Source organism: Pseudophryne corroboree, chromosome 2 (assembly GCF_028390025.1).
Source record: "Pseudophryne corroboree isolate aPseCor3 chromosome 2, aPseCor3.hap2, whole genome shotgun sequence".
In the NCBI taxonomy this organism is placed as follows: Eukaryota; Metazoa; Chordata; class Amphibia; order Anura; family Myobatrachidae; genus Pseudophryne; species Pseudophryne corroboree.
Genome location: NC_086445.1, coordinates 817,161,274 through 817,438,142, shown reverse-complemented (window position 1 = coordinate 817,438,142; position 276,869 = coordinate 817,161,274). Strand labels below are relative to the sequence as shown.

Sequence of the window (276,869 nt, the reverse complement as noted above, 5' to 3'; positions counted from 1 at the left end):
CACACTGGCAGTGGCACTCCTGCAGCAAAAGTGTGCACTGTTTAATTTTAAATTAATATAATATTATGTACTCCTGGGGGCTCCTGCTATAACAACCTGCAGTGCTCCCCAGTCTCCCCCACAATTATTATAAGCTTTGCCTTTTATACATTGATGTGCAGCACACTGGGCTGAGCTGAGTGCACACAGACTGAGTCACACTGTGTGACTGGCTGCTGCTGTGTATCGTTTTTTTTCAGGCAGAGAACGGATATAGCAGAGAACGGATATATTATATTAAAATAAATAAAAGTTAACTAACAACAACTGCACTGGTCACTGTGGTAAACTCTGTCTGACTCTGCACAATCTCTCTCTCTCTTCTAATCTAATTTCTAATGGAGAGGACGCCAGCCACGTCCTCTCCCTATCAATCTCAATGCACGTGTGAAAATGGCGGCGACGCGCGGCTCCTTATATAGAATCCGAGTCTCGCGAGAATCCGACAGCGTCATGATGACGTTCGGGGCGCGCTCGGGTTAACCGAGCAAGGCGGGAGGATCCGAGTCTGCTCGGACCCGTGAAAAAAACATGAAGTTCGTGCGGGTTCGGTTTCAGAGAAACCGAACCCGCTCATCTCTAGTTGGCGCTGATCTTCCCTGCCCTTTTTCTGGATCATGAAGTGGTATAGGTCTAGGAGAGATGGCAGGTAACAGCCAATAACCTTCTCCGCTGAGTGGATGATCCACAGCAGTCTGCCTTTGTCCTTGGCGTTTGAAGCAGCATACCAGATGGTGATCGATTAGCTGAGGATGGACTCAAGGATGGCTGTGTAGAACTGCACCATCATTTTCTGTGGCAGGTTGAATTTCTTCAGCTGCCTCAGGAAAAGAACAGCTTCTACTGTGAATTCTTAATCATGAAGGTAATGTTCTCCTACAACCTAAGGTCCTTGGAGATTATTTTCCCCAGGAATCTGAATGACTCCACAAATTTAACTGGGAAGTCACGCATGATGAGGGAGCAGTCAGCGCTGAAATCTACTACCATCTGCACAGTTTTTTGCACATTCAACTCCAGGTGATTCTGGCTGCAAGTAATCATATTCCCTTCTGTAGGCAGACTTATCCCCATTGGAGATAAATCCAATTATCGCTGTGACATCTGCTAACTTCAAGAGTTTGAGTGATGGTTGTTAGTGTAGAAAGTGTGGAGTATTAGTGTAGAAAAAGAAGATCAGGGGAGAGAGCACACATCCTTGTGGAGCTCCAGTGCTGATGGTCTGGGGCTCCAAGACTGTTTTACCCAGCATCACTTGCTGCTTCATGTCTGTCAGGAAATCAGTGATCCACCTACACATGGGCTCAGGCACACTCAGCGGGTACAGTCTGTCTTGGAGAAGTACTGGGGCAATGGTGTTGAATGCAGAGCTGAAGTCCACAAACAAGTTCCTAGCATATGTGCTGAGAGAGTCTAGATGCTGGAGGGTGTAATTAAGTCCAATGTTAACTGCATTGACTACTGACCCGTTGGCTCTGTAAGCGAACTGCAGTGGGTCAAGAAGGGAGTTGGTGGTTCCCTTGAGGTGGATCAGCTCGAATTGCTCAAAAGTCTTCATTACCACAGAGATCATAATGACTGGTCTGTAGTCATTAAAGCCTGTGATCCTCTGCTTTTTAGGGACTGGAATAATAGTAGATGTTTTAAAGCAGGTAGGTACCCTGCAATCAAACAGTGAAGTGTTGTAGATGTCTGTGAACACTTGGGACAACTGTGATTTGGGGTCTGTCTTTTAAAACATTTGTTACCATCTCTCTTTTGAATTGATAGCGGTGTAATGGGGGAGAGGAGGTGGCCTTCTGAGTCCATTATGCGGAAAGGAGTATTGTCTCAGTCCAGACTGGAAAGAAAGGGTGTGATAGCAGTTGGGATAGGTTGAGTATGTAGATCAATGTCAGGACTGCTCTATTATCTGTCGAATCTACAATAAAATCATTCAGTTTATTTACCAGATTGACATCACTCATAGGGTGTGGGGATATGATTTTGTGTTTTGTAATCTTCCTAAGTCCCTTCCAGACTGACGAGGAGTCATTGGCTGAGAATTGTTGTTCTAGCTTCTCAGAGTACTGTCATTTGGCCTCCTTGATCGCCTTGCCAAATGTAAACTTAAAAACCAATAAAAACTAGAGATGAGCGGGTTCGGTTCCTCGGAATCCGAACCCGCCCGAACTTCAGTTTTTTTTACACGGGGCCGAGCGACTCGGATCTTCCCGCCTTGCTCGGTTAACCCGAGCGCGCCCGAACGTCATCATCCCGCTGTCGGATTCTCGCGAGGCTCGGATTCTATCGCGAGACTCGGATTCTATATAAGGAGCCGCGCGTCGCCGCCATTTTCACACGTGCATTGAGATTCATAGGGAGAGGACGTGGCTGGCGTCCTCTCCGTTTATAGAGAAGAGAGTGAGACTAGAGTAGAGAGAGACACAGTAGTAATTTTGGGGAGCATTAGGAGGAGTACTTTAGGAGGAGTACTACTACTTGCTGAAGTGATAGATAGATAGTGTGACTGTATAATGTATATCTGACTTGTGGGGGAGACACTGACAGAGGGGAGCAGTTAGAGTCTGAGAGCAGGACTTGCTGCCAGAGTGCCACACTGCCATTGTGACCACACTGACCACCAGTATAATATATATTGTGATTGTCTGCTTAGGAGTACTACTTGCAAGTTGCTGATAGTGTGACCAGTGACCTGACCACCAGTTTAATAATCACCACCAGTTTAATATATATAATATATATATATAATTGTATATAATATATATATAATATTGTATACCACCTACCCGGTTTTTTTTTTTTCTTTCTTCTTCTTTATACATACTACTATAGTAGCTTACTGTAGCAGTCTGCGGTGCTGCTGAGCTGACAGTGTCCAGCAGGTCCGTCATCAGTCATTACATAATAAATATATATTATATACCTGTCCGGCTGCAGTACTAGTGATATTATATATATATATATATATATTGATTTCATCTCATTATCATCCAGTCTATATTAGCAGCAGACACAGTACGGTAGTCCACGGCTGTAGCTACCTCTGTGTCGGCAGTCGCTGGTCCATCCATAATTGTATACCACCTACCCGTGGTTTTTTTTTTCTTTCTTCTTTATACATACTACTATAGTAGCTTACTGTAGCAGTCTGCGGTGCTGCTGAGCTGACAGTGTCCAGCAGGTCCGTCATCAGTCATTACATAATAAATATATCTACCTGTCCGGCTGCAGTACTAGTGTGATATTATATATATATATATATTGATTTCATCTCATTATCATCCAGTCTATATTAGCAGCAGACACAGTACGGTAGTCCACGGCTGTAGCTACCTCTGTGTCGGCAGTCGCTGGTCCATCCATAATTGTATACCACCTACCCGTGGTTTTTTTTTTTTTCTTTCTTCTTTATACATACTACTATAGTAGCTTACTGTAGCAGTCTGCGGTGCTGCTGAGCTGACAGTGTCCAGCAGGTCCGTCATCAGTCATTACATAATAAATATATATTATATACCTGTCCGGCTGCAGTACTAGTGATATTATATATATATATATATATATATATATATATTGATTTCATCTCATTATCATCCAGTCTATATTAGCAGCAGACACAGTACGGTAGTCCACGGCTGTAGCTACCTCTGTGTCGGCAGTCGCTGGTCCATCCATAATTGTATACCACCTACCCGTGGTTTTTTTTCTTTCTTTCTTCTTTATACATACTACTATAGTAGCTTACTGTAGCAGTCTGCGGTGCTGCTGAGCTGACAGTGTCCAGCAGGTCCGTCATCAGTCATTACATAATAAATATATCTACCTGTCCGGCTGCAGTACTAGTGTGATATTATATATATATATATATATATATTGATTTCATCTCATTATCATCCAGTCTATATTAGCAGCAGACACAGTACGGTAGTCCACGGCTGTAGCTACCTCTGTGTCGGCAGTCGCTGGTCCATCCATAATTGTATACCACCTACCTGTGTTTTTTTTTTTTTTCTTCTTTATACATACTACTATAGTAGCTTACTGTAGCAGTCTGCGGTGCTGCTGAGCTGACAGTGTCCAGCAGGTCCGTCATCAGTCATTACATAATAAATATATATTATATACCTGTCCGGCTGCAGTACTAGTGATATTATATATATATTGATTTCATCTCATTATCATCCAGTCTATATTAGCAGCAGACACAGTACGGTAGTCCACGGCTGTAGCTACCTCTGTGTCGGCAGTCGCTCGTCCATCCATAAGTATACTAGTATGCATCCATCTCCATTGTTTACCTGAGGTGCCTTTTAGTTGTGCCTATTAAAATATGGAGAACAAAAATGTTGAGGTTCCAAAATTAGGGAAAGATCAAAATCCACTTCCACCTCGTGCTGAAGCTGCTGCCACTAGTCATGGCCGAGACGATGAAATGCCAGCAATGTCGTCTGCCAAGGCCGATGCCCAATGTCATAGTACAGAGCATGTAAAATCCAAAACACCAAATATCAGTAAAAAAAGGACTCCAAAATCTAAAATAAAATTGTCGGAGGAGAAGCGTAAACTTGCCAATATGCCATTTACCACACGGAGTGGCAAGGAACGGTTGAGGCCCTGGCCTATGTTCATGGCTAGTGGTTCAGCTTCACATGAGGATGGAAGCACTCAGCCTCTTGCAGGAAAAATGAAAAGACTCAAGCTGGCAAAAGCACCGCAAAGAACTGTGCGTTCTTCAAAATCCCAAATCCACAAGGAGAGTCCAATTGTGTCGGTTGCGATGCCTGACCTTCCCAACACTGGACGTGAAGAGCATGCGCCTTCCACCATTTGCACGCCCCCTGCAAGTGCTGGAAGGAGCACCCGCAGTCCAGTTCCTGATAGTCAGATTGAAGATGTCAGTGTTGAAGTACACCAGGATGAGGAGGATATGGGTGTTGCTGGCGCTGGGGAGGAAATTGACAAGGAGGATTCTGATGGTGAGGTGGTTTGTTTAAGTCAGGCACCCGGGGAGACACCTGTTGTCCGTGGGAGGAATATGGCCGTTAACATGCCTGGTGAAAATACCAAAAAAATCAGCTCTTCGGTGTGGAAGTATTTCAACAGAAATGCGGACAACATTTGTCAAGCCGTGTGTTGCCTTTGTCAAGCTGTAATAAGTAGGGGTAAGGACGTTAACCACCTCGGAACATCCTCCCTTATACGTCACCTGCAGCGCATTCATAATAAGTCAGTGACAAGTTCAAAAACTTTGGGCGACAGCGGAAGCAGTCCACTGACCAGTAAATCCCTTCCTCTTGTAACCAAGCTCACGCAAACCACCCCACCAACTCCCTCAGTGTCAATTTCCTCCTTCCCCAGGAATGCCAATAGTCCTACAGGCCATGTCACTGGCAATTCTGACGAGTCCTCTCCTGCCTGGGATTCCTCCGATGCATCCTTGCGTGTAACGCCTACTGCTGCTGGCGCTGCTGTTGTTGCTGCTGGGAGTCGATGGTCATCCCAGAGGGGAAATCGTAAAACGACTTTTACTACTTCCACCAAGCAATTGACTGTCCAACAGTCCTTTGCGAGGAAGATGAAATATCACAGCAGTCATCCTGCTGCAAAGCGGATAACTGAGGCCTTGGCATCCTGGGTGGTGAGAAACGTGGTTCCGGTATCCATCATTACTGCAGAGCCAACTAGAGACTTGTTGGAGGTACTGTGTCCCCGGTACCAAATACCATCTAGGTTCCATTTCTCTAGGCAGGCGATACCGAAAATGTACACAGACCTCAGAAAAAGAGTCACCAGTGTCCTAAAAAATGCAGCTGTACCCAATGTCCACTTAACCACGGACATGTGGACAAGTGGAGCAGGGCAGGGTCAGGACTATATGACTGTGACAGCCCACTGGGTAGATGTATGGACTCCCGCCGCAAGAACAGCAGCGGCGGCACCAGTAGCAGCATCTCGCAAACGCCAACTCTTTCCTAGGCAGGCTACGCTTTGTATCACCGGTTTCCAGAATACGCACACAGCTGAAAACCTCTTACGGCAACTGAGGAAGATCATCGCGGAATGGCTTACCCCAATTGGACTCTCCTGTGGATTTGTGGCATCGGACAACGCCAGCAATATTGTGTGCGCATTAAATATGGGCAAATTCCAGCACGTCCCATGTTTTGCACATACCTTGAATTTGGTGGTGCAGAATTTTTTAAAAAACGACAGGGGCGTGCAAGAGATGCTGTCGGTGGCCAGAAGAATTGCGGGACACTTTCGGCGTACAGGCACCACGTACAGAAGACTGGAGCAACACCAAAAACGCCTGAACCTGCCCTGCCATCATCTAAAGCAAGAAGTGGTAACGAGGTGGAATTCAACCCTATATATGCTTCAGAGGTTGGAGGAGCAGCAAAAGGCCATTCAAGCCTATACAATTCAGCACGATATAGGAGGTGGAATGCACCTGTCTCAAGCGCAGTGGAGAATGATTTCAACGTTGTGCAAGGTTCTGCTGCCCTTTGAACTTGCCACACGTGAAGTCAGTTCAGACACTGCCAGCCTGAGTCAGGTCATTCCCCTCATCAGGCTTTTGCAGAAGAAGCTGGAGACATTGAAGGAGGAGCTAACACGGAGCGATTCCGCTAGGCATGTGGGACTTGTGGATGGAGCCCTTAATTCGCTTAACAAGGATTCACGGGTGGTCAATCTGTTGAAATCAGAGCACTACATTTTGGCCACCGTGCTCGATCCTAGATTTAAAACCTACCTTGGATCTCTCTTTCCGGCAGACACAAGTCTGCTGGGGTTCAAAGACCTGCTGGTGAGAAAATTGTCAAGTCAAGCGGAACGCGACCTGTCAACATCTCCTCCTTCACATTCTCCCGCAACTGGGGGTGCGAGGAAAAGGCTCAGAATTCCGAGCCCACCCACTGGCGGTGATGCAGGGCAGTCTGGAGCGACTGCTGATGCTGACATCTGGTCCGGACGGAAGGACCTGTCAACGATTACGGACATGTCGTCTACTGTCACTGCATATGATTCTCTCCCCATTGAAAGAATGGTGGAGGATTATATGAGTGACCGCATCCAAGTAGGCACGTCACACAGTCCGTACTTATACTGGCAGGAAAAAGAGGCAATTTGGAGGCCCTTGCACAAACTGGCTTTATTCTACCAAAGTTGCCCTCCCACAAGTGTGTACTCCGAAAGAGTGTTTAGTGCCGCCGCTCACCTTGTCAGCAATCGGCGTACGAGGTTACTTCCAGAAAATGTGGAGAAGATGATGTTCATTAAAATGAATTATAATCAATTCCTCCGTGGAGACATTGACCAGCAGCAATTGCCTCCACAAAGTACACAGGGAGCTGAGATGGTGGATTCCAGTGGGGACGAATTGATAATCTGTGAGGAGGGGGATGTACACGGTGATATATCGGAGGATGATGATGAGGTGGACATCTTGCCTCTGTAGAGCCAGTTTGTGCAAGGAGAGATTAATTGCTTCTTTTTTGGTGGGGGTCCAAACCAACCCGTCATTTCAGTCACAGTCGTGTGGCAGACCCTGTCACTGAAATGATGGGTTGGTTAAAGTGTGCATGTCCTGTTTATACAACATAAGGGTGGGTGGGAGGGCCCAAGGACAATTCCATCTTGCACCTCTTTTTTCTTTAATTTTTCTTTGCGTCATGTGCTGTTTGGGGAGTGTTTTTTGGAAGGGCCATCCTGCGTGACACTGCAGTGCCACTCCTAGATGGGCCAGGTGTTTGTGTCGGCCACTAGGGTCGCTAATCTTACTCACACAGCTACCTCATTGCGCCTCTTTTTTTCTTCGCGTCATGTGCTGTTTGGGGAGTGTTTTTTGGAAGGGACATCCTGCGTGACACTGCAGTGCCACTCCTAGATGGGCCCGGTGTTTGTGTCGGCCACTAGGGTCGCTTATCTTACTCACACAGCTACCTCATTGCGCCTCTTTTTTTCTTCGCGTCATGTGCTGTTTGGGGAGTGTTTTTTGGAAGGGCCATCCTGCGTGACACTGCAGTGCCACTCCTAGATGGGCCCGGTGTTTGTGTCGGCCACTAGGGTCGCTTAGCTTAGTCATCCAGCGACCTCGGTGCAAATTTTAGGACTAAAAATAATATTGTGAGGTGTGAGGTGTTCAGAATAGACTGAAAATGAGTGGAAATTATGGTTATTGAGGTTAATAATACTTTGGGATCAAAATGACCCCCAAATTCTATGATTTAAGCTGTTTTTTAGGGTTTTTTGAAAAAAACACCCGAATCCAAAACACACCCGAATCCGACAAAAAAAATTCGGTGAGGTTTTGCCAAAACGCGGTCGAACCCAAAACACGGCCGCGGAACCGAACCCAAAACCAAAACCCGAAAAATTTCAAGTGCACATCTCTAATAAAAACCTGTCCTTGTCACCACTTTTGAATGCTATCTCCTTCTCCAAACAAAGCTGCCTGAGACTTGCTGTGAACCAGGGTTTGTCATTGTTGTAACTCACCCTGGTGCATGTTGGAATACAAGCACCCTCATAAAAACTGATGTATGAGGTCACAGCCTCTGTATTTTCATCCAGGTTATTGAAAACAGTCCTAAACTTTTCTCAGTCTGTGTTTTCAGGACAATCACACAGTTCCTCAACTATTTCTCTGTTGCTGCAATTCTTGGATCTCCTCACTACATGATTAGAAAATGTTAGTTTATACCTATATGCTGGGATCAGATAAATAAGAGAGTGGTCAGATAGAACCAGAGCCACTCGCGGTACCACGTGATAAGCTCTACTGATGCTGTAACAGTGATCCAAAATCTTCTCCCTGGACAGACATTTAATTAGCTGTTTATATTTGTGGGGACTGTAAGTTAAAATTTCCTTTGTTATATTCCCCAAAGACAATAACTGGGGAGTCTGGGTTCCCTCTTACCTCACCTAATATTTTGTTGGCAAGTTTGCATTGCGCCTTGCGCATATTGGCTTGTGGGTGAATGTAGACTCCGGCCAATATGAAGGAAACAAATTCACAGGGGGAATAATACGGTTTACAAATAGTGTTAAACGTGTATCCATTTTAAACTACAATTACCGAGTACCTGCAGAACTTCTCTTTATTACATTACCAGAAAGGCAGAGCATGAGAGGGCTGTCCTAGGTAGTAGGCTGGGAGCAATGAAAAGTGAGAAGTAGCCCAGGACAAGGAGATGTCTAAGAAAGTAATTTTGACGATGCTGAGCACTGTGTGCAGTGAGGTGTTTATTGAAGGGGGGGTGCTGTGAGGTGATTAATGAAGTGGGCGATCTGTGAGGTGATTATTGAAAGGGGGGGTGCCCGTGAGATAAATCCACCCCACCACCCCATTCTCTGCCAGTTGAGCCTCAAGGTCCATGCAAGGGCTGCAAGGTCCTTTGGAGCTTGTTGGATGTTGCCCTACTGTTTCTGATTGCGAAGTGTCCTACATAACAGTTCAAGCTTCAGACAAAAGGCAGACGCCATATTGACTTTGCCCAGCAACACCCCAGGGGCTGCGGCCTTAACAATATAAAATGAAGCATCAAAGAACTGATAACACACCCTGAACAACACTTCACTTCATGCCTGGTGGGAGCTGACCCACCAGGCGTATGGGAAAGGTGCTAGATAAGCCAAAACTTACACAACACCTAAGGGGAGTGACGAAAAAGGTCCCACCATGCAGCCTAATTGAACCTCCTTAATGCACTTTTCCTTCACCACTGTTGGCATGTCAATAACTGAATGCAAGTTAACATGGGAATTGACAGCAACAGTGCCACGGTGAGCCTAAAACCACCAACAAAGCTGTCTAACAAAAACTCAGCATCCTCATGCAGGGTTTATCTAGACAAACAAGAGGGCATGGCATCCAAAAGGACAGGAGGCAGTGCTTTACTTTGGTGCAGTCTAATCACTGGGTTTAGCAGTTGCAGAGGATCCCGCAGGCCTGAGACATTCTTTAGCAAGTTGGGGAGCACCGCAGTGCAGGCACAGGTGTTGAAAGCAACATTTGTTAAAGACATAGCAACAAACTCTGCTCTCTGATGCACCCGCAGCATGAAAATTTCACTGTGCAGCCTGCTGAAAATGCGGGCGTGACAGCTGGATTTGGGTTAAATTTAGTGACCTCCAACCGCACTTCAACAGCCCTTTGTCAAAGCACCTTGCTGCAAAGACCATGCTGCTTGCGACAAAATTCCTTACCACACCGTTGCCAGACAACCCCACTGGAGTACCACAAGAGCCCATGAATGATGGACAAGGAATACACAATAATCATGGCCTTATCCGGTCACTTTGTCAGAATTACAACAATACTGTGTGTCTCATCCCCCCAGTTTGCATACAGATTTTGACTTTGAGACAACGATATAAAGGAGGATGAGTACAGCATTATTTTACAAAATATGAGTATCACCACTTTGCATATTGGTCACTGTGTTTACTCATTTTCCTCGAAGGATCCAATTTACCAGGATGGAGTCCAATTGTCACACTTGATGTTAATCTTTTATAAATTTATATTTTTTTTGTGTTTAATGTGAATTAATGTGTTTTTGTATGGAACTATACAAATGTATTTGATTTCTTCTAATAGGTAATGCACTCCCGTTAGTAAGGCATCTCACTATTTTTCCTATCCCTCTCTATGTGAGTTGGTTAATCTAGTATTAACAAGGTGGAGCTGCTAAATTGGTTATTTTCAAACTCTTTTAAATACATTGTGCACATTTATCATATATATTTTAAATATATATTTTCTGTTTGTATACAGTGTATAAAATAGCCATTGTTCTGGTGTGTGAGTGTTAACAGCGGCGGGTCGCGCCGGCTCCCGGACATTGCTAGGCAGCGGGGCCAGCGTGTCACTTCCGCCGCTGACTCCCTATCCCCCGGCCGGTTGCCCAGCAACTGGAGATGCCGGGCGGCCGCGCTGCACTGCAGTCCTGGCTGTTACTAAGCAACCAGGATGCCGCGCCATGCGTGCTAACTTACAGTTGGGTTAATCAGAATCCGGGGGCTGGGCTGCCTTGCTGATTGGTCTGCAGGGGCTTTTTATAGGATCCAGAATAGGACAGCCTCGCCGATGATAGCTTCCTGTGGAGCCTGTACCTGCCTCTTGAGTGTTCCTGCTTGCATACTGTGCCATGTTTTCCGGAGTCTGGTCCTGGGGATCTATTCCTGCCTTCCAGTCAAGTGATCCTGAATCTTGAGCCTTGGGGTCCTGGTTGCTTTCTACGTGCACCTTTCCCGGAGTCGTGAGCAGCGGCTCTGCTACGGTTGAAGCCATATCCTCCTTATTTTTTTGTCATTGTGTTTTCTGCAGAGGTTCTGCTATTGTTGTCCTTGTTGCACTACGACGGGTTCGTATTGGCACTTAGGCAGCGTTACTTTGGTTACCATTTTTCTTGGCGGCCGCGCCGCACATAAAGTAGTTATTTATTTTCTGTAGTCTTCTCCCTTATTGTTGTGTCTGTCTTAGTTAGTTTTCCCTTTGTTCTCTCTCTGTCTCAGTTAATGCCTTGTCACCTATTAAGACCAGGGGTTATCGGAGTTCGGGCGGACCTAATCCGCCCGTTCAAACACGGCTGTCGTGGGCACAAGACCATAGTCTTGCAGGCGTTAATAGAAGACTGGGGAAGGACAACAGAGTCAGGGATTTTTGTTAGGGATAGCTGCGTATCTCAGTTTTACCGCAGCTTCATGTTTCTGTACTCGGAACTCTTCTATTGCCACCCAATCTCTAGGGTTTCGAGTACGCTGAACACAACAGTGAGAACATATCGATGGCAACACTTTTAGCGACTCTATTGCTAAAATATTATATACTGTATCTTCCTACCACAAACAAATGCCATAAGGTTTTGGATTATTCAACTGTATTATCAATATATGGGACAAAGGGCACATTCTCTTGGTTCTTGTTAACACATTACTTTGTGATATCCAGTCTGATACATTCATAAAAAATAAATAGCAGCTTAGCTCCTCAGTAACCATTTTGTTCCCCGATAACAATTTGCAAGTCAGTCTTTTATCATTCATGCGGTTTTGCATATATACTGGATTCTACACATGCACTCTAATAAATGGCTACAATTCCTTCGATGGCAGGCTAAAAACCTTTCATTTCATAAACTATTTCTTTGGCTATATTGGTAGTGTGTGATCTTACTCACTTTGCTCTTACATTGCTTCCACACGTCAAATGTGTCACAATAGTACAAGCCATAAGATTTAACAACTTTAGCGGCATTCAGACAAGTAATGACGCCCCTAACTAACCAGTTTTTAAGATTATCATAATTTTTTTTTCTCCAGAAGGGGATCTCCAGTTTATACTCTCAAATGTTTTCTAATAATATGTTTGATTTGTTGGTATTGTCCATTAAACTTCATAACAGAAGCTAAACTTTAATGAGTGGATTTTAAACCAGATTTTACTTCTTTAACAGTAGTTAGTGTCTTTTTAGTCCTACTTGAATCTTAGGCTTTTTCTACACCTTTTCAATAATCTCTCTTGAGTACCATTGTGATAGAGACCGTTCGTTTAGTTTTTCTGGTTGATCTCAGACTACTTCTTGCTTGGTACAATTCCTCCTCACATGCTGTCAACCAGCATGTACACTTTTTAACCAGTTGGCAATGTTTTCAAGACACTTTTCACAAGTGATAAGTGCTCTCAAAAAACTGCAAAATACTGCATGATATATGTCTGTTTCCCCAGCCAGGAATCTATGTGAGATCACCTCAATGCAGGTCAAAAACTAGTTTTATGGTAAGAACTTACCTTTGTTAAAACTCTTTCTGCGAGGTACACTGGGCTCCACAAGGATAGACATAGGAGTGTAGAGTAGGATCTTGATCCAAAGCACCAACAGGCTCAAAAGCTTTGACCTTCTTCCCAAGATGCATAGCGCCGCCTCCTATATCACCCCGCCTCCGTGCACAGGAGCTCAGTTTTGTTAACAAGCCCAATGCAGTAGCAAGTAAAAGAGACGACAACTGCCAGTTGCCACAAACACCACACTCTCCCGACAGGAGAAGTGTCAGCGGCTAATGCCATACCAACCCAAAGAAGCTAAGTGCGTCAGGGTGGGCGCCTTGTGGAGCCCAGTGTACCTCGCAGAAAGAGTTTTAACAAAGGTAAGTTCTTACCATAAAACTCTTTTTCTGCTGCGGGGTACACTGGGCTCCACAAGGATAGACATAGGGGATGTCCTAAAGCAGTTCCTTATGAGAGGGGATGCACTGTAGCGGGCACAGTACCCTGCGTCCAAAGGAAGCATCATGGGAAGCGGCAGTATCGAAGGCATAGAACCTTATGAACGTGTTCACAGAGGACCACGTAGCCGCCTTGCACAATTGTTCAAGGGTCGCAACACGGTGGGCCGCCCAAGAAGGTCCAACAGACCGAGTAGAATGGGCCTTAATGTGATCAGGAGCAGAGAGACCAGCCTTCAAATAAGCATGTGCAATCACCATTCTAATCCATCTGGCCAGAGTTTGCTTGTGAGCAGGCCAGCCCCGTTTGTGAAACCAAAACACAACAAAAAGAGAATCAGATTTCCTAATAGGAGCAGTTCTCTTCACATAGATACGGAGAGCCCGTACCACATCCAAAGACCGCTCTTTGGGAGACAGATCAGGAGAAACAAGTGCCGGAACTACAATCTCCTGATTAAGGTGGAACGAAGAAACCACCTTAGGTAGATAGCCGGGACGAGTCCTAAGAACTGCCCAGTCACGGTGAAATATCAGATATGGGGAACTACAGGACAAGGCACCCAAATCCGACACTCTTCTAACTGAAGCAATAGCCAGCAGAAACACCACCTTAAGGGAAAGCCACTTAAGGTCAGCTGAACCAAGAGGTTCAAACGGAGACTCTTGTAACGCCTCCAAAACCACCGACAAGTCCCAAGGAGCCACAGGCGGGACATAGGGAGGTTGGATACGAAACACGCCCTGAGTAAAGGTATGCGCATCAGGTAAGCTCGCAATTTTTCTCTGAAACCACACCAACAAGGCAGATATTTGAACCTTGAGGGAGGCCAGACGCAGGCCTAAGTCCAGGCCCTGCTGAAGAAAAGGACAAAGAAAGAGGGTGTGCACTAACAAAGAATGCGCAATTAAAACAGACTGAGCAGCCTTGTTACTGCACAGGGAGTGACAAACACATAAATCCCTGAATATTCAAAAAATGCAGAAATATGCAGCATACATTGGCGCTCAGGCCGTAAGATGTATCCCTTACACAGGTTGGAGGGATATACTGAATACAACCAAGGTTGGTTAGAATAAAGTGCATTTATTTAAACGAAAAAAATACTGACATGCATGTGTAATGTATTATTAAAAAGACAAATATATAGACATAAAAACATATATTCGGTATGGACTGGGAGGCAGTGGCTGGGTTAAAGTGCTCGTGCAGTAAAAGAGTGAGCAAATCTCTCACCATCTGATGGCCCTGCGGTGGGCTAGCTTGTAGGAAAGCAATGCTGGTCCGGCGCTGATGTAGCCCGGCACCACCGCATAGAGCATGAATCAGCTTGAGAATCCCTTTAATGGTGTCACCGCTCCTTAGTCCAGTCCTCTATCCAGATACAACGCGTTTCGGTCATTTGCTTTTGACCTTTTTCAAGTTTTGGATTGAGGATGTGTGTCTGGGTAGCTCTTTTATACCCCCACAGGAGATCTCCATTCTTAACACCTGTGTTCACATTGCACGCCGCGTCTCGCCGGCTCGTCCCGCCGGAAGTTACGCGCTCTGCGTTCCACCGCCGTCCGGAAGGGTCTCTGTATGCGTTCCAGTGCTTTACCGGAAGTACTGTCCCGGCCGCCGCGGTCACGATTGTATTACAACTTTTTGGTGATCCTTCCCTCCAACCATATGTTGTCCATAGGGTATATAGTGTGATGTCACATATAAAGGGCCAAAAGGTTGAATTGGATTCAGACTTTTCTTCATAGAGGATTAGCAGGTCCTCGTCGGCCATCTTTGTTACTGGAAAGGATCCCTTTTTCCATATTATTGGTATCACGGAGATATAATATAAAAATTAAGAATCCCATCGTGTTCTTCATGAACAGTTTATGGAGAAAACCCACTCTGACCAAACTTTGTGGTACTTTATGTTCCCACTAGTCCTTCCCTATTACCCGAGTGGGGGCACTCCGCTTTTGTATTATTCCGATGGAATTTTTTGCAACAGATATATCTCCACATGTGAGTGAAAATTAAAAGAGAAAGAGAAAAAGGGGTTAAAATCACATGTATTATTATTAAAACAATATATTAAAAGACAAAGAATCAATCTAAAAACCACTTTAATTCAAAATCAACATTGTGACCATTGGGTTTTAAAGAATTTAAGTCAAAAATCCAGCGCATCTCGTTTTGAGCTAGACTTTTTTCAAGATCTCTATTTTTCCAATTGGACCTGACTAGTTGGATACCTAAATATCTGATTATATGTCCCTCACACTTATTATGTATTTTAGAGAAATGCTCTGAAAAGGGATGACTATCCAGGCCCTTGCGGATGTTATACACATGTTCCGCCATTCTGCTGAAGAAAAGCCAACAACTTGGCTATACTAAACTTGGAAGCATCATAATCGTTAGATACGCACAAAACAAAGTAAGAATGCCAGACCCTATAGTAAATCCGAGCAGAAGCCGGTTTCCGGGCCTGCAACATAGTTTGAATGGCTGCCTCAGAAAACCTTTTAGCCCTTAAGATGGAAGCTTCAAGAGCCACGCCGTCAAAGACAGCAGGGCTAGGTCCTGGTAGACACAGGGGCCCTGAACAAGGAGGTCTGGGCGTTGTGGAAGTAAAATTGGACGCTCTGACGATAGGCCTTGCAGGTCTGAGAACCAGTGCCGTCTGGGCCACGCTGGAGCTATGAGAAGCAGAATTCCTTTTTCTTGCTTGAACTTCCGAATTACCCTGGGCAGGAATGACACCGGAGGGAACACGTACGGCAGCCGAAACCTCCACGGTACCGCCAGCGCATCCACGAATGCTGCTTGAGGATCCCTTGTCCTTGCTCCGAAGACCAGAACCTTGTGATTGTGTCGAGATGCCATCAGATCTACGTCTGGAAGGCCCCACCTTTCCACTAGGAGTTGAAACACTTCTGGATGGAGGCCGCACTCGCCGGCATGCACGTCCTGACGACTGAGAAAGTCCGCTTCCCAATTCAGGACTCCCGGAATGAATATTGCCGATATGGCCGGTAGATGGCGTTCTGCCCACTGTAGAATCCGTGAGACTTCCTTCATTGCTAGGCGGCTTCGAGTGCCGCCTTGATGATTTATGTAAGCCACTGTGGTGGCATTGTCCGACTGTACTTGAACAGGACGGTTCTGAATTAAATGCTTGGCTAGGTTCAAGGCATTGAAGACCGCCCGCAACTCCAGAATATTGATTGAGAGGAGGTACTCCTCCTTGGTCCACCGCCCCTGAAGGGAGTGTTGCTCCAGCACCGTGCCCCAACCTCTTAGACTGGCATCTGTCATCAACAGGACCCAGTCGAATATCCAGAACGGATGGCCCCTGCACAGTTGTTGGTCCCGGACCCACCAGAGCAGCGACAGACGTACCTCCGGAGTCAATGAGATCATTTGAGACCTTATCCGGTGAGGCAGGCCATCCCATTTGGATAGAATCAGCCTCTGGAGAGGGCGAGAGTAAAATTGAGCGTACTCCACCATGTCGAATGCTGACACCATGAGGCCCAGCACCTGCATCGCCGAATGTATCAACACTTGCGGACGAGATAGGAAGCAACGAATCTTGTCCTGAAGTTTCAGGACTTTCTCCTGAGACAGGAACAACCGCTGGTTGTGAGTGTCCAATAGTGCTCCCAGATGCACCATGCTCTGAGCAGGGATCAGGGATGACTTCTTCCAGTTGATGAGCCACCTGTGGGCTTGCAGAAACCGTACCGTCACATCTAGATGACGCAGGAGAAGATCTGGGGAATTCGCCAGGATTAATAAGTCGTCCAAATACGGCAGTATCCTGACCCCTTGACGGCGGAGTACCACCGTCATCACTGCCATGACTTTTGTAAAGACTCGCGGAGCCGTTGTTAAACCAAAAGGTAACGCCCGAAACTGGTAATGGCAGTTGCCAATCGCAAATCTCAGGTATTGCTGATGAGACACTGCTTTAGGAATATGCAGGTAAGCATCCTGTATATCCAGGGAGACCATGAAGTCCCCAGGTTCCAAGGCCAGAACTATAGACGAAGGGTTTCCATCCGTAACTTGGAAACCTTCACAAACCTGTTCAATGCCTTGAGGTTGAGAATGGGCCTGGAGGACCCATTCGGTTTCGGGACTAGAAACAGCGGAGAATAGTACCCCCGGCCCCTCTGCACAAGAGGCACCTGTACTACCACTCCTGTATCCAGGAGGGTCTGTACCACTGAATGTAGAGTGTTTGCCTTTGTCTTGTCCAACGGGACATCTGTCTGGCAAAATCGATGAGGGGGTCCGTTTTTGAAGGCTATGGCGTAACCTTGAGTGACGACTTCCCGTACCCAGGCACCTGAAGTGGCCTTCAACCATTCCTGGATATACCCTAGAAGCTGGCCCCCCACCCTGGGATCCCCCAGAGGGAGGCTCGCCCCGTCATGCAGTAGGCTTATCTGTTTTGGAAGCTGGCTGACGGGCCGCCCAGGCTCTTTTGGGCTTAGGCTTACCAGGTTTGGAAGTGCGGGCCTGCTTGTTGTACCCCTGACCTTTTGCTTTACCTGAAGGAAGAAAGGAAGTACCTTTAGCCTTCGACACAGAAGGAGCAGTACTTGGCAGACAGGCAGTTTTGGCAGTAGCCAAGTCAGCCACAATTTATTTAAATCCTCCCCAAACAGAATATCTCCCTTAAAAGGGAGTACCTCCAGGGTTTTTCTAGAGTCCAGATCCACAGACCAGGATCTCAGCCACAATATCCGGTGAGCCAGGACTGACGTAGTAGAGGCCTTGGCTGCCTGGATACCGGCATCAGAAGCCGCCTCTTTAATATAACGAGAAGCTGTGACAATATAAGACAAGCATTGTCTAGCATATACGGAGGAGATTTCAGCAACTAACTCCAAGGCCCATGCTTCAATGGCCTGTGCAGCCCAAGTAGCTACAATAGTGGCCCTTTGTGCAGCACCCGTGAGGATGTAAATCGCTTTCAGACAACCCTCCACACGTTTATCCGTAGGCTCTTTTAGAGACGTGATGGTGGTGACCGGTAGAGCTGAGGAAACCACCATCCTAGCCACATTTGAGTCCACTGGAGGAGGCGTTTCCCAATTTTTAGACAGCTCCTGCGCGAGGGGATAGAGAGCTAGCATCTTCTTTTGAGACACAAACTTCGTACCCAGGTTTTCCCAGGGTTCCTGACGTATATCAATTAGGTGGTCAGAGTGAGGTAAAACTTGTTTAATAACCTTCTGACGCTTGAACCTATCTGGTTTCTTAGGAGGAACGGATGGCTCGGGATCATCAGTAATCCGTAAATTAACTTAATAGCCTCCAAAAGATCAGGAACATCCACATGTGAACCACCCTCCCCATCAGCCGTATCTGAGTTCAGAACCTGTGGGGTCAGTGTAAGTGCCGTCTTCATCCGACGAGGTGTCAGTGACAGCAGTGGATTGTGAGGAGACAAGCGCTCGCTTAGAGGACCACTTGGATGTAGGCGAGCGACAGTCAGACTTTTTAGTAGTCAGGGACTTCTTTATTTGAGCAGATAAATCGTCCGCACACGGCGGGTTAGCTGCAGGGACCACAAACGGTTGCACCGGCATTGGGGGTCCCATAGGGGGTGTTAGTTTATGAACTAGCGTATGCAGAAGCGTGGAAAAAGCGGCCCATGGCGGGTCATTATTTGCCCCCGTTGCCACCGTCCCACTGGGGGGCAAGGTGCCCCCAGAACCAGAGCCCAAAGCTGCTATATTCTCCTCATAGGTATCTGCGGCTTCAGCAACACCGGCAGTGTGTTCAGCCCCAGAACCGTTACCCTCAGAAGCAGACATGTTATAACTTGCAGTATCAGGTAACACAGTACAATTTGTCAGCAGCACAAAACCTCTAGCTCAAACCCCTGCGCAGTGTAGTCCGCACCAGCAGAGATAAAGGAGAGATATGGTGACTAAATCACAGAGAAAAATACGTAATACAGTATATCTGTGTGAAAATCCTATGTTAGATAAAACCTGACGCACCAAGCCCCCTCAGGTTATAGAATATAGGGATAGCAGGTTGAGTGAAAGACACGAAATGCACACACAAATAGTCACAGTCTGTACAATGCAGAGGTTATTACTAACAATAATACTGCACTGGACTAGCTTACACAGCTATATAACAATAGATATAACAGTACACAGTAAGAACTGGATGTATATCACAGGGTAATTGTACTAGGAAACCCTGACTAAGTGCACTCTTTCTTAACTAACACTGACTAAAAAAGGCAGGTAGAATACTTAAGTTACAAACAGGCAACAATGTCTGATCCTACTCAAATAGGCGCCACCTCATTAATGTGCTCCCAACACACAAGAGAAAATAATGTAAAATGTATATACATTCCTTATGATCGTTCCATGAATCTCTTCATCCACATCAAGATATTGCATATAATTAACTCCACATGTGGGAAGAAACACATAAACTTTTCATGTGTAGTACAGTAAATTTAATGTGACATCATACAGAAAATAACATAGAAATAAATGTTCCACGGTGGTGTCCCTAGGGGACTGAACAATTACCAGATTGGGTGGAGAACTGATGGAAAGCAGTTCTCAATAAAGCTCTTATTAGTTGGTCCAAAGGAAAAGCCACCCGGGTAGGCAGAAACTCAGGAACAATACTGTCAATCTGGCTAGCATCCAGTACCTTCAGGGCAGCTCCGGAAACCAGGGTCCTCTGACACAGTTCACCAGAATACTTAAGTGTCTTGTAAAGTCACAGCGCTGACAACCAGGTGGCTTTACATAGGAGGATTTGCCCAAGCATTCCCAGGAACAGTGAGCTGAGGGATAATGGCGCCACAGACACTGCCAGGGAGTGAGGGAGAGACAGATATGCAGCTCCAGGGTGGGAACATTTGCGGGAAATGGCGCCCTGGGGCTGGGGCTCCAGGTCTAAGCCTTATCCCCTCTGCTGGCAAAACCACCGGGTACTGCGGGCTACTTGTAAAAAAGGTTTAGAGAGAAAACCTGACCTGCACCCATGCCCTGGTGATCTAGTGGGATCGCCTGTACTGCCACAGTGTCCACCGGCCGTGCCGGATCGCGATAAAGTGCGGGTCCCACTTACCTCCTCCCGAAGTGTGGCCACGCGATCCCGGAGAGCCCCAGCCGTGTGTGACTAACTTGGAAGAAAACCAGAGCCTCCTGCTGTAGGTATCTGGCAACCAGCGCACGGAAGTGTACAGCGCCGCTGGGGGAGAGATGGAGCTGCAGCAGGCAATGTCTACTGACATCCAGCACAATCTGTGCCTCTGCTGCAGCCCTTGTAGTCTTCTTTTTTCTACAGAAAAAGCTTTTTCTAGAGCTGCTGTGAGCAGCTCTTCCTGTTACATGCTTGCACTGCAAGCACCAACTACAAACTGAGCTCCTGTGCACGGAGGCGGGGTGATATAGGAGGCGGCGCTATGCATCTTGGGAAGAAGGTCAAAGCTTTTGAGCCTGTTGGTGCTTCGGATCAAGATCCTACTCTACACCCCTATGTCTATCCTTGTGGAGCCCAGTGTACCCCGCAGCAGAAAGTTTGTTAGTAATAGTTCAAAAATTGAAACGCATTGTCAAATATCAGTCAATATAATATTTTTTTTACAATCAATAAAATTACATTAAAATAAATTTAAAATAAAAAGTAAATACAGACATCTGCTTATTTGTATAAATCTGTAGGAAAAACAAATTCAGCTGACTATATTAATTGCTATTTGATAGCCCTCATCTATGAAACCCAAGCAATCTGAAGATGCACTAATTATATATTAGTGTTACTCTGGTAATTAATAAAATAACACAGAAAAATCACAGAATTATCTATCTATATATAATGTGACATGAAATCACATATAGAAGATGAAAAGTCCAACACTCTTTATCACCAGCACAGCCAGGTCATACACAAGGATTGCAGTTGAGGTACAGTATAGTTCAGTGACCCTGACAATACCACTCCCCCTTCTGGATGCTAGTCACCATCGGAAACAAAGACCTTGTGCCCTGAACACACACTTAAAGGCTGATCACAGGTACAGGTTAATTAATTAGCCTAGCTCCTGGCTGACAACTGATTGAGGCAACACTTGGACTGGACCCTTCAGTACTGCTGCTTTTGCTGCTAAACCTGGGATATCTGGACATTCCACATTAACTTCATGTGGAATTATGCTGTCCCTGCCAATATACATATTATATATATATATATATATATATATATATATATATTTATTTTAGAGATGTGCGGCAGGCACTTTTCGTGTTTTGGTGTGTTTTGGTTTTGGATCTGGATCCCCGCTCATGTTTTGGATCTGGATTGGTTTTGCCAAAACCACCCTCTAGGGTTTTGGATCTGGATGATTTTAGAAAAAAACATAAACACAGCTAAAATCACAGAATTCGGGGGTAATTTTGATCCTATGGTATTATTAACCTCAATAACATTAATTTCCACTCATTTCCAGTCTATTCTGAACACCTCACTATATTGTTTTTATGCCAAAAGGTTGCACCGAGGTAGCTGGATGACTTTGCTAAGCGACACAAGTATGCGGCCCATCTAGGAGTTGCACTGCATTGTCAGACAGGATGGCAGTTTTAAAAACTAGGCCCCAAACAGCACATCATGCAAAGAAGAAAAAGAGGTGCAATGAGGTAGCTGGATGACTTTGCTAAGTGACACAAGTGTGCGGGACAAACACCTGGCCCATCTAGGAGTGGCATTGCAGTGTCTGACAGGATGGCAGATTTAAAAAATAGGCCCCAAACAGCACATCACGCAAAGAAGAAAAAGAGGTAGCTGCATGACTTTGCTAAGTGACACAAGTGTGCGGCACAAATACCTGGCCCATCTAGGAGTGGCACTGCAGTGTCAGACAGGATGGCAGATTTTAAAAAATAGGCCCCAAACAGCACACAATGCAAAGAAGAAAAAAAAGAGGTGCACCGACGTTGCGGGATGGCTCAGCTAAGCGACACAAGTGTGTGGAACAAACACCTGGCCCATCTAGTAGTTGCACTGCAGTGTCAGACAGGATGGCATATTTTAAAAAATAGGCCCCAAACAGCACATGATGCAAAGAAAAAAGAGGTGCACCAAGGTTGCTGGATGGGTAAGCTAAGTATGAGAAGCTGAGCCACCAGTCATGATTATAGGTCAAGGCCTCAGCCTTTCCTTGCCACTTCATGTAGCGAATGGATTTTACATGCCCTCTATGACATTGGGAATTGGCCTTAGCAACGACGTTGGCGGAACTGCATCGTCAACGTCATGACTGGTGGCAGCAGCTTCAGCAGTAGTACTAGGAACTGGAAGTGGGGGTGTAGTATGTGTTGCTGGCAGTCGGGCTCCCCGGCGACCAGCATACCGGCGCTGGAATCCCGACCGCCGGCAACAAACAATTGTTTGTGTATTGTTAGGGGGTGCTACCACAGATCATGTAATGATACAAGATAAGGGAAAAAGAAGAGGAGAGAAAAGGGATCTCTCTTCGGTGCACTAAAATCTAAAATTTTACTTTTATTCATTATTTATTTATTAAAATAAATGACACATTATGCTTAGACGTGTCTTGCCAATGAACTAGTATGCAAAATATTAAACTCAAAAATAACAAATATGTGTAAGTGTGACAACACTGTGATATATAGACAAAAAAGAAAAAAAGAGAAAATAAGATTTTAAACCTACCGGTAAATCTAGTCCGTAGAGGATGCTGGGGACTCCGTAAGGACCATGGGGTATAGACGGGCTCCGCAGGAGACATGGGCACTATAAAGAACTTTAGAATGGGTGTGCACTGGCTCCTCCCCCTATACCCCTCTTCCAGACCTCAGTTAGAGAAACTGTGCCCAGAGGAGACAGACAGTACGAGGAAAGGATTTTGTTAATCCAAGGGCAAGATTCATACCAGCCCACACCATCCACACCGTATAACCTGGAATATACGAACCAGTCAACAGTATGAAACAAACAGCATCAGTCAGAGACTGGTCTCAACTGTAACATAACCCTTATGTAAGCAATAACTATATACAAGTCTTGCAGAATTTAGTCCGCACTGGGATGGGCGCCCAGCATCCTCTACGGACTAGGAGAAAAAGATTTACCGGTAGGTTTAAAATCTTATTTTCTCTTACGTCCTAGAGGATGCTGGGGACTCCATAAGGACCATGGGGATTATACCAAAGCTCCAGACCTGGCGGGAGAGTGCGGATGACTCTGCAGCACCGATTGAGCAAACAGTAGGTCCTCATTAGCCAAGTTATCAAACTTGTAGAATTTAGCAAAAGTGTTTGAACCTGACCAAGTCACCGCTCGGCAAAGCTGTAATGCTGAGACGCCTCGGGCAGCCGCCCAAGAAGAGCCCACCTTCCTAGTGGAATGGGCCTTTACTGAATTTGGTAACGGCAATCCAGCTGTAGAATGAGCCTGCTGAATCGTGTTACAGATCCAGCGAGCAATAGTTTGCTTAGAAGCAGGAGCGCCAACCTTGTTGGCTGCATACAGGACAAACAGAGCCTCTGTTTTCCTAACCCGAGCTGTCCTGGCTACATAAATTTTCAAGGCCCTGACTACATCCAGGGACTTGGAATCCTCCAAGTCACCTGTAGCCACAGGCACCACAATAAGTTGGTTCATATGAAACAATGAAACCACCTTAGGGAAAAATTGAGGACGAGTCCGCAATTCTGCTCTATCCACATGAAAAATCAGATAGGGGCTTTTGTGAGACAAAGCCGCCAACTCAGACACCCGCCTTGCAGATGCCAAGGCCAACAACATGACCACCTTCCAAGTGAGAAATTTTAATTCCACCGTTTGAAGTGGCTCAAACCAGTGAGATTTCAGGAACTGTAACACCACGTTAAGGTCCCATGGTGCCACTGGAGGCACAAAAGGAGGCTGTATGTGCAGCACTCCCTTTACAAAAGTCTGGACTTGTGGGAGAGAAGCCAATTTCTTCTGAAAGAAAATTGATAGGGCCTAAATCTGTACCTTAATGGAGAAAGTGGAGAAAACGGCCCAGATGGAAAACTTCCGCAGGAGCATTCTTGAGTAGGGATGACTTCTTCCGGAATGCCCTTCCCAGCTAGGATTCGGCGTTCAACCGCCATGCCGTCAAACGCAGCCGCGGTAAGTCTTGGAACAGACAGGGACCCTGTTGCAACAGGTCCCCTCTGAGAGGAAGAGGCCACGGATCTTCTGTGAGCATTTCCTGAAGATCCGAATACCAGGACCTTCGAGGCCAATCTGGAACAATGAGTATTGTCTGCACTCTTTTTCTTCATATGATTCTCAATATCTTTGAGATGAGTGGAAGAGGAGGGAACACATAGACCGACTGAAACACCCACGGTGTCACCAGGGCGTCCACTGCTACTGCCTGAGGGTCCCTTGACCTGGCACAATACCTCCGTAGCTTCTTGTTGAGACGTGACGCCATCATGTCTATTTGCAGAAGCCCCCACAGACCTGTTATCTCTGCAAAGACTCCTTGATGAAGTCCCCACTCCCCTGGATGGAGATTGTGTCTGCTGAGGAAATCTGCTTCCCAGTTGTCCACTCACGGAATGAAGACTGCTGTCAAAGTGCTTACATGATTTTCCGCCCAGCGAAGAATCCTGGTGGCTTCCGTCATTGCCACTCTGCTTCTTGTTCCACCTTGGCGGTTTACATGAGCCACGGCTGTGACGTTGTCTGACTGAATCAGAACCGGTAGATCGCGAAGAAGATTCTCTGCCTGACGCAGGCAGTTGTATATGGCCCTCAATTCCAGTACGTTGATGTGTAGACAAGCCTCCTGGCTTGGCCATAGTCCCTGGAAGTTTCTTCCTTGTGTGACTGCTCCCCATCCTCGGAGGCTCGCGTCCGTGGTCACCAGAACCCAGTCTTGAATGCCGAACCTGCGACCCTCTAAAAGGTGAGCACTCTGCAGCCACCACAGGAGAGACACCCTGGCCCTGGGGGACAGGCTGATCTTTTGATGAATGTGTAGATGGGACCCGGTCTACTTGTCCAGAAGGTCCCACTGAAAAGTCCTCGCATGCAACCTGCCGAAGGGAATGGCCTCGTAAGACGCCACCATTTTCCACAGAACTCACGTGCAGTGATAGACCAACACACTTTTCGGTTTCAACAGGTCCCTGACCAAGTTCTGGAGTTCCTGGGCTTTTTCCACCGGGAGAAAAACCCTCTTTTGTTCCGTGTCTAGAATCATGCCCAAGAAAGTCAACCGGGTCGTTGGAAACAACTGTGACTTTGGTAGATTGAGAATCCAGCCGTGTTGCTGCAGCACGCTTAGGGAGAGCAACACGCTTTTCAGCAATTGTTCTCTCGATCTCGCTTTTATCAGGAGATCGTCCAAGTACGGGATAATTGTGACACCCTGCCTGCGCAGGAGCACCATCATTTCCGCCATTACCTTGGTGAAAATCCTCAGGGCCGTGGAAAGCCCAAACGGCAACGTCTGAAACTGGTAATGAGAGTCCTGTACAGCGAATCTCAGGTACGCCTGATGAGGCGGATATATGGGGACATGAAGGTATGCATCATTTATGTCTAGTGATACCATAAAATCCCCCCCTTCCAGGCTGGCGATAACCGCCCTGAGCGATTCCATCTTGAATTTTAACCTTTTCAAGTACAGGTTTAGGGATTTTAAAGATAGAATGGGTCTGACCGAGCCATCCGGTTTCGGGACCACAAACAGGGTTGAATAGTACCCCTTCCTCTGTTGAAGTTGGAGAACCTTGACAACCACTTGTTGATGACACAGTTTTTGAATTGCAGCTAAAACTACCTCCCTTTCTGGGGAAGAAGCTGGTAAGGCCAATTTGAAAAACCGGTGAGGAGGCACGTCTTCGAATTCCAGATTGTAACCCTGGGATACAATTTCCATTGCCCAGGGATCCACCTCTGATTGTACCCAGACGTGGCTGAAGAGTCGAAGACGTGCCCCCACCGGGGCGGACTCCCTCAGTGGAGCCCCAGCGTCATGCGGTGTATTTAGTAGAAGCCGGGGAGGACTTCTGCTCCTGGGAACTAGCCGTAGCCGGCAGTTTTTTACCTCTACCTTTACCTCTGGCGAGAAAGGAAGATCCCCGACCTCTTCTGGACTTATGCGACCGAAAGGACTGCATCTGATATTGTGGCGTTTTCTTTTGCTGTGAGGAAACATAAGGTAAAAAAGTAGATTTACCTGCAGTAGCCGTGGAAACCAGGTCCGTGAGACCTTCCCCAAATAAGTCCTCACCCTTGTAAGGCAAAACCTCCATATGCCTCTTTGAGTCGGCATCACCCGTCCATTGGCGGGTCCACAGGGCTCGCCTGGCAGAAATCGCCATGGCGATGGCTCTCGAACCCAGCAGGCCAACGTCTCTCTGAGCATCTCTCATGTGTAGGACTGCGTCTTTAATGTGACCCAAGGTCAATAAAATGGTATCCCTATCCAGGGTATCAATGTCAGCTGACAAGGTATCTGTCCAAGCTGCTACAGCGCTACAAACCCAAGCCGACGCTATTGCCGGTCTGAGCAAGGCACCTGTATGTGTATAAATTGACTTCAAAGTAGTTTCCTGCCTGCGATTAGCAGTATCCCTGAGGGCTGCTATATCTGGAGACGGCAGCGCCACCTTTTTGGACAAATGCGTTAACGCCTTGTCTACTCTGGGCGAGGATGTTGTGTCATGGAGAATGCCCACCTGGAAAAAGAGAGAAGCGTGATAATATGTTCCTGGCAGACATTGATACTTAGAAAAGACAAAGGTGCAACGTCGGGCATGATAATGACTTTACCTAACTCTAATATCTATTTACAAGCTATCTTATCTATCTATATATATATATATATATATATATATATATATAGCAGAAGAAATCAGGTGGCACTCACAGACTTGTAGCTTGTGGAATCAAACTTCACGCAGTGAAGATGTTTAATGACAACACTGTTTTGTCATTAAACATCTTCACTGCGTGAAGTTTGATTCCACAAGCTACAAGTCTGTGAGTGCCACCTGATTTCTTCTGCTATATACAGGTGGGCCAGCAAGGTCCACAAGGAAGGGCACCACAGCAAGCTGTTTTGGATGAGTGCCGGGGCAGTTGTTTGGGTATATATATAAATATATATATATATATATATATATATATATATATATCATATCTTACCTTTAAGCTTATCTAATTACAATCTTTCTTATCTATATATATCTATCTTATCTTAACTATAATATTATCTATTTACAATTATCTTACCTATCTATCATCATTATCATGCTCGGTTTTGCAGGGGTGAGCAGGTGACTGGTGCTGTGGTGGGATGGGGTGACTGGTGCTGTGGTGGATTGGGGTGCTACTACTAATACCTTACGCACAGCACTACATACCCCTAACCCACTCCTTGTCCCCAGAATGGCATATCTGCTATCTGTCTTTGCCCCTATCCTATTGCCCTATTTTTGAAGCATCGATGTATACCAGTGAAATATTATCAGTAATTAATAATCATTAATTACCTGTCCTGGGTCTTTTTCTGCTGTAGTTCACCTTTGATCATTGCCGTGAAAAGTTTGGAGTCAAGGTGGCCTCGCAATAGGCAAGGATGTAGCTTGCTTGATGTTCCCCACACATGTTGCGTCATGGAGAATTCCCACCTGGAAAAGAGAGAAGCGTGATAATATGTTCCTGGCAGACATTGATACGTAGAAAAGACAGAGGTGCAACGTTGGGCATGATAATGATTTTATCTTAACTCTAATATTATATATTTACAAGCAATCTTATCTATATATATATATATATATATATATATATATTTACCTTTGAGCTTATCTAATTACAATCTATCTTATCTATATCTATCTATCTTATCTTAACTATAATATTATCTATTTACAATTATCTTATCTATCTATCATCATTTTCATGCTCGGTGTTGCAGGGGTGAACAGGTGACTGGTGCTGTGGCGGATTGGGATGACTGGTGCTGTTGCGAATTGGGGGGGCACTACTAATACCTTACGCACAGCACTACATACCTCTAACCCCCTCCTTGCACCCAGAATGGCCTATCTGCTATCTGTCTTTGCCCCTTACCTATTGCCCCATTTTTGAAGCATCGATGTATACCAGAGAAATATTATCAGTAAATAATAATCATTAATTACCTGTCCTGGACCTTCTTCTGCTGTAGTTCACCTTTGATTGTTGCCGTGAGAAGTTTGCTGTCAAGGTGGCCTCGCAATAGGCAGGGATGTAGCTTGCTTGATGTTCCCCACACATGTTGCGTCATGGAGAATGCCCACCTGGAAAAAGAGAGAAGCGTGATAATATGTTCCTGGCAGACATTGATACTTAGAAAAGACAAAGGTGCAAAGTCGGGCATGATAATGATTTTATCTTAACTCTAATATCTATTTACAAGCTATCTTACCTATATATATATATATATATATATATATATATATATATATATATATATATAAATGTGATGATGGTGTCCGGCACTCAAAGCAATATAATGATGTACGTGCTGCGGTGCCCTCCGTGAGGGAATGGTGTCCCACTAGATACTTCCAAGGGTTGAGCAGGCGGCACTCAGCAGTCTGATTTCAATGTAAACTTTTATTCAACGACCGACATGTTTCGGAGTTTCCTCCGTCCTCAGGGCAGTAATAACAATTGTGCAAAAACACACTGACTTAAATCCCCACCAAAATCAAAATCATAATAAGCTCTGATGGCACTCACCTGCTCCACTGCACGCCGACGATGCCGCTCTCCCGGTGCGCTGCCGCGTCTCGCGGGTGACGTCATCATGGCGCGCCGTGTCGCAGGGAGCATCCATAGAAACCAGGACGCCAATACACTGCGTCCATAGAGCCGCCCGTTGTTACTGGCTGTAACTGATAAAATCAAAATTAAACAGAGTGAAACATAAACATAATATAAAAACAGGCACTGACATGAATAACTCGTGAGTCCCTTCATGTTGATAGCTGTAATGTTACACCAAAGTACGTACTAATGGTGCCATACTGGCTTATAGTAAACACTAAAGACAAATATAATGTACTAAACTAGTGTTGATAAATAGAAACCACAAAGCCTTTGGTATAATTACATAAAACATTGCAAACCCAGATTCTCGTTAAGGCCCTTAGGGGAAATAGTCCCCAATGAAAATATCCATCTGGATTCCTTTTGCATAAGGGTCCTATTCCTATCACCCCCCCTATGTGACTTGGGTACATGGTCTATTAGAATAGCCCTAATGGATGCAACATTATGTTTGGCCACTAAGCAGTGTCGGGCAAAGGGCTGCTCACTCTGCCCCTTCTCATACGCTTTCTTGATGGCACTGCGGTGTAGGGCCATACGTTCCCTGAATTGGCGAATTGTTTTGCCAATATAGGCCAACCCACACGGGCAAATTAAAAGATAAACTACATGTGTTGTAGTGCACGTAAGTCTATGTTGTATTTTTATTTTACGGCCAGTATGTGGATGGTTGAACGTGGGGCCTGACATAAGGGTGTTACATGTTGCACATCCCAAACAACGATAACAGCCTAATTTTTGTCTCAAAAAATGAGACTCCTTGAGCTTGGTAAGATTAGTAACATCAAGCTTCATAACCAGGTCACCCAGATTTTTACCACGGGTATAGCAAGGCATGATACGTGTCTCCGCTAAAGATGACATATTGTGATCTGTCTGAATGATAGGCCACATTTGTTTGGCCTTTCGTATCACTCTCTTACTGGCAGTAGTGTGGGTGTTAACCCAGGCTAGTCTATTATGATCATTAGAGGCTTTTAAAGGTTGTAAGGTGTGCATACGTGGTATCTTTAAGACCTTTGCTTTAGCCGCCTGTAACTCTCGCAGTGGGTAACCTCAGTGCGCAAATTTAGTCAGCATGTTATCTAATGCCACCACTGTTTCTTGAGGATCTGAGGTAATCCGTCTCACTCGTAGGAACTGAGAGTACGGTAACCCTTGCTTAAGTGCTAATGGGTGGAAGCTTTGATGGCTAAGGAGCATATTGCGATCCGTGGGCTTAATGTAGATGGCCGTAGATATCTTATGGTTAGAGCAAGAGATGAGGACATCAAGGTAATTAATACTGGCCTCATCTATGACATATGTGTATTTGACCACTTGTGATGTCGAATTATGGCTCTCCCACAGGTCCACAAGCTCCTCCCTGGTGCCTCCCCAGAAGACGATTAAATCGTCTATATACCGTTTATAGTATATCAAATGCTGCGTAACTGCAGTGTTCAAATAGAACATCTGTTGTTCCACCTGATACATAAAGGCATTGGCGTACGATGGGGCCACAGCCGACCCCATCGCACAACCAGCCTGCTGTAAAAAGAATATTCCATTGAAGATAAAGTAATTGCGACTCAATACCATATACAGTAATTTCAAGAACACTCCTAAATCAGGACCTTTATACAATTCATTGTCCTGCAGTAGCAGACGCACTGCCTCAACACCCGCATCATGTGGAATGCAGGTGTAAAGACTAGTGACGTCTGCACTGCAGAGCAAGGTGTGTGGTGGCAAGCTATCCAGGTTCTGCATCTGTACCAACAATGCAGTGGTGTCCTTAAGGTAGGACGGGATAGCTTGGACACATGGATTCAAATAGGCATCCAGAAATACTGATACCGGATGGTACAATGAGCCACGTGCCGACACAATGGGTCGGCCTGGGGGATCCTCTAGTGACTTATGTACCTTCGGGACCGTGTAAAACAGGGGTACCCTAGGGAAATCAACCAAAAGCGCCTGCTTAACTTCAACTGAAATGAGAGACTGGTCACAGACCCCCTGCAAATAATGATCTAATTCGCTTTTATATTCAGCAGTGGGGTCCCTGGTAAGTTTAGTGTAAGTAGCTGTGTCACTAAGCTGACGGTCACATTCTTTGATGTATGCCGTCAAATCCTGAACCACTATGGCACCCCCTTTGTCAGCTTTGCGGACTACTATGTCCGTACGATCAGCTAGACCTTTTAAAATCTTGTGCTCTCCCCTAGATAAATTACTAAATGGAGTAATGCTAGGCAGAGTACCCTCCCTTTCTACCATCCTAAGGAAGGTTTTAATGGAAGGATTCAAACTGGGGGGGTCAAAACTGGAACCAGGCATAATTTTACGTAATTGTGAAGGTATCAATTGACACAAGTCATTAGAAGGTCTAGAGTTGAAGAACTCTTTGCGTCTCAAAGTTCGACCAAGGCGATGGACTTCCACTTTCCAAGTGAGTGGGTCCGGGTCTCTGGCTGGCACAAAAGACAATCCCTTAGCTAGTAAGCGATATTCTTGATCGGACAAGGGTGTAGAAGACAGGTTGAAGATAAGTTCCTTCAGGCTCGCGGAGGATTTTGTCCTGAGGATCCTTTGATTTTGCTGTGAGCGCCTCGTCCTTGTCCTCTTCCTCGTCCTTTGGGAGGGGTTTTGTTGGCCCGTGTCGATCTCACCCCTGCCGGTTGTTCTAAAGGGATATGTGTCTCACGAGATTGATTGGATGAAGAAGCCGCCTCTGAATCACTAGCCGACGTGCTTGTACCTGGTGCTGTGTCCCTGTATTTTCTAAAGGGAACTCTCCGTTTAGAGAAATGTTGACCTTGGTTAGGGGTAGCGTTACCTAGCCATGGGTAAACTTGTCGTTGTGTGTAGTCTCTCTGGACCTTGACAAGCTTTTCCTTTTTAAAGCGGATCAAATTTTGTCGGTACTGTTCAATTTGAGTGGTCAATTTGTTGACCCAATCGTTGTTAGAATCAGACACCAGTGTCAGTTGAAGTTAAGCAGGCGCTTTTGGTTGATTTCCCTAGGGTACCCCTGTTTTACACGGTCCCGAAGGTACATAAGTCACTAGAGGATCCCCCAGGCCGACCCATTGTGTCGGCACGTGGCTCATTGTACCATCCGGTATCAGTATTTCTGGATGCCTATTTGAATCCATGTGTCCAAGCTATCCCGTCCTACCTTAAGGACACCACTGCATTGTTGGTACAGATGCAGAACCTGGATAGCTTGCCACCACACACCTTGCTCTGCAGTGCAGACGTCACTAGTCTTTACACCTGCATTCCACATGATGCGGGTGTTGAGGCAGTGCGTCTGCTACTGCAGGACAATGAATTGTATAAAGGTCCTGATTTAGGAGTGTTCTTGAAATTACTGTATATGGTATTGAGTCGCAATTACTTTATCTTCAATGGAATATTCTTTTTACAGCAGGCTGGTTGTGCGATGGGGTCGGCTGTGGCCCCATCGTACGCCAATGCCTTTATGTATCAGGTGGAACAACAGATGTTCTATTTGAACACTGCAGTTACGCAGCATTTGATATACTATAAACGGTATATAGACGATTTAATCGTCTTCTGGGGAGGCACCAGGGAGGAGCTTGTGGACCTGTGGGAGAGCCATAATTCGACATCACAAGTGGTCAAATACACATATGTCATAGATGAGGCCAGTATTAATTACCTTGATGTCCTCATCTCTTGCTCTAACCATAAGATATCTACGGCCATCTACATTAAGCCCACGGATCGCAATATGCTCCTTAGCCATCAAAGCTTCCACCCATTAGCACTTAAGCAAGGGTTACCGTACTCTCAGTTCCTACGAGTGAGACGGATTACCTCAGATCCTCAAGAAACAGTGGTGGCATTAGATAACATGCTGACTAAATTTGCGCACTGAGGTTACCCACTGCGAGAGTTACAGGCGGCTAAAGCAAAGGTCTTAAAGATACCACGTATGCACACCTTACAACCTTTAAAAGCCTCTAATGATCATAATAGACTAGCCTGGGTTAACACCCACACTACTGCCAGTAAGAGAGTGATACGAAAGGCCAAACAAATGTGGCCTATCATTCAGACAGATCACAATATGTCATCTTTAGCGGAGACACGTATCATGCCTTGCTATACCCGTGGTAAAAATCTGGGTGACCTGGTTATGAAGCTTGATGTTACTAATCTTACCAAGCTCAAGGAGTCTCATTTTTTGAGACAAAAATTAGGCTGTTATCGTTGTTTGGGATGTGCAACATGTAACACCCTTATGTCAGGCCCCACGTTCAACCATCCACATACTGGCCGTAAAATAAAAATACAACATAGACTTACGTGCACTACAACACATGTAGTTTATCTTTTAATTTGCCCGTGTGGGTTGGCCTATATTGGCAAAACAATTCGCCAATTCAGGGAACGTATGGCCCTACACCGCAGTGCCATCAAGAAAGCGTATGAGAAGGGGCAGAGTGAGCAGCCCTTTGCCCGACACTGCTTAGTGGCCAAACATAATGTTGCATCCATTAGGGCTATTCTAATAGACCATGTACCCAAGTCACATAGGGGGGGTGATAGGAATAGGACCCTTATGCAAAAGGAATCCAGATGGATATTTTCATTGGGGACTATTTCCCCTAAGGGCCTTAACGAGAATCTGGGTTTGCAATGTTTTATGTAATTATACCAAAGGCTTTGTGGTTTCTATTTATCAACACTAGTTTAGTACATTATATTTGTCTTTAGTGTTTACTATAAGCCAGTATGGCACCATTAGTACGTACTTTGGTGTAACATTACAGCTATCAACATGAAGGGACTCACGAGTTATTCATGTCAGTGCCTGTTTTTATATTATGTTTATGTTTCACTCTGTTTAATTTTGATTTTATCAGTTACAGCCAGTAACAACGGGCGGCTCTATGGACGCAGTGTATTGGCGTCCTGGTTTCTATGGATGCTCCCTGCGACACGGCGCGCCATGATGACGTCACCCGCGAGACGCGGCAGCGCACCGGGAGAGCGGCATCGTCGGCGTGCAGTGGAGCAGGTGAGTGCCATCAGAGCTTATTATGATTTTGATTTTGGTGGGGATTTAAGTCAGTGTGTTTTTGCACAATTGTTATTACTGCCCTGAGGACGGAGGAAACTCCGAAACATGTCGGTCGTTGAATAAAAGTTTACATTGAAATCAGACTGCTGAGTGCCGCCTGCTCAACCCTTGGAAGTATATATATATATATATATCTTATCTTACATTTAAGCTTATCTAATTACAATCTATCTTATCTATATATATATATATATATATATATATCTTAACTATAATATTATCTATTTACAATGATGTTATCTATCTATCTTTCTGTCATCATTATCATGCTTGGTGTTGCAGGGGTGAGCAGGTGACTGGTGCTGTGGTGCGATGCGGTAACTGGTGCTGTGGCAGATTGGGGTGCCACTACTAATACCTTACGCACAGCAATACATACCCCTAACCCACTCCTTGCCCCCAGAATGGCCTATCTGCTATCTGTCTTTGCCCCTTCCCTATTGCTCTATTTTTGAAGCATCGATGTATACCAGTGAAATATTATCAGTAATTAATAATCATTAATTACCTATCCTGGGTCTTCTTCTGCTGTAGTTCACCTTTGATTGTTGCCGTGAGAAATTTGGAGTCAAGGTGGCCTCGCAATAGGCAGGGATGTAGCTTGCTTGATGTTCCAGACACATGTTGCGTCATGGAGAATGCCCATCTGGAAAAAGAGAGAAGCGTGATAATATGTACCTGGCAGACATTGATACTTAGAAAAGACAGAGGTGAAATGTCGGGCTGATAATGACTGCCAGTTGTCCCTCAATTTCTTTAATGTAGTCGGAGAGGTTGAGGATGACCAATCCACCTCCCTTATCCGCAGGACGGAAGACCACATCTCGGTATGCTCCCAGCTGTTTGAGGGCTAATTGTTCAGCCTTGGAAAGGTTCCGATGTACTACAGGTGTCGCTGCTGTGTACTTGATGACCGAGTCATCCAAGAGTCTGGTAAATGATTGTATGGAAGGGTTGGTTGACGGGGGATCAAAGGTGGATTTGTGTCGCGTCTGATAAAATCTGTCACAGATTGAATTGCTAGTTGAGTCCTGTGAATTGGAGTTTTGGAAAAATTCCTGCAGTCTCAGCTTACGCGAGAAACGATGCAGGTCAACTTGCCACTGAAAGCTGTTGAATGGATTGGTTGGCACAAATGTGAGACCCTTCTCCAGAACTCTCAGTTCTATATCCGAGAAGGATCTGCTGGACAGGTTGAAGATTAGGGATTCTTTTTGGCTGTGCGCCCTTTTAATTCGCGCGCACTGCTTGCCCCTGCGGGTGGGCGTCCTCTTCTGCCTCGTTCTACTGGGGTGGCCGCAGGTGTCCCTAAAGGGACCGGCTGTACCCTGGATGACCCCTCCGAGTCCACGAAGGCACTCTCACTGTCGCTGTTTGATGTGCCGGCAGTAAACGACTTCTGTTCCCGTCGTCTTCTCCAGCTCTGTCGGCCTCTAGCATTGTAGGTGGTGTCTCGGCCACCTTCTCCCCCCATCAACCATCTGTATACTTTATTCAAGTCGTAATCCTCTTTGACTATTTGGTGTTTGTTGCGTTTAAATTTGATCAAATCCTTCCTGTAGTCGTCGCATTGTTTTTGTAATTTGGTAAGCCAGTCGTGGTTACAATCAGCCTGTAGGACGGTCTTATGCTCGGACTCAATTTTAGAGATCTTGTCTCTGGTCTGTCTCAATTCCCGGCCTGATTCTTCCACGACCAGCAGAATCAGGTCAAGACTGCACTTATTGAGTATGCCTACCCATTTCTTACAAAACTCGGGGTTGAATCGTCCGATGGTGGGGACGTTCCTTACCCTGAAGCCCCTGGGTATCAACTTTTCACGGTGGTACTCCGACAATGAGATTCCATGAAGCAGGTAATCACATTCGCGGCGTTTTAGTTTAAGTAATTGATGGTAGACGTCCTCAATGCCCCCTGTGCGTTCTGATGCACCTAATTGTTCCGTGAAACGGAGGCGCTCCGCGTCGTCATCCGTGAAACTGAAGGATTCACCCAGGACCGATTGCATCCCTCTGCATCCCGGTGTGTCATCATCGTGCCTTGAAGAAGATGCGCTCTCCATGTGTGGTGTAAAAAGGTTACTCTTATGGGTGTCTGGTGCTGGAGTGAACACCGCTGGGTGTGTGACTGGAAAACTCCACCTGGGCAAAAGGGTGCAATATGATGATGAACAAAAAATGGAAGTCACAAGGGGGGAGGTGCCTCGACCCCGGCTGGCAGACAGGTATGACCTGTATGCGCCAAAATGAATATATCCCAGATGGGACTGGCACTCTCCTGTCAGGCGTCAGGGACCTCGGTGCCTTCTGTGGTAAACATGCAGGATTCCAGAAAGAAACAGCGGCACTCGAGGATTTGGTAAAAGGTACAAAGTGTATTCGAAAAAAAGTTTACAGGGAGCCGACGTTTCGGGGCTCACATGCCCCTTTGTCAAGGTGTGTAACAGTGACTAGGTGTGAGTGCTTACCTTATATCCCCGTGGAGTCCGTCAGTGCACAGGTGTGTGGCCGGAGACGCGACGGAGCCACCGTACTTCCGGTCGCGGCTGGGTGACGTCAAAGTGAGTGCGCCCGTTACTATGGCAACTGGGACGCCAAGTGCCGTTCGCTGCAGCGGTGACGTAACTAGCATCAGTGCCCAACTAGAGAGAAAAAAAGTGCAAGTGTAAGATACTAGGAACCATAACACCTTGGGAACCAATCATCTCTATGGGACTCGAAGTGACCCGGGTGCAAGGGAGCCGGGGTGATACGTGGTGTATAGTAGAAGAACACGGTGGATGCTGGACCCCCCATGGCAAATGGATATGTGAGATCCAAGAGCCTGATGGGGGAAGCTGTTAAATAAGTCAGACTGCATGCCTGGGTTAAGGCTGCTAAACGTGCCAAACTGGCACTGAAACTAGTGATGCCCACCAGTGTTTAGAAACTAAGGCAATGCCCGTGGCAGAGTGGTGGAACTCCATATAAGGGTTTCAACACCATGAAGACGGCTGTGGGCCTGGGCAGTGCAATCAGGTGTGTAATGCCTGCATCCACCACGTCGAAAGGGCCAGGGGTGTCCTCACCTGAGGTGCGTGTGCTCGTACTGTGTGTCAAGCTAGGGATAGATGATACTGTATTGGTGTCACACAGACAGTGTTCAGGCAAACAAACGATACAATGCTGGACAGTTCATCGCTGGGTTATAGAAATATATTCCAGGAGAATTTCTCGTTCAGACCCCCTGGGCTGATGGTACCCAGTTCAAAAATCCATTTGGATTCTATGTGCAGCAATCTTCGATCTCTGTCTCCTCCTCGGATGCTGCGGGGTACGTGGTCGATGATCTGATGTTTTAAGTCGTTTAACGTGTGACCCATCTGCGCAAAATGTCTGGCCACGGGTTGTTCGGAGGGTTTGCCCGTCAGCGCCTGCTTAATTGCGGACCTGTGGAGGGCCATCCTTTCTCTAAAAGTTCTAATAGACTTGCCCACATATACTAGGTGGCACGGGCAGGTGAGTATATACACAATGTGTGTGGTTGTGCATGTCACCACATGTCTGATCTGATAGGTCCTTTCTTTGTGGGGGTGTTTGAAAACTGCCCCAGTGGTCATGTTATTACATGTGGTGCACTTGGGGCACCTGTAGCAACCGGGAGCCTTGGTAAGGAAAGTAGAGGGTCGTTGTACCTCATTCTGGAACCCCGTGATGTCCGAGTGCACGATGATGTCCTTTATGCTTTTGCCTCTGGTGAAGCATAACATAGGGCGCTTTTCTCTGAACACTGGAAGTTTCGTGTCGGAGGCCACTATAGGCCACAGGGCTCTGGCCGCTCTTTGGATCACTGGGCTTGCTGTACTGAACTGGTTCACAAATGGTATGACCGCTTTGTTCTTGCGAGCTGTTGGCGTCAATAAGGTTTCCCTCGGTATGGCCATGATCTCTTGTTTCTGTAACTGTAATTTATGGTAGTCATACCCCCTTTGTGTAAATTTGTCGACCATAACTTCCAATTCCCGGTCCAGGCTGGAACGGTCGCTGATGATCCTGGATGCCCTGATCATCTGTGATCTGGGGAGTCCATCTTTGAGGGGTCTTGGATGATGGCTGTTAGCCCTCAGTAAGACGTTCTTGTCCGTTGGTTTCGAGAATAGGCTGGTGGTTAATGTGCCGTCCTTGACAGTTATCCTGACGTCTAAGTAATTCACAGACTCTCTGCTGATGGTGTAGGTGTACTTAATTGTGGAGGGTCTGTTGTTAGCTTCCTCTATAAGTTGTTCAAATAGTGCCGCGTCTCCTGTCCAGAGCAAGAACAAGTCGTCTATATATCTGACGAACATCAGGATGTGCTGTGCTGCAGCTTGGTTGTCGAAGAACACCGCCTGTTCCTCCTGGAACATGAAGACGTTGGCAAATGATGGGGAGACATTGCTCCCCATCGCGCATCCCGTTCTCTGCCGGAAGAATCTGCCGTTAAACATGAAGAAGTTCCTTTTTAAAGTCAGCGAGAGAAGTTGCATGAAAAGCCCAATGTCAAGGGTGTCCATCTTCTCCTTTGTGAGATAATCATGCATGACTTGCAGACCCTCCTGGTGGGGGATGCTGGTGTAAAGGCTCTTAACGTCTATCACACACATAGATGTCCCTGGAGGAACCTGCCCGATGTTGTTGATCCGCTCCAGGAAGCTGGTGGTGTCTTTAATGTAGTTGTGATGTTTGACTATCAACGGTTGCAGGATCCCATCTAAAAATGTGGAAATGGGTTGAAAAATGGAGTCTCTTGCAGCAATAATAGGTCTGCCAGGCGGAGACGTGGCGTTCTTATGGATCTTGGGAACAACAAAAAAGAGGGGTACAAGTGGATGGTCCTGCTTGAGTGCCTCGCACAACTTTCCTGTTAGTAGACCATTGGACTTGGCCTGATTGAGAAGATGCTCCAGTTCCTGCTGGTACTCAGGAGTTGGGTCGTGGGACAGTTCCTCATATGTCTCGGGCTCTGCCAGTTGTCCCTCAATTTCTTTAATGTAGTCGGAGAGGTTGAGGATGACCAATCCACCTCCCTTATCCGCAGGACGGAAGACCACATCTCGGTATGCTCCCAGCTGTTTGAGGGCTAATTGTTCAGCCTTGGAAAGGTTCCGATGTACTACAGGTGTCGCTGCTGTGTACTTGATGACCGAGTCATCCAAGAGTCTGGTAAATGATTGTATGGAAGGGTTGGTTGACGGGGGATCAAAGGTGGATTTGTGTCGCGTCTGATAAAATCTGTCACAGATTGAATTGCTAGTTGAGTCCTGTGAATTGGAGTTTTGGAAAAATTCCTGCAGTCTCAGCTTACGCGAGAAACGATGCAGGTCAACTTGCCACTGAAAGCTGTTGAATGGATTGGTTGGCACAAATGTGAGACCCTTCTCCAGAACTCTCAGTTCTATATCCGAGAAGGATCTGCTGGACAGGTTGAAGATTAGGGATTCTTTTTGGCTGTGCGCCCTTTTAATTCGCGCGCACTGCTTGCCCCTGCGGGTGGGCGTCCTCTTCTGCCTCGTTCTACTGGGGTGGCCGCAGGTGTCCCTAAAGGGACCGGCTGTACCCTGGATGACCCCTCCGAGTCCACGAAGGCACTCTCACTGTCGCTGTTTGATGTGCCGGCAGTAAACGACTTCTGTTCCCGTCGTCTTCTCCAGCTCTGTCGGCCTCTAGCATTGTAGGTGGTGTCTCGGCCACCTTCTCCCCCCATCAACCATCTGTATACTTTATTCAAGTCGTAATCCTCTTTGACTATTTGGTGTTTGTTGCGTTTAAATTTGATCAAATCCTTCCTGTAGTCGTCGCATTGTTTTTGTAATTTGGTAAGCCAGTCGTGGTTACAATCAGCCTGTAGGACGGTCTTATGCTCGGACTCAATTTTAGAGATCTTGTCTCTGGTCTGTCTCAATTCCCGGCCTGATTCTTCCACGACCAGCAGAATCAGGTCAAGACTGCACTTATTGAGTATGCCTACCCATTTCTTACAAAACTCGGGGTTGAATCGTCCGATGGTGGGGACGTTCCTTACCCTGAAGCCCCTGGGTATCAACTTTTCACGGTGGTACTCCGACAATGAGATTCCATGAAGCAGGTAATCACATTCGCGGCGTTTTAGTTTAAGTAATTGATGGTAGACGTCCTCAATGCCCCCTGTGCGTTCTGATGCACCTAATTGTTCCGTGAAACGGAGGCGCTCCGCGTCGTCATCCGTGAAACTGAAGGATTCACCCAGGACCGATTGCATCCCTCTGCATCCCGGTGTGTCATCATCGTGCCTTGAAGAAGATGCGCTCTCCATGTGTGGTGTAAAAAGGTTACTCTTATGGGTGTCTGGTGCTGGAGTGAACACCGCTGGGTGTGTGACTGGAAAACTCCACCTGGGCAAAAGGGTGCAATATGATGATGAACAAAAAATGGAAGTCACAAGGGGGGAGGTGCCTCGACCCCGGCTGGCAGACAGGTATGACCTGTATGCGCCAAAATGAATATATCCCAGATGGGACTGGCACTCTCCTGTCAGGCGTCAGGGACCTCGGTGCCTTCTGTGGTAAACATGCAGGATTCCAGAAAGAAACAGCGGCACTCGAGGATTTGGTAAAAGGTACAAAGTGTATTCGAAAAAAAGTTTACAGGGAGCCGACGTTTCGGGGCTCACATGCCCCTTTGTCAAGGTGTGTAACAGTGACTAGGTGTGAGTGACGGCTGTACCTACCTCTGTGTCGTCAGTGCACTCGTCGTCCATAAGTAATATAATAATACTATACTATCCATCCATCTACATTGTATACCTGTGGTGGCTTTTTTTTCTTCATACTAGTTTAGCAGTCTGCTGACAGTGTCCACCAGGTCCGTTATTATTATACATTATATATATATATAGCAGTACGGTAGGCCACGGCTGTACCTACCTCTGTGTCGTCAGTGCACTCGTCGTCCATAAGTAATATAATACTATACTATCCATCCATCTACATTGTATACCTGTGGTGGCTTTTTTTTTCTTCATACTAGTTTAGCAGTCTGCTGACAGTGTCCACCAGGTCCGTTATTATTATACAGTATATTATATATATATATAGCAGTACGGTAGGCCACGGCTGTACCTACCTCTGTGTCGTCAGTGCACTCGTCGTCCATAAGTAATATAATACTATACTATCCATCCATCTACATTGTATACCTGTGGTGGCTTTTTTTTTCTTCATACTAGTTTAGCAGTCTGCTGACAGTGTCCACCAGGTCCGTTATTATTATACAGTATATTATATATATATATATATATAGCAGTACGGTAGGCCACGGCTGTACCTACCTCTGTGTCGTCAGTGCACTCGTCGTCCATAAGTAATATAATAATACTATACTATCCATCCATCTACATTGTATACCTGTGGTGGCTTTTTTTTTCTTCATACTAGTTTAGCAGTCAGCTGACAGTGTCCACCAGGTCCGTTATTATTATACAGTATATTATATATATATATATAGCAGTACGGTAGGCCACGGCTGTACCTACCTCTGTGTCGTCAGTGCACTCGTCGTCCATAAGTAATATAATAATACTATACTATCCATCCATCTACATTGTATACCTGTGGTGGCTTTTTTTTTCTTCATACTAGTTTAGCAGTCAGCTGACAGTGTCCACCAGGTCCGTTATTATTATACAGTATATTATATATATATATATATAGCAGTACGGTAGGCCACGGCTGTACCTACCTCTGTGTCGTCAGTGCACTCGTCGTCCATAAGTAATATAATAATACTATACTATCCATCCATCTACATTGTATACCTGTGGTGGCTTTTTTTTCCTTCATACTAGTTTAGCAGTCTGCTGACAGTGTCCACCAGGTCCGTTATTATTATACAGTATATTATATATATATATATATATATATATATATATATATAGCAGTACGGTAGGCCACGGCTGTACCTACCTCTGTGTCGTCAGTGCACTCGTCGTCCATAAGTAATATAATAATACTATCCATCCATCTACATTGTATACCTGTGGTGGCTTTTTTTTTCTTCATACTAGTTTAGCAGTCAGCTGACAGTGTCCACCAGGTCCGTTATTATTATACAGTATATTATATATATATATATAGCAGTACGGTAGGCCACGGCTGTACCTACCTCTGTGTCGTCAGTGCACTCGTCGTCCATAAGTAATATAATAATACTATACTATCCATCCATCTACATTGTATACCTGTGGTGGCTTTTTTTTTCTTCATACTAGTTTAGCAGTCAGCTGACAGTGTCCACCAGGTCCGTTATTATTATACAGTATATTATATATATATATATAGCAGTACGGTAGGCCACGGCTGTACCTACCTCTGTGTCGTCAGTGCACTCGTCGTCCATAAGTAATATAATAATACTATACTATCCATCCATCTACATTGTATACCTGTGGTGGCTTTTTTTTTCTTCATACTAGTTTAGCAGTCTGCTGACAGTGTCCACCAGGTCCGTTATTATTATACAGTATATTATATATATATATAGCAGTACGGTAGGCCACGTCTGTACCTACCTCTGTGTCGTCAGTGCACTCGTCGTCCATAAGTAATATAATAATACTATACTATCCATCCATCTACATTGTATACCTGTGGTGGCTTTTTTTTTCTTCATACTAGTTTAGCAGTCTCCTGACAGTGTCCACCAGGTCCGTTATTATTATACAGTATATTATATATAGCAGTACGGTAGGCCATGGCTGTACCTACCTCTGTGTCGTCAGTGCACTTGTCGTCCATAAGTAATATAATACTATACTATCCATCCATCTACATTGTATACCTGTGGTGGCTTTTTTTTTCTTCATACTAGTTTAGCAGTCTGCTGACAGTGTCCACCAGGTCCGTTATTATTATACAGTATATTATATTATATATATATAGCAGTACGGTAGGCCTCGGCTGTACCTACCTCTGTGTCGTCAGTGCACTCGTCGTCCATAAGTAATATAATAATACTATACTATCCATCCATCTACATTGTATACCTGTGGTGGCTTTTTTTTTCTTCATACTAGTTTAGCAGTCTGCTGACAGTGTCCACCAGGTCCGTTATTATTATACAGTATATTATATATAGCAGTACGGTAGGCCACGGCTGTACCTACCTCTGTGTCGTCAGTGCACTCGTCGTCCATAAGTAATATAATACTATACTATCCATCCATCTACATTGTATACCTGTGGTGGCTTTTTTTCTTCTTCATACTAGTTTAGCAGTCTGCTGACAGTGTCCACCAGGTCCGTTATTATTATACAGTATATTATATATATATATAGCAGTACGGTAGGCCACGGCTGTACCTACCTCTGTGTCGTCAGTGCACTCATCGTCCATAAGTAATATAATACTATACTATCCATCCATCTACATTGTATACCTGTGGTGGCTTTTTTTTCTTCATACTAGTTTAGCAGTCTGCTGACAGTGTCCACCAGGTCCGTTATTATTATACAGTATATTATATATATATATATAGCAGTACGGTAGGCCACGGCTGTACCTACCTCTGTGTCGTCACTCGTCCTCCATAAGTAATATAATACTATACTATCCATCCATCTACATTGTATACCTGTGGTGGCTTTTAGTTGTGCGCATTAAAATATGGAGAACAAAAATGTGGAGGTTAAAAAAATAGGGAAAGATCAAGATCCACTTCCACCTCGTGCTGAAGCTGCTGCCACTAGTCATGGCCGAGACGATGAAATGCCATCAACGTCGTCTGCCAAGGCCGATGCCCAATGTCATAGTACAGAGCATGTAAAATCCAAAACACAAAAGATCAGTAAAAAAATGACCCAAAAATCAAAATTAAAAGCGTCTGAGGAGAAGCGTAAACTTGCCAATATGCCATTTATGACACAGAGTGGCAAGGAACGGCTGAGGCCCTGGCCTATGTTCATGGCTAGTGGTTCAGCTTCACATGAGGATGGAAGCACTCAGCCTCTCGCTAGAAAAATGAAAAAACTTAAGCTGGCAAAAGCACAGCAAAGAACTGTGCGTTCTTCGAAATCACAAATCCCCAAGGAGAGTCCAATTGTGTCGGTTGCGATGCCTGACCTTCCCAACACTGGACGGGAAGAGCTTGCGCCTTCCACCATTTGCACGCCCCCTGCAAGTGCTGGAAGGAGCACTCGCAGTCCAGTTCCTGATAGTCAAATTGAAGATGTCAGTGTTGAAGTACACCAGGATGAGGATATGGGTGTTGCTGGCGCTGGGGAGGAAATTGACAAGGAGGATTCTGATGGTGAGGTGGTTTGTTTAATTCAGGCACCCGGGGAGACACCTGTTGTCCGTGGGAGGAATATGGCCATTGACATGCCTGGTCAAAATACAAAAAAAAAATCAGCTCTACGGTGTGGAATTATTTCAACACAAATGCGGACAACAGGTGTCAAGCCGTGTGTTGCCTTTGTCAAGCTGTAATAAGTAGGGGTAAGGACGTTAACCACCTCGGAACATCCTCCCTTATACGTCACCTGCAGCGCATTCATCATAAGTCAGTGACAAGTTCAAAAACTTTGGGCGACAGCGGAAGCAGTCCACTGACCAGTAAATCCCTTCCTCTTGTAACCAAGCTCACGCAAACCACACCACCAACTCCCTCAGTGTCAATTTCCTCCTTACCCAGGAAAGCCAATAGTCCTGCAGGCCATGTCACTGGCAAGTCTGACGAGTCCTCTCCTGCCTGGGATTTCTCAGATGCATCCTTGAGTGTAACGCCTACTGCTGCTGGCGCTGCTGTTGTTGATGCTGGGAGTCGATGGTCATCCCAGAGGGGAAGTCGGAAGACCACTTGTACTACTTCCAGTAAGCAATTGACTGTCCAACAGTCCTTTGCGAGGAAGATGAAATATCACAGCAGTCATCCTGCTGCAAAGCGGATAACTGAGGCCTTGGCAGCCTGGGCGGTGAGAAACGTGGTTCCGGTATCCATCATTACTGCAGAGGCAACTAGAGACTTGTCGGAGGTACTGTGTCCCTGGTACCAAATACCATCTAGGTTCCATTTCTCTAGGCAGGCGATACCGAAAATGTACACAGACCTCAGAAAAAGACTCACCAGTGTCCTAAAAAATGCAGTTGTACCCAATGTCCACTTAACCACGAACATGTGGACAAGAGGAGCAGGGCAGACTCAGGACTACATGACTGTTACAGCTCACTGGGTAGATGTATTGCCTCCCGCTGCAAGAACAGCAGCAGCGGCACCAGTAGCAGCATCTAGCAAACGCCAACTCGTTCCTAGGCAGGCTACGCTTTGTATCACCGCTTTCCAGAATACGCACACAGCTGAAAACCTCTTACGGCAACTGAGGAAGATCATCGCAGAATGGCTTACCCCAATTGGACTCTCCTGGGGATTTGTGGCATCGGACAACGCCAGCAATATTGTGGGTGCATTACATCTGGGCAAATTCCAGCACGTCCCATGTTTTGCACATACCTTGAATTTGGTGGTGCAGAATTATTTAAAAAACGATAGGGGCGTGCAAGAGATGCTGTCGGTGGCCAGAAGAATTGCGGGCCACTTTCGGCGTACAGGCACCGCGTACAGAAGACTGGAGCACCACCAAAAACACCTGAACCTGCCCTGCCATCATCTGAAGCAAGAGGTGGTAACGAAGTGGAATTCAACCCTCTATATGCTTCAGAGGATGGAGGAGCAGCAAAAGGCCATTCAAGCCTATACATCTGCCCACGATATAGGCAAAGGAGGTGGAATGCACCTGTCTCAAGCGCAGTGGAGAATGATTTCAACGTTGTGCAAGGTTCTGCAACCTTTTGAACTTGCCACATGTGAAGTCAGTTCAGACACTGCCAGCCTGAGTCAGGTCATTCCCCTCGTCAGGCTTTTGCAGAAGAAGCTGGAGACATTGAAGGAGGAGCTAAAACAGAGCGATTCCGCTAGGCATGTGGGACTTGTGGATGGAGCCCTTCATTCGCTTAACCAGGATTCACGAATGGTCAATCTGTTGAAATCAGAGCACTACATTTTGGCCACCGTGCTCGATCCTAGATTTAAAACCTACCTTGTATCTCTCTTTCCGGCAGACACAAGTCTGCAGGGGTTCAAAGACCTGCTGGTGAGAAAATTGTCAAGTCAAGCGGAACGTGACCCGTCAACAGCTCCTCCTTCACATTCTCCCGCAACTGGGGGTGCGAGGAAAAGGCTAAGAATTCTGAGCCGACCCGCTGGCGGTGATGCAGGGCAGTCTGGAGCGAGTGTTGACATCTGGTCCGGACTGAAGGACCTGCCAACGATTACTGACATGTTGTCTACTGTCACTGCATATGATTCTGTCACCATTGAAAGAATGGTGGAGGATTATATGAGTGACTGCATCCAAGTAGGCACGTCAGACAGTCCGTACGTATACTGGCAGGAAAAAGAGGCAATTTGGAGGCCCTTGCAGAAACTGGCTTTATTCTACCTAGGTTGCCCTCCCTCATGTGTGTACTCCTAAAGAGTGTTTAGTGAAGCCGCTCACCTTGTCAGCAATCGGCGTACGAGGTTACTTCCAGAAAATGTGGAGAAGATGATGTTCATTAAAATGAATTATAATCAATTCCTCCGTGGAGACATTCACCAGCAGCAATTGCCTCCAGAAAGTGCACGGGGACCTGAGATGGTGGATTCCAGTGGGGACGAATTAATAATCTGTGAGGAGGGGGCTGTACACAGTGAAAGGGGTGATGAATCGGACGATGATGATGAGGTGGACATCTTGTCTCTGTAGAGCCAGTTTGTGCAAGGAGAGATTGATTGCTTCTTTTTTGGTGGGGGCCCAAACCAACCAGTCATTTTAGTCACAGTCGTGTGGCAGACCCTGTCGCTGAAATGATGGGTTCGTTAAAGTGTGCATGTCCTGTTTATACAACATAAGGGTGGGTGGGAGGGCCCAAGGACAATTCCATCTTGCACCTCTTTTTTCTTTCATTTTTCTTTGCGTCATGTGCTGTTTGGAGAGTATTTTTTTGAAGGGCCATCCTGCGTGACACTGCAGTGCCACTCCTAGATGGGCCAGGTGTTTGTGTCGGCCACTTGGGTCGCTTATCTTAGTCACACAGCTATCTCATTGCGCATCTTTTTTTCTTTGCGTCATGTGCTGTTTGGGGAGTATTTTTTGGAAGGGCCATCCTGCGTGACACTGCAGTGCCACTCCTAGATGGGCCAGGTGTTTGTGTCGGCCACTTGGGTCGCTTATCTTAGTCACACAGCTATCTCATTGCGCATCTTTTTTTCTTTGCGTCATGTGCTGTTTGGGGAGTATTTTTTTGAAGGGCCATCCTGCGTGACACTGCAGTGCCACTCCTAGATGGGCCAGGTGTTTGTGTCGGCCACTTGGGTCGCTTATCTTAGTCACACAGCTACCTCATTGCATCTCTTTTTTTCTTTGCGTTATGTGCTGTTTGGGGAGTATTTTTTTGAAGGGCCATCCTGCGTGACACTGCAGTGCCACTCCTAGATGGGCCAGGTGTTTGTGTCGGCCACTTGGGTCGCTTATCTTAGTCACACAGCTACCTCATTGCGCCTCTTTTTTTCTTTGCGTCATGTGCTGTTTGGGGAGTATTTTTTGGAAGGGCCATCCTGCGTGACACTGCAGTGCCACTCCTAGATGGGCCAGGTGTTTGTGTCGGCCACTTGGGTCGCTTATCTTAGTCACACAGCTACCTCATTGCGCCTCTTTTTTTCTTTGCGTCATGTGCTGTTTGGGGAGTATTTTTTGGAAGGGCCATCCTGCGTGACACTGCAGTGCCACTCCTAGATGGGCCAGGTGTTTGTGTCAGACACTTGGGTCGCTTATCTTAGTCATCCAGCGACCTTGGTGCAAATTTTAGGACTAAAAATAATATCGTGAGGTGTGAGGTGTTGAGAATAGACTAGAAATGAGTGTAAATTATGGTTATTGAGGTTAATAATACTATGGGATCAAAATGACCCCCAAATTCTATGATTTAAGCTGTTTTTTAGGGTTTTTTGAAAAAAACACCCGAATCCAAAACACACCCGAATCCGACAAAAAAAATTCGGTGAGGTTTTGCCAAAACGCGTTCGAACCCAAAACACGACCGCGGAAACGAACCCAAAACCAAAACACAAAACACGAAAAATTTCCGGTGCACATCACTACTATATATATATATATATATATTATCTTAACTGTAATATTATCTATTTACAATTATCTTATCTATCTATCTATCTATCATCATTATCATGCTTGGTGTTGCAGGGGTGAGCAGGTGACTGGTGCTGTGATGCGATGGGGTAACTGGTGCTGTGGCGGATTGGGGTGCCACTACTAATACCTTACGCACAGCAATACATACCCCTAACTCACTCCTTGTCCCCAGAATGGCCTATCTGCTATCTGTCTTTGCCCCTTCCCTATTGCCCTATTTTTGAAGCATTAATGTATACCAGTGAAATATTATCAATAATTAATAATCATTAATTACCTGTCCTGGGTCTTCTGCTGTAGTTCACCTTTGATCATTGCCGTGAGAAGTTTGGAGTCAAGGTGGCCTTGCAATAGGCAGGGATGTACCTTGCTTGATATTCCCCACACATGTTGCGTCATGGAGAATGCCCACCTGGAAAAAGAGAGAAGCGTGATAATATGTTCCTGGCAGACATTGATACTTAGAAAAGACAGAGGTGCAATGTCGGGCATGATAATGATTTTATCTTAACTCTAATATTATCTATTTACAATCTATCTTATCTATCTATATATATATATATATATATATATATATTATCTTACCGTTATGCTTATCTAATTACAATCTATCTTATCTATACATATCTATCTTATCTTATCTATAATATTATCTATTAAAAGTTTTCTTATCTATCATCATTATCATGCTCGTAGTTGCAGGGGTGAGCAGGTGACTGGTGCTGTGACGGATTGGGGTGCCACTACTAATACCTTATGAACAGCACTACATACCCCTAACCCCCTCCTTGTCCCCAGAATGGCCTATCTGCTATCTGTCTTTGCCCCTTCCCTATTGCCCTATTTTTGAAGCATCAATGTATACCAGTGAAATTTTATCAGTAATTAATAATCATTAATTACCTGTCCTGGGTCTTCTGCTGTAGTTCACCTTTGATCATTACCGTGAGAAGTTTGGAATCAAGGTGGCCTCGCAATAGGCAGGGATGTAGCTTGCTTGATGTTCCCCACACATGTTGCGTCATGGAGAATGCCCACCTGGAAAAAGAGAGAAGCGTGATAATATGTTCCTGGCAGACATTGATACGTAGAAAAGACAAAGGTGCAACGTCGGGCATGATAATGACTTTACCTAACTCTAATATCTATTTACAAGCTATCTTATCTATCTATATATATATATATATATATATATATATAGCAGAAGAAATCAGGTGGCACTCACAGACTTGTAGCTTGTGGAATCAAACTTCACGCAGTGAAGATGTTTAATGACAACACTGTTTTGTCATTAAACATCTTCACTGCGTGAAGTTTGATTCCACAAGCTACAAGTCTGTGAGTGCCACCTGATTTCTTCTGCTATATACAGGTGGGCCAGCAAGGTCCACAAGGAAGGGCACCACAGCAAGCTGTTTTGGATGAGTGCCGGGGCAGTTGTTTGGGTATATATATAAATATATATATATATATATATATATATATATATCATATCTTACCTTTAAGCTTATCTAATTACAATCTTTCTTATCTATATATATCTATCTTATCTTAACTATAATATTATCTATTTACAATTATCTTACCTATCTATCATCATTATCATGCTCGGTTTTGCAGGGGTGAGCAGGTGACTGGTGCTGTGGTGGGATGGGGTGACTGGTGCTGTGGTGGATTGGGGTGCTACTACTAATACCTTACGCACAGCACTACATACCCCTAACCCACTCCTTGTCCCCAGAATGGCATATCTGCTATCTGTCTTTGCCCCTATCCTATTGCCCTATTTTTGAAGCATCGATGTATACCAGTGAAATATTATCAGTAATTAATAATCATTAATTACCTGTCCTGGGTCTTCTGCTGTAGTTCACCTTTGATCATTACCGTGAGAAGTTTGGAATCAAGGTGGCCTCGCAATAGGCAGGGATGTAGCTTGCTTGATGTTCCCCACACATGTTGCGTCATGGAGAATGCCCACCTGGAAAAAGAGAGAAGCGTGATAATATGTTCCTGGCAGACATTGATACGTAGAAAAGACAAAGGTGCAACGTCGGGCATGATAATGATTTTATCTTAACTCTAATATTAACTATGTACAATCTATCTTATCTATATATACAGCTATATTATCTTACCTTTAAGCTTATCTAATTACAATCTATCTTATTTGTACATATCTATCTTATCTTAACTATAATATTATCTATTTAAAGTTATCTTATCTATCGATCATCATTATCATGCTCGGTGTTGCAGGGGTGAACAGGTGACTGGTGCTGTGGCGGATTGGGGTGACTGGTGCTGTGGCGGATTGGGTTGCCACTACTAATACCTTACGCACAGCACTACATACCCCTATCCCCCTCCTTGCCCCCAGAATGGCCTATCTGCTATCTGTCTTTGCCCCTTCCCTATTGCCCTATTTTTGAAGCATCGATGTATACCAGTGAAACATTATCAGTAATTAATAATCATTAATTACCTGTCCTGGGTCTTCTTCTGCTGTAGTTCACCTTTGATCATTGCTGTGAGAAGTTTGGAGTCAAGGTGGCCTCGCAATAGGCAGGGATGTAGCTTGCTTGATGTTCCCCACACATGTTGCGTCATGGAGAATGCCCACCTGGAAAAAGAGAGAAGCGTGATAATATGTTCCTGGCAGACATTGATACTTAGAAAAGACAAAGGTGCAACGTCGGGCATGATAATGATTTTATCTTAACTCTAATATTATCTATTTACAAGCTATCATCTATATATATATCTATCTTATCTTACCTTTAAGCTTATCTAATTACAATCTATCTTATCTATATATAAGTCTCCGAGTGCCGCCATTACGCTTCTATATATCGGGACGCTGAACCCCTGGAGGGCACCGGAGCCATTACCTAAGCAGTAAGCAGAAGTTAGTGCCGGATGTTTGCACATATATATTGGGAAAGCTGGGCATGCTAACAGCTGATTCTCTATCAAGGCACAACACATAACTTCATCTGACAGGACATTAACAACCTTTACAGCTAAAGTATTCTTGCTTCCATCCACACTAGCAGCATAACGCTGCAGAGGAGCTCCACAGATGGCGACAGGATCCATGGAGCCGATGGAGGTGACTCAAAATCTTATGGAGGTGGATACACAAGAACAATACAGCTATACGGATTCAGAAGCTGAGGCAATCCTATATAAAGCCAAATTCTCAGAGGATACCAGCAGTCAAACCCACGCGGACCTATTTCAGGATTTATTCAATCTAAAAAAACGGGAAGTAGATTTTTACTATCATGGCATAACGTTGTCAGAATATTATAGGGATAAGCTTATTCCCAGAGGCTTCAGGATACGCAATATGCCGACTATTGGGAGGTATTCAATACCATTCTGCCGCAAGTGGATCTCAATACTGAATAAATGTTCCATGGATTTAATACTGGCAGTAATTGAAGAATCCACTAGGGAACTAAATACAATTAAGGATAAAATACAGGCCTTTGAACAACTTCATAAAGAAAAACTTGAAAACGACACGGAAGAAAATTGGCTTGCCAAGCTGTCTAGCCAAGTGGAACAGCACAAACAGGACCTAATAAAATTTAAAAAAGAAAAATATAAAAAGGTCCAACAGGACTATCAGAAGCATCAAGTGTACTCTTGGCTAAATTCCACCAACAACCCAGCCGCCAATAGGCCTATGTTCCGCTCTAGACGCCCTTATAGGGAAAGGCAAGCACGTAACGATACCAGCACCTCGGCAAGCGAAACGGAGCCCCAAGCATCTACTTCCTCGTCTCAGAAACACCCTTTAGGGGTTACTACCCGAGCTGCTATCAAAACACCAACAGCAAGAGGACGCGGAGGGGGCGACAAAACGAGAGGCAGTACAAAGGGCCGGCCTCCAAAGAGAAAATAGATAATGTCTTCAACCTTTCATCTACCCCTTTAAAACCACAGGAAATTTCTATTCTCTCACGGGGATTGTCGTTTGTACCCACTACTAACTTTGACAGTTTTCAATGGAAAATTGACACTTACAAACTAAACCGTTCACTTAGATTGAAGGAACACTTTAAAGATTCCAAATTGGCGTCTGAAAAGGAACGCAACAGTGACATACCAGAGAAGTTAAGAAAGATCCAACCTAGGACACAGTTTGATCCCATCAGCAATAGCCCTGCAATCAAGACCTTCACCAGACTTATGGACCAATTGGGTACAGACATTCCAAGAAACAAGCCTTTCTGTAACAACCTCACACAGGAGGAACGGCAAACCATTACAGATTTAAGCCTACGTACTGATATTGTAATAAGAACAGCCGACAAGGGCGGTGCTGTTGTAGTACAAGCTATACAGGACTACGATATAGAATGCCAAAGACAATTAGCTGATACCAGCACATATGTATTATTAGCTAAGGACCCTACCTTTGAATTTAAACAAATTCTAGATAAGTTATTGTATACAGCGGTATCTAAGGGATATATTTCTACAGAACTTAGGCAAGCATTAATGGTTGAGTGTCCAGTAGCACCAGCTTTCTACACAGTGCCTAAAATTCATAAAGGACTAGAAAGACCCCCTGGTAGACCAATCATCTCTGCCAGGGGGTCTTTATTTCAGCCAATAGCGGTATATCTAGACACATTACTTAACCCTTGCATTCAGCAAGCTGAATCATATTTGAAAGACACGACAGCACTGTTGCTAATAATGGAGAATTTTGGGCTACCGCCTAAGGATATGCTATTGTGCAGTGCTGATGTGTGCAGCCTGTACACAAGCATACCGCACACTGAGGGTCTGTTAGCAGTTGAGGAGTTACTCACTAACAACACAAACTATAAAGGTCCACCAGTAGAATTTTTTGTGGAACTACTTAAACTTGTATTAACCAAGAATTACTTCATGTATGATTCAAAATTCTACCTGCAAGTGGCGGGTTGTGCGATGGGGTCCAATGTGGCCCCATCGTACGCCAACGCCTATATGATTATGGTAGAAAAAGCAATGTTCCACAACTGTAGACACCTCAGGTTGTACCTGAGATACATTGATGATCTTTTGATCTTCTGGACTGGTACTGAGTCACAATTGAGTGAGTTAATTATGAACCACAATGCGACTGGACATGCAGTACAACTGACCTACACCATTTCCCCTACTACAGTCCATTTCTTAGACGTTATTATCACAATGTCACATGAGGGCATTAACACATCCATTTACATTAAAGAAACAGACAGAAATACTATACTCATGCATGATAGTTTCCATCCCCAGCCATTACGTGATGGGTTACCTTATTCACAGATGTTAAGAATAAGGAGAATCACCAGCGATCCTTTACAAACAATACACGACATGGATGAGATGGTGGATAAATTCCGTAAAAGGGGATATCCACGTAAATTATTGGAAAGAATAAAAGATAAAGTGCTTAACACCCCTAGACATGATACACTACACACTAGTGGAACACATACAGATGGCCAACAATTTCTGCCGTGGGTCAATAGATTTAATACCAAAAGCAAATTTACAAAACAATATGCTAAAAAGTTTTGGCCCATTATTAACACGGATAGAAATCTACCAGCCCTCACAGGTACTAGACTTCTTCCCTGCTATACTCGTGGCAGAAATCTTAGTGATCTGCTAGTTAAAAGGGATATCACTAAACTTAAAAAGCAAGCAACGGTGTCACATTTTCTTACTCAAAAGACTGGGTGCCACCGTTGTCTGGGATGTACTACATGTAGATCGATAATACCAGGAGACTCATTTATACATCCGTATTCCGGGAAAAAATACACAATACGCTATGCCCTTACATGTACCACCAAATTTGTCATCTACATTCTGTCTTGTCCATGTGGCCTCAACTACGTGGGCAAGACAGAAAGACAATTCAGGGAAAGAATGGCAGGACATCGATCCGCCATTAGGGCAGCACTTGAGACCGGGACCAGTGACCAGCCAGTGGCCAGACACTGTGCAGAGGCTAATCACAGTATAGCCAGTATCAAAATAAAATTGATAGATCATGTGCCAATGAATCTGAGAGGTGGAAATAGGAAGAAAAAATTACTCCAACTAGAAAGTAAATGGATTCATACATTGGAGACACTAGCCCCAAGGGGACTAAATGATTCCTTGGGTCTACAATGTTTTTTGTAGATATAAAAGCAATTAATCTTATTTCCCTTTATCTATTAGGGGAGAAGTCTCAAGGAACTCCCGTTTAGGTAGCTGCTATTCTCTATTGCATATAGCCTCATTCGTAGCTATATGATTTGCTCTTTATTCCACCCTAATTAGAATATGTTCGAATAGTCTTTGTTTTAACAATGGCCCTCATTCCGAGTTGTTCGCTCGGTATTTTTCATCGCATCGCAGTGAGAATTCTCTTAGTGCGCATGCGTAATGTTCGCACTGCGCATGCGTCAAGTAACTTTACTAAGAAGAAAGTAATTTTACTCACGGCTTTTTCGTCGCTCCGGAGAACGCATTGTGATTGACAGGAAATGGGTGTTACTGGGCGGATGTACGGCGTTTTAGGGGCGTGTGGCTGGAAACGCTACCGTTTCCGGAAAAAACGCAGGCGTGTCTGGAGAAACGGTGGGAGTGCTTGGGCGAACGCTGGGTGTGTTTATGACGTCAGCCGGGACCGAAAAGCACTGAATTGATCGCACAGGCAGAGTAAGTCTGGAGTTACTCAGAAACTGCTAACTCGGTTTTGATCGCAATATTGCGAATACATCGGTCGCACATTTAAGATGTTTAGATTCACTCCCAGTAGGCGGCGGCTTAGCGTGTGTAACTCTGCTATAATCGCCTTGCGAGCGAACAACTCGGAATGAGGGCCAATGTTTTTAACATGTTTGTTTTTTTAGATCACGGGTATACTAAGCTGGGAAGTAATCTGATTGGTCGCTAGGAACGAGCCCCCTCCTATGTCGTCAGCAACAGGGAAGTGACGGGGAACCCATAAGGCAATCAGCGGCAACCGGAGCGTATAGCTATGGGTCTAAAGCCAGCCGGACAGGTTGCCTAGGTAACAGGCAAGTGATGACGGCGGTACGCTATTGGAGGACGGCGCACGCTCTAGACGTCACTGCTGAGACGACCGGGGACCCTGAGACCTTTCCATGCTGCATTAGACGCGGGAGAGAGGACTGTCAGCTGCGACTGATCAGGTAATTATGTTCACGTTGGGGAGGGTATATAAGTATTGTATCTATTGCACTGTTTTGATTGTTTGTTCCTGACGACGGGTTGGAGCCCGAAACGTTGAAATAAATAGCATTTTGCACGCTTTATATAAGTCTCCGAGTGCCGCCATTACGCTTCTATATATCGGGACGCTGAACCCCTGGAGGGCACCGGAACCATTACCTAAGCAGTAAGCAGAAGTTAGTGCCGGATGTTTGCACACACATATATATATATATATATATATATATATATATATATATAAATCTTATCTTAACTATAATATTATCTATTTACAATTATCTTATCTATCTATCATCATTATCATGCTCGGTGTTGCAGGGGTGAGCAGGTGACTGGTGCTGTGGCGGATTGGGGTGAATGGTGCTGTTGCGGATTGAGGTGCCACTACTAATACCTTATGCACAGCACTACATACCCCTAACCCCCTCCTTGCCCCCAGAATGGCCTATCTGCTATCTGTCTTTGCCCCTTCCCTATTTCCCTATTTTTGAAGCATCGATGTATACCAAGGAAATATTATCAGTAATTAATAATCATTAATGACCTATCCTGGGTCTTCTTCTGCTGTAGTTCACCTTTGATTGTTGCTGTGAGAAGTCTCCTACGTCTCCGGCGGCGGTGTCTATCTTCAATTCGGTGCCGGCCCGTGAGCCAATCAGAGCCCGTGGTCTGGCAGCCAATCAGGAGCTTCAGCTGCCGGTCCACGAGCTCTGATTGGCTCACGGGCCGGCGCCGAATTTAAGATAGACACCGCCGCCGGAGACCTTAGAAGTCTGTGCGCCCGGCCCGGCTGCGTCAGTATGTGCGCACTGTGTGGGGCAGCGGTGACCAGCAGCGGATCGACTCGAGCCGCATGCGGTGGATGAAAGATCCGCATGCGGCTCGAGAGCCGCAGGTTGGCCACCGCTGCTGTATGTTCACACAAAACAAAGGTAGTCTGCATTAATACAACATTTCAATTATTTCTTAGTCAAAACATGATATATTAAATAATATTTAATTATAACTAAAATGCTTGAAGCATTAAAACAAATAAATTAGAAACAAAGGATTGGAATTTCTGTAAATGCGAAAATCATGCCAATTTTCTTCCCAGGATTGCATCATATAGCTTTCCAGTTGATTTCACTTGTATGTCCCTGAAGCCAGTCTGTGAGAAGCTTCGTGTATTCAAATGGGGTCCTTTTTCTGCCTTCTGTCTGGACCAACATGTTTAATGAGTACAGCTGGGAAGTCACAAGGCCACTTCTGTCTTCATTTAAAAGAACTTCAACCAGAAGTACTCCACCTCCTTTATATATCACAAATGAAACAGACAAAATATATTTCACAAGTTAAGATTATTGGCAACATGATAAAGATATATTTATATTACATGTATTTCAGATATTAAGATACAATTTTAATAAATTATCCTCTGCATATAAAGTATATATTAACTCACCACTCACGGCCTTTGCCACTCTATTGATTATGTATTCTTCCACTCCTGCAACATCTTTGACTTCTGTAACTCTCCTTAACCTGCTCTCGGTCACCTTCTCAGTGCCTCCCACACCATCCCAAGTCTTCCCACATGAAATGTAATCTTGATGCCCTTAACCCCACTATCTTCTCTTCCCCACTCAAACCCCTCCACTCTACTGTCACCATCTTGGCTTGTCCCTATCCAGTTATCACTTTGCACAACCACTCTCTCATCCTGCCTTTGGCTTTACCACCCATGTCACCTTGTTCTAAACCCCAACCCTAGCACTCCACACTCAGTTACTCCAAATATGCTCATCAAATTCTGAATGCATGTGAGGTAATCTCACTCTCTTGCTGTATTCCTTCACTTAAATTCATTCTCTATTTACTGTAGTTCTGTCCTTCCTCAAGCCAGTTTTTATTTAAGTTTTTCATCTGATCCCAATCTTCCAACCCATAATGGCTCTGCCCCACCTTTAACTCCTTTCTCTGCAGCCTCTCCTCTCATTCCTTCTCCCTCCACTTGTGATTTCTCTTAATTTTTAACCTCCAAAACAGAATCTATGAGACAGAAAATCCCATCTACCAGTCACTTCCAGCACTTATCCCCACTTGCTCCCTTCTACTTCCTCTTATGCTTCTTTCCTTGCAAGGCAGACATTTAAGATCTTCACTCTTCTCTCACTTCAACTTGTACCCTTGATCTCTTTCCATCCCCACACTTCGCTCTTTATCCACTAGCACATACCTACACCTTGCCCACCTTTTCCGCTCTAATGCAATCTTTCCCATCTCCTTCTAACATGTACTCGAGTAACCCATTCTCAAAAAAAAAAAATTCTCTTGACCCCACCAAATCTTTTGAGAAGATTATCAACACAGATCTCACGACTTTCTAATCTGAAAATGCTTACACTTATCTATTACATCTGGCTTTCTTCCCTTCCATTCCACAGATACTGCTCTGAGCAAAAGTCACCTATTACCTCCTCTCTGCCATAGGCAAGGACCATTTCTCTGTTCACAATCTGTTTGATATCTCTGCAACTTTGAAACCTTTGCAATCTTTTCTTCTCCACACTCTACACTTACTTGGGCTATGCTATACAGTCCTCTCCTGGCTCTCCGTTTATCTCTCCAGCCAATCCTCTAATTCAACCTACAAATTCCTGTTAGGATCTCTCAAGTTTCTATCCTTTACTCCCTTCCATTTTTACTCTATTCCTCCTCACATGGTTATCTTATCAGCTATTTCAATCTGCATCTATATCTTTATGCTTTGATCTGCATCTACATTTTTATGATGACTATACCCAACTCTACCGGTCTTCTCGTTACTTCTTGCAATTCCACCTCTCTTTCACTTTAAACTTTCTATTCTTTATCTCTTCTTAAATATGTGAATGGTTTTGAAGCTTAATTTGACCACAACATAATCTATTGTTTTACCACCCTTTGAATTCATAATTTCCCCATTTCTCATTCACTATGGATAACCACCATATATTTTTTCATCAACTCACCATAACCAGTCCCTTTCCGACTCCTGTCAGTTCTCTAGAACATTACCAGGATTAGATACTTCCTCACCCATGATGCCACCAAAACACTGGTCCACTCCTTTATCTGCAATGTCAGCTCCTTCTCTCTGGTGTCTCCACTTCACTCTTCTTCAATATCTCCTTAATGTTGTTGTCAGACTAATCGTTCTTTCACATCACTCTGTCTCTCTATTCTGCAAATCCTTCCACTGGCTCCATATCCCCTTCAGAATTCAATTTAAATTCCTCAAGCTCACCTACAAAACTCTTTCCCTCTCTTCTCCCACCTACATCTCCAACGCACACAGTATCCACGAAAAAGGTCTACAATCAATAGCTCGACCACTAATGGTAGACATGCATTAGGTCAACAGGGTCAAAAGGTCAACAGGGTCAAAAGGTCGACTCAACGATGGTCGGCCCATATGGTTGAAACAAGTTTTTTAATTTATTTTGTATTTTTTTCAACCTTTTCATACTCTACCATCCAGAGCAAGGCAACTTGCCCGAAGCATGGTGAGCAAAGCATGCCATACGAGGGGACATGGTACACTAATGGGGCTTGTTTGTTGCAGAAAAGTGACAAAACACCCCAAAAAATTGCATCTACCTTTTTCGTGTCGACCAGTTCCATGTTTACCTTTTTGACCTTGTCAAACTTTTCAATTGTCTACCTATTCTCTGTCGAACTTTTGACCCTGTTGACCTAATGCATGTCTACCATTAATGGTAGACATATTGGCCCTCATTCCGAGTTGATCACTCGCTAGCTACTTTTAGCAGCTGTGCAAACACATAGTCGCCGCCCACAGGGGAGTGTATTTTAGCATAGCAGGAGAGTGCGAACGCCTGTGCAGCAGAGCGGCTGTAGACGCATTTTGTGCAGAACAAGACCAGCCCTGTAGTTACTTATTCTGTGCGATGATTACTGCGATGAATGACACAGTAATGACGTCAAATACCTGCCCAGCAAACGCCCGGTCACGCCTGCGTTTTTCCAAACACACCCAGAAAACGGTCATTTGACACCCAGAAACTCCCACTTCCTGTCAATCTCCCTGCATTCGCCAGTGCGAATGAAAGCGTCGCTAGAAACTGTGCAGAACCACAATGCTCTTTGTACCCGTACGCCGCACGTGCTCATTGCGGTGCATACGCATGCGTAGTTTTGCCATTTTTTAAATGATCACTACGCAGCAAACAACGGCAGCTAGCGATCAACTCGGAATGAGGGCCATTGACTGTAGACTTTTTTAGTGTAGATCTAATAAAACACATCTCGGCAATTCACCTTCTCTGTGATCACCAGTTCTCAATGACATCTCCATGAACTCTCCCACAATGCTCTAATCCCCCATCCTCCATTCCCTCACCTATTCAGTCATGACTACCCTCCTCCTGCCACCTTATTTACATTGTAGCTCTCTAGCACCACCACTCCCACTTCTCACCTTACAAACTTACAGACATTACCCTCTGTCGCAGGGCCTGATTCCAGTCACCCTAGGCTAGGGGCGGGCAACAGGCGGCCCGCAGACCGATCCTGCCTGGCCCGCTGTGCCCCACCAGAGTGCAATGACAAGCGGCCCGACATGCCGCTTGTCATTGCACTGCTCTCAGACGCGGCACCGCTGAGGAAATCCTGGTCACGTCACAGGGTCAGCTGACCGGGATTTCCTCTGTTATCATGCGCTGGGCAGCACGGTGGGCGGGCACTGCAGTGAGCAGGAGCGGCGGCCGAGAAGCAGCAGCCAGTGAGGATAGGAAGTGGCGGGCAGCGAGCGGGAGCAGGAGAGGCCACATCAGCAGTGACTCAGGCCGGCAGCAGCGCAGATCATCGGACAGCGGGGATTGTCTGCCACTGTGACAAACAGGTAAACCCCCTGTCCATCCAGCCCCTGGATAACTGCTTAAGCTGCTATATAGGTTTAGGGGTGGGGAGGGAGGGGAGTTAAAAACTGCAATATGGGTTTAGGGGAGGGGGGGGAAAGGGGGGTAGGGACTGTCTGCCGTAATGTGTAAAAACGGGGGCGCTGTCTGCCGTAATGTATAAAAACGGGGGCGCTGTCTGCCGTAATTATAAAAACGGGGTCGCTGTCTGCCGTAATGTGCAAAAATGGGGACACTGTTTGCCGTAATTATAAAAACGGGGGCGCTGTCTGCCGTAATGTGTAAAAACAGGGGCGCTGTCTGCCGTAATGTATAAAAACGGGGGCGCTGTCTGCCATAATGTGTAAAAAGGGGACGCTGTCTGCCGTAATGTGTAAAAACGGGGGCGCTGTCTGCCGTAATGTGTAAAAACGGGGGCGCTGTCTGCCGTAATGTGTAAAAACAGGGGCGCTGTCTACAGTAATGTATAAAAACGGGGGTGCTGTCTGCCGTAATGTGTAAAAAGGGACGCTGTCTGCCGTAATGTGTAAAAACGGGGGCGCTGTCTGCCGTAATGTGTAAAAACGGGGGTGCTGTCTGCGGTAATGTGTAAAAACGGGGGCGCTGTCTGCCGTAATGTATAAAAATGTGAGCGCTGTCTGCCGTAATGTGTAAAAACAGGGGCACTGTCTGCCGTAATGTGTAAAAACAGGGGTGCTGTCTGCCGTAATGTATAAAAACTGGGGCGCTGTCTGCCGTAATGTGTAAAAAGGGGACGCTGTCTGCCGTAATGTGTAAAAACGGGGGCGCTGTCTGCCGTAATATGTAAAAACGGGGGTGCTGTCTGCCGTAATGTATAAAAACGGGGGCGCTGTCTGCCGTAATGTGTAAAAAGGGGACGCTGTCTGCCGTAATGTGTAAAAACGGGGGCGCTGTCTGCCGTAATGTGTAAAAACGGGGGCGCTGTCTGCCGTAATGTATAAAAACGGGGGCGCTGTCTGCCGTAATGTATAAAAACGGGGGCGCTGTCTGCCGTAATGTATAAAAACTGGGGCGCTGTCTGCCGTAATGTGTAAAAAGGGGACGCTGTCTGCCGTAATGTATAAAAACGGGGGCGCTGTCTGCCGTAATGTGTAAAAAGGGGACGCTGTCTGCCGTAATGTGTAAAAACGGGGGCGCTGTCTGCCGTAATGTGTAAAAACGGGGGCGCTGTCTGCCGTAATGTGTAAAAACGGGAGCGCTGTCTGCCGTAATGTATAAAAACGGGGGCGCTGTCTGCCGTAATGTATAAAAACGGGGGCGCTGTCTGCCGTAATGTATAAAAACGGGGGCGCTGTCTGCCGTAATTATAAAAATGGGGGCGCTGTCTGTCGTAATGTGTAAAAAGGGGACGCTGTCTGTCGTAATGTGTAAAAAGGGGGACGCTGTCTGCCGTAATGTGTAAAAAGGGCACGCTGTCTGCCATAATGTGTAAAAAGGGATCTCTTTTTGAGTATTTTGTGTGTGGCCCTCGAATATTCACTGGAAGTGTTTAGCGGCCCCCCAGCTGAAATAATTGCCCACCCCTGCCCTAGGCTAATATCAGTGTTTATAATACTATCCTGTTCCTAATCCGGATCGTCTCTGTGTGAGTTCTATGTTCTGGACCCTAATTGGAAACAAAATATTCTTTGAACTTTCAATAAAAAAAAAAAACATTAAGTTCAAAACTATCTCTTCAGTATTTTAATAATTATCATTTTGTTGATTCAAAAAACTGCACAAGCATTTTGTTCATACTGTACACCATCATTAAGGTTATATATATATACATGTTACAGAATATATTCAATATATTTGAATAGTATCTGGAAAGGGATTTACAATCAACTATTGGATAATCAACCCCCCTAAACCCAATATTTTTATTGAAGCCTGTGCATCACATAAACCCAGCACCCAGTTGTTTGTATACTCTCCCCCCAGTTTATTGCAATCTCATATACTGTATATACCTCATATACTGTACTGCTATTAATGGCTTTTTAAGGCTGCAGCCACACATGCAGGGGAGGCAGATATAACATGTGCAGAAAGAGTTAGATTTGGGTGGGTTATTTTATTTCTGTGCAGGGTAAATACTGGCTGCTTTATTTTTACAATGCAAATTAGATTGCAGATTGAACAAACCCCACCCAAATCTAACTCTCTCTGCACATGTTATATCTGCCTACCCTGCAGTGCACATGGTTTTGCCCAATTGCTAACAAAAATCCTGCTGCGATCAACTTGGAATTACCCCCTATGTGAATTTATATACATTCACTGTCTCACTTCTCATTTCATTACAGTGTGTTTGACTCCATGATTATATTCTCTATAGACTGTCAGTCACTTTATTTTTTCCTTTTTTGTGACTACACACACACTGTCATTTGCTTGCAATAATTTGTGACACTAAATGGATCTCATTTACATATAACTCATACAGATGTTGCTGCTGCTGAGCCATACATATAGCGCACGTTAGCGAAATAAGGCATGACAAGGCACTAGAGCAGGCTTTCCCAACCACGGTCCTCAAGGCACACCAACAGTGCAGGTTTTAGTGATATCCAGGCTTCAGCACAGGTGACTTAATTAGTAGCTTAGTTATTTTGATTTAACCATCTGTGCTGCAGCCTGGATATCACTAAAACCTGCACTGTTGGTGTGCCTTGAGGACCGTGGTTGGGAATGACTGCACTAGAGGATCCACAGCATGCACTGCGCAGCTTCTCCACTGGGTGGCGATTGCTCCACTAATGAAAACTACAGTTCTGAATAGCAGCAGATGGATATGGAACTACAGAATACTGTACAATGTATTAAGCCCTGCCAAGCAGGCCAGTGCACAGTAAATACAGTAGTACTTTTTTTAATAGAGTAATACTGCATGGTGGAGGGTGGACTTCAAAATCACTGGAACAGCAGACAGTGACAATATGCCTTACAACTGAAAGCTCCCTGGTCCACTCTAAAATGATCCCTACATTAAATAGAAATGTGAACACAAAAAAAGGATTTGCTCTCCGACTCATACACAGAAAAGCACAGTTCAAAGTTCTACACAGCTCTCTTAAAGAAAGAAAATCAGTACGAGGAGCGATAGAGTTGGGATAGACAGCACAATTAAAAAAAATACAATGATCGACATCACTATGTCGCTATTGTCGATGGTTACCAATTTGCGTGTGAAGCTAGAATTCAATTGCTTGTAATGATCTGCTTGTATTGAACTGATTGTGCATCTCCGACGCACACAACCAGCAATACTTTTTATTCATTGCTAGGCTAATAGAATGCACAAGCAGCTTCTGCTGATTAATAAAATGTGGCATGCCTATATTCTGTGTGCGAGCGTGGCTGTATCTACATACAGTATGAGATGCTACGTTACAGTGATTTCGAGGAAAACACTGTAACGTAGCATTTCCTATGCAGATACATCCGCAGTCTCACACTGAATATAGGCATGCCACATAGCATTTTAATCAGCAGAGTCTGGTTGTGCTTCCTGTTTGCATAGTGATGCATATAAGACGTGTTTATAGTGTGGCAACTGTGATAAAACAGGATTATATGTACACATTTGAATTTAATAGGAAGAATGAATAATCATCAGTGTGGATGTGAATAGGAATCTCATTCATGGTTATATTTATTGCACTGAATACACAGACAGTGCCCGACATAGCACGTGGATCCGCTGTGCATCAGGACTATTCAATATAACAATATATCAGCAAAGTCCTTCTTTCATTTATTATTTTATTTTTTGTTTAAAACATAAAGGTTCCTATTACTTAGAAACTTGTAAGAGGTTTTCTCCACTATTAGGTATGGAGGGGATGTAAACTATGCCCCATATCTTCAGACTAATATACTTGTAAACAGTCATCCCCTGGGTCCATAGTCATTTCTACCACATAGCTACTTATCATCTATACTTGTGATGTGATGCGGTCAGCATCCTGGCAGTCGCGATGCTGGCGGTCAAGTGACCGGCGCGGGAATCCCAACACCACTTGGACACCTGGCGCTGGAACACCAACCACTGACATCCCAAAGGTAAGTATCGGGGTGACTTAGGGCATGGCCCAGAGAGTTCGTGTGTGTTAGCCGTAGCTGCCACCCTCCCCCAAGGCTTAACCCTAGCTGCCACCCCTTACTATATTAGCCCTAGCTGCCACCCCAGGTGGGTTAGGATTAGAGTAGGGGGCAGGGAAGGGGTAATTTACCCCATTCCCTGTCAGCATTCTGAATGTCAGGTTGCCGATGTTGGTCATGTGACCACCAGCATCCCGTCCGCTGGGATTGGGTATCACACCCCTTTTGACAACTGATAACTAGCTTCAACAGAGCAGAGATCCGATGCACTAACTGAAATGACAGATAATCAATGCTTCAATCCAATTAGCTACCATTTCATCCTATGAGCCTGTCAGCTCTTAAACACCCTTCCGAGCAGTAACCTCTACCACAAATCAGTATAGGCCCGTACACACTGAACGATATATCGGCCATTCTATTGAACTGCCAGTATACATGCTGCGGCAGCCGGCGGTGATTGACAGCTGAACTGGCACACCCGCCCAGTTCATGACGTCAGCCCCCGACGGTTCGGGCAGTGTGTATGCACAGCACACTGCCCGATCCGTCCATAGATATACCTGCCGATCAATTGATTGGCAGATATATCTATCAGTGTGTACCCACCTTTAGCGACACAGTTGCATCAAACAAACTATGGACATCCCTGGGGTGATGACTCAATAAGAGTCTGGGGAAGATGATGTTATGCAAATTGATCCAAAACTAAGTATAACATAAAAAAGGAATGTCATGCAAGTGTTCTCACTGCAATGCATTTGGGAAACTCCTTCTACTGGGAACACCATGTTATTACACTCGAAGGGTGTATAGTATATGACCACACAAATGAAGTACAAACTGAACCAAAATGCATACAGTATATACTAGTGATGAGCGGGTTCGGTTTCTCGGAAACCGAACCCCCCCGAACTTCACGCTTTTTACACGGGTCCGAGGCAGACTTGGATCTTCCCGCCTTGCTCGGTTAACCCGAGCGCGCCCGAACGTCATCATCCCGCTGTTGGATTCTCGCGAGGCTCGGATTCTATCGCGAGACTCGGATTCTATATAAGGAGCCGCGCGTCGCCGCCATTTTCACACGTGCATTGAGATTGATAGGGAGAGGACGTGGCTGGCGTCCTCTCCGTTTAGAGTAGACTAGAGAGTAGTAGAGACACTTGATTTACTAATTTTGGGGAGCATATTAGGAGTACTACTTGCTGATAGTGTGACCAGTGACCACCAGTTTAATTAATCCGTTCTCTGCCTGAAAAAAAACGATACCATATACCAGATATACCATATCTGTGCTCAGCCTCAGTGTGCCCTCAGTGTGCTGCATCATCTATGTAATACTGTATATCTGACTGTGCTGAGTGCTCACTGCTCACACAGCTTAATTGTGGGGGAGACTGGGGAGCAGTTATAGCAGGAGTACATATTTTAACAGTGCACACTTTTGCTGCCAGAGTGCCACTGCCAGTGTGACTGACCAGTGACCACTGACCACCAGTATATTGTGATTGTCTGCCTGAAAAAGTTAAACACTCGTCGTGTGGTGTTTTTATTCTATAAACGCATTCTGCTGACAGTGTCCAGCAGGTCCGTCATTATATAATATATACCTGTCCGGCTGCAGTAGTGATATATATATATATTTTTATATCATTATCATCCAGTCTATATTAGCACTGCAGCAGACGCAGTACGGTAGTCCACGGCTGTAGCTACCTCTGTGTCGGCAGTCGCTCGTCCATCCATAATTGTATACCACCTACCCGTGGTGTTTTTTTTTTCTATCTTCTTGATACTAGTAGCTTACTTTAGGAGTCTGCAGTGCTGAGCTGACAGTGTCCAGCAGGTCCGTCATTATATAATATATACCTGTCCGGCTGCAGTAGTGATATATATATATTTTATATCTCATTATCATCCAGTCTATATTAGCAGCAGACGCAGTACGGTAGTCCACGGCTGTAGCTACCTCTGTGTCGGCAGTCGCTCGTCCATCCATAATTGTATACCACCTACCCGTGGTGTTTTTTTTTCTTTCTATCTTCTTGATACTAGTAGCTTACTTTAGGAGTCTGCAGTGCTGAGCTGACAGTGTCCAGCAGGTCCGTCATTATATAATATATACCTGTCCGGCTGCAGTAGTGATATATATATATATTTTATATCTCATTATCATCCAGTCTATATTAGCAGCAGACGCAGTACGGTAGTCCACGGCTGTAGCTACCTCTGTGTCGGCAGTCGCTCGTCCATCCATAATTGTATACCACCTACCCATGGTGTTTTTTTTTTCTATCTTCTTGATACTAGTAGCTTACTTTAGGAGTCTGCAGTGCTGAGCTGACAGTGTCCAGCAGGTCCGTCATTATATAATATATACCTGTCCGGCTGCAGTAGTGATATATATATATTTTATATCTCATTATCATCCAGTCTATATTAGCAGCAGACGCAGTACGGTAGTCCACGGCTGTAGCTACCTCTGTGTCGGCAGTCGCTCGTCCATCCATAATTGTATACCACCTACCTGTGGTGGTTTTTTTTTTCTATCTTCTTGATACTACTAGTAGCTTACTTTAGGAGTCTGCAGTGCTGAGCTGACAGTGTCCAGCAGGTCCGTCATTATATAATATATACCTGTCCGGCTGCAGTAGTGATATATATATATTTTATATCTCATTATCATCCAGTCTATATTAGTAGCAGACGCAGTACGGTAGTCCATGGCTATAGCTACCTCTGTGTCGGCAGTCGCTCGTCCATCCATAATTGTATACCACCTACCCGTGGTGGTTTTTTTTTTCTATCTTCTTGATACTAGTAGCTTACTTTAGGAGTCTGCAGTGCTGAGCTGACAGTGTCCAGCAGGTCCGTCATTATATAATATATACCTGTCCGGCTGCAGTAGTGATATATATATATATTTTTTATATCATTATCATCCAGTCTATATTAGCAGCAGACGCAGTACGGTAGTCCACGGCTGTAGCTACCTCTGTGTCGGCAGTCGCTCGTCCATCCATAATTGTATACCACCTACCTGTGGTGTTTTTTTTTTTTTCTATCTTCTTGATACTAGTAGCTTACTTTAGGAGTCTGCAGTGCTGAGCTGACAGTGTCCAGCAGGTCCGTCATTATATAATATATACCTGTCCGGCTGCAGTAGTGATATATATATATTTTTTTTATATCATTATCATCCAGTCTATATTAGCAGCAGACGCAGTACGGTAGTCCACGGCTGTAGCTACCTCTGTGTCAGCAGTCGCTCGTCCATCCATAATTGTATACCACCTACCTGTGGTGTTTTGTTTTTTTCTATCTTCTTGATACTAGTAGCTTACTTTAGGAGTCTGCAGTGCTGAGCTGACAGTGTCCAGCAGGTCCGTCATTATATAATATATACCTGTCCGGCTGCAGTAGTGATATATATATATATTTTTTATATCATTATCATCCAGTCTATATTAGCAGCAGACGCAGTACGGTAGTCCACGGCTGTAGCTACCTCTGTGTCGGCAGTCGCTCGTCCATCCATAAGTATACTAGTATCCATCCATCTCCATTGTTTACCTGAGGTGCCTTTTAGTTGTGCCTATTAAAATATGGAGAACAAAAATGTTGAGGTTCCAAAAATAGGGAAAGATCAAGATCGACTTCCACCTCGTGCTGAAGCTGCTGCCACTAGTCATGGCCGAGACGATGAAATGCCAGCAACGTCGTCTGCCAAGGCCGATGCCCAATGTCATAGTACAGAGCATGTAAAATCCAAAACACCAAATATCAGTAAAAAAAGGACTCAAAAATCTAAAATAAAATTGTCGGAGGAGAAGCGTAAACTTGCCAATATGCCATTTACCACACGGAGTGGCAAGGAACGGCTGAGGCCCTGGCCTATGTTCATGGCTAGTGGTTCAGCTTCACATGAGGATGGAAGCACTCAGCCTCTCGCTAGAAAAATGAAAAGACTCAAGCTGGCAAAAGCACAGCAAAGAACTGTGCGTTCTTCGAAATCACAAATCCACAAGGAGAGTCCAATTGTGTCGTTTGCGATGCCTGACCTTCCCAACACTGGACGTGAAGAGCATGCACCTTCCACCATTTGCACGCCCCCTGCAAGTGCTGGAAGGAGCACCCGCAGTCCAGTTCCTGATAGTCAGATTGAAGATGTCAGTGTTGAAGTACACCAGGATGAGGAGGATATGGGTGTTGCTGGCGCTGGGGAGGAAATTGACCAGGAGGATTCTGATGGTGAGGTGGTTTGTTTAAGTCAGGCACCCGGGGAGACACCTGTTGTCCGTGGGAGGAATAGGGCCATTGACATGCCTGGTGAAAATACCAAAAAAATCAGCTCTTCGGTGTGGAAGTATTTCAACAGAAATGCGGACAACATTTGTCAAGCCGTGTGTTGCCTTTGTCAAGCTGTAATAAGTAGGGGTAAGGACGTTAACCACCTCGGAACATCCTCCCTTATACGTCACCTGCAGCGCATTCATCATAAGTCAGTGACAAGTTCAAAAACTTTGGGCGACAGCGGAAGCAGTCCACTGACCAGTAAATCCCTTCCTCTTGTAACCAAGCTCACGCAAACCACCCCACCAACTCCCTCAGTGTCAATTTCCTCCTTCCCCAGGAATGCCAATAGTCCTGCAGGCCATGTCACTGGCAATTATGACGAGTCCTCTCCTGCCTGGGATTCCTCCGATGCATCCTTGCGTGTAACGCCTACTGCTGCTGGCGCTGCTGTTGTTGCTGCTGGGAGTCGATGGTCATCCCAGAGGGGAAGTCGTACTCGTAAGACCACTTTTACTACTTCCACCAAGCAATTGACTGTCCAACAGTCCTTTGCGAGGAAGATGAAATATCACAGCAGTCATCCTGCTGCAAAGCGGATAACTGAGGCCTTGGCATCCTGGGCGGTGAGAAACGTGGTTCCGGTATCCATCATTACTGCAGAGGCAACTAGAGACTTGTCGGAGGTACTGTGTCCCTGGTACCAAATACCATCTAGGTTCCATTTCTCTAGGCAGGCGATACCGAAAATGTACACAGACCTCAGAAAAAGACTCACCAGTGTCCTAAAAAATGCAGTTGTACCCAATGTCCACTTAACCACGGACATGTGGACAAGTGGAGCAGGGCAGGCTCAGGACTATATGACTGTGACAGCCCACTGGGTAGATGTATGGACTCCCGCCGCAAGAACAGCAGCGGCGGCACCAGTAGCAGCATCTCGCAAACGCCAACTCTTTCCTAGGCAGGCTACGCTTTGTATCACCACTTTCCAGAATACGCACACAGCTGAAAACCTCTTACGGCAACTGAGGAAGATCATCGCAGAATGGCTTACCCCAATTGGACTCTCCTGTGGATTTGTGGCATCGGACAACGCCAGCAATATTGTGTGTGCATTAAATCTGGGCAAATTCCAGCACGTCCCATTTTTTGCACATACCTTGAATTTGGTGGTGCAGAATTATTTAAAAAACGAGAGGGGCGTGCAAGAGATGCTGTCGGTGGCCAGAAGAATTGCGGGACACTTTCGGCGTACAGGCACCACGTACAGAAGACTGGAGCACCACCAAAAACGCCTGAACCTGCCCTGCCATCATCTGAAGCAAGAAGTGGTAACGAGGTGGAATTCAACCCTCTATATGCTTCAGAGGTTGGAGGAGCAGCAAAAGGCCATTCAAGCCTATACAACTGAGCACGATATAGGAGGTGGAATGCACCTGTCTCAAGCGCAGTGGAGAATGATTTCAACGTTGTGCAAGGTTCTGCAACCTTTTGAACTTGCCACACGTGAAGTCAGTTCAGACACTGCCAGCCTGAGTCAGGTCATTCCCCTCATCAGTTTTTTGCAGAAGAAGCTGGAGACATTGAAGGAGGAGCTAACACAGAGCGATTCCGCTAGGCATGTGGGACTTGTGGATGGAGCCCTTAATTCGCTTAACAAGGATTCACGGGTGGTCAATCTGTTGAAATCAGAGCACTACATTTTGGCCACCGTGCTCGATCCTAGATTTAAAACCTACCTTGGATCTCTCTTTCCGGCAGACACAAGTCTGCTGGGGTTCAAAGAACTGCTGGTGACAAAATTGTCAAGTCAAGCGGAACGCGACCTGTCAACATCTCCTCCTTCACATTCTCCCGCAACTGGGGGCGCGAGGAAAAGGCTCAGAATTCCGAGCCCACCCGCTGGCGGTGATGCAGGGCAGTCTGGAGCGACTGCTGATGCTGACATCTGGTCCGGACTGAAGGACCTGACAACGATTACGGACATGTCGTCTACTGTCACTGCATATGATTCTCTCCCCATTGAAAGAATGGTGGAGGATTATATGAGTGACCGCATCCAAGTAGGCACGTCAGACAGTCCGTACTTATACTGGCAGGAAAAAGAGGCAATTTGGAGGCCCTTGCACAAACTGGCTTTATTCTACCTAAGTTGCCCTCCCACAAGTGTGTACTCCGAAAGAGTGTTTAGTGCCGCCGCTCACCTTGTCAGCAATCGGCGGACGAGGTTACATCCAGAAAATGTGGAGAAGATGATGTTCATTAAAATGAATTATAATCAATTCCTCCGTGGAGACATTCACCAGCAGCAATTGCCTCCACAAAGTACACAGGGAGCTGAGATGGTGGATTCCAGTGGGGACGAATTGATAATCTGTGAGGAGGGGGATGTACACGGTGATATATCGGAGGATGATGATGAGGTGGACATCTTGCCTCTGTAGAGCCAGTTTGTGCAAGGAGAGATTAATTGCTTCTTTTTTGGTGGAGGTTCAAACCAACCCGTCATTTCAGTCACAGTCGTGTGGCAGACCCTGTCACTGAAATGATGGGTTGGTTAAAGTGTGCATGTCCTGTTTATACAACATAAGGGTTGGTGGGAGGGCCCAAGGACAATTCCATCTTGCACCTCTTTTTTCTTTCATTTTTCTTTGCGTCATGTGCTGTTTGGGGGGTGTTTTTTGGAAGGGCCATCCTGCGTGACACTGCAGTGCCACTCCTAGATGGGCCAGGTGTTTGTGTCGGCCACTAGGGTCGCTTAGCTTACTCACACAGCTACCTCATTGCGCCTCTTTTTTTCTTTGCATCATGTGCTGTTTGGGGAGTGTTTTTTGGAAGGGCCATCCTGCGTGACACTGCAGTGCCACTCCTAGATGGGCCAGGTGTTTGTGTCGGCCACTAGGGTCGCTTAGCTTACTCACACAGCTACCTCATTGCGCCTCTTTTTTTCTTTGCGTCATGTGCTGTTTGGGGAGTGTTTTTTGGAAGGGCCATCCTGCGTGACACTGCAGTGCCATTCCTAGATGGGCCAGGTGTTTGTGTCGGCCACTAGGGTCGCTTAGCTTACTCACACAGCTACCTCATTGCGCCTCTTTTTTTCTTTGCGTCATGTGCTGTTTGGGGAGTGTTTTTTGGAAGGGCCATCCTGCGTGACACTGCAGTGCCACTCCTAGATGGGCCAGGTGTTTGTGTCGGCCACTAGGGTCGCTTAGCTTACTCACACAGCTACCTCATTGCGCCTCTTTTTTTCTTTGCGTCATGTGCTGTTTGGGGAGTGTTTTTTGGAAGGGCCATCCTGCGTGACACTGCAGTGCCACTCCTAGATGGGCCAGGTGTTTGTGTCGGCCACTTGGGTCGCTTAGCTTAGCCATCCAGCGACCTCGGTGCAAATTTTAGGACTAAAAATAATATTGTGAGGTGTGAGGTGTTCAGAATAGACTGAAAATGAGTGGAAATTATGGTTATTGAGGTTAATAATACTTTGGGATCAAAATGACCCCCAAATTCTATGATTTAAGCTGTTTTTTAGGGTTTTTTGAAAAAAACACCCGAATCCAAAACACACCCGAATCCGACAAAAAAAATTTGGTGAGGTTTTGCCAAAACGCGTTCGAACCCAAAACACGGCCGCGGAACCGAACCCAAAACCAAAACACAAAACCCGAAAAATTTCCGGTGCTCATCACTAGTATATACATTAGGGTAAATTTACTAAGATGTGAGTTATATTTAAGAAGGGATGTTGCCCATAGCAACCAATCAGATTCTACTTTTCTTTTATCTAGCACATTATAGAAGACAATACCTGGAATCTGATTCTTTGCTATGGTGAACATCCCATCTTAAATAGAACTCCCATCTTAGTAAATTTACCCCATTGTGCTAAATACATAAACCATTGAAATTAAAATAAATAATATTTTTTAAAGAAATAAGAATAAAACACAGTGCACACAATGTAATATTAAATGTATGCAGAAATATATCAATCATGCACAATTAAACAAATAAATTGCAGAGAGCTAGAATATGTGTTACTAATAATGATAGTATGTTACTCTTCAGAGAAATATATTAAAATCACTAGAATCATAAAATTCACCAGAGAGTGATTGTTCATCCATCTCGAATATCTAGAACATCTACATGATGGCAGAAGGATTAACATTGCTGCCTCATAGCATTGTATTCTTCATCCTGATATGAACCTCTTTGTGTTAGATAAATGACTAGAATCAAAGAAGACGACTTACCCTAGCAACCCCTGTTCCCAAGAACACATTCAGCGGAATGTAATGGAGTCTGAGATCGCCAGAGGTGCAGGATGCCGGCCGATCTCTTGATTTTATTTTCTTCTTAAAAAGGACAAACACAGAACAAAAACAAGAATCCGAGATTGCGCGGCATCCCAGAGCTCCGGCTATCTTGGACTCCATTACATCCCGCCATACGGGCCTGAATCAGTCGCATGCAATGCTGATGTTCAAGGAGTTGAGTGATATTTTGCTACTGCACATAAGCAAAAATCCCTAAACACTTGTTCGATGCCTGCATTACACTGTGTGTATGCATAAAGGTGCAGTTGCCATTGAGAAGCAGGCAGTGGCAAACACAGGATTTCTAGATGGGGATTTCCAAACGCAGTCCACAATATCCCGCTCTAAGGAACATTCAGTGGCGTAACTACTGCCCCCGCAGCCCTCGCGGTGGCTTGGGGGCGAGGGGCTGCGGGGGCGCCGCCACTGATTTAGAGCAGATTGACATGCGGACGAACGTCCGCATGTCAATCTGTTGTCACTAGCCCCCCGCTGTGAAGTAGGGACACGGAGGGCACAGCGTGCGCCTCTCCTGTGTCCCTCTGAATCTCCGGCGTGTCCTATGAAAAGGGGGCGTGGCTTCGCGGAGGACCCACGATCGCGGGCCACGCCCCCGTTTCGTCACTGAGGGGGCATGCCCAGCGCTCTGTGAGCTGCTGGCATGCCCTCTCTCCCACTGTCTGCGCTGAATAGACGCTGTGCGCATGCGCACAGCGTCTATTCACTACTGCTCTGCTATGCAGAGCAGTGACTGTAGGAGCCTCCCAACTGACCCCCCCATCGCGGGACACTGCGGGAGGTATGCATATATGGCACTGGGGGGTACTGAGGGGGCATATATGGCACTGGGGGGGCACTGAGGGGGCATATTTGGCACTGAGGGGGCATATATGGCACTGGGGGGCACTGAGGGCATATATGGCACTGGGGGGCATTGAGGGGGCATAGATGGCACTGGGGTGCACTGGGGGGCATATATGGCACTGGGGAGGCACTGAGGGGGCATATATGGCACTGAGGGGGCATATATGGCACTGGTGGGGCACTGAGGGGGCATATATGGCACTGGGGGGGCACTGAGGGGGCATATATGACACTGGGGGGTACTGAGGGGGCATATATGGCACTGGGGGGCACTGAGGGGGCATATATGGCACTGGGGGGTACTGAGGGGGCATATATGGCACTGGGGGGGCACAGAGGGGTCATATATGGCACTGAGGGGGCATATATGGCACTGCGGGGGGCACTGAGGGGGCATATATGGCACTGAGGGGGCATATATGGCACTGGGGGGCACTGAGGGCATATATGGCACTGGGGAGGGGGCATAGATGGCACTGGGGGGCACTGAGGGGGCATATATGGCACTGGGGAGGCACTGAGGGGGCATATATGGCACTGAGGGGGCATATATGGCACTGGGGGGCACTGAGGGGGCATATATGGCACTGGGGAGGCACTGAGGGGGCATATATGGCACTGGGTGGGCACTGAGGGGGCATATATGGCACTGTATGTGTACCTGGCACATGGGGGGCTATATTTGGCACTGGGGGCACGTGAGCACCTGGCATTGTGGGGGAATATCTGGCACTGGGGGCATATGTGGCACTGGGGGGAGAGGCTATATTTGGCACTGGGGGCATGTGAGTACCTGGCACCGTGGGGGAATATCTGGCACTGAGGACATATGTGGCACTGGAGCACAGCCCTAGCAACAAGCACTACCCCCTAGCAATGAGCATGACACCCAGTGCATGAAACCCCTGGCAACGAGCATGACACCGAGTGCATGAAACACCTGGCAACGAGCATGACACCCTGAGCATGAAAACCCCTGGCACCGTGCATGGAACCAAGAGCATGAAACCCCTGGCAACGAGCAGGTAATTTAAAAGTAATTAGAAGCCTTAATGTAGGACTTAATGTGTAATGGGCATTACGGTGTGTGGCATAATGTATCACGGACATTGCGGTGTGTGTCAGAATGTGTCACAGGCATTACGGTGTGTGGCAAACTATATCACGGGCATTGTGGTATGTGGTATAATGTCTCAGGGGCATTGCAGTGTGGCATAGGGTATAACGGGCATTGCGGTATGTGTCACAGGCATTACGGTGTATGGTATACTAGATCACGGGCATTGTGGTATGTGGTATAATGTCTCAGGGTCATTGCAGTGTGTGGCATAATGTATAATGGGCATTGCGGTGTGTGGCATAATGTGTCAGGCATTACGGTGTCTGTATACTATATCACGGGCATTGTGGTATGTGGTATAATGTCTTAGGGTCATTGCAGTGTGGCATAATGTATAACGGGCATTGCGGTGTGTGTCATAATGTATCACGGACATTGCGGTGTGTGGTATACTATATCATGGGCATTGTGGTATGTGGTATAATGTCTCAGGTTCATTGCAGTGTGTGTCATAATGTATCACGGACATTGCGGTGTGTGTCATAATGTATCACGGACATTGCGGTGTGTGGTATACTATATCATGGGCATTGTGGTATGTGCTATAAAGTATCAGGGGCATTGCAGTGTGTAGCATAATGTATAACGGGCATTGCGATTCCTGTCATAATGTGTCACAGACATTACGGTGTGTGGCATAATGTGTCGGAGGCATTACGGTGTGTGCATATTGTGTCATGTGCATTATTGTGTGTGGCATAATGTCTGAGGGCCTTTGCAGTATGTGGCATAATGTATACTGGGCATTACTATAAGGAGGAAAAATGACAAATAATGGAAGGGGCATGAATCAGGATTATTTTTCTTTCCTGTGGTGGCTAACGTCTGGGCGTGCAGGTTGCAAAACTGGGGTATAAGGTAGTCTATTCCTGCAATGCCACGCCTCTTTATGTGAAGCCGCGCCCATTTAAACAAAACCACGCCCCTTTTTGGCGCCGCGCGCCTTCGGAGCGCACATGTTTGTCCCTTTCCTAGTGCCAATTATGGGGGGGGGGGGGGGGGCGCCGAAGAATTTTTTGGCTTGGGGGAGAAAAATTTCTAGTTACGCCACTGGGAACATTGAAGCAAAAGCGAGAGTCTGGGGGGAGCAGAAGAACCTAGTAATGACCCTGGACATTTATTTAAACATTGGCCTTTTTATACACTGGACATTGTATGGAAATCAGTGTTAATTTTCGACACTACAAAATGGTCTATAGTATAGGCTATATCAAACATTTTAACAATATAAATGAATGGATAGGAAAAGGTTAAACAACCCGTAATAAATAAATGCACAAACATTATATAGCCAGTACTGCACTTTCTAAGCACACTTAGAAAATCTGTACCTGTCATAGGACTGGTGCAAATTTCAATGATTTGACCAATGATGGTGTCTACAGATGCTGACAGTGGGCATCTGAATCCTTGCACATTCATACACATACAGTAAATGTTCACCAGGAAAGTGCTTTCTAATGGCATTTGCATAAAGTCGCAGATAGGCGACACAAAATATGTAGTCGTGGGAAAGTCCACCTCTAAATCAGGCTCTGTATGCTCTGCAGTGCAAGGGTTTCCGATAATTTAATTTCAAGGTAGTACTTGTTTGGAGACTAGAAATTTCCATAACAAAGATGTAAGTGACCCGCTCAATTCAGGCAGCAGTCCAATGACACATTTTTGTAAATAGGCACAGGTTAGTCCAGGCAGCAATTAAAATAAGATTTTACTCACCGGTAAATCTATTTCTCGTAGTCCGTAGTGGATGCTGGGGACTCCGTAAGGACCATGGGGAATAGCGGCTCCGCAGGAGACTGGGCACAGCTAAGAAAGAATTAGGACTACCTGGTGTGCACTGGCTCCTCCCACCATGACCCTCCTCCAGACTTCAGTAAGGATACTGTGCCCGGAAGAGCTGACACAATAAGGAAAAGATTTTGAATCCCGGGTAAGACTCATACCAGCCACACCAATCACACCGTATAACTCGTGATATTATACCCAGTTAACAGTATGAACATAACAGAGCCTCTCAACAGATGGCTCAACCATAACCCTTTTAGTTAACAATAACTATATACAAGTATTGCAGACAGTCCGCACTTGGGACGGGCGCCCAGCATCCACTACGGACTACGAGAAATAGATTTACCGGTGAGTAAAATCTTATTTTCTCTAACGTCCTAGTGGATGCTGGGGACTCCGTAAGGACCATGGGGATTATACCAAAGCTCCCAAACGGGCGGGAGAGTGCGGATGACTCTGCAGCACCGAATGAGAGAACTCAAGGTCCTCCTCAGCCAGGGTATCAAATTTGTAGAATTTTGCAAACGTGTTTGCCCCTGACCAAGTAGCAGCTCGGCAAAGTTGTAAAGCCGAGACCCCTCGGGCAGCCACCCAAGAAGAGCCCACTTTCTTCGTGGAATGGGCTTTTACAGATTTAGGTTGCGGCAGGCCAGCCACAGAATGCGCAAGCTGAATTGTGCTACAAATCCAGCGAGCAATAGTCTGCTTTGAAGCAGGAGCACCCATCTTGTTTGGTGCATACAGGATAAACAGCGAGTCAGTCTTCCTGACTCCAGCCGTCCTGGAAACATACATTTTCAAGGCCCTGACTACGTCCAGTAACTTGGAGTCCTCCAAGTCCCTAGTAGCTGCAGGCACCACGATAGGTTGGTTCAAGTGAAAAGCTGATACCACCTTAGGAAGAAACTGGGGACTAGTCCTCAATTCTGCCCTATCCATATGGAAAATCCAATAGGGGCTTTTGCATGACAAAGCCGCCAATTTTGCCACCCGCCTTGCCGAAGCCAAGGCCAAAAGCATGACCACTTTCCACGTGAGATATTTTAAATCCACGGTTTTGAGTGGCTCAAACCAATGTGACTTTAGGAAACCCAACACCACGTTGAGGTCCCACGGTGCCACTGGAGGCACAAAAGGAGGCTGAATATGCAGCACTCCCTTGACAATGTCTGAACTTCAGGCAGTGAAGCCAGTTCCATTTTGGAAGAAAATCGATAGAGCCGAAATCTGGACCTTAATGGAACCCAATTGTAGGCCCATAGTCACCTCTGACTGTAGGAAGTGCAGAAATTGACCTAGCTGAAATTTCTCCTTTGGGGCCTTCCTGGCCTCACAGTACGCAACATATTTCCGCCATATGCGGTGATAATGGTTAGCGTTCACTTCTTTCCTAGCTTTAAATAGCGTAGGGATAACTTCCTCCGGAATTCCCTTTTCCTTCAGGATCCGGCGTTCAACCGCCATGCCGTCAACGCAGCCGCGGTACGTCTTGAAACAGACAGGCCCCCTGCTGCAGCAGGTCCTGTCTGAGCGGCAGAGGCCATAGGTCCTCTGAGATCATTTCTTGGAGTTCTGGTTACCAAGCTCTTCTTGGCCAACCCGGAACAATGAGTATAGTTCTTACTCCTCTCCTTCTTATTATTCTCATTACCCTGGGTAAGAGAGGCAGAGAAGGGAACAAATACACCGACTGGTACACCCACGGGGTTACCAGAGTGTCCACAGCTATCGCCTGAGGGTCCTTGACCTGGCGCAATATCTTTGTAACTTTTAGTTGAGGCGGGACGCCATCATGTCCACCTGTGGCCTTTCCCAACGGTGTACAATCATTTGGAAGACTTCTGGATGAAGTCCCCACTCTCCCGGGTGGAGGTCTGCTTCTCAGTTGTCCACTCCGGGAATGAACACTGCTGACAGTGCTAACACATGATTTTCCGCCCATCGGAGAATCCTTGTGGCTTCTGCCTTTGCCATCCTGCTTCTTGTGCCGCCCTGTCGTGTACATGAGCGACCGCCGTGATGTTGTCTGACTGGATCAGCACCGGCCGGTGTTGAAGCAGGGGTCTAGCCTGACTTAGGGCATTGTAGTGCCAGTATATTTATGTGTAGGGAAGTCTCCTGACTTTTCCATAGCCTTGGAAGTTTCTTCCCTGTGTGACTGCCCCCCAGCCTCGAAGGCTGGCATCCGTGGTCACCAGGACCCAGTCCTGTATGCCGAATCTGTGGCCCCCTAGAAGATGAGCACTCTGCAGCCACCACAACAACGACACCCTGGCCCTTGGAGACAGGGTTATCCGCAGATGCATCTGACGATGCGACCCGGACCACATGTCCAACAGATCCCACTGGAAAATCCTTGAATGGGACCTGGCGAATGGAATTTCTTTGTAAGAAGCTACCATCCTTCCCAGGGCTCACGTGCATTGATGCACCTACACCTGTATACGTATTAGGAGGTCTCTGTCTAGAGACGACAACTCCTTGGACTTCTCCTCCGGGAGAAACCCTTTTTATCCTGTTCTGTGTCCAGAACCATACTCAGGAACAGTAGACGCGTCGTAGGAACCAGCTGCGACTTTGGAATATTTAGAATTCAGCCGTGCTGTTGTAGCACTTCCCGAGATAGTGCTACTCCGCCGAACAACTGCTCCCTGGACCTCGCCTTTATAAGGAGATCGTCCAAGTACGGGATAATTATTTCGGCCATTACCTTGGTAAATACCTCGGTGCCGGGGACAGACCAACGGCAACGTCTGTAATTGGTAATGACAATCCTGTACCACAATTTTGAGGTACTCCTGGTGAAAAGGGTAAATAGGGACATGCAGGTAAGCATCCTTGATGTCCAGTGATACCCCCCAGGCTTGCAATAATCGCCCTGAGCGATTCCATTTCGAACTTGAACCTTCGTATATAAGTGTTCAAGGCTTTAAATTTTAGAATGGGTCTCACCGAACCGTCTGGTTTCGGTACCACAACATTTTGGAATAGTAACCCCGGCCTTGTTGAAGGAGGGGTACCTAGATTACACCTGCTGGAAGTGCAGCTTGTGAATTGCCGCCAGTACTACCTTTCTCCGAGGGCAGCAGGCAAGGCTGAGGTGAGGTAACGGCGAGGGGGAGTCGCCTCGAACTCCAGCCTGTATCCCTGTGATACTATTTGCAGAACCTAGGGATCCACCTGTGGGCAAACCCACTGGTCCCTGAAGTTCCCGAGACGCGCCCCTACCGCACCTGTCTACATGTGCCTTTTATAGGCAGCATCACCTGTCCACTGCCGGGTTTCTAATACCCTCCTGGCAGAATGGACATTGCATTAATTCTGGATGCCAGCCGGCAAATATCCCTCTGTGCATCCTTTATATATAAGACAACGTCTTTAATATGCTCTATGTTAGCAAACTATTTTCCCTGTCTTAGAGTATTAATATTATCTGACAGGGTATCAGACCACGCTGCAGCAGCACTATTTATGCTGAGGCGATTGCAGGTCTCAGTATATAACCTGAGTGTGTTTCAGGATAGTCTCCTGCTTTTTATCAGCAGGCTCCTTCAAGGTGGCCGTACACTAAGACGGCAGTGCCACCTTTTTTGACAAACGTGTGAGCGCCTTATCCACTCTAAGGGATATCTCCCAACGTGACCTATCCTCTGGCGGGAAAGGGTACGCCATCAGTAACTTTTTAGAAATTACCAGTTTCTTATTGGGGGAACCCACGCTACTTTACACACTTCATTCATTCATCTGATGGGGGAACAAAACACTGGCTGCTTTTTCTCCCCAAAAATAAAACCCCTTTTATGTGGTACTTGGGTTCATGTCAGAAATGCGTAACACATTTTTTATTGCCGAGATCATGTAACGGATGTTCCTAGTAGATTGTGTATATGTCTCAATCTCGTCGACACTGGAGTCAGACTCCGTGTCGACATCTGTGTCTGCCATCTGAGGTAACGGGCGCTTTTTTGAGCCCCTGATGGCCTTTGAGACGCCTGGGCAGGCGCGGGCTGAGAAGCCGGCTGTCCCACAGCTGTTTTACGTCATCCAGCCTTGTAAGGAGTTGATATTGTCGTTTAATACCTTCCACCTATCCATCCACTCTGGTGTCGGCCCCACAGGGGACGACATCCCATTTATCGGCCTCTGCTCCACCTCCACGTAACCTTCCTCATCCCACATGTCAACACAGCCGTACCGACACACAGCACACACACAGGGAATGCTCTGACTGAGGACAGGACCCCACAAAGTCCTTTGGGGAGACAGAGAGAGAGTATGCCAGCACACACCAGAGCGCTATATAATGCAGGGATTAACTTTATAACTGAGTGATTTTTCCCCCAATAGCTGCTTGTATAAACAATATTGCACCTAAATTTAGTGCCCCCCCTCTCTTTTTAACCCTTTGAGCCTGAAAACAACAGGGGAGTGCCTGGGGAGCTGTCTTCCAGCTGCACTGTGAAGAGAAAATGGAGCCATTGTGCTGAGAGAGATAGCTCCGCCCCTTTTTTGCTGACTTTTCTCCCGCTTTTTTATGGATTCTGGCAGGGGTATTTATCACATATATAGCCTCTGGGGCTATATATTGTGATATATTTGCCAGCCAAGGTGTATTTATTGCTTCTCAGGGCGCCCCCCCCCAGCGCCCTGCACCCTCAGTGACCGGAGTGTGAAGTGTGTATGAGGAGCAATGGCGCACAGCTGCAGTGCTGTGCGCTACCTTGGTGAAGAGCACTGAAGACTGATGTCTTCTGGCGCCGATTTTCCGGATTTCTTCTTGCTTCTGGCTCTGTAAGGGGGCCGGCGGCGCGGCTCCGGGACCGAACACCAATAGCCGGTTCCATGCGGTCGATCCCTCTGGAGCTAATGGTGTCCAGTAGCCTAAGAAGCCCAAGCTACCACCAGTTAGGTAGGTTCGCTTCTTCTCCCCTTAGTCCCTCGCTGCAGTGAGTCTGTTGCCAGCAGATCTCACTGTAAAATAAAAAACCTAACATATACTTTCTTTCTAGGAGCTCAGGAGAGCCCCTAGTGTGCATCCAGCTCGGCCGGGCACAGGATTCTAACTGAAGTCTGGAGGAGGGTCATGGTGGGAGGAGCCAGTGCACACCAGGTAGTCCTAATTCTTTCTTAGCTGTGCCCAGTCTCCTGCGGAGCCGCTATTCCCCATGGTCCTTACGGAGTCCCCAGCATCCACTAGGACGTTAGAGAAATAGTAATGTCTAGTATAGAGGTAAGGTCAATGCAGGCAGCAATCCGATGAGAAACTACAGTAGCAGGAAAGGGTAAATCCAGTCAGCAATCCAGGAGCAAAATCCAGAAAGAGGCAGATACAAGTAGCAAGTGAAATAGAATTGTCCAGGCACGGGGATTATGTGTGGGAAACACTATAACCAACATGGAGTGACGGAACCCAGGGGGTCATTCCGAGTGGTTCGCTCGCTAGCTGCTTTTAGCAGCATTGCACACGCTAAGCCGCCGCCCTCTGGGAGTTTATCTTAGCTTAGCAGAAGTGCGAACGAAAGATTAGCAGAATTGCGAATAGAAATTTCTTAGCAGTTTCTGAGTAGCTCCAGACTTACTCAGCCATTGCGACCAGCTCAGTCCTTTTCGTTCCTGGTTTGACGTCACAAACACACCCAGCGTTTGCCCAACCACTCCCCCGTTTCTCCAGCCACTCCTGCGTTTTGCAACTCGAACGCCTGCGTTTTTCCGCACACTCCCATAAAACGGCCAGTTTCCGCCCAGAAACACCCACTCACAGCCAATCACACTACGATCAGCACAGCGATGTATAAGCTTTGTTATGCCGTGAGTAAAATACCTAACTTTTGTGTAAAATAACTAAGCGCATGCGCTCTGCGAACCTTGCGCATGCGCAGTAAGCGACTAATCGCAGTATAGCGAAAATCGGCAACGAGCGAACAACTCGGAATTACCCCCCCAATGTTTGTAAAACACAGGGTGCTAATCAAGATATAGTTAATTCATATATTTATTATTTACACTAAAAATGCCATTTATGAGGTACATGTAATAGTGACAACATCAATACTGAATAACCAACATTGTTCCGATAAGACAGGTAAATTGTTTAATTTATTCAATAAACTAGAGGTGTCAAGCAAGAATGTGGGCTGTTCCTTAATTAATGGTTGCAATAGTGTATCAAGGACTGTCGCTTTAGGCTGGAGCAAAGATCCTTGGGCTGATACAATTGGATGGCCTTGTGGTAGATATAAGCCTTTGTGCACTTTAAGGATGTTATAAAGAACTGGTACTTGTGGATAATCTTGTAAGAGTACTGGTTTAATTTACTCTGTGATCAAACCACAGTCCATCGCTGCCAATAGGCTATTGGATAACTGTTTTGTGCACCCTGGCATTGGATCAACAGTCAGTTGGCACAGTATTTCCCTATTATAATTCATCAAGTCTTAAAGAACAATTGCACCCCCCTTATCGGCACGGCATATTATAAGATTTTTATTTTCAGAAAGACTTCTAAGCACCTGTCGCTCTAATGGGGTCAGATTAGGATGTACTGGTGGTAATGATTTCATATTATTTTCCACTTGCTGTTCTAGTAACCTAGAGAATGTCTTAATACTGGGATTAAAAGACTGAGGTTCAAAGGACAATTTTGCTTTAAATTTTTTAACTGCTGTGGAATTGGATCTTGGCCAGCTGATCTATGTTCTTTAAAAAATGTATCAGTTTAGGTTTGAGAGTCAGATCATGTAACTCAATATTCCAGGAGAAGTCATCAAATTTTGTTGTAGGTACAAAAGATAGGCCTTTAGCTATTAAACTGTATTCACTTTCAGATAGATTGTAGAAAGATTAAAAATTAGTTTTTTTTGAAGAGAAGGGGTTGTCCCACCCGGCCTCTGCCTTTTGTACTGTTGGCCCCTACTAGTATACCGCCTTTTGGGTCTCTTCTACCTGTTCTGGTGGTGACCCCTAAAGGGCCATTCGCTTGATTCTGTTTCTTGCTCTCACTTTTGGTGCTAAGAAATTCTTAAAAGTATTCTGTATCAAATCTGGAAGCTTGATGAGATTGTTCAGTTCTGTTTCTTCTAAATAAAAGGACATCTTGCTTCTCCTGGTTGTGTATTGGATAGCAAGTGATTCACAGTATGTTTTTCATAGTCAAGTTCTACTTTAATGAGTTTTTCTTTTTTTATATCTAATTAGATCTCTCTTATAAATTGCTAGATGTCAGAATCATGAACTATTTCATTCATGTACTTAGTGTTCCATATAGCTTACCTCCTGATCTGCATGGGGTTTTGGGATTTATCTCAGTCTTGCTAAGCTCCATGCTGTGTTCAGCTTCCAAGCTACAGAATGTCAAGCTACAGCATGTGTTTGTGTTTCTCTCTCTTGATTAAGCCACCTGTGTGGGAATTCCTCTGTGTGAGTAATTGGCAGGTTCCTGTATATAACATCTAGGTCTCTCTGTGGATTGTTTCCAGCAGCCATGTTACCTGGTCAGTTGACAGGATTGTTTACCAATAGGAGTGCTAGTAATCCTCAGCTGACTCCTTCCTCTAATGGCGGCCTACCTAAGCATTTAAAGCAGGTCTCTGAAAAGAAGGGGCCTGAACATCTTCCTTCTTCAGTGCATGCTGCTGTGTGTTGCTGCTCCAGGCTCTACTCTATGTTTCCCAGAGCATTTCTACATTGATTATTGCCCAGAGTTATTCAACATTACACTTTCCAAGTGCTTCCTGGTGCTGTGTGCTATCAGCAATCTCCAGTACAGCAGTGGATATCTATACGTGTTCTCCAATGCCGATTACCATCGGATATCTCTACGTATTCTCCAGTGTCAATTACCATCGGATATCTCTATGTGTTCTCCAGTGCCGATTACCATCGGATAGCTCTACGTGTTCTCCAGTTGCTATCAATTGCTTCTTCAAGTACCGACTGCCATCAGTTATTGCTTCTTCAAATGTTTTCTAGCTCTTCAGTGTCTCAAGTACCAAGTGCCATCGGTTAATATCGATTGCTTCTTCAAGTATTTTCTAGTTCTTCAACGTCTCAAGTACAGAGTGCCATCGGTTAACACTGATTACTTCTTCAAGTATCTTCTAGTTCTTCAACGTCTTGGATATCTCTACATGTTGTCCAGTGCTGATTACCATTGGATATCTCTACATGTTCTCCAGTGCCAATTACCATCGGATAGCTCTATGAGTTCTCCAGTTGCTATCAATTGCTTCTTCAAGTACCAAGTGCCATCAGTTACTATTGATTGCTTCTTCCAGTGCTTTCTAGTTCTTCAGTATCTCAAGTACCGAGTGCCATTGGTTATCATCAATTGCTTCTTCAGATACCAATTGCCATTGGTCACCATCGACTGCTTCTTCAAGTATTGAGTGCCATCGTTCACCATCAATTGCTTCTTAAAGTATCTTCTAGTTTACAGTGTCTCAAGTACAATGTGCAATCGGTCACCATCGATTGCTTCTTCAAGTGTCTTCTAATTCTCCAGTTTCTCATACGTCCTAGAGGATGCTGGGGACTCCAAAAGGACCATGGGGTATAGACGGATCCGCAGGAGCTTGGGCACACTATAAAGACTTAAACTGGGTGTGAGCTGGCTCCTCCCTCTATGCCCCTCCTCCAGAACTCAGTTAGACTTTGTGCCCAGGAGTGATGGGTCACACACTAGGGGAGCTCTACTGAGTTTCTCTGAAAGACTTTATGTTAGGTTTTTTATTTTCAGGGAGACCGGCTGGCTACAGGCTCCCTGCAGCGTGGGAGTGAGGGGAGAGAAGCAGGACCTACTTCTTCTTAGTTTAAAGGCTCTGCTTCTTAGGCTACTGGACACCATTAGCTCCAGAGGGTTCGATCACTTGGTGCGCCTAGCTGCTTGTTCCCGGAGCCGCGCCGTCAATCCCCTCACAAAAGCCGGAAGAAAGAAGCCGGGTGAGTATTGGAAGAAAAGAAGACTTCAGTGATGGCAGAAGACTTCAGTAACGGAGGTAACAGCAGCGGTAGTGCTGCGCTCCATGCTCCCACACACCAACGTCTCTGGCAGGGTGCAGGGCGCTGGGGGGGAGCGCCCTGGGGGCATGTTGCTGAGGGTCTAAAATGCTGGTGGGGGGACATTTTTTGGTGCCTGGGCACAGGGAATGTTCACTGCGCCAGGGTGCCGCAGGGGGTAGCGACAGCGGTAGCGCTGCGCTCCCTGCTCACACACTTACCGGCGGCCTGCAGGGTGCAGGGCGCTGGGGGGAGCGCCCTGGGCAGCATATAGACTATGTATAATATATATAGATCACTGGCGGGGGGACATGCTTCGGTGCCTGCCCCGCCAGTGTGCCGCGAACGGGAGGGAGCAGCAGCAGTAGCGCTGCGCTCCCTGCTCCCGCGCTCCTCCGGCCTGCAGGGTGCAGGGCGCTGGGGGGGAGCGCCCTGGGCAGCATATAACATGTGTATATAATTAGTAGATCACTGGTGGGGGGACATACTTTGGTGCCCGCCCCGCCAGTACGCCGCAAACGGGAGGGAGCAGCAGCGGTAGCGCTGCGCTCTCTGCTCCCGCTCTCCATCGGCCTGCTGGGTGCAGGGCGCTGGGGGGGAGCGCCCTGGGCAGCGTTTATTGAAGGATCCTGGGTGGGGGAACATACCCAGACACCGGGTGCCTTCGCCCCGTCAGGGTACCGCAGCGTGCGCGGTTTCCATGGGTGCGGGGCGCAGGGGGGGCGCCCTGGGCTGCGTTTGGACATAAAGGGGTTTATATAGGGGGTTACTCCCTGTATATAGGGTCCCCAGCTAAATTTAGGTATATATTTATTTATATATTTGAGCGGGCTTAAGCGTGCCTGGAAGGGGCGGAGCTTAGCCCTCATAGAGGAGTCAGTGCCATTTTCCTCATATCCCCGCCAGGACTTGCTGGATAGTAAGTTGGATGGGGGGCACAGTGTTTTAAAAGCTATATGGGTGTCATATAGCCTTAGGCTTGATATTGGGCGCAGAATCACTTATGTTACATATATTCACTGTTTCCCTGTTCGTACCCACTATTAGTTAGTCAACATATGTCGGCAGGTGTGAGGGCTTTGTCACAAGCTGCTGTGGGGATAACTGTCGGCTTCGCCGGCGCAGGGCGGTACTTGATTCGGGAAATTAAGTATTGGCAAATTGGTGTTTGTGTGATTAAAACAGTAAACACGATAGGGGAGATACAGTGGTTTGGGGATGTCCTGTTGGCATCAACGGTATTTCCTGGGTAAAAAGATTATCGGGCTGTTATGGCCTTGTACCTGTATATATATATATATATATTTTATTGGTGTATGGGGGGGGAGTGTTATAAATATTGTATTTGTATCCTTCCCTCGGACCCCTCGGGGTTCCGTGATTGTATTTTACCTGCTTACTATTCCTTGCTGTCGACAATTACCAGGTTTCTGTCGACCTTAACGTTCCTGGTAGATCCACATCGGGGGTATGTCAGTACATGGTCTTACACATTCACAACACATTACCGTCACTAGGGACCTGACAGGTCTGGACAATCCACTTGCGTATAGGTTATATCTATATGTGTATATATGTAGATATAGGTTTATATATGCATGGTTAGGATGTATGTGTTTTATTGTGTATTACATGCTGTATATCCATGAATGCTGAAATAATGGTATTCTTATCATGTACTGGTCGCTCTGTTGATTAAGCTCTAGATTGGCCATGACGAGTTAGTTCGATCCTCTCAAGGAGTCCGAATATTATTCTCTTCACATCGCGGAGAGAAAATGATGACAGTCAACTCCTGGTCGACGCAGAGCCCGGTCGCAAAGGATCATACACAGGCAGCTAAGTGAAATTTTATTTCTATACTTTGACCTTGTTGCGCTGTATGCACTTGAGGGAGTGTTGTGTATGGGTTGGCATCCGATAGAATTACCCTACACAGTGTGGGTAGGCTTGCCTATGTTTATTCTACATTATAACATTGCAGCAGGCTGCCACGTGACAGCAGGAGGTGTGACCAGAAAAATGCGGAGGATGTCTCCGGGAGATGCTGGAGGGAGGTATACAGCTGTTTGGTGTGGCCTCTGGTCAGTCAATCTCGGCGGATTCCTCTGGTAAGTCTAACTGCGTGTGTTAGCCTCTTTCACAATGGTTGGTAAGGCATTCTTTTGTGGGATGAGGTCGTTTTAACCGGTTCAATACCGTCCTTTTTTCTTTTTCTGTGTAGTCAGTGGAAGGTGGAAAGGTAAGAGTTCTGCAGCCTTGGTAGGTTCGAAGAAGTGGATGTCGTTTTCTGCTTCCTCCACATCCACCACTTATCGCTGAGTCTATCGGGCTGGTCCCCGCTCCGGTGGGCACTCGTCTACTATGTTTCAGTTGGTCCAGGAATAGACTGGGGCCTGTGGGTTATTTATAGAATCCAAACGGGAACATTTGGAGTTACGGTTGTTTCCCCTTACTGTTTTTCTAATAGTTCTTGCCGTTCCATTCTGGAAGGGAAGTTAGTACACGACGCCGTACAGTGGTGCGTCAGGATCAGAACATTGTCCGGTGGTCCCTGTATAAAGGGGCAAATCGTTGTTTCTCTCTGACTGATCTTCGACACAGGGATTGGCTGTTGTTTCCTACAACACAGAGGTTGGAGGTGTTTTGTTCAGAGTTGATAATGTCTGGTAAAAGTTTGGGGTTGTTTCCATGTGAAAGGAGGTTTGAAGATCCAGGGTTGGATCGGTTTTACTGTGACACTTCATCAAGGTGTTCAGTTACTTAACTGGTTGGCTGCGGCTGGAGAGGCCTTTTTTGGTGTGAGGCTTTATTGCCAGAGTGGTTTTCAAGAGGCCAGTTGAAAATGTGGTCCAGGTCTCACCTGCACACGCACATGAATATAATCCTAACGGCCAGGACACCGCTCATGTGGTGTCTGCTCGGTTCTCTCCTTCTAGAGGGATGAAGGTTCGCGTTCCGGGTGTAGATCCTGGTGTCCGTGCATACAGATCTCCGAGACGGAGGTGCAGTACTTGCAAGGCACGTGTTTCCAGGGGATGGGGCCGAGTTGGAAAGCTTGTCTGCTATAAACTTTCTTGAACTGAGTGTTAGTTTTGACAAACATAGTCTTCGTGTTCTGCCCGTGTTAGTTCTGCTAGACGATTTGTCAGCAGTGGCATAAGTAAACCGCTATGGCGGAACAAGGAGCAAAGCTACAATGGCAGAAGATGCACTGTTTTGCCATTGGGTGGAGAGTCTGGTAAACGCTCTGTTAGCAGTCTTCGTTCCGGAGGTGAACGACGGGGAAATAGTTTTCATCTGCTGACGCGATCTCCATTCGGGAAAAATTCGGTCATCGTCAAGAAGTTTTCACAGCTGTGACAAGTCTTTGAGGATTGTCGAAATTGGATGTTAGCATCTCACCTCCAGGAGAGGCCTCAGGGATATTGTTCCAGGTCAGGGGACGCTTAAGCTATAGCAGTGGACAACTTCGTGACATTACGGTTTTTAGTCGGTCTAGGTGGCCTTTCCGCTTTCATTTTTGTTTGAAGGTGATAAACGTGGGATGAACAAAGGTTCAGGCGATCCTCTTGGGTCCGGTCTAGCCAAGGAGGGTTTGCTATCCAGGTTTTCATGATTTACTCATAGAAGATTCAGGCCCTTTTTCTCTATGTGAGGATCTGTGACTGCAAGATCAGGGCGTGTTTCAAGGCTTACCGCAGCTGCGTCTGACGTCGTGGCGGTGGAATGCCATAACCTAAGCCGAAAGGGTGTTCCCAGTGAAGTCCTTTCCTCAATTCTTCAAGCTAAGGTAGAAGTAACTGCTAAGCTTTACCACTGTAGTGGGCGTTACTATGTGTTTTGGGTGTATCCAGGAAGGCTCCTATGGAAGTCTTTCAGCTAGGTCGGTTTTAGCCATACTTTACAAACCGGTGTGAATGGGAGTTTAAAGTTGGGAGTGTGGCCTAATAATTCCTTTACAAAAAAAAAAAATTCTCTCTTGGAACGTGGTCATGCTCTTGGCTTTGACGTCCGCAAGGCGGGTGTCGGAAGTGGTTTTTTCTCACAAGAGCCTTGTTTGATCTTTCATGTGGATTGAAAGAAATTGAGAACTCGGTTAGTAGTTCTGCCAAGAGTGGTTTCTGGGTTTCGCAGATTTTGGCCTATTTTGATGCCGGTGGTTACTTAGGCATTGATGAAATACAATGGAAAGCGCTAAATGTAATTAAAGTGCTGAAAGTGGTTATTAAAATGAAAAAAAGAATAAAATAAAAATAGAATGAGCGGTACCTGTCCCTGCACTAAGTTGTCCCGGAGCCGCTGATGAGCGCTGCGGCTCTGATCTTGAGTGCGGAGGATGGCGTGGCTGGCGACGCTGCGTCCAGTGGGCTCTGTGCACAAACGTGTTTTCCCAGCTCCCGTCGCCACTGATGTCAGCGGGTTGTGTTGTAGCCGTTGTCCTGGCCGTGCAGTGGGCTCTTTTCTCCTTGGAATGATGCAGTCTCCAACGCGTTTCATGCATGAAACGGCCAGGACATCGGCTACAACACAACCCGCTGACATCAGCGGCGACGGGAGCCGAGAAAACACCTTTGCGCACACAGCCCGCTGGACGCAGCGGGACTCAGCGCCGCCAGCCACGCCATCCGCCGCACTCAAGATCAGAGCCGCAGCGCTCATCAGCGGCTCCGGGACAACTTAGTGCAGGGACAGGTACCGCCCATTCTATTTTTATTTTTATTCTTTTTTTCATTTTAATAACCACTTTCAGCACTTTAATTACATTTAGCGCTTTCCATTGTATTTCATCAATCTATCTTCCAAGAAAGCAGCTTTTTTATCCAAGCGCAGCAACTTAACACATTTTTAGTTACTTAGGCATTAGCTGATTCAAATTCTCTCGATGTTGCTGGGGATTTGAATATTTAGGTCACCATTTTGGTTCGGATTGGAGAAACAGGGGCTTTGTTTGTCTGATATGTTCCCAGTATGGTTTGGGTGACTGTGTTATGCAGTCGGTTACGTGTTGGATCTGTGATACTATGGGGCATGTTCGGTCTACGGCTGGATTGCCATCACTGAAGTCGGTGGAGGTCCATTTTACTGGGAAGATCGGCTCCTCCTGGGCGGAGGCCCGAGGAGTCTCAGCGGTTCAACTCTGCTGAGTGGATACTTGATCGGGTTCAAACACGTTTGCTATGCTCTACGGGGTTGATACCCTGGTTGTGGGGGACCTTCGGTTTGCTCAATCGGTACTGCAGAGTCGTTCGCACTCTCCCGCCCGTTCTGGAGCTTTAGTATTGACCCCATGGTCCTTTTGGAGTCCCCAGCATCCTCTAGGACATATGAGAAAATAGGATTTTGGTACCTACCGGTAAATCCTTTTCTCTTAGTCCGTAGAGGATGCTGGGCGCCCGTCCCAGTGCGTACTGTGTCTGCAGTTATTGTTTTTGGTCATACTTTGGTGGTGTTTCTTCTCTGTCAGACTGTTGCTGATGATGTTCAGGCCATGGCATGAGGTGTCTTATTATTGGTTGTGTTGGCACACAGGTTGTGTTACATATTCTCTCAGCATGTGGCTGTTTCTTCTTCATGCCGTAGGCTGGTTTTCTATTGAATGCCACGTTCTGCGGCATGTTCGTGGTGTGAGCTGGTAGGGCACTCACCGTGTTTATAAATTCTTTCCTCGAAATGTCCATCTCTCCTGGGCACAGTTTCTAACTGAGGTCTGGAGGAGGGGCATAGAGGGAAGAGCCAGTTCACACCCAGTTTAAGTCTTTATAGTGTGCCCAAGCTCCTGCGGATCCGTCTATACCCCATGGTCCTTTTGGAGTTCCCAGCGTCCTCTACGGACTAAGAGAAAAGGATTTACAGGTAGGTACCAAAATCTTATTTTCTCAAGTACCATGTAACATTATTAACATTGATTGTTACTTCAAGTAACTTCCAGTTCTCCAGTGCTTCAAGTATCATCAGTCATTCTATATATTGTCATTTGTTGTTTCTCCTGGTTCTGAGGTCCTTCAGGCAATCAGTGCCTAGCATCTGGTTTCTGACTGTTCCAACAGAGACTAATTCATATCTCACGGACTACCTATAGATATCTATCCTCTGACTCCTCTGCCTTTACCGGGTACCTATCCAGGGGTCCGCGACCTGCTCATCGGGTGCCGCGAAACCCAAATCCCCATAGGAGAGGGTCACTGGTGAAAACTTTCCGGTGGGTTAGACTCTGCGCCTCTGGTCAGTCTCATCAACATCTGGTACTCGTGGTACATGAGGAAGTCCTACGCTGCACTTACCCTGCATGAGTAATGTGGCATTACAACTAGAGATGAGCGGGTTCGGTTTCCTTGAATCCGAACCCGCACGAACTTCACTTTTTTTTTCACGGGTCCGAGCGACTCGGATCTTCCCGCCTTGCTCGGTTAACCCGAGCGCGCCCGAACGTCATCATGACGCTGTCGGATTCTCGCGAGACTCGGATTCTATATAAGGAGCCGCGCGTCGCCGCCATTTTCACACGTGCATTGAGATTCATAGGGAGAGGACGTGGCTGGCGTCCTCTCCATTTAGATTAGATTTAGAAGAGAGAGAGAGAGAGAGAGAGAGATTGCTGTGATACTGTAGATTAGAAGAGAGTGCAGACAGAGTTTAGTGACTGACGACCACAGTGACCAGTGACCACCAGAGACAGTGCAGTTGTTTGTTTTATTTAATATATCCGTTCTCTGCCTGAAAAAAACGATACACAGTCACACAGTGACTCAGTCTGTGTGCACTGCTCAGCCCAGTGTGCTCAGCTGCACATCAATGTATTGTATATAAAGCTTATAATTGTGGGGGAGACTGGGGAGCACTGCAGGTTGTTATAGCAGGAGCCAGGAGTACATGATAAATAATATTATATTAAAATTAAACAGTGCACACTTTTGCTGCAGGAGTGCCACTGCCAGTGTGACTAGTGGTGACCAGTGCCTGACCACCAGTATATTAGTAGTATTGTATACTATCTCTTTATCAACCAGTCTATATTAGCAGCAGACACAGTACAGTGCGGTAGTTCACGGCTGTGGCTACCTCTGTGTCGGCACTCGGCAGGCAGTCCGTCCATCCATAATTGTATTATAATATATACCACCTAACCGTGGTTTTTTTTTCATTCTTTATACCGTCGTCATACTAGTTGTTACGAGTATACTACTATCTCTTTATCAACCAGTGTACAGTGCGGTAGTTCACGGCTGTGGCTACCTCTGTGTCGGCACTCGGCAGGCAGTCCGTCCAACCATAATTGTATTATATACCACCTAACCGTGGTTTTTTTTTTCATTCTTTATACCGTCGTCATACTAGTTGTTACGAGTATACTACTATCTCTTTATCAACCAGTGTACAGTGCGGTAGTTCACGGCTGTGGCTACCTCTGTGTCGGCACTCGGCAGGCAGTCCGTCCATCCATAATTGTATTATAATATATACCACCTAACCGTGGTTTTTTTTTCATTCTTTATACCGTCGTCATACTAGTTGTTACGAGTATACTACTATCTCTTTATCAACCAGTGTACAGTGCGGTAGTTCACGGCTGTGGCTACCTCTGTGTCGGCACTCGGCAGGCAGTCCGTCCAACCATAATTGTATTATAATATATACCACCTAACCGTGGTTTTTTTTTCATTCTTTATACCGTCATCATACTAGTTGTTACGAGTATACTACTATCTCTTTATCAACCAGTGTACAGTGCGGTAGTTCACGGCTGTGGCTACCTCTGTGTCGGCACTCGGCAGGCAGTCCGTCCAACCATAATTGTATTATATACCACCTAACCGTGGTTTTTTTTTCATTCTTTATACCGTCGTCATACTAGTTGTTACGAGTATACTACTATCTCTTTATCAACCAGTGTACAGTGCGGTAGTTCACGGCTGTGGCTACCTCTGTGTCGGCACTCGGCAGGCAGTCCGTCCAACCATAATTGTATTATAATATATACCACCTAACCGTGGTTTTTTTTTCATTCTTTATACCGTCGTCATACTAGTTGTTACGAGTATACTACTATCTCTTTATCAACCAGTGTACAGTGCGGTAGTTCACGGCTGTGGCTACCTCTGTGTCGGCACTCGGCAGGCAGTCCGTCCATCCATAATTGTATTATAATATATACCACCTAACCGTGGTTTTTTTTTCATTCTTTATACCGTCGTCATACTAGTTGTTACGAGTATACTACTATCTCTTTATCAACCAGTGTACAGTGCGGTAGTTCACGGCTGTGGCTACCTCTGTGTCGGCACTCGGCAGGCAGTCCGTCCAACCATAATTGTATTATAATATATACCACCTAACCGTGTTTTTTTTTTCATTCTTTATACCGTCGTCATACTAGTTGTTACGAGTATACTACTATCTCTTTATCAACCAGTGTACAGTGCGGTAGTTCACGGCTGTGGCTACCTCTGTGTCGGCACTCGGCAGGCAGTCCGTCCAACCATAATTGTATTATATACCACCTAACCGTGGTTTTTTTTTCATTCTTTATACCGTCGTCATACTAGTTGTTACGAGTATACTACTATCTCTTTATCAACCAGTGTACAGTGCGGTAGTTCACGGCTGTGGCTACCTCTGTGTCGGCACTCGGCAGGCAGTCCGTCCAACCATAATTGTATTATAATATATACCACCTAACCGTGGTTTTTTTTTCATTCTTTATACCGTCGTCATACTAGTTGTTACGAGTATACTACTATCTCTTTATCAACCAGTGTACAGTGCGGTAGTTCACGGCTGTGGCTACCTCTGTGTCGGCACTCGGCAGGCAGTCCGTCCATCCATAATTGTATTATAATATATACCACCTAACCGTGGTTTTTTTTTCATTCTTTATACCGTCGTCATACTAGTTGTTACGAGTATACTACTATCTCTTTATCAACCAGTGTACAGTGCGGTAGTTCACGGCTGTGGCTACCTCTGTGTCGGCACTCGGCAGGCAGTCCGTCCAACCATAATTGTATTATAATATATACCACCTAACCGTGGTTTTTTTTCCATTCTTTATACCGTCGTCATACTAGTTGTTACGAGTATACTACTATCTCTTTATCAACCAGTGTACAGTGCGGTAGTTCACGGCTGTGGCTACCTCTGTGTCGGCACTCGGCAGGCAGTCCGTCCAACCATAATTGTATTATAATATATACCACCTAACCGTGGTTTTTTTTTTCCATTCTTTATACCGTCGTCATACTAGTTGTTACGAGTATACTACTATCTCTTTATCAACCAGTGTACAGTGCGGTAGTTCACGGCTGTGGCTACCTCTGTGTCGGCACTCGGCAGGCAGTCCGTCCATCCATAATTGTATTATATACCACCTAACCGTGGTTTTTTTATACCACCTAACCGTGGCAGTCCGTCCATAATTGTATACTAGTATCCAATCCATCCATCTCCATTGTTTACCTGAGGTGCCTTTTAGTTCTGCCTATAAAATATGGAGAACAAAAAAGTTGAGGTTCCAAAATTAGGGAAAGATCAAGATCCACTTCCACCTCGTGCTGAAGCTGCTGCCACTAGTCATGGCCGAGACGATGAAATGCCAGCAACATCGTCTGCCAAGGCCGATGCCCAACGTCATAGTACAGAGCATGTCAAATCCAAAACACCAAATATCAGAAAAAAAAGGACTCCAAAACCTAAAATAAAATTGTCGGAGGAGAAGCGTAAACTTGCCAATATGCCATTTACCACACGGAGTGGCAAGGAACGGCTGAGGCCCTGGCCTATGTTCATGGCTAGTGGTTCAGCTTCACATGAGGATGGAAGCACTCAGCCTCTCGCTAGAAAACTGAAAAGACTCAAGCTGGCAAAAGCACCGCAAAGAACTGTGCGTTCTTTGAAATCCCAAATCCACAAGGAGAGTCCAATTGTGTCGGTTGCGATGCCTGACCTTCCCAACACTGGACGTGAAGAGCATGCGCCTTCCACCATTTGCACGCCCCCTGCAAGTGCTGGAAGGAGCACCCGCAGTCCAGTTCCTGATAGTCAGATTGAAGATGTCAGTGTTGAAGTACACCAGGATGAGGAGGATATGGGTGTTGCTGGCGCTGGGGAGGAAATTGACCAGGAGGATTCTGATGGTGAGGTGGTTTGTTTAAGTCAGGCACCCGGGGAGACACCTGTTGTCCGTGGGAGGAATATGGCCGTTGACATGCCAGGTGAAAATACCAAAAAAATCAGCTCTTCGGTGTGGAGGTATTTCACCAGAAATGCGGACAACAGGTGTCAAGCCGTGTGTTCCCTTTGTCAAGCTGTAATAAGTAGGGGTAAGGACGTTAACCACCTCGGAACATCCTCCCTTATACGTCACCTGCAGCGCATTCATAATAAGTCAGTGACAAGTTCAAAAACTTTGGGTGACAGCGGAAGCAGTCCACTGACCAGTAAATCCCTTCCTCTTGTAACCAAGCTCACGCAAACCACCCCACCAACTCCCTCAGTGTCAATTTCCTCCTTCCCCAGGAATGCCAATAGTCCTGCAGGCCATGTCACTGGCAAGTCTGACGAGTCCTCTCCTGCCTGGGATTCCTCCGATGCATCCTTGCGTGTAACGCCTACTGCTGCTGGCGCTGCTGTTGTTGCTGCTGGGAGTCGATGGTCATCCCAGAGGGGAAGTCGTAAGCCCACTTGTACTACTTCCAGTAAGCAATTGACTGTTCAACAGTCCTTTGCGAGGAAGATGAAATATCACAGCAGTCATCCTACTGCAAAGCGGATAACTGAGGCCTTGGCATCCTGGGTGGTGAGAAACGTGGTTCCGGTATCCATCATTACTGCAGAGCCAACTAGAGACTTGTTGGAGGTACTGTGTCCCCGGTACCAAATACCATCTAGGTTCCATTTCTCTAGGCAGGCGATACCGAAAATGTACACAGACCTCAGAAAAAGAGTCACCAGTGTCCTAAAAAATGCAGCTGTACCCAATGTCCACTTAACCACGGACATGTGGACAAGTGGAGCAGGGCAGGGTCAGGACTATATGACTGTGACAGCCCACTGGGTAGATGTATGGACTCCCGCCGCAAGAACAGCAGCGGCGGCACCAGTAGCAGCATCTCGCAAACGCCAACTCTTTCCTAGGCAGGCTACGCTTTGTATCACCGCTTTCCAGAATACGCACACAGCTGAAAACCTCTTACGGCAACTGAGGAAGATCATCGCGGAATGGCTTACCCCAATTGGACTCTCCTGTGGATTTGTGGCATCGGACAACGCCAGCAATATTGTGTGTGCATTAAATCTGGGCCAATTCCAGCACGTCCCATGTTTTGCACATACCTTGAATTTGGTGGTGCAGAATTTTTTAAAAAACGACAGGGGCGTGCAAGAGATGCTGTCGGTGGCCAGAAGAATTGCGGGACACTTTCGGCGTACAGGCACCACGTACAGAAAACTGGAGCACCACCAAAAACTACTGAACCTGCCCTGCCATCATCTGAAGCAAGAAGTGGTAACGAGGTGGAATTCAACCCTCTATATGCTTCAGAGGTTGGAGGAGCAGCAAAAGGCCATTCAAGCCTATACAATTGAGCACGATATAGTAGGTGGAATGCACCTGTCTCAAGTGCAGTGGAGAATGATTTCAACGTTGTGCAAGGTTCTGATGCCCTTTGAACTTGCCACACGTGAAGTCAGTTCAGACACTGCCAGCCTGAGTCAGGTCATTCCCCTCATCAGGCTTTTGCAGAAGAAGCTGGAGGCATTGAAGGAGGAGCTAACACGGAGCGATTCCGCTAGGCATGTGGGACTTGTGGATGCAGCCCTTAATTCGCTTAACAAGGATTCACGGGTGGTCAATCTGTTGAAATCAGAGCACTACATTTTGGCCACCGTGCTCGATCCTAGATTTAAAGCCTACCTTGGATCTCTCTTTCCGGCAGACACAGGTCTGCTGGGGTTGAAAGACCTGCTGGTGACAAAATTGTCAAGTCAAGCGGAACGCGACCTGTCAACATCTCCTCCTTCACATTCTCCCGCAACTGGGGGTGCGAGGAAAAAGCTCAGAATTCCGAGCCCACCCGCTGGCGGTGATGCAGGGCAGTCTGGAGCGACTGCTGATGCTGACATCTGGTCCGGACTGAAGGACCTGACAACGATTACGGACATGTCGTCTACTGTCACTGCATATGATTCTCTCAACATTGATAGAATGGTGGAGGATTATATGAGTGACCGCATCCAAGTAGGCACGTCACACAGTCCGTACTTATACTGGCAGGAAAAAGAGGCAATTTGGAGGCCCTTGCACAAACTGGCTTTATTCTACCTAAGTTGCCCTCCCACAAGTGTGTACTCCGAAAGAGTGTTTAGTGCCGCCGCTCACCTTGTCAGCAATCGGCGTACGAGGTTACATCCAGAAAATGTGGAGAAGATGATGTTCATTAAAATGAATTATAATCAATTCCTCCGCGGAGACATTGACCAGCAGCAATTGCCTCCACAAAGTACACAGGGAGCTGAGATGGTGGATTCCAGTGGGGACGAATTGATAATCTGTGAGGAGGGGGATGTACACGGTGATATATCGGAGGGTGAAGATGAGGTGGACATCTTGCCTCTGTAGAGCCAGTTTGTGCAAGGAGAGATTAATTGCTTCTTTTTTGGGGGGGGTCCAAACCAACCCGTCATATCAGTCACAGTCGTGTGGCAGACCCTGTCACTGAAATGATGGGTTGGTTAAAGTGTGCATGTCCTGTTTTGTTTATACAACATAAGGGTGGGTGGGAGGGCCCAAGGATAATTCCATCTTGCACCTCTTTTTTCTTTTCTTTTTCTTTGCATCATGTGCTGATTGGGGAGGGTTTTTTGGAAGGGACATCCTGCGTGACACTGCAGTGCCACTCCTAGATGGGCCCGGTGTTTGTGTCGGCCACTAGGGTCGCTAATCTTACTCACACAGCTACCTCATTGCGCCTCTTTTTTTCTTTGCGTCATGTGCTGTTTGGGGAGGGTTTTTTGGAAGGGACATCCTGCGTGACACTGCAGTGCCACTCCTAGATGTGCCCGGTGTTTGTGTCGGCCACTAGGGTCGCTAATCTTACTCACACAGCTACCTCATTGCGCCTCTTTTTTTCTTTGCGTCATGTGCTGTTTGGGGAGGGTTTTTTGGAAGGGACATCCTGCGTGACACTGCAGTGCCACTCCTAGATGTGCCCGGTGTTTGTGTCGGCCACTAGGGTCGCTAATCTTACTCACACAGTCAGCTACCTCATTGCGCCTCTTTTTTTCTTTGCGTCATGTGCTGTTTGGGGAGGGTTTTTTGGAAGGGCCATCCTGCGTGACACTGCAGTGCCACTCCTAGATGGGCCCGGTGTTTGTGTCGGCCACTAGGGTCGCTAATCTTACTCACACAGCTACCTCATTGCGCCTCTTTTTTTCTTTGCGTCATGTGCTGTTTGGGGAGGGTTTTTTGGAAGGGACATCCTGCGTGACACTGCAGTGCCACTCCTAGATGGGCCCGGTGTTTGTGTCAGCCACTAGGGTCGCTTATCTTACTCACACAGCGACCTCTGTGCAAATTTTAGGACTAAAAATAATATTGTGAGGTGTGAGGTATTCAGAATAGACTGAAAATGAGTGTAAATTATGGTTTTTGAGGTTAATAATACTTTGGGATCAAAATGACCCCCAAATTCTATGATTTAAGCTGTTTTTTAGTGTTTTTGGAAAAAAACACCCGAATCCAAAACACACCCGAATCCGACAAAAATAATTCGGTGAGGTTTTGCCAAAACGCGTTCGAACCCAAAACACGGCCGCGGAACCGAACCCAAAACCAAAACACAAAACCCGAAAAATTTCAGGCGCTCATCTCTAATTACAACCCAGCATCCCCTCTCGCAACCATCAGCTGAGTTCATAAGGACTCAGGAAGGACGTAACAGTCAGCTTACAAGGATGCTCTCAAATAAAGTTATTTTATTTTGAATTACTTGTAGTTCTTTTGTTGATTGCTCAATTGACGGAATATACACACACTTTTTCCGAATCTGAGGTGGAAGCAATTCTGTATCAAACTGGGATTAATGATGAAACAGAGTCAATATCTCCAGAGACTGCCTTTAGAGACCTTTTGCAGTTAAAAAAGAAGGAAATAGGCTTCTACCTACATGGTTTGTCACTAGACAATTATTATAAAGCCAGGAAAATACCTTGCGGCTTTAGAGTCTGTAATTGTCCTACTATAGGATGCAGGGCCGGCGCTACCACTAGGCAGCTTTAGGCAGCTGCCTAGAGCGCCGGCCGCTGGAGGGCGGCACTTAGAAGCACAACTAGGAGTGAGCGGCCTCCACTTTCCCCCGCAACCCATGGCACCGTTTGTTTGTTTTTAAAATACAGTTCGGTGGGTTCCGGAGGGGTGGAGGGGATTGAGGACAAGTGTGGCATCAGGCAGGCAGCAGGCGCCCGCCCCCCGACAGAAGCAGCCGCCCACCTCGCGCTATCTGCAGCGCACTATGCACTCGGAGCCGGCGGCAGCACCAGGAACAGTGCCTCCCCGCCAGCAGCAGCCGCCCGGCCCTCACCAGCTGCTGTGCACTATGGAGCCGCCGGCAGCAACAGCAGCAGTATCTCCCCGCTAGGCGCTAGCAGAAGCGCTAACCCGGGCGGCATCGTGAGCCGGAAGATGGTGGCAGCAGCGGGGAACAGTACAGCATCCTGGCCAGCGGTAAGATGTTGCCCCCTTGGTGCGATGGTGGGGCACCCGGAGTAGTGGCTGCCTGGAGTCACACCCCGGGGAAGTGGTAGTTGCTAAAGTGTGCACTGAAGGGGGGAGGGGTTTGGATTTATGTACAGTATCTATGGAGACATATGTGTATATAGATGTATGGAGACAGTGTATATATGTGTGTATGTATGGAGGCAGTGGATGGATGTATGTATGGAGACAGTGTATGGATGTATGGATGTATGAAGGCAGCGTATGTATGTATATATGTATGTACATATGGAGGCAGTGTATGGATGTATGTATGGAGGCTGTGTACATACGGAGGAAGTGTATGAATGTATATATGTACGTACGTACGTACGTACGTATGGAGGCAGTGTACCGATGTATTGTATATATGTGTGTGTATATACGTACGTACGTACGTCTGGAGGCAGTGTATGGATGTACTGTATATATGTATATATGTATGTAGGTAGTATATGGCTGTATATACGTGTGTATGTATGGAGGCAGTGTATGGATGTATATACGTACGTACGTACGTACGTACGTACGTACGTACGTACGTACGTAGGCAGTGTGTGTATGAATGTATATATGTATGTACGTACGTACGTACGTATGGAGGCAGTTTATCGCTGTATTGTATATATGTGTGTATGTATGGAGGTAGTGTATGGATGTATGTATGTATGAAGGTAGTGTATGGCTGTATATTTGTGTGTATGTATGAATGTATATGTGTATGGAGGCAGTGTATGGATGTATTGTATATATGTATGGAGGCAGTGTATGGATATGTATATGTGTGTGTGTGTGTGTGTGTGTGTGTGTGTGTGTGTGTGTGTGTGTGTGTGTAGGCAGTGTATGGATGTATATATGTGTGTATGTATGGAGGCAGTGTATGGATGTACTGTATATATGTATGGAGGCAGTGTATGGATGTACTGTATATATGTATGGAGGCAGTATGGATGTATATATGTGTTTGTATGTATGGAGGCAGTGTTTGGATGTATACATGTATGCATGTATGCATGGAGGCTGTGTATGAATGTATAGAGGCAGTGCATGTTTATATATGTATGGATGGAGGCAGTGTATGGATGCCCCCCCCCCCCGGCGGACATGTGACAGACTGGATCCCGGCTTCAGTATGGTGACCGGTGGTCTCCCAACCTCCGGTCACCCGATATCAACCCTGTGTGTATGTATGGAGGCAGTGTATGTATGTATGCATGTATGTATGTATGAGAGGCAGTGTATGTATTAGAGAGGCAGTGTATGTATGTGTGTATGTATGAGAGAGGCAGTGTATGTATATATGTATGCGGGAGGCAGTGTATGTATGTATGTATGAGAGAGGCAGTGTATGTATGTATGTATGTATGTATGAGAGAGGTAGTGTATGTATGTATGTATGTATGTATGTATGTATGAGAGAGGCAGTGTATGTATGTATGTATGTATGTATGTGAGAGGCAGTGTATGTATGAGAGAGTCAGTGAATATGTATGTATGAGAGAGGCTATGTATGTATGTATGTATGTATGTATGTATGTATGTATGTATAAGAGACAGAATAAAATAGAAACAGAGATGTGTGTGTGTGGCAGAAATAAAGGGAGATAATATATATGTAAAAGAGAGCGAGAATGAGACAGAGAAAAAGTAGAGAGTTGTGAAGGAATGAGAGAGTATGAATGTATATATGAGAGAGGCAGTGTATGGATATGTATGTATGTATGAGAGATGAATGAAATAGAAAGAGATAGGCAGCTGGGTAGGGTGCCAGGATCTGGGAAGGTGGTGCCACTGAGTGTAGCTATCAAATAATTAATGATATATTTGAGAGATAATGCAATCAGACGGCTGGGAAATGTATAAGATGCCACCTATGAACTTTCACCTTAGTGACCCGGAAAATGAGTAACTGATGATGTTGAGGGGCAGTAGGCAGACATTTTGCCTAGGGTGCCAAGAAACCTTGCACCGGCCCTGATAGGATGTTTTGACCTCATATTCTGTAGATGGTGGTTAGATATTCTAAATAAGTGCTCATTTGATTTAATGGTTCTCGTAATTGAGCAATCAACAAAAGAACTACAAGTAATTAAAGATAAAATGTCTATTTGAGAGCACTAATCTAGCATCCTTAGAAGCTGACTCTGAGAAGGAGTGGCTGAGAAAACAAAAAAAATCAGCTAGCAACTTATAAGAGAGATCTAATTAGATATAAAAAATAAATTCATTAAAGTAGAACTTGACTATGAAAAACATACCGTGTATTGCTAGCTATCCAATACACATCCAGGCGAAGAAAGATTCCATTTTTTTGAGAAGAAACAATTGCCAACAATCTCGTCCAGCTTCCAGATTTGATACCGAATCCTCTCACGAATTTCTTAGTACCAATAGTGAGAGTGAGAAACAGAATGAAGCGAGTAGCCTTTTAGCGATCACCACCAGAACAGGGAGAAGAGACCCAAAAGGAGGTATTATTAATATTTTTATTTACAGTTTCTTATATAGCGCAGCATATTCCATTGTGCTTTACAATTGGAAGTGCAAAGGTATACGAGAAGGGGCCAACAGTACAAAAGGCAGAAGCCGGATTGGACGACCCCACTCTCTTAAAAGACCTAATTTTTAATCTCTATCTGAAAGTAGATACTGGGTGTCATTCCGAGTTGATCGTAGCCCTGCAAAATTTGGCAGGGCTACGATCATGTCAATAGACATACGGGGGGACGCCCAGCACAGGGCTATCCTGCCCTGCATGTCAGTGCCGCCCCCCCCCCCTCCCCGCAGAAGTGCAAAAGCATCGCACAGCGGCGTTGCATTTGCGCTTTAGGAGTTGCTCCCGGCCAGCGCAGATTTAGCGTGCTGGCCGGGAGCTACTCGTCGCTCCCTGGCCTGCAGCGGCTGCGTGTGACATGCAGCCGCTGCGGCCTGCCCCCCGCATGGTCTGGCCACACCTACGTTGGCCGGACCGCGCCCACGAAGCAGCAGCCAAACGCCGCCCTTTCTGCCCCCGCCCAGCGACCGCCTCTACCTGTCAATCAGGCAGAGGCAATCATAGCGCAGCGACGGTGCATGCGCAGTTCTGACCCAATCGCACCGCTGAGATAAACTGCAGCGTGCGATCGGGTAAGAATGATCCCCACAGTCTATTAGCTAAAGGCCCTATCTTTTGTACCTACAACAAAATTTGATGACTTCTCCTGGAATATTGAGTTACATGATGTGAGTCGCAGACTTAAACTGAAAGAATTCCACAGCAGTTGAAAAAATTTAAAGCAAAATTGTCCTTTGAAGCTCAGTCTTTTAATCCCAGTATTAACATATTCTCTAGGTAACTGGAATGACAAGTGAAAAAAAATAAGAAATCATTACCACCAGTACATCCTAATGTGACCCCCAGTGCCTGATCAACCAATAGGCTGATCAGGTTGCAGCGTGGAGCACAGGATCCTGGGGGCACAGTTGTTGCGGATGTCATGTGCGTCATGATGTCAAACGCCAGTGCCGTTCCCGCCCATGCTCCTAGAGTTGCTGGCCGGAGAGGAGGGTCCAGGAGGCTTCTCACCTCCACCGCCGCAGGGTCCACAAGGCTCCTCACCACCGCTGCCGTCCTATTGCTCCAGATGCAGAGTCCAGGAGTCTCATAACCGCCATCCCGCTCCAGCCACAGGGTCCAGGAGACTCCTCACCACTGCTGCCACCATCTCCTTCCAGCTGCAGGATCCAGGAGGGTCCTCACTGCCACTGCTATGCTTCAGCCATATGTATCTGGCACTGTGGGGACATGTGTATCTGGCACTGGGGGCATATATGTATCTGGCACTGTGGGGCATATATGTATCTAGCACTGTGGGGCATATATGTATATGGCTCTGTGGGGACATGTGTGTCTGGCACTTTGGGGCAATTATGTATCTGGCATTGGGGCATATATGTATATGGCACTGTGAGGACATGTATCTGGCACTGGGGGTGTATATGTATCTGACACTGGGGGCATATATGTATCTGGCACTGTGGGGCATATATGTATTTGGCAATTTTGGGCATATATGTATCTGGCACTTTGGGGCAAATATGTATCTAGCATTGGGGGCATATATGTATCTGGCACTTGGGGCATATATGTATCTGGCACTGTGAGGACATGTATCTGACACTGGGGGCATATATGTAAGTGGCACTGGGGCATATATGTATCTGGCACTGTGGGAGATGTGTATCTGTCATTGGGGGCATATATGTATCTGGCACTGTGGGGCATATATGTATCTGGCATCGGGGCATATATGTATCTGGCACTGTGGGTACATATGTGTATCTGGGACTGTGGGGGCATATACATATCTGGAACTGTGAAGGCACCCATTTTTTGGCGTTTTTATATGTATGTGGCACTGTACTGGGTCATTATATGTATGTGGCACTGTACAACATGACTAAAAACAGGGTTATGACACAAGGTCATACGCCTACAAACGTCATACCGAAAGGTATGCGCAGAAAAATGGGGTGTGGATTTGTGACAACTAGGCCATGCCCCCATTTTTGCGCACACACCTTCATCGCATGCATGATAGTGGCTTGCCTTGTCTACAGATCTTTTCTGGCTCTTTGCCTCTGACTGGTTGGCCATCCCTGTCCTAGGGGATGGACAGAATAAGAGACAGGAGAGAATAGTTGGAATGATAGCAATAAATAGAATAAAAGACAGGAGGGGAAGAATATTAGCTAAAAAATCTAAGCAATAAAATTGGTGGGGTGAGGGGCAGCCACTTCTGTATTAGGCTAGGGCAGCTGGAACCCTTAATCAGGCCCTGCTGACCCCATTAGAGCAACAGGTGCTTAGAAATCTTTCTGAAAATATAAATCTTCCAATACACCCTGCCGATAAGGGGGGTGCAATTCTTCTAAGGAAATACTGCGCCAACTATCGGAAACCACAATTATATACGAAATTGATCCAATCCAGTGCCAGGTTGCAAAAACAGTTATCCAGTAGCCTATTGGCAGTGATGGACTGTGGTTTGAACACAGAGCAAATTAAAGCAGTACTCTTACAAGATTATCCATGAGTACCGGTTCTTCATACCTTCCCTAAGGTGTACAAAGGCTTAGATCTACTTCCAGGCAGTCCAACTGTATAAGTCCAAGGATCTTTACTCCAGCCTACAGAAACATTCCTTGATTCACTATTGCAACCATTAATTAAAGAACAGCCCACATTATTCCTTGACACTACTAGTTAATTGAATAAATTAAACAACTTACCTGTCTTATCGGAACAATGTTGGTTATTCAGTATTAATGTTGTTAATCTGTACACTATTATACCGCATTGTATGGAATTAATGTCCATAAAAAAATGCTACGCAAGCAGGGTGTCACAATTATCCCGCACTTGGACGATCTCCTGATAAAGGCGAGATCGAAGGAGCAGTTGCTAAGAAATGTGGAGCTCTCTCTGACTGTTCTGCAACATCATGGTTGGATTCTAAATTTGCCAAAGTCCCAGTTGATTCCGACAACACGGCTGCCTTTCTTGGGCATGATCCTGGACACTGAACTGCAAAGAGTGTTTCTTCCGGCAGAAAAAGCTCTGGAAATCCAAGGCATGGTGAAAGAGATTCTGAAACCGGCAAGAGTGTCAATTCATCAATGCACTCGAATGCTAGGGAAGATGGTGGTGGCGTACGAAGCCATTCCGTTTGGCAGGTTTCATGCCCGGGTGTTTCAGTGGGACCTGCTGTACAAATGGTCCGGGTCTCACCTACACATGCACCGGAAAATAAATCTATCTTCCAGGTCCAGAATTTCCCTCCTGTGGTGGCTGCAAAGTTCTCACCTTCTAGAGCAGTGATTTTCAATCTTTTTAAACTTGTGGCACACTAAACGAGATTTTAAAATTGCCAAGGCACACAGTCAGTTTTTTCAACTAATATACTAATATTTCCCGCAGTAATAAAACAGACACATTGGCCCCCACTGTAATAAAAAATTAATTCACCTCCACAGTAATAAAATATAGTAATAGTAATTCCACCATACACTGTCACCCACAGTAATGTCACACATTGTGTACCCCCCCATGTAATTCCACCACACACTGTTCCCCAGCAATGTCACACATTGTGTGTGTTGTCCCCTAGTAGTTCCACCACACTGCCCACCCCCCAAGTAATGTCACACATTGTGTCGTCCCCCCCCCAGTAATTCCACAGCAATCAATTAAATAGATAAAATACATTGGCCCCAACCTCAAGTTTCTCGCTCAGCACGGAGCAGGAGAATGGGTAGGCGCGGCAGGCAGGAGAGCTGACGGCCGGGGCAGGCGTGCAGGAGAGCTGGCGGCCGGGGCAGGCGGGCAGGAGAGCTGGCGGCCGGGGCAGGCGTGCAGGAGAGCTGGCGGCCGGGGCAGGCGGGCAGGAGAGCTGGCGGCCGGGGCAGGCGTGCAGGAGAGCTGGCGGCTGGGGCAGGCGGGCAGGAGAGCTGGCGGCCAGGGTTGGCGGGCAGGAGAGCTGGCGTGCAGGAGAGCTGGCGGCCGGGGGAGGCGTGCAGGAGAGCTGGCGGCCGGGGCAGGCGTGCAGGAGAGCTGACGGCCAGGGCAGGCGGGCAGGAGAGCTGGCGGCCAGGGTAGGCGGGCAGGATAGCTGGCATGCAGGAGAGCTGGTGGCCGGGGCAGGCGTGCAGGAGAGCTGGCGGCCAGGGTAGGCGGGCAGGAGAGCTGGCATGCAGGAGAGCTGGCGGCCGGGGCAGGCGTGCAGGAGAGCTGGCGGCCGGGGCAGGCGGGCAGGAGAGCTGGCAGCCAGGGTAGGTGGGCAGGAGAGCTGGCGTTCAGGAGAGCTGGCGGCCGGGGTAGGCGGGCAGGAGAGCTGGCGGGTAGGCGGGCAGGAGAGCTGGCGGGCAGGAGAGCAGACAGGTAGGCGTGACGTGCGTGACCTATGAGTCACCCCACGTCACCATAGGTCATGGGCCGGGCCACGGAAGAGAGCAGTGTGCTGCCCAAGCCCAATAGCAATAATAGGGGCAGCAGAGCAGTAGGCATCTCTGACGGGTGACAGGCGTCGGCACATCTGACAACCGCATGCGGCACACTAGTGTGCCGCGGCACAGCGGTTGAAAAACACTGTTCTAGAGGGACACAGGTTCGGGATCCAGGATTGGGTCCTGCTGACCACGGATGCAAGTTTCCGAGGCTGGGGAGCAGTCACACAAGGAAGAAGTTTCCAGGGAAAATGGTCAAGCCAGGAATCTTGTCTCCACATAAATGTTCTGGAGTTAAGAGCCATTTACAACGGCCTTCTGCAAGTGGAAAACCTTCTTCGAAGTCTACCTGTCCTGATTCAGTCGGACAACATAACAGCGGTGGCGTACGTAAACCGCAAGGGCGGAACAAAGAGCAGAGCGGTGATGGCTGAGGCCACAAGAGTTCTCCGCTGGGCGTAAAAGCACGTGACCGCTCTGTCAGCAGTCTTCCTTCCGGGCGTGGACAACTGGGAAGCAGACTTCCTCAGCAGACATGATCTCCACCCAGGAGAGTGGGCTCTTCATCAAGAGGTATTTGCAGAAGTGACAAGACGTTGGGGGATTCCTCAAATAGACATGATGGCGTCTCACCTCAACAAGAAGCTTCTGAGGTATTGTTCTAGGTCAAGGGACCCCCAAGCCAGTGCAGTGGACGCCCTGGTAACTCCGTGGGTGTTTCAGTCGGTGTATGTGTTCCCTCCACTTCCTCTCATTCCAAAAGTGTTGAGGATCATAAGACGAACGAGGGTTCCGGCAGTGCTCGTCGTTCCGGATTGGCCACGGCGTGCCTGGTATCCGGAGCTTCAGGAATTGCTCATAAAAGATCCTTTGCCGCTTCCTCTCAGAGAGGACCTGTCACTGCAAGGGCCGTGCGTATTTCCAGACTTACCGCGGCTGCGTTTGACGGCGTGGAGGTTGAACGCCAAATCCTAGCTCGAAAGGGTATTCCCGGGGAAGTCATCCCCACTCTCCTTAAGGCTAGAAAGGAGGTCACGGCGAAGCATTATCACCGTATTTGGAGAAAATATGTGTCGTGGTGTGAAGCCAAGAAAGCTCCTACGGAGGAGTTTCAGCTGGGTCGTTTCCTCCATTTTTTGCAGGCAGGTGCGGATGCAGGCCTGAAATTGGGTTCCATCAAAGTGCAGATTTTGGCTTTATCTATTTTCTTTCAAAAAGAATTGGCCACCCTTCCTGAAGTTCAGACTTTTGTGAAGGGAGTGCTGCATATCCATCCTCCGTTTGTGCTACCCGTGGCACCGTGGGATCTTGACGTAGTGTTACAATTTCTTATGTCTCACTGGTTTGAACCTTTGCGGAAGGTGGAGTTGAAATTTCTCATTTGGAAAGTGGTCATGCTTTTGGCCTTGGCGTCCGCTAGACGGGTGTCGGAATTGGCGGCTCTGTCTCATAAGAGCCCATATTTGATTTTCCATGTGGATAGAACGGAATTGAGGACTCGTCAACAATTTCTGCCGAAGGTGGTTTCTTCGTTTCACATAAATCAACCTATTGTGGTGCCTGTGGCTACGGATGCCGCGGCGGTACCAAAATCTCTCAATGTCGTGAGAGCTTTGAAAATTTATGTCGCCAGAACGGCTCGTGTTAGGAAAACAGAGGCTCTGTTTGTCCTGTATGCAGCCAACAAGATTGGAAATCCTGCTTCCAAGCAGACTATTGCACGCTGGATTTGTAATACGATTCAGCATTCTCATTCTACAGCTGGATTGCCGTTGCCAAGTCAGTGAAAGCCCATTCTACCAGGAAGGTGGGCTCGTCTTGGGAGGCTGCCCGAGGGGTCTCAGCACTTCAACTTTGCCGAGCAGCTACGTGGTCGGGTTTAAACACTTTTGCTAAGTTCTACAATTTTGATACCCTGGCTGATGGGGACCTCATGTTTGCTCAATCGGTGCTGCAGAGTCGTCCGCACTCTCCCGCCCGGTCTGGAGCTTTGGTATAGACCCCATGGTCCTTTTGGAGTCACCAGCATCCTCTAGGACGTAAGAGAAAATAGGATTTTAATACCTGCCGGTAAATCCTTTTCTCCTAGTCCGTAGAGGATGCTGGGCGCCCTTCCCAGTGCGGACTGTTACTTGCAGTTGTATTGTTAGTGGTTGTTTTCGGTTACACGAAGGTTGTGTATCGGTTATGTTCAGCTTGTTGCTGTTTTTCGTTCATACTGTTCTCTGGTATTCCTGCTAATCCAGTTGTATGGTGTGTTTGTGTGTGGTGTGAGCTGGTATGTGTCTCACCCTTAGTATAACAAAAATCCTTTTCCTCGAAATGTCCATCTCCCTGGGCACAGTTCCTATAACTGAGGTCTGGAGGAGGGGCATAGAGGGAGGAGCCAGTTCACACCCATTCAAAGTCTTATAGTGTGCCCATGTCTCCTGTGGATCCTGTCTATACCCCATGGTCCTTTTGGAGTCCCCAGCATCCTCTACGGACTAGGAGAAAAGGATTTACCGGTAGGTATTAAAATCCTATTATTCCATTGAGGCTGCAAACCAAATGTTATTAATCACCGCTTGTAGGGATGGGGCAGCTGGTTGTTTTCAGTTAGCTGCTATCAATAATTTGGCGGAATTGAATATATGATTACATAATTTGCTCCCTGGTCTGGAAATCCGTTCCAGTGGCTTGCAAAACAACGCTTAAAGTGGACTTTTGGAGATGGAGGAATTAAAGATTTTACCCAAAAGGGATAAAATATTGTTCCAATAAGGGCCAATCCTTGGGAAATCCCACCACATATGTAAGAATGAGCTCTTGGAACCACAATGTCTCCAACAAAGATCATAACTTAAGGGAAAGATACTATGTATCCTTACCGGAACCATATACCACCTTGAGTAAACCTTAAAGGCATTTTCCTTAATATTCGAATTTATAGAGACTTTGGCAACCAACTCTCTAATTTCTGACCAATCCTCCTCCTCCAAAGTTATAACAAACTATAAAACCCCTTGCGCTATTTAGACTTAACTAGAGGCAACAGGACATGAATAAACTCAATAGAATAATTATAATTATAAGATAATTTTATTATCTATAAAATCAATCAAATGTGAACACAGAAATAGTTAATCAACAAATGAAATCATTAATATGCGCATATAAATAAAACTAAAACATTAATTAAATAATAGTAATAAGACTACTAATTGAGCATAAGAGGTGGATCATATAACTAATAGTGACCACAGTGGGCTAAAAATTGATAATGTCCTTGTTTTTAATTCTCAGATAGGACAGTCCCATTAGATGTGCTCATGAATAATTCATGATTAGATATCACATGGTGTGATATATAGAGAGCCTTTGTTTATATATCTCTCGATGAATAAACTTATCCAATTGCTCACATAAACAGATGGTTCTTTACTTATGAGATAACTGTTCAAAAGTCATGGAGGAATTGATATAACACCCGGGACTTTAGTGCATCGCAAGCACCTGTAGAATATAGCTCCCGTTTCAATTACCACGAATGGCGTCCTCCGTCTCCCACTGAAACTGGCTCTCGTACACACACCTTAACTGATTTGGAGAGAGAGATGTCAGTCCGGCTCCCAGAGCTCTGCGCACTGCGCTTGTCAGTCTCGGACAACACTGCACATCAATGCGGACAAACAGCCGATGTCCACCGGGTCACAAATAGGGCACTTATTTGTGCCCTATTTGTGACCCGGTGGACATCGGCTGTTTGTCCGCATTGATGTGCAGTGTTGTCCGAGACTGACAAGCAGGAGACGGGAGGACGCTATATGCGGCGGCTTGAAGACGGGAGCTGAATCAACTTGTAGCGCCTGCAGTGCGCAGAGCTCCGGGAGCCGGACTGACATCTCTCTCTCCAAGTCAGTTAAGGTGTGTGTACGAGAGCCAGTTTCAGTGGGAGACGGAGGACGCCATTCGTGGTAATTGAAACGGGAGCTATATTCTACAGGTGCTTGCGATGCACGAAAGTCCCAGGTGTTATATCAATTCCTCCATGACTTTTGAACAGTTATCCCATAAGTAAAGAACCATCTGTTTATGTGAGCAATTGGATAAGTTTATTCATCGAGATATATATAAACAAAGACTCCCTATATATCACACCATGTGATATCTAATCATGAATTATTCATGAGCACATCTAATGGGACTGTCCTATCTGAGAATTAAAAACAAGGACATTATCAATTTTTAGCCCACTGTGGTCACTATTAGTTATATGATCCACCTCTTATGCTCAATTAGTAATCTTATTACTATTATTTAATTAATGTTTTAGTTTTATTTATATGCGCATATTAATTATTTCATTTGTTGATTAACTATTTCTGTGTTCACATTTGATTGATTTTATAGATAATAAAATTCTCTTATAATTATAATTATTCTGTTGAGTTTATTCATGTCCTGTTGCCTCTAGTTAAGTCTAAATAGCGCAAGGGGTTTTATAGTTTGTTTTAGTTCACACCTGATTTTAATCGGGTGGATTGTGTTGGCCATATCCACAGGCCATTTTACCTTTGTTGCTGCTGGATAGATTTCACGAGGTATAAGAGATAATAATATTGGATTATATCCTAGATACTTGTGCGGAGTGGGTGTGACTGTGGATACGGGCACCCATCCGCAATTATATATATATATATATTCAATAGCGCCAGACATTATTAGTGGTCCTCCAAAGTTATACCCAAATCATGTTCCCAGGCTAGTTTGAAAGGCTCATTGGTTGGGTGGTCATCCAGGAGAGAGTACAGAATTGATATAACACCTCTACAGTCAGGGGTATAAAAACACAACTGTTCGAAGGGAATTGGAGGCCTGAGTTTGCCAGGCTTACTTAAGGAATGCACAAAACTGGTAATCTGCAGATAGTCAAAGTGTCTAGCGTGCTGTACGCCATATTTCTCACATAGGGCTGAAACATTTTGCGGGGCAAATTCCCCTGAGATGTGTAAAAGCTTGGTTATTCCCATGAGTATAAAGGTTTTATATATCAGGGTTTGCCCAAGTAGGCCCAAATAACAAGGTATTATTTATACTTGGGTGGAGGCATGTTGTTTTACCCATATAGCCCTTGTACACTGAGGGTGGGGTACAAGTGCATCGAAATGTAACATAACATGTTGCACCAGTACTATACGCAGTAAAACTTTTGACACTGTTCATGTAATAAATGCAAATCTTCACTTCTCAAATTGTTATGTTGGAGTTTCAGTCTCTTCCCTGGGAAACAATGAGTTAAGTTACAGTTTAAACTTGGAGACCATGGATAAATGAACCGTATTTATTTTGTAACTAATGGATCAGATCTTAGGTCCATCTTTAAGATCCTCTAGTCTAGCTGACTCATTGGATCAAACATAATTTGTGATATTTTATGACTTTAAAGTGGGCACAAATAAAAATCAATTGGGAGATGGCAATGTTACTTTATACGTTTAGGAACAGGGGTTAAAGTGGGCCGCTTCTAATTGAAGGCGGAACCAGTTCCGCCTCCGCCCGTCCACCAACAAGTAAATGCTTCAGGTCCCAGCTCCACTGTGGGAAGCAGGAGCTGGAAGCAGCAAAAGTAGCTTCCAGCCAATCTCTGCTCGCTGGACCGGCGTCAGAGCCAATCATGGCTCGTGGATCACCAGCCAATGAGAAGCAGCCAAGTGGCAGCTTTTTATTAGCTGACGGCCCGCGATTTGTGATTGCTTCAAATGAACATCCCCTTCTTTATAGCAGGCAGTGGCGCTGCCAGGCAGCCTATCCGTAACTCAGGACTGTCTGGCAGCCGCTGCTAACAGCTGCGACCTGATGCTCCAGGGTCCGCGTCCGACGACGGAGGACGCGGAAGGTGGTTGTGATCATGTGGAGAATGAGCAGCAGGGGCAGTGCAGTGAGATGGCAGGGGATGACGAGAGATGCAGGGGGTGAGATAGTGGGGGGCAATGATGAGGTAAGCAGGGGGCGAGATAGTGGGGAGCAATGATGAGGGAAGCAGGGGGTGAGACGGTAGGCAGATGATGAGAGAAGCAGGGGGTGAGACGGCAGGTGGATGATGAGAGGAGCCGGGGGTGAGACGGCAGGCGGATGATGAGAGGAGTAAGGGGTGAGATAGGTGGGGGGAATGATGAGGAAGCAGGGAGTGAGATAGGTGGGGGAATGATGAGAGAAGCAGGGGGTGAGATTGGGATGGGGTAGAGAGAGGAGCAGGTGGTGAGATTGGTGTGGGGGTGGTGAGAGAAGCATGGGGTGAGATGGGAGAGTAACACCCCATTCAGACTGCCTAAAGTAGGTCGCACCCTGGAGCCCGACACGGAAGCTCCCAGCGTGCGCCCCGTCACCGCTGACTGCAACCCGGCATATTGCCAGGTTGGTGATGTCAGCAGTGACACAGAGGGGACGGCGCTTGGAGATCAAATGATATCCAAGTGCCACCCGTCCATACACAGTGAACAAGTGCCAGGTCGCATCAACCCTGCTACCATTCACACCGCACAGCGAGTCGGGTTGAACACGTGTTCAACCTTGCTCGCTACCCAAGTTGTAATAGGTATTTCAATCCTGGCACCTTTCAGACCGCACATGAACATGGGTTATGCACATTCATTTTCCAATAACCCATGTTCAGAGGTGGCGGTCTGAAAGGGGTATAAGAGAAGATGTGGCTGATATGGGAGAGTGAGAGGCACAGGGGTGAGATAGAAGCAGAGGCTGAAAGAGTAGCAGAGAGTGAGAAGTGTAGGTAGTAAGTAAAGGAGAGAAAGTTATGTATGTATTACTTTCAATAGAACTGATAACTTGGAGTACTGTAACGCTATAGAGAATTTCAACCAAAAAATAAATTTTATAAAAAGACATCTTTAGACTGATTTTTCTTTACAATTTTCCAAAAGCAAAAGCTGATGTTTTGGAAATGGTTGTTTTTTTAATTTGTGACTGCAAACATTAAGCAAGACACATACTGTACCACACGTCTTTCCAATGACTGAAATTGCATCTACCAAGAATCAGAATACATTTAATTGGTTCAATAATTTAAATCAATTTATTTATCCTTTCAAAACACATCTGATGTGATTAACACTGACACTGACAGTTTTCCTTACTGTATAAGGAAATCCTCTGGTTTTCATATCTTTAATCCCCATCTACCTTTAATTCTTCATATGCCAAGGGATATTACATAGATTCTTTTTTATAGGATCGCCATATACCGTATCTCAATCTGCTGTCAGGGCTAAATATAGAGAAATGTTATTACTGCAGCTATAAGGATATAACTCAGAGACAGTAATTTAGGAGGTAGATCAGGGGGACGAGGCCAAGGGATATAGATAGGCTAAAACAGTCTATCTCGAATGACTGAAAATGGTCTCTATGTATATAAAAAAAGTCAACAAAAGGGTATTTAAGGTATAAAGTGTGAGAATTAATACAAAAACATATATAATCTTTTAAACATTCAAATACCAGGACTGTGTGTATTTCACCACTTCCCCAAGATGATAGACTGAGTTCCACCAGAGAGGTTATTTGTGAGCGTCAGTGGAATATAAAAATACAAAAAATAGTTTACATGCTATATACTGTATAGGCATATTTCTGTTATGTATAATACCAATCCAATTCATCTTAAATTTTGTGTAATATAAGAAATCACCTTGGGAAGGCCAAACAGCACTGTGCATAGCTTGGAAAAAGCCTAAGGGGCCTATTTATCTGGTTTTCTTTTCCATTAAATTATTTAGAAACTGACGTTTCTGCATAATTTAATGGTTTGTTGCTATGTACTAATAGCATATTGCTGGAGATTTCGCAAAAATCTCCTGCAGAATGCTTATTAGCACTACAGATCGCAGCCCCCCTTTTTATCAATGGGACTACAATCTAACCCCTACAGATGTGTCCTCACACATCTTTGCTGGATTTACAGCCATGGTGTGGCATTTCCACGATGCAAACGCATCATGTGAATATGCACCACCATGGATGCTTTCATATGCAAATGATTGCATGCGCGTGCATATGCATGTGTGCCGCGATCGCAAGCACAACAGGCATTATATCTATGAGTAGCAGGAGCATATCTAGCGGATGCATGCCTATGCATGCACCCGCCATGGCATTGTGCAATCTCTGTCCTATGATATGTTCATCGTGGGCAAAGATGTATAATGGCACATCTGTATGTACTGTGCCAAATCCTGGAAAGTGAAGCTTTTTAGATTTTAGCTATGTTAGTTTATACCATCTACAGATGGTGTATACAACTTTAAGCCTATGAAATCACAGTAGCAGGAGAGAGATCTTTTGATCCCCCTCCTGCAGCCTCCATCCGGCACCTGCTGTAGGGTGCAGCCGTGTTGAAATGGACTAAGTGTTTAAAGGACAAAGTGTAATTTCAGAACAGTTAAAAAACAAACATATGCATAATATGGAGTAATTGTGTATTTGTTTTTATCCCTGCAGGTGTGTAATTAATTTCTCATGCTGTAAATTCGACTATGCATCTCCATCTTATGCATATCATCTGTGTTTTAAAACTATGAAAAGTTATCTCCATCCTGCAAGCTACACATTCCAAACTGCATTTCTGCATCATGCAAACTCATGCATGTTTTTTTACTGTGTGATGTAATGTCTTGTTTGTAATTGGTATTACCTTTGTTGTTGTTCAGTAAATCATAGTTTACTATTGTATACTGCCTGGTGTGGGGTTGCTGTTAAGACAGGTTACATCTATGTATTCAGTCAGAGGCAATCATGGCTGTGGGGTGCAGCCGTGTTAAACCTACAGTTTAAAAGATAAAGTGTTATTTCTGAACAGTATCAACTTAAAATGTTTCATTTTGTTATGTACTGTCTGAACATAGGTAGAAATTATAGGTGCACAAACACAATTTTTTAAGTATTGTGTGCAAATGCTGGGAGCTTTAGAGACAAAATCCCAGAGCTAATTGCGATGGTGACAAGGGATGATCTGGATATTGTGGCTATTATGGAGTCATGGTGCAATGAGGATCATGACTTGGACATACCAGGTTACCATTAATTTAGAAAGGACAAAGTGGGTATAATTAGAGGAGGGGTAGCAAGGTATGTGAAAAAAAGCATTATGCTACTTTAATACAAAATATTTTTTTAAAAATTGAGGCCCTTTGGGTGATAATAGAAACAGGGGAGAAAGACAAATTTGCACTGGGGTAATACTCAAAAATGTTGACAGGATATTGAGCATATGTGTGGGTGAGAACCTGGGATCCAATGACCATCAAGTAGTATGGTTTAGTATAAATACAGGGTCCAACTCGTGCCACACAAAAAGTGTTGGATTTTAGTAAGGCTGACTGTGCAAAAATGGGGAAAGTGTTAACGATTCATTGGCAAATTGAAGGAACTTGAAATAAGTGCAGGAGAGTTGGGAAAAATTAAAAAGTGCACTAAATCAACAGACCTTTGTATCAAAAGGTTTAGGTAAAGGACCAGGAAAAAGAAGCCCGTGTGGTTCACAAAAGGGGCATTAACTAGTGTGAAAGTAAAAAAGATGGCTTTTAGGAAATATAACAGATTCAGAATAAGGAAGACAAACAGGTGTGTCTTGTCAGAAGGAAGGAGGCTAAGAAGGTAATCAGATGTGTGAAAGCACAAGCTGAGGAGAAAATGGTCCAATCTGTAGGTAAAGAGGGCAAAACTTTTTTTAAGTATGTAAGTGAAAGGAGAAAACCAATTGGAAGATTAATAAGACTTAAGAAAGAGAGTGAAAGTTTGGTTGAGGGAGACAAAACAATAGCAGATATAAATATTTAATTTTCCTCAGTATTCTCTAAAGAATGAGGTAGATGAAAGTGCGTTTACAGAGAAGAGGGCCTAACAGAAGTCTCAAAACTGAAAGTGGATAAATCAATGGGGCCAGATTGGATAAATCCAAGGATACTAAAAGAGCTTAAAAGAGTGCTGGTAGCACAGTTAACAGAATTATTCAACCAGTCAGTAGCTACTGTACAGGGCCAAGTCCAGAGGATTGAAAAAGAGTGAATATGGCACTACTGAACGAAAGTGGAAGCAAGAAAAAGACAAGTAACTACAGACCAGTAAGCCTTACACCAGTAGCAGGGAAAGTAATGAAATCCCTATTAAAAGAAATAGTTGTAAAATATCTTAAATTTATCAGTTTACAAGAACCCAAACAGCATGGATTTACAGGTGGGAGAGAATGTCAAACAAATCATATTAATTTGACTTTTTTGACTCAGAGACTAAAGTAATGGAGCAAGTGTATATGTGTGTGTTTGTGTGTGTGTGGGTGTTGGGTGGGGGGCTGTAGTTGTACCATATCTGGACTGTAGTAAGGCTTTTGACATGGTTCCACATCACAGACTGCTAAATAAATTTGAAAGCGAGGGATTGGATTATAAAAGAGTTGAATGAATAAGAACCTGGCTGCACAATAGGAAACAGAGTTGTAGTAAATGATGTGCAGTAAGGAGGGAAATGTTGCCAGTGGAGCACTCTAGGGATCTGTACTTGGTCCAGTGCTCTTTAATATAACATAGTAACATACAGTAGTTACTGAGGTCGAAAAAATACAGTTTGTCCATCGAGTTCAACCTGTTAGTGATCTCCTACACTGTAATATTTTTTAGACTAATTTTAACTGCAGTGAATGTTTAGCCATTATGTCACTTCTTCCTGTTTTTTTTTAATTATTACTATAGTGCATGATTTACCCACCATAACCCTGTATATCCTTATCCATTAGGAATGTCTCTAGCCCGTTCTTAAAAGTAGTAACCAAGCCCGCCATTACTACTCTCTCAGGCAGGGAATTCCAAATACGTATTGTCCTTACTGTGAAGAAACCTTTCCGTCTCTGTGCAAAATCTCATCTCCTCTAACCTAAGCGGGTGTCCTTTGTGACAATCTTACCAAAAACAAATCTCCCGCTAGTTCTGTGTATTGACCCCTTATATATCTTTGTTTGTGACATTGCAAACTGTATCGAAGAGAATGCATGTCTATTTGTAGATGACATAAATATATGCAACAGGGTAGACACACCAGGAGGGGTAAAACAAATAATTGAGGATTTAGGTAGACTTAAAGAATGGTCAAGAATGTGGCAACAACAGTTTAACACTAAAAAAGCTAAATCATGCACATGAGTCTCAAAATCCCAAAGGTGAAATATAGTATCAATGGTACTATAATGGAAACTTATGAGAAGGAAAGTGATTTAGGAGTCACTATTAACAAGTGACTTAAATGCAGGGAAAAATATATTAAGGCAATGAGAAAGGCAAGTCAGATGCTTGGTTGCATGCATAGTGGGAGGAATCAGCAGCAAGAAAATAAGAAGTAATAACGCCACAGTATAGGTCATTGACATGGCCTCATCTAGAATACTGTGTTCAGTTCTGGAGACCATGGGGTATATTTACTAACATTCGTAATTCTCCCGATTTGGTGGGAGAATAATCACGAATGACATCGAAAGTGTAAAACTGCAACTTTTTGAATTTGTTACGACTAATTTACTAAGCTGCCGTATTCTGCATTTTCGGGTTTTCCGATGTCGATGTCATTCGTTTTTTTAGGCAGTGTTTTACGTGAGTGACTTGTAAAACACTGCCGACTTTAATACAATGAATCTCGGCTGGATCTGAGAGATCCGTGCTGGGCTTCATTGTGCACTTTGTTAAAAAAAAAAAAAAAAGTTTAAATGTTAAAAAAAAATTGCGTGGGGTCCCCCCTCCTAAGGCAAACCAGCCTCGGGCTCTTTGAGCCAATCCTGGTTGCAGAAATATGGGAAAAAAATGGACAGGGGTTCCCCCATATTTAAGCAACCAGCATCGGGCTCTGCGCCTGGTCCTGGTTCCAAAACTACGGGGGACAAAAAGCGTAGGGGTCCCCCGTATTTTTAAAACCAGCACCGGGCTCCACTAGCTGGACAGATAATGCCACAGCAGGGGGTCACTTTTATACCGTGCCCTGCGGCCGTGGCATCAAATATCCAACTAGTCACCCCTGGCCGGGGTACCCTGGGGGAGTGGGGACCCCTTCAATCAAGGGGTCCCCCCCCAAACCACACAAGGGCCAGGGGTGAAGCCCGAGGCTGTCCCCCCCCATCCAATGGGCTGCGGATGGGGGGCTGATAGCCTTTTTGTAAAAGTGTCAGATATTGTTTTTACCCTCGTGTGAACATAAGGTAAGTATGTATGTATGTTTGTGTGGATGGATGTAATAAAACTTTACTTTCAAGGTGTGTGTGTATTGTCTTTTTTTGGGGTATTTTTTTAGTAGTAGTACTACAGGTACCAGCGGGCCCGTTTTTCCGCCGCATGCTGGTACTTGTGGTTCTCCAATTACCAGCTTGCGGGGGAGGCTTGCTGGGCCTTGTAGTACTGCTACTAAAAACAATATCAATCACTTTTACAAAAAGGCTATCAGCCCCCCATCCGCAGCCCATTGGATGGGGGGGACAGCCTCGGGCTTCACCCCTGGCCCTTGGGTGGCTGGGGGGGGGGACCCCTTGATTGAAGGGGTCCCCACTCCCCCAGGGTACCCCGGCCAGGGGTGACTAGTTGGATATTTGATGCCACGGCCGCAGGGCACTGTATAAAAGTGACCCCCGGCTGTGGCATTATCTGTCCAGCTAGTGGAGCCCGGTGCTGGTTTTAAAAATACGGGGGACCCCTACGCTTTTTGTCCCCCGTAGTTTTGGAACCAGGACCAGGCGCAGAGCCCGATGCTGGTTGCTTAAATATGGGGGAACCCCTGTCATTTTTTTTCCCATATTTCTGCAACCAGGATCGGCTCAAAGAGCCCGAGGCTGGTTATGCTTAGGAGGGGGGACCCCACGCAATTTTTTTTCAATAAATTAACACTTTCCCACCCCTTCCCACTGATATACATGCACGGATCTCATGGATCCGTGCATGCCTATCCAAACACGGCTCAAAAAAGCAGGTCTGGTTTTTTTTAGCACTTTTTAACGATTTGTATTTTTTCACGGCAGTGTTTGTTTTTTTTTTGCTTTGCACTTCTTAGTAAATTACCGAGATTCATACTTAAACAGCCGCGTTTTGACCGATGGTGTATTCATTCGTATTTTTTTTGTTGGACTTCAAAAAAAATACGAATGCCCTCATCACTGCCGAGATTTGAGTTTAGTAAATTCCCGAGATGACACTTTGAAGAAAAAACGGCATCTCGGTCAAAATCGGGACCTTAGTAAATATACCCCCATATCTCCAGACGAATGTAAATACATTAAAGAGGGAACAAAGAAGGGCAACTAAAATGGTGAATGGCATACATCACAAAACTTACTCAGAAAGACTAAAATATCTCAATATGTATAGTTTGAAGCACAGGAGGGAAAAGGGGGACATGATAGGCACTTTCAAATATATCAAGGGTTTTAACAAGGGAGGTACAGTAGGTTTGGGGGAAATTTAAGGAAAAATTACTTCACAGAAAGGGTAGTGGGTAAGTGGAATAACCTCCCATTAGAGGTCATAGAGGCTGAGACAGTAGAGCTACAGTATTTAAACATGCTTGGGATAGTTATATGAAAATCCTTGAGAACACACTAAGGATCAAATAGGGTTAAGGTTACCCTAAGAGTTAAAAAATTGACAGACTAGATGGGCCAATTGGTTCTTATATGCTATCAAATGTTTTTATGTTTCCATGTAACTGGCACTGTGCGCATCCACAGTGTCAGATTCTCTCAGAGTTTTTAAAATAAAAGCTCCTCCAAAATGTTGGGGATATTTCTTACACGGAGAATGATTATTGCTAGCACTGTCCCGGCAGGTTTCCCTAAGTACATAGCGGTGATATTTTCATTAAAAATTTAAAATTTCCACTGTGAAACTGCGTCTTTTTCTTCCAGCCGGATAGAGAGGTCAAAACAGCTCCACGTACAGTATATCGTATATATGGGAAAAAAATGGGGATACATAAAGTAGTGTAATCCTGTTTTAACTTTGGTGTGAATCTCTTAATGGTTTAGCACTCATCTACTGGAGGTCAATAGTAATAACATGAGGTTCTACCATTGCCCGTAAAAGGAGATCACCTCTGTAATGTGTTGCTGCAAAAACACAGTGGGTTTTACCGGCAACAATGGGTTAACCTTTTCATTGCTACAGATGTAGCCATGCTCGTCTTTGCTGCGATGCAGCATACTGCAAGACAGCTTTCTGCATGGCGCGCCGGGCTTTGACTATTGGCAGCTGACAATCGCTCTATTAGCTCCTTTAATTCCATTGGTCACATCCCGGAGAGTCATGCAGAAAGCCGTTTTGCAGCATGCTGCATCGCAGCAAAGATGAGCATGACTACATCTGTATATGCCTTTTTAATTCACAATTCTTGTAATTGCAATCATTTATTAACCACTTGCCTGGCATGGTCACATCAGATGCGACCATGACTGCAAGTACTTTATCTGACCTGCTCGCACAGGATGCGACCAGTCAAATAAACTGTGTGAGCAGCGGCAGAGAAGGGAATTTTCCCTTCGCTGCTGCTGTCAGAGGGACCGGAAGGTCCCTCTGCTTTCCAGCCCCCAGTGTTGCCGTGTTGCCGATCATTGCAGATTGGTCAGCACGGCAGGATCCAATACCCCCAGTGGCTGCAGATAATAGCAGCCGCTGGTAAGTGGAAATCATCACCCCCAAGCCACGCCCAGACCCCCCCATGTGTACCTGGCAGCTGTCCATGCTCTAAAAACTAAATATGCGATGGTTGCGATGTTGCCGATTTTCTGATGGTCACAATGTTACCAATCGATGTTTCGATGTTTGGCAAAAAAATTGTTTTTGGGGGGAAAGAATTGTCAGTTAAGTGGTTAATAGCATTGAAGTCTTATACTCTTTTGAAATATGAAGGATTTTTTCCAGCACTCCCCTTTTGTTTATGTTACAGTAGGTTGTTATTTCATTAAGCAAAAGCATATTCTAGTGTGTTATTTATAAAAGATTGTTGCATTGGGGGTAATTCCAAGTTAATCGCAGCAGGAATTTTGTTAGCAGTTGGGCAAAACCATGTGCACTGCAGGGCAGGCAGATTTAACATGTGCAGAGAGAGTTAGATTTGGGTGTGGTGTGTTCAATCTGCAATCTAATTTGCAGTGCAAAAATAAAGCAGCCAGTATTTACCCTGCACAGAAACAAAATAACCCAAATCTAACTCTCTCTGCACATGTTATATCTACCTTCCCTGCAGTGCACATGGTTTTGCCCAACTGCTAACAAAATTCCTGCTGCGATCAACTTGGAATTACCCCCATTATCAGTAGTTAAGTTGGTTTTGTTCTAGGATCTAATGTGTGCATTTGTTAGATATATAATAAATAATCAATACATTCAATTATGATGACTTTGGTTTTCATTTTTAAAACATTTGTATACATTGTGTTTCCTTTTGTATTCTTAAAATGAAACCTAGTTAAGTTAATAATGTTGATGTTAATATTATTTATGCTGATTCAACTAAAAATGTTATGTTAAGTAACTAATTCCAATAAAGAATTTACATAAAACAAAAATACACAAATTTTATTTTTCTAAATGAAAGTGAAAATTGTTTAGATGTTTAACTGGAAGCAATACTGGTTTTGTGTTCTTGTGTTTTGTAAACCTTACAATACCTTCTATATCAATAAAATAAAATAATAAAATATTAGGTGTAATACCTTCAATGAAAGATACATGTTGATCACTATCTGTCATGAAATATTTCTTTGCAGTTTGTATCACTTTTTGCAGGTCCATAACAGTGACAGTAGATCCGGGATATGTAGATGCAAATTGTTTTGCAAGAGCTCCAGAACATCCTATAACACAGAATGATTATTACATCAAAATGCAATTGCCAAACTATAATACCATAAGTGTAGATTCACAGAGGAGGTTTGGTAGATTCCTGCACTGGATCATATATAAAACACCATCTACCTAATGATGTGCATATTGCTATTTCAGCACAATAGAAATAAGATGGTGTTGCTCCCAAAAGTAATATATGATACATTGTTTTAATAGAACAGGAAGGCACTCTATAATGGGGCACTCTTAATAATCTTAAATTTATTAAACATACATTATAATCTGTCAAAACATGCTTTCACACAACAAACATGCACAAAACATTTGTTTGACACATTTACAGTATGTCAAAGACAAATCGAAACCTCCTATGTTGACATGTGAAGTGGATGTATAATAGTAAAAGTAGTACAAGTGTTTTACAAGAAAACAAAATGCAAAAAAAAAAAAAATGCACACATCATCCTGAAATTAGCGGTTAATTAGTACCACAATGATAATAGCTATGTGAAAGTTACATCTTCAATATAATTCACATTGCTACAAAATAGAAAAAAGTTTAAGTAGCATGTAAGAAAGAAAATACAATTTGATCATGCTAGAGTACAGCTTCTGCTGTCTACCATGTGCAGTTCACAATCAACGGTGGATTACAGTGCCTACCAGTCTTGTTACAGAAGTTTAAAATGAGCATCTACTTTCTACTATCTACTTTGCAATGTAGTTTGAATTGAAGCAATGACAAGGCTGATGAGAGCGTACAGAAAACAATAATATGATTGTACCTTATACAGGTTGAGTATCCCATATCCAAATATTCCGAAATACGGAATATTACAAATTACGGAGAGTGAGATAGTGAAATCTTTATTTTGTGATGGCACAATGTACACACACTTTTTTAATACACAAACTTATTAAAAATATTGTATTAAATGACCTTCAGGCTGTGTGTATAAGGTGTATATGAAACATTAATGAATTGTGTGAATGTACACACACTTTGTTTGTTGCACAAAGTTATTAAAAATATTGGCTAAACTTACCTTCAGGCTGTGTGTATAAGGTGTATATGAAACATAAATGCATTCTGTGCTTAGACTTGGGTCCCATCGCCATGATATATCATTATGGTATGCAATTATTCCAAAATACGGAAAAATCTGATATCCAAAATATTTCTGGTCCCAAACATTTTGGATAAGGGATACTCAACCTGTAGTAGTGAAGAGAGGGCAGTTTGTGGAGGTTTCCACTTGTCCTAGATTAGTGTGTCTCCTAGGGGCAATACATTCTGTTTGTCCACAATACAGTATATCAGTATGTCCTTTGGCATAGAAATCAAACTTCTTGTGCCTATAAATGACAGTTTTGTGTACACACCTGTGCCAAAGTATCAGATCAACATCTCTAGCTCCAGCACCTGTTACTTTTATATTCTGCTGTACTGTGTACTGCTTTTCATGCTGATACTGAACCTATGCTTATAACCTGGACAATTTATCCATGTACTGTTTCTGTACCCATGGCCAGGCCGTAACTAGGTGTGTGCCGATGGTGCATTGCCCACAGCGCAACTGCAGTGGAGGCGCACCATCTGGCAGCACACCCCCATGTACGGCTGTTATATTTTGTGAGGTATTAGTGGAAGTTCCGCTTTCCGCAGGTGCCTGTGTCCCACCGCTGCCTCTTTAAGGTCCAAGGAGCAGGCGGCATTTGGTGTGACACAGCCTCGTGCGGTAATGCCGTCTGTGAGAGCAGCTGCCGCCTCTTTGATGAAGAGGCAGTGTGAGCGCTACTGCAGGCATCAGCTCCTAGATGTGAGCCGCCACCACCCCTGCTAATTCCGCCTGTGCACACCTGCAATGGAGAGGGAGTGGTACAGGTCCTATAAGTGAGCCGGCGCTGTCAGTGGTCATGACGCCTGTGAGAGCCACTGCAGCTGGATGGCAGAGCATCTGTACAGGTGATAAAACAAACAAAGACACACACACCTCACCCCCTCTCTCCCTGACTCTGCAACCTAATGTGTCAAAAAGGGGGACTCTGTCTGCTCTGCCGTACTGTGTAAAAGGGGGACTCTACCTGCCTAATGTGTAATAGGGGACTCTACCTGCCTAATGTGTAATAGGGGACTCTACCTGCCATACTGTGTAAAAGGGTAATTGTACATGCCATACTGTGTACAAGTGGGACTCTATCTGCCTAATGTGTAATAATGGACTCTACCTGCCATACTGTGTAAAAGGGAGCTCTGCCTTCCATACTGTGTAAAAGGGAGCTATGCCTTCCATATTGTATAAAAGGGAGCTATGTGGCCACACCCTTTCCCCATGAAGCCAAGCCCCTATATTTTTGGCGCATGCCCACGGCACGCATTGGCCCTGTTTTATATTTGGTGGTGGTAATGGGGGGAGAGGGGGCGCCGATGCTGTTTCTTGCACACAGCGCTAAAATGTCTAGTTACAGCACTGCCCATGCCTGTACCCTGACTTCTTGCTATGTTTGATAATTCCATGTCACTGTTTGTTTGTTTTTAGATGCCTCCCATAAAACGTTTAATGAACCAGTCAGGTGTCCTCAACATCTGCCACCATATTCAAATCAAGGGAATATGTCTGTCGGAGAATGTGCTGTACAAATCCAGGCACTGACTTGTACAGCACTCTAAAAGCTGTTATTTGCTTTTATCAAATGGATCATTTATTAACTCCTCAATTCCTCCAGAGGACAAGCAAATAGGTCACTCCAAATATTTTCCACTGGAATGAGAAAATTGCTTGCAAAACTATCTCTGCCTATATTACAGTCCTCCATGTCATTTAGTAGCCAGTTGTCTCAACTTTCCTGGAAAGGCCAGTACCTAGTTAGTATATGGGAACCTATGCTAGGTTCTCTTTGTCTCGCCCCAGAACTTTATTTTGTCATAATATATTCTCACAAAATCTTTCCCTGTCACTATTTCTCTCATGGTCATAAATGGAAAACAGAGAAATGATGGTCAAATCTGGTTCAGTCTAGCAAAATACCATCATGGGTGCAGTTAGGAGTGCTGCAATAATTTTTCTTTCTGGTGGCCATCCAAATAATTAGCCCCCTTATTCCAAGGTTATGCTTGTTAAAACTAAATGGTCCTGTCCTAAACGAGTACATGGGATACTTGTAAGCCTGGGAAACTACTTGATATAACAGGTAGTTCCAGTAGAAACATTTTCTGCTTTCTTGAAGTACAGTATAAGAAGAATTGCTGTTAAATACACTACCTTTTCGATTGTCAAGTTTCAAGTGGAGAAGCTGTCACAATACAAAGCATAGAACTGTGCCATATATTTTATTCAGGTAAAGACTATACGATGAGATCAGTTCTGTAAGCTAACTGTTCCTTAAATCTAGGCTACATCAAAATGATTCAAAAGAACCTCAAAATTGTTTCATTCAGAATTAATTTTTCTTCAGCAGGAGTGGGCTTTTTTTTTCATAGAGATAAATATTGAAGAGTCTGTCTGTCCATGTATTGATCGAGGGCTTATTAAAATTTTGTGCAAGAGAAAGTATCAACTTCCTTGATTGCATAAAGGGTGCTTCAATATTCTGCAAGCTTGATTTGTAAGGAGAATATAACTTAATACAAATTAAGTCAGGTGACATGGAAAATCAGCTAAAACAATAGGGATGGTCATTTTGATTACTTGTTAATGCCCAGTGGTCTTTACAATGCCTCAGCAGTGCTCTGCAGTTTAATTAATGAGATCCTCAGAGAATTTCTGTCTATCTAGTATCATATATTAAAGCAACATCATTATATTTTCTATAACTCTTTCCATCATAAACATGGCTTCAAGTTTTCACTTGACTTCAAGATAACCATATGTTTAATCGGAATTCTATTTTCTTCTTGGATTATATACAATGGAAAAGTAAGGCATATAAAGTTGTCCACATACTACTTGCCGACATTTACAAACAATTTATTATGGTATACCTATCTGTCTGACTTTACTTGCCCCCCCACCTGCTTATCTGTTACAACTTGGCTGTTGTATAGCAAACCGAGGATAAATTCTTAGTATACGCAAGTATACCTGGTCAATAAACTGATTTTGATTCTGATTATTCTTTACCCCTCATTGGTAGCCCCAATCATAGCTCTCACTCACAAGAATGCCAACTCCAAACATTTGCCCTCTGCGCTGGTTTCAGCTTTTATTCTGTTAAACAGAATATTTCCCTTCTGCCCCAATCCTCAAAACCATTATTGTTAAAGTTGCTGCCTTATTTTTTGGGGTTAGAGCTGTCTTATTCAATCAATTGTATATAGTGAGGCTTCATCTCTGTACTTCCTATATAAAAAGTACTCACACCAAGAAAATGTATGGGATAGGAGATAAAGTACACCCTCTATTAAAATAACTTTGTAAGAGTGAAATAATCTCTATTAGAAGAAGCTGTCTTTTCAGTTATGGTCTAGGCAGATCACAACTTGTTATACTTGCAGTCATTGCAGCCTCTTAACACCCACCAGGCTAGATGGTTTCTTTTCTTTCTCATTTTAATCTTGTGAATACGTATTGTCTTGAATTTAAAAATAGTAACCCATCTAACATCAAAGCTTCTTCAGAACCAGTAACATTTTTGGCCTAAATTGTTCAGTAATTGCCTACCCCTCAAATACTTCTCTGAATAATCCACTTGCCAAATCCTTGCAACAAATACATGAACACGCAACTACCATATATTAAACATTGTTGTCATCACATAGATTTATCATTACTGGAGATTTGATAAATTTCTAGCACAGTCTGTAAAATAACAGTTAATTGGTTAATACTTCATCTCTCTCTAGTTTATCTCTCTTCAGGATTTCCCTCATAGGTCTGGCTCATAATACTTAGTCTTGTGTCATTGCTGTACTTTCCCAACTGTTAAGTTCTGTGTAATATGCTGGACTAGTTACAATATTAATAGGTTTGTTTAATGTATTCAGCATTAGACTATATTGAACATTAGCAGATCACTCACCTTTAGCAGTCATTACAAATTAATATAATGCATTAATACCACTTCATTCAAGGTTTTATATTTCACTATTTTTTTAATCAAAATTAATAAAGGATATATTTTAAAATGTATTCTGATAAATGTAAATGCTCCCCCTGAGAATACTTTCTACTTACCCCTAGCCTTTCCAGATAATACAATACAATTTGGGTGGCTGCACCTCCTTTTCCAACCTCTAATACAGTACTATCTATTCTGAGTTGCTTACAAATAAATAATGATGATGATTTTTTTCTAAACAACTTTGTTCATCAAATTCTACAATTTGCCACATATGATGCCAAAAAAATACTTTTGGCAATTTTTATTACCTTCAATGTCATAGACTGTGTGAAACATTGAGAGGTCAAAAGCTCGTATCACATACTTTCCACATATATTCCATATGGAGTCCATAAAACTTACAAAAGCCACCATCTCCTCTTCTGACCTAAAAAATAATAAAGTCACCTAGTCAAAGTTACACATTAAGACTGTGGAAGTTGCATCTTTCACTGACATAAAGTAGTTTTTTAAACTTCAAAAATGTATATTTCTGCTAACGTTTTAGTAAAATTATTTTGCTAAAAAATCATATTGTTGACATCAAAAATGTTTTTATGCAATTCTGCAAATCTTATATAATGAAATGTTCTTAGTCTTATAGTGTTTTTGCAGTGGGAAATATTTCACAGCAAATACATACAATTACATTAAAACTACAGTTTATATACGAAGCTACTTTGTGAATAAAATTGTGAAGCAGGGATGGGTGATGTCATATTATATGGAAAAGTTACCTGTAAATGGCTGTAAATATATATTTTAACGATACCCCAAAAGCTCTTTCATACTGGCTTTTTCCTTCTCTGAAACACAATAGACAGTTTTTTTTTTATTATTATTATTATTATTATTATTATTGCCAAAAAATTCCTTTTAATGTTTATGGTTACTCATTTTGTTATGTAAATTATGTAGGTTATCTAATATTTAACAAGCACTACTGTAGCTCTCTCTCTCTCTCTATTGCAACCAAAAGCAATGTTTTTTTTCTACAAAATATGCATTTTTTTGTCATGTGTCATCCAGTCCTAAATTTTTATTAGCAAAAGAAAATATTGGGTCATTCCAAATGTAAAATAAGTAGTGATGTACACCGGAAATTTTTCGGGTTTTGTGTTTTGGTTTTGTGTTCGGTTCCGCGGCCGTGTTTTGGATTCGGACGCGTTTTGGCAAAACCTCACCGAAATTTTTTTGTCGGATTTGGGTGTTTTTTTCAAAAAACCCTAAAAAACAGCTTAAATCATAGAATTTGGGGGTCATTTTGATCCCATAGTATTATTAACCTAAATAACCATAATTTCCACTCATTTCCAGTATATTCTGAACACCTCACACCTCACAATATTATTTTTAGTCCTAAAATTTGCACCGAGGTCGCTGGATGGCTAAGCTAAGCGACACAAGTGGCCGACACAAACACCTGGCCCATCTAGGAGTGGCACTGCAGTGTCAGGCAGGATGGCACTTCAAAAAAATTGTCCCCAAACAGCACATGATGCAAAGAAAAAAGAGGCGCAATGAGGTAGCTGTGTGACTAAGCTAAGCGACCCAAGTGGCCGACACAAACACCAGGCCCATCTAGGAGTGGCACTGCAGTGTCAGACAGGATGGCACTTGAAAAAAATACTCCCCAAACAGCACATGATGCAAAGAAAAAAAGAGGCGCACCAAGGTCGCTGTGTGACTAAGCTAAGTGACACAAGTAGCCGACACAAACACCTGGCCCATCTAGGAGTGGCACTGCAGTGTCACGCAGGATGGCCCTTCAAAAAAATACTCCCCAAACAGCACATGGTGCAAAGAAAAAAAGAGGCGCAATGAGGTAGCTGCGTGACTAAGCTAAGCGACCCTAGTGGCCGACACAAACACCTGGCCCATCTAGGAGTGGCACTGCAGTGTCACGCAGGATGGCCCTTCAAAAAAATACTCCCCAAACAGCACATGACGCAAAGAAAAAAAGAGGCGCAATGAGGTAGCTGTGTGACTAAGATAAGCGACCCAAGTGGCCGACACAAACACCTGGCCCATCTAGGAGTGGCACTGCAGTGTCAGATAGGATGGCACTTCAAAAAAATTGTCCCCAAACAGCACATGATGCAAAGAAAAATGAAAGAAAAAAGAGGTGCAAGATGGAATTGTCCTTGGGCCCTCCCACCCACCCTTATGTTGTATAAACAGGACATGCACACTTTAACGAACCCATCATTTCAGCGACAGGGTCTGCCACACGACTGTGACTGAAATGACTGGTTGGTTTGGGCCCCCACCAAAAAAGAAGCAATCAATCTCTCCTTGCACAAACTGGCTCTACAGAGGCAAGATGTCCACCTCATCATCATCGTCCGATTCATCACCCCTTTTAATTCATCCCCACTGAAATCCACCATCTCAGGTCCCCGTGCACTTTCTGGAGGCAATTGCTGCTGGTGAATGTCTCCACGGAGGAATTGATTATAATTCATTTTAATGAACATCATCTTCTCCACATTTTCTGTAAAAGTAACCTCGTACGCCGATTGCTGACAAGGTGAGCGGCGGCACTAAACACTCTTTCGGAGTACACACTGGAGGGAGGGCAACTTAGGTAGAATAAAGCCAGTTTCTGCAAGGGCCTCCAAATTGCCTCTTTTTCCTGCCAGTATACGTACGGACTGTCTGATGTGCCTACTTGGATGCGGTCACTCATATAATCCTCCACCATTCTTTCAATGGTGAGAGAATCATATGCAGTGACAGTAGACGACATGTCAGTAATCGTTGGCTTGGCAGGTCCTTCAGTCCGGACCAGATGTCAGCACTCGCTCCAGACTGCCCTACATCACCGCCAGCGGGTGGGCTCTGAATTCTTAGCCTTTTCCTCGCACCCCCAGTTGCGGGAGAATGTGAAGGAGGAGCTGTTGACGGGTCACTTTCCGCTTGACTTGACAATTTTCTCACCAGCAGGTCTTTGAACCCCTGCAGACTTGTGTCTGCCGGAAAGAGAGATACAACGTAGGTTTTAAATCTAGGATCGAGCACGGTGGCCAAAATGTAGTGCTCTGATTTCAACAGATTGACCACCTGTGAATCCTGGTTAAGCGAATGAAGGACTCCATCCACAAGTACCACATGCCTAGCGGAATCGCTCTGTTTTAGCTCCTCCTTCAATGTCTCCAGCTTCTTCTGCAAAAGCCTGATGAGGGGAATGACCTGACTCAGGCTGGCAGTGTCTGAACTGAATTCACGTGTGGCAAGTTCAAAGGGTTGCAGAACCTTGCACAACGTTGAAATCATTCTCCACTGCGCTTGAGACAGGTGCATTCCACCTCCTTTGCCTATATCGTGGGCAGATGTATAGGCTTGAATGGCCTTTTGCTGCTCCTCCATCCTCTGAAGCATATAGAGGGTTGAATTCCACCTCGTTACCACCTCCTGCTTCAGATGATGGCAGGGCAGGTTCAGGTGTGTTTGGTGGTGCTCCAGTCTTCTGTATGCGGTGCCTGAACGCCGAAAGTGGCCCGCAATTCTTCGGGCCAAAGACAGCATCTCTTGCACGCCCCTGTCGTTTTTTAAATAATTCTGCACCACCAAATTCAAGGTATGTGCAAAACATGGGACGTGCTGGAATTTGCCCAGATGTAATGCACGCACAATATTGCTGGCGTTGTCCGATGTCACAAATCCCCAGGAGAGTCCAATTGGGGTAAGCCATTCTGCGATGATCTTCCTCAGTTGCCGTAAGAGGTTTTCAGCTGTGTGCGTATTCTGGAAAGCGGTCATACAAAGCGTAGCCTGCCTAGGAACGAGTTGGCGTTTGCGAGATGCTGCTACTGGTGCCGCCGCTGCTGTTCTTGCAGCGGGAGGCAATACATCTACCCAGTGGGCTGTCACAGTCATATAGTCCTGAGTCTGCCCTGCTCCACTTGTCCACATGTCCGTGGTTAAGTGGACATTGGGTACAACTGCATTTTTTAGGACACTGGTGACTCTTTTTCTGAGGTCTGTGTACATTTTCGGTATCGCCTGCCTAAAGAAATGGAACCTAGATGGTATTTGGTACCGGGGACACAGAACCTCAATCAAGTCTATAGTTGGCTCTGTAGTAACGATGGGTACCGGAACCACGTTTCTCACCGCCCAGGCTGTCAAGGCCTCAGTTATCCGCTTTGCAGCAGGATGACTGCTGTGATATTTCATCTTCCTCGCAAAGGACTGTTGGACAGTCAATTACTTACTGGAAGTAGTACAAGTGGTCTTCCGACTTCCCCTCTGGGATGCCGATCGACTCCCAGCAGCAACAACAGCAGCGCCAGCAGCAGTAGGCGTTACACTCAAGGATGCATCGGAGGAATCCCAGGAAGGAGAGGACTCGTCAGACTTGACAGTGACATGGCCTGCAGGACTATTGGCTTTCCTGGGTAAGGAGGAAATTGACACTGAGGGAGTTGGTGGTGTGGTTTGCGGGAGCTTGGTTACAAGAGGAAGGGATTTAGTAGTCAGTGGACTGCTTCCGCTGTCGCCCAAAGTTTTTGAACTTGTCACTGACTTATGATGAATGCGCTGCAGGTGACGTATAAGTGAGGATGTTCCGAGGTGGTTAACGTCCTTACCCCTACATATTACAGCTTGACAAAGGCAACACACGGCTTGACACCTGTTGTCCGCATTTGTGTTGAAATAATTCCACACCGAAGAGGTGATTTTTTTTGTATTTTGACCAGGCATGTCAATGACCATATTCGTCCCTTGGACAACAGGTGTCTCCCCGGGTGCCTGACTTAAACAAACCACCTCACCATCAGAATCCTCCTTGTCAATTTCCTCCCCAGCGCCAGCAACACCCATATCCTCATCCTGGTGTACTTCAACACTGACATCTTCAATTTGACTATCAGGAACTGGACTGCGGGTGCTCCTTCCAGCACTTGCAGGGGGCGTGCAAATGGTGGAAGGCACAAGCTCTCCCCGTCCAGTGTTGGGAAGGTCAGGCATCGCAACCGACACAATTGGACTCTCCTTGGGGATTTGTGATTTCGTAGAACGCACAGTTCTTTGCTGTGCTTTTGCCAGCTTAAGTCTTTTCTTTTTTCTAGCGAGAGGATGAGTGCTTCCATCCTCATGTGAAGCTGAACCACTAGCCATAAATATAGGCCAGGGCCTCAGCTGTTCCTTGCCACTCCGTGTCGTAAATGGCATATTGGCAAGTTTTTTTTTTACTGATCTTTTGTGTTTTGGATTTTACATGCTCTGTACTATGACATTGGGCATCGGCCTTGGCAGACGACGTTGATGGCATTTCATCGTCTCGGCCATGACTAGTGGCAGCAGCTTCAGCACGAGGTGGAAGTGGATCTTGATCTTTCCCTATTTTTTAAACCTCCACATTTTTGTTCTCCATATTTTAATGCGCACAACTAAAAGACACCACAGGTATACAATGTAGATGGATGGATAGTATACTTTATGGATGACGAGTGATGACACAGAGGTAGGTACAGCGGTGGCCTACCGTACTGCTATATACAGTATAATGGACCTGGTGGACACTGTCAGCAGACTGCGCTTATAGTATAAAGAAAAAAAGACACCACAGGTATACAATGTAGATAGATGGATAGTATACTTATTGACGACGAGTGACGACACAGAGGTAGGTACAGCAGTGGCCTACCGTACTGCTATATACAGTATAATGGACCTGGTGGACACTGTCAGCAGACTGCGTTTATAGTATAAAGAAAAAAAGACACCACAGGTATACAATGTAGATGGATGGATAGTATACTTATGGACGACGAGTGACGACACAGAGGTAGGTACAGCAGTGGCCTACCGTACTGCTATATACAGTATAATGGACCCGGTGGACACTGTCAGCAGACTGCGTTTATAGTATAAAGAAAAAAAGACACCACAGGTATACAATGTAGATGGATGGATAGTATACTTATGGACGACGAGTGACGACACAGAGGTAGGTACAGCAGTGGCCTACCGTACTGCTATATACAGTATAATGGACCTGGTGGACACTGTCAGCAGACTGCGTTTATAGTATAAAGAAAAAAAGACACCACAGGTATACAATGTAGATGGATGGATAGTATACTTATGGACGACGAGTGACGACACAGAGGTAGGTACAGCAGTGGCCTACCGTACTGCTATATACAGTATAATGGACCTGGTGGACACTGCCAGCAGACTGCGTTTATAGTATAAAGAAAAAAAGACACCACAGGTATACAATGTAGATGGATGGATAGTATACTTATGGACGACGAGTGACGACACAGAGGTAGGTACAGCAGTGGCCTACCGTACTGCTATATACAGTATAATGGACCCGGTGGACACTGTCAGCAGACTGCGTTTATAGTATAAAGAAAAAAAGACACCACAGGTATACAATGTAGATGGATGGATAGTATACTTATGGACGACGAGTGACGACACAGAGGTAGGTACAGCAGTGGCCTACCGTACTGCTATATACAGTATAATGGACCTGGTGGACACTGTCAGCAGACTGCGTTTATAGTATAAAGAAAAAAAGACACCACAGGTATACAATGTAGATGGATGGATAGTATACTTATGGATGACGAGTGACGACACAGAGGTAGGTACAGCAGTGGCCTACCGTACTGCTATATACAGTATAATGGACCTGGTGGACACTGTCAGCAGACTGCGTTTATAGTATTAAAAAAAAAGACACCACAGGTATACTATGTAGATGGATGGATAGTATACTTATGGACGACGAGTGACGACACAGAGGTAGGTACAGCAGTGGCCTACTGTACTGCTATATACAGTATAATGGACCTGGTGGACACTGTCAGCAGACTGCGTTTATAGTATAAAAAAAAAAGACACCACAGGTATACAATGTAGATGGATGGATAGTATACTTATGGATGACGAGTGACGACACAGAGGTAGGTACAGCAGTGGCCTACCGTACTGCTATATACAGTATAATGGACCTGGTGGACACTGTCAGCAAACTGCGTTTATAGTATTAAAAAAAAAGACACCACAGGTATACAATGTAGATGGATGGATAGTATACTTATGGACGACGAGTGACGACACAGAGGTAGGTACAGCAGTGGCCTACTGTACTGCTATATACAGTATAATGGACCTGGTGGACACTGTCAGCAGACTGCGTTTATAGTATAAAAAAAAAGACACCACAGGTATACAATGTAGATGGATGGATAGTATACTTATGGACGACGAGTGACGACACAGAGGTAGGTACAGCAGTGGCCTACCGTACTGCTATATACAGTATAATGGACCTGGTGGACACTGTAAGCAGACTGCGTTTATAGTATAAAAAAAAAAGACACCACAGGAGTGTTTTTCAGGCAGACAAACGTATACTGGTGGTCACTGTCAGCAAAACTGTGCACTGTACTCCTGCTATAGCTGCTCCCCAGTCCCCACAATTAAGCAGTGTGAGCACTCAGCACAGATATATCATGCAGCACACTGAGCACAGATATGGTATGGAGCGTTTTTTTCAGGCAGAGAACGGATAAAAAACTGGTGGTCACTATTAGCAAAACTCTGCACTGTACTCCTCCTAACAGCTGCTCCCCAATCCTCCCCACAATAAGCTAAGCAATCAGATCAACTGTGTAGTATATAACTATATAAACGGAGAGGACGCCAGCCACGTCCTCTCCCTATCAATCTCAATGCACGTGTGAAAATGGCGGCGACGCGCGGCTGCTTATATAGAATCCGAATCTCGCGAGAATCCGACAGCGGGATGATGACGTTCGGGCGCGCTCGGGTTAACCGTGCCATACGGGAGAATACGAGTATGGCTCGGACCCGTCTAAAAAGGGTGAAGTTCGGGGGGGTTCGGTTTCTCGGAAACCGAACCCGCTCATCACTAAAAATAAGCGAATTCTAAAGTAAAACTTTTTTGTATTATTTAATCCTATTTAGTTAACAGTTTAAATTCTTAATTATATTTTTACAATTTAAGATGTAGAATTATTTACCAGTTTGTAGTTATGAACACAAGCATCCAGGGAGTTAGGGAAAGGGTCGGCAATAACAATATCAACACTCGTAATGATGACACCACAATATCAACATTTATGATGATGACATTGTTAAAATGTCGATAGTCTGTGTGCCAACATTCTCAGAATGTTGACAGGTGAAAAACTGACATAGTCAGAATTTTGAAAATAGCAATAGGCTGTAGGAGAGAGGATAGGCTCAGGCTGCGGGGAAGCATGGGGTGGGGGTTAGGGTTAGACTATGGGAAGAGTTATGGGAGGGTTAGACACTAGATTGAGAGTTACATTTAGCGGTTAGGGATAGAGGAGACATACTTACTAGAAGGCTGGAGAACTGGAAGTCTGACCCAAAAGTAGTGATCACATGAACCCTGAGACCCAGAAGACTCAGATAAAATGCTGCAGCCATTGGGAGCAGGTAAGTCACCACTGGGCCACCAGGGATGTTATGTCATCATTCTAAAATGTCAGCATTTCATCACTGTCTACATGATGAATGTTGACAATGTCAGTGTTGACATTATGACCATGTTGACATTCTCATGTCGACATGATGAATGTCAATATTATGACTGTCAACATATCCTACCAAACCATAGCTCATATTGCTTTTCTATTTAAGCTATTTCTGTTTATCTAATATTGAATGGAATAAATTCAGCTCAGACTAAATTTTGCCACTTCTAACAAAGGCGTAGCACAGGGCTTGACAAAGTTTTCTAAAATCAAGGAGCCAGGATGAAAGTGCAGGAGCCAGAACACCGTCCTCAGTAAAAAAAAAAACCTCAAAAAACTAAAAAATAACTGAAACCCAAGTCGTCAATACCCCCCTAACCCCCTCCCCCCACCCCAGAGCCACATCAATGAACAGCTCCAGCCCCCAAAGGCAATCCAACCCCCATAGCCCTATAACAAAGGGTGTACCCCATGGCAAAGTGGCCACCTGCAGCAACAATACTGTTCCGCTATCCCTTAGGCAAACAACAACCCTCTCCCCACAGCAACATTAATGATCAGCTAACCCCCACAGGCAACCAACCCCCACAGCCACACAACTAAGCAAACTACCCCCGGACAAACAATTCGCCACCCCCTGTAGCCACATCACTATCCCCTTTGAAGCCACAATTTCCAGTCACACATAGACCCTCTTCTGCAGCCAGAGCTTGGAAACAGCAGACAGCGCAAACTGGGATGGACAGTCGGAGTATGGACAGACATGGCCAGAATAGACAGACAGAGCCGGCCCTAACCAATATGATGCCCTAGGCAAGATTTTGGCTGGTGCCCCCTAGCACCACCGCTGGTTCCGCCTCTGACCTTGCACCTCTTTCCCAGCACCATCACTCCTCACCCATAGCAGTCCTTATTTTGGAGTTTGTACCCCTATATTTTAAATAGGAACAGTTTGCACATTTGGCGCACAGCCCAAAAAGGGGTGCAGTTTTGCTGGCAAGGGGGCATGGCCACACAATAGTAACCCCAATTCCAATTAATTTTTTTTTTTTTTTGGAAAGGGGATTCTGTTTCAGTCACTGAGTTTGTTAGGTATATTAATAATAACACTTATGGTTTAACCGTCACATGCACTCACCATCCCTCACAGATTAATTTTTTGGATGTAACGGTGGAGGTGGTAGAGGAAATCGTCACTGTATCTCCCTTTTAAAAAATCAGTGGATGTATGTAATTATATACCTTTATTATATACCTTATTCCAGCAATCATAATAAAAGCTGGCTTATGAATGTACCGAAAAGCTAGGTACACAGGATTAGAAGAAATTGCACATTTGATACAAAATATCATGAACATGTTAGGGATCTGGTGGACACATTTAAAGGTTGTGATTATCCACAAGTAGTATTAGATGAAGCTCTGGTTTATGCTTCTAAACTTGTAAGAAAAGATACTCTTGCTATTGAGGATGATGAAAGTCATGCTGACATACAGGAATCTGGTCACCTAGGTGGTGTGAATCTGGAGATCAATGATGATAATATCATCCCCATACAAGAGGTTCCCTATGGTAGTTTCAATAAGATCAAACTTAATGAAAATAATGATACTAACAATAAAAATAGAAATAAAAATAAAAACAAAAATAAAGTAATAAATAAGAATAAGGATAAGTACAGTTTAGTATTCAAGTCCAAATTTAATGTAGCTGCTAGTAAGATCAAGAGCATAGTTAACAAAAACTATATATTACTATTTACTGATCCTGTTCTTAAAGACCATTTAGATGAAACACCAGTGATAATTTTTAAGAAAGCCAGGAATTTGAAAAATATTCTGGCCCCTAGCTTCTTTAAAGGACACTCGGATCAGGTTTCAAAAAGTACACAGAGAACTCTAATTGGACCAGAGGTTATAGGTTTCTATAGGTGTAACCATGGGAGGTGTACCACTTGTTCGTTTGTTTTGAATAAAACTAAAAGTGTTGTTTCTAATGTCTCTAAAAAGAGTATAGAATCAACACTTTTATTAACTGTAACACCCAATATGTGATATATTTATTAATATGTCCTTGTCAATTATATTATGTAGGTCGAACAATACGCCCCCTGAAACTCAGATTTATGGAACACAGAAGAAACATCCTGAATAAATGCACGAATCATAGTGTTCCTCGTCATTTTTCTGAGTTTCATGGAGGCGATCCCACGGGGCTCCTGCTGGTTGGGCTGGAACATATCCCAGCCACCAGCAGGGGAGGTGATCGTTTTAGAGTCTTATGTAGACAGGAGGCAGCATGGATCCTCAGATTACAGACACTCAATCCTCAGGGTCTCAATGAAACCATAAATCTGGAGTTTATTTCAATTTTTATTTCTGTTTCCAACTTGAGCACCTTTATAGGAGTGTTCACAGATCTGGTTTCGCCATCTCAGCTTAGGGGGTTTTCTTCCTGTCCGTCTTTTGTGACACTGGTGTGTACCAACTGTCACTGGTCATGTACAGTATCTTTTATTGTTCCTTTTTTATTTTTGTTTTTATTTACCAGTTTTGTGCAAGTAGCTGTCCTTTTAAATTCCATAAGGCGTCTATTCAATTATTGTGCTTAACATTAACTATACCCTTTAAGCTAGCTTATCAACTAAAAATAACGACACGGACACAACTGCGTTGGATTAAATGGTAATTGAATTTATTAATTGGAATGACCTCACTCGTAGTGGGTGGCCAGGAAAACGCTACCACTAACCAGCTCTAGTCACGATCTTACAAAATGGCGGCGACTAAACGCCCCAACTGTCATGGGTGCGACTGAAACGGCCCATCTATATATATCAGCATAACCTGTGTTGCGAAGGTCTCACCACCCCTTCCTATAGCAGAGTGAGGACGCTCCCCAAGGAGGCGCCCTTCGCCCCCCCACAAGGGCAGGACACACTCGCCGTCCTTCAAAAGGGGTAAGTGCCCCACAACACCACTTATGCTACAAGTGACCGCTGGCCAGTAGCGCCTTCCCGCCCACTAAGTCTGAAAGAAAGATAATCGTAAGCCAAATTGAAAAGGGGCAAATTAGTGAGCCAATAGGGTGGGTGGGTGGGTGGGCTTCCAGACGACAAGAGGAAGCACTCTGGAAGTTTCTACCCTACATGAACTAAACACCTCCCCTACACTCACCGATAGGCTGGCCCTACCCAATTATCACTCACCCAAAACTCTGATCTGCCTAGCAACAATTTGACCTTCTTTAACCAATCACAAAATTGCCAGACTCTTATATAGATATCGTGCCCAGTCAGGCACTCTCCTTATCTAAGGCGTCTATTCAATTATTGTGCTTAACATTAACTATACCCTTTAAGCTAGCTTATCAACTAAAAATAACGACACGGACACAACTGCGTTGGATTAAATGGTCATTGAATTTATTAATTGGAATGACCTCACTCGTAGTGGGTGGCCAGGAAAACGCTACCACTAACCAGCTCTAGTCACGATCTTACAAAATGGCGGCGACTAAACGCCCCAACTGTCATGGGTGCGACTGAAACGGCCCATCTATATATATCAGCATAACCTGTGTTGCGAAGGTCTCACCACCCCTTCCTATAGCAGAGTGAGGACGCTCCCCAAGGAGGCGCCCTTCGCCCCCCCACAAGGGCAGGACACACTCGCCGTCCTTCAAAAGGGGTAAGTGCCCCACAACACCACTTATGCTACAAGTGACCGCTGGCCAGTAGCGCCTTCCCGCCACCGCCAGTTTCAGAGAAACGCAGCCCGCCACCCAACACGAAATTAAATCCAACCAGAAACCAAATACCTATCTACGCAAATCCTATCCCTACCTACAAAGATAACAAACTACTCCAGACAAGAGAACAGCGCCCTCAGAAAAACTCCAATCCCAAGATGGGAGAAATGCACCCCATCCTTCCTAAAATAAAAGGGGCTCTGGAGCACCAATAGCGGATGTCTAACGGCCAAACCACCAGCGGACAACACAAACTTTGATACAGCAAAGTTAATCTTCTTCCTAGCCCTGTCTAGCGCTGTGACGTTCCGTGATCCCTTCCAGACAAACCTAGGAATAATGTCAGACCAAACCAAGCGTACACCAGGCCAAAGCAAGCTAAGTTCCCCCAAATCCGCCTGAATCCTAAGTATAAGATCTATACCTTTTAGGTGACCTACATCGTTACCGCCCAGGTGCAGCAGCAGCCATTGGGGACGCCCCCAACGCTGTTCGTATTGCAACAACCGCTCCAAAAGTCCAGACCATCTGAGCCCTCTCACACCTAACCATCGCACTCTGCGACCACCTAACAACTCAGACGACCTATCAGCAAGGGGATGCCGCTCGGCCCAAAACACGTAAGAATGGCCAACTACCCAAATCTGTTCGTTGGAATCAGTGGACGCTGAAAAAGAAAAAGTAACCTAGCTGTCAGGCCGCGCCCATAAAACAGGTAATTAGAACCGTTAGACCGAACCGAACAGTTAGTAACATAAAAACCCAAGTGAAGGAGAAAACTTAAAAAACCTCCCGTGGACCTGGAGTGTCAGCCAATTGTAATTTAGGCCCCCTCGGAGGAAAAATTTAAAAAATTCCTTCACACCTCCAATTCCGGAACGCTAATCATTCCAAAATTGGCAGGTAAACAACGTTTTTGGGTTAGCGCAAATAGCGCAACATTACACCTTATCCAATCTAACATAAGACTTAAACGCTGCCGACTTCCAACGTCCCATTTCCTGAATGGCTGACGGTGGAAGTCCGCGTGCTGCAGCGCAAGTTGCCGCACCGATGCGAAAGGAATGCGTCCCATATTCCGCGCTATTAAGCCCAAGGGCGACCAAACAGCGCTTCAACACAGCAGCAAACTGAAACCGAGTGAGAGGCAATGCATCCCCGTGCAGCAGAACTTGAGCCCCACCTTTGGGTCGTAAAGGTAAATAAATTTTTGCATGCAGCACCGGGCACAAATCTGTATCCTCGTGCGCCTTCAAAGTCACCCAACGCCCTCGACCCAACTGGTCGGTCTTGGAACGAGGCAACCTAAACATGGCGACACCTTCCTTGAGTACCAGGTCCCTGAAAAGCATGCCTGTATCAGTGGACCTTTTATTAGCGGCTACCAGCTCGCCAACTCGAAAGGCCCCAAAAAACGCAAATGAAAATGCTGCACGGAAAAGGGACGCCTCAAAAGCAGAATCAGTCACTGCCGGCAGAATCGCCATGAGCTCGCGCAACAAATGGGTGTCAATAGGCCTGCGCGTATCCGGCTGGGCTGGACTTAACTTCGCCCAACCCCTGAGCGCCTTGGACAAAGTGAAAGACCTGGTGGGGTCCGTCCCCCGCTGCAACCGGGCATGGAACGAAATCCCCGCCAACGCCGCGCACATGGACGCCTTGGACCTACCACTCTGGTAACACTCCCAAACAAAGGCCAACAAAAGATCCTCCTCTGACTTACCCCCGGCCCCGCACCTAACCTGATGCGCCTGCCAGTCACCCCAAGCCGCAGCGTATGCCCGGCGAGTCGAAGGGGCCAATGAGTTCAGTGCCAAGCCATCTACGCCAGTTCTATAATCTGCCAGACAGAAGTTGGACAAGTCAAACCTAGGGCCTCCGCCCTGGGGGCCAACCTGCGAAACCTGGGAAAATCGAAACGCGACAGCGCATCCGCGATGTCGTTCTCGACCCCAGGCACGTGCCTCGCCGTGAAATTGATGTTAAAATGGAGACACTGTAACACCAAAAATCTCAACAGCCGCAAAGCCTGCGGCGATGATGCACGTTGGTTGTTCACCGCATGTACCACCCCCAAATTGTCGCACCAAAAGACAATCGTCCGGTTCGCCAACTTAGGGGCCCACAACTCCACTGCCACCGCTATAGGGAACAGTTCCAATAAGAGTAGGTTAGCCGTAAAGCCACGCGATACCCAAGACTGGGGCCAGGCCGAAACACACCACTCGCCCTGGAAAAAAGCACCGAAACCCGTAGCACCGGCAGCATCTGTAAACAGTTCCAGGGAAGAATTGGCGACGGGCCGGAGAGGCCACAGCAATTCCGAATTAAAAGTTACCAAAAAGGTCGACCAAGTTCTAAGGTCGTCCTTAATTTCCCGAGACAGACGAATGGTGTGGTGCGGCCCAGTCGCTCCCGCTGTGGCCCTCTCAAGTTTGCGGCAAAACACCCTCCCCATAGGTATGACCCGGCAAGCAAAATTAAAGGAGCCTAAAAGGGACTGCACCTGACGGAGTCTAACTCTACGCTTCCTCAAGCATTCTTCGATCTGTCCCAAAAGCTTCGCTACCTTGTCGGCCGGAATACGGCAACAACCTGCTCTAGTGTCAACCTCGATGCCCAGGTAAGAAAGGCAACACGTGGGTCCCTCTGTCTTATCGTGAGCAACAGGCACTCCCAGAACCTTGAACAAGGCGGACGCGGAAAAAAGGAGCTCCTGACAGGTGTTGCTGTCTCCTGGGCCCACAAATAGAAAATCATCGAGATAGTGGGCGATGCCAACTTGCCCCGTTCCTGCAGCAATGCACCAATGCAGGAACGAGCTAAATTTCTCGAAGTAGGCGCAAGAGACAGAACAACCCATCGGCAAACATTTGTCAACATAAAAGAAACCGCCTAACCGAAAACCCATAAACTTGAAAGAGTCGGGGTGAAGGGGAAGAAGGCGAAAAGCGGATTCAACATCCAACTTGGCCAACAGGGCCGCGGGCCCAAAACCCCGGATCAATTCCAGAGCCTCGTCAAACAACTGGTACCTGACCGTGCAAAACTCCTCAGGAATGGCGTCGTTAACAGAGCCCCCATGCGGGTAGGACAAATGTTGTATCAAGCGGAATTTGCCCGGCGCCTTCTTGGGCACTACTCCCAAGGGAGATACGCATAACCCAGGCAAAGGCTCACATGCAAAAGGACCGCACATGCGACCCAATTGCACCTCCGCCTCCACCTTCTGCCTGACCACATGAGGAAACTCCGTCGCCGACCTCAAATTCCTGCGAGACACAACATGAACCGATTCCGAAATGGGCAAACGAAAACCGCAACTAAAACCGGCTAACAAAAACTCAGCATCCTCCGTTCTGGGATAACGGTGCAACCATTTAGCCAACTCAGGTACAACTATGGGCGAGGGTGCCTTACTTCGCACTGCCGCCTGCAGCGCCCTGGTCGGCCTGCTTAACCCCGTTTCCGGACTTACAATCCTTGGCGGGGTGATTGGCTCCACAGACGCGGCAGGAGTGACGAAAACGACAGGCCGCACCCCTAGTGCACTTAGAGTCATTAAACGCAAAACACTTGCCCTTTGCCGCCGTACCAGTAACATTCTTGCCCCCCAGAAACTTCCTCTTGGCCAGACCCTCAACCACACTACTCGCTTGGTTGGAAACCTCCATCCAAACCTCGACATCCTTAAAGCCCAAAGGTAACGTCGGATTGCCATCCTGATTCTTACGGAATTTTTCATCGTAATCCCTCCAGACGGAACCTTTGTACTTTAAGAACATCTCATTAATTAAAAACATGTACTTTACCACATTAAGATGTTCGGCAGGGCGCGTTTTTAGGTAAACCGCAGAAAAGACTAAGAAACCCCTTAACCAATGATGAAAGCTCCGAAAAGCATTTTCACCGATGCCCCCCGCCTTCTTCGCTTTGTCGAAGTCCTTCCTCATGTCGTCCGTGAGGGTGAAAAGGTCGACAAATTTTCCCTTAACTATTTTTTCCTTCATCCTCTTCCGTAAACCCCGAGTAACAGCCGTGTTCGCGCAGCGCACCATCTCCGAAAACAACGGCGGCTCATCAGGAGCCACCGCCTTTTTCGGCAGCTGATCAGTAGCCACCGCCTTCCTCGGCACCTTATCCTTCCCTACCACCTTGGCGACCTCACGCGCGACTAATTTCGCAAGCTTGCGCGGGCGCTTGGGGGAATCAGACCCCTCGCTGCTAGCAGAGGATTCAGATGAGGAAACAACAGATGAATCAGCAGTAGCGTCATGCTCACCAGAACCGGAAGGGCCAGGGACGTCAGCCATTTCAGTCGCCTGCGAGACACCTGGAACTGAAGAAACGGCATCGGTTGGAGATGGGTCCACCTCACCACGCCTTCCGGATCCGTCCTGTACCGGTGCGGCCTGAGGGGCTGCAGAGCAGTCTGTACTAACCTCGGGAACAAAAACAATCGGAATTAAGTTACCCGGCCCATCAGCACCACCAACGGATGAAACGGGGAGGGGGCGCGGCGCTTCCCCGCCCGGGGCAACCGAATGCAATGGTGTACCGGGCCCAGGCGGTGCCACCTGAGCTGGCGGGGCCTGGGCCGTGGGAAGGTACGGAGGCAGCGCAACAGCTTGGCTAACGCTGGGAACGCGGAAACCTGGGGACCCGAAACCGCCCTGCCACGGATACCCGTAAGGCCCTGGCTGCGCCGGGGGATAAGGCGGTTGGCAGTATGGGAACTGATGGAAAGCTGGCGCCGGAAGTGACGCGGATTGAAACCCCCCCGAAAAGGAAGAAACATTATGCGGGTGTCCGAAAGCCTGCCCCATCCCGGAGGACCAGACCGACTGGACCACCTGCGGGGTGGAGACTATCGGGGGGAAACTTTGCGAAACTACCGTGGGAAATGGGAATTGCAAGTAAGGCAGGCCCGTACTGCTGGGGGAAGAGAAAGCTGGCAAACCAAGGGTGTTTGTAGCAAAGCCACCCCCCGCCATGGACCGAAAATCCGTGACGGAATGCTGGGCTGGCAAAGACACAGAGGCTGCTGCGGAGCCATGTACCGAAAAGGCCCGCAGCACCTCCAAGTGTCCACCAGATGGCTGCGACTCCCCACCCAGCATGCTGCTAGCAGCTTGCTGAGGTGGATGAGGTGAGCAGCCCTGTCCTAAAATGGCCACCAGAGGGGGAGCCTGACCCAGGAGGGTCTGACTGGTGTCTTGCATACCCCCCCACTGCCCGCTGACCCCCCCAGCTACTGAGGCTATATGATGCCCCCCAGCAGCCAGGGGTGCCTCAGGGGCCCCAAAAGCACCGGGCGCGGGACCCGTGGGGGGTCCACTATGCCCCAGGGTAGCCGCGCCCGCGACCTCCCCAGCGTTATGAACCAGCACGGCTGGGGGTGCCGAATCCCCGCCGCGCATGTCCCCTGCAGCCACGCCGGCGCCAGCCGCCCCATACCCGCTGATCGCGGGAGAGAAGCGGCTTTCCGGCGCTGCAGCCCCAGCCACCTTCGCGGCCGGGGATGATGAGTCCCCGGCGCTAGGCAGTGATTGTCCTGCGCTGGCGGCCGCCGTGCCCGACCCGCCAGCAGCGGGACGCACGGAGCCGCCAGGCGCTGCATCGGGGGCAGAGACGGGAGGCGCTGACGGAACGGGCACCGTCGCGCCTCCCACCCCGGAGTTCGGAGCCTGGCGTGAGGGGACAGCAGCAGGGCGGCGGAGGCGCACAGCACCCGATGCGGGAGCGGCCCCCGCAAGCCTTAGGGGACGGGATGCTGAGCGCTTAGGTCTGGGCATGGCAGGTGGGGAGGCACACAGATGCAGGAGCAATATAGGAAAGTACAGCAAATGAGTAAAGAAATGAGTATGAGTAAAAGAGGGTATGAGAGAATATAAGAAAAGCGATCAGGGGAAAATAGAGAATGAGAGAGAAACTTGAAAGAAAAGAGAGACAGGCAGGCACAATCAGCTTTTACTTATCCTTCTGGGCTTCCAGACGACAAGAGGAAGCACTCTGGAAGTTTCTACCCTACATGAACTAAACACCTCCCCTACACTCACCGATAGGCTGGCCCTACCCAATTATCACTCACCCAAAACTCTGATCTGCCTAGCAACAATTTGACCTTCTTTAACCAATCACAAAATTGCCAGACTCTTATACAGATATCGTGCCCAGTCAGGCACTCTCCTTATCTAAATAACCAAGCTTCCATTAATTTTTAATCCTCTCTTTGCCTTCATTTCCCTCTCTTTCTCTTTTTCTTTCCCTCTCTGCAATCTAGCACATTATTTTAGGAGTGGGGGGTATTTTTCCTCCCAAGTATTAGAACATGTTTTGCTGTCAGCATAGATCGGAAGTGTGTATAGGAATATGAATTTACACAAAATAAGCTGTTTCTCACCAAATTATTGTGATGATAACATAGAACTTTATCTATTTATTTACACACACTTGTATGTATGCAAAATGGTATGGTAATTACGAATTATTATAATATATCTTCCAAGATAAAGATATGTATTCCCAGTCTCATATTTCATTTGGGTTCTTTTATTTTATCTGTATTGTCCATGCAGTGTATTTAGTGCTGCCTTTCTATGGCTCTGTACTAACGGTTATTGTTTTATGGTATTAATATAGTAATACTCTTGCTTTATTCACGAATGTTTGTGTCTGCTCCAAAGTAAAGGAGCCTCAAATATCACACCTAACCTGATGATTCAGAATGGCTGAGTTCAATTATTGATAATTAGTTTCACCTGTGGAGCAGGTATAAGGACTGAACACTCCTACTCCCAGGTATACCCGCCTTTTGAAAAAGACGCCCTGCTGGCGTTGAAACGCGTTAAGGATACAGGTGTTATACCTCAAGGATCACTACTGCTGTGTACTCTAAATCTTCCTTCAGAGCCGTGCATAGGAGCCCAGTCTGATTACTGCGGCCCGTAGAACTCAGCCTGCAGTTTCCCACCCCTACAGCCCGAGCCGCTCATCTCCTGTCTGGGCAGTAGAAGCAGCAATTGCCGTTCTCAATTAGGTCCAGTGCGGACCTGCGCACGGAAACTACATCGGGTGCTCATCTAACCACAGACAGGTCGGCTGCCGGCCAGTACACCCGGCCTGACCATCGCTACAGCTCCGGCTACACCAGTCATCTGTCCCCGCTTGGGAAAAACGGAGCTACCGGAGGTAGCATTGATCGGGTGAGGACAGACAACCAGGGCTCCCCGCACGGCGCGGCATCATTTCCATCTACCGCTGAGGCTCTGGTGTATACATCTCCCTGGCCAACGGGACAGCACCAGGGAGCAGGAATCGAAAGCTCCTGCCCAGCGCTACAGGTGCATACAAATTAATTTGTCAGTTCACCAATTCTGCACCAGCTGAACAATGCCATTTATTTGTGCTACATGCAATATCTTTCAAGCACACAGCCGTGAGTGATCCTTTATTTGACAAGTTCCTATTAGCCATATATCTCAGTGCAGACATTGAACTCTGCACGTTCCATGACCCCTCTGGTGGTATTAGTAATTGAATTTCTATGATATTGTTTTCAATTGGTGCTCTAATTACATTTTGGATACTTAGTCATAACATATTGTACATTGACATTCTTGTGATGTTTTAATATTGTAATATACCCCCGGGAGGTTGTTGTATTTCATTTATATTTTAAAATAAATGTTTTCAATTATCTGATTGTCAAGCGCCACTTGGTTTTTGTGTGCCTATTCCAATTATGACACACAGCACTGCAACTTTATTCACATTTGATCATGCGATAGTGTTCATAATTCATAATACATCCCACAGTAGTATCACTTTACCTTATAAACATTACTCCTCACAGTAGAGCCCCTTATCCACATTACATCACACTGAATTGCTCCTTATTCACATTACACCACACCCTATTGCTCTTTATTCACATTAGACGACACAGTAGTGACCTTTATATATGCAACGCCACATAGTAGAGCACCTTATACACATTATTCCACACAGTAATGCCCCTTACACATTATTAATGTCCTTATAAACATAATGCGCCTTACACATTATGACAACCTTTATTAATGCCCTTTTACACATAATGACCCTTACACATATGCCGCACATTAATGCCCTTATACACATAATGACAAACATAGTGCCCCCTACACATTTGTTTCCCATTATTAGTGCCCCTATACACATGATGACACACATACAGTAGTACCCTGTTACACATATGCCGCACATTATTAATGCCCTTATACACATAATGACATGCATAGTGCTCCTTACACATATGTTGCACATTATTAATGCATTTTTACATGACACACATAATGCTCCTTACACATATTCAGAACACTACTGCACAACTAACTCACTCACATGCACACAGCAATCACACTGCCACTAACACTGTGACCTCTGCTTCTGCTTGGATACAGATGTGTCCTCATAAATCTTGCCTCAATGCTAACGTCGGGCACTTTTTTAATGAAAATGCATCTTATTTGCATTGCTATGTGGCTAGGATGCACAAGCAGCTACTGCTGATTAAAATGATATGCAGCATGCCTATATACTGTGTGTGACTGTGGCTGTATCTGCACATGAAATGCTACACACAGAATATAGGCATGCTGCATATCATTTTAATCAGCAGAAGCTGTTGATGCCCCTAGGCATATCAAATGCCCTAGGCAATTGCCTAGTTTGCCTATGCCTCTGGCCGGCTCTGTAGACAGACCAAGTAGTCAGTGCAGGCCAGGACGGACACTCATCCCCTGTGCATGAAATTGCTGCCACAATACAGGCATGCCTACATATCTAGGCTGGGGCTGCCGAGGATCTGCTTCCTCCCTCCTTGCCTGGTAGCCAGGCAGCAAATCTAGGGGCCATGGCAACCTGGCCCCTGGGATTTGTCAAGCCCTGTCTTAGCATATATGAACATAGAGCCAAACATCTGCATTAGCATTAGATAAGGCAGTCAAAGGGGGGCAGTTGAAAGTTACTGTACTTTAGCTGTAACATTTATATATTTAAAATTCGTTTTAAAAGCTAAAATGGATACTTACAAGCAAAATTGGCATGGTTGTAATTGTATTAACGTTATTATCTGTCATTGTAGTAGTGATATAGATATAGATATAGATATAGATATAGATATAGATATATATATATATATATATATATATAACAGTACCAGCTGTATAAGTATATTGAATTAAAGAGATCTCTTGAGCAGAAGTGTAGCATTTCATCACTGGGCACCATAACAACATTTTATTTTTCCAGATACCCCTGCCCTGCTTTTTTGAGGGGGCATCTGCTTTTGCACTCAAGTAAACAAGGAAGAAAAATAACTTTTGTAATAATATTCTCTGTATAAATCTATAATTCTGGAGCAAATACTGTGGGGATGACACAAATAAACTAAAATGTGGCCACTAAAGTATTATTTTTGGGGCATCTATGGCATATTGTAGTGTTGGAAGCAGATATAGTGGAAAAGGGGTATAGGATCTACTGTACAGCAATACTGAAATTATCTAGCAAAAATAATTTCCCTTCAGTATAAGGGTTAAGAAAATGAAACAATTTATCAAAATAGTTTTTCTGATGCTCAGAACGGACATTAGCAGTGGCAAAGTGATTATACAATTGCCCCATCACACACAAATATTTATTGTCTAAACCAGGCATTCCCAACCTCGGCCCTCAAGGCACACTAACAGTCCAGATTTTAGTGATATCCATGCTTAAGCACAGGTGACTTATTTAGAGCTTCCGTTATTTTTATTTAACCATTTGTGTGCCTTGAGGACCGAGGTTGGGAATGCCTGGTCTAAACCAGTAGTTCTCAACCTCTATCCTCAAGTACCCCCAACAGTTCATGTTTCTAGGTCACCTAGCAGGTGCACAGGTGTATTCATTACTCACTGACACATTTTAAAAGACCCACAGTGAAGCAAATTATTTCACTTGCAATCCTGTGAGGAGACCTGGAAAACATGAACTGTTGGGGATACTTGAGGAACGCGGTTGAGAACCACTGGTCTAAACCATGAAATGCATTGGCTATAGGAAGCATATTTTGATTCTGTTTAGTTGCATATATGCAGTGTTTAAAAAAAATAAGTTAGGGTACTATTTACCAAAGTGAGTGGAGACCTTGAAATGTGTCTTTTAGAAAATGATTTTGGCCCCATATTGTAGTAATCTTTTAAAGCCACAAAACAACTCCTAAACATCCAAGGTGGAAAGATTAAGTTCTCACACATCTGAACATCTCAGCAGCAAAATTGCAAAGTACAAATAAGGAGAAATAACTTTTCTTCTCACAAGACTATAAAACATTGCATATAAATACCATAAAGAAAATAAGCAGCATTAAGCTGTAACTATTATAGTAAAATTCCTTGAATGAAATGTGTCGTGAAAAGATCATTGATTATTCAACATTAGTATCAGCTATCGGGTCAGGGGGGCTTTGCTTTAAAAAAATCCGATTTAATTGCTACCATTTTGTATTTTCTTTTTCAAATGTTAATACACATCTTCACTGTTTTCAGTTACTTTGTGAGGATAGAATTATTTTTGTATGTCCTCTTGGTCTGCGTGTGGCCATATTCACTAACATTGTATTTTAACACACCGTTGTCATTATGTCCACACATATTAATAATGTTTGCTTTGTATTGTCAAATAATACACTGATTGCAATGTCTCAATAAAAAAAAATTGTGGTGAGCTGTTACCCCATAGCCTTCTATGGTTCAGAGATAAAGTACCAGCCAATCATCTCCTAACTGCCATGTTACAGGCTGTGTTTGAAGAATGACAAATAGGAACTGTTTGGTTGGTACTAGGGTGGCCAATCCCTGGATCGGGATCCCGGACTAAATTTGGCCAGGATTCAATCACGGGATTGGATCTTCCAATCCCGAAATCCCGAATTGATCATTTTTCAATCCTGATTCCCGGGAATGAAAAAATGGCCCGGGATTGGCCAACCTGGTTGGTACTTTATATCTCCCCAATGCTTACTATTCTAAATAGACCCCATAGAGCGGTGGCCCTCACAACTTCCTTGGTGTCATCTGCATAGTAGTAGATGACCAACTTTGGGGTATGATATTTTTGTATTAAAATGTGGAAGCCCCAGTGATCTGATACTTGTAGCTCTGATAGTAACAGTGATCAGTGACCATTCCCACCAACTCTAAAGAGTTTCAGGTTCTGTCTGCAAAGGGGAAGCATGTAGCTTGCAACAAACGGGATCCCGGTGGTCGATATACCGACACCGGGAACCCAAGGGAGGACACAATCCCAGTGTCAATATACCAACACCAAACGGGATGCCAGCATCAAAATACTGACAACAGGCATCCCAAACGTCCTGACAGCAGGACGCACTGCCGTCCTTCCGGTGTGGGGGGGGGGGGGGGGGGGGGTTTGGTTTAGGCAGCAGAAGGGAGTTTAGGCTTAGGGTACACACACATGAACATTAGTGTTAGGGAATGGGGAGGGAGGGTTAGGGTTAGGCACAGGCAGAGGGAGGTAAGGGTTAGGCACCTTGTGGGGAAGGTTAGGTTTAGGCAGTGAGGAAGGGAGGGTTAGGGTTAATCAGAGGAGGGAAGAAATTGTTGGAATAGGAAGAGATAGAGAGGGTCAGGGGGAGAGAGAGAGAACACATACAGCACAGTTACAAGACAGATTTTTATAAATCTTCAACTCTCAAATAACTTCCTTATATGCAGGTTATTATGAGGGACTCTGTTGTCCAATTCAACATCTGTGATGACAGTTGTGAAATCAAATTATGCTTGGTAACGCGTACAAAACATTCACTTTTTCTGAGCAATTTCCAGACGATTGTGTCAATAAATCTGCAATGTATGGGGTTCACAGATCGCACAAATCAATTGCGATTGTTAAATCAGGTTTTTCAACATGTTGAATTTTACCAATCATTTTGGACTGTAGATTGCTAGTGTATGGGCAACAACCAAAAAATCTGCTGACCGTTTCTAGTAAATGATAAGTCTTACAAGAGTGGCAGATCTGTTTAACTGAAAATGATCTGCAAATCACTGAAAAATATCTGTAATGTATGGGCAAAGTCAGATGGATTGTAAAAACAATAATTCTGAAAATAATCTCAGGATCTGTGAAACAATAAATTGTGATTGCAGATGTATGGACACCTTTAGGAGCTAACTGGCTGGTGCGTTATCACCTTCCACTTTATCACTACTGCAGGCTTAATACATCTGCCCCAAAGTACCAACCAACTATATGGTATTTTATGGTATTTACCGTTATTCAAGAGTGCGCCCACACAAGAGTCATCTTTTTTTCTACTATACTGTCTACACACGGTTTCTGACTCTGGACGCACCACCAAATTGGACACAGCAATAGTGACATAAGTCTAGTTTATTGTCCCCTTCTGGTATTAATAATTTCACTAAAATTATTTCCCTGGTGCTGAGTCACCCCTGTTTGGTTGCATCGTTAAGTTCTGGGGAACTCAGAAACTGCACAAAGTTTTTTTGTACCACTCGGCTGCACATGCGATATCACACTTGTACAGCTAAAATACACTCCCCGATGGGCAGCGACTATGCAAACGCAGGACTGAAAAAAAACACGAGCGAGCGATCAAGTCTGAATAACCCCTTTTGACTTCTAGAAAATGCAAAGATGACTCTAAAGATATTAGCATGCAGCTCTCCAGTCAACAAAGATGGGACTGCAGCACAATGTACATAAAGAAAAGGTTTTAGCAGTGAATTACCGATCACATCATCTTATCCACACAGTGTCCGCCAGAAATCAGTTGTTTATTAATTTGGATTAGCCCTATGGTTGCGCAGCATGGCTGCAGAAATTGAGATGCTGTAGACATTGCAGCTGCGTATGAGATTACAGTCACTGGCTGGGACATACTCCAAAAATGGTCACGATACATTTGCGTCTTTACCATCACTCCACCAAATGGCCCCTACCTGTCAATCATTTTGTGAATAAATCCTCACTGCAAACGCCATTGCAACGCATTGTGGTGCATGCACAAGTCCAGCTTAGATGCATGTACAGTCAGATGATAATCGCTCATCTGCATAAAAATAGAGTTTGCGACCATACCTGAACAGGGGCAGGCACTGCCATTAGGCAGCTTCAGACAGCTGCCTAGGACACCAGCCACTGAAGGGCTCCACTGAGCCACATAGCAAAAAAGGATGTTTCTTGTCTTTAGACTGTATAAATATCAGCCCTACAATCCTGTCAGGCAGAGACATCCGAAAGATCCATATAAAAGGAGTGGGTCTGCATGGTACAGGTCTGAGGTACCTGTCACATGACCGACTCCGGAGATCCTGCACTGTCACCGCTGGGTGTCCCATGGTAGGAGATGTTGTGAGTGTCAGGAGAGATTCCCTGGTACCTGAGCTGCATCCACTGCTCACATGTCTGACAGCCTGGCCCCTCAGCCTTGAATGCTGCTGACTGTCTGTCAATCTAGATGGACATCCCTCCTCAAGCCACAACTGCTGCTGGTCACCACAGGCAGCCCGGCCCTCCTGTGTTGGAGTGACAGTGTAGTAAGAGACAGGCGGATGTGGCAGACAGTCCCCAAGGCAGTCCTAGGCTTCCAGAGATTGAAACCTCATCCTCTATCAACACTGACATCAACTGTACCCCTGAACTAAAGATGAGATAAGTAGAGGGGAAGGAGTCTTACCAAGGAGGGAAGCTGTTGCTTGAGGTGTCTGTGTGGAAGGGCACTTAGGTACCTGGTGACTCACAGTGACATCATGTTCGGGAAAAGTGTATTTTAGTGAGATACATGCTCTGAGGTATAGGGGGAGGAGGGGGGGGGGGGGGTAAGAGGCATTGGAACCACATTCAGCTACTGTAGTGTTTTATAATCTGACATGATTCCCCAACACACACTTCACTACAGTCTACCTGGGGTCCCAAGAATACTTGTTAATTGCTAATTTCTTTATATATTGTTTTTTTATTTTTTTTGTAGGGGCCGTTCTCTATTTGACATTGGCAGCTGTGCTACTTCTAAGACACCAGAACTTTCACCTGAGGGGCGTCGGTTTGTGGCTGTTGTTATAAATTTTGCCTAGGGTGCAGAGAAACCTTGCCTGTCTCTGATTCAGGCCCGTTTACCACACAAGTGAAAAAAGTAAATGGCATACAGTAGCCACTATATCTACAGTACTCTTTTATACAAATTTACTCAAACATATTTTAAACCCTGTAAATTATTTTTATAGAATAACTCCCAATGTGTCAAACTAAAATCGATGGTTATGACCTTTGAAAGAAAAATTAATGAGAAACACATGATAACTACCGGATGAAATACTTTGAAAGGAGCTAGACATTATCAATGCAGGTTCTCAGTATGGAGTACATACTATTTTCCATGCAGGCAGGATAGCAGGCTGTCAAGACCCCAAAAGCTGCATCACGCCCACCAGAATGCCGACAGCAGGGCAAGCGGTATGAGTCCCCTTGCAGGTTCGCTATGCTTGCCAGGCTGCAGGCTCGGTGGCTCACTACATTCACCACAGGTTCTATTCTCACTCTATGGGTGTCGTGGACACGCACAAGTGAGGCTAGTCCCTACGTGCCGGGATTCCAGTGTCAGTATCCTGACCTCCGGGATCCCGACAGCCAATGAATTGATTGCATCCCCTCAGTATACGTACATTCACATCAAATCCATGTAAATCAGCACATTTGAACTTCAATAAAAATATGACATGGTATATCTTGTTTTTACAGACAGTACCTTACAGCTTGTGGTAAGAATTGCCAGCACGCATAGATAGTGTTAGAGTGGTACATCATCATGTGATACAGTGACTTTGGACTTGACTTGACCAGATATATGGAGGAAAGATCTGTGTTGGAATAAGAAGCTCAAAAAGGCAAAAAAAAGAAAAGAAATGAAAAACAGATTTAAGTGCAGGATAGACAATCACCTTCAGTATATTATAATATATATATATATATATATATTTACCACAATTATTAACTGCGCATAGGATATTTCTCTGACGTCCTAGTGGATGCTGGGCACTCCGTAAGGACCATGGGGAATAGCGGCTCCGCAGGAGACTGGGCACAACTAAAGAAAGCTTTAGGTCACCTGGTGTGCACTGGCTCCTCCCACTATGACCCTCCTCCAAGCCTCAGTTAGATTTTGTGCCCGGCCGAGGTTGGATGCACACTAGGGGCTCTCCTGAGCCCTTAGAAAGAAAGTATAGATTTAGGTTTTTTATTTTCAGTGAGACCTGCTGGCAACAGGCTCACTGCAGCGAGGGACTAAGGGGAGAAGAAGCGAACTCGCCTGCTTGCAGCTGGATTGGGCTTCTTAGGCTACTGGACACCATTAGCTCCAGAGGGATCGACCGCAGGCCCAGTCCTTGGTGTTCGGTCCCGGAGCCGCGCCGCCGTCCCCCTTACAGAGCAAGAAGCAAGAAGAGGTCCGGAAAATCGGCGGCAGAAGACATCAGTCTTCACCAAGGTAGCGCACAGCACTGCAGCTGTGCGCCATTGCTCCTCATGTACACCTCACACTCCGGTCACTGAGGGTGAAGGGCGCTGGGGGGGGGGGGCGCCCTGAGCAGCAATATTAACACCTTGGCTGGCAAAAATACCACAATATATAGCCCCAGAGGCTATATATGTGGTAAATACCCCTGCCAGAATCCAGAAAAAAGCGGGAGAAAAGTCAGCGAAAAAGGGGCGGAGCTATCTCCCTCAGACACACTGGCGCCATTTTCTCTTCACAGTGCAGCTGGAAGAAAGCTCCCCAGGCTCTCCCCTGTAGTTTTCAGGCTCAAAGGGTTAAAAAGAGAGGGGGGGCACTAAATTTAGGCGCAATATTATATATACAAGCAGCTATTGGGGAAATTTCACTCATTTATAGTGTTAATCCCCACATTATATAGCGCTCTGGTGTGTGCTGGCATACTCTCTCTCTGTCTCCCCAAAGGGCTTTGTGGGGTCCTGTCCTCAGTCAGAGCATTCCCTGTGTGTGTGCGGTGTGTCGGTACAGCTGTGTCGACATGTTTAATGAGGAGGCTTATATGGTGACGGAGCAGATGCCGATAAATGTGATGTCGCCCCCTGTGGGGCCGACACCAGAGTGGATGGTTAGGTGAAAGGTATTAACCGACAGTGTCAACTCCTTACATAAAAGGGTGGATGACGTAACAGCTGTGGGACAGCCGGCTTCTCAGTCCGCGCCTGCCCAGGCGTCTCAAAGGCCATCAGGGGCTCAAAAAAACACCCGCTCACTCAGATGGCAGACACAGATGTCGACACGGAGTCTGACTCCAGTGTCGACAAGGTTGAGACATATACACAATCCACTAGGAACATCCGTGACTTAATCCCGGCAATAAAAAATGTGTTACACATTTCTGACATTAACCCAAGTACCACTAAAAAAAAAGGGTTTTATGTTTTGGGAGAAAAAGCAGGCAGTGTTTTGTTCCCCCATCAGATGAATGAATGAAGTGTGTGAAAAGCGTGGGTTCCCTCCGATAAGAAACTGGTAATTTCTAAAAAGTTACTGATGGCGTACCCTTTCCCGCCAGAGGATAAGTTACGCTGGGAGATATCCCCTAGGGTGGATAAGGCGCTCACACGGTTGTCAAAAAAGGTGGCACTGCCGTTTTAGGAACGGCCACTTTGAAGGTACCTGTTGATAAAAAGCAGGAGGCTATCCTGAAGTCTGTATTTACACACTCAGGTACTAGACTGAGACCTGCAGATCGTGCTGCTGCAGCGTGGTCGGTGACCCTGTCACACATGAGAACATATTAAAGACGTCGTCTTATATATGAGGGATGCACAGAGGGATATTTTGCCGGCTGGCATCCAAAATGAATGTAATGACCATTCTGTCAGGAGGGTATTAGAGACCTGTCACTGGACAGGTGATGCTGACTTTAAAAGGCGCATAGAGACTCTGCCTTATAAGGGTGAGGAATTATTTGGGGATGGTCTCTGGGACCTCGTATCCATTACCTCAGGTTTCCTCACAGACTAAGAAAGCACTGTATTATCAGGTACAGTCCTTTCGGCTTCAGAAAAGCAAGCGGGTCAAAGGCGCTTCCTTTCTGTACAGAGACATGGGGAGAGGGAAAAAGCTGCACCAGTCAGCCTGTTCCCAGAATCAAAATTCTTCTCTCGCTTCCTCTGAGTCCACAGCATGACGCGGGGGCTCCACAGGTGTAGCCAGGTACGGTGGGGGGCCGTCTCAAAAATTTCAGCGATCAGTGGGCTCGCTCACAGGTGGATCCCTGTTTCATTCAAGTAGTATTTCAGGGGTACAAGCTGGAATTCGAGATGTCTCCCTCCCGCCGTTTCCTCAAATATGCCTTGCCAACAACTCCCTCAGGCAGGGAGGCTGCGCTAGAGGCAATTAATAAGCTGTATTCCCAGCAGGTAATACTCAAGGTGCCCCTACTTCAACAAGGACGGGGTTACTGTTCCACACGGTTTGGGGTACCGAAACCGCATGGTTCGGTGTGACCCATTTTATATTTAAAATCCTTGAACACATACATAAAAAAAAAAAAAATTCAAGTTCAAGATGGAATCGCTCAGGGCGGTTATTGCAAGCCTGGACGAGGGGGATTACATGGGATCCCGGGACATCAAGGATGCTTACCTGCATGTCCCCATTTACCATCCTCGCCAGGAGTACCTCAGATTTGTGGTACAGGATTACCATTGCCAAGTCCAGACACTGCCGTTTGGACTGTACATGGCACCGAGGGTGTTTACCAAGGTAATGGCCAAAATGATGATACTCCTTCAAAAAAAGGGAGTTTTAATTATCCCGTACTTGGACAATATCCTTATAAGGGCAAGGTCCAAGGAGCAGTTGCTAGTCGGGGTAGCACTGTTTTGGAAAGTGCTACAACAGCACGGTTGAATTCCAAACAGTCCAAAGTCACAGCTGGTTCCTACGATACGTCTACTGTTCCTGGGGATGGTTCTGGACACAGAACAGAAATAAGTGTTTCTCCCGGAGGAGAAAGCCAAGGAACTGTCATCTCTAGTCAGAGACCTCCTGAAGCAAAAACAGGTATCGGTGCATCATTGCACGTGAGTCCTGGGAAAAAATGGTAGCTTCCTACGAAGCAATACCATTCGGCAGGTTCCATGCAAGAGGGCCGCAGGTTCGGCATACAGGACTAGGTCCTAGTGACCATGGATGCCAGCCTTTGAGGCTGGGGGGCAGTCACACAGGGAAAAAACTTCCAGGGACTTTGGTCAAGTCAAGTGACTTCCCTACACATAAATATTCTGGAACTGAGGGCCATTTACAATGCCCTGAGTCAGGCAAGGCCTCTGCTTCAAAACCAGCCGGTACTGATCCAATCAGACAACATCACGGCAGTCGCCCATGTAAACCAACGGGGCGGCACAAGAAGCAGGATGGCGATGGCAGAAGCCACAAGGATTCTCCGATGGGCGGAAAATCATGTGTTAACACTGTCAGCAGTGTTCATTCCCGGAGTGGACGACTGGGAAGCAGATCTTCTCAGCGGACACGACCTCCACCCGGGAGAGTGGGGATTTCATCCAGAAGTCTTCCAAAGGATTGTACACCATTGGGAAAGGCCACAGGTGGACATGATGGCGTCCCGCCTCAACAAAAAGCTATAAAAGATATTGCGCCAGGTCAAAGGACCCTCAGGCGATAGCTGTGGACGCTCTGGTAACACCGTGGGTGTACCAGTCGGTTTATGTGTTCCTCCCTCTGCCTCTCATACAAAAGGTACTGAGAATAATAGGAAGGCGAGGAGTAAGAACGATACTCGTGGTTCCGGATTGGCCAAGAAGAGCTTGGTACCCAGAACTTCAAGAAATTATATCAGAGGACCCATGGCCTCTGCCGCTCAGACAGGACCTGCGGCAGCAGGGGCCCTGTCTGTTCCAAGACTTACCGCGGCTACGTTTTGACGGCATGGCGGTTGAACGCCGGATCCTAAAGGAAAAGGGCATTCCGGAGGAAGTAATTCCTACGCTGATTCAAGCCAGGAAAGATGTAACTGCAAAACATTATCACCGCTTATGGCGAAAATATGTTGCTTGGTGTAAGGCCAAAAAGGCCCCAACAGAGGAATTTCAACTAGGTCGATTTCTGCATTTCCTACAAGCAGGAGTGTCTATGGGCCTAAAATTAGGCTCCATTAAGGTACAGATCTCGGCTCTGTCGATTTTCTTCCAAAAAGAACTAGCTTCAGTACCTGAAGTTCAGACATTGTAAAAGGAGTGCTGCATATTCAGCCCCCGGTTGTGCCTCCAGTGGCACCTTGGGTTCTCAACGTGGTGTTGAGTTTCTTAAAATCACATTGGTGTGAGCCACTAAAAACCGTGGATCTAAAATATCTCACGCGGAAAGTGGTCATGTTATTGGCCTTGGCTTCGGCCAGGCGTGTATCAGAATTGGCGGCTTTGTCATATAAAAGTCCTTATCTGATTTTCCATATGGATAGGGCAGAATTGAGGACTCGTCCCCAGTTTCTCCCTAAGGTGTTATCAGCTTTTCACTTGAACCAACTATTGTAGTGCCTGCGGCTACTAGGGACTTGGAGGATTCCAAGTTACTGGACGTAGTCAGGCCCTTGAAAAATTATGTTTCCAGGACGGCTAGAGTCAGGAGAACTGACTCGCTGTTATCCTGTATGCACCCAGCAAACTGGGTGCTCCTGCTTCTAAGCAGACTATTGCTCGCTGGATTTGTAGCACAATTCAGCTGGCGCATTCTGCGGCTGGACTACCGCAGCCAAAATCTGTAAAAGCCCATTCCACAAGGAAGGTGGGCTCATCTTTGGCAGCTGCCCGAGGGGTCTCGGCTTTCCAACTTTGCCGAGCTGCAACTTGGTCAGGGGCAAACACGTTTGCTAAATTCTACAAAATTGATACCCTGGCTGAGGAGGACCTGGAGTTCTCTCATTCGGTGCTGCAGAGTCATCCGCACTCTCCCGCCCGTTTGGGAGCTTTGGTATAATCCCCATGGTCCTTACGGAGTTCCCAGCATCCACTAGGACGTCAGAGAAAATAAGATTTTACTCACCGGTAAATCTATTTCTCGTAGTCCGTAGTGGATGCTGGGCGGCCATCCCAAGTGCGGATTGTCTGCAATACTTGTATATAGTTATTGCCTAACTAAAGGGTTATTGTTGAGCCATCTGTTGAGAGGCTCAGTTATATTCATACTGTTAACTGGGTATAGTATCACGAGTTATACGGTGTGATTGGTGTGGCTGGTATGAGTCTTACCCGGGATTCAAAATCCTTCCTTATTATGTCAGCTCGTCCGGGCACAGTGTCCTAACTGAGGCTTGGAGGAGGGTCATAGTGGGAGGAGCCAGTGCACACCAGGTGACCTAAAGCTTTCTTTAGTTGTGCCCAGTCTCCTGCGGAGCCGCTATTCCCCATGGTCCTTACGGAGTGCCCAGCATCCACTACGGACTACGAGAAATAGATTTACCGGTGAGTAAAATCTTATTTTCTCTCAGTTCAGTTCGAATCGAACATAATCATTCCTTTTTAATTGATGTAAATGCTGCCAGTTCCTGAAAAGCCGATCTGCCGGCTAAATACATGTAAAAGAACAGAAAAAAGGAAGGCGCATATGTGAGTATAGTATGAAATCTTTACTGATAAAAAAGTACAAGCTCACGTACATCGAAGTAAAATAATACCAGCTCCCGTCTCGAATACCCTGCAAAAATGCCTCCGGATCGCACCTAGCAGTGCTTCAGACAGGGAAACTTCAGCGGCCCTCGTTCAGCTGCGCTTACGTCCAAGCACCGAATCACAGTGCATGCGGCTGTTCGTTTAGCGCATGCACAGTGCATGCGCATGAACAGCCGCATGCACTGTGATTCGGTGCTTGGACGTAAGCGCAGCTGAACGAGGGCCGCTGAAGTTTCCCTGTCTGAAGCACTGCTAGGTGCGATCCGGAGGCATTCTTGCGGGGTATTCGAGACGGGAGCTGGTATTATTTTACTTCGATGTACGTGAGCTTGTACTTTTTTATCAGTAAAGATTTCATACTATACTCACATATGCGCCTTCTTTTTTTCTGTTCTTTTATATATATATATATATATATATATATATATATACACACACACACACAGGTAATGAAGATGCAAGAAAGCAGTTTCTTATCAACGTTTTGATGTATAATTCATCGTCATCAGGATGACGATGAAGTAAACATTGAAACATTGATAAGAAACTGCTTTCTTTAATCTTCATTACCTGTGTGCAGCCGAAATTTACACAATATATTTGGATCCCCTGCCAGGGAGACCTACAGTTAGCACCGGGGAACATTACAGCTAAACAGGAGTGCTGCCTGAATTGCTGTTTTATATATATATATATATATATATATATATATATATATATATATATCTTATGATAAAAATCACTTTACATTTGCTTTCACATCTGTAAGTTTAGAGCAGGCCACCATTTTTCTTTGAGAACATAGAAGAAAAATTACTGCAACAAAATTGTAGCATATTGTGTATATTTTCATATGTGAAACAAAAAACAAAAACAAAAACACTGCAATCCAGTGGCGGAAGTTGTGAGTAGAGGGCCCAGATGCAAAAATATAGTTTGGGTCCCCCTCCTCCAACCCAAGTTCACAATATGCCACATGGCAGTGGGTGACAGGGAGAGGCAGAAGGTGAAAGCATAAGGCACGGGGAGGCAGAGGGTAACATAGAGATGCAGATGGTGACAGCAGAAGGCAGTGTGTGACAGGGAGAGACAGTAGGTGACAGGGGTACAAGCACAATGTCTGCATGGAGTGGAGAACAGGGCATGTACCTTGGTGGGGGAAGGAACACAGCGACTTCTGCTCTGTCTGTGACTGGGGCCACCACCCCTTGTTATTTCCTCAGGCAGGCTCTGAAAGTGGCAGTTACATTGGGTGTGAGCTGCCTGTTATCCATAGGCAGCAGTGAATCCAAATGTACCATGGTCTATTAATTAGAGGCAATATGTGGCTGTTATCATTGGTGCTGATAGGTGGCAGGACTCCTCTATCAGCTCAGCACACACAAGGTCAGCCCTGCTTCCCTAAAGTAAGGGGCAGGTCCCTTAGCCAGTGGAGCTCATGCTGTCCGCCTTGGTCCATTCATCTGTCATGCTCAAAATGGTTGGTGTGGGGGGGGGGGGGGTTGAGGTTGGCAAGGGATAACTCATTGCTGGTCTGGGCAGCAGTGGACCCCTTAATCCTCAGGGGCCCTGGTGCAATGCACTTGCAGTCTCAATGGTATTTGAGTCTCTGGTGCAATGTAAGCATGTGGCAGCACCAAGATACTTTCTAAGTGTGTGTTGATGCAGCTGGAATAAAGATATGGCAGTCATCAATAATCAAAATGTATATAAAAAAAGAGGAATAATTGTATATATTTCTAAAATGTAATGTATTTCTAAAAGTACTGTAACAATCGCCAGTTAAAAGCAAATATAGGAGGGCAAACATTGCAAGCAGAACATAACTATGCACAAAAATGAATTACTTAGGGGATTCAGGTTGGGGGGAAAAACATGTATGGAACAAAGTCCATACAGAATAGCACTGATTCTACAAGTGCCATCATAACAAAACAGTTAATGGCTGACAGGGCTTGATAAGACTTGTATTTCCTCAAATTTACTTAATATTTTATACGCTTCTTTCATTAATACCTTTCATCTATGGGCTGATTTGCTCTAGGGGTGCCACATGCATATTTTAGAATGTAATTCTACCAGGAAATGCCCCCTTTATTGACTAGGCTGGGACTGGCATCACAGTATGAATGGGGTACCCTAGTTTACAAATGTTCCTGTTTTAGTGTGAGCAGCCAGGAGGACCCCACTCTCATTGTCACCCTGTATTGGTGGTAAGCAGCCCATGATATAGCCCTGGAAATGATGACTAATCATTTTAGAGTAGTAGACAAGCTTTTCTTATTTATGTATTTATTTATGTATTCTTTTTATACTATACAGCAGTAACCAGTAAAGACATGTGCTGATGATGATAATGATGATTATCACATATCAGTACTGCAAGCCTAAAGGTGCATACACACTAGGCGATATTGTAAACAATATTGCTCATCTTTACCTTCCAGAGTGATATCGTTTACAATATCGCCCAGTGTGTATACTGTAGACCTATAATTTTTTCATATCAACTGGCCAGGCCAAGGGACTGCGATGGGCGCAGCTTGCACCCCAATGTATGCAAATTTGTATTTAAGCTGGAGGATGAGAGAAATGGGGCAATATGTAATAGCATGTGAGATGCAGGCTCTTTTGGACTTTCTGCAAGTCTGCCCAAACCAGGTCAGTTTTGCCATGTAACTGATTGCCGCTTTAAAAATATGAGCAGACTCAAATAAATTCCCAAACAGTCTGCATCTTGAAAGTTATTACATATTGCCTATGGTCTATAGAATAGAGACAGACTAGATGTGCCAAGTGGTTAGTATCTGCCATCAAATCCTATGTTTCTATGTTTAGTGAAGCCAATGAGGTCTATGGCCCTCATTCCGAGTTGATCGCTCGCAAGGCGATTTTAGCAGAGTTACACACGCTAAGCCGCCGCCTACTGGGAGTGAATCTTAGCTTCTTAAAATTGCGAACGATGTATTCGCAATATTGCGATTACAAACTACTTAGCAGTTTCAGAGTAGCTTCAGACTTACTCGGCATCTGCGATCAGTTCAGTGCTTGTCGTTCCTGGTTTGACGTCATAAACACACCCAGCGTTCGCCCAGACACTCCTCCGTTTCTCCGGCCACTCCTGCGTTTTTTCCGGAAACGGTAGCGTTTTTAACCACACGCCCCTGAAACGCCGTGTTTCCGCCCAGTAACACCCATTTCCTGTCAATCACATTACGATCGCCGGAGCGAAGAAAAAGCTGTGAGTAAAAATACTATCTTCATTGTTAAATTACTTGGCGCAGTCGCAGTGCGAATATTGCGCATGCGTACTAAGCGGAATTTCACTGCGATGCGATGAAATATACCGAGCGAACGACTCGGAATGAGGGCCTATATACAATATTTATCTGTGTATCTTTGCTATACAGGCATTGCCTTCATTATATTTGTGAAGTTTATTGAAATCTTACATTTAAATGATTTCATTTTTAAACTACAGTAACATACATGATCAGTGATCAAGAGGTTGAATTTATTGATCTTAAAACTTACATTTGATGAACATCACAATATATTTATATAGGAAGTCCACTGCTACAAATAGTGTTTAACATGATATTAGTGCACACTTCCCACCAGTACTTAAAGATATCCCCAACAGGGAGTTTTTAAGACTAAGGTAGAACTGTTCAAGCAAATCAGATTACAATACCCAATCGGTCTTATTAAGTTAGCGGCTGACTGATAGAGGGTATATTAGACAAGCTATTAAACAAGCTAAATATGAAGCCAGCAAAAAGATCATTAGGAACTGATTTATCCTAGTAGAAAGGAACTAAATGAAGAACATAATAAAATGAGATGTGTTGGGAACTATTGTAGAGAGCAGAGATGAGCGGGTTTGGTTCCCTGAGAACCAAACCCCCGTGAAATTCATGCTCCGAACCCGGATCCGAGCCCGGCTTGGGACTTCCCACCAGACTCAGAAACCAGAACGAGGCAAAAGGTCATCATCCCGCTGCCGGATTTTTGTGGGATTTGGATCCTATATAAACAGCTGAGCATCGCCGCCAGTTTCACCTCTGTCTCTCTCTGTGGGTGGTGGCATTGGGTAGGGTTAGTGTGTGCTCTCTAGGGGTGCTGCTGCAGTCACTGTGGTGTACCTGTGCTGTGTTAGGGGTGCTGTCCTGGATGTCACTGGCTGTCACTGGTGTTTCATGTGCTGCAGCTGTACATGGGTGTTGCTGTGCTGGCTGTCACTGTGTTGTACAGGGTGCTGGGGCACTGTCCTCCTTTATGCTTTAAAATATAGGGGTGCTGCCTGCCCTGTATGTTGCAAAAATTCAGGGGTGCAGTGAAAAATTAAAAGCACACTACTATATGCTGTAAAATATAGGGGTGTTGCTGCTCAAATAACATTACATTGGCCCTGTATGCTATAAAAATTTAGGGGTGCAGTTGTTAAAAATTAAAAGCACAATGCTGTATGCTGTAAAATATAGGGGTGCTGCTGGCCCTGTATGTTGTAAAAATTCAGAGGTGCAGTTAAAAATTAAAATCACACTGCTGTATGCTGTAAAATATAGGGGTGCTGCTGGCCCTCCATTTTGTAAAAATCCAGAGGTGCAGTTGTTCAAAATTAAAAGCACACTTCTGTATGCTGTAAAAAATAGGGGTGCTGCTGGCCCTGTATGTTTTAAAAATTCAGAGGTGCAGTTGTTAAAAATGTAAAACCCACTGCTGCATGCTGTAAAATATAGGAGTGCTGCTGACCCTGCATGTTGTAAAAATTCATGGGTGCTGTAAAAAATTAAAAGAACACTGCTGTATGCTGTAATATATAGGAGTGTTGCTGTTCAAATAACATTACACTGGCCCTATATGTCATGTCACTGGCGAGACTTACGAGTCCTCTCCTAACCGGGATTCCTCCGGAGGATCCTTGAGTGGTACGCCTACTGCTGCTGCTGCTGTTATTGCTACTGGGATTTGATCGTTGTCCCAGAGGGGAAGCAATTGACTGTCCAACAGTCCTTTGCAAGGAAGATGAAATATGACAGCAGTCATCCTGTTGCAAAGCGGATTACTGAGGCAATAACAACTATGCTGGTGTTAGACGTGCGTTCGGTATCTGCCATTAGTGCAGTGGGATTTAGACAGTTGATGGACGTACTGTATCCCCGATACCAAAATCCTGTCTAGATTCCACTTCACTAGGCAAGCGATTCCCAGACTGTACAGGGACATTAAGAAAAGTGACCACTTAACCATGGACATGTGGAAAAGTGGAGCAGGGCAAACTAAGGACATGACTGCGACAGCTCACTGGGTAGATGTATTGCCTCCCACAGCAACAACAGCAGCGGCACCAGTAGCAGCATCTCACAAACGCCAACTCATTCCTAGGCAGGCTATGCTGTGTATCACTGGTTTCCGTAAGAGGCACACCACTGACAAACTCTTATGGAAACTGAGGGACATCATCGCACAATGGCTTGCCCCACTTGGGGACTTGTGATTTTGGACAACGCCACCAATATTGTGCGTGCATTACATCTGGGCAAATTCCAGCACATCCCATATTTTGCACATACAATTCATTTGGTGGTGCAGAATTTTTTGAAAAATGACATGGGTGTGCAGGAGATGCTGTTGGTGGCCAAAAAAATTGCGGCCCACTTTCAACATTCAGCCACTGCTTGCCAAAGACTAGAGCGCCAGCAAACTCTCCTGAACCTGCCCTGCCATCTCCTGAAGCAAGAGTTGGTAATGAGGTGGAATTCAACACTCTATATGCTTCAGAGGATGGAGCAGCAGCAAAAGGCCATTCAAGCCTATACACCTACCTACAGTATAAGCAAAGTAGGTGGAATGCACCTGACTCAAGCGCAGTGGAGAATGATTTCAGTCTTGTGCAAGGTTCTCCAACCCTTCGAACTTGCCACAAGTGAAGTCAGTTTAGTCACTACCAGCTTGAGTCAGGTCATTCCCCTCATCAGGCTTTTGAAGAAGCAGCTAGAGAAATTGAAGGAGGAGCTAGGACAGAGCAATTCTGCTAAGTATGTGGGACTTGTGGATGGAGCCCTTCATTCGCTTTTCCAGGATTCAAGGGTTGTCAATCTGTTGAAATCAGAGCACTACATTTTGGCCACCATGCTCGATCCTATGTTTAAAGCCTACGTTGTAGCTCTCTTTCCAGCAGACACAAGCTGCAAGGAAAAGGATAAAATTTGCTATCCTACCCACTGGCAGTGATGTAGGGCAGTCAGAAGCAAGTGTTGACATCTGGTCCCGACTGAAGGACCTGCCAATGATTACTGACATGTCTACTGTCACTGCATATGATGCTGTCACCATTGAAAGAATGATGGAGGATTATATCGGTGACAGCATCCAAGTAGGCATGTCAGATAGTGCATATGTATATTGGCAGGAAAAAGAGGCACTTTGGAGGTCCTTGCACAAACTGGCTTTATTTTATCTAAGTTGCCTTCCTTCCAGTGTGTACTCCGAAAGAGTGTTTAGTGCAGCCGGTAACCTTGTCAGCGATCGGTGTAGGAGGTTACTTCCACAAAATGTGGAGAAGATTATGTTCATAAAAATGAAGTATAAATTCCTCCAGGAAGACCTTGATCAGCAATTGCCTCCAGAAAGTACACAGGGACCTGTGATGGTGGATTCCAGTGGGGATGAATTAATCTCTGTGAGGAGGAGGATGTGCACACTGAAAGGGGTGAGGAATCGGAGGATGAGGATGACATCTTGCCTATGTAGAGCCAGTTTTTGCAAGGATAGATGAATTGCTTCTTTTTTTGTGGGGGCCCAAACAAACCACCCAATTTTTCGGGCCACCGACTGCATCTCTTGCACACCCCTGTCATTTTTCAAAAAATTCAGGGCCACCAAATTAATTGTATGTGCAAAACATGGGACGTGCTAGAATATGCCCACATGTAATGCACGCACAATATTGGTGGCGTTGTCCGATATCACAAATCCCCAGGAGAGTCTAAGTGGGGTAAGCCATTGTGCGATGATGTCCCTCAGTTTCCGTAAGAGGTTGTCAGCGGTGTGTCTCTTAAGGAAAGCTGTGATACATAGCGTAGCCTGCCTAGGAACGAGTTGGCGTTTGCAAGATGCTGCTACTGGTGCAACTGCTGTTGTTAGTGTGGGGGGCAATACATCTACCCAGTGGGCTGTCACAGTCATATAGTCCTTAGTCTTCCCTGTTCCACTTATCCACATGTCCATGGTTAAGTGGACACTGGGTAAAACTGCATTTTTTAAGACACTGAGGACACTTTTTCTGACGTCTCTGTACAGTCTCGGTATCGCCTGCCTAGTGAAGTGGAATCTAGATGGGATTTGGTACCGGGGACACACTACCTCCATCAATTCTCTAAGTCCCACTGGAGCAATGGTGGATACTGGCCGCACGTCTAACACCTACATAGCTGTCAAGGCCTCAGTTACCCGCTTTGCAAAAGGATGACTGCTGTCATATTTCATCTTCCTCACAAAGGACTGTTGGACAGTCAATTGCTTAGTTGAAGTAGTACAAGTGGTCTTCCGACTTCCCCTCTGAGATGACGATCGACTCCCAGCAGCAACAACAGCACTGGCAGCAACAGCAGCAGTAGGCGTACCACTCAAGGATCCTCCGGAGGAATCCCGGTTAGGAGAGGACTCGTCAGTCTTGCCAGGGACATGGCCTGCAGGACTACTGACATTCCTTACTGAGGAGGAAGTTGACGTTGAGGGAGTTGGTGGTGTGGCTTGCAGGAGATTGGGTACAAGATGAAGAAGGGATTTAGGTGTCAGTGGACTGCTTACGCTCTTTTCCAAAGTTTCAGAACTTGACAATGACTTCTGACAAATGCACAGCAGGTGACGTATAAGGTAGGATGCTCATACTTATTACGGGTTGACAGAGGCAACACACGGCTTGACACCTGGAGAAATAATTCCACATTGAAGAGGTGGCTTTTTGGGTATTTTGCCCAGGAATCACAATGGGCTTATTCATCCCACAGACAACAACTGTCTCCTACGGTGCCTGATTTAAACAAACCACATTACCATCAGAATCCTCATCGTCAACTTCCTCCTCAGCGCCAGCATCACCCATATCCTCATCCTGGTATACTTCAATTTGAATATCAGAAACTAGACTGTGGATGGTACTTCCAGCACTTGGAGAGGGCGTGCAAATGGTGGAAGGAGCCACCTCTTCCCAGCCAGTGTTGGGAAGGTCAGGCATCGCAACCGCCGACACACTTGGACTCTCCTTTGGGATTTGTGATACCATCTTAGAATGCACAGATCTTTGCTGTGCTTTTGCCAGCTTAATGCTTCTGATTTTTCTAGCGTGAGGATGTGTGCTTCCATCGTCATTTGAAGCTGAACCACTAGTCATGAACATAAGCCAGGGCCTTAGCTATTCCTTACCACTCCGTGTCGTAAATGGCATATTTGTAAGTTTTTGGTTCTCCTCAGACCATTTAAATTTATTTTTTGGGGGTCTTTTTACTAGTGATGAGCGGGTTCGGTTTCCTCGGATTCCGAACCCCCCCGAACTTCACCCATTTTACACGGGTCCGAGGTATACTCGGATACTCCAGTATTGCTCGGTTAACCCGAGCGCGCCCAAACATCTTCATCCCGCTGTCGGTTTCTCGCGAAATTCAGATTCTATATAAGGAGCCGCGCGTCGCCGACATTTTCCACTCGTGCATTGAAAATGATAGTGAGAGGACGTGGCTGGCGTCCTCTCACTTTGTTTCAGGACTTTCAGGGGGCTGCAAATATCTTTATTCTGGGGACCAGCAGTATTATATAGGAGGAGTACAGTGCAGAGTTTTGCTGACCAGTGACCACCAGTATTATACGTTCTCTTCCTGAAAAACGCTCCATATCTGTGCTCAGTGTGCTGCATATATTTGTGCTCACAGTGCTTTATTATGGGGACTGGGGACCAGCAGTATTATATAGGAGGAGTACAGTGCAGAGTTTTGCTGACCAGTGACCACCAGTATTATACGTTCTCTGCCTGAAAAATGCTCCATATCTGTGCTGCATTGTAGTATATAGTAGGAGTACAGTGCATAATTTTGCTGACCACCAGTATATAATATATAGGAGTACGGTACAGAAGGCCACTGCTCTACCTACCTCTGTGTCGTCAAGTATACTATCCATCCATACCTGTGGTGCATTTCAGTTTTGCACAGTTTGCTGACCCCCAGTATATAATATATAGCAGTACGGTACAGTAGGCCACTGCTCTACCTACCTCTGTGTCGTCAAGTATACTATCCATCCATACCTGTGGTGCATTTCAGTTTTGCACAGTTTGCTGACCACCAGTATATAATATAGAGCAGTACGGTACAGTAGGCCACTGCTCTACCTTCCTCTGTGTCGTCAAGTATACTATCCATCCATACCTGTGGTGCATTTCAGTTTTGCACAGTTTGCTGACCACCAGTATATAATATATAGCAGTACGGTACAGTAGGCCACTGCTCTACCTACCTCTGTGTCGTCAAGTATACTATCCATCCATATCTGTGGTACATTTCAGTTTTGCACAGTTTGCTGACCACCAGTATATAATATATAGCAGCACGGTACAGTAGGCCACTGCTCTACCTACCTCTGTGTCGTCAAGTATACTATCCATCCATACCTGTGGTGCATTTCAGTTTTGCACAGTTTGCTGACCACCAGTATATAATATATAGCAGTACGGTACAGTAGGCCACTGCTCTACCTACCTCTGTGTCGTTAAGTATACTATCCATCCATACCTGTGGTGCATTTCAGTTGTGCGCAGTATATATAGTAGTAGGCCATTGCTATTGATACTGGCATATAATTCCACACATTCAAAAATGGAGAACAAAAATGTGGAGGGTAAAATAGGGAAGGATCAAGATCCACTTCCACCTCGTGCTGAAGCTGCTGCCACTAGTCATGGCCGAGACGATGAAATGCCATCAACGTCGTCTGCCAAGGCCGATGCCCAATGTCATAGTAGAGAGCATGTAAAATCCAAAACACAAAAGTTCAGTAAAATGACCCAAAAATCTAAATTAAAAGCGTCTGAGGAGAAGCGTAAACTTGCCAATATGCCATATACGACACGGAGTGGCAAGGAACGGCTGAGGCCCTGGCCTATGTTCATGGCTAGTTGTTCAGCTTCACATGAGGATGGAAGCACTCATCCTCTCGCTAGAAAAATGAAAAGACTTAAGCTGGCAAAAGCACAGCAAAGAACTGTGCGTTCTTCTAAATCACAAATCCCCAAGCAGAGTCCAATTGTGTCGGCTGCGATGCCTGACCTTCCCAACACTGGACGGGAAGAGGTGGCGCCTTCCACCATTTGCACGCCCCCTGCAAGTGCTGGAAGGAGCACCCGCAGTCCAGTTCCTGATAGTCAAATTGAAGATGTCACTGTTGAAGTACACCAGGATGAGGATAAGGGTGTTGCTGGCGCTGAGGAGGAAATTGACAAGGAGGATTCTGATGGTGAGGTGGTTTGTTTAAGTCAGGCACCCGGGGAGACACCTGTTGTCCGTGGGACGAATATGGCCATTGACATGCCTGGTCAAATTACAAAAAAAATCACCTCTTCGGTGTGGAATTATTTTAACACAAATGCGGACAACAGGTGTCAAGCCGTGTGTTGCCTTTGTCAATCCGTAATAAGTAGGGGTAAGGACGTTAACCACCTCGGAACATCCTCCCTTATACGTCACCTGCAGCGCATTCATCATAAGTCAGTGACAAGTTCAAAAACTTTGGATGACAGCGGAAGCAGTCCACTGACCACTAAATCCCTTCCTCTTGTAACCAAGCTCCTACAAACCACACCACCAACTCCCTCAGTGTCAATTTCCTCCTTACACAGGAAAGCCAATAGTCCTGCAGGCCATGTCACTGTCAAGTCTGACGAGTCCTCTCCTGCCTGGGATTCCTCCGATGCATCCTTGAGTGTAACGCCTACTGCTGCTGGCGCTGCTGTTGTTTCTGCTGGGAGTCGATCGTCATCCCAGAGGGGAAGTCGGAAGAACACTTGTACTACTTCCAGTAAGCAATTGACTGTCCAACAGTCCTTTGCGAGGAAGATGAAATATCACAGCAGTCATCCTGCTGCAAAGCGGATAACTCAGGCCTTGGCAGCCTGGGCGGTGAGAAACGTGTTTCCGTTATCCACCGTTAATTCACAGGCAACTACAGACTTGATTGAGGTACTGTGTCCCCGGTACCAAATACCATCTAGGTTCCATTTCTCTAGGCAGGTGATACCGAAAATGTACACAGACCTCAGAAAAAGAGTCACCAGTGTCCTAAAAAATGCAGTTGTACCCAATGTCTACTTAACCACGGACATGTGGACAAGTGGAGCAGGGCAGACTCAGGACTATATGACTGTGACAGCCCACTGGGTAGATGTATTGACTCCCGCAGCAAGAACAGCAGCGGCAGCACCAGTAGCAGCATCTCGCAAATGCCAACTCGTTCCTAGGCAGGCTACGCTTTGTATCACCGCTTTCCAGAAGAGGCACACAGCTGACAACCTCTTACAGAAACTGAGGAACATCATCGCAGAATGGCTTACCCCAAATGGACTCTCCTGGGGATTTGTGACATCGGACAATGCCAGCAATATTGTGCGTGCATTACATCTGGGCAAATTCCAGCACGTCCCATGTTTTGCACATACATTGAATTTGGTGGTGCAGAATTATTTAAAAAATGACAGGGGCATGCAAGAGATGCTGTCGGTGGCCCGAAGAATTGCGGGCCACTTTCGGCATTCAGCCACCGCATGCCGATGACTGGAGCACCAGCAAACAGTTCTGAACCTGCCCTGCCATCATCTGAAGCAAGAGGTGGTAACAAGGTGGAATTCAACCCTCTATATGCTTAAGAGGATGGAGGAGCAGCAAAAGGCCATTCAAGCCTATACATCTGCCTACGACATAGGCAAAGGAGGGGGAAAGCACCTGACTCAAGCGCAGTGGAGAATGATTTCAACGTTGTGCAAGGTTCTGCAACCCTTTGAACTTGCCACACGTGAAGTCAGTTCAGACACTGCCAGCCTGAGTCAGGTCATTCCCCTCATCAGGCTTTTGCAGAAGAAGCTGGAGACATTGAAGGAGGAGCTAAAACAGAGCGATTCCGCTAGGCATGTGGGACTTGTGGATGGAGCCCTTAATTCGCTTAACCAGGATTCACTGGTGGTCAATCTGTTGAAATCAGAGCACTACATTTTGGCCACCGTGCTCGATCCTAGATTTAAAACCTACGTTGGATCTCTCTTTCCGGCAGACACAAGTCTGCAGAGGTTCAAAGACATGCTGGTGAGAAAATTGTCAAGTCAAGCGCAACGTGACCCATCAACAGCTCCTCCTTCACATTCTCCCGCAACTGGGGGTGCGAGGAAAAGGCTAAGAATTCCGAGCCCACCTGCTGGCGGTGATGCAGGGCAGTCTGGAGCGAGTGCTGACATCTGGTCCGGACTGAAGGACCTGCCAACGATTACTGACATGTCGTCTACTGTCACTGCATATGATTCTCTCACCATTGAAAGAATGGTGGAGGATTATATGAGTGACCGCATCCAAGTACGCACGTCAGACAGTTCGTACGTATACTGGCAGGAAAGAGGCAATTTGGAGGCCCTTGCAGAAACTGGCTTTATTTTACCTAAGTTTCCCACCCTTCAGTGTGTACTCCGAAAAAGTGTTTAGTGCAGCCGCTCACCTTGTCAGCAATCGGCGTACGAGGTTACTTCCAGAAAATGTGGAGAAGATGATGTTCATCAAAATGAATTATAATCAATTCCTCCGTGGAGACATTCACCAGCAATTGCCTCCAGAAAGTACACAGGGACCTGAGATGGTGGATTCCAGTGGGGACGAATTAATAATCTGTGAGGAGGGGGATGTACACAGTGAAAGGGGTGAGGAATCGGACGATGAGGAGGAGGTGGACATCTTGCCTCTGTAGAGCCAGTTTGTGCAAGGAGAGATTGATTGCTACTTTTTTGGTGGGGGCCCAAACCAACCAGTCATTTCAGTCACAGTTGTGTGGCAGACCCTGTCACTGAAATGATGGGTTTGTTAAAGTGTGCATGTCCTGTTTATACAACATAAGGGTGGGTGGGAGGGCCCAAGGACAATTCCATCTTGCACCTCTTTTTTCTTTTCTTTTTCTTTGCATCATGTGCTGTTTGGGGACTAATTTTTTGAAGTGCCATCCTGCCTGACACTGCAGTGCCACTCCTAGATGGGCCAGGTGTTTGTGTCGGCCACTTGTGTCGCTTAGCTTAGCCATCCAGCGACCTTGGTGCACCTCTTTTTTTCTTTGTATCATGTGCTGTTTGCGGACTATTTTTTTGAAGTGCCATCCTGTCTGACACTGCAGTGCCACTCCTAGATGGGCCAGGTGTTTGTGTCGGCCACTTGGGTCGCTTAGCTTAGTCACACAGCTACCTCATTGCGCCTCTTTTTTTCTTTGCATCATGTGCTGTTTGGGGACTATTTTTTTGAAGTGCCATCCTGTCTGACACTGCAGTGCCACTCCTAGATGGGCCAGGTGTTTGTGTCGGCCACTTGGGTCGCTTAGCTTAGTCACACAGCTACCTCATTGCGCCTCTTTTTTTCTTTGCATCATGTGCTGTTTGGGGACTATTTTTTTGAAGTGCCATCCTGTCTGACACTGCAGTGCCACTCCTAGATGGGCCAGGTGTTTGTGTCGGCCACTAGGGTCGCTTAGCTTAGTCATCCAGCGACCTCGGTGCAAATTTTAGGACTAAAAATAATATTGTGAGGTGTGAGGTATTCAGAATAGACTGAAAATGAGTGGAAATTATGGTTATTGAGGTTAATAATACTATGGGATCAAAATGACCCCCAAATTATATGATTTAAGCTGTTTTTGAAGGGTTTTTGTAAAAAAACACCCGACTCCAAAACACACCCGAATCCGACAAAAAAATTTCAGGGAGGTTTTGCCAAAACGCGTCCGAATCCAAAACACGGCCGCGGAACCGAATCCAAAACCAAAACACAAAACCCGAAAAATGTCCGGTGCACATCACTACTTTTTACTGAACTTTGGCTTTTTGGATTTTACATGCCCTCTACTATCACATTGTGCATCGGCCTTAGCAGACAACGTTTTTGGCATTTCATTGTCTATGTCATGACAGCAGCTTCAGCAGTAGGAGGAAGTGGTTCTTTATCTTTCCCTATTTTATCCTGCAAATTTTTGCTCTCCATTATTTATCTGGAGTTATATAACAAAATATGTGGCACAGGACAGTGTATCCCTGCACCACACAGGGCAAACCCTGTAAAAATTATTTGGATTAAATATGAATAACCCCTTTAAATGGAGTAATTAATATACAGCACAGGACAGTACCACTGGATTTATACAGCAGTACCACTGGAATTATACGGCAGTATCACTGGAATTTTACGGCAATACCACTGGACTTATACAGCTGTACCACTGGACTGGATTTATACGGCAGTATCACTGGACCTATAGCAAGTACCACTGGAATTATATGGCAGTATCACTGGAATTATACGGCAGTATCACAGGAATTATACGGCAGTACCACTGGACTTACTGTATACGGCATTACCACTGGACTGGATTTATTCGGCAATATCACTGGACTTATATGCCAGTACCACTGGACGTAAACGCCAGTACCACTGGAATTATATGGCAGTATCAATGGAATTATATGGCAGTACCACTGGATTTATACAGCAGTACCACTGGACATATACGGCAGTATCACTAGAATTATATGGCAGTACCACTGGACATACACGGCAGTATCACTGGATTTATACGGCAGTACCACTGTACTGGATTTATACGCCAGTACCACTGGATTTATACCGCAGTACCACTGGACATATACGGCAGTATCACTGGAATTATATAGCAGTACCACTGGACATATACGCCAGTATCACTGGATTTATACGGCAGTATCGCTGGACATATAAGGCAGTATCACTGGACATTTACGGCAGTATCACTGGACTTATACAGCAGTACCGCTGGACTTATACAGCAGCACAGGGACACCACCACTGTAGGACAACACAGCACCACTGCAATGGACTGGACTTATACTGCAGCACTGGACATATGGCAGCAGAGGAAACCACCACTGTGACTGGACTGATGCAGCACAAGACACTACCACTGGACTGATGCAGCACAACACAGCACCACTGGACTGGACTTATACAGCAGCACTGGACATATGACAGCAGAGGACACCACCACTGTGACTGGACAGATGCAGCACAAGACACCACCACTGGACTGGACTTATATAGCAGCACTGGACATATGGCAGCAGAGGACACCACCACTGTGACAGGAATGATGCAGCACAAGACACTACCACTGTACTGATGCAGGACAACACAGCACCACTGCAGTGGACTTTTACAGCTACACTGGACATATGGCAGCAGAGGACATCACCACTGTGACTGGACTGATGCAGCAAAAGACACTACACTGGACTGAGCAGCACAAGACAGCACTGGAATTGCCACCCTACTTTCCCTCCCGCACAGACACTGAGGACGGAGACACGTCCTCTCTTTACACTCTCCAGGACTGGAGTGAAAATGGCGGCAACGTGCAGCTCCTTATATGGAATCCAAACCCCACGAGAATCCGACAGCAGGATAATGATGTTTTGCCTCGTTCTGGTTTCCGAGTCAGGAGGGAAAACCCGAGCCGGACTCGGATCCGGGCTTGGGTGGTGAAGTTCGGGGGGGTTCGGTTCTCAGGGAACTGAACCCGCTCATCTCTAGTTATAAATAGCTTCTTTGTAATTCCCTGGATTACATGAATACTTCACTTGTAATACAAAAGGAGTGGTTTATTGTATTATTGTATCAAGTGTCCTTGTAAAAAAAAGGTATGTGGGAATGAACATGAGACTCCTTAAAAAATGGGTTTTAGAACACATTGGGAACGTACATAATGCAGCTACAGACATGAGAAATGTTGAATAACTAACCTCTGTAGCATGACCTTTCCTACCTGTTCATAATTAATGTGACAAAACGAGATGGACCTTGACTGAGAACCTTTTTATTCATCACTCATTTCTCACAGTATACTGTACTTTTTAATCCTTGGCCCAGTCTAGGAATTTACACCAGAGCATAGGTGTATCATGCATACTGTTATTTCAAGTTATGAGGTATATATTGCCCTTGCTAGTACCTGCAATATGGTATGTATTAGAAATATAAAGACCCTTGCCATACTGTGTGACTATAGCATGACAGCAGAAGCTATAGTGTGTAACAGGTGGAGAGCTAGGCGGCTGTGCTAGCTCATTACCATTTGTATTACATATGTGAGTCCATTGTGTGAGGTGTGATAGTTGTTGCTGGTAATGTAATTAGAACAATGACGGAGTGACTGGTAAGATAGCTAGCTGCCAGCCCAAGTTGTTTATCTACAGTAGGTTAGAACTCCCAGAGGATGTACAATGGGTCTCCACAGCACTATACTAGCTGAAATAGCCTTGGGATATTCTGACCCAACCCTCTGAGTAGACTGTATAAGGAGAGCAGGTCTCAATGGAGGAGATTCTATTGTGGTGGATCCTGTAAATCAAACATCAGCAGGACACCCTCTGAGCTGGGCATCGCTGTGCCACCAGAGGAAACCCTACCAGGACAGGGTCAGTGTGAGCCAGTACCCAAGGCTGGGGGACACAGGACTGTCTAGCAAACGGTAATGGTAAGATACAGATTATTGCTATTGCTACTTATGGATGCTGACTGCAAGAGGCTGCTGGAGGATACATGCTACCAATTACCCTGTACCATGTGACCATCTTATGGTGTTGTGCTGTCATAATAAAGAGTTATTTTTTTATATATATTGATTTGCCTGAGTGAATTAAATCCCACAGTGGGTAACCACCGTCTCAGCGAAGCATGGTTCCCTTACATTTAAAACTTCAGAACCCTGAGAGCTTTTGGATTGAAGAAAGTACAGATAGGCCTAAGAAAAGGAAATCTCACCTCTAAACTTTTGCAGAGAGAAACAAAATGGATCTTTGAGTTGGGATCTTTGATCACTAATGGACTTAATAAAAACATTCACTATAGCGCCCTTTTTGTGGAGACAAAAATTTTGAATGTATCATCTGGGATATATAAAAAAAAGCCTTAATTAATGTAAAGAGCGTTTACTTTCTTTCCTCCCTTATAGTAATCAGGCTTTGGACTAAAATTGAATTGTATTAGTATGATATAGGCAAACCTCTTTGGTCCCTGCTTTCTTGATATGATAAGTAATAGAGATTAAATAGTTTGCTTAATAGAAGTGTAGCCCAGCATAGTTTTATAGCATAATTTTGAACGTTACTCACTTTTTTTTATTAATTATTACACTCCTCATTTCTATATTTTTAATCTTTATCACCTTTCAAAATAATAAAGGTAATATTGCATTCCTTCCTTTTTTATATATATACTTATACATTTCACTACTCACAGGATGTTTTGCACAGTCACACTGTACTTTTACATGTTTTCTCATCTACAACATGCATATTTAATATTTATTTGAAATATTTTTTATTTTTTTATGTTATTTTCTAACTATTTTTAACATAATTTCTACAGATATACTATATATAAGTATATTTTTTAGTAAATGTGGGGTAATAGGTTACTTAATAGCAACGGTTAATATCAAGATGATTTAGTTTCATTTATTGTGGGAATATATACTTATGATGCAATGGATAATTGTTACTATTTTTATGATATAGATAATTTAAAATGGTTTGTTCAATTTCACTACATTTTCATTTAAGTCTAGTGGGATGGTATTGTAATTGGAGTACAAATTATGACATCATCATAATAAACAATTACACACATAGGGGCCTATTCAATTAGTGCTGGTATTTCCGACATTTGGAGAAACCGGCACTTGTCGAAAACCACGTGGATCGATGGATTAGCTGCGGATCCACGGGTTTTGTCAAATTCGCTGCCAGTATTTTGGCCCTTATTCGACAATGCTGATCCGACTTCAAAAATAGTCGGCTTAGCATTGTCGAGAAACGGGCAAAACCTGTCGGAATTGCCAGAGAATTGAATACTGCGCTATCGGACCCTCTCTGTTGGAGAGGATCCGACATGCATTGAATACCCCACTTAATGTACTATAACCTATGTTATTGTATGTGTGCAAATCATCTGATATTACATTAAATCAGGGATATCAGGGGTTAACTTTCACCCCTATCCTGACATCATGTAGTTAAAACTTTTAATTGTTGGAAGTGCTCTTTAAAGGATAGGGGTATACTTTTTGACAAAGCATTTTATTTGAAAAACATGCATTAAGCAAACGAATTTGACGGGCACCCTCATTTTTCCATAGATAAATTGATGGTTGAGCTAATGTGTTCATTGGCTGTCAGCAAGTCATTTATTGTTATTTTTCATAACTTGCAGAGGTCGGATCTACTACACTGTGTTCATATTTGTTTACTGTATGCTACTAGATTAGGACTTCCTTTTTGCATACAAGGTGCCGTGGCTATGTGCGTGAGACCACAATTGACATGCTAAATGTCATTCTGCATATAACATATGCTTGCCACATCAGGATGGAATTAGGTTATTCTGTTAGCATACCCCGTGATCAGTGGCATAACTACAAATTTTGCCCCCTTCATACTATCAAAAATGTCCCTCCCAAAATGGCTGCCTCCTCCTCTAGCATCCATAATAAAGATCTCCTCCGAGGCTCCGGCCATTTTGGGATTTACATTTCTCCCACAGTGCTGCTCCTCAGGCCGATGGCTTCTCTTTGCTGCACTGACGGCAGCCTGGGACAGTTGTACCCACAGTACCCTCATGCATACCTCCCAACATGACCAGGAGGGACAGAATGCTCTGCTCCTGGCAGAGGCGTAACTAAGGGTGGTCAAGCAGGGCACGTGCCCTAGGTGCCTTGCGCCTTGGCAGCACAGGGGGTGCCCGGTCTGGGTTGGACCCCACTGAGAGATAACGTAAACAAAGAAAATGGAAAAAAACACTTAACCAGCGCTTCTGTTCATTCAATAATTCACTCAATTCTCATCAGATCATCCCCGTCAATTGTATATGTAACAAAAAATATGGGATAGAGAATATAGTGTAACACAGTTTTTAATAAGCAACATAAATATAAGTTAAAATCCAAAGGTCTGTGCAAATGGCATATATTCGACAAGGTAGGTGTTCCAGTCAATTTATACAATGGAGGTTTACCAGATAAGGTGGAACTGTGGTTTAGACAGTTCAAAAACAGCTCGTGTGATAAAGTGGGAATCACGGAGCGCCACTCACATCCGTCCTTGCTGCTGAATCCAACAGGTTTCTCCTCCAAAAGTGCCAAAACTGGAATGCCTCCTCCACCAACGTGTTTCCTCCCCCAACTGGGGTCTTTATCAAGGTGTCAGTATGCCATACATCTACTGCTATTTAAATTAGAAATGTCCAATGAGGTACCACCGTGCACAGCTGCATGTAACTAGCCAAACAAATCCTACAAGTCCCAGCATCCTCCAGCCGCGCACGGTACTCCCGCTACGTCACTTCCGGTATCGCGGGTTGGTCACTTCCGGTATCGCGGGTTGTCATGGTGATGTCGAGTTTTCTTGAGCACAGTCGCGTACCCGCTCACCAGTACCTCGTTTTTACTTGTTATTTAAAGGTCCCAGTCTGTTGTAATATCAGTTCCTTAATAGATATTTTAATATGTAAATCGTCCAGGCATCTTTCCTCCCGCTATGTCACTTCCGGTATCGCGGGTTGTCATGGTGATATCGGGTTTTGCTCGCTCACCAGTACTTCATTTTTACTTATTGTTAAAAATTCCCGGTCTGTGGTAATGTCAATTCTTTATTAGATAACTTAATATATAAAACGTCCAGACATGACGTCACTTCCGGGGGAGTTCTCAGAGCACACAACTTAGTTGTCAAAGAGACAGGAGTACAATCTAAAATGGTTATAAAAATACTTTTTAAAAACACAAATTCTATAGACATCAGTACCCTATAAAACACCTAATATATGAAAGGGACCCTAATTTAAAAACCATTTTATTTCAAAGTCAAAGTCGGCATTTATGCCACCAGGTTTTAATGTCCCTAGTTCATAGATGGCTTGCATTTCAGCTTTAGCAAGCTGGTTTGCCAGATCTTTCTTTCTCCAATGGTTTTTTATGTGTTTCATTCCACAAAAGCATTTAATCCCTGTCACACTGCAGTTATGGTGAACCCTAAAATGTTCTGATAGCGCATGGGTCGTAAGACCTTTTTTGATGTTTCTTAGGTGTTCGCTAATTCTAATTTTTAAAGGTCTTGATGTGCGGCCTATGTACCATAAATTACATGTACATTCAATCGCATATATAACATTGGCGGTATTACACGTTATAAAATCTTTTATTTTAAAATCCTTATTATTAATTAAAACCTCTATAATTTTTCGGCCACTGCTTGATGTATTCTTACACCCAATACATATTCCGCATCGAAAGAAACATTTCGATTTTACTGTACACATAGGTCTTTTAGCAGGTAGGGCACTTTTCACAAGATTCGTTCTTAGATTAGGGGCCCTCCTAAAGATACATTTTGGTCTCTCCGGCAATAGTTGGCCGATAACAGGATCTTTTCTTAGGATCCCCCAGTGTCTATTAAGGGATTTCTCTAGAATTTTATGCTGGCTATTAAACATAGTAATAAACGCCCAATCATATTGTGACCCCTTATCCTTTTCCTCTTTCTTTTTTGGCTGTAGGAGTTCTTTACGGTCAAGTTATTGAATGAACAGAAGCGCTGGTTAAGTGGTTTTTTCCATTTTCTTTGTTTACGTTTGCACTATTGGTGAGGGGTTAAGGATACCTCCAGGAGTTTACCACTGACAGGCTGCTTCTTGCGCACGGAACAGTTCTTTTAATCTCTGGTTCTATATTTGTTTTATCCCACCGAGAGATAAGTTGGGTGATCTCTCTCCGTGTAATGAGGAGGAGGCGGCAGCAGACGGGACAGCGTGTGACAGGGGGTGGTCTTCAGTATGCCGGTGGTCGGGCTCCCAGCGGCCAGCATACCGGTGCTGGGAGCCCGACAGCCGGCATACCGACACTTATTCTCCCTCGTGGGGGTCCACGACCCCCCTGGAGGGAGAATAAAATAGTGTGGCGCGCGTAGCATGCCACCGTGCCCATAGCGTGGCGAGCGCAGCGAGCCCGCAAGGGGCTCATTTGCGCTTGCCACACTGTCGGTAAGACGGCGGTCGGGCTCCCGGCGCCGGTATGCTGATCGCAGGGAGCCCGACCACCGGCAAATCGTAGTGAACCCTGTGACAGGGGCACATTGAGCACAGGGATATAACAGCGGAGAATAGCCTGCCACTACAGCTGCTGCTGGGGCATGTGTGAGTGCGGGTGCTGCTGGCGTGGACACTGGCGGCGGGCATTGAGGCGGTGAGGTGGGGCGCGGGCTGGTAACTGTGATGGCAGCAAAACTTTCCTGGCAGCGAGTGGCTGCTGCACCCCCAGCGCTCCCCACTCTGTCCTTGTCCAACTTTCCCCGTTCCCCGGCAGGGTAGCGCTGCTCCTCTCTGCCTCCGGGGGCACAGATCACCACAGCCTGCACCCTGGTGATGAGCGGAAGCCTCCCGTCCAGCATCCCTGCAGGGAGTGATGGCAGTGGGGGTGCAGCCCCAGGAGGACAATGGCCAGGTGCCTTCCCTGTACCTGGCCCCAATATCTGGCCAAGTGAGCGGCATGGAGTTTGTGGCCCTCACAGTGGTGCAGATGGAGAGCTGCAGCCCCATGCGCCTGGGATTGCTAGGTACCCCATTCCTGGGGCCACCACAGAGCTCCACATCGCACAAGAGATACCGGCGGCTCCAGAACTACAGTATCTGTACATCGTGCTGGAGAGTTGCCGGGGCTGAACCTTCATATACCATGTCTTCATGTGAGTACCCCATGCTGCTGCTGCTGGCACTCTATTGTGTGTGTACCAACGTGCGGACTACCAGCTTGGCACCCTCACCCAGCTGCCAGCGCTCTCAGTAATGACCTTGCCCTGATGGTGAATTAACTTTCTATAGAATAGGGGTGGGGAACCTCAGGCCCGCGGGCCATATAAGGCTCGCAAAGTCACTTAATCCGGCCCGGACAGGCTCACCTAACCGAGAGAGATGCCTGGCGTCCACTGACATTTTGATACCAGCGGGCGCATGGCTCCTTCTCCTTAGCAGCAAGCAGAGGCAGGAGCTCACTCCTGAGCTCCGGCTTCCAGCTCAGGCAGTGTACATGTGCGTCTGTGCGGTGCTATGGGAGAGATGTGATGACGTCTCTCCCGTAGTTCCAAGGAGCGGGCGGCCAGACGGAGGGCGGTGGTCAGGAAGTAGGAGCGCTGCTGGTGAGTATTGTGGTTTCTTTTATTCTTTTAATGTGTGTGCGTAAGTGGCACTACTAGGGGGCATAACTACAGGGGGCATATCTAATGGGGCATAACAACTGACTGGGGCATATCTAATGGAGCATAACAAGTGACTGGGGGCATATCTAATGGGCATAACAAGTGACTGGGGGCATATCTACTGGGGCATATCTACTGGGGCATATCTACTGGGGGCATAACTACTGACTAGGGCATAACTACTGGGGGCAGGCTAATTTTTAAGCTGATAATTTTGTATGGCCCCCAAAGGATTATATAAATATCCAAATGGTCCTTGGTAGAATAAAGGTTCCCCACCCCTGCTATAGAATAACCATTATGGAATACCATTTATTATGCAGGCAAACACAATATTGTATGTCTGTGGGCTCTATTCTCATAGTTACTCAGCTAGGTCACTGATATCTGCAGGAATGGAGGAGGGGAGGTGATGGTGTGCTGAGAGACGACACACGGGGTAGGTGATGGTGTGCTGAGAGACGACACAGGGGGTAGGTGATGGTGTGCTGAGAGACGACACACGGGGTAGGTGATGGTGTGCTGAGAGACGACACAGGGGGTAGGTGATAGTCTGCTGAGAGATGATATAGGGGGTAGGTGATAGTGTGCTGAGTGATATATACGGGGTTGGTGATAGTCATGTTGGCATGCCCCATTTTCAGTGGCCATGCCCCTTCTGGTATGTAAACAAAATGCCCAATTTTCGATGCGCACACATAGTTGATTTTCTGTTTATTTTTTATTTATTTTTTATTTATTTATTTTTTTGGGGGGGGCGTGCCACTCTTCTTCTTGCCCTAGGCTCCGAAAACCCTAGTTACGCATATAATACAGACACCTGCACTTTTGTACCTGGCTTCTACATATCAATACATTACTGTGGCACTATAAACCTGCTTCTAAAGTGCAGGGTACTGACCATGTTGACAACATCTTTCTGAGACAAAACAGATCGCCCCACACACAGCAATAGTGGCTACTGAGTATAGATCTGGCTGACACCACATTGCAGCTACAATAGATGCACTATGCCGGTCAATCACATAAGAGACTATTGAATTTGACTCAATAATGCATGGGTGCTAGCTGTGGCTGTTTAGTGTTAAGAGTACTGTATTTACCTTATAACAATTATTAGGCTTCATTATTCAGAGAAGTGACTGCTCTTAAGTGTGTATATTGAATCTTTAAACTATAAGAATTATACATAACTATAGCTTTAATCACCTTAGAGTGCAGCGTACTATAATCACATTTACAACCAATATGGGGCAATAGTAGTATAGATAAAAATAGCTGAATGATTCATTACAGCTACTGTACTGTAGATTGTTACCATACATAAAAAAACTATTGGACAGGCACAAGATGATTGATCTATTAACAGAGATACATACAGTACCATATACAGTAACACAGCAAAGTGAAATTCCAGCGAAGGATAGTATATAGAGCAGTTTAAGCACTAATTGATCTCACCTTTACAGCTGGCATACAGTACAAATAATTTATCTGCACTTACATTGAAAGGAATCAGCAAAATAACCTGACAGCAGTTATAATTACAAGAAACTAGCAACATTATTGCTGTTAATGCTGTTACAAATGCTAATCTGCTACATGACAAGATACAATTAGGGTGGCTAATCCCGGGCTATTTTTTCAATCCCGGGAATTGGTTTCTTTTCAATGTGTTATGCATAGCCCACATAACTCACCCTCGTCTGGATGGGTGGGGGGTAGGTCCACTTGCTGCGGGGAGATGAGGAGCAGACAGTGAGGTCCGGGCGGGGGGGCGGCTGGCTACGCAGTGTGACCTCTGACTTCACGTCATGCTGTGCAGTGCACAGAGCCAGGACAAGGGGAGCTCAGCAGGAGGAGGCGGCCAACATCTCAGCCTCCTGAGGACTGTCACTGCTTCCTAGCATTGAAATAGAAAGGGTATGGCTAATCCCGAAATCCCCGGGATTGGATCTCAGCCAATTATTGGCCAAACTCCCATGATCCACCAATCCCGATCCCGGGATTTGCCACCGTAGATACAATACAATAAAATATGGTGCTGTTGTTTCTGTGATATTACTTTTGTTAGTAAGCAGCTGATGAGAAGGTATTTTGGATCAACCTGATCCTGCTGCTATTTTTATAGAGGACTATTGATAACAGACGGTATAGGAAATTAGCAATATTCCCCTATTGTGGTATTTAATTCCCAAAAATGCATACCATGCTCTTTCCACGAATTGTGATAATTGCATTAGCAGCTTATTATTTACTTGACAGAACATCAGATGTTATATTATATTTGTGTGCCAGTTTTTTATTTGGAAAAGAACAGTGTTCCTCATACAGTATGTAATATATTTCATGTCACATGTAAGTTTTATCATTAGAATTTTTAGGTTAAGTAATAAAATCTGTCATTTAGATATCACTGCTAAATTGAGTTTACCATTATAGAATTATTTCCTAGTTTTTGTCTTATATTTAACTATATTTGTTTGAGGACCTCCCACAAGTTATTGATATGGGTGCAGTGACAATGATTTAGTAAACTATTGTGTTACTCTTGTGAGGGTTCATTTTTTACTTAGTGCATTTGAATCCCAATTACTGAGATCCTAAAGATTTAAAACTCTTTTGTGCATACAGTGAAATTTCATCTTTCGAATATTTAGCTACTGATACATACTGTATTAATGATGGATAATTTGATGTTTTTCTTATATCAATTATCCATTTACAGCTGTGTATGTGTATGTGGATCTGAAAACACCAGCAATAATATTCAAAATCCAGCTTGGATGTCTTTGAAGTAGTATTCTACTTCAAGAAATGGGCCCATATCATGCAGCCACTGGATACCAGAAACAAAGGCCACATTTATCCAACTTAGGTGGTCATTCCGAGTTGTTCGCTGGCTGCTATTTTTAGCAGAATTGCTAGTAGGCTAAAATCAAGGCAGTTCTGCGCATGTGTATGCACCGCTGGGCGCACGAGCTAAGCAATTTTACACAAAACTATGCTATTTTACTCACGGGCGAATGAAGCTTTTCAGTCGCTCTGTTGATCGGAGAATGATTGACAGAAAGTGGGTGTTTCTGGGTGGTAACTGAGCGTTTTCCGGGAGTGTGCTAAAAAACGCAGGCGTGCCAGCAGAAAACGCAGGAGTGGCTGGAGAAACGGGGGAGTGGCTGGCCGGACGCTGGGCGTGTTTGTGATGTCAAACCAGGAACTAAGTGGACTGAGGTGATCGCAATCTAGTAGGTCTGGAAACTCAGAAACTGCAAGGAAATACTTAATAGCAGAATTGCTAATCTTTCGTTAGCAATTCTCCTATGCTAAGATACACTCCCAGAGGGCGGCGGCTTTGCGTTTGCATTGCTGCTAAAAGTAGCTAGCGAGCGAACAACTCGGAATGATCACCTTAGTTGGGCAGGTGTTTGGTCTGTTTAGTAATAGATTTGGTTTTATAGCATGTGATATAATTAATCAAATGTCAGTTACTATGGTGACAGATGGCAGCAGTGTGCAATTGAGATTAGTCCACACGACAGATGACTTAACAAGGTGAATGTTTGTCTGTGTATTGGCAGCCTCACCAGGTTACATGGGTTTAGCAATGCATTGTTCATTTGAGCAGTATATACAGTAGGTACTGTAAATACTCAACAGAAAACTTTTAATTACAGTATAGTTATTTGTTAGTGTAACCCTTGGTTATAACTATAAGTTAGAAATTATAAAGTGTATGAATATAGGTGTTTATAAACTGTGTATAATATAATAAATGTTTAATGTATCCCTCCCCTAAAGTGATAGTAGACTGTGTGGCTAGAGAGAGTTAGTAGCAGCCCTGAATTGGTTAAATACAGCACTGACTGAGTTAAATGCTGCTTTGAGCTTTCTAGAGTGTCCAAGAGCTGCAGGAGAGTTTTTTCTAAAAGAGGTCACGAGCAAGGAGCGGGACACATCCGGGAACTGTGCGACTCTCTATAAATAGCCTGACCTTTGCTCTGAGGAGAGGAGTGAGAGACTGTCAGTGTGAGCAGCGTCTGCAGCAGGACTTTACCTCAGGTCTGCACAGACTATGCCTCTGTCTGCTCCATATCCCTGCTGCAGGGGGATGGAAGGAGTGTAGCCCGACTGTCAGACCCTCTCTGCCAGGACCCTGTTCTCTGATCCACCCCCTCTGATGTCACTAGTGAGGGGTAGTTCATGAATGATTAGTTCAAAATGAACTAATCTTCAACGTGAACTAGTTCGTTCAGTTCACAGCTTTGGCAAAGATTAGTTCATCAGGAAGGAGGAGTCAGACACAGACAGAATAGAGCCAGCAGCTGCATTAGGCTTCTCACTGTCTCATTCACTTCACTGGATTGTCACTTCCTGAATCTGATGCTTTAAAATGAAAGTTAAAAGTACAACACAGCCCAGCAATACAGATCTAATAAAAAAATAGCATCTGCACTGCCTGGCCAAAGTCTATGTGTGTCTGTGAGTGAGCATGTGTGGTCATGCTGCTCACCTTTCTGTGATATAATCACTGTCCTATTAGTCCAGATGTCCAAACACTTGCTGCAACTTCTGGTACTACTGGCTTCTGTGCATACTGTTGTGCTAAATCTTCTGCTGGGTGTTGTGTAGGTGCAGCTGCAGCAGCACTGTTGTTATTCAGCTCTCACTCGTGTTATTCAGCTCTCACTCGGCAATACTCATGAGTCAGTACATCTCTGCTGCCACAGGGGTCAGTGTTGTGCTCAGACATGGAGTGGACTCACTCTGTGGATCTGATTGAGTTACATTGTCCTGACGACTCATGAGTCATTCTCCTTGCAAGTAGTTCAGTAGTTCAGTGATTCATTACAGTTCACTGATCAGTTCACTGACTCAATTACTCATACAGCCATACGAGTCAGTGCAGTACTTCTAAGATACCATGTGTGGCACTGCTGTGCTCAGGCATATGCTATGGAGCTGATACTGAACTGCATATAGCCATCATTAATTCATCTAGCATATTAGGTGGTCACAAGGTACACTGTCACTCCCAATCAGCCAAAGACACAGTTCTGAGTGCTGCATTCTATCCTGTAGGGTCTGATTACTCTACACAAGACATAGGGGGATATGTATGTTTGTCTGATGAACCTTCAGACTTGAAATAATTAAAATATGATGGTACATATACTTAGGTAGTTCTATAGAAGTGGAGATGTTGCCCATAGCAACCAATTGTGTGTGTGTGTGTGTGTGTGTGTGTGTGTGTGTGTGTGTGTGTGTGTGTGTGCGTGAGAGAGAGAGAGAGAGAGAATACTGAATACACATGAGTCAGTTGACCTCAGCTGCCACAGGGGTCACTGCTGTGCTCATGGAGTCAGTGGACTCTGTGGAGCTGATTGAACTGCATTGTCCTGATGACTCATGAGTCATTCTCCTTGCAAGTAGTTCAGTAGTTCAGTGATTCATTTCAGATCACTGATCAGTTCACTGACTCAATGACTCATACAGCCATACGAGTCAGTACAGTACTTCTAAGCTACCATGTGTGGCACTGCTGTGCACAGGCATATGCATTGTATGGAGCTGATACTGAACTGCATGTAGCAATGATTCATTCCCCCAGTATATTAGGTGACAAGCTACACTCCCATTTAGCTAAAGACACAGTGCTGAGGGCTGCATGCTATCCTGTAGGGTAGGATTACTCCACAGAAGACACAGGGGTATATGTACTATGAACCTTCAAGTGACATAAAGTAGAGCAGTTGCCCCTAGCAACCAATCAGCTTCTGTCACTTTATATACTGTTGAAGATAAATGACAGAAGCTGATTGGTTACTTTACAACAGCTCCACTTTATCTCTCTCTAAGGTCTGTTACATTGGGGCAAAGGGACTTTTTTTCTTTTAATTATTGTATTTTAAAAGCAGAAAAAAAGTGACTTATGACATTACTCTGAATTTGGGTCTTTCACTTGCATATTATGAAGTAAAAAGGAATACCAACAATGGGATTAATATTGCAGAGATACATATGTCACTATAAGGTTGCTATATAACTTATTGCTTTTCTTAAAAATAAAAAAAATCTGACATTTTAAACATATCTGATCATTTGAAAAAGATTATAACTCCTACAATGAGCTAGTATTAGAAATACCTACTCTGTGTAATAGTCTAGACTAGTTCTAAATCTAATCACTCCTTTCAGTCTCAGAGTCAGTGAGTGAAATGATGAACTAAATGAACTACATGGACTAACCTTCTGAACTAATCTTTTCAGTGAACTAGATCATAATGAACTAATCACCAAAGTGAACTAGATTTCCCATCACTAGATGTCACTGCTGACAGAGGGAGCCCCAGCATTACTGTGCTTCCTACTAATAAGAAGGGGCCTGTCCATGAGGAGAGGAAGGTGCCGCCCAGTGTGACCATATAAGGGTATGTGTGCCTGATCAGCTGTATCTCCCTGAGAGAGCCTGCCAGAGACAGAGGGATCATAGAGGTAATACAAAAGCATCTCTAATGCACAACAGAACACAGTGACCTGTCATAGGTACTAGCAAACAGCAAAGTATTGATTAAAAGCATTTAATTAGCACATGCTATTGTGCTTGGATAACATCATAAACAGAGAGTCTTTTCAGCATGTCATTAATGCAGATCTATTGCAGTTTCTCACACTAAAGCCATTCTTGTAAGGTCTACTATAATCTGCTGGGAGACAGGGAGACACTGCAAGGGACCAGCTCACCTGCAGCTGCACCTAGTAAAACTGCAGACTGCGTGACAGGAGGAATAAGCACATAACTTATAAGTATTCCAAGCAGCTGCAAAATAGAGAAGTAATACTGAGCAGACGTCTTATTTACTATTGTAAAGCAGAGCGGCAGAGTTTCCAGCAGGAAGTCCAGTGAATTACTATATACAGTATTTAGTTGCGTTTGCAGCCTCTCTGGATGTTATATTCCATGGGATCATATGAACTCTACTGTGCAGTATGCCAAAGCATAACCATATTGCAGTAATACACTAACTATACAATATCTGCACAAAAACTGTTCAGTCATAAGTCTCAATAAAGAAGCTTTATACGTATGCAATTGCATCACTCACAGTAAAAGCAAACTAGAGGAGGATTACAGCTAATGTGCACCGCCATTCTTGAAGCAACTTTGTGACACTAAAAGCATATGCAAATTTCAAGGGGCTTGTACTGCAGTATAAGAAGTTACTCAGTAGTTTGTAATCAAAACGCTGAATGTCATTGTTCTATACGCAGAATGTCTTTTAAAGAAATGGAGATTTAGAGCATGTTATAATTCGCTAGGATAAAATTCCCTTGCGAAAGAAGATTAAAAGGAAATATACATAAGGTATAGATGTGTGTAACTTCATAAATCTTATAAGGATTTATATTTAGCCTACAGAGACCCTGACATTATTAGTGTGCGCACTGGGGGGAGGAAAGTTATATTGTGTGTTGATAACCTATTGCTTATCACCTTATCGGAAAATCATCCTGTGAAGAGTTCCTGCAAAATAAAGAACTGTTATCTTATTACTGAAATGTTTTCATTAATAAATAGAAATCTTAATGATAATATTTGCATATTTTGGTTGTAATGATCCATTTACTTTGGGATTAACTGTTAATGCATAGGGTTTACCCAAGCAAGCCCCATGAGATACCTCTAACAACGTAACTTGGGTGGAGGCACAAATTATTACACTTAACTTACCTAGACGAGACCTAAGGTAGGGTACAAAGTGGAGGCACTGCTGAGATTAAGTTGATTTCTCAGGAAAAGCTTCTGTTTTATCAAAATGATGCACTTAAAGGAGGAGGAGATTTTTGAGTGGTGTAAGAAAAAGGATTTCCTCCCAGATAAATCTATGGCTTTATCTGGGAACTTAGATGATGTTAGAAGTGCAGAAGTGGAGATTGCTGTTCAGCAACTCTATGGGGTAAAGGAACCTAGAGTGGTGGATTGTCGGAAAGGGGAATTGGGAATGCATATTGCTGTTTTAATAACCACCAAAGAGCCATTAGAAAAGGAAATGTTCCCTCCCTTTGTACCTGCTCCTGAGAATCCTGGAAGTAGATGGAAAATTCAACATAAACACAATGAAAAAGATGTGAGGGATTCAAGGGATAGCAATAGTCACATGCATACACAGGAAACAAATGACAAATCAGAAGGAGATCACTCAGGAGCATGACCCTAATCTGGGCAAGGATCAAAATACAGCCATGTTATCAGCTGTTGATAAGATTGTGGGAGAATTTGGTAGGATTCATTATGAAGGGGGGTACAGAAGATTAAGGAGTTTTTCAGGAATTTGCCCTGTGCCAGTGGGAGAGGATAGCTTTGAAATTTGGAGGGAGACAATGATACAGCAATCAGAGGAGTGGCATTGTCCTGATACAGTGAAAAAACAGAGATTGGCAGAGAGTCTAAGGGGTCCAGCAATGGAAGTAATTCAAGCGACTCGCAGATGTGACCCTAATGTCAGTTTCAAAGATTATTTAGCTGCTCTGGATTTAGAGTTTGGCACTCTGGAAAATACAGGTGATCTTATGTATCGGCTACGCCATACATACCAAGAGTCTTGTGAAAAGTTAACCTCTTATATCTATAGGTTAGATAAATTGATTCATCAAATTGTAGAAAAAGGGGGTATGACTCCTGATGAGATTAACAAAAATAGAATGCAACAACTGTTAGAAGGGGCTTTGACAACCGATCCCATTGCCCAAAATTTAAGATACACCACTGTGAGTCGTCAGCCCCCACTTTTATGCAATTGATGAGGGAGGTCAAACAAGAAGAGGCTCTTGTAGAGGCCCGGGAAAAGAACACTAAAAAGGTCAAGGTAGTAATGCCCAAAGTCAATGATAATGTAAACCCAGTAGTGGATCTGACCAAAATAGTAGAATCCTTGAGGGAAGAAGTAGGACAATTGCCCACGCAATTGGGAGAGGTGAAGAAACAAACAGAGTCTTTTAGACCCATAACAGGGGTTCGTAGTGAGGTCCATGGGGAAAGAAATTTTAGACAGCATAAAGTGTTACCAATGCGGTAATCCAGGACACATAGCATTTGAATGCAGTCAGCGTTGGAATAGTGACGGGACCTATGTCCCTCCAAGGTCGAGTAGAGGTGCTAGGTCATCAGGAAACGCTCGAGGGAGGCCGATGAACCCCGCATCAGCCCCCTAGAAAGCTCTCAAACTGTAATGGGGAGTTGCCGTGGTGGAAATTCTTTTAATGGGACCGGCTCCACTGGTACCAGCATTTATTAATGGACGTTCCTGCACTGTATTATTAGACAGTGGATCCCAGGTGTCTATCATATTTGAAGGGTGGTATAGACAACATCTGGCTGACATTCCTATCTCGCCTCTGTCAGGTCTTGTAATCTGGGAATTGAGCAATCACAGTTACCCCTACTTAGGGTTTATAACAGTAACCCTTAAATTTTCATCAGAAGTAGCTGGAGTAACAGAGTAACATAGTAACATAGTATCTGAGGTTGAAAAAAGACAATTGTCCATCGAGTTCAACCTATTTGTGGTCTCCTATGCATGATGATTTGACTAAATTTTCTGACTGATGCTGCTGTCAGCCGTTGCATTTTATCCCTATTTATAGTAACTATAATGCATGACTATGCACCATACCCCTGGATATCCTTTTCCATTAGGAATATATCTAACCCATTCTTAAAGGTGTTGACAGATTCCGCCATTACAACTCCCTCGGGCAGGGAATTCCAAACACGTATTGTCCTTACCGTGAAAAAGCCTTTACGCCGTATTGTGCGGAATCTCCTCTCCTCTAACCTGAGCGAGTGTCCACGAGTCCTCTGTGTTGATCTAACCAAAAACAGGTCCCGCACAAGCTCTGTGTATTGTCCCCTTATATATTTGTAGATGTTGATCATATCCCCTCTTAGTCTCCACTTTTCCAATGTAAACATGCCTAGTCTTTCAAGCCTTTCCTTGTATTCCATCATCTCTATGCCCTTAATTAGTTTGGTCGCCCTCCTCTGTACCTTTTCTAGCTCCAGGATATCCTTTTTGTAGTATGGTGCCCAGAATTGTACACAGTATTCAAGGTGTGGCCTCACTAGTGATTTATATAACGGGAGTATAATACTCTCGTCCCTAGTATCAATACCCCGTTTTATGCATGTTAATATCTTATTGGCCTTCTTTGCTGCAGTCCAACTTTGGGTACTACTGCTTAGCTTGCTATCTATGAGGACACCTAAGTCCTTTTCCAGTACAGAATCCCCTAATTTTACCCCATTTAGTAGGTAGGTGTAATTTTTGTTCTTGTTACCACAGTGCATTACCTTACACTTGTCTGTGTTGAAGCGCATTCTCCATTTGGCTGCACATGCTTCTAATTTAACTAAGTCGTTCTGAAGAGACTCGGCATCCTCCTCTGTATTTATAGCCTTACACAATTTGGTATCATCTGCAAAAATTGACACCATGCTCTCTAGACCTTCTGTTAGGTCGTTAATGAAAATATTGAACAATAGCGGTCCTAATACTGAGCCTTGCGGCATACCACTTAGCACTTCAGTCCAAGTTGAAAAAGATCCATTAACCACAACGCGCTGCTCCCTATTATCTAACCAGTTTTTGACCCAAGTGCATATTGTGCTTCCTAGCCCTGATTCTTGTAGCTTGTAGATAAGTCTCATGTGTGGTAAAGTATCGAACGCTTTGGCAAAGTCTAAAACGATTACATCCACGTCTTTACCCTGATCTAGGTTTGCGCTTACTGTTTCATAAAAGCCAAGTAAGTTGGTTTGACAGGATCTGTCCTTCATAAACCCATGTTGATTCCTTTTAAAGACCTTATTGACTTCAAGGAACTTCTGAATACTATCTCTTAGAATACCTTCCAATACTGTCCCCACTATAGATGTAAGACTAACTGGTCTATAATTACCTGGTTCAGCTTTACTTCCCTTTTTGAATATAGGCACTACTTCTGCTATACGCCAGTCTTTGGGAACCATACCTGATATTAATGGGGAAATTACAACCATGGCTCTTATCTGTCCAGAATCAGAAGGAGAGGATCCCAGTGTCCCGATCATTATTGGAACCAATGCTAATCTATTTAGGACGTTAGCACAGTGGTGTCGAGAGGTAGGTGGAGAGACCTACTCGCAGTCTTTAAGTATACACCCATCTTGTCCAAAAGTATATAAAAAGATTGAAGAGGAAGAGCATCCCAAACTTAATGCTTGGACTCAAGATGCTTTCAATCCCTGTTTTCAAGGCAGTGATATACATAGTGATGATAAGAACCTTCTAGTGAAGGATCTAATGCATAGACAAAAGGTTTTCTCCCAGCATGAGTGGGATTTAGGCCTAGCCACCGATGTGCAACATAGTATCCGGTTAACTGAAGATACTCCTTTTAGGGAAAGGTCTCGGAGATTGGCACCAGGAGACCTAGGGGATGTCCGACAGCACTTAAGAGAGCTACTGGATAATGATGTGATTATAGAGTCCAAAAGCCCATATGCATCTCCCATTGTCATTGCCCGGAAGAAAAACGGTGATGTGCATATGTGCATTGACTACCGCACACTCAATAAAAGGACCATCACAGACCAATACACTGTTTCAAGAGTAGATGAGGCCTTAGACTGTTTACAAGGGAGCCAGTGGTTCTCAGTACTAGATTTAAAGAGTGGTTTCTACCAAATTCCCATGAATCCAAAAGATGCAGAAAAAACAGCATTTATTTGCCCTTTGGGATTTTTTTAGTTTTTTCGAATGCCCCAGGGAGTAAAGGGTGCCCCAGCTACTTTCCAGAGGAGCATGGAGAAAGTGATTGGAGACATGAACCTCTGGGAGGTTGTAGTTTATCTGGACGATGTTATAGTTTTCGGTAAAACACTCGAAGAACACAATCAGAGACTTCTGAAAGTGTTAGATCGGCTAATGGATCATGGATTTAAACTTTCGCTAGAGAAGTGCCAACTCTGCCAAAAGACTGTTAAATACATAGGCCACGTGGCCTGGAGGCTGAACTGAAAGGCAGCACATTCTGAGAGCTCCCCAGAGATCAAGGAGTTTTGCCCTTAAAACCTACTCCCTGCCTGGGAAGACCCCTCCAAACTTGTTCCCCCTGACGGAGGGAACACTCATCGGTGGTGGGGTAGTGCTGCGGAATCGGTGAGCCGGTTTACCGGCTCCTGCGGGTTGCGGCCTACCCACCACTCAGAAGCCGGGGCCTAAATTTTGGATTCTCCAGCGGCGGGCCGTACGGAGCCTCAGCCCCGTCCCTAAAGTGCTCTCAAGTGCCCTGACGCAGACCTCCTGGGTGCTGACATACGCTTCCCCATACTGACGAGACGGAGGAGGTGGCGGAGGACCGAGGAACTGGCCGGAGCGCAGACGCCGGGGATCCGGTGCTCCGTAGGCGGCGGACATTTTAGGTCTCTGACCCTGAGACGGAGCTGCGGACTCGGGACCCGGCGGCCTCCACTACACCCAGAGGTGAGCTGATCCCCCAACATACTCTCCTCCCCACCGTTGCCCGCGCTTGACGCCAGCGGGCGGCCACTGTTGGACTCTCCGTGCTGAACGCCGGAGAAGGACACAACACCGCAGCACCACAGCACCTACACCAGCCTCTCTCTGGGGCTGGTCCTCAGTCCCAGGCCTGCAGTCATCTAACCCTCCTCGGGGGCATCATCATCTGCACTAGGTGTGGAGGCTCCTGCGACCCTCAGCCCTCCCCTTGCCTGGTCTGCTGGGTGGCCCTCGACCTGCGGATCTCACCTGGTCGCTAGGGAGCCCCACTCGACTACCCTCACGGATGCTGACATCTGCCTTCTCCCCCCCCCTGCCTTAAGGTGCAACTGGGCTACATAGAGTGCCATCTTCTTGCCCCATAGGGGCTCTATATATGCTCTAACACCCCCCCAGTATTAAACTTTCATATAACCTGCTGAAGTTTTCTGATATTCCCCTTCTGTGCTGGACTTCTCTGTATTACAAATATCACAAGCCCGAGGGCGCCATCTCCTGGCCTCTGCCTGCAACTGCGCCAGCTTTATATTCCAGTCTCCTATGTTACTATCTAGCAGAGAAATGTGCTGCTGACTGCCTATGGGCGCGACCCTGGGGGTCTTGTTCTTGTGAATTCTCAACTCCTGCTTCGTGATGGATCACTAACTATTTATGCTATTACTCTGCTATGCCCTATGACCTCTCTTAGCTCCGGGACTGTCACACACCATGCCTAAGTCCAAGTCCAAGAAAAATACGTCTTCTGCGGAAATTACCTCCTTTATTTCTAAGATGAAGTCTAGTTCCACTAAAATTCCGGCCGTCCCTCCTCCCGCCCCGGTTTCAGAATCTGAGGAAGACTCATCTGCCCCAGACCCCTCCATGAAAGATTGCATTTCCTCTATCCTGGCGGAGATGAAATCGCTGAAACAAGCTTTTCACTCGGAGATCCATAAAGCCATCTCAGGGCTCAAGGCGGAGATATCTGATCTTGGGGCCCGCACTAATGACGCTGAACAGAAAATTGATGAAGTCATTTCCTTCCAGCAGGAACTGGAACATTCAGTCTACGTTATGCAGGAAGATATTTACCTGCTCCAAGACCAACAGGAAGACGCAGATAATCCGCACGACGTAATAACCTACGTATTAAATACATTCCGGAGTCGGTGGAACCAGCACAATTGGAAGATTTCCTCCTCAGATTTTTCCAACACCTCCTTCCGGACGTCCCGCGTGAGCAGTTCCTCCTGGACAGGGCTCACCGGGCCTTGCGCCAAAAACCCTCGACTTCGTCCCCTCCAAGAGACGTAGTCTTACGGTGTCACTACTTCAAAACCAAGGAAAAAATTCTAACAGCGGCCCGGAATAGAGACTTGTGTATGTTTGACACGCACAAGCTAATGGTGTTTCAGGACTTATCCCCTACCACTCTTAAGAGGCGCTTCGACCTGCGGGAGTACACCCAAATCCTCAGGGACAACCAAATCCGTTACAGATGGGGTTACCCCTTTGCCCTCATTGTGCAACTCGATGGGAAGAGACTGCTGGCACGTTCGAAGGAGGAGGCTCACCGGCTTCTTTTGAGACTTAACCTTTCTCCCTCGGAGTCTGATAAACCTGTCTCCCCTCGGGAAGCTCCAGTTCTACAACGCACTCCAGTCTCACCCCTCCCGCAATGGGCGCCTCGACGCCTGTGGTTGACAGTCCCGGCAAAAACCTCTGCGAGACATGACCCTTCGTGAACATTTCTTCACAGCTGCACTGTCGGGTTACTACATGTCATTTTCTACTGTTATGTATATTAGCTTAGAGGTTTACAGGTTCCTTTTTTATACTGTGTTCATATAACTGAACATATGTTCTCTTTGTTCATAAGATTCAAAAATGGTTCATTACGGTTATTTGTTGTTATGTCCCCCCTGGTCGCCCCCCCCATCTGATTGGTCGGTGGGCCCCTTGATACTCAGAGCCATACCCCCCACCGAGCCATTATAGTCAGTTTTGAGCATAGGGGAGAACTCCTCTCCCTTAATACCCCATACGGGAGCTCAAACATTCAGACCCGTACGATGCGTACAATGGGTCATTGGCTCGGTACGTTATACATGTTCATCTCTTTTCATTTTGCATTGTTCTTTATGTTTCTATCCTCCTTTTTTCCTCTTCTTTCTCTACCTCTCACTCTCCTTCTTCCCCTCGTCCCCCAGGGAGATCAACTATGGGCCCTTAGGGCCATTAGAGTTTTGCTTCCACCTGTGCTGTCATGTCTGTTAACGTAATATCCTATAATGGGAAGGGTCTCAATAGTCCCCAAAAGAGGACCAAATTATTTCTCTTTTTGAAACAGGTGGGGGGAGATCTGGTATTCCTCCAGGAGACACATTTCAAAGGTACTTCCCACCCTGAACTACGTTCTAGACGCCATCCTGTCGCCATACATGCCTGTGATCACTCCCAGAAGAAAAGAGGGGTCGCCATATTGATCCCCGCCCATCTACACTTAGAATCAGAAAAAATTGTTAGGGACAAGCGCGGAAGGTTCCTCATTATAGTAGGCAAGCTTAATAATGTCCCCATCACCTTGGTCAATATCTACGCTCCCAATGTTAATCAAGCCTCGTTTTTCGCCTCTTTAGATTCTAAAATTGCTCAGTGTAGGAAAGGCGACATTTTAATGGCAGGAGATTTCAACACTATACTCCATCATAGTCTTGATCGCTCCAGCTCCCTACCAACATCCCAGGCCCATACACATACTCGCAACTCCCGAGCCCTGCAGTCCCTACTTAAAAATCACTTACTATTCGATTCCTGGAGGGTTGTCGACCCCTTAGTTAAAGATTACACATTCTTTTCCCCAGTGCATAATCTATACACTAGAATTGATATGATTATGATAGGTAGAGACCTCACTTCTCGAATCCAGAAATGCTGTATTCATCCAATTACGTGGTCCGACCATGCCCCGATATCCCTATCTCTGTCTGGGCTGGCTCGCACTCTTTCCCCCCCCTCTTGGTCCCTTAATGATGCCCTTCTTCAACAGACCGATGTGCCGCAACAAATTACTCAGGCATTGAATGATTATTTTAATGAGAACCAAACCCCTGGTATATCGGACATGACCCTGTGGGAGGCGCATAAAGCGGTCCTTAGAGGCCATTTCATTCAGATCGCGGCCAGGCTCACCAAACAGCGCTCCCAAAAGATCTTAGAGCTCTCTGACCAACTCCACCATCTGGAGGAGGTTCATAAGTCTTCTCTAAACCCTGCCGATTTAGACAAACTACTTAAAGTTAGGGGTGAACTTAATATGCTGTTGTCTCATAAGACCGAACAATGCCTTAGACGTCTTAACCAGATTTATTATGAAAAAGGGGATAAAGCAGATAAAATTTTGGCCAGGAAGTTGAGGGCTCAGATCTCCTCAAAAAATATCTTTTCTATTCGCACCAAACAGGGTACACTAACACACGACCCTGACCGCATTCTGGGTGAATTCGAGGAATTTTATAAGCTATTGTATAACACGGAGGCGGTCCCTTCGTCGTCTTCATCGAGACTCGATGAGGGGATCGAATCCCTTTTAGATAAGTGTGACCTACCGTCACTGAGCAGTTCAACAGTCTCTCAGTTAGGCTCAGAGATAACTGTGGAAGAGTTAGATAATGCACTTAAAACTCAGAAATCTGGTAAAGCCCCTGGCCCTGACGGGATGTCAATTATGTATTACAAGAAATTTAAAGGGATCCTATTACCCCATCTCTGTAGGCTCTTCAATGGTTTCCTCAGAGGTAACCCTCTGTCATCCCGGGCACTAGAGGCACGGATAGTTTTAATTCATAAACCTGGGAAGGACCCCAACTCCTGTGCTAGCTACCGCCCCATCTCTTTACTAAATAACGACATTAAAATCTTTGCCAAAATTCTTGCCCTGAGACTAAATCCAGTTCTCCCGCGTTTGATCCACGCGGACCAGGTGGGCTTCATCCCAGGCCGACAAGCTAGAGACAATACCCGCAGAACCATTGATTTGGTCCATCTCATCAATAAAACTAAATTGCCCTCTGTCCTTCTCTCGCTTGATGCGGAGAAGGCTTTTGATAAAATACTTTGGCCCTTCATGTTCGCCACTTTGCGTAGGTTCGGCCTGGGAGGAAGCCTACTTCAGGGTATTCAGGCACTCTACTCCAACCCCTCTGCCAGAGTTCGGGTTAATGGTAAAGACTCTCCCCTCTTCCACATCAATAACGGTACACATCAGGGGTGTCCTCTGTCTCCGTTAATTTTTGCTATGACCATCGAACCTTTGGCGTGCATGGTTAGGGCTAATCCTGATATTAAGGGCATCACTGTTGGCGACGAGGAGTTCAAATTGTCATTATTTGCAGATGATGTTCTGTTAACTTTGTCTTCACCCAATATTTCTATCCCCAACCTATTTAAAACCCTATCATTATATTCTCATTATTCGGGATATCGTATTAACTATTCCAAATCGGAGGCCCTCCCTTTGCATCTTAATGAGGATACCAGATCTCTCCTAGCTGCTAACTTTAATTTTGCTTGGCGCTCCAAGAAAATTAAATACTTAGGCGTGTTCATCACGAACTCCTACGACTCCCTATACTCTGAGAATTTTCCAGCCTTATTTAAGTGTATAGAGTCGGACCTCCGGGCATGGGACAAACAGATTATAGCCTGGTTCGGACGGATAGTCTCAGTAAAGATGAACATCCTACCCAGGCTCTTATATCTGATTCAAACAATTCCCGTACGCATCCCCGCTGAGGCCTTAGGCCGAATGCAGAGACTCTTCCTAAAATTTATATGGTCTGGCAAGCCTCCTAGAATTAGGACCTCCACTTTGGTACGTGACCCACTAGCTGGAGGCAGAGGTTTGCCGGACATTCGTAAATACTACCATGCAACTCACCTGAGCCAGGCTGTCGCCTGGTTTTCCCCAGCGCCCCATCTACCCTGGATTCGTATCGAGCGTCTAGCGGCTGGGGTCTCCACTTTGGTTTCCCTACTCACGCCGACCAAGTCAATCCGGACAATGCAAGCGTGTCCCCCTCCCACTAAATTTACCTGCTCCCTGTGGTGTTTCTGCATTCGGCATTATGGTTTATCCACTTTCCCTTCGCCCATCACCTCCATTTGGGACAATCAGGAATTCCCCCCTGGTTCCACCTTACGGTCCCACCCGTGGTTCCACCTGAGTCCGCGTCCGGGACTGGTGTTTGACTTCATAGAGGGTTCCTCCTGGCACTCCCTTCAGTCCCTATGTGACAAATATGATATCCCTTAACCTGTATTTTATGAGTATTTACAAATTCGTTCTTTCTTAAGCTCCCTTTCAAAATCCCAAGTCATACGTCAACTTACCCCCTTAGAACGTTTGTGTATTTATTCTCCCATGCGGCAGGGTATTATTTCCATACTTTATGGCTTACTACGTTCTCTGAAGGCAGCGAACATACTTCCCCATGAGCGTAAATGGGAACAGGACCTTGGCCCACCCCCTGCAGAGGACTCATGGGAAATTATTAGGCAAAATGTAGCCCATTCCTCAATTTCCTCCTTAGTGAAGGAAAATTCCTATAAAGTCTATACTAGATGGTATCGGGTCCCTGCTACACTGCATAAGATTTTTCCCGGGTCATCACCATTGTGTTGGCGTGGGTGCGGCCAAACTGGAGACTTTAAGCACATCTGGTGGTCATGCCCCAAATTATGCACGTTCTGGGCTCAGGTGGAAACCCTCATTGGCTCCATTTTCTGCTCGCAAGTAACACTGGGCCCCTGGTCGGCCCTCCTGGGCCTACCTTTGCCCAATCTAGACTCCCAGGCGAGCAACCTGGTACTCCAAATTCTACACACTGCCAGATGTGTGATAGCTAAAAATTGGAAAAAAACCACTCTCCCCCCCCCCCTAGGAGCATGTTGATAGCTAAAATATGGCATATCTCCATGATGGAGAAAATCACGGCCTCCTTACGGGACAGATCAGAGAAATATAGGAGGATCTGGGATCCTTGGTTCACCTATACTATGCCCTCTTCTGCCAGGATGTAAAGTTTACAGTAGGGAGGTTATCCCTCCTGCGCCATGCCTCTACCTTGTATATTCCTATGATGATCTCCCACTCTCCCATCCACCCTTCCCCTGTCTTTCTTTCTCTCTTCTTCTTTTCTTCTTTGACTCTCCTCCCCTATCTTTCTCTTATTTTTCGTTTAAACGCAGAAAATTTTTTGTCGATATATATATATGGTATTGATGATGTGCTAGCATGTGTTAGGTTCCTGGTGCTCAGAACAAGGGAGATGTTATGAAGCGAGTCCAGAGCACCAGGACGTAATGCTGGGAAAGGGGAATGGAAAGGGAATAGCCCCTGGCGCCCTAACTCCGTTGTCTCGCCCGTGTGGTCAGAAATCCCCTGCGAGACTATGGTTGCTTGAGCCCATGGCAGCCGCGTTTGAAGGGCGGATTATGTCTGCCCAACTCCGATGCCCCCTCAGGTCTTAATGGGAGACAAAGGGAAATCCGAGACAGGGTGATAACAAGGGGCCCTCTGACTAAACAACCAGGCCAGGGGCTACAAGCTAACTGACTAAACCTGAGGTATGTGCGGTAACCCGCCAGGGAAAAGGACAACCAAAATCCACTAGTCCGTACTCCTACCCAGCACCGCTGGATACCAGAGTGGATCTGTGGGAGCGGAATCCTCCGCAAAAGCTCCGGAACACAAATAATAAAAGATAAATAATTAAGCGGCCCAAGCCGCAACACACGGCTACGCCGTGACTCACGAACACCACTGGATGTTCAAAGGTGCTCAGTCAGGACTCCAGGAACAGATGACGACTTCCGAGTACAGGACAACTGAGAACAGGAACGACCGGATACAGCAGGACTGGAAACACTTTCAGCAAACAGATTCAGCATTCAGGAAGCTCAGGAACTAGCAGGAACCAAGCAGACTGAAAACCCAGAAATATCACCAGCATCTGCGAACTGCAATCAGCCAGCATATAACAGAGAGGCCTAATTAATAATCCAGTGCAGCTGGCCTATTGCAGGACTCCAAGCTGACAAGATGCAATTAGCAGCCAGATGAGGCTGAACACATGGGAACAAGCTGCAATTGCACAGACTCACCAGCGGCAGCAGACAAGAGTAATCTAAAACAGAGCAATGGGAAATCCTGGCATGCAAGACAATTAAATAAACATAAAATAGAAATGAACCACTACCTGTGGTTCATAACAGTATCCCCTCCTTAAGGGTGAGCTCCGAGTACCCCATGACACCCACGGGGAACATAAACAGAAGTATAACATAAAATACATAACAAAAATGCAAAACAGGAATGAGCCACAGCCGTGGCTCATAACATTACCCCCCCCCCCCCCTTGAGGAGGGGTCAAAAGACCCCAAAATTCAGACTATCCAGAACAAGGGATACAAAAAAAAAAAAACCTGACACACTGGTCTAACAGACAAGAAAACAAAAACAAGCTGTAGCAACAACTTGTAACAGTGCCCTCCCCCTAACGGTGGCCACAGGACACAAGACAAGGAGAAAAAAAAAATCTCTTTTTTTTTTTTTTTTTTAAATCAAGGCAAGAGTCAAAAAATTATTTCTTTTTCTTCTTCTTCTTCTTTTTACAAAGCTCTTTAGGTCTGACCAAGGTAATTCCCCAAACATTGTCTGAACTGATGGTACCACCCAGCAAGGCTGCGTTCAAATCAGAGACAGGTTTCTTACCCTTGGGAGCTGAACTTTCTGGTAAAGTACTATTATTAGAAGAAGAAGAAGTCAAAAAAGCACATCCTGCAGTCAAAACATCGGGCTGGGACTCTTGTGCAGAGTTTACAGTATTTGGTGGACTCTCAGCAGACAAGACGGGTGACTTAGAGGAACCTAAACCAATTTCTTTGGAACCGTATCTTTTAACAATTGCATCACAGAATGCTAGGGGATCCTGAAGAATGGGATCTTCAGCTTTCATTAGGCTGGTTGCCCACTCAGAAGGCTCTCCTCTAAAAGAATAAATCAGATAGAGCCCAAGGTTTTCTGAAGTGATGCCCAGAAATGGTCTAGACAACATAATAGTGTAATAGTGTTTGAAAAGCGCCAGAAATTGGGCGAAGTCCCCATCAAAGGTTATGGATGTTGAGATATCAGAGTCAGGATCTGTTTCCTTCTCATCTGACTGACTAGAGTGCTTTGCTAGGACCTGGTCACTATTGACCTTACTCGAGGCTGAGACTCTCTGAACCCCACCCGGGGCTGAGACTTTCTGAACCCCACCCGGGGCAGTGACTTTCTGAACCCCACCCGGGGCAGTGGCTTTCTGAACCCCACCCGGGGCAGTGGCTTTCTGAACCCCACCCAGGGCAGTGGCTTTCTGAACCCCACCCGGGGCAGTGACTTTCTGAACCCCACCCGGGGCAGTGACTTTCTGAACCCCACCCGGGGCAGTGACTTCCGGGGACCCCGCTGGGGCAGTGGCCTCCGGGAACCCCGCTGGGGCAGTGGCCTCCGGGAACCCCGCTGGGGCAGTGGCCTCCGGGAACCCCGCTGGGGCAGTGGCCTCCGAGAACCCCGCTGGGGCAGTGGCCTCCGAGAACCCCGCTGGGGCCAGCACCTCGGATTCTTTTACTGGGACCGGGCCGTTGGCCTCCCTGACTGGGATCGGGCCATCGGCCTCCCTCTCTGAGTCGATAATTATCGAAAGTTCTCCCGGGACTATGACTTCCGGGACTTTTGCTGAAGCAATAACGTTCAGATCCTCCACTAATGCTATGCTTCTTAAGTTCTTTCCTGGGGAAGCGACTTCTAGACCCTTCTTTGGGGCTGCGTCTCTCGAGACCCCACTTGGGGATATTACTTCAAAGATCCCTTCTGGGGTTTTGCTTCTCGAGTTCCCCTCAAGAACTATGGTTTTAGAGACCCTTTCTAGGGTTGCGCTTTTCAAGTCCCTACCTGGGGTAACAGCTTCTGAGACCCCTTCCGATATGGACACCTGAACTATAATATTTGATGTCCCTCTATAAGCTAGGGCATCAGGTACCGCTCCAGCACTCTGGGCATCGGGTACCGCTCCAGCACTCTGGGCATCGGGTACCGCTCCAGCACTCTGGGCATCGGGTACCGCTCCAGCACTCTGGGCATCGGGTACCGCTCCAGCACTCTGGGCATCGGGTACCGCTCCAGGACCCTGGGCTACGGGCACCGCTCCAGGACCCTGGGCTACAGGCACCGCTCCAGGACCCTGGGCTACGGGCACCACTCCAGGACCCTGGGCTACGGGCACCACTCCAGGACCCTGGGCTACGGGCACCACTCCAGGACCCTGGGCATCGGGCACCACTCCAGGACCCTGGGCATCGGGCACCACTCCAGGAACCTGGGCATCGGGCACCACTCCAGGAACCTGGGCATCGGGCACCACTCCAGGAACCTGGGCATCAGGCACCACTCCAGGAACCTGGGCATCAGGCACCACTCCAGGAACCTGGGCATCAGGCACCACTCCAGGAACCTGGGCATCAGGCACCACTCCAGGAACCTGGGCATCAGGCACCACTCCAGGAACCTGGGCATCAGGCATCACTCCAGGGACTTGCAACTCCGCTTCCACAGGAACCTCAAGAGAGGAGAGAAACATTCTCTTTTGATTCCTGAATCTATAATGGGGCTCCCTTGCCCAAGGACCCCAATTATAGGACAGAGAGCTTTTTTGTGTGGGTTGTGTGACAAGTGCCTCTGCCACAGTAGAGACAGGAGTAGGTCTTGTATCATGACTCAACTTGGCCAGAGGGCAAGACTCGTCACCACACTTTGGCTTGCGCAACTCACAGGTCTGCAGATAATGGCCTAAACCCCCACAATATAGGCATAAGTTTAAGTTTCTGGGACGCAGACGCTCCTCTTCTGAGAGCCTGGGCCGCAGAAAACTTTTAAACCTTTTCTCTTCAATTAGACCAGAGGATTCTCTTGTCACTATACTGTGAGCAAGAGTCTCTTTAGAGATAGATGTACTCTCAACGACTTCTGGCAAAATGAGCAAGATTTTAGTCAGAAGGTTTTGCAGTTGCTTTAGGGATTGCTGCAAAACTTCTAGTCGCTCTGGTCTCAAAGCACTGAATACAGAGTTCAGAGCTGCGAGAGATGCCTGCAGGGCTTGCATAGTAGACATAGGAGGATTTAAAACTAGACGAGACAAGACAAGACAAGGCAAGGCAAGACAAGTCAAGGCAAGGCAAGGCAAGACAAGGCTAAATTTTGCTAAACAAAACAAGACTTTTTTTTTTTTTTTTTTTAAACACCGGACTGGATTCTAAACACCGGACTGGATTCTAAACACCGGACTGGATTCTAAACACCGGACTGGATTCTAAACACCGGACTGGATTCTAGACTAGACACTGGACTGGGCCAAAAAAGAAAAAAAAAGTTTTATTTCTTTTTTGTGGTATGGCTGGTGATAATGTTAGGTTCCTGGTGCTCAGAACAAGGGAGATGTTATGAAGCGAGTCCAGAGCACCAGGACGTAATGCTGGGAAAGGGGAATGGAAAGGGAATAGCCCCTGGCGCCCTAACTCCGTTGTCTCGCCCGTGTGGTCAGAAATCCCCTGCGAGACTATGGTTGCTTGAGCCCATGGCAGCCGCGTTTGAAGGGCGGATTATGTCTGCCCAACTCCGATGCCCCCTCAGGTCTTAATGGGAGACAAAGGGAAATCCGAGACAGGGTGATAACAAGGGGCCCTCTGACTAAACAACCAGGCCAGGGGCTACAAGCTAACTGACTAAACCTGAGGTATGTGCGGTAACCCGCCAGGGAAAAGGACAACCAAAATCCACTAGTCCGTACTCCTACCCAGCACCGCTGGATACCAGAGTGGATCTGTGGGAGCGGAATCCTCCGCAAAAGCTCCGGAACACAAATAATAAAAGATAAATAATTAAGCGGCCCAAGCCGCAACACACGGCTACGCCGTGACTCACGAACACCACTGGATGTTCAAAGGTGCTCAGTCAGGACTCCAGGAACAGATGACGACTTCCGAGTACAGGACAACTGAGAACAGGAACGACCGGATACAGCAGGACTGGAAACACTTTCAGCAAACAGATTCAGCATTCAGGAAGCTCAGGAACTAGCAGGAACCAAGCAGACTGAAAACCCAGAAATATCACCAGCATCTGCGAACTGCAATCAGCCAGCATATAACAGAGAGGCCTAATTAATAATCCAGTGCAGCTGGCCTATTGCAGGACTCCAAGCTGACAAGATGCAATTAGCAGCCAGATGAGGCTGAACACATGGGAACAAGCTGCAATTGCACAGACTCACCAGCGGCAGCAGACAAGAGTAATCTAAAACAGAGCAATAGGAAATCCTGGCATGCAAGACAACTAAATAAACATAAAATAGAAATGAACCACTACCTGTGGTTCATAACAGTATCCCCTCCTTAAGGGTGAGCTCCGAGCACCCCATGACACCCACGGGGAACATAAACAGAAGTATAACATAAAATACATAACAAAAATGCAAAACAGGAATGAGCCACAGCCGTGGCTCATAACAGCATGTTGATGTTACATTTGGTTATTCCCCACTGGATAACTTGTATGTGATTTTGGATATTTTATTTGGAGTCATCATCTCCTGTTTGACTTTTACCAGCATATTCGACTTCTTTTCAATAAAAATATTGCATTAAAAAAAAAAATACATAGGCCACATTGTAAGTCGAGAAGGGATTTCTGCTGATCCTTCAAAGGTGGAAGTTGTACGAGATTGGCCAAGACCTACAAAACTTAAAGAACTACGATCCTTCTTGGGCTTTTGCAGTTATTATCGACGATTTGTTCCCCAGTTTTCGAAAATTTCAAAGCCTTTGAACAATTTAACTAAAGGATATCCACCTACAAAAAAAACACTGGCTACAAAAAAGAAAAAGGAGCTAAGTCCTTTCTACCGTGTCAATGATAATTTTGGAGAGCGGTGGACTTCCCAATGTGAATTGGCTTTCCAAGAATTAAAGAAGAGTTTGACGCACACACCAGTTTTGGCCTATGCTGATCCCACCAAGCCTTATGTGTTGCATATTGATGCATCCTTTGAAGGGTTAGGTGGAGTACTCTACCAAAGGCATGATTCAAAATTATGCCCAGTATCGTATATTAGTAGGAGTTTAACTTCCAGTGAGCTAAATTACCCTGCTCATAAATTGGAGTTTCTTGCTTTAAAATGGGCAGTAGTGGACAAGTTACATGAATATCTATACGGAGTGGACTTTGAAGTTCACACTGATAACAATCCACTAACATATGTGCAAACCACTGCTAAATTGGATGCCACTGGACATAGATGGCTGGCCGCATTGTCTGTCTACAATTTTCAACTAAAATACAGACCTGGAAATCAGAACATAGATGCTGACACTTTATCCAGATTAAAGCGTGACTACTTGGAACACCAAGAAGAGTTGAAAACAGGAAAAGAAAGGTACATCTGCACACTTGAATGATCTGTATTAACAATTTGATTGATTAATAAATCAATCAATAAAGCCCCAATATACGTGTGTCTAAATTAGACTTTGAGCCTCTCTGGGGGTGCGACCCTATTACAACCAGGTATCAAAACATATAAGGAGAACTAGAAAGGCGGTTGTTTAGTTGGGTGCACAGTGTCAATTAATTGGATTAATTATCAATCTAAAACGTAACTTTTATAACTTATATTAATATTAAGAAGGTCCTTATCTTGGGACACATACAGCAAAATATAGAGGTTAAAAACATAACATATACAAACACATAAGTGATATAAACAAGAAGGAAAATGTGAGACAGATTCTTAAAAAGTGGGGTCACCACAATGACTCCTGCAACTAGTGTAATTATTAATGTATGGGACAATAGCCACTCAGGATACAAACTGGGTGATATTTCCCAGTCCTAGGTGTAGTTGATATCGTATAGGGAGATTAGATGTAACCACAGATAGTGGGGTGTTTCTAATGGGACATCCCAGGCCCATACACATACTCGCAACTCCCGAGCCCTGCAGTCCCTACTTAAAAATCACTTACTATTCGATTCCTGGAGGGTTGTCGACCCCTTAGTTAAAGATTACACATTCTTTTCCCCAGTGCATAATCTATACACTAGAATTGATATGATTATGATAGGTAGAGACCTCACTTCTCGAATCCAGAAATGCTGTATTCATCCAATTACGTGGTCCGACCTTGCCCCGATATCCCTATCTCTGTCTGGGCTGGCTCGCACTCTTTCCCCCCCCTCTTGGTCCCTTAATGATGCCCTTCTTCAACAGACCGATGTGCCGCAACAAATTACTCAGGCATTGAATGATTATTTTAATGAGAACCAAACCCCTGGTATATCGGACATGACCCTGTGGGAGGCGCATAAAGCGGTCCTTAGAGGCCATTTCATTCAGATCGCGGCCAGGCTCACCAAACAGCGCTCCCAAAAGATCTTAGAGCTCTCTGACCAACTCCACCATCTGGAGGAGGTTCATAAGTCTTCTCTAAACCCTGCCGATTTAGACAAACTACTTAAAGTTAGGGGTGAACTTAATATGCTGTTGTCTCATAAGACCGAACAATGCCTTAGACGTCTTAACCAGATTTATTATGAAAAAGGGGATAAAGCAGATAAAATTTTGGCCAGGAAGTTGAGGGCTCAGATCTCCTCAAAAAATATCTTATCTATTCGCACCAAACAGGGTACACTAACACACGACCCTGACCGCATTCTGGGTGAATTCGAGGAATTTTATAAGCTATTGTATAACACGGAGGCGGTCCCTTCGTCGTCTTCATCGAGACTCGATGAGGGGATCGAATCCCTTTTAGATAAGTGTGACCTACCGTCACTGAGCAGTTCAACAGTCTCTCAGTTAGGCTCAGAGATAACTGTGGAAGAGTTAGATAATGCACTTAAAACTCAGAAATCTGGTAAAGCCCCTGGCCCTGACGGGATGTCAATTATGTATTACAAGAAATTTAAAGGGATCCTATTACCCCATCTCTGTAGGCTCTTCAATGGTTTCCTCAGAGGTAACCCTCTGTCATCCCGGGCACTAGAGGCACGGATAGTTTTAATTCATAAACCTGGGAAGGACCCCAACTCCTGTGCTAGCTACCGCCCCATCTCTTTACTAAATAACGACATTAAAATCTTTGCCAAAATTCTTGCCCTGAGACTAAATCCAGTTCTCCCGCGTTTGATCCACGCGGACCAGGTGGGCTTCATCCCAGGCCGACAAGCTAGAGACAATACCCGCAGAACCATTGATTTGGTCCATCTCATCAATAAAACTAAATTGCCCTCTGTCCTTCTCTCGCTTGATGCGGAGAAGGCTTTTGATAAAATACTTTGGCCCTTCATGTTCGCCACTTTGCGTAGGTTCGGCCTGGGAGGAAGCCTACTTCAGGGTATTCAGGCACTCTACTCCAACCCCTCTGCCAGAGTTCGGGTTAATGGTAAAGACTCTCCCCTCTTCCACATCAATAACGGTACACGTCAGGGGTGTCCTCTGTCTCCGTTAATTTTTGCTATGACCATCGAACCTTTGGCGTGCATGGTTAGGGCTAATCCTGATATTAAGGGCATCACTGTTGGCGACGAGGAGTTCAAATTGTCATTATTTGCAGATGATGTTCTGTTAACTTTGTCTTCACCCAATATTTCTATCCCCAACCTATTTAAAACCCTATCATTATATTCTCATTATTCGGGATATCGTATTAACTATTCCAAATCGGAGGCCCTCCCTTTGCATCTTAATGATGATACCAGATCTCTCCTAGCTGCTAACTTTAATTTTGCTTGGCGCTCCAAGAAAATTAAATACTTAGGCGTGTTCATCACGGACTCCTACGACTCCCTATACTCTGAGAATTTTCCAGCCTTATTTAAGTGTATAGAGTCGGACCTCCGGGCATGGGACAAACAGATTATAGCCTGGTTCGGACGGATAGTCTCAGTAAAGATGAACATCCTACCCAGGCTCTTATATCTGATTCAAACAATTCCCGTACGCATCCCCGCTGAGGCCTTAGGCCGAATGCAGAGACTCTTCCTAAAATTTATATGGTCTGGCAAGCCTCCTAGAATTAGGACCTCCACTTTGGTACGTGACCCACTAGCTGGAGGCAGAGGTTTGCCGGACATTCGTAAATACTACCATGCAACTCACCTGAGCCAGGCTGTCGCCTGGTTTTCCCCAGCGCCCCATCTACCCTGGATTCATATCGAGCGTCTAGCGGCTGGGGTCTCCACTTTGGTTTCCCTACTCACGCCGACCAAGTCAATCCGGACAATGCAAGCGTGTCCCCCTCCCACTAAATTTACCTGCTCCCTGTGGTGTTTCTGCATTCGGCATTATGGTTTATCCACTTTCCCTTCGCCCATCACCTCCATTTGGGACAATCAGGAATTCCCCCCTGGTTCCACCTTACGGTCCCACCCGTGGTTCCACCTGAGTCCGCGTCCGGGACTGGTGTTTGACTTCATAGAGGGTTCCTCCTGGCACTCCCTTCAGTCCCTACGTGACAAATATGATATCCCTCAACCTGTATTTTATGAGTATTTACAAATTCGTTCTTTCTTAAGCTCCCTTTCAAAATCCCAAGTCATACGTCAACTTACCCCCTTAGAACGTTTGTGTATTTATTCTCCCATGCGGCAGGGTATTATTTCCATACTTTATGGCTTACTACGTTCTCTGAAGGCAGCGAACATACTTCCCCATGAGCGTAAATGGGAACAGGACCTTGGCCCACCCCCTGCAGAGGACTCATGGGAAATTATTAGGCAAAATGTAGCCCAGTCCTCAATTTCCTCCTTAGTGAAGGAAAATTCCTATAAAGTCTATACTAGATGGTATCGGGTCCCTGCTACACTGCATAAGATTTTTCCCGGGTCATCACCATTGTGTTGGCGTGGGTGCGGCCAAACTGGAGACTTCAAGCACATCTGGTGGTCATGCCCCAAATTATGCACGTTCTGGGCTCAGGTGGAAACCCTCATTGGCTCCATTTTCTGCTCGCAAGTAACACTGGGCCCCTGGTCGGCCCTCCTGGGCCTACCTTTGCCCAATCTAGACTCCCAGGCGAGCAACCTGGTACTCCAAATTCTACACGCTGCCAGATGTGTGATAGCTAAAAATTGGAAAAAAACCACTCCCCCCCCCCTAGGAGCATGTTGATAGCTAAAATATGGCATATCTCCATGATGGAGAAAATCACGGCCTCCTTACGGGACAGATCAGAGAAATATAGGAGGATCTGGGATCCTTGGTTCACCTATACTATGCCCTCTTCTGCCGGGATGTAAAGTTTACAGTAGGGAGGTTATCCCTCCTGCGCCATGCCTCTACCTTGTATATTCCTATGATGATCTCCCACTCTCCCATCCACCCTTCCCCTGTCTTTCTTTCTCTCTTCTTCTTTTCTTCTTTGACTCTCCTCCCCTATCTTTCTCTTATTTTTCGTTTAAACGCAGAAAAATTGTTGTCGATATATATATATGGTATTGATGATGTGCTTCCATGTTGATGTTACACTTGGTTATTCCCCACTGGATAACTTGTATGTGATTTTGGATATTTTATTTGGAGTCATCATCTCCTGTTTGACTTGTACCAGCATATTCGACTTCTTTTCAATAAAAATATTGCATTAAAAAAAAAATACATAGGCCACATTGTAAGTCGAGAAGGGATTTCTGCTGATCCTTCAAAGGTGGAAGTTGTACGAGATTGGCCAAGACCTACAAAACTTAAAGAACTACGATCCTTCTTGGGCTTTTGCAGTTATTATCGACGATTTGTTCCCCAGTTTTCGAAAATTTCAAAGCCTTTGAACAATTTAACTAAAGGATATCCACCTACAAAAAAAACACTGGCTACAAAAAAGAAAAAGGAGCTAGGTCCTTTCTACCGTGTCAATGATAATTTTGGAGAGCGGTGGACTTCCCAATGTGAATTGGCTTTCCAAGAATTAAAGAAGAGTTTGACGCACACACCAGTTTTGGCCTATGCTGATCCCACCAAGCCTTATGTGTTGCATATTGATGCATCCTTTGAAGGGTTAGGTGGAGTACTCTACCAAAGGCATGATTCAAAATTATGCCCAGTATCGTATATTAGTAGGAGTTTAACTTCCAGTGAGCTAAATTACCCTGCTCATAAATTGGAGTTTCTTTCTTTAAAATGGGCAGTAGTGGACAAGTTACATGAATATCTATACGGAGTGGACTTTGAAGTTCACACTGATAACAATCCACTAACATATGTGCAAACCACTGCTAAATTGGATGCCACTGGACATAGATGGCTGGCCGCATTGTCTGTCTACAATTTTCAACTAAAATACAGACCTGGAAATCAGAACATAGATGCTGACACTTTATCCAGATTAAAGCGTGACTACTTGGAACACCAAGAAGAGTTGAAAACAGGAAAAGAAAGGTACATCTGCACACTTGAATGATCTGTATTAACAATTTGATTGATTAATAAATCAATCAATAAAGCCCCAATATACGTGTGTCTAAATTAGACTTTGAGCCTCTCTGGGGGTGCGACCCTATTACAACCAGGTATCAAAACATATAAGGAGAACTAGAAAGGCGGTTGTTTAGTTGGGTGCACAGTGTCAATTAATTGGATTAATTATCAATCTAAAACGTAACTTTTATTACTTATATTAATATTAAGAAGGTCCTTATCTTGGGACACATACAGCAAAATATAGAGGTTAAAAACATAACATATACAAACACATAAGTGATATAAACAAGAAGGAAAATGTGAGACAGATTCTTAAAAAGTGGGGTCACCACAATGACTCCTGCAACTAGTGTAATTATTAATGTATGGGACAATAGCCACTCAGGATACAAACTGGGTGATATTTCCCAGTCCTAGGTGTAGTTGATATCGTATAGGGAGATTAGATGTAACCACAGATAGTGGGGTGTTTCTAATGGGACACTGCCTCTGGTGCGTGGATACGGCGAAATATATGATACAATTCGGACCTCTTCCCCACCTAGTAATGATATGCCAGTGAATTATTCTTGAATGGAAAACATTCACTACAATGGCACTGATAGTTAGGACATACAATATGTACTATGCCACTAGTGCCTTATATTACAGAATGCTATATATCTCTTTTCGTACTGTTTCTGGATAAATTAATAACAGTGAAAATAAATGAGTGTTACTCAAAGATTACCCGTGACAACTACTGAGGTGTTCACACAGTGTTAAAGTGTAGGGCACTCACATGGATAGTACAAATTTCTATGTCTTGAGAATAAAATGTATAGATTGATAAAAGAATATCTATATAAATATTGAACATCCCCCCTTGTAATGCGTCTGGGGTAATCAAACTATACCCCGTATATCAATAGAATCAATTGGAAGATGTACTAAGATACTCCAGTAATGATTATTTATAAATATGGGCACAGAGTGAATGTATTTCAGTCCACATTTGTTTATAAATAAAGGGAAAGATGTTACAAATTGTCCTAGGACTGATATAACAGAAGGCAACAATTGTTGCAGTACTGATACATGCAAAGGAAAGGAGGATATGCCAAATTGTTGAAAGAGAAAAATAATAATGGATAGTGTATATTTGAGCAGTATTCCTAACACCCTCAGTTGTCCCTATTATGAAGTAATGGATCCCCTGTGTAGGGGTTATGAAGATAATAAATACCACTACTGACTCTAATGTCCCCTAGGGTATAATATAACTCTGAACCAATGCTTGTGATACAACTCCTGATTCCTATGATTTTATTATTGGTGGTGCAATGGTTACTAAGCACAGAGTTGTTGCAGCATAGATAACGGTAATCGGATAGTATACCAGTGTATGCTGTTCAGAGAGGCGAGTAATTGCTACCTCTATTTACAGCAATAACCTAGGGTAATACCCTGTGCTGCTATCCTGAATAGTGGTTTGTCTGCTATCATAAACTCGTGCACACAGCCTGCTGAGCAAATCCTAATTGCTAAATGCTAAGGCTCTATAAAGATCATTACTGGTGCTGGTGAGAACATTACTAACTATTACACAAAATACAACATTGCTTTATAATTTCGAGGAGTGTGGCGGCCCACTAACAAGCCGACATGCATGTTTCGCTGTACGGGCAGCTTTAACGAGGCTGAACCTCGTTAAAGCTGCCCGTACAGCGAAACATGCATGTCGGCTTGTTAGTGGTCCGCCACACTCCTCGAAATTATAAAGCAATGTTGTATTTTGTGTAATAGTTAGTAATGTTCTCACCAGCACCAGTACTGATCTTTATAGAGCCTTAGCATTTAGCAATTAGGATTTGCTCAGCAGGCTGTGTGCACGAGTTTATGATAGCAGACAAACCACTATTCAGGATAGCAGCACAGGGTATTACCCTAGGTTATTGCTGTAAATAGAGGTAGCAATTACTCGCCTCTCTGAACAGCATACACTGGTATACTATCCGATTACCGTTATCTATGCTGCAACTACTCTGTGCTTAGTAACCATTGCACCACCAATAATAAAATCATAGGAATCAGGAGTTGTATCACAAGCATTGGTTCAGAGTTATATTATACCCTAGGGGACATTAGATTCAGTAGTGGTATTTATTATCTTCATAACCCCTACACAGGGGATCCATTACTTCATAATAGGGACAACTGAGGGTGTTAGGAATACTGCTCAAATATACACTATCCATTATTATTTTTCTCTTTCAACAATTTGGCATATCCTCCTTTCCTTTGCATGTATCAGTACTGCAACAATTGTTGCCTTCTGTTATATCAGATATACAGAAATGGGTTCTCTGCGCACTGAGGTGTTAATCTGAGGCGGGCTGTGCTGCTGGTAATGAGGGGTGTCCCACCCCCCCTTAAATGGTAAGTATACAGATGTGGATAAAACCACAGGGAACCAGCGCTCAAACCCTATTTGTAGTGGTGAATGATACGGTTATAAAGTGAAGCTAAAATCAATAATGAAAAAGCAGGTAATATACTTAAGGTTGTTTATTCTAAGATGCTGAGATACTTTCTTTCCCAACAGGTATAAATTCGGTTTAAAAGTCAATCAGTGATTGGGGCACGCTCCTGGTTTGAGCTTAAATTCTGAAGTGCAAGGTTCAATTGAAAGAACAAATGCTGTAATCTTTGTAAAGTCGAGAAAAAGAAAAAGAAAAATGCCACAAAAAAATATTAATGATAATATGTACTAAAGTCCAAACGGTTTACAAGTCTATACAGACAGCGGCGTCCCGCTAATCTGTGCTCTGAAGTGAAGGATTCTCTTGTGAAGTGATGAACAGTTGACAGCGGTAGTGTATGCTTTGGTTAGAGTGGAGAATAAGGACCCTGGACTGGCGCTATTCCTCCTGCAGCACGTCCCACAGTAGAGCGCCCGAATCAGGCCCGCTCTGTGGGGCCGCTGACCTGGGGTGTGCGCCTGTCAGAGAGGCGAAGTGGACCCGGCCGGGGCTCTCCGAGCGGCTGGCCGCGCCTCTCCTCCTCCTACAGGGACTTACCTTCTCCCTTCCCCTCCGCCTTCCACTCTCCTCTGTCTCGGGCTTCTTCCGTCGCCTGGCAACCGGTTGCTTCCGGAACTCCGGATCACGTGACCGGATGGTTTGCGGAAAGGATTAGCAGTGCTGTCCTTCTTTGTAGTGAATATTCGTCCTCAGTCCAATGTAGTATAGATGGACGGAGCTACCCATCTATACTAAGCTCAAACCAGGAGCGTGCCCCAATCACTGATTGACTTTTAAACCGAATTTATACCTGTTGGGAAAGAAAGTATCTCAGCATCTTAGAATAAACAACCTTAAGTATATTACCTGCTTTTTCATTATTGATTTTAGCTTCACTTTATAACCGTATCATTCACCACTACAAATAGGGTTTGAGCGCTGGTTCCCTGTGGTTTTATCCACATCTGTATACTTTCTGTTATATCAGTCCTAGGACAATTTGTAACATCTTTCCCTTTATTTATAAACAAATGTGGACTGAAATACATTCACTCTGTGCCCATATTTATAAATAATCATTACTGGAGTATCTTAGTACATCTTCCAATTGATTCTATTGATATACGGGGTATAGTTTGATTACCCCAGACGCATCACAAGGGGGGATGTTCAATATTTATATAGATATTCTTTTATCAATCTATACATTTTATTCTCAAGACATAGAAATTTGTACTATCCATGTGAGTGCCCTACACTTTAACACTGTGTGAACACCTCAGTAGTTGTCACGGGTAATCTTTGAGTAACACTCATTTATTTTCACTGTTATTAATTTATCCAGAAACAGTACGAAAAGAGATATATAGCATTCTGTAATATAAGGCACTAGTGGCATAGTACATATTGTATGTCCTAACTATCAGTGCCATTGTAGTGAATGTTTTCCATTCAAGAATAATTCACTGGCATATCATTACTAGGTGGGAAAGAGGTCCGAATTGTATCATATATTTCGCCGTATCCACGCACCAGAGGCAGTGTCCCATTAGAAACACCCCACTATCTGTGGTTACATCTAATCTCCCTATACGATATCAACTACACCTAGGACTGGGAAATATCACCCAGTTTGTATCCTGAGTGGCTATTGTCCCATACATTAATAATTACACTAGTTGCAGGAGTCATTGTGGTGACACCACTTTTTAAGAATCTGTCTCACATTTTCCTTCTTGTCTATATCACTTATGTGTTTGTATATGTTATGTTTTTAACCTCTATATTTTGCTGTATGTGTCCCAAGATAAGGACCTTCTTAATATTAATATAAGTAATAAAAGTTACGTTTTAGTTTGATAATTAATCCAATTAATTGACACTGTGCACCCAACTAAACAACACCAAGAAGAGGAATGGATTGAATTTCCAAAAACAGAGGTGAAAGGACTTTGTTACCTGACATCTTCTTTCCAGTATGATGCTGATTATGTTGGGTCATTAGGGGCCAAAGGGCAAGCACTTCCTCTAGCCTACTGCTGATTGTCACAAATGGAATTAGGAGAACTCCATAGGCTGAGCCGGAGCCAAATTAAGGATGAGCAACGGTAGGATCCATATATTCAGGATATATGGAGGGCAGTTGAGAAGGGCTATGGGCGTCCGCCATTGTTCTTACCAAATGAGAAGGCTAAAATTCTAGGCCGTCAGTATAGTAAGTTATTTTTGAAGCATGGTGTACTATATAGGAAAGTAATCACCAAAGGGGGAACAAAGAACCAGATGGTTTTACCTGAGAAGCTCCGTTCTTTGGTTTTCAAGTCCCTACATGATGATCATGGCCATTTCAGATTTGAGAAAACATTTGGGCTGATATCTGACCGTTTCTATTGGCCAAAGATGGGAACTGATGTGACTCGGTACTGTGATACTTGTGGAAATTGTATTCTTAGTAAGACCTTGCCTGGGAGGAATGCCCCTCTTCAAAATATCACCTCAGATGGACCCATGGATTTGGTGTGCATCGATTTTTTGACTATTGAGTCTGAAGCAGGAAAGAAATGTAATATCTTAGTAGTCATGGACCACTTCACTCGCTATTCCCAAGCATACCTAACAAGGGATCAACGGGCTATAACTGTGGCGAAGACCCTATGGGAAAGATTTTTCATACATTATGGTCTCCCTGCTCGCTTACATTCTGACCAGGGGCGGGATTTTGAAAGTCGGCTCATCCGGGAGTAATGTGAGGTCTGTGGTATAAAAAAATCAAGAACCACACCTTACCATCCACAAGGAGACCCGCAACCCGAAAGGTTTAACCGTACCCTTCTCAATATGCTGGGCACCCTGGATCATAGACAAAAGTCTCAGTGGAGTTGGTACATATGTCATCTAGTACACGCATATAATTGTACGAAGAATGAAGCCACGGGATACTCCCCTTATTTATTAATGTTTGGAAGAGAGGCACGTTTACCAATCGATGTTTGTTTAGGAGTTTCGGCAGAAGAAAGGTGTTCTGTTCCCCATACTAAGTATGTAGAACAGTTGTGGAAAGACCTTAAGATAGCTCATCAGCTTGCCCAATTAGCAGCAGAAAAGTTAGGGGGGAAAAATAAGACCCGTTATGATTTAAAAGTTAGGGATAGAGTACTGCTTCCTGGGGATAAAGTTCTCATCCGAAACTTAGGACCTTCCCAGAGGTGTAAACTAAGTAATAGATGGCGTTCCGAACCGTATGTTGTGGTGGAGCAGCTGTCCGGTTGCCCATCTTACAAAATCATACAGGAAGGAACCTCAGGTCCTATAAAAACTTACCACCGGCAAAATCTCCTACATATAGGCCGTGAAGTTAGACTTACCTCAGATCTCTCATTAGAGCCTGAAAGGGAAGAAGGGTCTCTGAAAAAGGATAAAAAATTACCCACAGAGTGCAAAGTAGACTTCTCTGATGAATATGATTCTTCGGATGAAGAATTAATGGGTTGTATCTATCAAGAAAGTGATAGAGTAGACAAGCAAAGAGGGAGACAGTCTAATTTAAGTGAAATTTCAGGATTTTCATCAGGTGATCTGTCATTTAAGTACCCAACACAATCCCCACCTACTGTTAGTGAATTTGAGGTAGGAGATATAGAACATTGCGAGGACTTGGGTATTTCAGATGCTGAATCTAGAGAAAGCAGGAGCGTTTTTGAGGAGGATATTTCCCATCCCAAAAGAAATAAAAGGCCTCTTACAATTCTGACATATGATACTTTGGGGGATCCATCAGAAGTATTGCGGACAGTACATCCTAATATAATTTACTCCTGGCCTTATTTTGGGTGGCTATTTAAGAGGTGAAGGGAAATTTGTGTAGGCAATGGGAATGTTGAATTAGTTAAATAATATCTTATTAGTTTATGGTGTACAGACCCCAATTCATAGTTCTTGGTGTCAGCACACCAGGGGGAGAGTGTAACCCTTGGTTATAACTATAAGTTAGAAATTATAAAGTGTATGAATATAGGTGTTTATAAACTGTGTATAATATAATAAATGTTTAATGTATCCCTCCCCTAAAGTGATAGTAGACTGTGTGGCTAGAGAGAGTTAGTAGCAGCCCTGAATTGGTTAAATACAGCACTGACTGAGTTAAATGCTGCTTTGAGCTTTCTAGAGTGTCCACGAGCTGCAGGAGAGTTTTTTCTAAAAGAGGTCATGAGCAAGGAGCGGGACACATCCGGGAACTGTGTGAATCTCTATAAATAGCCTGACCTTTGCTCTGAGGAGAGGAGTGAGAGATTGTCAGTGTGAGCAGCGTCTGCAGCAGGACTTTACCTCAGGTCTGCACAGACTATGCCTCTGTCTGCTCCATGTCCCTGCTGCAGGGGGATGGAAGGAGTGTAGCCCGACTGTCAGACCCTCTCTGCCAGGACCCTGTTCTCTGATCCACCCCCTCTGATGTCACTGCTGACAGAGGGAGCCCCAGCATTACTGTGCTTCTTACTAATAAGAAGGGGCCTGTCCATGAGGAGAGGAAGGTGCCGCCCAGTGTGACCATATAAGGGTATGTGTGCCTGATCATCTGTATCTCCCTGAGAGAGCCTGCCAGAGACAGAGGGATCACAGAGGTAATACAAAAGCACCTCTAATGCACAACAGAACACAGTGACCTGTCATAGGTACTAGCAAACAGCAAAGTATTGATTAAAAGCATCTTATTAGCACATGCTATTGTGCTTGGATAACATCATAAACAGAGAGTCTCTTCAGCATGTCATTAATGCAGATCTATTGCAGTTTCTTACACTAAAGCCATTCTTGTAAGGTCTACTATAATCTGCTGGGAGACAGGGAGACACTGCCAGGGACAAGCTCACCTGCAGCTGCACCTAGTAAAACTGCAGACTGCATGACAGGAGGAATAAGCACATAACTTATGAGTATTCCAAGCAGCTGCAAAATAGAGAAGTAATACTGAGCAGACGTCTTATTTACTATTGTAAAGCATAGCGGCAGAGTTTCCAGCAGGAAGTCCAGTGAATTACTATATACAGTATTTAGTTGCGTTTGCAGCCTCTCTGGATGTTATATTCCATGGGATCATATGAACTCTACTGTGCAGTACGCCAAAGCATAACCATATTGCAGTAATACACTAACTATACAATATCTGCACAAAAACTGTTCAGTCATAAGTCTCAATAAAGAAGCTTTATACGTATGCAATTGCATCACTCACAGTAAAAGCAAACTAGAGGAGGATTACAGCTAATGTGCACCGCCATTCTTGAAGCAACTTTGTTACACTAAAAGCATATGCAAATTTCAAGGGGCTTATACTGCAGTATAAGAAGTTACTCAGTAGTTTGTAGTCAAAACGCTGAATGTCATTGTTCTATACGCAGAATGTCTTTTTAAGAAATGGAGATTTTGAGCATGTTATAATTCGCTAGGATAAAATTCACTTGCGAAATAAGATTAAAAGGAAATATACATAAGGTAAAGATGTGTGTAACTTCATAAATCTTATAAGGATTTATATTTAGCCTACAGAGACCCTGACATTATTAGTGTGCGCACTGGGGGGAGGAAAGTTATATTGTGTGTTGATAACCTATTGCTTATCACCTTATCGGAAAATCATCCTGTGAACAGTTTCTGCAAAATAAAGAACTGTTATCTTATTACCGAAATGTTTTCATTAATAAATAGAAATCTTAATGATAATATTTGCATATTTTGGTTGTAATAATCCATTTACTTTGGGATTAACTGTTAATGCATAGGGTTTACCCAAGCAAGCCCCATGAGATACCTCTAACAACGTAGCTTGGGTGGAGGCACAAATTATTTCACTTAACCTACCTAGACGAGACCTAAGGTAGGTTACAATGTGGAGGCACTGCTGAGATGAAGTTGATTTCTCAGGAAAAGCTTCTGTTTTATAAAAATGATGAACTTAGAGGAGGAGGAGATTTTTGAGTGGTGTAAGAAAAAGGATGTCCTCCCAGATAAATCTATGGCTTTATCTGGGAACTTAGATGATGTTAGAAGTGCAGAAGTGGAGATTGCTGTTCAGCAACTCTATGGGGTAAAGGAACCTAGAGTGGTGGATTGTCGGAAAGGGGAATTGGGAATGCATATTGCTGTTTTAATAACCACCAAAGAGCCATTAGAAAAGGAAATGTTCCCTCCCTTGGTACCTGCTCCTGAGAATCCTGGAAGTAGATGGAAAATTCAACATAAACACAATGAAAAAGATGTGAGGGATTCAGGGGATAGCAATATTCACATGCATACAAAGGAAACAAATGACAATCAGGGGGAGATCACTCAGGAGCATGACCCTAATCTGGGCAAGGATCAAAATACAGCCATGTTATCAGCTGTTGATAAGATTGTGGGAGAATTTGGTAGGATTCATTATGAAGGGGGGTACAGAAGATTAAGGAGTTTTTCAGGAATTTGCCCTGTGCCAGTGGGAGAGGATAGCTTTGAAATTTGGAGGGAGACAACGATACAGCAATCAGAGGAGTGGCATTGTCCTGATACAGTGAAAAAACAGAGATTGGCAGAGAGTCTAAGGGGTCCAGCAATGGAAGTAATTCAAGCGACTCACAGATGTGACCCTAATGCCAGTTTCAAAGATTATTTAGCTGCTCTGGATTTAGAGTTTGGCACTCTGGAAAATACAGGTGATCTTATGTATCGGCTACGCCATACATACCAAGAGTCTGGTGAAAAGTTAACCTCTTATATCTATAGGTTAGATAAATTGATTCATCAAATTGTAGAAAAAGGGGGTATGACTCCTGATGAGATTAACAAAAATAGAATGCAACCACTGTTAGAAGGGGCTTTGACAACCGATCCCATTGCCCAAAAGTTAAGATACACCACTGTGAGTCGTCAGCCCCCACTTTTATGCAATTGATGAGGGAGGTCAAACAAGAAGAGGCTCTTGTAGAGGCCCGGGAAAAGAACACTAAAAAGGTCAAGGTAGTAATGCCCAAAGTCAATGATAATGTAAACCCAGTAGTGGATCTGACCAAAATAGTAGAATCCTTGAGGGAAGAAGTAGGACAATTGGCCACGCAATTGGGTGAGGTGAAGAAACAAACAGAGTCTTTTAGACCCATAACAGGGGTTCGTAGTGAGGTCCATGTGGAAAGAAATTTTAGACAGCAGAAGTGTTACCAATGCAGTAATCCAGGACACAGAGCATTTGAATGCAGTCAGCATTGGAATAGTGAAGGGACCTATATCCCTCCAAGGTCGAGTAGAGGTGCTAGGTCATCGGGAAACGCTTGAGGGAGGCCGATAAACCCCAGATCAGCCCCCTAGAAAGCTCTCAAACTGTAATGGGGAGTTCCCGTGGTGGAAATTCTTTACCGGATTGTTTAATGGGACCGGCTCCACAGATACCAGCATTTATTAATGGACATTCCTGCACTGTATTATTAGACAGTGGATCCCAGGTGTCTATCATATTTGTAGGGTGGTATAGACAACATCTGGCTGACATTCCTATCTCGCCTCTGTCAAGTCTTGTAATCTGGGGATTGAGCGATCACAGTTACCCCTACTTAGGGTTTATAACAGTAACCCTTAAATTTTCATCAGAAGTAGCTGGAGTGAATGGGGAAATTACAACCATGGCTCTAATATGTCCAGAATCAGAAGGAGAGGATCCCAGTGTCCCGGTCATATTTGGAACCAATGCTAATCTATTTAGGATGTTAGCACAGTGGTGTCGTGAGGTAGGTGGAGAGACCTACTCGCAGTCTTTAAGTATACACCCATCTTGTCCAAAAGTATATAAAAAGATTGAAGAGGAAGAGCATCCTAAACTTAATGCTTGGACTCAAGATGCTTTCAATCCCTGTTTTCAAGGCAGTGATATACATAGTGATGATAAGAACCTTCTAGTGAAGGATCTAATGCATAGACAAAAGGTTTTCTCCCAGCATGAGTGGGATTTAGGCCTAGCCACCGATGTGCAACATAGTATCCGGTTGACTGAAGATACTCCTTTTAGGGAAATGTCTCGGAGATTGGCACCAGGAGACCTAGAAGATGTCCGACAGCACTTAAGAGAGCTACTGGATAATGATGTGATTATAGAGTCCAAAAGCCCATATGCATCTCCCATTGTCATTGCCCAGAAGAAAAACGGTGATGTGCATATGTGCATTGACTACCGCACACTCAATAAAAGGACCATCACAGACCAAAACACTGTTCCAAGAGTAGATGAGGCCTTAGACTGTTTACAAGGGAGCTAGTGGTTCTCAGTACTAGATTTAAAGAGTGGTTTCTACCAAATTTCCATGAATCCAAAAGATGCCGAAAAAACAGCATTTATTTGCCCTTTGGGATTTTTTTAGTTTTTTCGAATGCCCCAGGGAGTAAAGGGTGCCTCAGCTACTTTCCAGAGGAGCATGGAGAAAGTGGTTGGAGACATGAACCTCCTGGAGGTTGTAGTTTATCTGGACGATGTTATAGTTTTCGGTAAAACTCTCGAAGAACACAATCAGAGACTTCTGAAAGTGTTAGATCGGCTAATGGATCATGGATTTAAACTTTCCCTAGAGAAGTGCCAACTCTGCCAAAAGACTGTTAAATACATAAGCCACATTGTAAGTCGAGAAGGGATTTCTGCTGATCCTTCAAAGGTGGAAGTTGTACGAGATTGGCCAAGACCTACAAAACTTAAAGAACTACGATCCTTCTTGGGCTTTTGCAGTTATTATCGACGATTTGTTCCCCAGTTTTCGAAAATTTCAAAGCCTTTGAACAATTTAACTAAAGGATATCCACCTACAAAAAAAACACTGGCTACAAAAAAGAAAAAGGAGCTAGGTCCTTTCTACCGTGTCAATGATAATTTTGGAGAGTGGTGGACTTCCCAATGTGAATTGGCTTTCCAAAAATTAAAGAAGAGTTTGACGCACACATCAGTTTTGGCCTATGCTGATCCCACCAAGCCTTATGTGTTGCATATTGATGCATCCTTTGAAGGGTTAGATGGAGTACTCTACCAAAGGCATGATTCAAAATTATGCCCAATATCGTATATTAGTAGGAGTTTAACTTCCAGTGAGCTAACTTACCCTGCTCATACATTGGAGTTTCTTGCTTTAAAATGGGCAGTAGTGGACAAGTTACATGAATATCTATACGGAGTGGACTTTGAAGTTCACACTGATAACAATCCACTAACATATGTGCAAACCACTGCTAAATTGGATGCCACTGGACATAGATGGCTGGCCGCATTGTCTGTCTACAATTTTCAACTAAAATACAGACCTGGAAATCAGAACATAGATGCTGACACTTTATCCAGATTAAAGCGTGACTCCTTGGAACACCAAGAAGAGGAATGGATTGAAATTCCAAAAACAGAGGTGAAAGGACTTTGTTACCTGACATCTTCTTTCCAGTATGATGCTGATTATGTTGGGTCATTAGGGGCCACAGGGCAAGCACTTCCTCTAGCCTACTGCTGGTTGTCACAAATGGAATTAGGAGAACTCCATAGGCTGAGCTGGAGCCAAATTAAGGACGAGCAACGGTAGGATCCATATATTCAGGATATATGGAGGGCAGTTGAGAAGGGCTATGGGCGTCCGCCATTGGTCTTACCAAATGAGAAGGCTAAAATTCTAGGCCGTCAGTATAGTAAGTTATTTTTGAAGCATGGTGTACTATATAGGAAAGTAATCACCAAAGGAGGAACAAAGAACCAGATGGTTTTACCTGAGAAGCTCCATTCTTTGGTTTTCAAGTCCCTACATGATGATCATGGCGATTTCGGAGTTGAGAAAACATTTGGGCTGATATCTGACCGTTTCTATTGGCCAAAGATGGGAACTGATGTGACTCAGTACTGTGATACTTGTGGAAATTGTATTCTTAGTAAGACCTTGCCTGGGAGGAATGCCCCTCTTCAAAATATCACCTCAGAGGGACCCATGGATTTGGTGTGCATCGATTTTTTGACTATTGAGTCTGAAGCAGGAAAGAAATGTAATATCTTAGTAGTCATGGACCACTTCACTCGCTATTCCCAAGCATACCTAACAAGGGATCAACGGGCTATAACTGTGGCGAAGACCCTATGGGAAAGATTTTTCATACATTATGGTCTCCCTGCTCGCTTACATTCTGACCAGGGGCGGGATTTTGAAAGTCGGCTCATCCGGGAGTTATGTGATGTCTGTGGTATAAAAAAATCAAGAACCACACCTTACCATCCACAAGGAGACCCGCAACCCGAAAGGTTTAACCGTACCCTTCTTAATATGCTGGGCACCCTGGATCATAGACAAAAGTCTCAGTGGAGTCGGTACTTATGTCATCTAGTGCACGCATATAATTGTACGAAGAATGAAGCCACGGGATACTCCCCTTATTTATTAATGTTTGGAAGAGAGGCACGTTTACCAATCGATGTTTGTTTAGGAGTTTCGGCAGAAGAAAGGTGTTCTGTTCCCCATACTAAGTATGTAGAACAGTTGTGGAAAGACCTTAAGATAGCTCATCAGCTTGCCCAATTAGCAGCAGAAAAGTTAGGGGGGGAAAAAAGACCCGTTATGATTTAAAAGTTAGGGATAGAGTACTGCTTCCTGGGGATAAAGTTCTCATCCGAAACTTAGGACCTTCCCAGAGGTGTAAACTAAGTAATAGATGGCGTTCCGAACTGTATGTTGTTGTGGAGCAGCTGTCCAGTTGCCCATCTTACAAAATCATACAGGAAGGAACCTCAGGTCCTATAAAAACTTGCCACCGGCAACATCTCCTCCATATAGGCCGTGAAGTTAGACTTACCTCAGATCTCTCATTAGAGCCTGAAAGGGAAGAAGGGTCTCTGAAAAAGGATAATTAACGACCCACAGAGTGCAAAGTAGACTTCTCTGATGAATATGATTCTTCGGACGAAGAATTAATGGGTTGTATCTATCAAGAAAGTGATAGAGTAGACACGCAAAGAGGGAGACAGTCTAATTTAAGTGAAATTTCAGGATTTTCATCAGGTGATCTGTCATTTAAGTACCCAATACAATCCCCACCTACTGTTAGTGAATTTGAGGTAGGAGATATAGAACATTGCGAGGACTTGGGTATTTCAGATGCTGAATCTAGAGAAAGCAGGAGCATTTTTGAGGAGGATATTTCCCGTCCCAAAAGAAATAAAAGGCCTCCTACAATTCTGACATATGATACATTGGGGGATCCATCAGAAGTATTGCGGACAGTACATCCTAATATAATTTACTCCTGGCCTTATTTTGGGTGGCTATTTAAGAGGTGAAGGGAAATTTGTGTAGGCAATGGGAATGTTGAATTGGTTAAATAATATCTTATTAGTTTATGGTGTACAGACCCCAATTCATAGTTCTTGGTGTCAGCACACCAGGGGGAGAGTGTAACCCTTGGTTATAACTATAAGTTAGAAATTATAAAGTGTATGAATAAAAGTGTTTATAAACTGTGTATAATATAATAAATGTTTAATGTATCCCTCCCCTAAAGTGATAGTAGACTGTGTGGCTAGAGAGAGTTAGTAGCAGCCCTGAATTGGTTAAATACAGCACTGACTGAGTTAAATGCTGCTTTGAGCTTTCTAGAGTGTCCACGAGCTGCAGGAGAGTTTTTTCTAAAAGAGGTCACGAGCAAGGAGCGGGACACATCCGGGAACTGTGTGAATCTCTATAAATAGCCTGACCTTTGCTCTGAGGAGAGGAATGAGAGACTGTCAGTGTGAGCAGCGTCTGCAGCAGGACTTTACCTCAGGTCTGCACAGACTATGCCTCTGTCTGCTCCATGTCCCTGCTGCAGGGGGATGGAAGGAGTGTAGCCCGACTGTCAGACCCTCTCTGCCAGGACCCTGTTCTCTTATCCACCCCCTCTGATGTCACTGCTGACAGAGGGAGCCCCAGCATTACTGTGCTTCTTACTAATAAGAAGGGGCCTGTCCATGAGGAGAGGAAGGTGCCGCCCAGTGTGACCATATAAGGGTATGTGTGCCTGATCATCTGTATCTCCCTGAGAGAGCCTGCCAGAGACAGAGGGATCACAGAGGTAATACAAAAGCACCTCTAATGCACAACAGAACACAGTGACCTGTCATAGGTACTAGCAAACAGCAAAGTATTGATTAAAAGCATCTTATTAGCACATGCTATTGTGCTTGGATAACATCATAAACAGAGAGTCTCTTCAGCATGTCATTAATGCAGATCTATTGCAGTTTCTTACACTAAAGCCATTCTTGTAAGGTCTACTATAATCTGCTGGGAGACAGGGAGACACTGCCAGGGACAAGCTCACCTGCAGCTGCACCTAGTAAAACTGCAGACTGCGTGACAGGAGGAATAAGCACATAACTTATGAGTATTCCAAGCAGCTGCAAAATAGAGAAGTAATACTGAGCAGACGTCTTATTTACTATTGTAAAGCATAGCGGCAGAGTTTCCAGCAGGAAGTCCAGTGAATTACTATATACAGTATTTAGTTGCGTTTGCAGCCTCTCTGGATGTTATATTCCATGGGATCATATGAACTCTACTGTGCAGTACGCCAAAGCATAACCATATTGCAGTAATACACTAACTATACAATATCTGCACAAAAACTGTTCAGTCATAAGTCTCAATAAAGAAGCTTTATACGTATGCAATTGCATCACTCACAGTAAAAGCAAACTAGAGGAGGATTACAGCTAATGTGCACCGCCATTCTTGAAGCAACTTTGTGACACTAAAAGCATATGCAAATTTCAAGGGGCTTATATTGCAGTATAAGAAGTTACTCAGTAGTTTGTAATCAAAACGCTGAATGTCATTGTTCTATACGCAGAATGTCTTTTTAAGAAATGGAGATTTAGAGCATGTTATAATTCGCTAGGATAAAATTCACTTGCGAAATAAGATTAAAAGGAAATATACATAAGGTATAGATGTGTGTAACTTCATAAATCTTATAAGGATTTATATTTAGCCTACAGAGACCCTGACATTATTAGTGCGCGCACTGGGGGGAGGAAAGTTATATTGTGTGTTGATAACCTATTGCTTATCACCTTATCGGAAAAATCATCCTGTGAAGAGTTCCTGCAAAATAAAGAACTGTTATCTTATTACCGAAATGTTTTCATTAATAAATAGAAATCTTAATGATAATATTTGCATATTTTGGTTGTAATGATCCATTTACTTTGGGATTAACTGTTAATGCAAAGGGTTTACCCAAGCAAGCCCCATGAGATACCTCTAACAACGTAGCTTAGGTGGAGGCACAAATTATTTCACTTAACCTACCTAGATGAGACCTAAGGTAGGTTACATTAATAACATATAATAATGTATTGATGCTTTACCAAATATGCAAACAAGACTTTCCCAGGTAATTAACATTAACATTGTATTGTACTTACATATATATTTACTGTGTGGTGATAAAGTTGTCTTATAAATGTTTTATGATATGCATAGCTTAAAGTGGCCCTGGAGAGAGAGAACTCATCTCCCACCACCACCTCCACCCCCTCTCATTAGGTGGAGCCAGGGCCAGGGCTAGGGTGTTTGGTACCCCCCTGCAAACCATAAATTTGTTCCATACAGTATGTCCCATACATTATAAAATAACAGTGCACGCAAAAGATGTGCGTCACAAAAAAGGGTGTGGTCTCACAAGGAAGAGAGTGGACTCACAATAGTACCCCCAATTCAAATTATGCCTCACAGTAGCAGAATCTTATTCACATTGCTTCAAGTAGTGCCCCTAACACACACAATACCCACAGTAGGCGAGCCCCTTACACACACAATACCCACTGTAGTGCCCCTTACAGAAGTGGCGCTTATACACATAAAGCCCATTTGAAAGTAACTTAAGTGTGTAGCTGCACTGCGGCAGATTATTTCTTACTAGCAGGAGGCACCAGCACAGTAACTAGTTTTATCAAATCTTTGGCCTCGGTGTCCATGTGGGTCTCCTGAGAGTCAGAGTGACTCCTCTTCATGTGGCAGGAGAAAGACACGTGTGGTAAAATCAATGCGCCCCTCACTCCCCCATCTCACCCCCTGCTTCTCTCACTCCAGAGGGACACATCTCCACACAACGCTACTGTTCCAGCTAGGATTCCATACTCAGTCCCAGTGCTGGTACATTCTCTACTGTGACAAAAGTGACTGCGGGAAGTGGTGCTATACCATACCATTGCATACCGCCCCTTTTTCGAGGACTGATCCTCACTAGTTGCTGTTACCAGGCAAGGTGGTCAGAGCTCCAATCAGAACTCAGTACCAATTGGCTGCGACTGAATCCTGATAAAATAGAGGTCCTTATGATAGGACCTCAACATTAAAGACTGCAGCATAGTCCAATTACTTACAATTAGAGGTACAGAATTAGAAAACACTTATCATGTGCAGAATATTGGTGTTGTTATGGATGGTGGCTTGTCACTTAACCATCAGGTATCAGCCATAATGAACCCCACATTCTTTTATCTGAGAACATATACAGAATTAAGCATCCTTTGAAGGTCTGCCAAAAGTCTTACATGCATTTATATCAGCTCAATTACACTACTGCAATGTCCTCTACCTTGGTCTCCCAGCAAAAGAATTGCACCGCTTACAGCTGGTACAAAATGCAGCTGCAAGCTGTTAACCAATCAGCCTTGTTCCAGCCATATAACAACCATTCTCTACTTCCTCCACTGGCTGCCTGTAAGCAGTTTCTGATTCCATACCACCTGGCTCGATTACTGTGATCTGTAGATGAACGACTTTAAGTAGTACCTAGAACACCCTGGAATTTCTCTGGGGTCAAGCTTTTAGCCATGCGGCTTCGACTTACTTCCCTGCACAGTTTGAGAGGCCCACACTCTAGAATACTTCAAAAACTGACTCAAGAGTTTCATGTTTACTCAAGCATTTCCTTACTGTCCCTTTAGTACAGTATATCCATGTTCTCTGTATTTTATGAAAAGCTTTTCTGCACTGTACTGTATTATCTTCATTCTATCTGTTAAGCGCCTTGAGTGAGAGCTATACAGTATATATATAAAATTAAAAGTATTATTATAATACTGTACTTTGCACCTTGGCAAAATCATGTTGCTCATATGGTAGGGCACATTAAAAATGTGCAGAGATATTTAGATTTGAGTGGGGTGTATCCAAACTTAAATCTAAATTGCAGTGTAAAAATACAGCTGTCCAGCATTTGTGGGCTACCTGCAAAAGCAGCCAGAATTGAATGCAATAAATATATATGCATCCCTTGCATTGCAGCATAGTTTGTCCAAGTGCAAAGGTACAGTACTTGCGCTTTTTTGCTTTACTTCCACCTCAGAATGAGGTCCTAAGAACATGTCATTCACAAAAGTATGTTACCTTCATTGTTCTTCAGTTCAACTTTCAGGAGTTTCAGTCCAACACAGGCAGTGAGCAGCCGGTCTGTTCCATCTACGCTGGTACACAAGCGAGAAGCAATGGTTTCTGTTGTCAGAGGCTCCGATAGTTCATGTAGCAAATCAAACACTCCCAGCTCGCATGCTGTAAACATGGTCTGCAAGAGAAAAGCATATTGTAAAACTATTACATTTACTTTATGGATACTGAATGTCAAAAGACTAAAATGTGAGATTTATGTATTTTGACCTGGGTAGAATGATATTAAAATGTTCAATTTGAGTGGATTGTGCATGTGCATATTAATTATTGTTACTAGCAACATTTTAACGTGAAAATGTTTGTTTATGTTAAAGTACATACATTATAGTCATTATTGTGTACAGTACAACAAATGTAGGGTTAGAAAGGAGTCTACACCATTGAAACATTGTTTCTGAAATCCTCCCTAATTGGCCTGTGAGGATCTTATGAGCTTGAAACAGTTGTAACCCATGTTATTGCTTTTATGATGTTATGGAAATGTTCTCCCAACATCATAAAAGTTTTTGCCAATCATAGTTTTTCACAACACATTAAATCAGACAGTACTTGCTTACTTTTGAAACGTGGTTTCAGGGAGATTATAGTTATTAGAAGAATGCACTGTAGAGGGGGGTATCATGCTCTTCCCAAAGGGCATGTCTAGCTCCACATGTCTGTGTGTATCTATGCTAAAATGCTTGTGGCCAGATATTTCTATATAACATTAGTAACCATATATATTAAGACATTTTGCAAGTACTGATACTAACATTGCTGCCTTCAATATTTGATTTCTTGTTTGTAACTATTAGCTGTGATATTTATTTTATTCTTACTCAGCACAATAACGTGATGTCTATGCAATACATTCCAAATGCAACTTGACCTTGGGAAAAATGTACCTAAAGTTTGATTTGGGATTCATTTTTATGAATCTTAAAAATTGACTGTAATCGAAAATCACAATTCCTTAAAAAAAATCCCTCATTTACTAATAATTGATTTTTTATTCTATTTTCAAATCTAATTTGATTTTGATCGATTTTAAGAAGGGATTTTGTGTTCAGTTTATGAACTGGTGGTGTAGGCTGTGCAAAGCCGTTTGGCTGTGCATTTATGATCTAAGCGTGCATTTTTATCAAAGCGTGATAAAATTGACACATAACCGCAGCGTTCCAACAGCGTTCAAACGAAGTGAAAAAGAAGGAAAACAGAAGCACACCAATCTAACAAAACAAAGAAACCAGAGGAACTAATAACAAATGTGAGTCACTTACTCTTCAGACCACTCACCTCCTGATTGTTGCATCTGATTAAATAGCACGGAACTACCTTACTTGGACATTTCATAAACCATCCATTTCACCAACAAATGCTTGTATCTGTATTATTGTAATTTTGTTTCATGCACAGCTGCACCAATGCATTCTTACCTACAAACACCTAAAAAATCTTTCATAACCACCATTGCTTCTTAAACCTCACAATCCTTTTCATTATATACCGTCCAAATACATTACAGCACCCACTTTATCTACGCTTCTGATTTATTTCATACTAAATCTACACCCATTGAGCCGACACTGCTTTTCTCATCTACATTTCTGCAATTCTTCAACTCTGAATTCCTTACAGCCTCCACTCCTACTTCCACTTTCCCTCAACCTATTTACCTACTAAACACTATGTCAAGGCTTTCTTATACTCCCCACATTACTCAGTGTCTACCTAATCATGTGTCTTTATCCTTCCCCCCCTAGTCTCCTACACCTCCTCCTCCCTCCCCTCCTCTGTCTCCCCTCCATCTCTCTGTATTCTTTCCCCTCCTTTCCTGTTACCCCACTTTCACTCACGTCTGCCCCATGGTCCTGCTACCCCACAACTCAGCCCTGCTCCCTCTCTCCCTTCCCCATCACCTCCCCACACCCCCATCCACATCACACTGACCTCCCTTCCTGCCCACCTCCTGCAGTTTCCCCTCTTAGCACTGGCACCTGCACCATCACTGCTCTCTCATCATCCCTGCCCTCAAAGTTAATCTCTCCTCATCGCTACAGCATCCCTGATAATCTCATTCACATCTCTCCCACAAACTCATACCCCCTATCCTGTGCCCTCTGGAATGCCAGATCTGTTTGTAACAAACTGGTCCCCACTCATGACCTTTTCATTTCCAACTCCCTACACCTACTAGCCATTACTGAAACTTGGATTACGCCCTCTAACACTACTTCTCCTGCTGCTCTCTCTGCTGGGGGCCTCACATTCACACACACACCCCGACCTGGGGGTCGCCATGGGGGTGGTGTTGGGGTCCTTTTACCTTCTAGTTACTCCTCCCAACTCATACCACCAGAACCATCCCTTACATTCTCTACATTTGAGGTCCATACTATATGCCTCTTCCAACCAGTCTATCTTAGAGTAGCTGTCATTTATCGCCCCCCTGGCACTGCTTCCAAATTCAACGACAACTTTGCTTCCTGGCTTCCTCACTTCCTCTCTTCTGACATTCCTTCCATTATCCTAGGCGATTTCAACATCCCTATTGACATCCCCACACAATCCCCTGCCTCTAAACTCCTTAAGCTCACCTCTTCACTTGGTCTATCCCAGTGGACCTCCTCACCCTCCCATGTGAATGGGAGCTCACTGGATCTGGTCTTCACTCACCGCTGTGATATTTCTGATTTTTCCAATTCCCCATTTCCACTCTCTGACCACCACCTGCTCTCCTTTAACTAATCTCTCTCGACTTCCCCATCTCTACCTCCCAAGGCTACCATCACTAAGCGTAACATTGAGGCTATTGACACCACATTCCTTTCCTCCCTGTTTGACTCACTCCTCTCTCCTATTCTCTCTCTCTCATGCCCTGAACAAGCCACTTCCATATACAATGCATCCCTTACTTCTGCTCTTGACTCTGTTGCTCCACCAACCACTATTCACCCTCACAAATTAACACCTCAACCCTGGCACACCAAATGCACCAGATATCTGCAAAAATGCTCACGTACTGCTGAGCAACACTGGAGGAAATCACGCTCTAAGGCAGACTTCCTCCATTTCAAACTTATGCTCTCATCCTTCAGTGCTGCCCTTTCTCTTGCTAAACAGTCATACTTCAAGAACCTCATCTCCTCCCAGTCTTCCAACCCCCGGCGCCTCTTTGCCACTCTCAACTCACTCCTCTGCCCACCTCCACCTCATCTCCCTTCCTCACTCTCTGCTCTTGACTTTGCCACTTACTTCACATCCAAAATTGACTCCATACGTAAGGACATCACATCACACCAGACCATCAGTAACCAGCTTTCCCCATCCCTTACCACCCCTCCCCATCCCACCCACCTACTCTGACCTCTTTCTCCCATGCAACTGGAGAGGAAGTCATGGCCCTCATTCGTTCCTGTCCCCTCACCACCTCCCCACTTGACCCTATCCCCTCCCGCCTCCTCCGCTACCTCTCTCCTTCTGCTTGTTCCCATCTTTCCCACCTTCTCAATCTCTCCCTCTCATCAGGCACTGTCCCCTCTGCCTTCAAGCATGCACTCATCTCTCCTATTCTTAAAAAACCTACCCTTGATCCAAACACTCTCTCCAACTACCGACCCATCTCTCTCCTCCCTTTTGCCTCCAAACTCCTTGAGCGTATTGTCTACAACCGCCTTACTTCCTTTCTTTCCTCACACTCACTACTTGACCCATTCCAGTCTGGCTTCCGTCCTCTCCACTCAACTGAAACTGCCCTTACAAAAGTATGCAATGACCTCCATGCTGCTAAATCTAAGGGACACTACTCTCTACTTATTCTACTTGATCTCTCTGCTGCTTTTGGCACTGTGGACCATCCTCTCCTACTGCAAATCCTTCACTCCATTGGGCTGCGTGATACTGCCCTCTCTTGGCTTTCTTCCTACCTCTCTGACCGTTCATTCTCTGTCTCTTCTCATGACTCCACCTCCCCCTCACTTCCACTAACTGTAGGTGTACCCCAAGGTTCTGTCCTTGGTGCTCTCCTCTTCTCTCTCTACACATCCTCACTAGGTAAGCTCATTAGTTCTTTTGGTTTCCAATATCATCTCTATGCTGATGACACCCAAATCTATCTTTCCTCTCCAGACCTCTCCCCTGCTCTCCTCACTCGTATCTCCAACTGTCTCTCTGCTACCTCTTCCTGGATGTCCCAGCGCTTTCTTAAACTTAACATGTCTAAGACCGAGCTGATCATCTTTCCTCCCTCCCGCATAACCTCACCTCCTACAATCTCATCTATTGATGGCACTACTATCTCCTCTAGCGCCCAAGTGTGCTGTCTTGGAGTAATCCTGGACTCCTCCCTCTCCTTCAAACCACACATTCAGCACCTCTCGCAAACCTGCCGTTTTCATCTAAAAAATATTTCCAGGATCAGACCCTTTCTGACCCAGGATGCTACTAAGACTCTTATCCACTCATTGGTCATCCCCAGACTGGATTACTGTAATCTCCTCCTGACTGGCATTCCTGACAAACACCTCTCTCCACTCCAATCTATCCTCAATGCTGCTGCCCGGCTCATTTTCCTCACCAAACGCACTACGTATACCTCTCCTCTCTTACTAGACCTTCACTGGCTCCCCTTCCCTTTCAGAATCCATTTCAAGCTTCTTACACTCGCTTACAAAGCCCTCACCCACTCCTCTCCCATCTACATTTCTGATCTTATCTCCCTTTACACTCCCACCCGTCCTCTTCGCTCTGCTAATGCACAACGACTTTCCTGCCTACGGATTACCTCCTCACGCTCCTACCTCCAAGATTTTTCGCGTGCTGCACCACTTCTCTGGAATTCCCTACCTCTCCCCCTCAGACTCTCCACCTCTCTACAAAACTTCAAACGGGCTCTCAAGACACACTTCTTCACCAAACGCAGCCAAATCTCATCCTAACCCTCTGTTCTACACTTTCTATATACCCCATCTGTGTCACCCCTGTCTGTCTATCCCTCCCCTTTAGAATGTAAGCTGTCACGAGTAGGGCCCTCTTCCCTCATGTGCTTATCCTTTTTCTTACTTGAATAATTTTCAACTGCACTAAATCCAGAAGTCTTCTGCCACCTGATACTTATTTCAGTGTCATCTGCTGATGTAGCTATGTTTTATTTACCCTGTACTTGTCCTATACTGTCTTCAACTGTAAGTTGCTGTTTTCCTGTTTTGATTATTTATGTACTCTGTAATTGGGAGCTGCGGAACCCTTGTGGCGCCATATAAATAAATAATAATAATAATAATAATAATACAGCATTGGCAGCACCCCTGGTGAATTACACAGCAGACAGGCAGCAGCACCCCCTGGACTTAAACTGCAGTGGGGCAGCACCCCTGGACTGATAGGGCAGAGGGGCAGCACCCCATATAGGGCAGCACCTCTGGATTGTTATGGCAAACAAAGAAAAGACATGCAACATGGATTTGTCCTTGGGCCCTCCCACACTTATGCTGTATAAACAAGACATGCACACTTTAACAAACCAATAATTTCAGCGACAGGGTCTGCCACATGACTGTGGCTGAATGATTGGTTTGTTTGGGCCCCCGCCAAAAAAGAAGCAACTAATATCTCCTTGCACAAACTGGCTCTATACAGGCAAGATGTCATCTTCATTCCTCACCCCCTTCAGTGTTTACATCCTCATCCTCACAGAGAAATAATTCCACACCGAAGAGGTGGATGTTTTGGTATTTTGCCCAGGCATGACAATGTGCTCTTTCATTTCATGGCAAACAACTGTCTCCACTGGTGACTTATTCAAACAAACCACATCACCATCAGAATCCTCATCGTCAACTTACTCCTCAGCGCCAGCTACAGAATATCTTCTTCATCCTGGTGTACTTTTACAGTGCACCAGTACATCCTCAATATCAGCAACTGGACTGGCAGTGCTCCTCCCTGCACTTGCAAAGGGCATGCAAATGGTGGTAGGAGCCTTCTCTTCCCATACAGTCTTGGGAAGGTCATACCTAGACATTGCATCCGCGGACACACTTGGACTCTCCTTGGGGATTTGTGATATATTTAAATGCACAGTTTTTTCCTGTGCTTTAACAAGCTTTATTTTTTTAATTTTTCAAGAGGGATGAGGGCTTCCATCTTCATGAGAAGCTGAACCACCAGTCACGAACATAGGCCAAGGCCTAAGCCTGTCCTTGCCACTTCGTGTCGTGAATGGCATATTGCCAATTTTATGTTTCTCATCAGATAATTTCTCTTTTTTTTGTTTATTAGTTTTTGCTTCTTGGATTTTACATGCCCTCTATGACATTGGGCATCGACCTTAGCAGACAACGTTGATGGAATTGCATCGTCAATGTCACTCATGATTGGTGGCAGCAGCTTCAGCATTAGTACTAGGTAGTGGTTCCTGATCTTTCACTATTTTTTCCTCCAAATTTTTATTATACATTTCACAGGACAGCGCCCATTTATTTTTACAACACACAGAACAGTGCCCCTTTATTTTTACAGCACACAGAACAATGCCCCTTTATTTTTATAGCACACAGTACAGGGCCACAGCACCCCTTTATTTTTACAGCACACTGGACAAGGCCACAGTGCCCCTTTATTTTTACAGCACAAGGCCACAGTGCCCCTTAATTTTTACAGCATCCCTTTATTTTTACAGCACAAAGAACAGTGCCCCTTTATTTTTCCAGCATACAGGACAGGGCCACAGCGTCCCTTTATTTTTACAGCACACAAAACAGTACCCCTTTATTTTTACAGCATACAGGACAGGGCCACAGCGTCCATTTATTTTTACAGCACACAGAACAGTGCCCCTTTATTTTTACAGCATACAGGACAGGGCCACAGCGTCCCTTTATTTTTACAGCACACAGAACAGTGCCCCTTTATTTTTACAGCATACAGGACAGGGCCACATTGTCCATTTATTTTTACAGCACACAGAACAGTGCCCCTTTATTTTTACAGCACACAGGACAGGGCCACTGTGTCCCCTTATTTTTACAGCACACAGAACAGTGCCCCTTTATATGTACAGCACCCCCTTATTTTTACAGCAAACAGGCCAGTGCCCCTTTATTTTTTACAGCACACAGAACAGTGCCCCTTTACTGCACCCCTTTATTTTTACAGCACACAGAACAGTGCCCCTTTATTTTTACAGCATCCCTTTATTTTTACAGCACACAGGACAGCAACCCTGTACAGCACAGGACTGCAGTACCTCTGTACAGCACCCTTGTACAGCAACAGGACAGCAGCACCCCTAACAGCACAGGACACCACAGGACAGCACCACTGTACAGCACAGGACAGCAGCACCCTTAAAAGCACAGGACACCACAGTACAGAACCCCTGTACAGCACAGGACTGCAGCACCCCTAACAGCACAGGACACCACGGGACATCACCCCAGAACAGCATAGGACAGCAGCACAGCTGTACGCCACCACCCACAGAGAGACAGAGGTCTGTCTCCCTAACTCTCCAAGCTTGGATTGAAAATGGCGGTGACACGCGGCTCCTTATAAGGAATCCAAAACTCACGAGAATCTGACAGCGGAATGATGGCGTTTTGCCTCGATCTGGGATCAGAGGAAGATGGGAAGTCCTGAGCTGGACTCGGATCATGAAGTCTGGGGGGGTTCGGATCTCTGGGATCCGAATCCGCTCATCCCTAATATATATATATATATATATATATATAAAATAGTGTATATTAGATGAATATAGAGATGAGCGGGTTCGGTTTCTCTGAATCCGAACCCGCACGAACTTCATGTTTTTTTTCACGGGTCCGAGCGACTCGGATCTTCCCGCCTTGCTCGGTTAACCCGAGCGCGCCCGAACGTCATCATGACGCTGTCGGATTCTCGCGAGACTCGGATTCTATATAAGGAGCCGCGCGTCGCCGCCATTTTCACACGTGCATTGAGATTGATAGGGAGAGGACGTGGCTGGCATCCTCTCCATTTAGATTAGGAGAGAGAGAGAGAGATTGACCTGAGGCTGATACTGTAGAAGAGAGTGCAGAGTTTAGTGACTGACCACAGTGACCACCAGCAGTGCAGTTGTTTTATTTAATATATCCGTTCTCTGCCTGAAAAAAACGGTACACACAGTGACTCAGTCACATACCATATCTGTGTGCACTGCTCAGCCCAGTGTGCTGCATGCCTGCATCATCTATGTATATATTATATATCTGACTGTGCTCAGCTCACACAGCTTATAATTGTGGGGGAGACTGGGGAGCACTGCAGTGCCAGTTATAGGTTATAGCAGGAGCCAGGAGTACAAGACAGTCACATACCATATCTGTGTGCACTGCTCAGCCCAGTGTGCTGCATCATCTATGTATATATTATATATCTGACTGTGCTCAGCTCACACAGCTTATAATTGTGGGGGAGACTGGGGAGCACTGCAGTGCCAGTTATAGGTTATAGCAGGAGCCAGGAGTACATATTATATTAAAATTAAACAGTGCACACTTTTGCTGCAGGAGTGCCACTGCCAGTGTGACTGACCAGTGACCTGACCACACTGACCACCAGTATAGTTAGTAGTATACTATATTGTGATTGCCTGAAAAAGTTAAACACTCGTCGTGTGACTTCACTTGTGTGGTGTTTTTTTTTTTATTCTATAAAAAACTCATTCTGCTGACAGACAGTGTCCAGCAGGTCCGTCATTATATAATATATATACCTGTCCGGCTGCAGTAGTGATATATATATATTTTTTATATCATTATTTATCATCCAGTCGCAGCAGACACAGTACGGTAGTTCACGGCTGTAGCTACCTCTGTGTCGGCACTCGGCAGTCCATCCATAATTGTATACCACCTACCCGTGGGTTTTTTTTTCTTTCTTCTTTATACATACATACTACTACATCTCTTTATCAACCAGTCTATATTAGCAGCAGGCACAGTACAGTACGGTAGTTCACGGCTGTGGCTACCTCTGTGTCGGCACTCGGCAGTCCGTCCATAATTGTATACCACCTAACCGTGGTTTTTTTTTCTTTCTTCTTTATAAATACATACTACGACATCTCTTTATCAACCAGTCTATATTAGCAGCAGACACAGTACAGTACGGTAGTTCACGGCTGTGGCTACCTCTGTGTCGGCACTCGGCAGTCCGTCCATAATTGTATACCACCTAACCGTGGTTTTTTTTTCTTTCTTCTTCATACATACATACTACGACATCTCTTTATCAACCAGTCTATATTAGCAGCAGACACAGTACAGTACGGTAGTTCACGGCTGTGGCTACCTCTGTGTCGGCACTCGGCAGTCCGTCCATAATTGTATACCACCTAACCGTGGTTTTTTTTTCTTTCTTCTTTATACATACATACTACGACATCTCTTTATCAACCAGTCTATATTAGCAGCAGACACAGTACAGTACGGTAGTTCACGGCTGTGGCTACCTCTGTGTCGGCACTCGGCAGTCCGTCCATAATTGTATACCACCTAACCGTGGTTTTTTTTTCTTTCTTCTTCATACATACATACTACGACATCTCTTTATCAACCAGTCTATATTAGCAGCAGACACAGTACAGTACGGTAGTTCACGGCTGTGGCTACCTCTGTGTCGGCACTCGGCAGTCCGTCCATAATTGTATACCACCTACCCGTGGTTTTTTTTTCTTTCTTCTTCATACATACATACTACTACATCTCTTTATCAACCAGTCTATATTAGCAGCAGACACAGTACAGTACGGTAGTTCACGGCTGTGGCTACCTCTGTGTCGGCACTCGGCAGTCCGTCCATAATTGTATACCACCTACCCGTGGTTTTTTTTTCTTTCTTCTTCATACATACATACTACGACATCTCTTTATCAACCAGTCTATATTAGCAGCAGACACAGTACAGTACGGTAGTTCACGGCTGTGGCTACCTCTGTGTCGGCACTCGGCAGTCCGTCCATAATTGTATACCACCTAACCGTGGTTTTTTTTTCTTTCTTCTTCATACATACATACTACGACATCTCTTTATCAACCAGTCTACATTAGCAGCAGACACAGTACGGTAGTTCACGGCTGTAGCTACCTCTGTGTCGGCACTCGGCAGTCCGTCCATAATTGTATACTAGTATCCATCCATCTCCATTGTTTACCTGAGGTGCCTTTTAGTTGTGCCTATTAAAATATGGAGAACAAAAATGTTGAGGTTCCAAAATTAGGGAAAGATCAAGATCCACTTCCACCTCGTGCTGAAACTGCTGCCACTAGTCATGGCCGAGACGATGAAATGCCAGCAACGTCGTCTGCCAAGGCCGATGCCCAATGTCATAGTACAGAACATGTCAAATCCAAAACACCAAATATCAGTAAAAAAAGGACTCCAAAACCTAAAATAAAATTGTCGGAGGAGAAGCGTAAACTTGCCAATATGCCATTTACCACACGGAGTGGCAAGGAACGGCTGAGGCCCTGGCCTATGTTCATGGCTAGTGGTTCAGCTTCACATGAGGATGGAGGCACTCAGCCTCTCGCTAGAAAAATGAAAAGACTCAAGCTGGCAAAAGCAGTAGCACCGCAAAGAACTGTGCGTTCTTCGAAATCCCAAATCCACAAGGAGAGTCCAATTGTGTCGGTTGCGATGCCTGACCTTCCCAACACTGGACGTGAAGAGCATGCGCCTTCCACCATTTGCATGCCCCCTGCAAGTGCTGGAAGGAGCACCCGCAGTCCAGTTCCTGATAGTCAGATTGAAGATGTCAGTGTTGAAGTACACCAGGATGAGGAGGATATGGGTGTTGCTGGCGCTGGGGAGGAAATTGACCAGGAGGATTCTGATGGTGAGGTGGTTTGTTTAAGTCAGGCACCCGGGGAGACACCTGTTGTCCGTGGGAGGAATATGGCCGTTGACATGCCTGGTGAAAATACCAAAAAAATCAGCTCTTCGGTGTGGAACTATTTCAACAGAAATGCGGACAACAGGTGTCAAGCCGTGTGTTCCCTTTGTCAAGCTGTAATAAGTAGGGGTAAGGACGTTAACCACCTCGGAACATCCTCCCTTATACGTCACCTGCAGCGCATTCATAATAAGTCAGTGACAAGTTCAAAAACTTTGGGTGACAGCGGAAGCAGTCCACTGACCAGTAAATCCCTTCCTCTTGTAACCAAGCTCACGCAAACCACCCCACCAACTCCCTCAGTGTCAATTTCCTCCTTCCCCAGGAATGCCAATAGTCCTGCAGGCAATGTCACTGGCAATTCTGACGAGTCCTCTCCTGCCTGGGATTCCTCCGATGCATCCTTGCGTGTAACGCCTACTGCTGCTGGCGCTGCTGTTGTTGCTGCTGGGAGTCGATGGTCATCCCAGAGGGGAAGTCGTAAGCCCACTTGTACTACTTCCAGTAAGCAATTGACTGTTCAACAGTCCTTTGCGAGGAAGATGAAATATCACAGCAGTCATCCTGCTGCAAAGCGGATAACTGAGGCCTTGACAACTATGTTGGTGTTAGACGTGCGTCCGGTATCCGCCGTTAGTTCACAGGGAACTAGACAATTTATTGAGGCAGTGTGCCCCCGTTACCAAATACCATCTAGGTTCCACTTCTCTAGGCAGGCGATACCGAGAATGTACACGGACCTCAGAAAAAGACTCACCAGTGTCCTAAAAAATGCAGTTGTACCCAATGTCCACTTAACCACGGACATGTGGACAAGTGGAGCAGCGCAGGGTCAGGACTATATGACTGTGACAGCCCACTGGGTAGATGTATGGACTCCCGCCGCAAGAACAGCAGCGGCGGCACCAGTAGCAGCATCTCGCAAATGCCAACTCTTTCCTAGGCAGGCTACGCTTTGTATCACCGGTTTCCAGAATAAGCACACAGCTGAAAACCTCTTACGGCAACTGAGGAAGATCATCGCGGAATGGCTTACCCCAATTGGACTCTCCTGTGGATTTGTGGCATCGGACAACGCCAGCAATATTGTGTGTGCATTAAATATGGGCAAATTCCAGCACGTCCCATGTTTTGCACATACCTTGAATTTGGTGGTGCAGAATTATTTAAAAAACGACAGGGGCGTGCAAGAGATGCTGTCGGTGGCCAGAAAAATTGCGGGACACTTTCGGCGTACAGGCACCACGTACAGAAGACTGGAGCACCACCAAAAACTACTGAACCTGCCCTGCCATCATCTGAAGCAAGAAGTGGTAACGAGGTGGAATTCAACCCTCTATATGCTTCAGAGGTTGGAGGAGCAGCAAAAGGCCATTCAAGCCTATACAATTGAGCACGATATAGGAGGTGGAATGCACCTGTCTCAAGCGCAGTGGAGAATGATTTCAACGTTGTGCAAGGTTCTGATGCCCTTTGAACTTGCCACACGTGAAGTCAGTTCAGACACTGCCAGCCTGAGTCAGGTCATTCCCCTCATAAGGCTTTTGCAGAAGAAGCTGGAGACATTGAAGGAGGAGCTAACACGGAGCGATTCCGCTAGGCATGTGGGACTTGTGGATGGAGCCCTTAATTCGCTTAACAAGGATTCACGGGTGGTCAATCTGTTGAAATCAGAGCACTACATTTTGGCCACCGTGCTCGATCCTAGATTTAAAGCCTACCTTGGATCTCTCTTTCCGGCAGACACAAGTCTGCTGGGGTTGAAAGACCTGCTGGTGACAAAATTGTCAAGTCAAGCGGAACGCGACCTGTCAACATCTCCTCCTTCACATTCTCCCGCAACTGGGGGTGCGAGGAAAAGGCTCAGAATTCCGAGCCCACCCGCTGGCGGTGATGCAGGGCAGTCTGGAGCGACTGCTGATGCTGACATCTGGTCCGGACTGAAGGACCTGACAACGATTACGGACATGTCGTCTACTGTCACTGCATATGATTCTCTCACCATTGAAAGAATGGTGGAGGATTATATGAGTGACCGCATCCAAGTAGGCACGTCACACAGTCCATACTTATACTGGCAGGAAAAAGAGGCAATTTGGAGGCCATTGCACAAACTGGCTTTATTCTACCTAAGTTGCCCTCCCACAAGTGTGTACTCCGAAAGAGTGTTTAGTGCCGCCGCTCACCTTGTCAGCAATCGGCGTACGAGGTTACATCCAGAAAATGTGGAGAAGATGATGTTCATTAAAATGAATTATAATCAATTCCTCCGCGGAGACATTGACCAGCAGCAATTGCCTCCACAAAGTACACAGGGAGCTGAGATGGTGGATTCCAGTGGGGACGAATTGATAATCTGTGAGGAGGGGGATGTACACGGTGATATATCGGAGGGTGATGATGAGGTGGACATCTTGCCTCTGTAGAGCCAGTTTGTGCAAGGAGAGATTAATTGCTTCTTTTTTGGGGGGGGTCCAAACCAACCCGTCATATCAGTCACAGTCGTGTGGCAGACCCTGTCACTGAAATGATGGGTTGGTTAAAGTGTGCATGTCCTGTTTTGTTTATACAACATAAGGGTGGGTGGGAGGGCCCAAGGACAATTCCATCTTGCACCTCTTTTTTCTTTTTTTTTTCTTTGCGTCATGTGCTGTTTGGGGAGGGTTTTTTGGAAGGGACATCCTGCGTGACACTGCAGTGCCACTCCTAAATGGGCCCGGTGTTTGTGTCGGCCACTAGGGTCGCTAATCTTACTCACACAGTCAGCTACCTCATTGCGCCTCTTTTTTTCTTTGCGTCATGTGCTGATTGGGGAGGGTTTTTTGGAAGGGACATCCTGCGTGACACTGCAGTGCCACTCCTAAATGGGCCCGGTGTTTGTGTCGGCCACTAGGGTCGCTAATCTTACTCACACAGTCAGCTACCTCATTGCGCCTCTTTTTTTCTTTGCGTCATGTGCTGATTGGGGAGGGTTTTTTGGAAGGGACATCCTGCGTGACACTGCAGTGCCACTCCTAAATGGGCCCGGTGTTTGTGTCGGCCACTAGGGTCGCTTATCTTACTCACACAGTCAGCTACCTCATTGCGCCTCTTTTTTTCTTTGCGTCATGTGCTGATTGGGGAGGGTTTTTTGGAAGGGACATCCTGCGTGACACTGCAGTGCCACTCCTAAATGGGCCCGGTGTTTGTGTCGGCCACTAGGGTCGCTAATCTTACTCACACAGTCAGCTACCTCATTGCGCCTCTTTTTTTCTTTGCGTCATGTGCTGATTGGGGAGGGTTTTTTGGAAGGGACATCCTGCGTGACACTGCAGTGCCACTCCTAAATGGGCCCGGTGTTTGTGTCGGCCACTAGGGTCGCTTATCTTACTCACACAGTCAGCTACCTCATTGCGCCTCTTTTTTTCTTTGCGTCATGTGCTGATTGGGGAGGGTTTTTTGGAAGGGACATCCTGCGTGACACTGCAGTGCCACTCCTAAATGGGCCCGGTGTTTGTGTCGGCCACTAGGGTCGCTAATCTTACTCACACAGTCAGCTACCTCATTGCGCCTCTTTTTTTCTTTGCGTCATGTGCTGATTGGGGAGGGTTTTTTGGAAGGGACATCCTGCGTGACACTGCAGTGCCACTCCTAAATGGGCCCGGTGTTTGTGTCGGCCACTAGGGTCGCTAATCTTACTCACACAGTCAGCTACCTCATTGCGCCTCTTTTTTTCTTTGCGTCATGTGCTGATTGGGGAGGGTTTTTTGGAAGGGACATCCTGCGTGACACTGCAGTGCCACTCCTAAATGGGCCCGGTGTTTGTGTCGGCCACTAGGGTCGCTTATCTTACTCACACAGTCAGCTACCTCATTGCGCCTCTTTTTTTCTTTGCGTCATGTGCTGATTGGGGAGGGTTTTTTGGAAGGGACATCCTGCGTGACACTGCAGTGCCACTCCTAAATGGGCCCGGTGTTTGTGTCGGCCACTAGGGTCGCTAATCTTACTCACACAGTCAGCTACCTCATTGCGCCTCTTTTTTTCTTTGCGTCATGTGCTGATTGGGGAGGGTTTTTTGGAAGGGACATCCTGCGTGACACTGCAGTGCCACTCCTAAATGGGCCCGGTGTTTGTGTCGGCCACTAGGGTCGCTAATCTTACTCACACAGTCAGCTACCTCATTGCGCCTCTTTTTTTCTTTGCGACATGTGCTGATTGGGGAGGGTTTTTTGGAAGGGACATCCTGCGTGACACTGCAGTGCCACTCCTAAATGGGCCCGGTGTTTGTGTCGGCCACTAGGGTCGCTAATCTTACTCACACAGTCAGCTACCTCATTGCGCCTCTTTTTTTCTTTGCGTCATGTGCTGATTGGGGAGGGTTTTTTGGAAGGGACATCCTGCGTGACACTGCAGTGCCACTCCTAAATGGGCCCGGTGTTTGTGTCGGCCACTAGGGTCGCTAATCTTACTCACACAGTCAGCTACCTCATTGCGCCTCTTTTTTTCTTTGCGTCATGTGCTGATTGGGGAGGGTTTTTTGGAAGGGACATCCTGCGTGACACTGCAGTGCCACTCCTAAATGGGCCCGGTGTTTGTGTCGGCCACTAGGGTCGCTAATCTTACTCACACAGTCAGCTACCTCATTGCGCCTCTTTTTTTCTTTGCGTCATGTGCTGATTGGGGAGGGTTTTTTGGAAGGGACATCCTGCGTGACACTGCAGTGCCACTCCTAGATGGGCCAGGTGTTTGTGTCGGCCACTAGTGTCGCTTAGCTTAGTCATCCAGCGACCTTGGTGCAAATTTTAGGACTAAAAATAATATTGTGAGGTGTGAGGTATTCAGAATAGACTGAAAATGAGTGGAAATTATGGTTTTTGAGGTTAATAATAATATGGGATCAAAATGACCCCCAAATTCTATGATTTAAGCTGTTTTTTAGTGTTTTTTTAAAAAAACACCCGAATCCAAAACACACCCGAATCCGACAAAAAAAATTCGGTGAGGTTTTGCCAAAACGCGGTCGAACCCAAAACACGGCCGCGGAACCGAACCCAAAACCAAAACACAAAACCCGAAAAATTTCAGGCGCTCATCTCTAGATGAATAGTTTGGTTTTATTGAATGACTGTAAATTAATGTTATTGATGTGAATAATACTATGGTAACAACATCTGGTCCAAAAATAACATGTTTTAAAGTATTAAGTTTAAAGAAATTCAAAACCAAAACTGAACCCGAAACAGGTGAGAGCAGTTTTGCCTAAACCAAACAAAAACAAAAAAACACAGGGGTCTTTGCACATCTATATTATTTATATGAATTCTTCCTAGATGTTAATAATTAGAATAGGCATAATCACATAAACATAATATTAATCTCATCCAATTGTATATGTTTGTAATTGTATGATATACAGTAGTAATTCCACACATTCCTTTAGTGAAAACATTACAGATAATAACTGGTTTGGCTGGTATAAGTGATTTTAGCACCAGGGGAGTAAATGTAATAATGGGTGGTTTATTAAATCAGCCAATCATTGGCTACTTTAATAGCTTTTAATTGGCAACAGAAATCAATGTTAAACAAGTCTAATTTAGCTTTGATTCCTGTTGTCAGTTTAAAACTATCTGTCAATTAGATCACCTGGACAATTATGGCCCTCATTCCGAGTTGTTCGCTCGGTATTTTTCATCGCATCGCAGTGAAAATCCGCTTAGTGCGCATGCGCAATGTTCGCACTGCGACTGCGCCAAGTAACTTTACTATGAAGAAAGTATTTTTACTCACGGCTTTTTCTTCGCTCCGGCGATCGTAATGTGATTGACAGGAAATGGGTGTTACTGGGCGGAAACACGGCGTTTCAGGGGCGTGTGGCTGAAAACGCTACCGTTCCCGGAAAAAACGCAGGAGTGGCCGGAGAAACGGTGGGAGTGCCTGGGCGAACGCTGGGTGTGTTTGTGACGTCAACCAGGAACGACAAGCACTGAAATGATCGCACAGGCAGAGTAAGTCTGGAGCTACTCTGAAACTGCTAAGTAGTTAGTAATCGCAATATTGCGAATACATCGGTCGCAATTTTAAGAAGCTAAGATTCACTCCCAGTAGGCGGCGGCTTAGCGTGTGTAACTCTGCTAAATTCGCCTTGCGACCGATCAACTCGGAATGAGGGCCTATATTCCATTCTTTGCAGAGTAGACAATATTTGGGATGATACCTACTATATAAAAGGACAGCTAATGGATGTATGAAGCTAATATTAGCTATTAGTGCTGCTGTCCAGAAGGTAATATTACAGAATTGTATCTGGAATTCTCCGCCTTCTTTACAAATGTTTCAAAACAATTTACTCCATGTTTTTAACATGGACTGCATTGAAACTTCTCTAAATAAGGAATGCTTAACCCCTAGATTTTTTGATACATGGGAAAGTTATGTTTCCACTCTACCTAGGGACTTCCAATGTAGAATTGTAGACAGAGGTATAGCAAGGTTCCTTGGTGCCTGGAGCAAGGGTATGCTTCAGCGCCCCCCCTACTGTATTAACTATATGTTACATGCCAAAAATATAGGGGCATGGCTTCATGGGAAAGTGGAGTGGCCACGGAATAGTACCAATTCAGATTACACCAAAGAGTATTGTCCGTTATTCACATTACACTACACAGTAGAGCCCTTATATTCTGTATGCCACACAGTAGAGCCCCTTATACACATTACACAACACAGTAAAGCTGCTTATACATGTTATGCCACAGTAGAGCCATTTATACATGTTATTCCACAGTAGAGCCATTTATACACGTCACACCACAGTAGAGTCGCTTATACGGGTTCACTATGGTATGCCGGCGGTCGGGCTCCCGGCGACCAGCATACCGGCGCCGGGAGCCCGACCGCCGGCTTGCCGACAGTGTGACGAGCGCAAATGAGCCCCTTGCGGGCTCGCTGCGCTCGCCACGCTACGGGCACTGTGGCGCGCTACGCGCACCATGCTATTTTATTCTCCCTCCAGGGGGGTCGTGAACCCCCACGAGGGAGAATAAGTGTCGGTATGCCGGCTGTCGGGATCCTGGCGCCGGTATACTGTGCGCCGGGATCCCATCAGTCGGCATACTGAAGACCACCCGCTTATACACGTTATGCCACAGTAGAGCTGTTTATACCCGTCACACCACAGTAGAGCGTCTTATACATGTTACTCTGCAGCTTCTAATGCAGAGAGGTGCTGCAGCAGCAACTGGGACAGAGAGAGAGGCTGCAGCAGCAGCAGCTGGGACAGAGAGAGGTGCAACGCAAGCAGTTGGGAAAGAGAGAGGTGCTGCAACAGCAGCTGGGACCAAGAGAGGTGCTGGAGCAGCAAGGCAGAGAGTGGTGTAGCAGGACAGAAATAACCCTGCTGCACAGCTACAAGCAGACAGTGAGACATATAAAGAGGACGACGGAGCTCCGGCATCTGCTGACTGCCCTGTTCCCTACCTAGTGTCCGAGTCAGTGTGCACCCCTTTGCTTCTCCTCCTCCTGCTCTGTGGCTGTCTGTCTCTCCGCCCATGGTATAGCAAGTGTAGGGAGAGGGGGCAGGCTGCGGCGCACCCTCTAACTTTTCCAGCACCTGGAGCATATGAGCCACCCTCGCTACACCCCTGATTGTACATACTCTAAAAAATACCACTTGGTATGAACAATCGAGAGTTTTGGGAGATCTACCCTACAACATCTTACAGGGGGTTTTTTTTGCCTCCTTTTTGGTCCTCTTTTTTTTTTTTCATGCATTGGTTCATGATATATGTATGGATAGTAATACTATTATAATCTCCACCAAGGTATCTTGGGGGTCTTTTCATGTTACTGTCAGTTATGACAAACTACTGTATGTCCTGTTTACTTTGTTTATAGGTGGACTGACATTACTGACCATTGAATGTTACCTCCCCACTGTATTTGATACGGTATACCATTTGGATGTGTGCCTATTGCCATGCTTACAGTATGTATCATTCTTATGTATATTGAATAGTGTATCATCACCACTTGTGGTGCTTTATGCAATGACATTTTATTTGAGACGGCAGCTTTGACAAGTCATCCATTAGTAAATATAGCCTTAATTCTTGTCTAAGCTCATATTGAATTTCATCATTTATTTTAATTGTACAAGGATTATTATATTTAGAAATAAATGCTAGATAGCTTTATTTACCTATGTAGAAAAGTATTCACTATTCAATATTATTGTAACTATAATGGTACAAGATCTGAACTGAGAAATTAAGTTTATACAGTAGTTGATTAATGTGTGAATATAAGAGCAGTTTTGATTAACATATTGGTTTATATATGTGCCACTGGCGTATCTATAATGGATGCAGTGTGTGTGGTGCACACGGGCCCCTGGGTCCAGAGAGGGGCCCCCACCGCACAAACTGCACCCATTTCTTCTAAATACTTACCTTTCTGGTGTCCGGGTATGGGTCCCCTCCTCTGCCGAGTCCTGTAGCCGGCAGCCGCAGCAGCACTGTTAGTGTTCTGTCTCACTAGAGACTCTGGCATAGTGCCAGAGTCTACAGCGCATGCGCAGGTCTCCGAAAAAATGGCCACCGCGCCATTTTTCGGAAACTTGCACATGCTCTGTGGACTCTGGCACTGTGCCAGAGTCTCTAGCGCTCAGACAGAGCGCTAACAGTGCTGCTGCCGGCTACGGGAGAGGAGGGGGCCCACTCCCGGATTCTGCACATGGGTCCCCTCCTCTCTAGATACGCCCCTGATATGTGCAGTTGTAAATGTATGAATTTTTATTAATTGCAATACAGGGGCGGAACTGTCAGAGACAAAAGAATTGAGCTCCAGCCCTGAAGGGAGCACCTCTGCTCCATTGTCTCAGACAGCTTCCAGCACAGATCACTGCCCCACCGGCACTAAGCAGGATACCTCATTCATTTGTTGTCTGCGGCAACCACGGGTCATATTAGCCACCGCTATATGAATGCTTCCTTCTCCCCTGCTGCTCCTGTCCCTGCACGTTGTGTGATGGCCTGTCAGCCAGCTAAGCCCCGCTTCCATCTAGACCAGAACCCTGACATGCGTGCGTCTGTACTGCAACTCTGTACAAACACTATTGGTATATACAGTACTGTATGTGCGCTGCAACACAGATGCACAGAAGAAAAACATTGCACAAGAAAAAATAAATAAAGCACATTGGCCCCAATAGGAAAAGACAATAACATTGGCCCTTACAGAAAAAAAACCCTGTAACCCTTCAATCTTGCATGAGACTGCTGTTGCTGGCCAGTCCCCATAATAGCATAACACCTGACTGCCAATAACTCTGTGGGCTCACCGAAGAATGAAGCCGCCCTTCACTAAACAACATCACTCCCTGCACACAGTGTAGGAGCTGGGAGGCAGTGTTCTAGAGTGTAGTGGAGCACCACTACTAAAATACATGACATCGAGCGCCCAGCAAATAGAAATTGCGGCAGCAGGCAGTTCTGCCCCCAGAATCTGTCCAGCTGCACCAGCCACTTCCCCCTCCTTATGACTCTGGGTGTGCCCAGTTCTACTCAGTACTTATGGTGTGCTCAGTGCTGCCTAGTACTATGATGTGACCGCTTAGTACTATGGTGCGCCAAGTAATGGCACAGTACTATGGTGTGCCCAGTAATGGGACAGCACTATGGGGTGCCCAGTAATGGCACAGCACTATGGTGTGCCCAGTGCTATGTAGTACTGTGTTGTGCCCAGTGCTGCCTAGTACTATGTTGTGCCCAGTAATAGCACAGTACTATGGGGTGCTCAGTATTAAGGTGTGCCCAGTGCTTCCTAGTACTATGGTGTGCCCAGTACTGTCACAGTACTATAGGGTGCTCAGTATTAAGGTGTGCCCAGTGCCTCCTAGTACTATGGTGTGCCCAGTAATGGCACAGTACTATAGGGTGCTCCATATTAAGGTGTGCCTAGTGCTTCCAAGTACTATGGTGTGCCCAGTAATGTCACAGTACTATGAGATGCTCTGTGCTGCCATTACTATTGTGTGCCAGTGCTGCCCATTATTTTTATTAATTGGCTATTAGCTGACCTCAGACTCTGCCCACATCATTACTTCTTTGGCATCATGAACTGATTGGCTGGAGCATTATTTAGCATACGCAATGAGTTTTATCATTTACAACAAGCTTTATTACTCATTAATAAATGGTCCCATAAGTGCTTTACAAAAAGATGTGAAATCCAGAATAGTAAAATAAAGAGAAATAATTAAAAATACCCTTCTTTTAAAGTGGTTAATTACAACATAATCAGGAAATTGACATGGACACGGGTATAAAAGGGCGATCTGACCATCAGCTCATTCACACTTTGGAGAGAGTCGAGACCTCATGCTAGAGCCTTATGCCCTGATATAGGGCCTAATTCAGTAAGGATTGCAAATTCTGCTAATTAGCAGAATTTGCAATCCTTTTGCTAGCATGCTGGGGGCCGCCCATCACAGTGCAAGATCACCCAGCATGCTGGGCGCCGCCTCCCCCCTTCAATAGGCAGAAATTACGAATGCATCGCAAATTCTGCTTGTTAGCAGAAATAGAGGATGCCTCCTGCCGGCGCAGCTTAGCTGCACCCGCAGGAGGCCTGCCGGCAGGTTCCTGATCATGGTGGCTGCATGTGACGTCATGCAGCCACTGCAATCACGCCCCTGATATGCCCCTGTTCGCACCGCACCCGCAACGCACCGTATCCACCCTGGAAAAGGAGCATTGCCGCCCCACGACCACCTCTGCCTGATTGACAGACAGTGGCGATCACATTTTCTGTGCCCCCTCGCAGAAAGTGCAGGCGCATGCGCAGGATGGGCGCTGCTCATGTGCTCACGGGGCAATCGTAATAATTACGGTTGGATCGTGATTTGCGATCCAACCTGAATTAGCCCCATAATGTGCAGAATTCTTTGGAAAAAGGTTTGTGATTTCTGATTTGTTATAAGTAGAGATGTGCACCAGACACTTTTCCGGTTTTATGTTTTGGTTTTGGATCTGGATCTCCTTTCGTGTTTTGGATCTGGATTGGTTTTGCCGAAACCATGCTTTCGGGTTTTGGTGTTGGATCTGTATTTTAAAAAAACAACATAAAATCAGATAAAATAACAGAATTTATTAACCTCAATAACATTCATTTCCACTCATTTCCAGTCTATTCTGAGCACCTCACACCTCACAATACTGTTTTTATGCCAAAAGGTTGCACCGAGGTAGCTGGATGACTAAACTAAGCGACACAAATGGAGGCGCAAACACCTGGCCCATCTAGGAGTGGCACTGAAGTGGCAGACAGGATGGCAGTTTTAAAAACTAGGCCCCAATGAGCACATAATGCAAAGTAAAAAAAGAGGTGAAAGATGGAATTGTCCTTGGGCCCTCCCACCCACCCTTAGATTGTTTAAACAGGACATGCACAGTTTAATAAACCCATAATTTCAGCGACAGGTGGTCCCCCTGGAAAAAGCTTGCCAAGTTCTCAGAATTATAGCTAGCTACAAACATACCACCTCCATATTTGACGACTTTTCACATTATGAGAAGAGACAAGAGGAAGACGACAGTGTCAAGAAGGTGATTCAAAATTTGAGAAGCACTCGCAATCAGGAACAACACACAGGCTTTCACCTCCACTCCTGTCTTGGTGTGGAACAGAAAGGACTTTAATCAAGCACATATATAAATACCACATTACAGGACAAACTGAAAACTTGGGGCCAAAGGCTTCAATTTGTAACCCCTTCTCCATTTTCATGGATTAATGCTGGCATGCAAATAAACTGGTTTATACCACAGGATCAAGATTGGATATTTTCCCCTCCATGGAGTCCAGAGACTTATTTTGTGAAAGTCTCGTGGGTTTCTTTTTTCCATTTTTTTATTGCATTATTATTTACATATTTTGTGGCAGATGCCTTATTTTCATTTTTCACAGCTCCCAGTTACACGCATGTGAGCATACCTGTGTGTCCCAGTTATATGTATGTGAAAATACCAGTGTGTCTTTTTTATTTTATTCATATTTTATTTTTAAATAAAGCAGCCCCTTAGATGTTTTAGCAGCCCCTCGTGAGCCCCCACAGCAGCCTCGGATTGGGTAAGTTGAGTTCGGGTGGGTTTGGTACTGTACTAAGCACTGTAAGCAGGACTGTGCAGTTAATTATTTTTTGTTATTCAACCCCTGCCCTAGTGGAGCTTACCATTCTACAGTCCAAACTCATTTCATACTACAAGTAGGACTGTGAGAGGAAGCAAGGCTAACCTTTGTGCCACCAGCATGCCTCAGCCTGGCAAGCCAGACAGCTTCCTTGCTGTAAGCCACCATGAGATTCCATACTGGGCCCTTATTCAATAACTTTGTGCATCACAGGAGCTCCTGGAAATCTAGTGCTGCAGTGCAATGGAAAGCTGAGATTTCATTTGCAATGCATAGAATTTGAATTTGACGGCAGATAAGAACCATTTGGCCCATCTAGTCTGCCCCTTTTTTTTAACCATATTTTCTCTAACATTCATAAGGGATACTGGGGACCTTAGTACAATGAGGTATAGAAGGGGTCCAAAGGAGGCAGTGCACTTTAAATTTCTTCCACAGGGTGTGCTGGCTCCTCTTCTCTATGCCCTCCCTCACAGCTCAGTTTAGAAAAATGTGCCCTCAGGAGAGGAAGCACACTCTGGAGCTTTTCTTCAGTTTAGTTTCTGTTTGTTATTTGCAGGTAAGATGTTTGGGCAACAGCTTACCTGCACCGAGGGACACTGGGGGATACCGACTCTGGCCTCGTTTAGAGGTGCTGAGTCGGATCCCGCTGACAGGACAACGGTCCTGAGGGTCAGTGTACCGCAGGCATTGCGTTCTCGCGCACACACTCGCAGCACGCCCCCCCCCCCCCCCCCCCCCAGTACAGAGCCCAAAGGTCGACAGAGTGGTGAGTGATAATGGGCACCCCATTGGGGGGGACCAAGTTCCTATGTGCGGCATGAATGCGGGGCAGGCATATGGACACCCCTGGCGGTGGTCCCATAACCCCCCCCCCCCCCCCCCACATAGACTGGCAGCGATAGTGAAAATAGGTGATTGTAAATTGTTTTACACACTTTTGGGACATTTGCCAGTATAAATATCAGTATAGCTCTGGCGCCAGTGTAAGGGGCGGAGCTTCCTCATAGTGGGACCAGCGGCTTCTTGGCACCATTTTATGCACACACAGCGCTGCTGCAGGACTGCCAGTTCCTCCAAGGGATCCTCCACGACCAGACACTGGTACAGGAGTGTAGTTAAGGGGGAGAGCCTGCTGTGAGACCTACCTGTATATTAGGCTCCTCAAGCACTATATACCAAATTGCCTCACTTCTAACTATATAATTGTTCGTTTTCAGGCTGGTGCTGGTCCCTCCTCTCTGAGTATCTCCACACACAATAGTCTGGGCAGGCTTGCTTGTACCTGATGTACTCTGTGTTTGTGTGTGTATGTAAATGTCCTCTGTCAGCATAGTGAAAAAAGTTGTGTGCACTGTTTGTCACACCAGGTTTTTCCCCTTCCCTGCAGATTCTCTCATGTGTGAACAATGCAGTCAGCCCTCACAAGGAAGTGGGGCTTCAGGGGGTGATTTGCAGGAGCCTGCATGGCTCAGCTCTATAAAATCTATGATGGCTGACATGTCAAAAGAACTGACTACTGGTAGACAAGAAAGGCAGTAGTTACAACAGTCTATGGCTGCTCTGACAAAAGATAGGGCAGACAGTAGACATGTTTCCCCTCTATCAAATCCATGGGATCTGGTCTCTGGGTCAACAGTAACTAGGTCGATAGTAACTAGGTCGACAGGGTCTCTAGGTCGACATGTTCTAGGTCGACAGGTCAAAAGGTCAACATGATTTTTTCTCAATTTTTTTCATACTTAACAATCCATACAGACTACGATTGGGAATAGTAACCTGTGCCAAGCGCAGCGAGGCACCTTGCCCGAAAAATGGCGAGTGAAGAGAGCCATGCGAGGAGACGTGGTGCACTAATTGGGGTTCCCGGTCACTGTATACGGAGACAACGACACAAACCACCCATAAAAAACTCATGTCGACCTTTTGACCTGTCGACCTAGACCATGTCGACCTACAACAGTGGTCGACCTAGTTACTGTCGACCTAGTTACTGTCGACCTTGCATACCACACCCCAAATCCATTACCACAAAAAAGGGGGTTACCTGATATTCTCTCAGAATCTGAGGAGGAGGTACCAGATGTAGAGGAGGGAGAAGAGCTGGAATCTGATACTGAATTAGATGATTCCTCTGCTGCACAAGGAGTAGACTTACTTATCATTGCTATAAGGGAGGTCTTAAATATTCCTGGGAATGAGACAGATGTGCAGCAATCCTTTTCTCATCATAGAAAAAGCTACAGGTCACATTTTCTGACTCTAAGGAACTGGGTGATCTTTTTAGAGGGCCATGAGCAACTCCTGATAAGAAATTCCAGTTATCAAAGAAATGGATCCCCACCTTCTGTTTTGCACAAGAGGGGCACAAGGTCTGGGAAATTCCCCCTGCTGTCGATGCATCAGTATCACATCTGTCAAAAAAGACAGTACTGTCAGTTCCTGGGGATACACCCTTAAAGGAACCAGCAGACAGGAAAATGGAAAATACTTTAATATCTATTTATGTTGTAGCGGGGGCCTCCCAGAGGCCTGTTATTGCAGGTTGTTGGGTGACACATGCCATTCATACTTGGGCCGGTAACATCCAAGAGGGTTTTGTTGGGGACAAGTCCCTGGCTTATATCGTGATACTAATTCAGCATATACAGGAGTCTGTCCGCTTCCTTTGTGATACAATCAAAGGTATTGGGGTAATAAATGCCTGTACCGCTACCATGGCGGTTTACGCATGTAGAGCACTGTGGATTCATCAGTGGGTGGTGGACGTGGAGTCAAAAAAGAGTGTTGAAGCCTTACCCTTCACAGGAGATTGGCTGTTCAGGGGGGAACTGGATACCTGGATTTCAAAGGCTACTGCTGTTAAGTCCACGTACCTCCCCTCGGCTGCTCCACCGGCTAGTTGTTCCTACACTGGGCCATCTCTGCAGTCCTTTCAGATGCCGTGCTTTAAAGGTAAGGCGCGAGTTGCCTCAAATATGGTATGAGGTAAGTCTTGTAAACCTGCCACCTCTGCTTCCCAGGAACAGGTCATCAGCTCTGTCTCCTCCAAACCCTCAGCATGATGGTGTCCCTTCATTCCAGGGGGACCTCAGTGTGGGAACTCATCTGAGATTCTTCAGCTCCATCTGTAACAGCTGCTGCCAGGATTCCTGGGTAAAAGATCTGATCTCCCAGGGCTACAAGCTGGAATTTGAAAGTCTTCTACCTCTCAGGTTTTTCAAGTCGGGGTTACCAGCTTCAGAAACCATGCACCTCACGTTGCAGGAGGCCATTCAAAAGTTAGCCTAGACCCAGGTCATTGTTACTGTGCCACCTCAACAACAAGGCAAGGGATACTACTCCGGCTTTTTTGTGGTACAAAAACCGGACAGTTCAGTGAGGCCCATTTTGAACCTCAAATCATTAAACCCATATCTGCGGGTTTTCCGGTTCAAAATGGAGTCTCTGAGAGCAGGGATCTCAGGTCTGGAGGAAGGAGAGTTTTTGGTTTCCCTGGATATAAAGGATGCTTACCTCCATATACCGATATAGCCGCCTCATCAAGCTTACCTCAGGTTTGCTCTGCTTCAGGAACATTACCAGTTCCAGGGGCTGCCCTTTGGCCTATCCATGGACCCAAGGATTTTCACCAAAGTGATGGCGGAAATGATGTTGCAACTCAGGATTCAAGGTGTGAACATTGTTCCCTACTTGGACGATCTGCTGATCAAAGCAATATCAGACAAAGTACTGCTAGACAGCATCTCCCACACCATATCCCTGCTATCACACCATGGGTGGATTCTGAACTTTCAAAAGTCCTACCTGGAGCCAACCCAGCATCTCCAGTTCCTGGGATGATCCTGGACATGGTGACTCAGACAGTATTTCTCCCTACGGACAAGGAGAACGCAATTCAGGAGTTGGTTAGGGCCGTTCTGCAGAAGGATCGGGTCTCAGTACATCTCTGCACCCGTCTGTTGGGGAAGATGGTGGCCTCCTTTGAGGCCATTCAATTTTGCAGATTCCATACAAGGATATTCCATCTGGTTCTCCTGAAGAAATGGTCGGGTTCACATCTGCAGATGCACCAGGTCATATGTCTCTCACCACAGGCCAGGATCTCCCTCCTGTGGTGGTTGCAATCCTCCAACCTCTTGGGGGGCAGAGCTTCAGGATCCAGGATTGGATTCTCTTGACCACAGATGTCAGCCTTCGGGGCTGGGGAGTGGTAACCCAGGGACATCAGTTCCAGGACCGGTGGTCACTCCTTGAAAGCTGGAACTCAAAGCGATCTACAATGCTCTGCTACAGGCAGATCATCTGCTCCAAAGCCTGGCCATTCAGGTACAGTCTGACAATGCCGCTTACGTCAATTGGCAAGATGGAACAAATACCAGGGCCTGCATGAGGGAGGTATCCAAGATTCTCCGCTGGGCCGAACAGAATGCAAGGGCGGTGTTGGCCATATTCATTCCAGGAGTCGACAACTGGGAAGTAGACTTCCTCAGCCGCAATGACCTCCAACCAGGAGAGTGGGGTCTTCACCCTCAGTTGTTTCAAGTGATAACAGATCTGTGGGGCTGCCCACAGATTGATCTGATGGCCTCTTGGCTCAACAACAAGCTTCAGTGCTATTGTTCCAGAACGAGGGACCCTCTAGTATCGGCAGTGGATGTGCTGACGTCTGCATGGGATTACCAGGGTGTACGTTTTTCCTCCGATTCAGTTGCTCCCCAAGGTTCTAAAGCGAATCAGAAGAGAGGGAGCTCAGGTGATTCTCATCACCCCAGACTGGCCTTAGAGGGTTTGGTACGCGGATCTTCTGGAGATGGCCATAGTAGACCCCTGGCCTTTACTGCTAAGGGAAGATCTTCTTTAACAAGGACCATTTGTCTACCCGGACTTACAGCGGCTTAATTTGACGGCATGACGGTTGAGCGGGACCTTCTAGCTGAGAAGGGCATCCTGGGAAAAGTTATTACCACCATGATTCAAGCCAGAAAACCGGTTTTGCCGAAGCACTACCACCATATCTGGAAAGGATATGTCTCTGGTGTGAGGTCCAAAAATATTCTCCTGTGGATTTCAACCTGGGGCGCTTTTTGCGCTGTTAATATAGGCTGGTGTGGATATGGGCCTAAGGTTGGGCTCCAATTAAGGTTCAGATCTCGGCCTTGTCCATTTTTTTTTCAGAAGAAACTGGCTGCTTTGCCTGAAGTCCAGACTTTTCTACAGGTTGTCCTGCACATCCAACCTTCTTTTGTGCAGCCCATGGTACCTTGGGATCTAATTGTGGTTTTGTCCTTTCTACAGTCCTCTTGGTTTGAACCTCTGATGTCGGTAGAGGACAAATACCTTACGTGGAAGACGGTTATGCTCCTTTTCTCGTAGTCCATAAGGGATACAGGGCGCCCACCTCTCTGCTGTGACTTTCCTGCAAGTTTGTTCTTGTGTGCAATTGTTTCAACAGCTGTTGCTAGCTCATTGTTGTGGTGTGTGCTGGTTCGTTAATCTCACCACTCATTGTCATGTACCCTCCTCTCAAGTATGTGCATCTCCTTCGGGCACAGTTTTCCTAGACTGAGCTGTGAGGGAGGGCATAGAGGAGAGGAGCCAGCACACCCTATGGAAGAAATTTAAAGTGCTCCTTTGGACCCCTTCTATACCTCATTGTACTAAGGTCCCCAGTATCCCTTATGGACTATGGGGGTCATTCCGAGTTGTTCGCTCGCAAGCTGCTTTTAGCAGCTTTGCACACGCTAAGCCGCCGCCTACTGGGAGTGAATCTTAGCTTATCAAAATTGCGAACGAAAGATTAGCAGAATTGCGAATAGACACTTCTTAGCAGTTTCTGAGTAGCTCCAGACTTACTCGGCATCTGCGATCAGTTCAGTCAGTGTCGTTCCTGGTTTGACGTCACAAACACACCCAGCGTTCGCCCAGACACTCCTCCGTTTCTCCAGCCACTCCCGCGTTTTTCCCAGAAACGGTAGCGTTTTTTCACACACACCCATAAAACGTCCAGTTTCCGCCCAGAAACACCCACTTCCTGTCAATCACACTACGATCACCAGAACGAAGAAAAAACCTTGTAATGCCGTGAGTAAAATACCTAACTGCATAGCAAATTTACTTGGCGCAGTCGCACTGCGGACATTGCGCATGCGCATTAGCGACTAATCGCTCCGTTGTGAGAAAAAAATAACGAGCGAACAACTCGGAATGACCCCCTATGAGAAAAGGATTTACCGGTAGGTAATTCAAATCCTCTTTTTATCTCAAACCTTATTTGATCCTTATTTCTTTGTAAGGATATCCTTATGTCTATCCGATGCATGTTTAAATTGCTCTACTGTCTTATCCTCTACCACCTCTGATGGGAGGCTATTCCACTTGTCCACTACCCTTTCTGTGAAGTAATTTTTAATCAAGTTTCCCTTGAAACCAACCAGTCTCAGTGCATGTCCTCGTGACCTATTGCTTCTCTTCAATTGGAGAATGCTTGAAGTTAACAGGGAAATAATTACAATTACTGATGTGCTACAATCCCAATCATGATTTCTAAGTGTAATTTGATTGTAATGTAATTTGTGCTAATCTCCATACAATATGAATTCACACAGCCCACATATAAAGTATGTATTGTGAGAATTTTATCATGCAGTCAGGTGAATTGTATTGTGCAATAAGATATTATTGGAAAATATATACAAAAATTACAAAAAAAAAGAACGTTCTTGGGAAATTAAGGACAATTGTCCATGATCTGCTAACATACAATACCATTCCATTCTTACCTTTGAGACTAAAACGTCATCTTTATAATCAATGAGTTGCTGTGGATAGTCAAGATCTTCCGTGGAGCTCATGTTGGTGTTTGAATAATAGGCAATGGCTAACTGAAGCTTTGTAATCTTCTTTCTAAGACTATATGTGTATTTTTAGTAGTGATGTGCACCGGAAATTTTTCGGGTTTTGGGTTCGGTTCCGCGGCCGTGTTTTGGATTCGGACGCGTTTTGGCAAAACCTCACCGAAAATTTTTTGTCGGATTCGGGTGTGTTTTGGATTCGGGTGTTTTTTTACAAAAAGCCTAAAAAACAGCTTAAATCATAGAATTTGGGGGTCATTTTGATCCCATAGTATTATTAACCTCAATAACCATAATTTCCACTCATTTTCAGTCTATTCTGAAAACCTCACACCTCACAATATTATTTTTAGTCCTAAAATTTGCACCGAGGTCGCTGGATGGCTAAGCTAAGCGACACAAGTGGCCGACACAAACACCTGGCCCATCTAGGAGTGGCACTGCAGTGTCAGACAGGATGGCCCTTCAAAAAAATACTCCCCAAACAGCACATGATGCAAAGAAAAAAAGAGGCGCAATGAGGTAGCTGTGTGACTAAGCTAAGCGACCCAAGTGGCCGACACAAACACCTGGCCCATCTAGGAGTGGCACTGCAGTGTCAGGCAGGATGGCCCTTCAAAAAAATTGTCCCCAAACAGCACATGATGCAAAGAAAAATGAAAGAAAAAAGAGGTGCAAGATGGAATTGTCCTTGGGCCCTCCCACCCACCCTTATGTTGTATAAACAGGACATGCACACTTTAACGAACCCATCATTTCAGTGACAGGGTCTGCCACACGACTGTGACTGAAATGACTGGTTGGTTTGGGCCCCCACCAAAAAGAAGCAATCAATCTCTCCTTTCACAAACTGGCTCTACAGAGGCAAGATGTCCACCTCATCATCATCCTCCGATTCCTCACCACTTTCACTGTGTACACCCCCCTCCTCACAGATTATTAATTCGTCCCCACTGGAATCCACCATCTCAGGTCCCCGTGTACTTTCTGAAGGCAATTGCTGCTGGTGAATGTCTCCACGGAGGAATTGATTATAATTCATTTTAATGAACATCATCTTCTCCACATTTTCTGGAAGTAACCTCGTACGCCGATTGCTGACAAGGTGAGCGGCTGCACTAAACACTCTTTCGGAGTACACACTGGAGGGAGGGCAACTTAGGCAGAATAAAGCCAGTTTCTGCAAGGGCCTCCAAATTGCCTCTTTTTCCTGCCAGTATACGTACGGACTGTCTGACGTGCCTACTTGGATGCGGTCACTCATATAATCCTCCACCATTCTTTCAATGGTGAGAGAATCATATGCAGTGACAGTAGACGACATGTCAGTAATCGTTGCCAGGTCCTTCAGTCCGGACCAGATGTCAGCACTCGCTCCAGACTGCCCTGCATCACCGCCAGCGGGTGGGCTCGGAATTCTTAGCCTTTTCCTTGCACCCCCAGTTGCGGGAGAATGTGAAGGAGGAGATGGTGACGGGTCACGTTCCACTTGACTTGACAATTTTCTCACCAGCAGGTCTTTGAACCTCTGCAGACTTGTGTCTGCCGGAAAGAGAGATACAACGTAGGTTTTAAATCTAGGATCGAGCACGGTGGCCAAAATGTAGTGCTCTGATTTCAACAGATTGACCACCCGTGAATCCTGGTTAAGCGAATTAAGGGCTCCATCCACAAGTCCCACATGCCTAGTGGAATCGCTCTGTTTTAGCTCCTCCTTCAATGTCTCCAGCTTCTTCTGCAAAAGCCTGATGAGGGGAATGACCTGACTCAGGCTGGCAGTGTCTGAACTGACTTCACGTGTGGCAAGTTCAAAGGGTTGCAGAACCTTGCACAACGTTGAAATCATTCTCCACTGCGCTCGAGTCAGGTGCATTCCCCCTCCTTTGCCTATGTCGTAGGCAGATGTATAGGCTTGAATGGCCTTTTGCTGCTCCTCCATCCTCTGAAGCATATAGAGGGTTAAATTCCACCTCGTTACCTCCTCTTGCTTCAGATGATGGCAGGGCAGGTTCAGGAATGTTTGGTGGTGCTCCAGTCTTCTGTACGCGGTGCATGAATGCCGAAAGTGGCCCGCAATTCTTCGGGCCACCGACAGCATCTCTTGCATGCCCCTGTCGTTTTTTAAATAATTCTGCACAACCAAATTCAAGGTATGTGCAAAACATGGGACGTGATGGAATTTGCCCAGATGTAATGCACGCACAATATTGCTGGCGTTGTCCGATGTCACAAATCCCCAGGAGAGTCCAATTGGGGTAAGCCATTCTGCGATGTTCTTCCTCAGTTGCCGTAAGAGGTTTTCAGCTGTGTGCCTATTCTGGAAAGCGGTGATACAAAGCGTAGCCTGCCTAGGAATGAGTTGGCGTTTGTGAGATGCTGCTACTGGTGCCGCCGCTGCTGTTCTTGCTGCGGGAGGCAATACATCTACCCAGTGGGCTGTCACAGTCATATAGTCCTGAGTCTGCCCTGCTCCACTTGTCCACATGTCCGTGGTTAAGTGGACATTGGGTACAATTGCATTTTTTAGGACACTGGTGACTCTTTTTCTGAGGTCTGTGTACATTTTCGGTATCGCCTGCCTAGAGAAATGGAACCTAGATGGTATTTGGTACCGGGGACACAGTACCTCAATCAAGTCTATAGTTGGCTCTGAATTAACGATGGATACCGGAACCACATTTCTCACCGCCCAGGCTGCCAAGGCCTCAGTTATCAGCTTTGCAGCAGGATGACTGCTGTGATATTTCATCTCCTCGCAAAGGACTGTTGGACAGTCAATTGCTTACTGGAAGTAGTACAAGTGGTCTTCCGACTTCCCCTCTGGGATGACGATCGACTCCCAGCAGCAACAACAGCAGCGCCAGCAGCAGTAGGCGTTACACTCAAGGATGCATCGGAGGAATCCCAGGCAGGAGAGGACTCGTCAGACTTGACAGTGACATGGCCTGCAGGACTATTGGCTTTCCTGGGTAAGGAGGAAATTGACACTGAGGGAGTTGGTGGTGTGGTTTGCAGGAGCTTGGTTACAAGAGGAAGGGATTTAGTGGTCAGTGGACTGCTTCCGCTGTCACCCAAAGTTTTTGAACTTGTCACTGACTTATGATGAATGCGCTGCAGGTGACGTATAAGGGAGGATGTTCCGAGGTGGTTAACGTCCTTACCCCTACTTATTACAGCTTGACAAAGGCAACACACGGCTTGACACCTGTTGTCCGCATTTGTGTTGAAATAATTCCACACCGAAGAGCTGATTTTTTTTGTATTTTGACCAGGCATGTCAACGGCCATATTCCTCCCACATACAACAGGTGTATCCCCCAGTGCCTGACTTAAACAAACCACCTCACCATCAGAATACTCCTTGTCAATTTCCTCCCCAGCGCCAGCAACACCCATATCCTCATCCTGGTGTACTTCAACACTGACATCTTCAATTTGACTATCATGAACTGGACTGCGGGTGCTCCTTCCAGCACTTGCAGGGGGCGTGCAAATGGTGGAAGGCGCAAGCTCTTCCCGTCCAGTGTTGGGAAGGTCAGGCATCGCAACTGACACAATTGGACTCTTCTTGGGGATTTGTGATTTCGCAGAACGCACAGTTCTTTGCTGTGCTTTTGCCAGCTTAAGTCTTTTCTTTTTTCTAGCGAGAGGATGAGTGCTTCCATCCTCATTTGAAGCTGAACCACTAGCCATGAACATAGGCCAGGGCCTCAGCCGTTCCTTGCCACTCCGTGTCGTAAATGGCATATTGGCAAGTTTACGCTTCTCCTCAGACGCTTGTAATTTTGATTTTTGGGTCATTTTACTGAACTTTTGTGTTTTGGATTTTACATGCACTCTACTATGACATTGGGCATCGGCCTTGGCAGACGACGTTGATGGCATTTCATCGTCTCGGCCATGACTAGTGGCAGCAGCTTCAGCACGAGGTGGAAGTGGATCTTGATCTTTCATTATTTTTTTAACCTCCACATTTTTGTTCTCCATATTTTAATGTGTGGAGTTATATGCCAGTATCAATAGCAATGGCCTACTACTATATATACTGCGCACAACTAAAATGCACCACAGGTATACAATGTAGATGGATAGAATACCTAATGGATGACGAGTGACGACACAGAGGTAGGTACAGCAGTGGCCTACCGTACTGCTATATATAGTATACTGGTGGACACTGTCAGCAAACTGCTAAACTAGTCTAAAAAAATGCACCACAGGTATACAATGTAGATGGATAGTATACTTAATGGATGACGAGTGACGACACAGAGGTAGGTACAGCAGTGGCCTACCGTACTGCTATATATAGTATACTGGTGGACACTGTCAGCAAACTGCTAAACTAGTCTAAAAAAATGCACCACAGGTATACAATGTAGATGGATAGTATACTTAATGGATGACGAGTGACGACACAGAGGTAGGTACAGCAGTGGCCTACCGTACTGCTATATATAGTATACTGGTGGACACTGTCAGCAAACTGCTAAACTAGTCTAAAAAATGCACCACAGGTATACAATGTAGATGGATAGTATACTTAATGGATGACGAGTGACGACACAGAGGTTGGTACAGCAGTGGCCTACCGTACTGCTATATATAGTATACTGGTGGACACTGTCAGCAAACTGCTAAACTAGTCTAAAAAAATGCAGCACAGGTATACAATGTAGATGGATAGTATACTTAATGGATGAGGAGTGACGACACAGAGGTAGGTACAGCAGTGGCCTACCGTACTGCTATATATAGTATACTGGTGGACACTGTCAGCAAACTGCTAAACTAGTCTAAAAAAATGCAGCACAGGTATACAATGTAGATGGATAGTATACTTAATGGATGAGGAGTGACGACACAGAGGTAGGTACAGCAGTGGCCTACCGTACTGCTATATATAGTATACTGGTGGACACTGTCAGCAAACTGCTAAACTAGTCTAAAATGCACCACAGGTATACAATGTAGATGGATAGTATACTTAATGGATGACGAGTGACGACACAGAGGTAGGTACAGCAGTGGCCTACCGTACTGCTATATATAGTATACTGGTGGACACTGTCAGCAAACTGCTAAACTAGTCTAAAAAAATGCACCACAGGTATACAATGTAGATAGATAGTATACTTAATGGATGACGAGTGACGACACAGAGGTAGGTACAGCAGTGGCCTACCATACTGCTATATATAGTATACTGGTGGACACTGTCAGCAAACTGCTAAACTAGTCTAAAAAAATGCACCACAGGTATACAATGTAGATGGATAGTATACTTAATGGATGACGAGTGAGGACACAGAGGTAGGTACAGCAGTGGCCTACTGTACTGCTATATATAGTATACTGGTGGACACTGTCAGCAAACTGCTAAACTAGTCTAAAAAAATGCACCACAGGTATTCAATGTAGATGGATAGTATACTTAATGGATGACGAGTGACTACACAGAGGTAGGTACAGCAGTGGACTACCGTACTGCTATATATAGTATACTGGTGGACACTGTCAGCGAACTGCTAAACTAGTCTAAAAAAATGCACCACAGGTATACAATGTAGATGGATAGTATACTTAATGGATGACGAGTGACGACACAGAGGTAGGTACAGCAGTGGCCTACCGTACTGCTATATATAGTATACTGGTGGACACTGTCAGCAAACTGCTAGACTAGTCTAAAAAAATGCACCACAGGTATACAATGTAGATGGATAGTATACTTAATGGATGACGAGTGACGACACAGAGGTTGGTACAGCAGTGGCCTACCGTACTGCTATATATAGTATACTGGTGGACACTGTCAGCAAACTGCTAAACTAGTCTAAAATGCACCACAGGTATACAATGTAGATGGATAGTATACTTAATGGATGAGGAGTGACGACACAGAGGTAGGTACAGCAGTGGCCTACCGTACTGCTATATATAGTATACTGGTGGACACTGTCAGCAAACTGCTAAACTAGTCTAAAATGCACCACAGGTATACAATGTAGATGGATAGTATACTTAATGGATGACGAGTGACAACACAGAGGTAGGTACAGCAGTGGCCTACCGTACTGCTATATATAGTATACTGGTGGACACTGTCAGCAAACTGCTAAACTAGTCTAAAAAAATGCACCACAGGTATACAATGTAGATGAATAGTATACTTAATGGATGACGAGTGACGACACAGAGGTAGGTACAGCAGTGGCCTACCGTACTGCTATATATAGTATACTGGTGGACACTGTCAGCAAACTGCTAAACTAGTCTAAAATGCACCACAGGTATACAATGTAGATGGATAGTATACTTAATGGATGACGAGTGACGACACAGAGGTAGGTACAGCAGTGGCCTACCGTACTGCTATATATAGTATACTGGTGGACACTGTCAGCAAACTGCTAAACTAGTCTAAAAAAATGCACCACAGGTATACAATGTAGATAGATAGTATACTTAATGGATGACGAGTGACGGCACAGAGATAGGTACAGCAGTGGCCTACCATACTGCTATATATAGTATACTGGTGGACACTGTCAGCAAACTGCTAAACTAGTCTAAAAAAATGCACAACAGGTATACAATGTAGATGGATAGTATACTTAATGGATGACGAGTGAGGACACAGAGGTAGGTACAGCAGTGGCCTACTGTACTGCTATATATAGTATACTGGTGGACACTGTCAGCAAACTGCTAAACTAGTCCTCAAAATGCACCACAGGTATACAATGTAGATGGATAGTATACTTAATGGATGACGAGTGACTACACAGAGGTAGGTACAGCAGTGGCCTACCGTACTGCTATATATAGTATACTGGTGGACACTGTCAGCAAACTGCTAAACTAGTCTAAAAAAATGCACCACAGGTATACAATGTAGATGGATAGTATACTTAATGGATGACGAGTGACGACACAGAGGTAGGTACAGCAGTGGCCTACCATACTGCTATATATAGTATACTGGTGGACACTGTCAGCAAACTGCTAAACTAGTCTAAAAAAATGCACCACAGGTATACAATGTAGATGGATAGTATACTTAATGGATGACGAGTGACGACACAGAGGTTGGTACAGCAGTGGCCTACCGTACTGCTATATATAGTATACTGGTGGACACTGTCAGCAAACTGCTAAACTAGTCTAAAAAAATGCAGCACAGGTATACAATGTAGATGGATAGTATACTTAATGGATGAGGAGTGACGACACAGAGGTAGGTACAGCAGTGGCCTACCGTACTGCTATATATAGTATACTGGTGGACACTGTCAGCAAACTGCTAAACTAGTCTAAAATGCACCACAGGTATACAATGTAGATGGATAGTATACTTAATGGATGACGAGTGACAACACAGAGGTAGGTACAGCAGTGGCCTACCGTACTGCTATATATAGTATACTGGTGGACATTGTCAGCAAACTGCTAAACTAGTCTAAAAAAATGCACCACAGGTATACAATGTAGATGGATAGTATACTTAATGGATGACGAGTGACGACACAGAGGTAGGTACAGCAGTGGCCTACCGTACTGCTATATATAGTATACTGGTGGACACTGTCAGCAAACTGCTAAACTAGTCTAAAATGCACCACAGGTATACAATGTAGATGGATAGTATACTTAATGGATGACGAGTGACGACACAGAGGTAGGTACAGCAGTGCACTCTGCACTGTACTACTCCTATATAATATTAATTATACTGGTGGTCCCCAGTCCCCACAATAAAGCAGCACACTGTGAGCACAGATATGGAGTGTTTTTCAGGCAGACAACGTATACTGGTGGTCACTGTCAGCAAAACTCTGCACTGTACTCCTCCTAACAGCTGCTCCCCAATCCTCCCCACAATTAAGCAATAAAAAACAAACAAGAATCAACTGTCTTCTACAATAAACGGAGAGGACGCCAGCCACGTCCTCTCCCTATCATCTCCAATGCACGAGTGAAAATGGCGGCGACGCGCGGCTGCTTATATAGAATCCGAATCTCGCGAGAATCCGACAGCGGGATGATGACGTTCGGGCGCGCTCGGGTTAACCGAGCAAGGCGGGAAGGTTCGAACCTGCCTCAGACCCGTGTAAACAAGGTGAAGTTCGGGGGGGGTTCGGTTTCTCGGAAACCGAACCCGCTCATCACTAATTTTTAGAGGGCTTAAAGGCTCAGGAAATTACTACGTAACTTGATTTGTGTTGGATTATATAATTATATATAATATTTATAAAGTAAGATCTTAAAAATGCATTTTGGACATATCAGTATCACTAATAACTATTGGGTACATCCTCTGGTAATGAAATGTACTTTATTCATTTATCTATGTTCAATGATGCAAGCTTGCCACTTCTACCTGCAGTATTATTTGATTTTCAAAGCATAATCGCAAGTTGCAAATAGGAAAAACTACTAGAGTTTATGGGGCAACTGAAAAACTGCATTTTTCCTATTTATAGTCAACAAGGTTGTACAGACTGGTTTACCGTGAAAATGTAAGTTGCTCTATCCTTAAGTGTAAAGCCTGGCATGCTTTCATTTTTCACTTCAAACCTGCCAAGGAGCAGAGACTAACAACAGCCCCTGCTTCATAGATATAGCCTCAAATAAAAAACACCTTAAAAAATGTAGCAGTACAAGTATCTACACTTACATCTTCTCTAAAATATTACTCATATGATAAATCCCAGTAACTGAATCCAAGATGATATATGGGGGTCGAGTAGTCTGTGGCACCGGTATTCTGGCATCAGCATTTCAAGGCTAGTTGGGATTCCGGCATTGATATTGTAAGTTGTGACCTCCGCGATCCCGACTAGGGATATTGTAACTGCTTCCCGGGGGGTATAATAATAGTCTTTTCTTGTAAACATTTGCTCTTTATTCATTTATTCTGCACTGTTGCATACATCCTTTTACCTTTGCCCCACCACCTAAACTGCAATCCAGGACTTGCTGACATGTGTAGTTTGCTCCTTTTAGAAACATTCAAGGACTGCAGTTCTAAAATCTATTTATCATAGAAAATATGGTGTCTGCAGTATGTGGTTTCAGTATTTTAGTTTTGTGGTATCATGATCAATGGATCTCTTGCCTAGCATACAGTATGTACCTGGGCACAGGTACCAGTCCATGTAAAGTGCAAAAAGGAGGGATTGAACTGTACACTCTATTTCTAAACATAATGAAAGGTGCTGTCATGCTGAGGCTTCTAGTACTATACAAGATAAAGAAAAATGCTGATACACACTCTATGTACTAAGAACACTGATAGTCAAAATACATTTTATAAACTCTTACAATTAACATGGAGTATAAGTGAAGTTGGACAAATTTGTGTACAAATCCATCAGGTCCAGGTGAACTTCATTCGATGGGTCCCTAACATCTTTTATGCTAACACATTTTATAAATGTATCCAGCTCTTAACCTTTAAATAGAGCCCATACTAATATGTAGTTAGCAATGTAGGAACTTGTGCTATGTAAAGTGCACAGTGTCAGACAGGGGCATGAAGGGCCCACCGGGGGAATGCAGTTATAGGGGCCCATGCTTAGGGGTGTGGCCAGACTACAAAGGGGGTGTGGCCAGCCTCCACAGAGTCTTGAAATACACAATAGTCTAGTGCAGTGTAATGCAACATATCTACCATCTATAAACAAGTGCACAGTCTGGAACCTGATCCCAAGAGGAAGGAGTGGGCACTCAGGCAGTGAGGCCTACTGGTGGTTTCCCTGGTACCCCTGTGGGCCAGTCCGACCCTGAAAGTGCACACCCACTCACAGCCCTGTCCTAAACATCCCCATCTCTGCAGTAACAAACCTGTCCTATTAGCCTCTTCTATACACTCACAGCCCTGTCCTAACCACCCCCATCTCTGCAGTAATAGACCTGTGCTAATACCCAGTTCTACTGTATGCACTCACAGCTCTGTCCTATCCCCCCTATGCACTCACAGACCTGTCCTAACCACCCCCTCTATACAATAACAGCCCTGCCTAGTACCCCCCACTCAGCACTATCAGACCTGTTCTAATATCCCCTCTCTGCACTCACAACACTGTCCTAAAATCCCTATCATACAGTGACTCGGTGGTGCTTTACAATTGCACAGCTGTATATTATTACATAGTAATAGCTGTAGAGATTGATGTACACACAAACACACTCCTCACTGAGAGCGAGATCGCAAAGGCATCGTGACACATGCACAGTACAATCTCTGCACATGCGCAGTTTGCCTATAATTGCTTACTTCATGCAATCATGAATTAGGCTCATATAGTGCTATGGATCGTTTGAGGAATGGGGGCGCCAAATCGGTGTCTTGCTTAGGGCCCCATGAAGTCTAAATCTGCCTCTGGTTAAATATACAAGATCCCTTTCATATATATATATATATATATATATATATATATAGGATGCAGTTCATTTGCCGGCAGTCGGGATTCTGGTGGTCAGGATACTGATGCTGGAATCCTGACTGCTGACAATACCAGGGGCGCCAGAATGTTTTTAGGTTGGGGGGTGTAGCAAAAAGAAATATTTACTGTATATATACAGTGGGGCAAAACAGTATTTGGACAGCCACCGATTATGCAAGTTGACCCACTTAAAAAGATGAGAGAGGTCTGTAATTTCCATCATAGGTACACTTCAACTGTGAGAGACAGAATCTGGAAAAATAAACAGGAAATCACATTGTATGATTTTTTAAACAATTTACTTGTATATTCTTGTAGAAAATAAATATTTGGACACCTACCAAGCAGCAAGATTTCTTGCTCTCACAGACCTGTTACTTCTTCTTTAAGAAGCTCTTCTATACTCCACTCATTAATTGTATTAATGGCACCTGTTTGAACTGGTTATCTGTATAAAAGACACCTGTCCACACCCTCAATCAGTCAGATCTCTCCACCATGGCCAAGCCCAGAGAGCTGTCTAAGAACACCAGGGACAAAATTGTAGAGCTGCACAAGGCTGGGATGAGCTACTCGACAATAGGCAAGCAGCTTGGTGAGAAGAGATCAACTGTTGGCGCAATTATTAAAAAATGGAAGAAATACAAGATCACTGGCAATCTCCCCCGACCTGGGGCTCCATGCAAGATCTCACCTCGTAGGGTATCAATGATCTTGAGAACGGTAAGGAATCAGCCCAGAACTACACAGCAGGACCTGGTCAATGACCTCAAGAGAGCTGGGACCACAGTCAAAGGTTACCATTAGTAACACACTACGTCATCATGGATTGAAATCCTGCAGTGCCCGAAAGGTCCCTCTGCTTAAGCCAGCACATGCACTGGCCCGTCTAAAAGTTTGCCAGTGACCATCTGGATGATCCAGAGGAGGATTGGAAGAATGTAATGTGGTCAGATGAGAGCAAAATCGAACTTTTTGGTATAAACTCCACTCGACGTGTTTGGTGGGAGAGGAATGACATCCCAAGAACACCATACCCACTGTGAAGCATGGGGGTGGAAACATCATGCTTTGGGGCTGCTTTTCTGCAAAGGGGACAGGACGACTGATCCGTATTAAGGAGAGGATTAATGGGGCCATGTATCGTGAGATTTTGGGTAAAACCCCCTTCCCTCAGTAAGAGCATTGAAGATGGAACGTGGCTGGGTCTTCCAGAATGACAATGACCCCAAACACGCTGCCCGGGCAACTAAGGAGTGGCTCCGTAAGGAGCATTTCAAGGTTCTGGAGTGGCCTAGCCAGTCTCCAGACCTCAACCCAATAGAAAATCTGTGGAGGGAGTTGAAAGTCTGTGTTGCCCGGCGACAGCCCCAAAACATGACAGATCTAGAGAAGATATGCATGGAAGAGTGGGACAAAATACCTGCTACAGTGTGTGCAAACCTGGTCAAGAACTACAGGAAACGTTTGACCTTTGTAATTGCCAACCGAGGTTATATTACAAAGTATTGAGTTAAACTTTTTGATTGTCCAAATATTTATTTTCCGCAAGAATATACAAATAAATTTTTAAAATCATACAATGTGATTTCCTGTTTTTTTTACTTCAGGTTCTCTCTCACAGTTGAAGTGTACCTATGATGGAAGTTACAGATCTCTCTCATCTTTGTAAGTGGGTCAACTTGCACAATCAGTGGCTATCCAGATACTTTTTTGCCCCACTGTATATATATATATTAGAGATGAGCGGATTCGGTTTTACTCGGTTTTACTCGGTATATACAACCGGGCGGGCTTAATGACAGGCTTGGGCTCATTAACTTCTTGTGATTAAAGAGAGCAGGTTAGGACAATGATGGTATGTTCAGATTTTTCACCCTTGTAGGCCATGTCTATATATGAGTGTAGACCGATTTTAGGGGGTACAACAATTGAGTCAGGCTCACGTGTTACAGACATTTGAGACTCATACATAGACACTTTGAACAGGAGTATGGATAGTACTGACACGGCACATACTCTGTTTTAGGCATGTCTCAGCTTCTCTGGTCATTAGTTCTCTATATATATCATGTACACAGTGTAGTATGTTGATTCAGTATGTGACACCGATAGACACAGATCTATGTATAATTAGTGCTTTATGCACGATCACTTAAAAGTTACTTTCAAATTGTTTATTGCATATTGCCAAAGTGTTGCTGGCTCTTAATAGCACTATCATGCACATTTGTTTATGTATAATGTATGTATTATTAGAATCTTTTAATTAGGCACGAGTGTCTTTTACATACTTTGTTTTGTTTACAGCGTCTCCATGGCCACGCAGGAGGGAGCCGCGTCGTCACTTCCGGTTCCGCTGATGCGAGCGGTGACGCCGAACGGGAAACCCAAGTGACGTGGCCAGGGGAGAACGCACGTGTGGGAGCATGTGAAGGGGGGTAAGTTTATCACTATATAAGATTGTCTTACACATTGTTGTAGTTATCCTGACGAAGGGGAGGTGGTCCCCGAAACGTTAACAGCACCTAATACACGTTTGAAGTTTTTGCAAGTCTCCGAGTGCCGCCTCGTTATTCTTCGTTGTATATATATATATATATATATATATATATATATAAATATTAGTGATGAGCGGGTTCGGTTTCTCGGAAACCAAACCCCCCCGAACTTCACCCTTTTTACACGGGTCCGAGGCATACTCGGATTCTCCCGTATGGCTCGGTTAACCCGAGCGCGCCCGAACGTCATCATCCCGCTGTCGGATTCTCGTAAGATTCGGATTCTATATAAGCAGCTGCGCGTCGCCGCCATTTTCACTCGTGCATTGGAAATGTTAGGGAGAGGACGTGGCTGGCGTCCTCTCCGTGTATTGTTGATGCAAATATTTGTGCTTGCTTTACTTATTGCTTAATTGTGGGGACTGGGGAGCAGCTGTATATTAATATAGGAGGAGTACAGTGCAGAGTTTTGCTGATCAGTGACCACCAGTTTTATCCGTTCTCTGCATGAAAAAAATGCTCCTTATCTGTGCTCAGTGTGCTGCATATATCTGTGCTCACACTGCTTAATTGTGGGGACTGGGGAGCAGCTGTATTATATAGCAGGAGTACAGTGCAGAGTTTTGCTGACAGTGACCACCAGTATACGTTGTCTGCCTGAAAAACACTCCATATCTGTGCTCAGTGTGCTGCTTTATTGTGGGGACTGGGGACCACCAGTATAATATTATATAGGAGGAGTACAGTGCAGAGTTTTGCTGACCAGTGACCACCAGTATACGTTGTCTGCCTGAAAAACACTCCATATCTGTGCTGCATTGTAGACAGTATATAGTAGGAGTACAGTGCATAATTTTGCTGACCACCAGTATATAATATATAGGAGTACGGTACAGAAGGCCACTGCTGTACCTACCTCTGTGTCGTCAAGTATACTATCCATCCATACCTGTGGTGCATTTCAGTTTTGCACAGTTTGCTGACCACCAGTATATAATATATAGCATTACGGTACAGTAGGCCACTGCTGTACCTACCTCTGTGTCGTCAAGTATACTATCCATCCATACCTGTGGTGCATTTCAGTTTTGCACAGTTTGCTGACCACCAGTATATAATATATAGCATTACGGTACAGTAGGCCACTGCTGTACCTACCTCTGTGTCGTCAAGTATACTATCCATCTACATTCTGTACCTGTGGTGCATTTCAGTTTTGCTGTTTGCTGACACAGTGACCACCAGTATATATAGCAGTACGGTATGGAAGGCCACTGCTGTACCTACCTCTGTGTCGTCAAGTATACTATCCTTCTAGATTCTATACCTGTGGTGCATTTCAGTTGTGCAGTTTGCTGACACAGTGACCACCAGTATATATAGCAGTACGGTACGGAAGGCCACTGCTGTACCTACCTCTGTGTCGTCAAGTATACTATCCATCTACATTCTATACCTGTGGTGCATTTTAGTTTTGCAGTTTGCTGACACAGTGACCACCAGTATATATAGCAGTACGGTACGGAAGGCCACTGCTGTACCTACCTCTGTGTCGTCAAGTATACTATCCA

At 45.2% G+C, this 276,869-nt stretch overlaps 1 pseudogene; it reads right to left on the bottom strand.

Annotated features, from left to right (window-relative positions):
- Nucleotides 1-56,783: 56,783 nt before the first annotated feature.
- LOC135018316 (acetylserotonin O-methyltransferase-like) lies at nucleotides 56,784-232,542 on the bottom strand (annotated as a pseudogene).
- Nucleotides 232,543-276,869: the final 44,327 nt, after the last annotated feature.